Source organism: Rhinopithecus roxellana, chromosome 10 (assembly GCF_007565055.1).
Source record: "Rhinopithecus roxellana isolate Shanxi Qingling chromosome 10, ASM756505v1, whole genome shotgun sequence".
Classification (NCBI taxonomy): domain Eukaryota; kingdom Metazoa; phylum Chordata; class Mammalia; order Primates; family Cercopithecidae; genus Rhinopithecus; species Rhinopithecus roxellana.
In genome coordinates, this window is record NC_044558.1 from 95,287,875 (window position 1) to 95,551,328 (window position 263,454).

Consider the following 263,454-nt stretch of genomic DNA (forward strand, 5'->3'; position numbering starts at 1 on the left):
TTTGTGACGGAATTTTGCTCTTGTTGCCCAGGCTGGAGTGCAATCACAATCTCAGCTCCCTGCAACCTCTGCCTCCCGAGTTCAAGCGATTCTCCTACCTCAGCCTCCCAAGTAGCTGAGGCATACACCACCATGCACAGCTAACTTTTTTTTGTATTCTTAGTAGAGATGGGGTTTCACCATGTTGGTCAGGCTGGTCTTGAACTCCTGACCTCAATTGATCCACCCACCTTGGCCTCCCAAAGTGCTGGGATTACAGGCATGAGCCACCATGCCTGGCCTAGTTTTATGAGTTTTTGTTTTTTTTTTTTTTTTTTTTGAGATGGAGTCTCGCTCTGTCGCCCAAGCTGGAGTGCAGTGGCCGGATCTCAGCTCACTGCAAGCTCCGCCTCCCGGGTTCACGCCATTCTCCTGCCTCAGCCTCCCGAGTAGCTGGGACTACAGGCGCCCGCCACCTCGCCCAGCTAGTTTTTTGTACTTTTTAGTAGAGACGGGGTTTCACCGTGTTAGCCAGGATGGTCTCGATCTCCTGACCTTGTGATCCGCCCGCCTCGGCCTCCCAAAGTGCTGGGATTACAGGCTTGAGCCACCGCGCCCGGCCTAGTTTTATGAGTTTTAACAAACACATACAATCATGTTAACCACAACCACAATCAAGATGTAGAACATGCGGGCAAGGTGGCTCACGCTTATAATCCCAGCACTTTGAGAGACCAAGCTGGGAGAATTACTTGAGGCCAGGAGTTCATAGACCAGCTTGGGCCATTGGCAAGACCCCGTCTCTATGGAAGTGAAAAAATTAGCTGTTTTCCATAATGGCTGTACCATTTTATGTTCCCCAAAACAGTGCATAAGCATCCCAACTTCTCTAAATCCTTGTCAACACTTACGGTTTTCTGTTATTTTGATAGTTATCATCCTAATGGGTACAAGTCGATATTTCATGGTTTTGATTTCCCTAATGATTAGTGATGTTGTGAATCTCTTTGTGTGCTTTTTGGCCATTGGTATATCTTCTTTGCAGAAATGTCTATCAAGTCAGTGGCCCATTTTTTAATTGGGTTGTTTATTGTCATTGTTCAGTTGTAGGAGTTCCTTATATATTCTGGAAATTATCCTCTTTCCAGATAGGTGATTTACAGATATTTTCTCCTATTCCATTGAGTTGCCTTTCACTCTGTTGATTTTTGCCTTTGATGTCCACAAGTTTTTACTCTGATATAGTCCCATTTGTCTATTTTTTCTTTTGTTGTCTGTGCTTTTGGTGTCTTATCCAAGAAATCATTGCCAAATCTAATATCCTGAAGCTTTTCCCATATGTTTTCTTCTAGGAGTTTTGAGGTCTTAACATTTTGAGGTCATTAATCCATTTTGAGTTCATTTCTGTATATAGTATAAAGTAAGGATCCAGCTTCATTCTTCTGCACGTGATTTCCAGTTTTTCCAGCATCATTTGTTGAAGGGACTCTTCTCTCTCCATTGTGTTGTCTTGGCATGCTTGTTGAAACTCCTCTAGCCATATATGCAAAAATTTCTTTCAGTTCATTTTTTTTTTTATTTTTTACAATTTTTTGTAGAAATGAAGTTTCACTATGTTGCCCAGGCTGATCTCAAACTCCTGCCTCATATGATCCTCCTGCCTCAGCCTCCCAAAGTGCTGGGATTACAGGCATGAGCCACCATGCTTGACCCAGTCCATTTTGTTTTGTTTTGTTTTTTTGATATGGAGTTTCACTCTTGTTGCCCAGGCTGTAGTGCAATGGCACGATCTTGGCTCAGCACAACCCCCAGCTCCTGGATTCAAATGATTCTCCTGCCTCAGCCTCCCGAGTAGCTGGGATTATAGGTATGTGCCACTATGCCAGGCTAATTTTGTATTTTTAGTAGAGATGAGGTTTCTCCATGTTGGTCAGGCTGGTCTTGAACTCCCAACCTCAGGTGATCCACCCGCCTCGGCCTCCCAAAGTGCTGGGATTACAGCCATGAGCCACTAGGCCTGGATTACAGGCCGGACGCCCCAGTCCATTCTTTTTCTTGGTGACAAGTATTCCAAAAATGGCTCTTTTGCAATTTATCCATCCATTCATCAGTTGAAGGAATTTAGATTTTTCTAGGTTTTGGTGGTTAAAAATAAAATATATGTTTCATTTATCTTATATACATACCTACGGGTGAGATTTCTGGGCTGTATAGTCAGTATGTGTTTAAATGTATAAGAAACTGCCCAACTTTTTTCCAAAGTGACAGGCCCATTTGCTTTCCCAATAACAACGTATGAAAGTCCCAGTTTCCCATGCTCACGGGCACTTAGGATGGCCACCACTGTTTTCATTTTTGTTTTTAGTTATTCTGATAGGTGTATGGTGGTTTCTTCTTGCGGTTTCATTAACTGGCTTTTAAGAAATCCAGTCACGGCCGGGCGCGGTGGCTCACGCCTATAATCCCAGCACTTTGGAAGGCCGAGGCAGGCAGATCACGAGGCCAGGAGTTCGAGAGCAGCCTGGCCAACATAGTGAAAACCCGTCTCTACTAAAAATACAAAAAATTTAGCCAGGAATGGTGGTGGGTGCCTATAATCCCAGCTACTTGGGAGGCTGAGGCAAGGAGAATCACTTGAACCTGGGAGACGGAGGTTGCAGTGAGCTGAGATCGCACTACTGCACTCCAGCCTGGTGACAGAGTAAGACTCCGTCAAAAAAAAAAAGAAAGAAAGAAATCCATTCACCTGGTGACAGCACATCTACATTACATATTAATCTTGGGGTGCTGAAAGTATTTGTCAAATGTGAAATGAAAAAATAAACTCATTTTTCTGTATACAAGGAGCTTCAAAAAATGAAAGTGAGCTGGCTTCCTGGTCCCACTGAGCAACCCTGCTCTCTCCTCCTCCACTGCTATTTCTGTTTCTGTGTTGTAAATATGTTTTCATTCTTTCCTCGGGACCTGCAGATAGTTCCTCTTTCACTTACCTTTTACTGGCTACTGGCAGCCTGTTAGTGAATTCTTCTTCTTTTTTTTTTCTCTTGAGACAGTTTCACCCTTGTTGCCCAGCCTGGAGTGCAATGGTGTGATCTTGGCTCACTGCAACCCTGCCTCCCAGGTTCAAGTGATTCTCCTGCCTCAGCCTCCCAAGCAGCTGGGATTACAGGCACACACCACCTCCCCTGGCTAATTTTGTATTTTGTAAACCCTGAAAACAAGGTTTCACCATGTTGGTCAGGCTGGTCTCAAACTCCTGACCTCAGGTAATCCACCCACTTTGGCCTCCCAAAGTGCTGGGATTACAGGCGTGAGCCACCACGCCCAGTGTTTGTTTGTTTGTGTGTTTGTTTGTTTTCTTTTATTTATTTATTTATTTATTTGAGATGGAGTCTTGCTCTGTCACCCAGGCTGAAGTGTAGTGGCACCATCTCAGCTCACTGCTCACTGTAACCTCCACCTCCCGGGTTCAAGCAATTCTCCTGCCTCAGCCTCCCAAGTAGCTGGGATTACAGGCACATGCCACAACTCCAGATAATTTTTGTATTTTCAGTAGAGATGGGGTTTCACAATGTTGGCCAGGCTGGCCTCAAACTCCTGACCTCAAGTGATCCACCCACCTAGGCCTCCCAAAGTGCTGGGATTACAGACATGAGCCACTGTGCCTGCTCAGAAATATGTATTCTTCAAGATAAAATCCATCATACTGATGTTTCCAATTAAGACTCTGTCCCCCTCCCCCGCTACCAAAAAAAGAGAAAAACAATACCAATAACAATACTAATTCTTAATACAGAATAATGATACCAATACTACCACCCAACCACAGGATTAGTTAAAATATATTAAGAATGTTTTTAGCTGCACACTTTCTTTTTGGGACACAGTCTCACTCTGTCACCCAGGCTGGAGTGTAGTGGCGTGATCTCGGCTCACCGTGACCTCCACCTCCCGGGTTCAAGAGATTCTCCTGCCTCAGCCTCCTGAGTAGCTGGAACTGCAGACACTTGCCACCACATCCAGCTAATTTTTGTGTTTTTCATAGAGGTGGGGTTTCACCATGTTGGCCAGGCTGGTCTCAAACTCCTGACCTCAGGTGATCCGCCCACCTCAGCCTCCCAAAGTGCTGGGATTACAGGTGTGAGCCACCGTGCCCAGCCTGCACACTTTCATTTAATCCCTCGGTTTTAATGGATGTTTAAAATCCATTAAAGGAGGATGTTGCCTCGCCTCCCCAGATGGTATTTATATTCAATTAATTATTGGTTTTCGGTCCCACCTCTCAGCACAGGGGCCTTCGACCAATTCCTGAGCCTTTCTGGGGTTTATCAACTCTAACTACCTTGCTATTCGTTAGCAACTCCTGCAAGAACTAGGGTTTCTCCTCCCAGGTAAACCACCCATCTACATTCTATCTTCCAAAAAGGATTTGAGATCCCTCATGAGCAGTCTTCTCCCATTCTTTGTGGGTTTATACCTCTTTGATTCCTTTACTAGTATTTTAGGAGTGTTTCAGGAGAGAGCAGAGGTAACTGCATGGGCTCAATCTGCCGTGTTTCTATATGTTTTATGTAAACATTTTCCTATCAGGCACGGAGAGGTAATATAGTGAAATGATTAGAAGCACACATTCCATAATGGGGGAGGATAGGCCTATGTGGGGCAGGGGATATATCTCTGTACTTTCTGCTCAATTTTGCTGTGAACCTAAAACTGCTCTTAAAAATAAGGTCTAGGCCGGGCGCGGTGGCTCAAGCCTGTAATCCCAGCACTTTGGGAGGCCGAGACGGGCGGATCACGAGGTCAGGAGATCGAGACCATCCTGGCTAACACGGTGAAACCCCGTCTCTACTAAAAAAAACTACAAAAAACTAGCCGGGCGACGTGGCGGCGCCTGTAGTCCCAGCTACTCGGGAGGCTGAGACAGGAGAATGGCGTGAACCCGGGAGGTGGAGCTTGCAGTGAGCTGAGATCCGGCCACAGCACTCCAGCCTGGGTGACAGAGCGAGACTCCATCTCAACAAAAAAAAAAAAAAAAAAAAAAAAAAATAAGGTCTAGGCCAGGCGTGGTGGCTCACACCTGTAATCCTAGAACTTTGAGAGGCCAAGATGGGCGGATCAGTTGAGGTCAGTTCAAAACCAGCCTGACCAACATGGTGAAACCCCATCTCTACTAAAGATGCAAAAAAATTAACTGGGCATGGTGGCGTGCGCCTGTAATCCCAGCTACTTGGGAGGCTGAGGCAGAAGAATTGCTTGAACCTGGGAGGCGGAGGTTGCAGTGAGCCAAGATTGCGCCACTGCGCTCCAGCTTGGGCCACAAAGTGTGATTCTGTCTCAAAAAAAAAAAAAAAAAATGGTCTACTGGGCTGGGTGTAGTGGCTCACGCCTGTAATCCCAGGATTTTGGGATGCTGAGGCGAGCAGATCACTTGAGGTCAGGAGTTCCAGGCCAGCCAGGCCAACATGGTAAAACCCCGTCTCTACTGAAAAATTTTTTAAAAATACAAAAATTACTGGGGCCTGGTGGTGGGCGCCTGTAGTAACAGCTACTTGGGAGGCTGAGGCACGAGAATCCCTTGAACCTGGGAGGTGGAGGTTGCAGTGAGCTGAGATTGCCTCTGCACTCCAGCCTGGGCGACAGAGGGAGACTCTGTCGGAAGGAAGGAAGGAAGGAAGGAAGGAAGGAAGGAAGGAAGGAAGGAAGGGAGGGAGGGAGGGAGGGAGGGAGGGAGGGAGGGAGGGAGGGAGGGAAGGGAAGGGAAGGGAAGGGAGGAAGGAAAGAAAAGAGAAAACGAGCACACTTTCTGAAGCCACAGTGTTTGGGTTCAAATCCCTAGTTCTGCCACTTGCCAGCAGTATAACTTTGGGCATGGTTTCTGTGTTCAGATTCTTCATCTATAAAACAGGGAAATAGTGATACCTAGGTACCAGTTTTGTGCATACAACATGGTGTATGCAGTATGCAGCATGGCTAACTAAGCCCTCAAAAAGCTTTAAAATGCAACCTGGACAATATAGCAAAACTCTTTCTCCACAAAAAACAAAAACAAATTGGCCAGATGTGGTGCCACACACCAGTCCTAGCTACTCAGGAGGCTGAAATGGGAGGATCGCTTGAGCCCTAGAGTTGGAAGCTGCAGTGAGCTATGATTATGCTACTGCACTTCAGTCTGGGTGACACAGCAAAATCCTGTCTCTATTTGAAAGAAAATAAAAGCTGTCTGGGCTTGGTGGCTCACGCCTGTAATCCCAGCACTTTGGGAGGCCGAGGCGGGCGGATCATGAGGTCAGAAGATCGAGACCATCCTGGCTAACACAGTGAAACACTGTCTCAGTAAAAATACAATAAATTAGCTGGGCGTGGTGGTACACACATAGTCCCAGCTACTCAGGAGGCTGAGGCAGGAGAATTGCTTGAACCCGGGAGGTGGAGGTTGCCATGAGCCGAGATCACGCCACTGTGCTCCAGCCTGGGTGACAAAGCAAGACTCCGTCTTAAAAAATAAAAAATAGGCCGGGCGCGGTGGCTCAAGCCTGTAATCCCAGCACTTTGGGAGGCCGAGACGGGCGGATCACGAGGTCAGGAGATCGAGACCATCCTGGCTAACATGGTGAAACCCCGTCTCTACTAAAAATACAAAAAAAAAACTAGCCGGGCGACCTGGCGGGCGCCTGTAGTCCCAGCTACTCGGGAGGCTGAGGCAGGAGAATGGCGTGAACCCGGGAGGCGGAGCTTGCAGTGAGCTGAGATCCGGCCACTGCACTCCAGCCTGGGCGACAGAGCGAGACTCCGTCTCAAAAAAAAAAAAAATAAAATAAAATAAAATAAAATAAAATAAAATAAAAAATAAATAAATAAGCAAAAGCTTAAACATGTTATTTGAGAAAGGGTGCAGAGTGCAGGTTTCCTTAATTGGAAAAGACAAGATGATGTTGATTAATTTTCCAGAAAGCAAAAGGAGAAAATATTTATTAATCTTGCCTTGAAATCGACTGTATTGCCCTCAGGATTTAGCAATTTTGAATAATGCCATTTCACCTATTCCCTGCAGATGGCAGCCTTTGTCACCAAAACTTGGTTCCTCTCACAGGGTTGACCCTGAGCAGAGGAGAAAATGCTACTCTTTCATTGGCTCTAGTTCACTCAACAAATATTTACTGAGCACCTACTATGTGCCAGGACCCAGAAACAGCAGCGGTCAGGCAGGCACCAGCATTGCCCTCTCAGAACTTCCAACAGTTCTAGAACTTCATTCCAAGGAGCTGAGGGGCCCTCCCAAGGAAAGCTTCCATGAGAATGGGCCTTCAATTACAGAAGCCTTAACAGGAGTCAGAAACAGAATGCCTTCTCAAGCAAAAACTATGTTGCAAAGGACATTACTCGCCACCAATTGCTTTCCAGGCTTACCTGCACTTAAAAAGAGCCTTTAATAAATTCCACCCTCAGAGGAAAGAGCTGGGATATTTTATTTTATTTTATTTTATTTTATTTTATTTTATTTTATTTTATTTTATTTATTTATTTTGAGACAGAGTCTTACTCTGTTGCCCTGGCTGCAGTGCAGTGGCCCAGTATAGGCTCACTGCAACCTCTGCCTCCCAAGTTTAAATGATTCTCTTGCTTCAACCTCCCGAGTAGGTGGGATTACAGGTGTCCACCACCACGCCTGGCTAATTTTTGTATTTTTAGTAGAGACAGGGTTTTGCCATATTGGCAGGCTGGTCTCGAACTCCTGAGCTCAGGTGATCTGCCTGCCTCAACCTCCCAAGGTGCTGGGACTACAGGTGTGAGCCACCGTGCCCAGCCAAGAGTTGGAATATTTTAAATTAAATAATTCAGACTTAAAGCTGCTGGAACTTTCTTCTGAACCTTGGGAGGAATATGGCCATGTAGTATGCAGTTGCAATTTCTGCTTTGTCCTGTAAATGATTAGAAATGACCCAGTAGGCCGGGCGCGGTGGCTCATGCCTGTAATCCCAGCGCTTTGGGAGGCCAAGACGGGTGAATCACCTGAGATCAGGAGCTGGGGACCAGCCTGGCCAATATGGTGAAACCCCATTTCTACTAAAAATATAAAAATTGGGCGTGGTGGTGGGCACCTGTAATCCCAGCTACTTAGGAGGCTGAGGCAGACTTGCTTGAACTCAGGAGGTGGAGGTTACAGTGAGCCGAGATTGCGCCACTGCACTCCAGCCTGAGTGATACACGGTGGCTCACGCCTGTAATCCTAGCATTTTGGGAGGCTAAGGCAGACAGATCACGAGGTCAGGAGTTTGAGACCAACCTGGCCAACATGGTGAAACCCCATCTCTACCAAAAAAAAAAAAAAAAAAAATTAGCCGGGCGTGGTGGCACACACCTGTAATCCCAGCTACTCAGGAGGCTGAGTCAGGAGAATCACTTGAACCTCGGAGGCAGAGGTTGCAGTTAGCCAAGATCACACTGCTGCACCCCAGCCTGGACGACAGAGGGAGACTCCATCTCAAGAAAAAAAAAAGAAAGAAATGACCCACTAGCACCAGAGATAAGACCCTCTCAGGACATTACTCCTCTTCATAGAATGCTAAAGCATCTTCCTTGAAATGTAGCAAGCTGCTTTAATCAAATGACTGTAACATACATAAGGGCCTTGTATGGAAAATGTTGCAACTCAGCTGAAACTGTTTCTATCTACATAAGTGAAACCTTAGCTTCCCCTCTTTCCAACACTGACCCCATTCCTTCGGAGTCTGTGTTTCCCAGGTGATCATACTCAAGACTTGCACTTGAATAAACTCTGTACTTAATCATATTTTCTAAATCTCGTTATGCAAGTTTGACAGATACTAAAAGGCATTGTCACCAATGCAGAAAGAGGGTGGCGGGGTTATGGGGTGAGTAAACAGGAAGATTTAGAAAATACAGACCAGGGATAACAATTCAAAATGCCCCACCAATTTTTAAACGAAACATCTCCTTTTTAAGAAAAATTATCCAAATTTTGGAAATAAGACCAAGAGAGGGCAGTGTAGTTCTTTCAATGTCATCTAGGACTTTGTTTCACAAGCTCACCCACAGATTACTTAATTCTCTAGCAGGGATCAGCAAACTCTTCGTGTAAAGGTCCAGGTAGTAAATATTTTAGGCTTTGTGGGCTATTTCCTATCTGTCGACTACTCAACTCTATCGGTCATCGTGGTCCACAGTTTCTGTACAGCAAAAGCAGCCTCAGGAGCTACAGAAATAATTGCAACCTCCTGCAGAAGCTAACTGCAACCTCCACCTCCTGGGTTAAAGCAATTCTTCTGCCTCAGCCTCCCGAGTAGCTGGGACTACAGGTGTGCTCCACCAGCTAATTTTTTTTTTTTTTTTTTTTTTTTTTTTTTTTTTTTTTAGTAGAGGTGGGATTTTACCGTGTTAACTAGACTGGTCTCGAGCTCCTGACCTCAAGTGATCTGCCTGCCTCAGCCTCCCAAAATGTTGGGATTACAGGCATGAGCCACTGTTCCTGGCCTTGTCCAGTAGAGTTTTGAATTATTTCTCTCCAGTACAAAAGAGAATCCCATAGCTTATAGTTCTTACTACCCTGCAGAAGATTAACCAGTTTTGTATCTAAGTTTCCCACTTCCTCAAGCACCTACTCTCTGAAAACATTCTCTGAACCAACTTCACCATCCGACATTTTCCTCTTTGACAAGTAGAATACATTTCTGACGTGTCAATTCTATATTTGTTTGTTTTGTTTTTTGTTTTGTGTGAGATGGGGTCTCACTCTGTCACCCAGGCTGGAGTACAATGGTGCAATCTTGGCTTGCTGCAACCTCCACCTCCGGGCTCATGCCATCTGCCCACCTCAGCCTCTCAAGCAGCTGGGACTATAGGCGCACACCACCATGCCCTGCTAATTTTTGTATTTTTGGTAGAGACAGGGTTTCAACTTATTGCCCAGGCTGGTCTCGAACTCTGGGGCTCAAATCATCTGCCTGCCTCAGCCTCTCAAAGTGCTGGGATTATAGGCATGAGCCACCATGCCCAGCCCTCCATTCTATATTTGAATGAGTCATGCTTTATTTTTATTTTTATTTTTATTTTTATTTTTATTTTTATGTTTTGAGACGGAGTTTCGCTCTTGTCGCCCAGGCTGGAGTGTAATGGCGCCATCTCAGCTCACTGCAACCTCCACCTCCTGGGTTCAAGCAATTCTCGTGCTTCAGTCCCCCAAGTAGCTGGGAGTACAGGCGCATGCCACCACGCCCAGCTAATTTTTGTATTTTTAGTAGAGACAGGGTTTCACCATGTTGGCTAAGCTTGTCTCAAACTCCTGACCTTAGGTGATCTGCCCGCCTCTTTCTCCCAAAGTGCTAGGATTACAGGCGTGAGTCACTGCATCCGGCCCTCTCCCCACCTTCTTAATTTCGTTTTCTACCTCCCCATCATTCGCTACACACTTTGGCCACACAGACCCTTTTCCTACTCCTCTAACAACTCAAACTTTAAATAAAAACTTTGGCTGGGCACAGTGGCTCACGCCTGTAATCCTAGCACTTTGGGAGACCGAGGTGAGTGGATAGCCTGAGCTCAGGAGTTCCAGACCAGCCTGGGCAACATGGAGAAACCCCGTCTCTACTAAAATACAAAAAAAAAAAAAATTGGCTGGGCATAGGAGCATGCGCCTGTAGTCCCAGCTGTTTGGGAGGCTGAGGCAGGAGAATCGCTTGAACTGGGGAGGTGGAGGTTGCAGTGATCCGAGATTGTGCCACTGCACTCCAGCCTGGTGACAGAGTGAGACTCCGTCTACAAAAAAAGAAAAAAAAAAAACAAGATTTAATTGTGGTAAAATATATATAACATAAAATTTCAGAAACCATCTTTAGGTGTACAGTTCAGTGGTAATAAGTACAATTCACACTGTTGTGCAACCATCAACATAGTCCATCTCCAGAATTCTTTTTCATCTTGCCAAACTGAAACTCTGTACCCATCAAACAATAATTCCACATTCCTCCGCCCCCCAACCCCTAGCAACCACCATTCTGCTTTCTGTCTCTATGAATTTGACTACCCTAGGTATCTCCTATAAGTGGAATCATAAAGTATTTGTCTGCTTGTGACTGGCTTATTTCACTTAGCATAATGTCCTTTAAGAAGTACATCCATGTTGTAGCCTGTCTTAAAATTTAAATTTTTTTCCTTTTCTTTTTTTTTTTTTTTTTTTTTTTTTTTTTGCTCTATTGCCCTGGCTGATGAGCAGTGGCGTGATCTCAGCTCACTGCAACCTCTGCCTCCCAAGTTTAAGCAATTCTCCTGCCTCAGCCTCCCAAATAGCTGGGATTATAGGCATGTACCACCATGCCCAGTTAATTTTAGTATTTTTAGTAGAGGTGGGGTTTCACCATGTTGGCCAGGCTGGTCTTGAACTCCTGACTTCAAGTGACTCCCTCACCTCGGCCTCTCAAAGTGCTAGAATTACAGGTGTTAGCCCCTATGCCCGGCTCCCCCTTTTTTTCTCTTTTCTTTTTTAGAGACAAGGTGTCACTCTGTCACCCATTTTGGGGGGCAGTGGCACACTCATAGCTCACTGTAATCTTGAACTCCTGGACTCAAGTGATCCTCCCACCTCAGCTTCCCGAGTAGCTAAAACTATAGGTTCACACCACCATGCCAAGTTAAAAAACTTCTTCTTTTGAGAGATGGGGTCTTGCTATGTTGTCCAGGCTGGTCTCAAACTCCTAGGCTCCAATAATCCTCCTGCCTCACCCTCCCAAAGTGCTGGGATTACAAGCACGAGCAATAGCACCCAACCAGAACTTCCTTCCTTTTTAAGACTAAACAACCGGGTGCAGTGGCTCATGCCTGTAATCCCAGTACTTTGGGAGGCTGAGGCAGGCAGATCACAATGTCAAGAGATCAAGACCATCCTGGCCAACATGGTGAAACCATGTCTACTAAAAATACAAAAATTAGCTGGGTGTGTTGGTACACACCTGTAGTCCCAGCTACTCAGGAGGCTGAGGCAGGAGAATGGCATGAACCCAGGAGGCAGAGCTTGCAGTGAGCCAAGATCGCACCACTGCGCTCCAGCCTGGGTGACAGAGCGAGACCCCATCTCAAAAGAAAAAAAAAAAAAAAAACACTGTATGGATGGACCATGTTTTCCTCATCCATTCATCTGTCAAAGGACACTCAGATTTCTTCCATGCCTTGGCTATTGTGAATAATGCTGCTACAAACATGGATGAACAAATATCTGTTTGAATCCCCACGTGTGTGTGTGTGTGTGTGTGTGTGTGTGTGTGTGTGTGTGTATGAGACAATGTCGCTCTGTTGCCCAGACTGGAGTGCAATGCTGCGTCCCACCTTACTGCAATCTCTGCCTCCAAGGTTCAAGCCATCCTCCAGCCTCAGCCTCCCAAAGTGCTGGGATTACAGGCGTGTTCCACCACATCCAGCCAATTTTTGTATTTTTAGTAGAGACGGGGTTTTGCCATGGTGGCCAGGCTAGTCTCAAACTCCTGACCTCAAGTGATCTGCCCACCTTGGCCTCCCAAAGTGCTGGGATTAAAGGCATGAACCACTTTGCCCAGCCAAGTCCTCACTTTCTGTTCCTTTGGGTATATACTCAGAAGTGGAATTGCTAAATTATATGGTAATTCAATTTTTAATTTTTGAGGAGCCACCATACTCTCTTCCATAATGACTACCATTTTACATTTCCACCAACAGAGCACAAGGGTTCCAATGTTTCCACATCCTCACCAACACTTCTTATTTGCTGTTGTTTTTTTTGAGACCAAGTTTCACTCTTGTTGCCCAGGCTGGAGTGCAATGGCGCGATCTCAGCTCACCACAACCTCCACTCCCAGGTTCAAGCGATTCTCCTGCCTCAGCCTCCCGAGTAGCTGGGATTACAGGCATGTGCCACCAGGCCTGGCTAATTTTGTATTTTTAGTAGAGACGGGGTTTCTCCATGTTGGTCAGGCAACTTGAACTCCCGACCTCAGGTGATCCGCCCACCTCGGCCTGCCAAAGTGCTGGGATTATAGGCGTGAGCCCAGCCTATTTTCTGTTTTGTAATGGGTATGAGGGGGTATCTCATTGTGATTTTGATTTGCATTTTCTTTTTTTTTTTTTTTTTGTTAAGACGGAGTCTCGCTCTGTCGCCCAGGCTGGAGTGCAGTGGCCGGATCTCAGCTCACTGCAAGCTCCGCCTCCCGGGTTTACGCCATTCTCCCGCCTCAGCCTCCCAAGTAGCTGGGACTACAGGCGCCCGCCACCTCGCCCAGCTAATTTTTTTGTATTTTTAGTAGAGACGGGGTTTCACTGTGTTAGCCAGGATGGTCTCGATCTCCTGACCTCGTAATCCACCCGTCTCGGCCTCCCAAAGTGCTGGGATTACAGGCTTGAGCCACCGCGCCCGGCCTGCATTTTCTTAATGACTAGTGATGTTGATCATCTTTTCATGTGCTTATTGGCCATTTATATATCTTCCTTGAAGAAATGTCTACTTAAGTTATTTGGCTGTTTTTTTTGTTTTTTTGTTTTTTCAAACAGAGTCTCGCTCTGTCTCTCAGGCTGGAGTGCAGTGGTGCGATGTTGGCTCACTGCAACCTCCACCTCCCAGGTTCAAGCGATTCTCCTGCCTCAGCCTCCTGAGTAGCTGGGATTATAGGTGCGCGTCACCACGCCTGGCTAATTTTTGTATGTTTTTTAGTGGAAACGGGGTTTCACAGTGTTGGTCAGGCTGGTCTCAAACTCCTGACCTCGCGATCCTCCCACCTCCGCCTCCCAAAGTGCTGGGATTACAGGCCTGAGCCACCGCGCCCAGCCTTCTTGTTTTTCAGTTGGGTTTTTTGTTGTTGAGATGTAAGAGTTCCTTATATATTCTGTTTTTTTGTGGGGTTTTTTGTTTGTTTTGAGACAGAGTCTCTCACTGTCGCCCAGGCTGGGCTGGAGTGCAATGGCATGATCTCAATTCACTGCAACCTCTGCCTCCTGGGTTCAAGCAATTCTCCTGCCTAAGCCTCCCGAGTAGCTGGGATTACAGGTGCCCACCACTACACCTGGCTAATTTTTTGTATTTTTAGTAGAGATGGGGTTTCACTATGTTGGTCAGGCTGGTCTCCAGCTCCTAACCTCAGGTGATCCACCCACCTCAGCCTCCCAAAATGCTGGGATTATAGGCGTGAGCCACTGCGCCCGGCCTGTATTCTGTTTCTTTGTTTATTTGTTTGTTTTTGTTTTTGTTTTGTGGAGACAAAGTTTCCCTCTGTCTCCCAGGCTGGAATGCTGAGGCATGATCACGGCTCAGTGCAGCCTCATCCTCCCGGGCTCAAGCAATCCTTTCACCTCAGCCTCCCAAGTAGCTGGGACTACAGGTGTGTGCCACGACTTCTGGATCTTTTTTTTAATTTTTAGTAGAGATGAGGACTTGCTAAGTCACCCAGGCTAGTCTTGAACTCCTGAGCTCAAGTGATCCTCCCTGCTCAGCCTCCCAAAGTGCTACGGTTACAGGTATGAGCCATATTATATGGATATTAGTCCTTTATCAAATATACGACTTGCAAAAATTTTCCCTCATTCTGTTGGTTGCCTTTTCACTCTGTTGATTGTGTCTCATGCACAGAAGCTTTAAATTTGGATACAATCCAACTGATGTATTTCTTCTTTTGTTGCCTGTGCTTTTGGTGTCATATCCAAAAAATCATGGCCAAATCCAATGTCATGAAGCTTTCTCCCTCTGTTTTTTTTCTAAGAATTGTATAGTTTTGGCTCTGACACACAGATTTTTGATCAGTTTTGAGGAACTTTTATTACCTTTTTTTTTTTTTTTTGAAACAAGATCTCACTGTGTCACCCAGGCTGGAGCCTTGATCTCCCGGGCTCAAGTGATCCTCTCACCTCAGCCTCTCGAGTAGCTAGGACTACAGGCATGTGCCACCATGTCCGGCTAATTTTTGTATTTTAGTAGAGATGGGATTTTACCATGTTGGCCTGGCTGGTCTCAAACTCCTGGGCTCAAGCAATCCACCCACCTCAGCCTCCCAAAGTGTAGGGATTACAGGTGTGAACCACTGCACCCAGCTAAACTGTTATCTTTTAATGTGGTCAAGTTGATCTAAATTTTCCTTAACAGCTTGTACACTTTTCTATATTATTGAAGCTGCCATTTCTTATCCCAATATTCTATATTCTAAGACTTTTCAATATTTCTTGTTACTCTTGGAATTTACTCTTGTATATAATGTGAGTTTGGGATCCAATTTAACTTTTTTTTTCTTTTTTTTTGAGACGGAGTCTTGCTCTGTCACCCGGGCTGGAGTGCAGTGGCCGAATCTCAGCTCACTGCAAGCTCCGCCTCCCGGGTTTACGCCATTCTCCTGCCTCAGCCTCCCAAGTAGCTGGGACTACAGGCGCCCACCACCTCGCCCAGCTAGTTTTTTTGTATTTTTTAGTAGAGACGGGGTTTCACCATGTTAGCCAGGATGGTCTTGATCTCCTGACCTCGTGATCTGCCCGTCTCGGTCTCCCAAAGTGCTGGGATTACAGGCTTGAGCCACTGCGCCCGGCCTTTTTTTTTTTTTTTTTTTTTTTTTTTTTTTTTTTTAAGACAGAGTCTCACTTTGTTGCCCAGGCTGGAGTGCAGTGGTACGATCTTGGCTCACTGCAACCTCTGCCTCCTGGGCTTAAGCGATTCTCCTGCCTCAGCCTCCTAAGTAGCTGGGACTGCAGGCATGAGCCACCACACCAGTTAATTTTTGTATTTTTAGTAGAGATTGGATTTCGCTATGTTGATCAGGCACTAGTCTCAAACTCCTGGCCTCAAGTGTTTACCCACCTCGGCTTCCCAAAGTGCTGAGATTATAGGCATGAGCCGCCATGCCCAGCCCACAATTTAATTTTTTAGAGAGATAACCAAAGTTCTCACACCATTTAAAAAATAATTTATTTTTTGGCCAGCCACGGTGGCTCACACCTGTAATCCCAGAACTTTGGGAGGCCAAGACAGGTGGATTGCCTGAGCTCAGGATTTTGAGGTCAACCTGGGGAACACGGTGAAACTTAGTATAAAAAAAAAAAAAAGTTACCCAGGTGTGTAACATGGTGAAACCCCGTCTCTGCTAAAATACAAAAAATTAGCCAGGCGTGGTGGCAGGTGCCTGTAGTCCCAGCTACTCAGGAGTCTGAGGTAGGAGAATGGCGTGAACCCAGGATGCAGAGCTTGCAGACAGCCGAGATCGCACCACTGCACTCCAGCCTGGGTGACAGAGTGAAACTCCATCTCAAAAAAAAAAACAAAAAAAAAGTTAGCTAGGTGTGGTGGCACGCACCTATAGTTCCTGTACTCAGAAGGCTGAGGGGACAGGATCGCTTGAGCTTGGGAGGTGGAGGCTGCAGTGAGCTGAGATTGCACCACTGCACTCCAGCCTGGGTAACAGAGTAAAACAGTTTCAAAATATATGTATATTATTTTTTTCCAGTAATTTATAATATTACTGCAACTTCCTTTCAAGTTTTTGTATATTTGTGGGTGTCTTCTTCTCTTACTATCTACCTAGCGGGCCGGGTACGGTGGTTCACGCCTGTAATCCCAGCCACTTTGGGAAGCTGAAGCAGGTGGATCACCTGAGACCAGCCTGACCAACATGGAGAACCCTGTCTCTACTAAAAATCCAAAATTAGCCGGGCGTGGTGGTGCATGCCTGTAATCTCAGCTACTTGGGAGGCTGAGGCAGGAGAATCGCTTGAACCCAGGAGGTGGAAATTGAGGTGAGCCGAGATGGTGCCATTGCACTCCAGCCTGGGCAACAAGAGTGAAACTCCATCTCAAAAAAAATAAATAAATTTTATATGTATATATATATATATGTACCTAGTTAAGCCTTCAAAATTTCACCTCCCTTCCACATCTGTTTGGCTTATCTACTAAGATCACAGTTCTAGCTCTTTATAAAAGATCCCTGTAATTCCACCACTTTGGGAGACTGAGGTGGGAGGATCACTTGAACCCAGGAGTTTGAGGCTGCAGTGAGCTATGATCGTGCCACTGCAGTCCAGCCTGGGTAACAGAGCAAGATCATGTTTTAAAAAAAAAATCCCTGCCTTCCTCCAGTTTAGTCAGCAGATCTTCCTTTATGTCTTTCACTCTTCTGCTGGTTCTGTCCTGGTAGCACAACAGAAGCATATTTTATTTATTTATTTATTTATTTATTTATTTATTTATTTATTTATTTATTTATTTATTTAGAGATGGAGTCTCTCTTTGTTGCCCAGACCAGGCTGGCTCAATCTCAGCTCACTGCAACCTCCACCTCCCGGGTTCAAGGGATTCTTCTGCCTCACCCTCCCAAGTAGCTGGGATTACAGGCATGCGCCACCACCATGCCCAGCTAATGTTTGTATTTTTAGTGGAGATAGGGTTTCACCATGTTGGCCAGGCTGGTCTCAAACACCTGATCTCAGATGATCCACCCACCTTGGCCTCCCAAAGTGCTGGGATGACAGGCGTGAGCCACCGTGCCTGGCCCAGAAGCATATTTTAAAACACAACCCAGGCCAGGTGGCTCACGCCTGTCATCCCAGCACTTTGGGCAGCAGAAGCATGGTAAAACCCTGTCTCTACTAAAAATTAAAAAAGAAAAATTTTAAAAAAATTGGCTGGGTGCGGTGGCACACACCTGTAATCCCAGCTACTGGGGAGGCTAAGGCATGAGAACCACTGTTGCAGTAAGCAAGATTGCACCACTGTGCTTCAGCCTGGGTGACAGAGTGAGACTCCATCTCAAAAAAAAAATAATAATAAAATAAAAAATAAAAAAAAAAGCACAACCAGGCTGGCCACGGTGGCTCACACCTGTAATCCCAGCACTTTGGGAGGCTGAGGCGGGCAGATCACTTGAGCTCAGGAGTTCAAGACCAGCCTGGCCAACATGGTAAAACCCTGTCTCTACAAAAAATAAAAAAATAAAAAAAATCCAGGTGTTGGTGCCTCACGCCTGTAGTCCCAGCTACTCGCCAAGTTGAGGCGGGAGGATTGCTTGAACCTGGGAGGTGGAAGTTGCAGTGAGCCAAGATCGCGCCGTGCACTCCATGTGCTCCAGCCTGGGCGACAGAGTGAAACCCTGGCGCAAAACAAACAAACAAACAAAAAAACAAAACAAAACAACCCAGGTCCAGGTCCTCCTTGATTTCTCAAGCAAACCTGTTTCTCACAGACAAAAGTTTCAAGGCATAAGCCTGACTGTTTTCTTATCTTATAGGTCTTCATTCAGTTTATCTACCTCCACCTGCAAAGAAGCATATCTCCTACACAATAAGGGCCCTGTTCTTTTCATTTGTTTTCACTAATAAAATATACCCCCATTCTATGGGTAAAGCCAGAGTCTGAGCTCTCCAAATGCTAAACCGTGATCAAAGTTCATGCAATTCACAAAGCAGAGTCAACTTGCCCAGCTACGAGTGTTGCTGAAAGAGGTATTACAAGCCGGGCGCGGGGGCTCACGCCTATAATCCCAACATTTTGGGAGGCCAAGGCAGGTGGATCACCTGAGGTCGGGAGTTCAAGACCAGCCTGACCAATATGGAGAAACCCCTTCTCTACTAAAAATGCAAAATTAGCTGGGCGTGGTGGCACATGCCTATAATCCCAGCTACTAGGGAGGCTGAGGCAGGAGAATTGCTTGAACCTGGGAGGCGGAGGTTGCGGTGAGCCGAGATCGTGCCATTGCACTCCAGCCTGGGCAACAAGAGCGAAACTCCGTCTCAAAAAAAAAAAAAAAAGAAACGAAAGAGGTATTACAGAAAGCAAAAATCTACCCACCGGAGTCTACAGGTTGGTAAACTAAAGTTCTGCCCTTTTTAAGGTAAGCCTTCTCTGGGACAGAAAGACTTTTTCCACAATAATCGAATCCCTGTCTTACCTGCCTGCTGAGGTCAAGGCTTTACTCACACGAGTTAGGTCAAGGCCTGCCCCAGAAGCCCTTGTACTCAGGCTCCAGCCAGTTAAAATCCTATGAAACCACTGTAGCTGTCACAGACTGCCTGGGTCAAGAACACACTTGACCCATAATTACCTTTAAGCCTGGAGCCCTGACAACACCAGAATTTGATCTCCACAGGACTGCCTCTCAAAGTTTTCTAAAGAAAAAATGTAAATGAACATGTTGGGGTTTCATGGGGCTGATAATTAATTGCACCCTTCTTAGCCTTTCCAAATTCCAAACCTCACTGAGGAAAAGGTATATGAATCAGGAAACTAGAGCTCTAGAGTTTTTTTTCTGGATAAGGCTGATTGGAGAATGTGGCTTTAGTGGTGCTTGCAATTTCCCTCTGGATTAAACTAATTTACCCAGCCACAGGCTGGGTTACTGCAAATGTCTTCCACAGGGACAGGTTCCTCATGGTGAAGGAGGAAAACAGCAGTGTCTAAAGGTCAGGCATAGCAAAAAGAAAAAAAGAGAAAGGGACTAGGCAACAAACTCTGTATCTTCTCCCAAACCCACCATTAGGCAAATCACTCCTCATCTCATGGAGGTACCGGAGAAAGGGATGAGAAGTTTTCCTTCAGTAGCTTCTCTATTGAAAAGTGGAAGTTCCCTCTCTGCTTATATAAATAAGTGGAGGATAAGTTCCCTTCGAACAGTTGCTTTTGGTTTCGGGATTTGTTTTTGATTCAGTAACTGTAGTCATGGTACTTAGATCACATGATGTATTTGTTAGAATTCACTGCATTACAAGGCAAAATCAAAGTGGCTAAAGCAACATAGGGAACTCATTAGTTCAGACACTGATCCTCCCTCAGGCAAAGCTGGATTCAGGGTTTGATTGACATTTACCAGGCCTCTGTTTCTTACCATCTCTAGGCTCTGCTTCTCTCTGTATTGACTTCATTCTCAGGCTGGTTCTTCCCAAGTAGCAGCAAAAATGGCCACCAGGCCAGGCACGGTGGCTCACACCTGTAATCCCAGAACCTCGGGAGGCTGAGGTGGGTGGATCACTTGAGTTCAGGAGTTCAAGACCAGCCTGGCCAACATGGTAAAACCCCATCTTTACTAAAAATACAAAAATCAGCCAGGCGTGGTGGCAGCTGCCTGTAATCCCAGCTACTTGGGAGACTGAGGCAGGAGAACAGCTTGAACCCAAAAGGCAGAGGTTGCAGTGAGCCAAGATCGCACTAATGCACTCCAGCCTGGGCAACAGAGCAAGACTCCATCTCAACAATAACAACAACAACAACAAAAGAAAATTAAAAAATGGCCATCAGCAGCTCCAAGCTTGCATTCTACCAGTTTAGAAACAAACCTTGGTGATAATTTCTCCCTCCTAACACTTTCAGCAAAATCCCATAATGAAGTTTCCTTCGTCTAGCTTGGGTCATGTGCCTTCTCTCTGGACCAACCACTGCTAGCAACAGAATATAATGCTGTGATTGGCCAGACCTAGGCCACGTGTCCATCCTTGGAGCCCTGGTCCAGTTCCACATAAATTGCATGAACCTAGGGGGTGTTGGATTATTCCTCCAAGGAAAATCAAAATACAATAATCAGAGAAGCAGGAGAAAGGATTCTAGGGGGAAAAAAACATGACCATCACACATGACACAAAGCAAGATAAGTTAAATGGAAAGAACAGCCAATGGTTAGTGACTTTGAAAGGGCTTTTCAGTGAAGGCATTAAGTGTCTCAGGGACACTTCTCCAGTTCAGCCCAGCTCTGCCTAGCGAGATGAATATATTACTCAGCCCTTTCTTCAGCTTGTTGCTTGTTACATGTGATTTCCCAGGTTCTTGTATTCAATAGCATTCACGTGTTAGGTTATTTATTTAGCACCTATTATATGCCAGGCACTATTTTGGACACCATATAAAGTCTTTTTTTTTTTTTTTTTTTTTCTTTTTTAGACAAGGCCTCACTGTTGCCCAGCCTGGAGTACAGTGGTATGATCACAGCTCATGGCAACCTCCACCTCCCCTGGCTCAGGTGATTCTCCCACCTCAGTCTCTTGAGTAGGACTACAGGTGTATGCCACTACACCTGGCCAGTTTTTGGAGTTTTTCTTTGTACAGACAGGGTCTCATTATATTGTCCAGGCTGGTCTTGAACTCCTGGCTTCAAGTGATCCTCCCGTCTCGATCTCCCAAAATACTGGAATTACAGGTGTGAGCCACTGCACCTGGCCTAAAGTCATGAATAAAATAGACAAAATTTCCTGCTCTCGTGGCATTTATCATTTAGTCAGGGAGGAGACAAATATTCAACAAAATAAGTAAGCACTATGTGTTATGAAGAAAAATGCAGATGGCACTGTTGGGTGATTTAAATAGGTGATCAGGCCGGGCACGGTGGCTCACACCTGTAAAATCCAGCACTTTGGGAGGCCGAGGCAGATAGATCACGAGGTCAGGAAATCGAGACCATCCTGGCCAACATGGTGAAACCCCGTCTCTACTAAAACACACACAAAAAATTAGCTAGGCATGGTGACGCACCTTTAGTCCCGGCTACTCGGGAGGCTGAGGCAGGAGAATCACCTGAACGCGGGAAGTGGAGGTTGCAGTGAACCGAGATCGCGCCACTGCACTCCAGCCTGGCCACACAGCGAGACTCTGTCTCAGAAAAACAAAACAAACAACAACAAAAAAAGAAAACAGGTGATCAGACAAGAAGATGCAGGCCAGGTGTGTGGTGGCTCATGCCTGTAATCCCAGCACTTTGGGAGGCTGAGGTGGGCAGATCACTTGAGGCCAGGAGTTTGAGACCAGCCTGGCCAACATGATAAAACTCTGTCTCTACTAAAAATACAAAAATTAGCCAGGCGTGGTGGCGCACGCCTGTAGTCTCAGCTAGGGGGCTGAGGCAGGAGAATCACTTGAATCCGGGAGGTAGAGGTTGAAGTGAGCTGAGATCGCACTGCTGCACTCCAGCCTGGGCAACATTGTGAGACTCTGTCTCAAAAAAAAACACAAAAAACAAAAAGAGAAGAGGATGTGGATGCAGTTAAAACACATGGTACATGCTTAACCCATGGACTCCATTGTCCTTTTTCTTGTTACTATCATTACCACTATTATTATTTGGCATGTTAAAGGCATTTGGTTACCCTTTGCTGTCTCCAGCATTAAGTAGCCTCAGTTCAGCATATAAGACCCCCTGCGTCAGGTCCTAAATTATTATTTTTATTTTTTTGAGACAGTCTCACTCTGTCGCCCAGGCTGGAGTGCAGTGGTGCGAACTCAGCTCACTGCAACCTCTGCCTCCTGGGTTCAAGCGATTCTCCTGCCTCAGCCTCCCTATTAGCTGGGATTACAGGCACGGGTCACCATGCTTAGCTAATTTTTTCTGTATTTTTTAGTAGAGACAGGGTTTCACCATGTTGGCCAGGATGGTCTCGATTTCTTGACCTCGTGATCTGCGCACCTCAGCCTCCCAAAGTGCTGGGATTACAGGAATTTTTTGATTTTTTGTTAAGAAGAGGTCTCACTGTGGTGCCCAGGCTGGTCTTGAACTCCTGGACTCAAGCAATCCTCCTGCCTCGGCCTCCCAAAGTGCTGGGATTACAGGCATGAGCCACCATGCCCGACCATATTCACCCTTTTAAAGTGTACAGTTCGGCGGTTATTCATATATTTATAAACTTGTGCAACCATTGCCACTATCTAATTCCAGAATATTTTCATCACTCCAAATAGAAACCCTGTACCCATGAGCAGTCACTCCCCATTTGTCCCTCCCCCAAGTCCTTGGCAACCACTAATCTACTTCCTGTCTCTATGGTTTTGCCTATTCTGGACATTTCATATAAATGGAATCATACAATATGTGGTATTTCGTGTCTGACTTCTTAAAATACTGATTTTGTTTGTTTTGGAACTGGGGTTTCACTACGTTGTCCAGGGTGGAGTGCAGTAGCAATTCACAGGCTCCATCGTGACACTCTATAGCCTTAGCCTCCCAAGTAGCTAGGACTACAGGCACTTGCCACCTTGCCCAGCTCTTAACCTCGCCTTTAGCCCCACCTTTTTTTTTCTTTTTGAGACAGGGTCTCACTCTGTCACCCGGACTGGAGTGCAGTGGTATGATCTTGGCTCACCGCAACCTCCACCTCCCAGGCTCAAGTGATTCTCTTGCCTCAGCCTCCCGAGTAGCTGGGATTACAGGTGCACTCCACTACCGCCCAGCTAATTTTTGTATTTTTAGTAGAGATGGGGTTTCACCATGTTGGCCAGGCTGGTCTTGAACCCCAGACCTCAAGTGATCCACCCGCCTTGACCTCCCTAAGTGCTCAGATTACAGGCATGAGCCACTGCACCTGGCCCAGCCCCGCCATTTATTATTCGTCTTTCAAATCCTAAGGTTGTATTGCTCTTCTCCAATCGCATTCTGCATTCATTGCATATAGTTTTCCTCCTCTTGAGCTGGTTATGCTGCATGACAGACAGAGAGACTTGTCTGTCCATTCAGGCCTCTCACAACTGTCATGTCTTTGTGAAGTGCCCTAGGTGTTCTCTAACCCCAGAGGGTCTCATTTCCCCTTCCCAGACCCCTCCTTTATTTCAGCTTGTGGTGCTTATTATTATTTTATTTAGTTACTTTGAGCCAGAGCCTTGCTGTGTTGCCCCAGCTGGAGTGCAGTGGCGTGATCTCAGCCTATTGGAACCTCTACTTCCCAGGTTCAAGCGATTCTCCTGCCTTAGCCTCCCAACTAGCTGGGATCACAGGCGTGCACCACCATTCCCAGCTAATTTTTGTATTTTTAGTAGACCCAGGGTTTCACCATGTTGGCCAGGCTGGTCTCGAACTTTTGACCTCAAGTGATCCACCCTCCTCGGCCTCCCGAAGTGCTGGGATTACAGGCATTAACCACCACACCCAGTCTATTATTATTATTTTAATACATTTACTTAATTTTAACCTTCCTGCTGCACTGTGACTGCCACAAAATCACCATTTTTTAAAATCCTTAGCCTACAGCCTTTAGCATAATAAGTGCTCAACAAATATTTGCTCATTTGCATGGCATTGCTGTAACACAGTGGCTCCAAGTCGGGGACAATTTTGTCCCCTAGGGGACATTTGGCAATATCTGGAGACAGTTTTGGTTGTCCCGGGGGCATGGAGGTAGCATTCTTCTGGCATCTAGTGGGTAGAGGCCAGGGATGCTGCTAAGCCCCCTCCAATGCACGCATAGGACAGCCCTCAGAGCAAAGAATCATCCTGCCTAAAATGTCAATAGTGTCAAGCTTGAGAAACCTTGCCATAAGCTAATTAGTGCTCATTGTGAATACGTTAGCAAAAAGAAACCCAAAGAGGTCAATGTACTAGTCTGGCAGAAAATCTCACTAGGAAATGTCATGTCTTGTTTGTTTGTTTGTTTGTTTGAGGAGTGGAGGGTGACTTTAGTGCAAAGCTCTTTCCTAATGTCATAGAGGTGCCCTGGGAGCCCAGATGGTATTTTCACCACACTTGTTCACCTTTAAGAGTGGCAACTGACCTCTCAGGAATCCTTGAAGTGCTAGGAATGTAACTCTGTTAAGGAAGAAAACTCAGGCCTTTTTAAGTCCAGCAAAATGTCAAATGTGAATTGTGTTTCTGGGAGAGGGAAGGGGAAGGGAGGTGTTTTATACAGTACCCTCTCCTGACTTCCCCCATGGTGATGAAACTTCAGAGCTGGCTCTGGAATAAATGATTCAAGGGAACTCGAGGCCCTATCTCCTGTTCTTTTAAAACTTGCAAAGGAGTTTTTAGAGGGATTCTGTTCGCCACATGCTTCTATGGGCAACTCATTTGCAGGAAACTCACTTGCAGGAAATTCATTTGCCGGAACTCAAGGTACTGGTATCACTTAATCATGAAAACAGCGGCCCCATCGGAGCAGAAGTTACTGGCTTTAGAGTCACATCTTAGGTTGCTGCTACTCATCCCATCAAACCGGTTCTTGTGACTGACATGGAAATTAGGTAATATATGCCCTGAAAAGGAAAAGTAGGAGCAGTCTGAAGGAGTTTGATGAGGCAAGAAATAGGGTTGACATGCTATTTTAAAAAGTTTGTCCTTGGGGTAGAATTACCTGCCAGGCTGACTGGGATCTGGTAGTGGTGTGTGTACTTGAAAGAGCTACCTTTAGCACAGCTGGCAGAAATATAAATGCCAAATAGAGGATTCCGAGAGGCACTACCCCCTCTTCTGGGAACTCTCCAATTCTTGCGCCATTAAAAAAAAGCAAGGTGTGAATGCATTATTGTCATTACTATGCCATTTATCCAGTAAATGAACATTTTCTGGGTTCTGTATATTTGACAAAATGCCACTAGGTGAAGTCATTTCTTCAGTCCAATTTTGATGAAAGCCCTTAAAGACAGAAACATATAGAGAGTACTTGGCACACTGTGAACTGCAAAAGTGTTTAATGATGACAGTAATTAGGATAACAGAATAATGTGTGTTGAGTTGATAGTTGGCAGCATTTAAAATATATTAAGAAAGCATAAAAAAGGACCATTTAAAAACAAGGTGGGAATCCCCAAAGTAACAATGGTCTTGTCAAAAGTGAACTGGAAAAAGACTGCTGTTTCTGAGAAATATATGTTTCAATCAAACTAAAAATTACTCTAAATTGGATTACTTGCCCCAAAGCTCATTTTCTGTTGTTTGTGAACCCCACTCACTCAATCATTCCTGTATTCAACAAACATTACTTTCTTTTATCATTTGTGGTTCTTATTCCATTATTCCTTCTTTTTTTTTTTTCTGAGATGGGGTCTAGCTCTGTCTCCCAGACTGGAATGCAGTGGCACTATCTCAGCTCACTGCAACCTCTACCTCCCAGGTTCAAGCGATTCTCCTATCTCAGCCTCCTGAGTAGCTGGGATTACAAGCGTATGTCACCAAGCCCAGGTAATTTTTTTTTTTTGTATTTTCAGTAGAGACCACGTTGGCCAAGCTGGTGTCAAACTCCTGACCTCAAGTGATCTGCCCACCTCGGCCTTCCAGAGTGCTGGGATTACAGGTGTGAGCCACCACACCCAGCCTATTATTCCTTCTTTTATTCCACAGACATTTACACATTCTCCTACTGTGTGCTAGGCATTGCTTTAGATTCTAATAATTCAGCAGCAAATGATCCTTGTCCTTGGGAAACTTAGAATCTAGTGAAATATTCATTCATTCTTTCATTCATTCACGTATTTACTGTGTGCTTATGTCTTTTGAGGATACAGCAACAGAAAACACAGGACCCTCAGATAAACGAATTACATTCTAGAGGGTAGAAGGGAAAGCAAGGGCAAAGGTCTTGAGGCCCTGTGAGCATGGCTAGAGGCCAGTTAGCAAAAGGGACATGACACCACTTGTGTCCCCTCCCACTCTGATAGGGACACATAACATTTTCTCAATTTTTCCTAAAAGACTGTATAAAAAATCTCTTCTTTCCAAACAGTTTGCCGCCCTAAATCCTTCCAGTATATTACTTGGGGAGGTGTCACTAGATCTGTGTAACTGTTTCTCATTATGTGACTCCATTCTGGTTTCTTGCAGGTTTTTGTTTAAAGGAATGGTGGCGTTATTTATTTAAAACAGGCTTTAAAAGATACGGTTAAAACAGGGGAGAAAACCCTCACGTGGCCCACCTACAATTCCTACTAACTTAACACAGGTCCCGGGTTTGGGGAATCCTCCTAGGTCCTAAATCTTTGGCAGCCAAGTCAAAAGTGACTACGACTCCGGGACTATAATTCCCAGGAGACACTGCGTTCGCACTCTCTGCGCATGCTCAACCTTGGGGACTGCAGAAGACTGAAAGCCCGAGGGGCGGGGCTTGGGGCTGAGCGTTGAATCGGGGCGGGGCTAGGGGCAGGGCCAGGGAGGGGGCGGTGCTGCCGGCGCCGCCCGGAACACGCTAGTGGAGCGGAAGATGGCGGCGGCAGCTGCGGCTGCAGCCGGGACCTCAGTTGGGCTGAGGCGGAGAAGCCGCCGGCTCTGACCTCGCTCTGGCTCCGGTGCGCGCGGCTGAGCGTGTGCGAGGCCCCGCGCGTCGGGCAGGGGCGGCGGCGGCCACTGCGCGCCGCCCTGAGGAGCGCCCCAGCGGCGGCGCGACTGCGGCTGAGGAGAGAGCCGGCTCCGGGCCTCCGCGTCCTCCTGCTCCCCCGGCCCCCCGCCTCCTCGGGGGGGCGGCGGCGGCGATGTTCTCGGTCCTCTCGTACGGGCGCCTGGTGGCCCGCGCCGTGCTCGGCGGCCTCTCGCAAACCGACCCCAGGGCCGGCGGCGGCGGCGGCGGCGACTACGGGCTGGTGACGGCCGGCTGCGGCTTCGGCAAGGACTTCCGTAAGGGCCTCCTCAAGAAGGGCGCGTGCTACGGGGACGACGCGTGCTTCGTGGCCCGGCACCGTTCCGCGGACGTGCTGGGTGAGTTCCCGGCCCGGTTCCCTCGCCCCAGCCTCGGATCCGCCTCCCGGGGACTCCCCGCGCGGGGCTTCCCCAGTTCCTCCCGGCGGCGAAAGGAGCCAGAGCGCTCACATGGAGGGAGCGCTTACTATGCGCCAGGCGCCGTGCCAAGCGCTCCGAGGCGCGTTTTCCGCTTGAACGACCCCCATTTTAGAGAGGAGGAAACTGAGGCCCACAGCGGTCAAGTCGTGTGCTCAAGGTCACAACCCGAGAGTGTGACCGGTCTGTCAGAGTCCAGAACCACACTCTCGGTCTCACTCGGCCGTGCCAGCCCTGGGCGACCTCGTCCCCTCCCTGGGCGACACCTGCAGGCTCCTAACCTCGCTCTGGTTCCCTCTTGCGTGCCCCGGGGATCCTTGCCTCTTCGCGTGCTCCCGGCACCACAGCCCGGCCCAGGCTGTGGGATCGGGCAGTCGTGAACCCCCAGACAGCCCGGCCGTATTATTTCGCCGCCTGGATGGTGACCAAATCTTCACCCTTTTCGGACTCTGGCGGTGGGGGCTGCTGGCTTGGCGAAGAAACCCTCACAGCGTGTTCTCCCAAACTGATCTTGTCCACTTGAGGTCACTTGAGGGTTGGCAGAGTCTCCTTGATCCAAAATAGAATGGTCGAACCTACTTGTAGACTGCAGCCGGGAAAGCTTTGAGATTGGTCACAGCGTTTTCAGGCAACAGGTGCTCCCTGAGGCCTATTCCAGTTATACCTTTGAGGGGTGGGAGACTAGGGAGAGAGCTGGCAGAAAAGGCTAAATATAATTCACAAGTAGTCAGAAACTTTATCATAATGTACGCCTTAGGAGATTTTGTGTATGCTATGGGATACTGTGCCATTAAAACTCTTTGAATGAATAAAGCACTCGCTTTGAAGTTGAAGGACGTGTTGTCATTGAACTTGGGTTCAAATGTCACTTTGATTTCCCTTCCCAGGTGAGACTAAGTTTTTGGTTACTTTAAATTTCATATGCTGAGGCAGAGTTTGGCATTGGAACAAATGGTTCTGTAACTTTTTTATGACAGTAATTATTTTTTAATCTGATCTCAGAATAATTGCCTAGTATCTTTGGTTCTACCACGTGTAGTGTTTGTGAACATGGGAATGGAAAGGTTGTTCTCAGTTTAATTTATGAATGACCCCATTACCTGGGTTGAAGAAAAAGCATTTAATATTTGGGCAACGCTATTGATATTCACGTGAGAGAGAGACTTAGAAAGGTCCTGCAGCTTGCAGATTGAAATTGCACAAATCCACCCCGAAGTCAGCTGTCAGTAGCTATCTTTTCCCTGATACATTTAGAAGTGCCTCACTCAGTGAGCTTGTGACCTGTGCTGCTTTTGTTTTGTTTTGTTTTGTTTTAGACGGCAGGCCGGAGTGCAGTGATGCAATCTCGGCTCACTGCAACCTCCGCCTCCCGGGTTCAAACGATTCTCCTGCTTCAGCCTCCCGAGTAGCTGGGATTATAGGCACCCACCACCATGTCCAGCTCAGTTTTGTATTTTTAGTAGAGATGGGGTTTCACTGTGTTGGCCAGGCCGGTCTCGAACTCCTGAACTTGTGATTGGCCTTGTATTCGCCTCGGCCTCCCAAAGTGCTGTGATTACAAGTGTGAGCCCGGCCCCTGTGTTGCTTTTTAAAGTTTTGCTCATAACATGAGATAGGGGATAATGAGCCTCTAACGTTCACCTTATAAATCTGTATGCTGGGCTGGGCGTGGTGGGTCATGCCTGTAATCCCAGCACTTTGGGAGGCTGAGGTGGGTGGATCACGAGGTCAGGAGTTCAAGACCAGACAGACCAATATGGTGAAACCCTGTCTTTACTAAAAATACAAAAATTAGCCAGGTGTGGTGGTGCGCGCCTATGGTCTCAACTTCTCAGCAGGCTGGGGCGGGAGAATCACTTGAACCAGGGAGGCAGAGGTTGCAGTGAGCCAAGATTATGCCACTGCACTCCAGCCTGGGTGACAGCGAGACTCCCTCTCAAAAAAAAAAAAAAAAAAAAAATCTGTATGCGGCTTTTGTGGAAGATCTGTGACTTGATTGATGATTTGTGGAGTATTTAAATGTGTCAAATCCTATATTGAAGCTTGATTTTAAAATTTTAGAAGGCTAGGCCGGGCGTGGTGGCTCACGCCTGTAATCCCAGCACTTTGGGAGGCCCAGGTGGGCGGATCACCTGAGGTCAGGAGTTCCAGACCAGCCTGGCCAACGTGGCGAAACCCATCTCTACTAAAAATACAAAAATTAGCCAGGAGTGGTGGCACATGCCTGTAATCCCAGCTACTAGGGAGGCTGAGGCAGGAGAATTGCTTGAATTTGGGAGATGGAGGTTGTAGTGAGCCGAGATCACACCACTGCACTCCAGCCTGGGTAACAGAGCAAGACTCAGTCTCAAAAAAAAAAAAAAAATGCAGTATGATACAATAAAATTTTGGAAGGCTCCCTTCTTAATGGAGTGGGATATTTATAAGAGTTGGGGGGATTTTGGTCAAACCCATTCTAAAAAAGTATAAACATAATTTCATGCCCTAGGCATCCTGGTGGAAATCCAGCTAACTTTGATGCTCAGCTTTGCCACTTAGTAGCTATGTGATATGTGGTCTTGGGCTGAGCCTCTCTTGAGTCTCCTTTTCTTTATCTGGACTAGGGGATGAAGGGAATGGATGACCTGACCCTTAGTGACTACAGCTTCTGACCGTCATCTCATATTTTCTTTTGTTCTTTTCTTTTTTTTGGTGGTGGGGGGATGGTACGGAGTTCCGCTCTTGTTGCCCAGGCTGGAGTGCAATGGCACCATCTCAGCTCACTGCAACCTCCACCTCCTGGGTTTAAGGAATTCCCCTGCCTCAGCCACCTGAGTACCTGGGATTACAGGCGTGCGCCACCATGCACGGTTAATTTTTGTATTTTTAGTAGAAACGGGGTTTCATCTTTTTGGCCACGCTGGACTCGAACTCCTGACCTCAGATGATCCACCTGCCTTGGCCTCCCAAAGTGCTGGGATTACAGGCGTGAATCACCACGCCGGGCCCATATTTTCCTTTTGCTTTGAATAGATGGCACCCTTTGTTGTTCTGCACCTTGAATGACAGGTGTCATGGGCACCTTCGGTAGATGCCTGTTTTGTATGTAGCACTAAGCCAGTGGTTTTTAGCTTTCCTTGGTTCACAACCCCTGAGGATCTTTGTCCAAGAGATTTCTCCTCAGGACCCTGTGCACAGAGATAAAATTTTGCATAGGCTCTTAGGAACTTTGCTGACTCTGTGACTCCTCTAATACCACCTGGAGGTCCATGCATAGGAATCAGATCAAGAACCCCAGCTCTGTACCCGTCTTGAAGGGAATGCCAGTAGACACAGTCAGATAGTGGTTGCTGATGTAACCAAAGGGTGGTTGTTAGCCATGTTTGACAAAGATCAAGCGTGCACATATGCAAATGGTAGGAGATAGGGGCAGTGAAGGACAGGTTCTCCAGGACTGTCCTGTTGTGGAGGAGCTCTTCCAGAGGGCAGTCTTGGGAGCCACCTGAAATAACTTCATGAGTTGGCCTCATTTGATCCTTGGCTGTCCTGAACCAGTTCATATGATGGAGACTTCTATTTTTTTGATACTGTAAAAGGTGATGACTTTTTTTTTTTTTTTGAGACAGAGTCTTGCTCTGCTGCCCAGACTGGAGTGCAGTGGCGCGATTTTGGCTCACTGCAACCTCTGCCTCCCAGGTTCGAACGATTCTCGTTCCTCAGCCTTCCAAGTAGCTGGGACTACAGGCGTGTGCCACCACGCCTGGCTAACTGTTTGTATTTTTTTAGTAGAGATGAGGTTTTGCCACGTTGCCCAGGCTGGTGTCGAACTCCTGACCTCATGTCATTCACCTGCCCCAGCCTTCCAAAGTGCTAGGATTACAGGTGTGAGCCACGGTGTCCGGCTGAGGTGATGACTTTCAATGACTCTTTAATACTGCTGTCTACTCTAGAGTTTGGAGTTACAAACTGAATTACATTAAAAGGCTGTGTTGAGTAATAACGTTACGTTGAACTAAAGTGCTTTTTGAAACTTTTGGTTCTGTAGATAATTAATTTTCTTTGAATTGACAGCATATTTCTTTTTTTTTTTTTTTTTTTTTTTTGAGACAGAGTCTCGCTCTGTCGCCCAGGCTGGAGTGCAGTGGCACGATCTCGGCTCACTGCAAGCTCCACCTCCCGGGTTTACGCCATTCTCCTGCCTCAGCCTCCTGAGTAGCTGGGACTACAGGCGCCCACCACCTCGCCTGGCTAGTTTTTTGTATTTTTTTAGTAGAGACGGGGTTTCACCGTGTTCGCCAGGGTGGTCTCGATCTCCTGACCTCGTGATCTGCCCGTCTCGGCTTCCCAAAGTGCTGGGATTACAGGCTTGAGCCACCGGCCCGGCCCATATTTATTACTGAGTATCTGTGTAACAAATTATTTACTGTGGTTATCTAGGACTCCTTGACTGGAGTGAAAACTTTATTTCTTTTTATATAAGAAAGAGAAAGCTTTGTTTCTTTAATTTAAAATTTATCTGTCCTATTAGTCATGCAGTGACTAATAGTACTTGGTGCTTCACAACATTTTGTATAGTCCCCACTGGATTTCTTTTTGGAAGAACCAACTGTGGTGGGTGTGGTGAGACATAGGAACCACTCCTGTCATTCTCTGGAAAATTGACAAAGGTGCTTTCTCTTTACTAGGTCCAACAGGAGTAAACCAGTACGAGTGGGAGCTATGTACACTTTTCTTGTTCCTTCTTCCCTATGGCAAATTCCAAGTTCTCTTATTACTCTATATGGCATGACTTCCTAGGTGCACAAAAATGTGAGAACTGCATGGTGTAATAGCTGGGCTTCCCACAGCCTTATGCTACTTAACAATAGAATCAAAGACTGTTGAGAATTGTAACACTTAGAAACCTTGGGGTCTAGTTTTTTTCACCTCACTGATGAGAAAACAGGCCTCCAGAGAGTCAGATGACTTCCCCAAGGTTACTCTACTAGTTACGGGAACTGAGGTTGACACCTATCTCAGTCTCTTAACTGAGACTGCCTTTCCCAGCCCTCTCCCCGTTAGACTACTGGTCAGGTTTTCTTGATGATATATGTGAATTAAAAACCAGTCAGTCTCCTGATAACTTTTGTCCTTCGAATGCTTTTCCTGGGTGTGTGTATGTTTGTGTGTTTATAACTTCTTTATTCACTCTGACTCATAACTGAAGTGCAACAAAAACTCCTCTGCATGCTAAACCACAGTTTACAGAAACCACTTATTTTTAAAATGGCAGCCTGGTCTGTGCCATATAAATTTTGACCTCTGAATAGAATTGTAAAGTATTTATTATGAAACTGTGGGATGTTTATTTAAGCTTGGTTCAACTTGAAACCTAAAAATGAAGTTAAAATTTCATATCCCAGCCTTTGGATCTGATTTTGATCGTGGTCAGGATTTTGAAGTGTTTTTGTGAGTAATGTCCATCTTAAAAGTAGTTGTCTTAAGGTATAAAGATCGTGTGAACAAAATTAAGATCTAAATTCTATTTAGGAAGTGAATGGATGAGGTAGAATCTGGTGTTCTCAAACAATCATGATCATTTTAATATACTTACAGAACCACTATTCTAAAAGTGAGTTGTCCATTTAAAAAAGTAGTCACCTTGAGAGTGTGTGTGTGCCCGCTGACATCAGTCTTTCAAGAAGTCCTCGTTGGAATTTTCCTCAGCTAGATTTCAAGCCATGTCAGGACACCAGTCTCGTTATATTACCATAATTTTCTTTCTTTTCTTTTTTTTTTTAATTTTATTTTAAGTTCCAGGATACATGTGCAGGGTGTGCCATAATTTTCTCAAAGTCAGATTCTAGCTTCATCTACCTGTTGATAGCAAATATGACCTTGAGTGGATTTTTTTTTTTTTTTTTTTTTTGAGAAGGAGTCTCGCTCTGTCACCCAGGCTGGAGTGCAGTGGCCAGATCTCAGCTCACTGCAAACTCCGCCTCCCGGGTTTACGCCATTCTCCTGCCTCAGCCTCCCGAGTAGCTGGGACTACAGGCGCCCGCCACCTCGCCCAGCTAGTTTTTTGTATTTTTTTTTTTTTTTTTTTTTTTTTTTTTTTTTTTTTTTTTTTGAGACGGAGTCTTGCTCTGTCGCCCAGGCTGGAGTGCAGTGGCGCGATCTCGGCTCACTGCAAGCTCCGCCTCCGGGTTTACGCCATTCTCCTGCCTCAGCCTCCCAAGTAGCTGGGACTACAGGCGCCCGCCATCTCGCCCGGCTAGTTTTTTTGTATTTTTTTTTTTAGTAGAGACGGGGTTTCACCGTGTAGACCAGGATGGTCTCGATCTCCTGACCTCGTGATCCACCCGTCTCGGCCTCCCAAAGTGCTGGGATTACAGGCTTGAGCCACCGCGCCCGGCCGTTTTTTGTATTTTTTTAGTAGAGACGGGGTTTCACCGTGTTAGCCAGGATGGTCTCGATCTCCTGACCTCGTGATCCGCCCGCCTCGGCCTCCCAAAGTGCTGGGATTACAGGCTTGAGCCACCGCGCCCGGCCTTTTTTTTTTTTTTGAGACAGAGTCACGCTCTTGTGCCCAGGCTGGAGAGCAGTGGCGTGATTTTGGCTCACTGCAACCTCTGCGGTGCGATTTTGGCTCACTGCACCCTCCGCCTCCTGGGTTCAAACAGTTCTGCCTCAGCCTCCCAAGTAGCTGGGATTACAGGCGCCCACCATTACACCTGGCTAATTTTTGTATTTTTAGTAGAGATGGGGTTTCACCATGTTGGCCAGGCTAGTCTCCTAACCTCAGGCAATCCACCTTCCTTGGCCTCCCACAGTGCTGGGATTACAGGCGTGAGCCACACGCCCAGCCCCTTGAGTGAATTTTTAAAAACTGATATGTATAATTCACATTCCATAGCATGTATTCTTTTAAAGTGTACAGTTCAGTAGTTTTTACATTCACAGAGTTATACAGCCGCTGCCACTATCTAGTTCCAGAATGTTTTTCATAACCACCCAAGAAACCCCCTATCCATTAGCAGTCACTCCCCATCCCCCAGTCCCTGGCAACAGAAACTAGATTCTGTCTGTGGATTTGTGTTTGAGACATTTCATACAAATGGATCATGTAATATGTGGCCTTTCCCTTAGCATGTTTTCCCTTAGCATGTTTTCAGAGTTCATCCATGTTGGAGCATGTGTTAGTACTTCCTCCCTTTTTATGACTGAATAATGTTCCATTGTATGAATATACCACATTTTGTTGATCCATTCATCTGTTGATGGGGCCACTGAATTGTTTCCACTTTGGGCTGCTGTGAATAGTACTAAGCACATTTGTGTACAAGCTTTTGTATGGACATATGTTTTTAATTTGAGGGGATATATACGTAGGAGTAGAATTGCTGGGTCATATTGTAACCCTGTTTAACTTTGTGAGAAACATAGCTCTTTTTTTATGTAGTTATATAGTATTAATATACATATAATTACTTCATATAAGCGAAAATATTTTTTAAATTGCAGTAATCAAATATATAAATTCTGAGATCAGTCGGTATTTTAAATATGCCTGATTTCATAATGAGCTGTGAGCTTCCAAGAGAATTGTGGAATATTAATAAGGAAGTGTGACTGGGTTTAGTAAAAGAGCCATCTAGGACTAATGAAATAGCAGGGTTTAGGAAGCCACTGACTAGTGGCTTTCTGACTATTTTGAGTGTTCTTTCATTCTGTAATACGTAAGATTACAGGGTTGATGGATAGAGGAGGTTTGCTGTTTGCTTTTTAAACTTCTGTTCCTTGATATTTTTCTCATTTTGCTATATAGGTGTATTGCAGTTTTTATAAGGTACTTATAAGGTACCTTTATTTTTGAAGTCATTTCCTCATTTGTTATAGCTTCAGAGCTACTTTTCCTTTCTTCACAAATGTTTTGAGATTTTTCTAGCTTAGTTTAAAATTTTCCTAACTTACAGTTTATCTCTCAATTTCTTAATAATCTCTTTAAAGGATTCTGGTTGAATCCTTCTGTAGTGCAAGTAATTGAATTTTAGAAGCATAACTATTTACTTTTTATAAGTGCATTTTTAAAGGAGGTTTTAAATTGTAGCAGAAGGTAGATTACAGATGGAAGCTGTTGTGGAGGTTTCTTTTTTTTTTTTTTTGAGTTGGGGTTCCTGGATGGGAGGAGGCTGTACCCTGAACTTTAGCACTGCTTTATGAAACTGGGCAATACATAACCTGAATGGTTGCAACAGTATCCAAATGGAGTTTGTACTAGTGTGTGACACCAGAAGCACTACACCAGGTTAGAATGTGACCTACAACCATGTCCTTTGAGTAGCTCAAATGCTAAAGTTAAGTTCAAGCTAAATGTCAGATTCATTTTATGTTCCCATGCCTTCTAGAGAGAGGTCTTGCCTGGGGCTTTAGGTTCAGAAGTTTTAGGAAAATGCTTTGCAAAAGTAAGTTAGCAGTATTTTATTTCTAAAGAAATTGGACTTTTCAAACTGGAAGTTTTAGTTTATTAAAAATAATGTGAGCTTGCCTTTCAAAATTAGATGTTAACCTTTGGTCTCTTTTTAAGAAGTGATGTCCTGGATCCTAATTTTTGTTGTTAGCAATAAAATTTATGAGTCTGTCTTGTTTGGGATTTGTCATATATTTTAAAAATATGATAGGGGCTGGGTGCGGTGGGTCACGACCTATAATCCTAGAACTTTGGGAGGCCAAGGCAGATGGATCATTTGAGGTCAGAAGTTCAAGACCAGCCTGGCCAACATGGCGAAACTCTGTCTCCACTAAAAGTTAAAAAAAAATAAAAAAATAAAAAAAAACCAGCATGGTGGCATGCACCTGTAATCCCAGCTACTAGGGAGGCTGAGACATGAGAATCGCTTGAACTCTGGAAGCAGAGGTTGCAGTGAGCCGAGATCATGCCACTGCACTCCAACCTGGATGACAGAGCCAGTCTCTGTCTCAAAAATAATAATAATAATCTGATAGGGAGTTTTCTATTTCCCTGAGAACTAAAATAATTTGTTTCCTAACAGTTCACAAAATTGGATGTCATAAATCAAGACTTTTGGTAAAAGCTGACCTATTGCAGAGGGCATTAGGCTAACACATGACTTATTATTCATTTCAACTTGAATTGACAACTGGCACAGCTCTTTCAATTTAAAGTTTTTAAAGAAGAAAAGATAAGCTAAATATTTTTGAATAAAATCTCCAACAGGAAAAATCCCCAACAGGATTGGGGATTGAGGATTGGGGAATGGGGAAGGATAGAAGCTTTTCTTTAAGAAGTAAAAATGCTTCAATCTTTTTTCTTCTAAGCCAGTTGTTTGGTATCTAACACAAAACATGATTCTCCCATCCTTCTAGTGCTTTATATAGTGCCTTAGAACTTGCAAAGCATTTTTATATTTTACCTTATTTAATCTTTGTAACTACGAAGCTTCTGCTCTTATCTCCACTTAATCTGAATCTGTTTCCTCATCTATAAAATTGACACATCAAATAATGGTAGTATAGTTAGTATTATATTGGGACTTGAACCTAGGTCTCTTGCTTGCATGTCTAATGCTTAATTTTTTTTTTTTTTTTTAATTGTAGAGACAGAGTCTCTCTGTGTTGCCCAGTCTGGTCTCAAATTCCTGGGCTCCAGCGATCCTCCCACCTCAGCTTCTCAGAGTGCTGGGATTTAAGGCATGAACCACGTGCCAGCCTGTGTAGTGCCTTTATTTATTTATTCATTTAGAGACAGAGTTTTGCTCTTGTTGCCCAGGCTGGAATGCAGTGGCGCAATCTCCACCTCCCGGGTTCAAGCGATTCTCCTGCCTCAGCCTCCTGAGTAGCTGGGATTACAGGCATGTGCCACCACACCCGGCTAATTTTGCATTTTTAGTAGAGACAGGGTTTCTCTATGTTGGTCAGGCTGGTCTTGAACTCCCAATCTCAAGCAATCTGCCCGCCTTGGCCTCCCAAAGTGCTGGGATTACAGGTGTGAGCCATTGTGCCCGGCCTGTGTAGTGCTTTTTAAATAATGGCTGTTTAGTACTTATAAAAGTAACACATCTTCAGAGAAGTACCACATAAAACACCTATAACTCATAACTCAGCTATAGTAAGCTATAGTCATTGTGGTTCCCTTTAGCCTTTGTGTATATAATTGTATACATGTTATTAAATAACATAGAATACACATTGGATTAATATGCATTCTACTCTGTAAAGCTTAAAAAGTTGCAAGAGTATGCAAATGGAGTTTGTAATAGTGTATGACTCCAAAAGCATGTTGAAGTGCATGTTTCCATACTGGTAAGCATAACTGCATCATATTCTCCTGCATGTATAGCCTATCAGTTACTAAACCAGTCCTCTTATTTCTGGTTATTTAGGTTGTTTCCAATTTTCTGTTATAAACAACACTAGAATGAGTATCTCTTTACATCCGAATATTTCCTTAGGGTAAATTCGTTGAAGAGGAGTTCCTGGGTCAAAGCCTATGAGCATTTGCAAGGCCTTTGATAAAGATGACCATAGGGCCAGGCATGGTGGTTTACGTCTATAATCCCAACACTTTGGGAGGCCAAAGCACGCAGATCCCTTGAGGTCGGGATTTTGAGAGCAGCCTGGCCAACATGGTAAAAACCTGTCTCTACTCAAAATACAAAAATTAGCTGGGCGTAGTGGCAGTCGCCTGTAATCCCAACTACTCAGGAGGTTGAGGCAGGAGAATTGCTTGAACCCAGGAGGCAGAGGTTGCAGTGAGCCGAGATCACGCCACTGCGCTTCAGCCTGGGCGACAGAGTGAGACTGGTCCCAATAAATAAATAAATAAAAATAAAAAAAGATTATCATAGGTCCTCCAGAAAGGTTATATATTACTTTCCCAACTCTGTGAAATTGCTCTCATCAGCAAACTTATTGTTGATCTTGAGTCTGTCTCACTTAAGAATTTATGAATTTACTAGGTTCCTAAATAGTTGTTTTCGAGATGAGTAAGTTTATAGTTGATGAACTGTTCTAGAATGGATTGAATTGTTGGTATGAATCCTAAGGACTACAAAATGACTGCAAAAACTTTGCCAGAGACTAAGAAAGTGACTTACTATAAGGAGTGCTTTCTGCTGAAGGGCCCAGTACTATTTTTACTTGGCAAATTCCAACACATTTTTGCACTGTTCTGGTACTCATTAACGAAGTATTTTGAAAAGAAAGGGAATTTGTTTCTTTTTGGACTACTCTGTACATTGTTATCTTTGTCTTTTTTTTTTGGAGACAGAGACTCACTCTGTCACCCAGGCAGGAGTGCGGTGACGTGGTCTCAGCTCACTGCAGCCTCCGCCTCCCAGTTCAAGCAATTCTCCCGCCTCAGCCTCCCTAGTAGCTGGGACTACAGACACATGCCACCACACCCGGCTAATTTTTGTATTCTTAGTAGAGATGGGGTTTCACTATGTTGGCCAGGCTGGTCTTGAATTCCTGACCTCATGATCCGCCCGCTTTGGCCTCCCAAAGTTCTGAGATTACAGGTGTGAGGTGAGCCACTGCACCCAGCCACGTTATCTTTCAAGGATGCTGCTATCTAGCAAGTTTTTTGACTTATCAAAATTAGTCTATGCTGTCATTTGAGGTAAATGCAAAAGGTTGGCTGGGCAACAAATGAGGCAAACAAAAAGTGCTTCTGTTTTCACATCTGCTATGTTTGAATAGCAGTTTGGGGCAAGAAAATAAGATTTAAGCTATTTCCATAAGAGCTAGAAAACTGTTCATGGCCTCTAGGTTGACCACTAATTGGTGGTGGAATCATTAGTGTTTCAATGAAATGAGAAAGTCTAAATAAGGATGCCTTATGTATGCATTGTTCTTAGAAATCCATTTCTCTTGGTTTTGAGAGGCCATTTTGATCCTGTCATTTTTTTCTTATTAAAATACACAATTCACCAAACCCTCAATGATCTTTGGATAACAGGGTTAGTGTGTTTTATGGATGCCTGAAACTGTTTAGTATCAAACCCTATATAGGCTATGTTTTTTCCTCTACATACATACATACATACATACATACATAGCTGTGATAAAGTTTAATTTATAAATTAGGCACAGTTAGAGGTGAGCAGCAATAATTACTGCACAATTCTATACATGCATATTTATAGATCATTTGACTTCAGTGAAGTCAATACTAATTTATAACCATCTTGTTTGTTGTTGTTGTTGTTCCAGGATCTTGTGCTTGACCATCATCTTTTATTCTTTTATTAGAATTTCAAATTGAAAAGTGGTTGAGGTGTTTGTTAGTGGCTTAGAAAAGAAAAACTTTGCCAACATTTTAGTTAGGTGTTTAAAACTAAAGTGAAAGGACAAGGGGCAGTGTTTCCACTCTCTAAATCATTTTTGAAACTTCCCTGGAAATATACATGTGGCAGTGCAGTAAGGACAAGAGATGGTAAATTGGGAAGCCTGAAATGGAGCCTTTGTTTCAAAACTAGTTCATGCAGTAAATGTAATATTGTATGTGAAATGCAAAGTATAGCCCTATTTGTTTTGTTTTCTTTTCCTAACTGAATGAAGACAGGATAGCCCTATTTGTTAACCTTTGTTTATAAAGAGTTTCTTAAACTGGCTCTTTTTTCCTGCAGTGTGACTTAAAAGTCCCACAGTCTTGGATCCAAGAAAAGGACTCTAGAGAGACTGTGTCTTCCTGCCCCTCATTTCACAGATGAGGAAACTAAATCTTAGAGAAATGATTTGACCAGTATCTTAGGTCCAGTTAGTGGCAAAGAAAGTTGGGAGCAGTGTTATCTCCAGACTTTTCTTTAATGCTCTTTCCATCAGCTCAGTCCTCTCTTTGTCTTTTTTTATTTTTATTTTTTGAGACGGAGTCTCACTCTGTCGCCCAGGCTGGAGTACAGTGGTGTGATCTCCACTCACTGCAACCTCCACCTCCTGGGTTCAAGCAGTTCTCCTGCCTCAGCCTCCCATATAGCTGGCGCCCGCCACCATGCCTGGCTATTTTTTGTATTTTTAGTAAAGATGGGGTTTCACCATGTTGGCCAGGCTGGTCTTGATCTCCTGACCTCAAGTGATCTGTCCACCTTGGCCACCCAAAGTGCTGGGATTACAGGTGTGAGCCACCATGCCTGGCTTTTTTTGGGGGTGGGGGGAGCAGGATGGGGGGAGTACAGGGTCTTGCTGTGTTGTCCAGGCTGGAGTGCATTAGCTTTTCTCTACACAGGTGCAGTTGTAGTGCATTGCAGCCTCGACCTGAACTGAAGCCATCCTTCTGCCTCAGCCTCCCAAGTAGTTGAGACTACAGGCTTGAGCCATCTTGCCTGGCAGCCTTCTCTTTGAATGGCCTGTTAGAGGAACATCTTGTAGCGAGTTCTAACCCAGGGAATGACACCTTGTGAAACGCTAGGATCTGTTACTAGGTTCAATCCCTTTGGAGTTTTTGGCTGAAAGTTTGTATACCAGATGATTGGTGTTCTAACTTTTCATGTGTGGTCAGCTGAATTCATTGTTCATTAGTTGCTTCCTATTAGTTCCTGACAGGTGTTTTAAAGACCAATGAACAAAACAGACTTCAACCCTGATGTTTCATAGTCCTGTGGGGAAGGCAAACATGCACGGGACTGGTGTGAAAGAATACGCAGAGGGCCTGCCGCGGTGGCTCATGCCTATAATCCCAGCACTTTGGGAGGCCGAGGCGGGTGGATCACCAGGTCAGGAGATCCAGACCATCCTGGCTAACATGGTGAAACCCCGTCTCTACTAAAAATACAAAAAATTAGCCGGACGTGGTGGCAGGCGCCTGTAGTCCCAGCTACTCGGGAGGCTGAGGCAGGAGAATGGCGTGAACCCGGGAGGCAGAGCTTGCAGTGACCGAGATAGCGGCACTGCACTCCAGCCTGGGCTACAGAGCAAGACTCCCATCTCAAAAAATAAAAATAAAAAAGAATACGCATGAGGTTGTAGGGGCACAGCGTCAGGCCTTAAGAGACGGGTTTTTCAGTAAGCTGAGGCAAATAAGAAGAATGAGGATGCTCCAGATTGAGGGCTCAGCAAAGGCAAAGTAGATCCCCAAAACTGTAGCTGTTTCATGGCTGGTAGGGTTGGCATAGGGGGCAGTGTTGAGAATTGGTGTTAGAAAATAGACTGAGACTAAATTGTCATGTTAAGGAATTGGGTGGTTTCTTTTGTTTGGTTTTGTTTGTTTTTTGGGGGGTAGGTGGGGAGGAAGCTATAGAAGAGGTCTTTGCTTTTGAAGAGGCAGCACATTCAAATGGTAGAGAATTTAAAAGGTGTTCAGAATTCAAAAGAGTGCACAGTGAAGTCTCACCACCCTTGTCTCCAAGCTACAAAGTCCTCTCAAGAGGCAACCAGAGTTGTTAGTTTCTGTGTATCCTCCTAAAGAATATTTTACATATACAAGCAAATAAATATATATACATGGAAGGTATTTGACTAGAGAAGTAACATGGACATTGCGATGTTGTAAAAAAACAAATCGATACAGAGGGTGTAATGGGAGAACTGAAGGCAAAAGACCAGTTACGAAGCTACTGAAATAGTCTGAGCTAGAAAGGGCTTTACCTAGGGCAGTGAGAAGTAGTAGAGCTTCAGACTCATTGTAGACTTGGTGATAATTGGTCAGCGGATGAAAGAGAAAGAGGAGTGCAAATTGATTTAGAGGTTTTCCACTTGGAAGATGCCTTAAGGTTTCTAAGCCTAGAAGTATGGGTAAACTGGGCTGCCATTAATTAGGGTGGGAAATACAAAAAGGAAGGATCAAGTTTGGGAACACAAAATGGGATTGTTTGGTATAAGAAGCAATTTACAAGCAGAACCATCAGGCTTGTGGAATGCTTCCATCCAGCTGGACTGCTAATTCTCGTTAGAATAACCTGTGCTGAGAGGCCTAGGCCCACCCTGGCCACACCAACTCAGGGAGTAGGGCTGGGGTTCCATAGGTAATCTCAGTGTGCAGCAAGGGTGGGGAATCATTGGGCCAGGTAATAGGCCAGCCAGTGGGGATGAAACGACGGTTAGCGGTGTGAGACTCAGCCCTCTGGGGTCTCACAATATACAGAGGAAGAAGAGAGAAGGGAAAATCGCTATAAAGGCACTGGTATTATTGTAGTGACAAAGAAAATGGTTAGGCCCATGTATGTATTCCTCATAGTTTTAGGATTTCCCATGTAAAATGAGAAATCTTTGAGTTGGAATCCTGACACAGAGGAGGCGGCAGGCTCTGAATAAATATTTGCTAAATAAGGTTACTTCAGAGTCCTTCTGGGGAAAATATTCTTTTCAAAGTGCAGGTAAATCCTTTTTTGCTTGTTATTTTTGGAGACAAATATACGTTTATTTCTTAGTACTTGAAAATGTTACTGTTGAATGTTTAATGGAATATTGAATGGTGGTGGATGTGTGACTGAAAGAGCTGAATGGACTAATCTTTTATGCATTGTCTCTGAGTGGGCATTGTCTTTTGGTTGTGACCACAGACTAGTGTTTGTAGAGCTGGCAGCCTACAAACATGGGCCAAAGACTGTTTTCTGATTGCTGCAGTCTAGGCTGGTCTGTTTGCTGCTCACTGGCCTTTCTTAAAGATAGGCATAACTGTCACTTGCTGAATGTTGGCTGTGAGCGGAGCATTGGCAGGTGTTCTGAACAGGTTATCCTCGTTCCTCACACCGGCCCTGTGAAATCTAGGATACAGCTCCATTCACAGGTGAAACTACTGAAGCTCAGAGAGCTGCTCAAGGCCACGCTTAGCACATCTTGTTCTGGGGCTGGAGTTTGAACCCAGATCTGCCTCCAGAGCCTGTGTCCTTGCTCAGTATCCCACATTGCCTTTCCAGTTAGAAATTATCATTTTAGGCCGGGCGCAGTGGCTCAAACCTGTAATCCCAGCACTTTGGGAGGCCGAGGCGGGCGGATCACGAGGTCAGGAGATCGAGACTCATCCTGGCTAACCCGGTGAAACCCCGTCTCTACTAAAAAATACAAAAAACTAGCCGGGCGAGGTGGTGGGTGCCTGTAGTCCCAGCTACTCGGGAGGCTGAGGCAGGAGAATGGAGTAAACCCAGGAGGCGGAGCTTGCAGTGAGCTGAGATCCAGTCACTGCATTCCAGCCTGGGCCACAGAGCGAGACTCCATCTCAAAAAAAAAAAAAAAAAAAGAAATTATCATTTTAGACTTTCTTTTAGGGAGGTGATTTTGGCTGATGGTGAATTTTACTTAGTTATTAGCTATTACTTTTGTTTTAATTAAGGGGTTTTGCTCAACTGTTAACCATTGGTTAAAACAAAAGCTTCACAAGCCTTGTTGAGTTTGGTAGCCTCAGGCCAGCCTTTCCTGGGACCTCCTAAATGCCATAAGCTCTGTACTGCATTGTTTGCGCTGATTAATGGTGAGAGGTTCCTGGCATGAGTGTAATAGACCTGGAGGTCAAGTTTCCCTGCTCTTAGAACTCTTACCTACTATGACTTGTACTTTATTCCTGTAAGTCAGAATCCTAGGGAGTTGTTCAAAATGCCTGTCTCGTCAACCTCTCCTACAACTCATGTTTTCTTTTATCCTTCAAGGCTCATTTCAGACACTTGTTCATGAATCCTTTTGATTCCTTCAGCTACGCATAATCTGACCTTCTTTGCTTTTTTTTTTTTTTTTTTTTTGAGACGGAGTCTGGCTCTGTCGCCCAGGCTGGAGTGCAGTGGCGCGATCTCGGCTCATTGCAAGCTCCGCCTCCCAGGTTTACGCCATTCTCCTGCCTCAGCCTCCCAAGTAGCTGGGACTACAGGCGCCCGCCATCTCGCCCGGCTAATTTTTTGTATTTTTTAGTAGAGACGGGGTTTCACCGTGTTAGCCAGGATGGTCTCGATCTCCTGACCTTGTGATGCACCCGTCTCGGCCTCCCAAAGTGCTGGGATTACAGGCTTGAGCCACCGCGCCTGGCCGCTTTTGTTTTTATTGGTGCATATTTTGCTTTATTGTAGTCATATATCTTGAATCTCCCTAAACTGTCCTCCCCAGACAAAATCATCACTTGATTTTCAGTTCCCATATGCAGGAAATATTTTATTACATATAAATCCCTTTAGCTCCCTTTCACCATTTTATTACATATAAATCCCTTTAGCTCCCTTTCACCATAGTGTCTTGCATACAGTAAATATCCAATAAAATGTGTTGGATAGTTTTAATATTAAATGTAAGTATAGAATGTAGTTTTTACCTGATTTACATAAATAGTTCTTGTCATCCTTCCCATAAAACTAACATTACTCATTGCTAAAAAATTGGAAAGTATGGGCCAGGCGCGGTGGCTCATGCCTGTAATCCCAGCACTTTGAGAGGCCAAGGTGGATGGATCACGAGGTCAGGAGTTCAAGACCAGCCTGGCCAAGATGGTGAAACCCCATCTCTGCTAAAAATACAAAAAATTAGACGGGCATGGTGATGGATGCCTGTAATCCCAGCTACTCAGGAGGCTGAGGCAGGAGAATCTCCTAAACCCGGGAGGTGGAGGTTGCAGTGAGCTGAGATTGCGCCATTGCACTCCATCCTGGACGACAAAAGCGAAACTCTGTCTCAAAAAAATATATATATATATGTGTGTGTGTATGTGTGTGTGTATACAAAATTAGTGTTCAGAAGTTAAGAGACAGCTCTCCACTTGGCAGGCTATTCAAAGAATGATGTTCTCATTTAAAGGGGAAAAAAAAGTTACATTTGTGCCAGGCCGCATGTGACTATAGACCTCTCCCAGAGGGTGCCTATTTTAGTCAAGGCCAGCCCTTATTTTTATAGAGGGTGAAGAAAGCGGTGGGTAAATAGTATCTTCTTTGGGGTTAGGTCAAGGATTTATGGCTTGTCATAAATAACAGGTTGACAAGAATTCTAGATCTAATCTTGTAAATTATAAGCAGAAGGAAAATCTTCTCCCCGGCCTAAAGGGCCAGTGCAAGTAGGCACATATCAGATAGCTCACCTTTAATTGCTTGTTACTTCCTTACTTAATTTTTGAATTATTTGGTATTATGTGACATTTTCTAACACCTGAAAACAAACTGAAGCCACAGCTTTAATAGAGGCTCTTAATTCTGTAACATACGTAGTGCCCTGCCTCTGCCGTTCATAATTTACAATAAGTATGACCTCCCAGATGATTTGTTTGTTGCTTCCTCCTGTCCAGAAAGCATTGCTAACAGCATTTGGCATTTGAGGAAGATACTGTTGCAGGCCAGAAAGAAGTGAAGTGACCTTTTCAGTGACTTAACCTTCAACTCTGCAGCTTGTGGAAGGCAGGCCAGTGATTCATACCAAGTCTGTAAGTTGCACAAGTTCCCCAAGCCACAGTTGAACCGGAATAGATAATTCCACATTCAGTGTTTGATATTTATGCAGAATTATTGAAGTTAAAGGAAGAGCATTTTTACTTTTAAAAGGTTGACCTTAAGTTTCTTTGCCTTCACACAGTTGTTTCCTAATCCTCATGTCAGCGCCTTTCACTGCTTTTTAAGACAAGGCAGCTGCCCAGAATAGTCTGGAAATTATCTTCTCTAGGTAATGAAGTAGTCTAGACATAGGTGTAAGTGTATGTGGAGGCTCATTAATTTGATTAATTCTTAAGTAGTCTCATATTTACTAAGCTAGCAAGGAATAGCTAACTATTTTGTTTGGAATTCTCAAACACAAAATGAACCACTTATTCCAGCTTTGATTTTGTTATTTGAGTTTTGCCTGTAGTTTCTATTTTCACACTTTTTTTTTTTTTTGAGATGGAGTTTTGCTCTTGCTGCCTAGACTGGAGTGCAATGGCGCAATCTTGGCTTACCCCAACCTCCGCCTCCCAGGTTCAAGCGATTCTACTGCCTCAGTCTCCTGAGTACCTGGGATTACAGGCATGTACTACCATGCATGGCTAATTTTGATTTTTAGTAGAAATGGGGTTTCACCATGTTGGCCAGGCTGGTCTCGAACTCCTGACCTCAGGTTGATCCACCTGCCTCAGCCTCCCAAAGAGCTGGGATTACAGGCGTAAGCCACCTCATGCGGCCATTTTCACACATTTTATTACAGAGTTGAACCTTTCTTTCCATCCTTTGAGCTTCATTACCTTCATTTTTGAATTTACTTCTGCTTAGAGATCTTATTCTTGACATAGTCTTGATCTCTGGAGAATCAAAAGACACAGATTTCATTGTGATTAATGTGGAATGGAAACTTCTTTTTTCGTCTTTTTTTTTTTTTTTTTTTTTTTTTGAGATGTAGTCTCACTCACCCTGTCGCCCAGGCTGGAGTGCAATGGCGCAATCTGTGCTCACTGCAGTCTCTGCCTCCCGGGTCCAGGCAGTTCTGTCTCAGCCTCCCAAGTAGCTGAGACTACAGGTGCCCACTACCAAGCCCAGCTAATTTTTGTATTTTTAGTAGAGACAGGGTTTTGCCACGTTGACCGGGCTGGTCTCGAACTCCTGGCCTCTGGTGATCCACCCACCTCGACCTCCCAAAGTGCTGGGATTATAGGCATGAGCCACTGCGCCTGGCCAGAAACATCTTTCTTCTTTTGTTTTTCCTTTTCTTTTTTCTTTTTTGAGACAGAGTCTTGCTCTGTCACCCAGGCTGGAGTGCAGTGGCTCAATCACAGCTCACTGCAACCTCTGCTTCCTGAGTTCAAGTGATTCTCCTGCCTCAGTTACCCAACTAGCTGGTATTATAGGCGTGCGCCACCATGCCTGGTTCATTTTTATATTTTTAGTAGAGATGAAGTTTCACCATGTTGGCCAGGCTGGTCTCAAACTCCTGACCTCAAGTGATCTGCTCACCTCAGCCTCCCAAAGTGCTGGGATTATAGGTGTGAGCCACTGCACTGGGCCAGAAACTTCTTGCAAAGGGAGTATTTCACTTGCTTGTTAAAACAGGAAGTGCAGCATAATCTATATAATTTTACTTCCATAGAACTGAAAGGACTGTTATTAGTCAAAAAGCAAATGGCATTTTTATGTATAACTTGACAGAATATATTTGTTGAATATAGTTTTTCAGTAATCCTGCTTTTCATTCATTTTGGATTTTTTTTTTTGAGACGGAGTCTCAATCTGTTGCCCAGGCTGGAGTGTTGTGGTACGATCTCGGCTCCCTGTGCAACCTCCGCCTCCTGGGTTCAAATGATTCTCCTGCCTCAGCCTTCTGAGTAGTTGGGACTACAGGCATGTGCCACCAGGCCAGGCTAATTTTTTTCTTTTTTTCTTTTTTTTTTTTTTTAATTTTTGAGATGGAGTTTCGCTTTTGTTGCCCAAGCTGGAATGCAATGGTGCAATCTCGGCTCACTGGAACCTCTGCCTCCTGGGTTCTAGTGATTCTCCTGCCTCAGCCTCCTGAGTAGCTGGGATTACAGGCATGCGCCACCACGCCTAGCTAATTTTTGTATTTTTAGTAGAGACAGGGTTTCACTATGTTGGTCAGGCTGGTCTCGAACTCCCGACGTTAGATGATCTGCCTGCCTCAGCCTCCCAAAGTGCTGGGATTACAGGTGTGAGCCACCACACCCGGCCAATTTATTTTATTTTTAAAATAGAGACAGTGTCTCGCTCTTTCACCCAGGCTGGATTGCAGTGGCATAGTGATAGCTCACTGCAACTTCAACCTCCTGGGCTCAAGCGACTCTCCCTTTGGGATAATTATTTGCAGGTATATTTCACAGTCCTGAATCACAGGGGAGTGTTTTTTGTTTTTTGTTTTGTTGGGGGTTTTTTTGAGGTGGGTCTTGCTGTGTTACCCAGGCTCGAGTACAGTGGCACAATCACAGCTCCCAGACTCAAGTGATCCTTCTGCCCCTGTCCCCCAAGCAACTCGGACCACAGGCGTGTTGGCCACCATACCTGGCTAATTTTTTGTCTTTTTAGTAGAGACGGAGGTTTTACCATGTTGCTTAGGTTGCTCTCGAACTCCTGAGCTCAAATGATCTGCCCGCCTCAGCCTCCCACAGTGCTGGGATTACAGGCATGAGCCACTGCTTCCCGTTGGGAACGTTCTTAAGTGCCCAAATAGTTGAGGTTTAAGAAATGTTGATATAGGCTGGATGCAGTAGTTGACGCCTGTAATCCCAGCACTTTGGGAGCCCAAGGCTGTGTCTGGGGGAATCACTTGAGGTCAGGAGTTTGAGACCAGCCTGGCCAACATGGCAAACCCCATGTCCGTATACAAATACAAAAATTGGCCAAGCAAGGTGGTGGGTGCCTATAATACCAGCTACTGGGGAGGCTGAGGCAGGAGAGTCGCTTGAACCTGGGAGGCGGAGGTTGCAGTGAGCTGTGATTGCACCACTGCCCTCCAGCCTGGGCCACAGAGTGAGACTCCATCTCAAAGAAGAAAGAAAGAAAAGAAAAAGAAATGTTGATATAAATGTGATCTGTTCCATTGGATAGGAAATTGACTTTCTACTCTGATCTCATTATAGTGCTTCATGCTGTGATGTCTTTAGACAAATGAGGTTGGCTCTGAGAACACTATAGTCTTTGAAAAGTCTCAGCATCTGAAAATAAGATGGCTGTCATACTGCAATAAATACTGCTTAGCCCCCTTTCTCATTAGATGGCCCCTTACTGCAGAAAGCGTAAAAGCAGATACCCTTATTCCTCAGAGTACAGAGGGTCTCCTGATACTTCTATTATTCAATGCTTGTGATCCTGCGAGATTCTTACTCAGTTTCTCCTCTAGAGTTTCAATTCACTATCAAGTACCCATCCTAGTAGGCAGGAAATGTGTTTCACTGATGGAAAGACAATCCATGTAGAGCCCGTATGCTGCTTTGGAATGCGAGGCTTGATGTAAGATGGCTTGAGATCATGAAAGATGCAAGGAATGGCCGGGCGCGGTGGCTCAAGCCTGTAATCCCAGCACTTTGGGAGGCCGAGACAGGTGGATCACGAGGTCAGGAGATCGAGACCATCCTGGCTAACACGGTGAAACCCCGTCTCTACTAAAAATACAAAAACCAGCCGGGCGAGGTGGCGGGCGCCTGTAGTCCCAGCTACTCGGGAGGCTGAGGCAGGAGAATGGCGTAAATCCGGGAGGCGGAGCTTGCAGTGAGCTGAGATCCGGCCACGGCACTCCAGCCTGGGCGACAGAGCAAGACTCCGCCTCAAAAAAAAAAAAAAAAGAAAGAAAGATGCAAGGAATAAAGCTGTTAACTTTGGGTACTACTTAATATTTGAAATTCTGCCAGAGTGTACATTAAATACATTTGTGAACAAAATCAAATTGTTGTTCTTCATTGATGCTTATATTAAAATTGAAATTTAGCATTTATTCTCTAGGCATCACTTTCTTCTAGAAAACGTTTACTTTGTAGGTAACTGCATGTCAGTCTGAAGATGAGTGCAGTAGGAAGGGTTTAAAATAATTGCAACATCATGCTGATGGCTGATAATGGAGGACAGTGCTGGAGAGGCTCTTGCTGATTTTGACTAGTTCAGAAGTCTTTCTTACAGTGAGCCTTTTGCAATTACACAGTTAGGCGACTGTGTAATTGGGAAGATAGGATTTTTAAGATAGCTATCATTTGGTTATAACTACCTTTTTTTTTTTTTTGGAGACAGTCTCGCTCTGTCGCTCAGGCTGAAGTGCGGGTAGTATGATCGCAGTGATCACAGCTCATTGCACCATTGACCTCCTGGACTCGAGCAATCCTCCCACCCTCAGCCTCCTGTTTAGCTGGAACTAACTTCAGGTGTGTGCCACCATCCCTGGCTGATTTTTAAATGTTTTTGTAGAGACAGGTTTTGCTTTGTTGCCCAGGCTGGTCTCGAACTCCTTAGCTCAAACAATCCTCCTACCTCAGCCTCCCAATATGCTGGGATTACAGGTATGAGCTACCACTCCTGGTCATAACTACCATTTTGCATGGTTATACAATTTTGGCAAAGACAAAAACGTGTTAATTAGAAAAATGAAAATTGCTTAAAAATTTTCTTCTTGGCTGGGCTCAGTGGCCCATTCCTGTAATTCTAGCATTTTGGGAGGCCGAAGCAGGAGGATCACTTGAGCCTAGGAGTTCAAGACCACCCTGGGCAACATGGCGAGGACCCATCCCTACAAAAAATAAATAGCTGGGAATGGTGGCACATGCTTGTAGTCTCAGATATTCGGGAGGCTGAAATGGGAGAATCTCTTGAGTTCAGGAGTTCGAGGCCGCAGTGAGGTATTACTGCGCCACTGCATTCCAGTCTGGGTGACAGAGTGAGATCCCATTTCTTTTTTTTTTTTTCCTGAGGTGGCAGCTTGCTCTGTCGCCCAGGCTGGAGTACAGTGATGCAATCTTGGCCCACTGCAACCTCCACCTCCTTCAAGTGATTCTCCTGCCTCAGCATCCCAAAAAGCTGGGATTACAGGCACGCACCACCACGCCCAGCTAATTGTTGTATTTTTAGTAGAGACGGGGTTTCATCGTGTTGGACAGGCTGGTCTTGAACTCGTGACCTCAAGTGATCTGCCCACCCCCGCCTCCCAAAGTGCTGGGATTACAGGCGTGAACCACCACGCTGGGCCCGAGACCCCATTTCTTTAAAAAAAAAAAAATGTTTTTTCTTCTTATAAACACTTAATGATGGCAGACACCCAGAACTACTCTTTCTGCTCCCCTTTTTAACTCTTAACCGTAGAAAATCAGTCTGTGAGACCAGGCATGATGACTTGTGCTTGTAATCCCAGCACTTTGGGAGACTGAGGCAGGAGGATCACTTGAGCCCAGGAGTTTGAGACCAGCCTGGGCAACATAATGAGACCGCATCTCTACAAAAAAGTAAAAAAAAAAAAAAATGAGTTGTGTGTGGTGGTGCATTCCTGTAGTCATAGGTACTCTGGAGGCTGAAGTGGGAGGATCCCTTGAGCCCAGGAGTTCGAAGTTACAGTGAGCTGTGTTTGCACCACTGCACTCCAGCCTGGGTGACAGAGCAGGATGCTGTTAAAAAAAGAAAAAGGGGCTGGGCGCAGTGGCTCAAGCCTGTAATCCCAGCACTTTGGGAGGCCGAGACGGGCGCATCACAAGGTCAGGAGATCAAGACCATCCTGGCTAACCCGGTGAAACCCCATCTTTACTAAAAAATACAAAAAACTAGCTGGGCAAGGTGGCAGGCGCCTGTAGTCCCAGCTACTCGGGAGGCTGAGGCAGGAGAATGGCGTAAACCCGGGAGGCGGAGCTTGCAGTGAGCTGAGTTCCGGCCACTGCACTCCAGCCGGGGCGACAGAGCAAGACGCCGTCTCAAAAAAAAAAAAAGAAAAAGGGAAAAAAAATCAGTCTGTGGAAAACCTAATAAAATACTTTGTAGAAACATAAATACTATAACTATTTTCTAATTGCTCATTTTGCTTCATAAAACTGACATTTCCATTGAAAAGATAAAACTAGGTTGGGCACGGTGGTTCACGCCTGTAATCCCAGCACTTTGGGAGGCCGAGGTGGGCGGATCACAAGGTCAGGAGTTCGAGAACATCCTGGCCAACACGGTGAAACCCCGTCTCTACTAAAAATACAAAAAATTAGCCGAGCGTGGTGGTGTGTGCCTGTAGTCCCAGCTACTGGGGAGGCTGAGGCAGGAGAATCACTTGAACCCAGGAGGCGGAGGTTACAGTGAGCCAAGATCACACCACTGCACTCCAGCCTGGGCGACAGAGCGAGACTCCATCTGAAAAAACATAAACAAACAAAGAAACAAAAAAAGGCACTAAAGGATTTTTCTGTGTCTCTTCTCAGTCTTTTGCTCAGCTATTTCTGATATGTAACCATTATCGTAATCTAATAGTGATTTTAATTGGATTTTGGGTCAAAGGAAACATTTAAGCTAGATGTGTGCTCACGGAATGTTATTAATGGAGACATAAGATGATTACAGTGAATTAAAGGAAATAGCTTCTATATTCGGTGCAACCTCTTTATCTTGGCATTCAAGGCCTTTCTAGTTATTAATTCAGCCTACTTTTTAGTTTCACTTCTCTCTGCCTCCATAGAGATTATATCATTCTGACAAACTGGATACCCTACCTGAGCGTCTCATTCACCACTAAGGTATCAATTCTCAGATTTTCTGGCCCCAACTTGCCTTGCCAGCCGCAAACTCATAGTTCCTCACTTTATACACAACACTTCCACAAAGATGCCCTGCTGGCACTTGAAGTTCGACATACCCAAGACAGAATTAAATGTCTTTTAAAGGCATTTACACGCCCTTGCCAACTATAGAATAATCTAATCAATACTTTCTCATTCCCCAAATCCAGAAACAGTAGTTCCCCCTTATTTGAGGTTTCAGTTACCCATTGATGTGTTTTGGCATTGTCCTCACTCAGATTTCATCTTGGATTGTAGTTCCCATAATAATCCCCATAAACCCCCATGCTACTGTTGTGATAGTGAGTTCTCATAAGATCTGATGGTTTTATAAGGGGCTTTTCCCCTTTTGCTCAGCACTTCTCTCTCCTGCTGCCATGTGAAGAAGGATGTGTTTGCTTCCCCTTCTGCCATGATTGTAAGTTTCCTGAGGCCTCTCCAGCCGTGCAGAACTACGAATCAATTAAACCTCCTTCCTTTATAAATTACCTAGTCTCAGGTATTTCTTCATAGCAGCATGAGAATGAACTAATACACCCACATTACGTAACAATAATAGAGACCACATTCACACAACATTTATTATAGTATATTGTTATAATTGTTCTATTTTATTATCGTTGTTAACCTCTTTTTTTTTTTTTTTTTTTGAGACGGAGTCTCGCTCTGTCGCCTAGGGTGGAGTGCAGTGGCCGGATCTCAGCTCACTGCAAGCTCCGCCTCCTGGGTTTACACCATTCTCCTGCCTCAGCCTCCCGAGTAGCTGGGACTACAGACACCCGCCACATCGCCCGGCTAGTTTTTTGTATTTTTTAGTAGAGACGGGGTTTCACCGTGTTAGCCAGGATGGTCTCGATCTCCTGACCTCGTGATCCGCCCTTCTCGGCCTCCCAAAGTGCTGGGATTACAGGCTTGAGCCACTGCGCCCGGCCGTTAACCTCTTAACTATGCCTAATATATATATATTAAACTTGGCCAGATGCAGTGGCTCATGCCCATAATCTCAGCACTTTGAGAGGCCAAGGTGTGAGATTGCTTGAGCCCAGAAGTTTGGGCAACATAGTGAGACCTTGTTTCTACAAAACTTAAAAAAAAAAAAATGCTATATGTGTCGGGGTGTGTCTGTAATCCCAGCTACTAAGGAGGCTGACGTGGGAGGAACACTTGAGCCCAGGAGTTCAAGACTGCAGTGAGCTATGATCAGGTCACCACTCCAGCCTGGGCTAGAGTGAGACCCCATCTCTTAAAAGAAAACAAAACTATTACTAAGTCATTTTAGTTTTTCTTTTGTTGGTACTAAGTTTTTGGAATCCAGAATGTATTTTACACTTAATAGTAAGCACTTCTCAATCCAAACAAGTGACATTTTAGACTCAATAGCCACACGTGGCTAGTGGCTCCCATGTTAGACAGCACAGGTCAGTAGCATAAAGAACTTTAAGAAATCTTGAACTGGCATTCTTGATTTTCTACAACTTTCGCTGCTGCTCTGCATTTTTCAGCTTCTCCCTGCTCACCCAAGCCCCAGTGTCTAGTTGTCTGCCTTTCTTTTCTTCTTGTTATCCTTCCCTGCCACGGAAATCTGGCTGACCCCCGCCAGGGACTATCCGAATGCCACTTTCAGAGCAGGCTGGCACTGTTCTTGAGGTGCTCCATTCTCGTCGTGTCCGTAAGCACTGACCACTGGCTGTTGACCATCCCGCAGCAGCGTTTATGGGAGCCATTTGTCTGATTTCTCTGTGAAAAGTCTAACTCCCCACTAGCAGGGGAGCTTCTCAGAGACTGGCCTTCTCTCAGCCCCCTTATTTCCTAGCTCAGTGTGCACAATATGGTGGTCCACGTGTGGCCTGCATTTGCTCTTAGGGTATTCTTATTCTTATCCTTTGCTGTTTGATAGTTGTATTCCTGACATCTTTGGGATCTTAAGCAATTTCTCCTTTAACAATTAGTTTTCTTTACCTTTGAAATGTATTCTGAATGAAATTTCCCTTTATATCTGTATTAGTTCCACTGTTTAAAGTGTGTTCTTGCTCTTTGCAGTCTGAAGCTTTTGCTTATGCAATAGAGGACATTAATTTCTGTGTAGAAACAACCACCTAATATGAATAAAATTAGGTTTCATATATACATGTAGTAGGTTATTCTAGTTTTAGTCTGATTCTTATCCCAAATACAACTCTTCCCCTCATATAACTTAGTTATATATATATGTACTGTATTAAGGCTTTTTTCCCTACAGCTTTATTGAAGAGTTTATATGCTTTTTGAATTTCTGTCTCCCCTAAAGAGATTTGGTCAGTGGTGTTTTGCTCGGCATCCTTTGCCTGTGTGAAAAAGCAAACAGGTGCCCGAAAGGTTGCGCTCTATTCTGGGAGAAATCTGATTAATGTTGAAGGGCTGTGTCAGGTCAGACTCAACCTGCTGACAGATTATTTAGTGAGTGTGAGGATCGAGGATCAACTCTAAACGTTATCTTAGATTTTAATAGTTTTCTTGTGAAGGGCATTTGCAGATTAAACCAGTTTGTAGTTAAAGTTAATTGAAGTTGTACCAGAGACTAGTTAAGAAGAAATTCTTCCCTGAAGCAGGCAGTAGTTTGGAAAGAATGAATGATTCATCAGATAGTGTTGCAAGGCTTATAGTTATATTCTGTATTTTAACATAAATTGTTGTGTTTTAAATTGTGAAATCTTACTCCTAGTAAAATAAGAATTTCTCCAAAGAAGTTCCTATTTAAATGATCTTAAATTCTCTTAATATAAAAAGTTTCCCAAATCTCCTCACAACTCCTTGAAAAACAGAGTGAAATGTGCTGTTCCTTGTAAGATAGATTCCTAGTTAGCCCGGCTGCTTCTCTTTCCCTCAGCCTCACCCCTCAATCCACGTGTTCTGTTTCATGGATCCCAAATGTCTGCACACCTCTAACCACACTGCCAGCAGATTGCGAGTGGAATATGAAAGTGGACTATGAAATGGATCTCTTACTTAATCTCCTCCTTCCACTCTTGCTCTCCACACAGCAGGCAAAAGGGTCTTTTTTCTTTGTAAACTTGTTATCGTTATTATTTAAATGTTGTGTTATGGAAATTTCAAATATATATCAAAGTAGAGAAATGGGTGTACTTCTTATTCAGCTTCTATTCATGGCCAGTCTTGTTTCATCTGTGCTTCTATCACTCCTGCTTCAACCCCTTAAATATTTTGAAACCAATCCCAGACTTTTTATTACTTTAATTAGCTAGTTTGGAATTGCCCCATCGTGAAATTTGGCTTATTGGTTGGTCACATAGTTGGGGAAAGTTGCTGTCCCAATGGTGATAAACTATTTGTCGCCTTCTTTATGTCTTCCAATTCTGTTTCCTCTTACTTTTTCAGTGTGTTCCCTTTCTTTTTGATAACTACCATCCCCAGAGAAATAGTCTCACGTGTCCAATTCATGTTAAGCCCTTTTTTCAGGGATGTATATATAGGCACTCTGCTACTTTTGTACCAAATACATTCTTAAAGTTGAATGTACACATAAATGTGTATATGGGAAGGAAGTTTCATGCTCAGAAAGTTTTAAAAATTATACAATCCCTGTTTTAAAAAATCATGTGATACATGCTCATGATAAAAATAAAATTAAAACAATACAGAATAGTATGAAGTAAAAGGCAAAAATTCCCATTTTGTTCATGGATCATTTTCAGTTCCTTATTTTTTTTTTTTTTTTTGAGATGGAGTCTCGCTCTGTCGCCCGGGCGGGAGTGCAGTGGCCGGATCTCAGCTCACTGCAAGCTCTGCCTCCCGGGTTCACGCCATTCTCCTGCCTCAGCCTCCCGAGTAGCTGGGACTACAGGCGCCCGCCACTTCGCCCGGCTAGTTTTTGTATTTTTAGTAGAGACGGGGTTTCACCATGTTAGCCAGGATGGTCTCGATCTCCTGACCTTGTGATCCGCCCGTCTCGGCCTCCCAAAGTGCTGGGATTACAGGCTTGAGCCACCGCGCCCGGCCTTTCCAGTTCCTTATTTCTAAAGCAACCATTGCTAATATGTCTTATGGATCCTTCCAGAAAGACCATTTAAAGCCTTAATAATGTATATTTTTGACATTTTCTCTCAGTGTCTTTGAATTTAGTAGATAGAAATTAGTTTTAGTGTTGGAAAGAATAGCTTGGTGTTTTGCAAGAGTTTGAGTAGAAGATTGTATGATGGCTTTGATATTTTATTGACTTTCTTAAACACTAATTTCCTCTTGATAAAGGAGCTTTAATCAGACTCTGAACTCATCGGCAACTCTTTGGGCCTATGAAAAGCTCTATACTAGTACTATCCAGTAGAAATATAATATAAGCCACATATGTAATTTTAAATTTCCTAGTATTCATATTAACTAAAAATAAAAAGAGGCCAGGCATGGTGGCTTACGCCTGTAATCCCAGCACTTTGGGAGGCTGAGGCAGGAGGATCAGTTGAGCCCAGGAGTTCAGAACCAGCCTGGGCAATATAGTGAGATCCTGTCTCTGTATTGCCAGACAAACAAAAACTAGCTAGGTGTGGTGGCACGACCCTGTAGTCCTTGCTACTCAGGAGGCTGAGGTAGGAGGATCACTTAAGCCTGGTAGTTCAAGACTGCAATGAGCTGTGATCCTAACACTACACTCCAACCTGGACAACAGAGCAAGCCACTGTCTGTGAAAATAATAATAATTAATTTTTTAAAAGGTGACATTTGGCCGGATGCAGTGGCTGATGCCTGTAATCCCAGCACTTTGGGAGGCTGAGGTGGGCAGATCACTTGAAGTCAGGAGTTTGAGACCAGCCTGGCCAACATGGCAAAACCCTGTCTCTCCTACAAATAAAAGCCAGGTGTGGTGTTGAGCACCTGTAGTCCCAGCTAGGGAGGCTGAAGCAGGAGAATCACTTAAACCTGGGAGGCAGAGGTTGCCGTGAGCTGAGATCATGCCACTGTCCTTCAGCCTGGGTGACAGAGCGAGACTCTGTCTCAAAAAAAAAAAAATAGGTAAATAAAGAAAGGTGAGCTCAGTCTTGATAATGCATTCTCTTTGGTGCTTTATATCCAAAATATTCTTTCTTTTTCTGTTTCATTTTTTGAGGCCAGGTCTTGCTGGTCCACCCACGCTGGAGTGCAGTGGTGTAATCATGGCTCACTGTAGCCCCAACCATGGGGCCTCAAGCAGTCCTCCCGCCTCAGCCTCCTGAGTAGCTGGGACTACAGGTGCACACCACTATGCCCGGCTAATTTTTTTATTTTTAGTGGAGTGCAGTGGTGTAATCATGGCTCACTGTAGCCCCAACCATGGGGCCTCAAGCAGTCCTTCCACCTCAGCTTCCTGAGTAGCTGGGACTGCAGGTGCACACCACTATGCCTGGCTAATTTTTTTATTTTTAGTAGAGTCAGGGACTCACTGTGTTGTCCAAGCAGGTCTTGGGGGGCCGGGTGCGGTGGCTCATACCTGTAATTCCAGCACTTTGGGAGGCCGCAGGCAGCAGATGATGAGGTCAGGAGATGAGACCGTCCTGGTTAACACGGTGAAACCCCTTCTCTACTACAAATACAAAAAAATTAGCCAGGTGTGGTGGCATGCACCTGTAGTCCCAGCTAATCGGGAGGTTGAGGCAGGAGAATCCCTTGAACCCGGGAGGCGGAGAGGTTGCATTGAGCTGAGATCACACCACTGCACTCCAGCCTGGCGACAGAGCGACGGAATTTCACTCTTGTTGCCCAGGCTTGAATGCAATGGCGCAATCTCGGCTTATCTCAACCTCTGCTTCCCGGGTTCAAGCGATTCCCCAACCTCAGCCTCCCAAGTAGCTGGGATTACAGGTGCCTGCCACCATACGTGGCTAATTTTTTGTATTTTTAGTAAAGACGGGGTTTCACCATGTTGGTCAGGCTGATCTCGATCTCCTGACCTCAGGCAATCTACCTGCCTTGGCCTCCCAAAGAGATTATACTTTTTTTCATGTTAAGTTTTCAAAATCCACTGTGTTTTTTTTTTGTTTGTTTTTTGTTTTTTTTTTTTTTTGAGACGGAGTCTTGCTGTGTCGCCCAGGCTGGAGTGAAGTGAAGCAATCTTGGCTCACGGCAAGCTTGGCTTCCCGAGTTCACGCCATTCTCCTGCCTCAGCCTCCCGAGTAGCTGGGACTACTAGGTGCCCGCCACCACGCCCGGCTAGTTTTTCGTATTTTTAGTAGAGACAGGTTTTCACCAAGTTAGCCAGGATGGTCTCAATCTCCTGACCTCATGATTTGCCCTCCTTGGCCTCTCAAAGTGCTGGGATTACAGGTGTGAGCCACCGCGCCCAGCCCACTGTGTGTTTTATACTTAGAGGGGCACATCTCAGGTTGGGCTACCCTCATTTCAGATGCGCAGTAGCCACGTGCGGAATAGCTATTGTATTGTACAGTACCGCCCTCTACAGGGTAGAAGGAGAGGGGATGGGATATGTTCTCAATTTTGTTCTTTATTTCCCAGTGATTGACCAATGTTTGCAGCTTTTGATGTTCTTTGTGATCTCCAGCTCTGCCTCAGTTGTATCATCACTAGCATCAGCACTTTGTTTAAAAATCAGTTTTCATTCTTATAAAAGACAACAAAGTATTAATGACAAATACATCTATACACAGATGCTAATCCTGCTGAAATTGAACTCTTGGCTGGTAGGCAATGCCACCCTGTGGTAGCTCAAAAGTTTATTCATCAGTATATGAAAGGCCAAATTCTAAGTAGAGAATGTGGCTTAGGAGTGTTAGTGTAGAATACATTAAACGTGAGTGCTTTTTATAATGAACTTTGGAGTAAATATATGTAGTAGCATGTAGTGAAATTAACTGTTAGGAGAAAACAGAGGTAAGAATTCCTGGGCCGGGCGCGGTGGCTCAAGCCTGTAATCCCAGCACTTTGGGAGGCCGAGACGGGCGGATCACGAGGTCAGGAGATCGAGACCATCCTGGCTAATACGGTGAAACCCCGTCTCTACTAAAAAAAAATACAAAAAACTAGCCGGGCGCGGTGGCGGGCGCCTGTAGTCCCAGCTCCTCGGGAGGCTGAGGCAGGAGAATGGCGGGAACCCGGGAGGCGGAGCTTGCAGTGAGCTGAGATCTGGCCACTGCACTCCAGACTCCAGCCTGGGCGACAGCGCGAGACTCCGTCTCAAAAAAAAAAAAAAAAAAAAAAAAAAAAAAAAAAAAAAAAAAAAAAAAGAATTCCTGAGAAGTTGGTAAGATTGTTCTTTTAATGTAATTTTTTTTTTCTTCAGGGGTCGCAGATGGTGTAGGAGGCTGGAGAGACTATGGAGTTGATCCGTCTCAGTTCTCAGGGACTTTAATGCGGACATGCGAACGTTTAGTAAAAGAAGGACGGTTCGTACCTAGTAATCCCATTGGAATTCTCACCACAAGCTACTGTGAGTTGCTGCAAAATAAAGTACCTTTGCTCGGTAAGTGGATATCCTATGTGTTTTCCTTTAACGAAGCCCCCCAGATATTTAAAAACAAAACCAAGAAAATCACTTATTGGACCAGCTTTTTTCTGAGGCTCTTCCTACTAAGCAGAGTGTGATAGAGAAACTATAGGCTAACCGCTGGGCACAGTGGTTCACGCCTGTAATCCCAGCACTTTGGGAGGCTGAGGCGGGCAGATCACCTGAGGTCGGGAGTTCGAGACCAGCCTAACCAACATAGAGAAACCCTGTCTCTACTAAAAATACAAAAATTCGCCGGGCATGGTGGCGCATGCCTGTAATCCCAGCTACTTGGGAGGCTGAGGCAGGAGAATCACTTGAACCCGGGAGGTGGAGGTTGCAGTGAGCCGAGATGGCGCCATTGCACTCCAACCTGGACCACAAGAGCGAAACTCTGTCTCCAAAAAAAAAAAAAAAAAAAAGAGAGAGAAACTATAGGCTAACCAGAATACTTAGTACTGTTTGGAGGGAATGTGGATAGGTACAGCACTTCAGAAAACAATTTGGTGTTAAATATGAACACATAGTATGCCGCAGCAATTGCACTTCTAGGTGTTTACCCTAGACTAGAGAAACTCTTGCACAATACGTGAACCAAGAGATAGGTATGAGAATGTTCTCAAAATGTTGCCAATAATAGCAGAGAACTGGGGACAACCTAAAAGTCTGTCTGTTGTAGAAAAATACATTGTGAAAAGAAATGACTTAAAGCTGCATGCTCTACTCAGGAACATGTTGTGAAGGGAAGAGAGAACATTGCAGAATTCCACCTAACAGATTCCACATATTTCAAGTTTAGAAACATAAAAAGTTAAAACTGTATTGTTGAGGGATTCTAAAATTTGGTAAAAGAAGAAAGAAGAGCAAGAGGAAAGAAAAGAAAGGATCTGGCCGGCAAAATTCAGTTCATTACCTGTAATGAGTTCAAGTTGTGTTTGGTCACCCCACACTGCTAACAGGTGATTAGTTGGTGAAATAACTTGGCACAAATTAGATCCCCGATAATCTTGTATTAGAAAACTTAAAACCAAATATCTAGGGGTTGTTTATCTGGTATGCTAATGGAGCATCCTTTGGCCAGGCCTCTACATTTGTTTGTTAAATGATTTCCTGGGAACTTACCCAGCCTTCTAAGCAGACTCTCAGGGTATTATTACATTTCTGCTCATTGCCAGCATCTTTCTAGTTACTAGAAAGCCTCCCTCCCAGTCACCATTGACATTTAAAATCAGCCTCTGTTCGGCCGGGCGCGGTGGCTCACACCTGTAATCCCAGCACTTTGGGAGGCTGAAGTTGGCGGATCACAAGGTCAGGAGATTGAGACCATCTTGGCTAACACAGTGAAACCCTGTCTCTACTAAAAATACAAAAAATTAGCCCGTGTGGTGGCGGGCGCCTATAGTCCCAGCTACTTGAGAGGCTGAGGCGGGAGAATGGCATGAACCTGGGGGAACTTGCGGTGAGTCAAGATCGCACCACTGCACTCCAGCCTGGGCAACAAAGCAAGACTCCGTCTCAAAAAAAAAAAAAAAAAAAAAATCAGCCCCTGTTCAGTGTTAATGGAGATCACCACAGTTGTAGAATTTGCCTTCAGTTTAAAGTCCTTTGTAAGGAGTACTTTTTATCAGTCTGCTGTCTTCTGTCTTTGTGCTGTGATTAACTAACTTGTTTTTCTTCAAACTGAGGAGGAATCTTGTCTTGCAGTTGCAGTATATACTGCTTTGTCTGAATTTCCTGTTTTGGACATGCAATCTGGAGCTTGCCTAGCACAGTGAAACATTCTAGATTCTATTTCTAGCACCTCTCTGTCAACTTGCTGTGTGACTTTGGGCAACCCACTTAACCTCTGATCTCCTTGCTTCACATGTTAAATGGAGAGAGAGCCCCTAGACACAGATTCCAGGGGCCTGCCTCCTGCATGTTCTCAAGAGTGGCTCTGCTGACCCCCTGACCCCCGATCATTGACTTGAGATAACCGGTTACAAAACACATAACTATCCTGATTTTACACTTTAAAAGCTTTGGTTTTTGCTGTGCTTTTTTTCCTATTCCACTTTCCCTTTCTTTCTGTTCACCCTCATGTATCTGGGAGATATTAATAAAATATATTTAAATTTAATATTAGAGAAAATAATACTTTCTTGCATTGAATATTGTGATTACTTTTTTCTCCTAAAAGGCACATTGAAGTAGTCTTTCATCACCATGTTTGACATACCTCTTTTTCACAAAATCTACACATCTCTAGGCTGTTGGTAATGAAACTCAAGCATATTTTGACAAAGACAGGCTGCTGAGTTTTACTGAACTTCAGCTAGATATAATTGTAAATCATGACAACTTTATAAGTTAGGTAATTTTTTTTTTAATCCAGCAATTGCGAAAAAGCCTACAAAGCAATTCCAATATAAAAGGCAAGCTGGTAGCTGTAACCATTTATTTCTTTGACTTTCTAGCTGTGTTTGGGTCTAAGGGCATTACAGACTAATTGTTGACATATATGATTTCCTCAGAAACCCTTTAATGGATTGATAAGGTCCTAAGCAGCCAGCGTATCTTAAGAACGTGAGGGATTGGTCCTAATAAGGTTATCCCTTTTTCTGCCACACAAAAGGCTTAGTAGTAGTTTACAAAATAAGGGGCTGGGTGATAACAATATTTCCATTTGAGGATGAGGGACTCGCCTGGGTTCCCATCTGTACGGGTCATTTGTCTAAACATCCTACGCTGTGGTTCTCAGCACCGCTTTTCTTACTCATCTTTGCCTGCTTATTCCTCTCCAAGCACATGAGAATGATGAGCTTTTCTCCCAATATTAGGCTGCTGGGGCCTGAGCCATGTGCACACATCAGGAATTTGAGGAGGCAAAGGAGGAGGGTACACTCCAAGCCCAGATGGTTCTGTAAGGCCGGGCTTATACTCGTTGGTGCTGCTTTGGATACTGAAGCTCAGTCACTCACCAGGACTGTTTTGATTCCAACGCGGCGAGTTACTGTCACAGGGTAGCAAAGGATAGCCTGACTTCATCAGTGAGTAATAACGGGTCACATGAGTCCTTCTTGCAGCAGAATTTTCAAGGATGTGCTACTCGGGTTGTTTTTCTTTCTCAGAATATAATCCCATGAGTTTTCAGAAGATGTTTTGGGTGGTGATCTATTAATGATAAATGGTTAGAGTTGATGTGCAGTGAGTTAGGAAGGAAAGGTAATGGGCAATCCTTGTTACTGTAAGCTATGGAGCGGGTTATCTGACAGCACTACCTGTGAGTTATAGTACCCATGCTTTGCTTTTCATTGACACTTAATGGCTAGCATAGTATGAGTTTAGTACTAATGCATATACTGTAGATAACAAGGAAATGGAATTTCTGTACGTTAGCATGAGAAAGATATGTATATTTTTAAGTGTTTTTAAGTTACTTTGTTAGGACAAAATTAACAAGAATTACCCATAATCCCACTAAGAAAACTATTAACATTTGAGTGATTATGCTTTCAGATTTTTTTTCTGTGCGTATTTGTGCATAGAAGAATGGTAACTTGAATTGAGTCTACTGTGTGCTCACAACAGCCCCATGAGGTAAATACATAGGTACTTAATGTTATTCCCCTCTGCCTTTTTTTTTTTTTTTTTTTTTTTTGAGACAGGGTCTTGCACTGTTGCCCAGGCTGGAGTACAGTGGTGCAATCCCAGCTCACTGAAACCTCCGCCCCCCCGGGTTCAAACAATTCTTGTGCCTCAGCCTCCCAAGTAACTGGGATTACAGGCGTGCACCACCACGTCCAGTTGATTTTTTGTATTTTTAGTAGAGAGGGGATTTCACCTTGTTGGCCAGGCTTAGAGGCTTAGTCTCAAACTCCTGGCCTTAAATGATCCACCCGCCTCAGCCTCTCAAAGTGCTGGGATTACAGACATGAGCCACCATGCCTGTTTTGTCAGGAAGAAACAAGTCTGGAGAGAATAAGTGACTTGCCATGGTCATATAACTGGAAAATGATGACACACTGGGATTTAATACAGCTGGTTCCATGGCCCATTTGTTTTGTTTTCCTTTTAACCATCATTTAAATAATTTAGACTTTGCCTATTGCTTTTTTAAAAAAATTTACTTCTAGTAAACATTACTCTTTTTGGTGTACAGTTCTTTAAGTTTTGACATCATCTTTTGTTAAGGAAACTTTCATGAGTTTGTAATCTACTTATTTTAAAGTTACCTTTCCTTTCAAATATATTTTATATAATTTTAATGGCTATAAAATAGCTAACACTATCTGTTGTAAGGGTTTGACATGACTTAACTAATTTTAATCCTTAGAAACAATTCTGTGAGGTACTTACTGTTATCCCTGTTTTTGTGGATGAGGAAACTGGGGCACAGAGAGGTTAAATAGCTCTCTCCGTCACAGAGCTGGGAAGTGGCAGAGTTAGGATTCAGACATAGGCAGGCTGACTCCAGAGCCTGTACTCCTGAGTATTACGTGATGGTGTATCTTTGCACTGTATGGATGTACTGTAATTTATTTAACCAGTCCCTTATTTTAGATGTTTAGATTGTTTCTAGTTCTTCCTCATCTTAAGCAATGTTTTTGTACTTAAGTCTTGTTTGTCCCTCTAATTATTTTCTTAGCATAAATTCTCACAGATGGAATTGCTAGATGAAAGGAGGTACATTTTTCAGGGCTATCTTGCCCTCCAGGAAAGTTGTTTACTTTTACTTTTCACTCCCACAGAATGTTCTGTGCAGTGGGCATGTTCCCTACACTTTGCCAACACCATGCATTATCTTCTTTTGACTCGTGTTAAACTAATAGGTGAAAAGCGTTACTAGTGAGGTGGTCATTTTTTCATATATTTACAGATCATCTACATTTATTTCTTTGTGAACTGCCTATTTTTCTATGTTGCCATTTTTCTGGTGGAGGTAGGTATAGGTTTAACTGTTAGTACTTGAGAGCGGTCTCTGCTAGTTGTGCCGTTAGCGTTTCAGTCTAGGGAAGATTCTGTGGCCCGGGCACAGCTAAGCTATCTTGAGTTCTTTGCCCAGAGTCTCTGTCGAATGAACAGGTTGATTCCACAAGCTGCCTGCAGAAATTTGGTCTTGTTGCCTCATAGTGAGTGAGTCATTAGTCTCCAATAAAAGTTCTTCATGACCTCAACAGATGGAAATCTGGTTTAAAATTGTAGTTATGTGCCCTGTCTTAAATGTTGGTGAATTTTGTGGAGAAGGCTTCCTGCCAGTGACTAATAAGAAATGTCAGGAAAATGTAACATTTTCATTCTGGCATTTAAGTATTAAAACTTAATATCTCAACAACATGCTTTTGAGCATTTGGCATAGGTGATAGCACTACTGTTGAAATAGTGTGATTAAATACCAGTCATTTTTATTGCTTTCTATCACTGCAAATGGAAGAATTCAGATCATCGGTGGCCCAATTACTATTTATAATACAAATCTTTTTTCTTTCCCCACCATGTTAACCCTGATCAGGGTATTATTGACATTCATAGAGGATGTGGAGCATAACTAAGAAAGGTCCTGTTTAGGCAAAGGAGATTCAAATTATGGTGTGTTGCTCCTTGGGATTATGTGTTAATGTGTGTGCAAAGGCAGCCTAGGAAGAAAAAATAAATGGAGATGATTTTTGTTTCTAGGTAGCAGCACCGCCTGCATTGTGGTGCTGGACAGAACCAGCCACCGCTTACACACAGCAAACCTGGGCGATTCAGGCTTCCTGGTTGTCAGGGGTGGTGAAGTTGTGCACCGATCAGATGAGCAGCAGCATTACTTCAACACTCCATTCCAGCTCTCAATCGCTCCCCCTGAAGCTGAGGGAGTCGTCTTGAGTGACAGGTAATCTCCCCTCTCAGCCATTAAATGTGAGCAGGATGTGGTTCATTCATAGTCCCCTCCTGTCCCCCTTGAATGCAGTGAGGTAGGTATTTCCATGAAAAGAAGACAGAGAATGTCCTCATCAAGAGGACCTTTTAGTTTAACTTTGAAAGATACTTTGCTGGAACTAGACAATCTAGCTCAGTGGAATTCTGATAAATACCCAATAATTTGACAAGACCATGAAAATGCTATTTCAGGCTTACAGAATATCAGTTTTTCATATCAACACCACATGGTACATACAGTACCTTTATGAAATTGTGCTGGAGAAATGAGTCATTGTTCATGCATGCCATTGCTTATACAAGATTTTGCATACATTGTTGGGGAAGAGCACAAACAGACATCTGCGTTATTTATCAGAGTAACTTCCTGATTCTCTAGACCTCTTATTACATGCATCAAATAGAACTTGCAGGAAATTGAATCAAAATGGTCTTGAGTGGCTGGGCACGGTGGCTCACGCCTATAATCCCAGCGCTTTGGGAGGCTGAGGTGGGTGAATCACTTGAGGCCAGGAGTTCAACACCAGCCTGGCCAACACGGTGAAACCCCATCTCTACTAAAAATGCAAAAATTGGCTGGGCGTGGTGGCGGGCGTCTGTAGTCCCAGCTACTCGGGAGGCTGAGGCAGGAGAATCACTTGAACCCGGGAAGCAGAGGTTGCAGTGAGCCGAGATCACGCCACTACACTCTAGCCTGGGTGACAGAGCAAGACTCTGTCTCAAAAAAAACCAAAACGTTAAAGCCAGAATGGTCTTGAGGTGGGCACAGTGGTGTAGAACCATAGTCCCAGGTACTTCAGAGGCTGTGGCTGGAAAATCGATAGAGTCCAGCCTGAGCGACATAGCGACACCCTGTCTCTTAAAAAAAGTGGTCTTGGATATGTTCTTTGATAATGTTATTGAGGTATTCTCTTTTTCTTTCTCACGTCTTTTCTCAATTCACTTTTAAATTGTCAAGAGCATTCCAAGATGGTACTTTTTTCTTCCCCTCCTTCTCTGAGACAGAGTCTTGCTCTTGTTGCCCAGGCTGGAGTGCAATGGCGTGATCTCAGCTCACTGCAACCTCTGTCTCCCGGTTCAAGTGATTCTCCTGCTTCAGCCTCCCGAGTAGCTGGGATTACAGGCGCCCGCCACCACGCCCGGCTAATTTTTGTATTTTTAGTAGAGTTGGCGTTTCACCGTGTTGGCCAGGCTTGTCTGAAACTCCAGGCCTCGTGATCCACCCGCCTCGGCCTCCCAAAGTGCTGAGATTAACAGGCATGAGCCACTGTGCCCAGCCAAGACAGTGCTTTTTTGAGTTGACTTTTACAGTTTTTCTTTTCTTAGATGAGTATCCAGAGTAAGGCAAAGCCCCAGATTTCAGTGTCTTTAACAATCTTATAGCTTTATAGGACCTGGCACAAACATCACTGGCAATTCATAAATGTTGATTAATGGACAATGAGCCTTTTGTAAAAATAGAAGCATTCTAGCAAGTACTTGTCTCTGCTTAATAGCTCTTATTAAACCAGCTCTTAGGTCCAAACTAAGATAAAATGAATTATTATTGCCATCTTTTAAACTGGAATGAGCATGTTATATAATTAAATATTCAGTATTGCCCATCTAAAAAGTAACTTTAGCAGTATAAGTAACTTTTTAAAAGTCTAAATATTCTTCCAATTATGGTCACCAGCCCAAATCCGAAAGTAAAAAGTAAAAGTAGGCGGGTGACCATAATTGGAAGAATATTTGATTCTAGCCCCTTCTTAAGTTGGCTGTAATCTACATTATTGTTAGCCACACTGGAGTGGGGAGAACTCTGAACCCCAAGGCCTCCATAGAGCCCAAGCTCAGATCACAGTTTTTGGAGACTGGTGCTTTAATTTTTTCTTCATTTGATTCTTCTTGTTGGGCTGCCAGGCACCAAAGCAGCCCTGCCATATCTCACACACTGTCTGTGGGACAGACAGGTTGGGGCAGTACTCTGCCAGCGTGCCAACGAGGTGGAGGTGGCTTCCCCTGGAGCCCAGAGACAGCTCGCTAGCATGTGATTTCAGCTCATGTTTCAGTGCAGTCAAAAGTTTCCAGCAGCACAGTATGTTCAATCAAAATGGGCAAAACTGCAGCTGGCAGAACACCAAGCTCATGGGTGGGAGTGTTAGGAGAGGACGAACAGTCCAATGGGAGCAAGACTCTCACAGACAGAATAGCAAAGGACACTCCTGGGGAAAGAAAAACCTCAGCATAAAACAGAGCTTCAGTGCCAACCTGGTCATTAATCTACACTTCTACAATCGGATTAGCTTTCAAAGGCTGAGTAGATGAGAGCATCTTGCATGGTTTTCTCTTTATTCCACAGAGAGAATTGACCTGATTTCCCCCAGTTTTACAGTCTTTTTCCTTTTTTTTTTCATGCTGCGTGTATCTCCTTAGTTAATGGTCCCTCTTATCTACAGAATATTATTTTAACCTTAACTCGCAGGTTTTCCTTTAGTAGACATTTTTACAAAATGTTGATTATCTAAATGTGTAAGTGAAAGTCGGTTCCCTGCAGCAACACGTGGCAGAACTTCACATGTACCACCTTCTTCCTCAGTCAAGTGAAGATAAACCAGAAATTTTCTGAGTGCATTTAGTGTGAATCCTCATAGGCATGTGTGCTTTTGTTTGGTAGTTTTTATGCTTTCTCTTCACAAATGTTGTCACATGTTGCTTACACAAGTGTTGGGGTTTTTCTGTCAAGCTTAGGGTGTCTGGTGCCTCCCTTCCAGGTCAGTATCTGATTTGCTTTCCTGGCTCTTGTTCCTTTATTACAGGTTAAGGCAGATTATCAGATCTCACCTTTCCCTCCCCAGGGAGGCCTGGAAGGCGTGAAACTGGCCTTAAGAAGTACCCAAGAGGCCGGGCACGGTGGCTCATGCCTGTAATCCCAGCACTTTGGGAGGCCGAGGCGGGCAGATCTCAAGGTCAGGAGATCGAGACCATGGTGAAACCCCGTCTCCACTAAAAATACAAAAAAATTAGCCAGGCACAGTGGCGGGTGCCAGTAGTCCCAGCTACTCGGGAGGCCGAGGCAGGAGAATGTCGTGAACCCAGGAGGTGGAGCTTACGGTGAACTGAGATCGCGCCACTGCGCTCCAGCCTGGGCGACAGAGCAAGACTCTGTCTCAAAAAAAAAAAAAAAAAGAGGAAGTGCCCAAGAACCAGCCTCAGGAGGCCATGATCTCTGAATATAAGATCTTTTCTCCCCACCCAGGGTTTTCCCCCATTTTTATGGATGCATCTGTTTGTTTTTTTTTTTTTTTTTTTTTTTTTTAAGAGTTGTACACAAAAAAGTTTAGTGAGACATCTGCCCCTGTTTCTGTCCTCCGCCACATTCTCTCCTCAAAGGCAGCTGCTATGAGCAGTTTCTTCTTTTTTTTTTTTTTTTTTTTTTTTTTTTTTTTTTTTGAGACAGATCTCGCTCTGTTGCCCAGGCTGCTGGAGTGCAGTGGCGCAGTCTTGGCTTACTGCTACCTCTGCCTCCCTGGCTCTGGCAGTTCTCCTGCCTCAGCCTCCCGAGTAGCTAGAATTACAGGCGTGCACCACCATTATCTAAGTTTTTGTACTTTTTTAGTAGAGACGGGGTTTCACCATGTTGGCTAGGCTGGGCTTGAACTCCTGACCTCAAGTGATCTGCTCACCTTGGCCTCCCAAAGTGCTCAGATTACAGGCATGAGCCACCACCCACAGCCCACTATGAGCAGTTTCTTTGATTCTCTCTAGATTTATTCTCTGCATATAGAAGCATCCGTATCTGTGTGTCTTTCTGCCCCCTTTTTTTTATGGAAATGGTTGCACATACCGTCTGCACCTTGCTTTTTTCTTCAACAGTATACTGAAGAGTTTTTTTCCCCAATTTGGAGAGTCAAATATTTAGCTGCTTCTTTCATTTAGTTATGCAACAGATACTTCTTTTTTCTTTTTTCTTTTTTTGAGATGGAGTCTCACTTTGTCGCCCAGGCTAGAGTGCAGTGGTGCCATCTCAGCTCACTGCAACCTTCACCTCTGGGGTTGAAGCAAGCGATTCTCCTGTGTCGGCCTTCCGAGTAGCTGGGATTATAGGCACACGCCACCATGCCACCATGCTTGGCTAATGTTTATATTTTTAGCAGAGATGGGGTTTTACCATGATGGCCAGGCTGGTCTTGAACTACTGACCTCAAGTAATCTGCCTGCCTCAGCTTCCCAAAGTGCTGGGATTACAGGCGTGAGCCACCATGCCTAGTCAAGATACCAAGATATTTCTTGAAGACGTGTTACACCAGGCACACTAATAAATACCCATGTATGGTGAGCACTTTGGGACCCTGGGGAGACACAGAGTCCTTACTGTGCCAATACACTGTAGATATTTCAGGTGAATGAATTCTTTTTTTTCTTCTTCTTCTTTTTTTTGAGACGGAGTTTCGCTCTTATAGCCCTAGCTGGAGTGCAGTGGCGTGATCTAGCTCACTGCAACCTCTGCCTCCCAGGTTCAAGCGATTCTTCTGCCTCAGCCTCCCTAGTAGCTGGGATTATAGGCGCATGCCACCACGCCCGGCTAATTTTTTGTATTTTTGGTAGAAATGAGTTTTAACCAGGCTGGTCTCGAACTCCTGACCTCAGGTAATCCGGCCAAGTCTCACTCTGTCGCCAGGCTAGAAGGCAGTGGCACAATCTTGGCTCACTGCAACCTCCATCTCCCGGGTTCAAGCAATTTTCCTGCCTCAGCCTTCTGAATAGCTGGGATTACAAATGTGTGCCACCACGCCCAGCTAATTTTTAAATTTTTAGTAGAGATGGAGTTTCACCATGTTGGTCAGGCTGGTCTTGAACTCCTGGGTGATCCACCTGCGTTGGCCTCCCAAAGTGCTGGGATTACAGGCGTGAGCCACCACGCCCAGCAGTGAATGAATTCTTTTTTTTTTTTTCTTTTTTTTTTGAGACGGAGTCTCGCTCTGTCTCCCACGCTGGAGTGCAGGGACTGGATCTTGGCTCACTGCAAGCTCCACCTCCCGGGTTCACACCATTCTCCTGCCTCAGCCTCCCGAGTAGCTGGGACTACAGGCTGCGCCACCTCGCCCAGCTAGTTTTTTGTATTTTTTTAGTAGAGACGGGGTTTCACCGTGTTAGCCAGGATGGTCTCGATCTCCTGACCTCGTGATCCACCCGTCTCGGCCTCCTAAAGTGCTGGGATTACAGGCTTGAGCCACCGCGCCTGGCCTAGTGAATGAATTCTTATAGGATTGGCATGTTGTTCTCCACAGGTACTCATCATCCCACCCTCACGGCACCCCAGGAGCCAGATTCAAATATCCAAGGAAACTGATGAGTGAAATATGTGAATAAGAGAGGGTGGGCTGGGCGACTGGTGATTACAGTGGCTCATGCCTGTAATCCCAGCACTTTGGGAGGCCAGGGCAGGTGGATCACCTGAGGTCAGGAGTTCAAGACCAGCCTGGCCAACATGGCAAAAGCCTGTCGCTACTAAAAATGTAAAAAAAAAATTAGCCGGGCGTGGTGGTGCATGACTGTGGTCCTACAGGCACTATTTTACATGCCTGTAGTCCCAGCTACTCGGGAGGCTGAGACAGGAAAATCGCTTGAACCTGGAAGGCAGAGGTTGCAGTGAGCCTATATCATGCCACTGCACTCTAGCCTCCAGCCTCCACGACAGAGTGAGACTTGTCTCCAGTTGTCTCCAAAAAAAAAAAAAAAAAAAAAAAGCTGGGCACAGCGGCTCACGCCTGTAATCCCAGCACTTTGGGAGGCCGAGGCAGGCAGATCACAAGGTTAGGAGAGCAAGACCATCCTGGCAAACACGGTGAAACCCTGTCTTTACTAAAAATACAAAATTTTTAGTAAAGGGCATGGTGGCGGGCGCCTGTAGTCCCAGCTACTCGGGAGGCTGAGGCAGAATGGCGTGAACCCGGAGGGGCGGAGCTTGCAGTGAGCAGAGATCATGCCACTGCACTCCAGCCTGGGTGACAGAGACTCCATCTCAAAAAAAAGGAGAGAGAGGGAGGATGGAATTTGGCTCTAAAGTATTAGGAATAAAGACTCATTTCCACTTGGATTTTAGAGGTGTGTTAGATCTGACTCAGAAGAGAACCCTTCCTCCTTCTCAGCCACTTGTGACTAATCATCATACTTGGTTTTACTCAGGAGTTTCAGTTAAAATTTTGAAACATTTTATATTAGTTTTCAATTAACTTTTTTCAGGGTTGGGAGTTTCAGAGTGACTTTTTAAAAAAATTGATTACATTATTATAAATTAGTTTTTCTTGCAAAAGGCTTATTACATTGTAAAATAGTGCCTGTAGGACATTTTGAACTCATCTCTAAAGGGCCTTTTTAACTTTGTCCATCTCCTGTCCTTGCCACAGTCCGGATGCTGCTGATAGCACGTCTTTTGATGTCCAGTTAGGAGACATTATCCTGACGGCAACAGATGGACTCTTTGACAACATGCCTGATTATATGATCCTTCAGGAGCTAAAAAAGTTAAAGGTAATTAACTCAAAGGTTAGCTCTTGGGAACAGTGGCCCTCTCTGGACACCTGAGTTTTATGGATTCAGTTGCATTATCTCTTTGTAGTTTTGGAAAGAACTATTTTGTGAATTTCAGGAAACTAATAATAGCTCTGGTCTTTCAAATAATTAGAGCACTTGGAAAAAGAAGCTTCCTACCCAAGTTTTTCATAGGCTGGTAAAAATAGGAAAAGTCTAGATGGAGGGCATTTCTTGTTTGTATCTTTATTTGTATTTTAATGGTGTCTAATGGTGTTGGGTCCTGGTTGTCATTTTCTCCTTTTATTCTTCTAACACACCCAGCAGGTGTTGAATCAGGCAAAGACAGGAAATAGTCATGCCAGAGCCAGCCAAAGGCAGCAGGCTGCTGGAAGCCTCAATGTGACCTGAGCTGCCACCGGTAACCAAATAGTTTGAGTTTCTCCCATAGAGAGAGGAAGGAGGTGAAAACTAGGCTTTCAACTTTTTCCTGGCTTTGTGAACACACTCTGGGAAAAATTAGTCTTTTTCTCATGAGTCTTTACCTCTAACCAGTATGACTTTGGGTACATTTCTTTCTTTCTTTTTTTAATTACTTATTGAAGTTGCTGAGATCTAGGGTTTCTTAAAACTGTTTAAGCAGTATTTTCTTCACATAAAATGGGGCATCCTAAAGATCCTCTTTTATAGGGTTGCAATGAGGATTAACTACAGCCCTGTGTAGGAACTCCTTAGTGCCACGCCTTGTCTGTGGAGTGCAGTGTGAGGTGCTTCCTTGTTGCAGGCACTGTGTTCTGTGTGGTGACACAGTGGTGAGCAGAATCTACACAGTCCCTACCTGTATGGAACTTACATCCTAGTGGAGGAAAATAGATAAATACAGGGAAGTAAATCTATGATGTAATGTGGGTGCTAAATAAGAAGAAAAACAAAGCTGGATAGGGGAATAGAGAGTAGAAGGGACTGCTACTACTTTAAGATAGATTAGTCAGGGAGGGCCTTTTTGAGGAGGTGACATTGAGGCAGAGACCTGTCGTTACACTGAAACTAGAGCTGAAGTGGACCTCGTGTTCCCATCCCCGTTTTGCAGATGAGGTAGTTGAAGCAGCAAGGATAAAGTTAAGGCCCAAGATTTCACAGCTAGACAGGAATCTCCTCCTGATACAAAATTCTGAAGGTATTTTCACTAGAGCAACTGGCAGCTCTTGGAGGCAAACTGGGGTTGGCCAGGGTGTGTTCCTAAGCAGGGAAGTTTTTGAAGTATCCTTCAAAGGCTATCAGAATCTGCTTTTTCGGTTCATCCTATTTTAGCAAGAATACCTTAAGAATTTCAAATGGGAAAAATGCAAAAATGAAAATCCAAACTTTAGGGCATAAGGCCACCATAGCAAAGGACTTTGTGATTGATACCTTGTGCAGGCAGCACTGGTGTCTTGTTCATATTAGCCAGGGCATGATGTTTTAATGTCTTTTCTAACTAGAATAAAACTTAAATGATGGAAAAGGTGGTTAGATAAATGTTACTGTCTTGAGCATTATGGTAAAATAACTTCCTCATGCTTTATCTTAGAATTCAAATTATGAGAGTATACAACAGACTGCAAGAAGCATTGCTGAGCAAGCTCATGAGCTGGCCTATGACCCAAATTATATGTCACCTTTTGCACAGTTTGCATGTGACAATGGATTAAATGTGAGAGGTAAGCATTCTTTGGGAAGGGCATAGGGACTGGGGACGTGGTGTCAGTAGAGTGGAGCATTCTGGGCTCTGGGTGAGACTGTGGAGGTATCCTTTCCCAGCCCCCAAGCTGTGCACTGGTGGCTTTCAGCAAGGTCAGGAGGATGAGAGCAAGTGCATGTCGTTATGTCTTCCCCACACAGCATGCCCTTCAGAACTGAACCTCATTGGCCGCAGAGGCAGGTGGAACCTGAAGCCCTTTATTGCCGCCACCGCAATGCTTGGACCTGAGCCCAAAAGGCCTCTGAGCTCTGCCCAGAGTGCGTGGACATTCCTAACAGTTTTAACATTTTGCCTTTCACGTGTCTGACATTTCGCTTCTCCCTTCCTCTGCTTTGTGGGACTCAACAGTGTTTGCCTGCCAAATTGCCACAGCAGGGTTTGAAGAGGGAAGCAATGTGAAACTGCCCTTGACTGAAGACTTGTCCTATCTACTGCCTGATGTGTGACTTTGGGAGCAGGCCGGTGGCTCCGTCTCAGGGCTGGGACGACATGTTGGTGCTAGCATATCAGAGCTAGTAGAATTAGTCAGTTTCTTGTTGATATAATTTTATGACATGTGAAACATTTCTTAGTCCTCCAAAAAATGTTAAAATAGAAAAAAGTGCATGCCATAGCTGTTTCGCAGATTAGAATACGAGGCTATTCCTAGTTTCAAAACACTGGATATGTTTGTCTAAATTAGGATTGTGGGTATAGAAGCATGTAACTTTCTCGTCAGATTCACTGTGATTGATGTGAACAGAGGATGTGGTGGCTGTTTGAATAGAGCGCCTGTTGTAAAGGAGCAGGGAAGATTTTTTTTTTTTAAGCTTCAGTTTCATATAATTTCTTGGAGTTTTGTTTAACTGTTTTTCTTTATCAAATATTTTTTTCTTTATTCTACTAGGGTATACTGACAAACCAAAACTGCCTGGAATGCAAGCATTTGTCTCCTAGTACTTATTTAAGTACACATTTTTTATTGACTTTTCCTTTTAAAATATACTGATAGGGGGCCGGGCGCGGTGGCTCAAGCCTGTAATCCCAGCACTTTGGGAGGCTGAGATGGACGGATCACGAGGTCAGGAGATCAAGACCATCCTGGCTAATACGGTGAAACCCTGTCTCTACTTAAAAATACAAAAAACTAGCCGGGCGACGAGGCGGGCGCCTGTAGTCCCAGCTACTCGGGAGGCTGAGGCAGGAGAATGGCGTAAACCCGGGAGGCGGAGCTGGCAGTGAGCTGAGATCCGGCCACTGCACTCCAGCCTGGGCGACAGAGCGAGACTCCGCCTCAAAAAAAAAAATATATATATATATATATACTGATAGGTTCTCATTTTCATTGTAGGTGGAAAGCCAGATGACATCACCGTCCTTCTTTCAATAGTGGCTGAGTATACAGACTAGCCGAGGTGTCGAGTCCTGCCTTTCCTTTCATCATCCCAAATTTCCCCTGCCATGTGTGCTGATCCTGCTGGCAGGACCACATTTCTTTGCCACTGATCTCAATGGCCAGTGATGTAAGTCTTTTGCCTGTCTTCTTGAGACCCATTGAGATCTTTGTTGAGAACCACTACTATCATTCACTAGCTCATATCTGCCAGCAGCAATTGAAGAGATCCAAGATTTGAAGATCGGCCTTCATTTCTCGATGTTCTTTCCATGATGGGGATGGAGGTGTTCAGTGCCACCGTGGCTGTTTCTTTTCAAAAGTAGTTGAAATATTGAAAATGAGTAATGTTGGTAAAGTGAATTCAAAATCCTAGTGTGCTAAAGGGATTGTACAAGTCTAACACAAATTGTACGTAATGATACATCTAAAAACATATATTATTCATCAAAAGAAATGTTACACGTGTACTCCACAGGCATAGTCTTCGTTACGATGATTGGTGTGGCTTTATGTCTTTGTTATAAACTCCTGTTTTTCAGGGGCTTATGATTCTGCTCTAAAACATTGCTCTGGGTTATACAGTTTTGATCCCAGAAGCTTTTTTGTTACAAATCGGGAGAAAAATCATTTTAGTTCTAGGGGTGCAAATATTTCATGCTTTTAAAAAGATGCTTGTGTTCCTGTGGTTAAAGTTTTGGCAGTTTATTGATTAGTCCAAATCACAGGCTAAGGTCTGATCACCAGGAGGGGTGGGGGAGACACTTTACCAGTATTTTTTTATGGAAATATTATTCAAGATTGTAAAACCCCTCAAAGCCTAGAAATTTAATGTTATGGCTGAAATTCCTCCTAGTTGTCTGAGGATGCCCCCGAATGGGAACTCTAGGGCCCAAGGCCTGAAGGGTTGAGAACAAACAACTGTAACTTTGAATTTTGTTGGCTTTCAGTGGTCATGCTACCTACCCATACTTGTACTCTCAGACCTTTTATTAGTAGCCTTGCTTTCTATAGAGCATGCACCAAATCCAGTGAGTCCATGTGGAGAGAGCACTGTGTGCGGCGGCAGCAGCACAGACGTCCATGAGGAAAACTCCCAGTGATGATCTGACATTTACAATTACCCCACACAGAAATGTAGGGGTTTCTGAATCAAGCTTAATGTTTACAGTTTCCGAATAGCCATTTTGCAGTGTATAGTTTCCTTACAAAACTACCCCACATTCAGTTTTCCCATTATCTGCAAGCTGAAACTTATTTTTAAGGTTTGTGTACAAGTGGACTGCTGTAAAGATATATATTTTTGGGTCAGTTTTTTCCTTCATTAACTTGGTGGTAGAAAAAAATATATACTTAGAAATCCTTAAATTAAAGCCATGTTTTATATATAAGTCAGGTAACATTGGTGTATAGATGAGAATGCAATTAAACCTGATGAGAATCTACTTGAGAATATAGAAAGTCTTTCTCTAAAGGAGATACTGACTCCCTGGTTTATTGCATTAAAATTTATGTTTGAGGTTACCTCAACTTGTTTTAAAAGATTTTGTTTTGTGAATTTGTACTGTATATTTGAGTAACTGTCAAGCTTTTATTTAAAATTGTTTAACATGTACCATGTACATGTCATTACTATATTTCAATGCATCATGCTTGTAACAGGCATTTCATTTATAATAAGAATGAGTTATTCATTTGTAAGCCGTTCAGTAATTTATCTACTATTCCTAAATTGGCATAATGTTAGATAATCTATTTTGAATCACCTTTAATTACATGTCAGAATGCCTTAACTACCCTAACTTGACAAAACAGAATTCTTTGGTAGACAAGGTGGGGGCGGGGTGGGGGGTCTGGAGGGAGACTCTATTTAAGGAGAAATCATGCTATGATAAAACACAGAAGCATGAGTGGCAAGTGGCGGGGTATTTATTTTGCACAAACTATTTGCAGTCTCTGTGTATTTAAAAAGTAAAGAAAGTTGCATCCAGAAGGGTTTTGTTAGAAGGAATACATTTATATTAGGATTGACAACTTCAGCTCTTTTGTTTAGGTTTTCAATTGTTTTTGGTAAGAGGTATGTAGCCTTATGATCTGGATATATTTTGCATTCATTTTCCAACGCCTATGTTTAATTCCTGGTAAGAGCAATGCTCGTCAAGTTTCTGGTTTTTCTCTGCTCTCATTTAACCTGTCAAACACAGTATTTGTAAAGTTAGATTGGTGGTGTTATACACAACTCATTTACTCAGCTTACCTTTTTGAGAAATGATTGTTAGAAATTGACAATGTGTTTGTTCCAGTGATACTGAAAGTAGTGGGGCAAGAATTGAGTTTCACAGTGGAATTGACTTTGGATCTGGCCTGTAGATTAGTGACATAAAATATTTTCTCTATTTTCCCCTGTTCTTTTTGTGTTATGCACTTAATTTTATGACTGCCGGGGGGGTCAGTTGGAGTGCTGCTTAACAAGTATCTCTCCTACTCTCTGGTCAGAGGCTGTGTTGGACCCATAGTAGAATTTTCCAGGTCACAGACCCAAGCTTCCATGGGTTGTTACTGTGCTGTACCACTTGGTGGGTCTGATTCTGAACCTGATGTGTGTGTTAATTGTATTTTAAGCAACACACACACACACACACACACACTTGCCTCATGTAATGGACTTTTATAACAAGAGAAAAAATTTGGATTTCTAATTTACAAATGGCAAATTATCCCTCTCTGGATGCACCAAAGACCAGTAAAGTTTATAGCTTTTCCATCTATATTTATAAAGCAATACTGTATTATAAAAATCAATATTTTTATCACATGCTTGAAATTTTTATTTTGTTCTGTTTTAAAGTGTGCACTCTAAACATATCAGAACCTTATTTCTTCCTATGAACTTAAGCTGCCTGCGCACAAAAAAAAAAAATTTACCAAATGGAGATGCAATAGAGTCCATAGGCTCTGAAAACTAAAAGAAGAAATGGGAGGCAGGGGGAACAAGTTATTTGTCCTGAGTTACTGTATTTGCTTGACATGGTTGATGGGTACTAAGTCACAAAAGAATCCATTCCAGGTATGCATGTCTGGGGGTTGGGCTGTGTCTAGATTAGAAACTCGGTTTCAAGCTTTGCATGATGGGAGAGCATCCTCTCCTATCAGCTTTGTGTGTTCTGGATGGGACAGTAGCCCGGAGATGGAAACCACCTTCAGTACCACTAGCCCACCATACCAAGTAACAAGTTAGGCAGGAATCGTGGGAATTTATTGAGTCAGCTTTGAGTGTTTGGGAGAATGTAAACAAGATATTGGCTCGAACTGTAAACATTTGTACTTTGGGTAAGTTCATGGTTCCTTAGGTCACCTTTTACCAGCTGTCTTTGGTAGAAGCTACAGCATTCAGTTTCTCTGGAAACTGTATCACATTTTTGCATTTTAAAAATTTTACAGTATCAAAAACCAAAATCTGCTTATAAAACAAAACATGAAGCAGAAGAACATATTTGGATTCTATTTATTTAAAATTAAATTCTTTGCAAAATTGAACTTCTCAACTAAAATGTGTCCATGTCAAAATTGTAACTGTTAGCAGGTAGTTTGTGGCAAAGATGGCTAAATAATGAAGCAAATTAGAATCTGTGTGTATACTAATGAGCTGCTTTTTTTCTGTTGAGACTATCATTATTTGTCTTATTACCCAAGAGGCAATTACCTGAATTTGGATGTCTGAATTATAACTTATGCAGGAATAGTTCTGTAAATACATTTAAATAAACTGTAAAGATATTTAATAAACATAGTATTTATACTAATCTGTGTACTTCTTTTGGTTTGAATAGTAACTAAGTGAGACACCAGCCCTTGACACTGAGTTTGTCGGTCTCAAGTCCTCATTTCTAAGCCTCCTAGTCATTCTAGCACTGAATATATGCTACTACTTTAACTGGCTCCAGCTGGCTGCTTCACTGTATCAGGTGAGCTTCCTCAGAAATTCATCAAAATGGACTGACAACTGAATGTAAATCATAGAAGTTTTTCCCAGCTGAGGCTTTGCACCTTCCATATATAGAGGGAAGTATAGAGGGAAACTACAAAAAAAATCTGGTGTACAGTCGTGTTGTTTAACAGCAGAGATGTTCTGACAGATGCATCCTTAGCAATTTCATCATTGTGTACTGACAAGCCTAGATGATCTAGCCTACTGCACATCTGGACTATATGGATAGCCTGTTGCTCCTAGGCGACAAACCTGTATAGCATGTTACTGTACTGAATACTGTAGGCAGTTGTAACACAACAGTAAGCATTTGAATATCTAAATATAGAAATGGTTCAGCAAAACTATGGTATGAAAGACAAAAAACGGTACACCTGTATAGGGCAACTCCATTATCTTATGGGACTACCACTGTCTGTGCAGTCCATCATTGACCAAAACTTTGTTATGCAGCAGAATACTGTATTTCAACTTAGCACTTTGTATCCAAATTCTAAAATCCAAAGTGCCCAGCTAATTTTTGTATTTTTTGTAGAGATGGGATCTCACCATGTTGCCCAGGCTGGTCTTGAACTGCTGGGCTCAAGTGATCCTCCCACCTGGGCCTCCCAAAGTGCTGGGATTACAGGCATGAGCCTTGCCAGTGTTAACTATCTTTAATAGTCCAATGCTGCATCCAGGCTATTACTGATGATGATGCTTTCAACACCTAAACCCCTCTGCCTATTTCAATGAATGAAGCAGAAATGTTATCCTCGGCAGAGACCTACAGAGTTACTCTTGTGTATAAAAGCTCCCTGTGTCTAACAAATCTGCATTTGTTAGAAATATCAGAAATTCAGTGTTAATCATCAGTGTAAGCATAAGATACATAAATCTTCAGCCTACCATATGAAAGGACTTAGTTGAAATTATGTGGGCATTGCCAATTACCACAAAAAGCTTGGTTAAGGCCCATTTTCATTCACTAAGGAACATCTTGGGATGAACTTGAGTTTTTATTAGGTTATTGTGGGTAGCTATGACTCATTACTAAGCTACAAGAGCCAAATTCATTCTGGTTTCAGTTAGAACTCTATTCACAGTTCTAAAGCATGCTAATCTACTCCGCCACCTTTATGAATTTCTCACAAAGTCTAAACTACAATTGCTTGCCAGTTAACACTTCCTTAGGTTTGAAGGTTTCAGAAAGACTTAACAATAAGATGTTACAAAAGTCTCGTTTGTCAGGTTATAATTGACTGTAAACAGGTTTGGGGGAGGGAGAGGCACACATCATAAGACATTACATAACAATGTTTTGTGCCAGATTTTTTAGTCCATTTATACAGGTAAAAAGCTAACTCTTAAAGGGCCAAAGAACAGAGACATTTGTTTTCCACCTTATTCCACTCCAAACTCAGGCTGTCTTGGCAGTGGAGGATGCTGTTCTATGTCAGATAATACAGAAATATTTGGCATCACTTTCATTAAATTCTTTTCTGCATCACACTGCAAAATAAAAAATCACATCTGAAAATCAGAACAATTTGAGGTTAAGAAATAAAATTTTGTAATACGTAAAAACACTCCAAGCTGGGCGCAGTGGCTCAAGCCTGTAATCCCAAGCACTTTAGGAGGCCTAGGTGGGCAGATCACTTGAGATCAGGAGTTCAAGACCAGCCTGGCCAACACAGTGAAACCCTGTCTCTACAAAATACAAAAAATTAGCCAGCCATAGGGGCACGCACCTGCAATCCCAGCCAACACTGGAGGCTGAGGCAGGAGAATCGCTTGGACCTGGGAGGCAGACGTTGCAGTGAGCCGAGATGGCACCACTGCACTTAAGCCTGAGTGACAAAGTAAGACTCCGTCTAAAAAAACTAAGTGAAGGTGACTATATATTTTTATTCTTGATCTTTTTTCCAGGGTTTATTCTACTTAAAGTCTTAAAATATAAAAAACAATGGACAAAAAAGGCCATGGTATTACATGAGAAAACTAAAATCCAAATGTTTGTAATCAAATACAAAAGATACCTGACTACAAATCACAAAATTCCATTTCAAGCCATCTTGATGCACTCCAAATGGCTGTTGAATAAAGTTTAAATACCTTTATAAAACTAGCAAAGATGTTAAAAGCTCTAGGGTGAACATGCATTGAATTGAATAACTCTAATGGGCTTTTTTCCTTCACAGGAAACTCTTCTGCCTCCCAAGTAGCATAATGGATTTAAAGCAAGTTACATACACTTGACAAACAGCTATTTCTAGATATGGTTGTTGTACAAGATGATGTGGTTTAAAAGCCCATCCTCCATTCCAAGGAAGTTCTGGACAACCTCTTTTAGACATTAAACATGCAAACTCGTGCTTGAGGGGCAAATGAGCCAGTCACTGGGCTGTGGGCCAGCTCAGACATCATTAAGCATTAGAATATAGAGAAACTGCCATTATTCATGTCCTCTTCACTGTCACTTGCTCTTGCCAGACTGTCGAAAGGGTGGTTGAAGTGTTCTTGCTGGTCAGAAGAAACTGCTCCAAAGAACATGCAAGAAAACTGGAGGGAAAAAAGGAACTGCACTGTTGATTCCAAAGAGAAAGTTTGCTCATTAAATGCTCCAGGTGACAGTCCTCTTCAGAAATCTGACCAGTATTATATCCCTCTTTGCTGGTGATGGTTCACAGAACACCCAGAACCTTCATTTTTGGTCCAACAAGTCCTAAAACTATACCTTTCCCTGACTTCAAAGGCACACGACAATCTTCAGTTTGGGATCAATGGTCTGCTGCTGACTCCCCTCCTGAGCCATCAAAGCTTCCACCAGGACTGTGAAAGGCAGAGATCAAGGAAGCCTCCGTAGGCCACTGGATGAATTCATCCATTTTTTTCTTCCCCTCCTGCTACAGCAGAAGCCACCCTTCCAGGTTAAAGCCAGTCATTCCCTATCTCCGCATCCCAGCCCCCTCAGAATATTAGCATTTTCAAATGTTCAAATGCCTCTCATCTTTACTTTTTTATTTGTGATCAGGTCTTGCCCTATTGCCCAGGTTGCAGTGCAGCTGTGTGATCACATCTCACCACAGCCTCAAACTCCTGGGCAATCCTCCCACCTCAGCCTCAGGAGTAGCTGTAACTACAGGCATGCACCACTATGCAGTTTTGTTTTGTTTTTCCCCTCATAAAGACAGGGTCTTGCTATGTGGCCCAGGTTGGTCTCAAACTCCTGGCTTTAAGCAGTCCTCCCACCTTGGCCTCCCAAAATGCTAGAATTACAGGCATGAGCCACTGGGCCCAGTCTTCTTTAAAATACAGAAATAGCCGGGCACAGTGACTCATGCCTGTAATCCCAGCACTTTAGGAGGCTGAGGCAGGTGGATCGCCTGAGCTCGAGACCTCAGGAGTTCGAGACCAGCCTGGTCAACATAGTGAAACCCTGTCTCTACTAAAAATACAAAAAATTAGGTGGGCATGGTGGCGGGTGCCTGTAATCGCAGCTACTAGGGAGGCTAGGGCAGGAGAATCAACTTGAACCTGGGAGGCGGAGGTTGCAGTGAGCCGAGATTGAGTCACTGCCAGCCTGGGCAACAAGAGTGAAACTCTATCTCTAAATAAATAAATAAACAAACAAATAGCCTAACCTTATCCCATTTCCCCCTTCAGTTACCGCTACTTGTAGAGCTGTCGACACCCACTGTCTGCATCTTCTCATTCTCTACTCTTTAACTCTACTTTAAAAAAGCTGTTCCAGGTCAGGCACAGTAGCTCACACCTGTAATCCCAGCACTTTGGGAGGCCAAGGCGGGTGGATCACCTGAGCTCAGGAGTTCGAGACCAGCCTGGGAAACCCTGTCTACTAAAATACAAAAAAATTAGCTGGGTGGAGTGATGTATGCCTATAATCCCAGCTACTTGGGAGGCTGAGGCATAAGAATCACTTGAACCCGGGAGGTGGAGGTTGTAGTAAGCCGAGATTGCGCCCCTGCACTCCAACCTGGGCAACAGGGCAAGACTGTCTTTAAAACAAACAACAACAAAAAAACTTCTCCCTCACTGACCCCCATATCACAGAAACCCCCCTAGAATTTACCACATCCTTAAAGTCAGGACCCATTTTCAGTCCTCCCCACTTGATATTCACTCTGACACATCTTTCTCATGCTACACTCTCCTGGCTGCTCTTAGCTCAGCTGGCTTGCCCTCTTCTAAGCAGCCTCTGAACTTGGGTTTCTTAACCTCAGCGCTGTTGCCATTTGAGGCCTTATGAGTCTTTGGGGTAGAGCTCTCCTGCAGGGAGGAAGATGGTGGGCAGCACTGCGGGTCTTTACCCGCTTACATGCAAGTAGCATTCCCTTAACATATCCAAAACTGAATTCATGGTCCTACTAAGCCCTGAATCTACTTCTCCAAACCTAAGACCTCCCTGGATATCTTTTTCCTTAACCCCCATAACCAATCCATCACCAAGTCCTGCTAGTTTTGGCTCCTAAATGAACTATTTCAGCCACCTCTCTCCACTTCTCATCTAAGTAATCACTGTCTCTCAGATGCTACAATTGGGTGACTATTGCCTCACTGAAGCCCGTTTTTCATATAACACTAGCGGCTCAAGTCATCTGGTCAACATTCAGCTCTGTCAGCCCTCCCAGATAAAGCCATTCAAATATTTTAAATACCCAGGTACTTTGGCCGTTTGCACAGCTTCCAGGACTCTCCAACATGATCTGGGCTCTTACCAAGAGCTCTAGCCTCCCCTTGTGCCACCGTCTCCCTCTGGCTCTGATCTCCAACCACTCTGGCCATCCCTCAGCTCCTTCAAGTCCCCAGGCTCCTTCCCCTGCCAGGGCCTTTGCACAGGCCGCCCTCCCTGAGCTCTACCCCCACCCCCATGCCCTCATCCTTTCCAGCTCCGTTCAAACACCAGTTTCAAGGGGAAGATGTTCTGACCTGGATTAAGGCAGTACATACCATTAAGTCTTCTCCAAGCACCCTGAACTTCTCCTTTATTGAACTAAACACAGCCTTTTAAAAATTATATATTTAGTCATGTGACTGTGTTATACCTATACCCTAGTCCCAATACCTGATACCCACTCTAGTCTCTAAATAAGTTGAGGAAGCTTGTTTATTTTGTTCACTGTAGTGTCCCTAGCATGGCTGTCTAGGACACAGCTCTCAAGAAATATTTGGAGCTGCACGGTACCACAAGAGAACAAATGAATGAGCCCTGTTCTTGGGTCATCCTCACGTCTCAGAAGGTGAAGATGCCCTCTGCAAGGCTTGCCTTGCAGCTGTTGGACCTGCTCCCCAGACAGCTGTGATATTAGCTGTGGTAGGCAAGATAATGGTTCCTAAAGAGGTCCATATACTAAGCCCATGAACCTCTGAAGATGTTATGTCACACTGCAAAGAGGAATTAAGGTAGCAGTTGGAATTAAGGTTTCTAATTGCTGATGTGGAATAGCCAGGCAGGCCCAATGTAATCAATCACAGAGATCCTTAGAAATGGAAGAGGGAGACAGAAGAGTTAAGGTCAGAGTGCGGCTGTGTGGAAAAAAACAGCCATTGCTGATTTTGAAGCTGGAAAGGAACTACAAAGCAAAGAATGGAAGTGGCCTCTAGAAGCTGGAAAGGGCAAGAAAGCAGATTCTCCCCCAGAGTCTCCTGAAGGGAACACAGCTCTGATGACACGTTGATTTTAGCCCAGTGAGACCCAATTAAGACTTCCAAAGCTCAGAACTGTAAGATACTCAATTCATGTTGTTTCAAGCCACTAAATTTGTGGCAATTTGTTAGAGGGTCATTGGGAAACTAGCATACTCATCTGGCCATAATGGGAGGCATGGTTTTTCTTTTTTTTTTTTTTTTTGAGACGCAGTCTCACTCTGTCACCCAGGCTGGAGTGCAGTAGCGCGATCTCAGCTCACTGCAAGCTCCACCTCCCGGATTCATGCCATTCTCCTGCCTCAGCCTCTCGAGTAGCTGGGACTACAGGCGCCCGCCACCACACCCAGCTAATTTTTAGTATTTTTAGTAGAGATGGGGTTTCACCGTGTTAGCCAGGATGGTCTTGATCTCCTGACCTTGTGATCTGCTTGCCTTGGCCTCCCAAAGTGCTGGGATTACAGGCATGAGCCACCGTGTCCAGCCAATTGGAGGCATGGTTTCAATTGCCTCTAAAGAGTCTAGTCTTCACCAAGGTCAAGATCCTAAGGCTAGAAAAGACCTAAATATAGCACCTGTGCCTGTCCATGTACATCATCACGTGCAAATAGCTCTTGATAATGTTTGTGGTGCTGTATGAGACTCAAAAGCTGAAGTTTTCTTTAATCTTTGAGAGCTGCCCTGAATTTGCTACTGTCTTAAACACTATTTGCTACCCTCCCTTGTCCCCACCTTCAGCCTATGAGTCTCATATGGCTGGATAATGGGGCCCTTCTCCATGTCTAGTAATCTAATGGAGGAACGTTGAGAACACCCATGCAACCAGAAATTAACCTCAAATCCAATATGATTGGGTAAGAAGAGAGTTATAAAATCTTTTTTTTTTTTTTACTAATATACATATTGTCCCTATTTTGATGCCCCTGAGAGCCATGTATAACTTCTGGTTTAAACTTAATGAAAAATCCACAGGGGGTCAGGTGAGGTGGCTCATGCCTATAATCCCAGACTTTGGGACGCTAAGACAGGTGGATCACCTGAGGTCAGGAGTCCGGGACCAGCCTGGCCAACACAGTGAAACCCTGGCTCTATCAAAAAATACAAAAATTAGCTGGGCATGGCCAGGTGCGGTGGCTCATGCCTATAATCCCAGCACTTTGGGAGGCCAAAGTGGGCAGATCACTTGAGGTCAGGAGTTTGAGACCAGCCTGGGCAACACAGTAAAACCCCACCTCTACCAAAAAATACAAAAATTAGCTGGGAGTGGTGGCATATGCCTGTAATCTCAGCTACTTGGGAGGCTGATGTAGGAGAATCGCTTGAACCCAGGAGGCAGAGGTTGCAGTGAGCCAAGATCATGCCACTGCACTCCAGCCTGGGTGATAGAGTAAGATTCTGACTCAAATAGAAAAGAAAAAAAAAATCCACAGCAGAAAAAGCCACTGGTCATTGTTTAGAATATGGCGATATCTATCATAATTTAATTTTGAAAATTCTCGTTCCTAAAGTAGCACACCTCGCATATACTTCTTTTTTAAAAATAAACTGAATTAAAATTGATTTCATTTGGGAATTCTGTAATATCACCCGAGGATATCCCAAGGCAGAGCAGAAGCTGTGCCAATTCCTGGCTCTGCACTAGGAACACAGAGGTAAGATTCAGGTCTGCCCTCGGGGAGCTCCTACTCTGCCTAGTGGTGTAAGAGTACACATAAAGAATTATCGTGTGGCATAATAACGAATGAATAGGGCCAGACGCAGTGGCTCACGCCTGTAATCCCAACACGTTGGGAGGCCGAGGAGTGCGGATCACCTGAGGTAAGGAGTTCAAGAGCAGCCTGGCCAACGTGGTAAAACCCTGTCTCTACTAAAAATACAAAAATTAGCTGGGTGTGGTGGCAGGCGCCTGCAATCCCAGCTATTCGGGAGGCTGAGGCAGGAGAATTGCTTGAACCTGGGAGGCAGAGGTTGCAGTGAGCCAAGATAGCACCACTGCACTCCAGCCTGGGCGAGAGTGAAACTCCATTTCAAAAAAAATAAAAAATTTAAAAATAACGAAGGAATAGGATGAACAAAACGCTCTGACTAGAATTAGAAGGCTTCAAAAGAAGAAGTGTCATTTGAGCCAGGCCTTGAAGGGTGGATAAAAGTTTGAAAGGGCTACATCTGTGTCGTGTGGGTGAAAAATAAAATTAAAAGTTTGAAAGGTAGAGAAGAAAGAAATATGATCACCCCAGGGTGTAGGAACAACAGCAGGAGCAAAAGTAAAACACAAAAGTGTGTGCCACACCTTTCCACTAGGATCAGGAACTAAAAAAGGAGCTCCCTCATTCCACTGCTACGCAGCATTGTACTTAATGCAGCTGAAGAGATAAATTGGAGGCATTAAAGAATAAAACAATTTCTATATAAAATGATAGACAGTATGCCTAGAAAACCTGAGAGAATCAATGATTAATGGAAACAATAACATAATTCAGCAAGGTAGCAGGGTATAAAATTAACACACACAAAAATAGTCTTCGCATACATAATAGGCAGAGAAAATAATGGTAGAGAAAACTCCATGTACAACAGCAACAGAGATTATTTAGGAATAAACTTAGTAATAAATATAAAGGCCAGGCACAGTGCCTCACACTTGTAATTCCAGCAGTTTGAGAGGCCAAGGCAGGAGGATTGCCTATACCCAGGAGTTGAGTTGGAGACTAGCCTGGAAAACATGGCAAAATCCTGTCTCTGCAAAAAAAAAAAAAAAAAAAAAAAAATTAGCTGGGTGTGGTGGTGTGTGCCTGTAGTCCCAGCTCCTTGGGAAGATAAGGTGGGAGGATCACTTGAGCTTGGAAGGTGGAGGCTGCAGTGGGCTAAGATCGCACCACTGCACTCCAGCCTGGATGACAGAGCAAGACCCTGTCTCAAAAAATAAATATATAAGATAAAAAAGTAAATGTACAAAACCTATACAAAGGAAACGTTAAAACACTCCTGAAAGACAAAAGTAGACTTAAACAAATGGAAACACATTGCCTATTTCTGGAAAGAATGAAAATGTCAGTTTTCCCCAAGTTAACAAATTTAAGAAAATGTGAATCATTTTGTTTGTTTTGAGACAGAGTCTTGATCTGTCGCCTAGGCCACAGTTCAATGGCACGATCTTGGCTCACTGCAACCTCTCCCTCCGGAATTCAAGTGATTTTCCTGTCTCAGACTTCTGGGTAGCTGGGATTATAGGCACACACCACCATGCCTGGCTAATTTTTGTATTTTCAGTAGAGACAGGGTTTCACCATGTTGGCCAGGCTGGTCTCAAACTCAAGTGATCCGCCCACCTCGGCCTCCCAAAGTGCTGGGATTACAGGCGTGAGCCACAGTACCCGGCCTGAAAATTTGAATAGATTTTTTATGGAAAAGATAAGTTGATATTGAAGTTCAAATTTAAAATAAACCTAGCTGGGTGTGGTGGCTCACGCCTGTAACCCCAGAACTTTGGGAGGCCGAGGCAGGCAGATCACCTGAGGCCCGGAGTTCAAGACCAGCCTGGCCAACATGGTGAAACTGTGTCTCTACTGAAAATACAAAAATTAACTGGGTGTGGTGGCGCACACCTGTAATCCCTGCTACCCAGGAGTCTGAGGCAGGAGAATCACTTGAACCTGGGAGGCGGAGGTTACAGTGAGCCAAGATTGCACTACTGCACTCCAGCCTAGGCGACAGAGTGAGACTCTGTCTCTAAATAAACAAACAAGCAAACCTTCAAGAATAGCCAGAAGAACACTGCCACAAAGACGAACCATACCAGACACTAAAACATACTCTGAAGCCTATGTAAAGTGTGGTCCAGACACATGAAGAGACAAATGGATCAGAAGAACAGAAAATAAAGTCCACAAGTGACTCAAAACAGAAAAAGAAATTTAATATATGATAAACAGGACCTTCAAATCACTAGGGCAAAGGCAGACTTCATAATAAGCGGTTCTGGGATAGCTGGGAAGCCATTTTGAAAGAGATAGAATTAGTTCTGTATTTTATGCCATGCACAAGAAGAGAAACTCCAAATGGCTCAGGATGTAAATATGAAAAAATGAAATCCCACAAGTTCTAGAAGAAAACATGGGTAAATTCCTCTTTTAACTCCATGTAGGGAAAAGCTTGCTTTCTAATTACTGACTCAAAACTCCATTGACAATTCTTAAACAGTATAAATTGGACTACATAAAATGAAAAATTTGAAGAAAGAAAAAAATGAAAAATTTTTGCATGGCAAAAAAAACCTTAAAACACAACTGATAAAGAGGGAAAAAATAAATGCACCATTTATCACAGATACAGGACTAGTATTCCTATCTATATAAAGAATGCTTATAAAAACTCAACAGAAAAATGGGAGACATGAATAAACAATTCACAAAATTATAAAATGGTCTTTAAACACATGAAAAGATGCTCAACCTTACTCACAATTAGAGAAATGCAAATTAAAACCATACTGAGATAACCATTTCTCAACTATCAGCTTGGAAAAAAAAAAAAAATTAAAGTCGGACAGCACATGCTGCTTGCCAGGCTGTGGGGAAATGGGCACTCCACTACTGCAGGCAAGGCAAACTGGCATAACTGGAGAGGAATCTGGCAGAACCTCACAGAACTATACCTGCACTCACCTTGTGAACCAGTGGTCCCACTTTTAGGAATTTACCTTGAAAATACACTTCTGATGATATAAAAATATATGTGTAAAAAATTATTCATTGCGGCTTTGTTTGTAAATGTAAATAAAATACTGGTGAAGGAATCTAAATGCCCAGATATGGGAGAATGGTTGAATTAACTATGGTACATTCACATGTGAAACACAATGCAGCTATTAGGGGAAAAAAAGAACCCAGGATGGAGTGATTTCTAGTATACGCTCTCAAGTACAAAAAGCAAAGTGGAAAATTGAATTTATAGTGTAAAAAAAAAGAAGAAAGTGCCGGGCGCGGTGGCTCAAGCCTGTAATCCCAGCACTTTGGGAGGCTGAGACGGGCGGATCACGAGGTCAGGAGATCGAGACCATCCTGGCTAACACGGTGAAACCCCGTCTCTACTAAAAAAATACAAAAAGCCGGGCGAGGTGGCGGGCGCCTGTAGTCCCAGCTACTCGGGAGGCTGAGGCAGGAGAATGGCGTAAACCCAGGAGGCGGAGCTTGCAGTGAGCTGAGATCCGGCCACTGCACTCCAGCCTGGGCGACAGAGCAAGACTCCATCTCAAAAAAAAAAAAAAGAAGAAAGTGTATATGTATCTGCTTATTTGTGTAAAAAGACACACAGAAATGATAAATGAGAAACTAGGGCGGGTACGGTGGCTCACGCCTATAATCCTAGCTAGCACTTTGGGAGGCTGAGGCAGATGGATCACCTGAGGTCAAGAGTTCGAGACCAGCCTGGCCAAAATGATGAAACCACGTGTCTACAAAAATTAGCTGGGCGTGGTGGTGCACAATTGTAATCCTAGCTACTCGGGAGGCTGAGGCATGAGAATTGTTTGAACCTGGGAGGCAGATGTTGCAGTGAGCCCAGATCACACCACGGCACTCCAGCCTGGGCAAAACAGCAAGACTCCATCTTAAAAAAAAAAAAAAAGAAAGGAAACTAATGAGATTTATTCTCTACAAGGGGCTGTAGCACAGAGTAGAAAAGAGAGAGGAAGTAACACTGCTTTGTATAGTTCTGACTTTTAGGACCGTGTTAATGGTTCAGCACTCAAAGCAGCAAATAAACACAATCAACAAGGATTTGGGGAGAACCAAAATGGAAGACAAACAAACAAATGAAGCTAACTATATTACAAATGATTAACGTCACCATACTGAAATCTGAGTGGTGGAAGAAAAGAACTAAGCTAAGTAACTTTGAAAAACATATTTTGAATACTTTAAGACTAAAGACAAGAATGTTCACAAATACTGTACTTTTAGTTGTAGATTTTTCACAGGAGCATGAGTTAGAACTTCTGAAATTATGCATTCTGGGATTTACAGTAAGTTAATAGCTAGTGGATAAGAGATAAGTTTCTCATTGTCAAAGAGTTTCAAATAACGGGGAGAATAGCATGAACCCTATGGTGCTGGAATGGAATAGGAGGAATCAATATGAATTCATAGGTTTTAATGAATGTATATAAATAGATATAATAACAGATCAATATATGTATACATGTTAATGCATACATATAATTCCTAGCTCTGCCACCTGAGAGGGCCCAGAAGCAATGAAACCCTCATACAAAAGAGCACACTTAGCACCCAGAAACTGGTCTGTATATACCACCTCCAACAAAAGGAACTAGGGTTCCTGGGAGAAACAGCTGATTCCAGAGCTGGGGCAGGGGAAGGACGTAATACGCCAGGAATACCTGAAGGTTCCAAAGGAGTAAGGAAGTGCTCATAAATGTTGGAGACCTGTCGAAGGGACATAGGCCCAACTTGAAGAGGCTCTCAGCGGCCAAATATGGTGCACTTTGAGCAACAAAACGAGTAGATTACAACCCATAGAATAAAATGAAGGTCCAAGAGTACACAGTGATACAAATCACTGAGTAACACACAGGGGAGAAGACAAAGTTCTTTTTTTTTTTTTTTTTCTGAGACAGAGTTTCACTCTTGTTGCCCAGGCTGGAGTGCAACGGCACAATCTCGGCTCACTGCAACCTCCGCCTCCCAGGTTCAAGTGATGCTCCTGCCTCAGCCTCCCTAGTAGCTGGGATTACAGGCATGCGCCACCACGCCCAGCTAATTTTGTATTTTTAGTAGAGACGGGGCTTCTCCATGTTGGTCAGGCTGGTCTCAAATTCCTGACCTCAGGTAATCTGCCCGCCTCGGCCTCTTAAAGTGCTAGGATTATAGGCATGAGCCACCGCGCCTGGCCCACAAAGTTCTTTCTTAAAGTGGGTTTCCATCTAATAAATACACAAAAAATAGAAAAATCACCGTTTTGTAAACATCACAGTAATAACTTTCTGACAAACAAGCATCAGTAGATACTTAAAAAACAAAAAACAAAAAACAGGCCGGGTGCAGTGGCTCACACCTGTAATCCCAGCACTTTGGGAGGCCAAGGCGGGTGGATCACAAGGCCAGGAGTTGAAGACCAGCCTGGCCAAGATGGTGAAACCCCATCTCTACTAAAAACTACAAAAGTTAGCCAGGCGTGGTGGCAGGCGCCTGTAATTCCAGCTACTTGAGAGGCTGAGGCAGGAGAATCACTTGAACCCGGGTGGCAGAGGTTGCAGTGAGCCGAGATCATGCCACTGCACTCCAGCCTGGGCAACAGAGTGAGACTCGTCTCAAAAAAAAAAAAAGTATGATGAAAACCAGGATATTTACATAGTATCAAAGTATCTCTCCACAAAATACTTACTAGTTACTAACAGAAAAACAGTAACTTTATAGTAGAGAGCTGGCAGACACCAGCTTGACCATATGATAGAAATTACCACCGCCAATATGGAGAAAAAACAACCTGTTCCTCCAGATATGATGTACAAAGAGAACCCAACATTATTACTCTGTTGAATTCTTACCAAAAATACATAGTTAAAATTTAATCATGAGGAAACACAGAAAAAAACCAAGTTAGGACATTCTACTAAAATGTCAAGGTAAAGAAGGACAAAGCAGGCTGGGCGTGGTGGCTCACACCTGTAAGCCCAGCACTTTGGGAAGCCAAGGAGGGCGGATCACTTGAGGTCAGGAGTTTGAGACCAGCCTGGCCAACATGGTGAAACCCTGTCTCTACTAAAAAACTAAAAATTGGCTGGACACAGTGGCTCATGCCTGTAATCCCAGCACTTTGGGAGGTCAAGGCGGGTGGCTCACCCGAGGTCGGGAGATCAAGTTAACACGGTGAAATCCCGTCTCTACTAAAAAAATACAAAAAAAATTAGCCGGGCGTGGTGGCAGGTACCTGTATTCCCAGCTACTCAGGAGGCTGAGGCAGGAGAATTGCTTGAACCTGAGAAGTGGAGGTTGCAGTGAACCGGAGATTGCATCATTGCAATCCAGCCTGGGCGAAAGAACGAAACTCCGTCTTAAAGAAAAAAAAAAAAAAAAAAAGAAGAAGAAGAAGAAGAAAGTCTTTTTTTTTTTTTTTTTTTTTTTTTGAGACGGAGTCTCGCTCTGTCGCCCAGGCTGGAGTGCAGTGGCCGGGTCTCAGCTCACTGCAAGCTCCGCCTCCCGGGTTCACGCCATTCTCCTGCCTCAGCCTCCCGAGTAGCTGGGACTACAGGCGCCCGCCAGGTCGCCCGGCTAGTTTTTTTTTTTTTTTTTTGTATTTTTAGTAGAGACGGGGTTTCACCGTGTTAGCCAGGATGGTCTTGATCTCCTGACCTCGTGATCCGCCCGTCTCGGCCTCCCAAAGTGCTGGGATTACAGGCTTGAGCCACCGCGCCCGGCCAGGAAGAAGAAAGTCTTAAAGGCAGAGTAATAATCAAAATATTTGAACTGATTATCTCTTATTTGTATTTTCTGATTTTTGTTCAATGAAATGATCATTGTACTGTTATACCGAATATTAAATGTTGAGGCCAGGTGCAGTGACTCATGCCTGTAATCCCAGCACTCTGGGAGGCCGAGGCAGGCAGATCATTTGAGGTCAGAAGTTTGAGACCAGCCTGGCCAACCATATCCGGCTAATTTTTGTATTCTCAGTAGAGACAGAGTTTCACCATGTTGGCCAGGATGGTCTTGATCTCTTGACCTTATAATCTGCCCACCTTGGCCTCCCAAAACGCTGGGATTACAGACATGAGCCACCACGCCTGGCCAACCTAAGAGTTTTAAAAGCAAGAGAGTGATAAGTAACAACAATAATTTTTTTTTGGGGGGGGCCGGGCGCGGTGGCTCAAGCCTGTAATCCCAGCACTTTGGGAGGCCGAGGCGGGAGGATCACGAGGTCAGGAGATCGAGACCATCCTGGCTAACACAGTGAAACCCCATCTCTACTAAAAAATACAAAAAACTAGCCGGGCGTGGTGGCGGGCGCCTGTAGTCCCAGCTACTCGGGAGGCTGAGGCAGGAGAATGGCGTAAACCTGGGAGGCGGAGCTTGCAGTGAGCTGAGATCCGGCCACTGCACTCCAGCCCGGGTGATAGAGCAAGACTCCGTCTCAAAAAAACAAATAATAATAATAATAATAATAATAATGATTTTTTTTTTTTTTTTTATACAGAGTCTTGCTTTGTCGCCCAGGCTAGAGGGCAATGGCGCGATCTCGGCTCACTGCAACCTCCATCTCCCGGGTTCAAGTGATTCTCCTGCCTCAGCCTCCCAAGTAGCTGGAATTACAGGTGACCACCACCACACCCAGCTTATTTTTGTATTTTTAGTAGAGATGGGGTTTTACCATCTTGGCCAGGATGGTCTTGAACTCCTGCCCTCATGATCTGCCCGCCTCTGCCTCCCAAAGTGCTGGTATTACAGGCGTGAGACACTGTGCTCAGCCAATAACTAAATTTTATCAAGCACTGACCATGTGCCTGTTACACCTTTAGCTCAATTTTTACAATTCCATTTAGTGGGCATAATTATTATTATCCCCATTTTACTAAGGAAACAGAGGGCAAAATAAATAACTTGTCCAAGTTACAGTTAATACGTGGTAAGAGAGAGGTTTGAACCTTGGAATGTGAACTCTAGAGCCAGGGCTCTGAACCCCTGGGATTCAATATAGACCTCAGGTTTGGACAAAAATCTATGAGTACACTCTCGAAGAGAAGCAGGGTGAAGGAGAACAGAGGCACAGAGGACGGCAGGAAGCCCATGGAAGTTCAGGCAGAACATGATAAGGGTCTACATCATTTACCCATAATGTAATTTCAGCTTTGGAGGAGTTTGCCACATTAAGGCAAATAATTCCCTTTAAAAATAGAGCCTTCTTTCAAGAATTTGGTGACACAATAGGAAATTTGGAGTAAAGAGTGCTGTAATGGTGCTCATGGAGCTTAAAGTTCTAAATGTCATTTTCTCTAGCAAAGAAACTGGCAATCTTAGTGAATTTCAGGGACCTGAAGCAGCAGGAAAATGATTTCTGTTGTTGCCTGTGAAAAAGTAAGCACAATATGTGTGACTAGAAAAATACGAGGGGACGGTGCTTTTGTACAATGAGAACACAGATTTTAGTTTTCACTTTATGGCCAACTTAGTAACATACAGGAAGAGAAAATTGCCCTAAGTTTTGGGCATATAACAAGTACTCAGTAAAACACTTATGGTATCAAACTGAGTAAGTCCAGTTTACTAATCAAATTCTGCCCTAAAAGTCATATACAGCGTAATATGGTGAATTTTTTATTTTTTTAAGAGACAGGGTCTCACTCTGTTGCCAGGGCTGGAGTGCAATTGTGCAATCATAGCTCACTGAAGCCTTGAACTACTGGGCTCAAGAGATCCTCCCACTTCAGCCTCCTCAGCAGCTAGGTCTACAGCCACCACATCTGGCTACTATTTAAATTTCTGTAGAGATGGGGTCTCACTCTGTCGCTCAGGCTGTTCTTGAACTCGTGACCTCAAGAGATCTTCCCTCCTTGGCCTTCCAAAGGGCTGGGGTTACAGGCGTGAGCCACTGTACCCAGCCAAGATGGTGATGGTAACTTTCAAAAATATTATTTCTGCTTTCAAATTTCTAATTCTCACTAAGAAACTCATATTTCCAAACCAACAATAACAACAGCAAAACAAGTTTGAACAAAACATTAAACAAGTAAAATTAGGATTATCAATATTTGAGATACTTCAGTTTTTTATACATTGTTTACCTTCAGTAGATTTCGTAAGGTTTAACACTACAGCATTCTGTGAAGCTTATCATCTATCTTATAGAATAAGATGTTATTAACTGGGACTCCATTATGAAGGAATTTGTGATATTTGTTGGGATGAAATTTACATTTGTACTATTACGAATACAAGATTTACCAAACAAATTTGAAAAGTAAAATTAGAAAGAAATATTTTAGGAAACAAATTATATGACCTCAACATATTATTGTTATTCAAGATAGAATATACCATAAGCAATCATAATTTATTATTGGAAACAAGTGACCCAAATCTCTACTTAAATATGCTTTATTAGAAATTACTGACTGAACAATTTAACTATTTTCTATTGATATTCCGTATATCAGACTTTTCTCTATCAGACTTTTCTTCAGTCTATAATTCAGACTAGCTTCACTTTTCCCCTATCAAAAAATAAGAAAATAAAATTTCAGAACATGGCCGGGTGGGGATTGGGGAAGAAGACTGCAAAGGGAGACAGATGAGAATTCTTGACTGAGATGTGGTTGAATCTCAACGCTTTTATTTTACCTTTCTGAGACACAGAGACCCTGGCACTTCCTCTGTGTTGCTGACACTGTTTTCTGATACTTCACTGACATCTCCATTCACTCTTTTCATTGCAGGGCTTCCACAGTTTTCCAATGCAGAGATGTTTGTGAGAGTCTCCTTGGGATAAAGCCTTCTTGGTGCTGCTTTTCTTGAAATACATTCCAGGGCCTGGCTGGTTACATTTTTGCCAGCCTTTTTTTTAATCAGATCTGACCTGAGGTATTAATAGGCATTAAATGAATGAACTGTTTATTGTGAAATATATTTTTTATATAACTAATGGACAATGTGGGATGACAATGATACCACTGGATTAGGGAATATATTGAAATACATGGAACTAAATTGTTGCTGGTTAAAATTTATATATATGATGATTTGTAAGTTCTCTTGACAGACGAATCTTTCAGTAAAGCAACTCACTGTGCATAGAGTATCTTGTGATATGGTAACAGGAGCAAGTTAGAGGAAAAGTCAAGCAAATTACTATACATCTATTATGATAAAATTGTGTACAGTCATTGAGAATCATGTTTTTGGCCGGACACAGAGGCTCACGCCTGTAATCCCAACACTTTGGGAAGCCAAGGTGGGTGGATCATGAGGCCAAGAGTCCAAGACCAGCAGAGCCAAGATGGTGAAACCTCGTCTCTACTAAAAATGCAAAAAAATTAGCCGGGGGAGGCGGAGGTTGCAATGAGCTGAGATGGCGCCACTGCACTCCAGCCTGGGTGACAAAGTAAGACTCTGACTCAAAAAAAAAAAAAAAGAAAAAGAAAAATCATGTTTTCAAGTCATTATCAGTGATATTGAAACATATCCGCAATACCAAAACCATGTATGTTCTATGATCCTAATCTTGTTTTAAAATACAAGTATAGACTAGGGGAAGTGGCTCACTCACATCTGTAATCCTAGCACTCTGGGAGGCTGAGGCAGGCAGACTGCTTGAGCCCAGGACTTAAGAGACCAGTCTGGGCAACATGGTAAAACCCACTCTCTACAAAAAACACAAAAATTAGCTGGGTATGGTGGCAGGTGCCTGTAGTCCTGGTTACTTAGGAGGCTGAGGTGGAATGCTTGAGCCTGGGAGGTTGAGACTATGGTGAGCCATGATTATGCTACTGCACTCCAGCCTGGGTGACAGAGTGAGACCTTGTCTCAAAAAATTTTTTTAAAAATTTGAAAATACAAGTATACACAAAATTAAGTCTGAAAGAAAATGCAGTGAGCCAGAATGTTAACTGGTGAGTGGCTATCTCTGGGTGATACAATTATGAGTAAGTTTTATTTTCTTCTTTGTACTTTTCTCTATTTCCCAAATTTCCCGAAATAACTTTTACAATAAAGCATCCTTCTTCCCCCAAAAGAAATTAAGAAAGAAAAAAAAGTCAGGCGCAGTGGCTCACACCTGTAATCCCAGTGCTTTGGGAGGCTGAGGTGGGTGGATCATGAGGTCAGGAGTTCGAGACTAGCCTGATCAACATAGTGAAACCCCGTCTCTACTAAAAATACAAAAATTAGCCAGGCGTGGTAGTGCACACCTGTCATCCCAGCTACTAGGGAGGCTGAGACGGGAGAATTGCTTGAACCCAGCGGGTGGAGGTTTCAGTGAGCTGAGATTGTGCCACTACACTCCAGCCTGGGCAACAAAGTGAGACTCTGTCTCAAAAGAAAGAAAGAAAGAAAGAAAGCAATGGCTATCCCTATATCTGAGCAAAAGTTCTAGGAAGTGAATATAGACTTTCCTATGAAAACACTATGTTAGGCCGGGCGCGGTGGCTCAAGCCTGTAATCCCAGCACTTTGGGAGGCCGAGATGGGCGGATCACGAGGTCAGGAGATCGAGACCATCCTGGCTAACACAGTGAAACCCCATCTCTACTAAAAAATACAAAAAACTAGCCGGGCGAGGTGGCGGGCGCCTGTAGTCCCAGCTACACGGGAGGCGAATGGTGTAAACCCGGAAGGCAGAGCTTGCAGTGAGCTGAGATGCGGCCACCGCACTCCAGCCCGGGTGACACAGCGAGACTCCGTCTAAAAAAAAAAAAAAAAAGAAAGAAAACACTATGTTATTATTTAAAAAAAACAACTAAAGGCCCAATGTGGTGACTCACACCTGTAAACCCAGCACTTTGGGAGGCTGAAGTAGGTGGATGGCTTGAGCCCAGAAGTTTGAGACCAGCCTGGGAAACATGGTGAAACCTGTCTCTACAAAAAAAAAAAATACAAAAAATTAGCTGGGTGTGGTGGCACATGCCTATGGTCCCAGCTACTTGGGAGGCTGAGGTGGGAGGATCACTTGAGCTACAGAAACGGAGGCTGCAGTGACTCGAGTTTGCACCACAGCACTCAAACCTGGGCAATGGGAGTGAGACCTTGTCTAAAACAATAACAACAACAACAAATAAAAACCTAAAAATTGGAATTGAGTTCTGGGACACAACACAGATAAACCAGACAGTCTTGTTCAATTCTGATCAGAGGAGAAAAAGCAAATATCTGACACAAAGATTGGTGATGTTTCTATGCTACAGGTAAGCTTCACTACAGCTCTTCCGTATTCAGCCAAAATTTGTTATCTAATATTTCGCTCCTCAATTGTTTCCTGAGCGAATGCCAGTGAATTACTTCAGAATAAGATTATGACGGCTTGTCCCAATTAATAAAGAAGTTAAAACACAGTCTTACCTTTTTCGTTTCTGTGAAAGACACAGTGACTGTGGTGAAGATGCTCTACTTGGCTCATCAGCTAATGTGGCCAAAATAAAGTTAGCTTCCACTAACATATCATCAATACTTAAAGCCAGAGGTCTAAAAAAGTCAAGTCAGAGCAACAGTGATACTCATTTTCTGATGGACATTAGAAACACATTAGAAATGATACTTAATTCTGGACGAAAAAGAAACAGGGGAGGCCGAGGCCGGTGGATCACCTGAGGTCACAAGTTTGAGACCAGCCTGACCAACATGAAGAAACCCTGTCTTTACTAAAAATACAAAAAAAAAAATTAGCGGGGCATGATGACACATGCCTGTAATCCCAGCTACTCGGGAGGCTGAGGCAGGAGAATCACTTGAACCTGGAAGGCGGAGGTTGCAGTGAGCCAAGATTGTAGCATTGCACTCCAGCCTGGGCAACAAAAGCGAAACTCAGTCTCAAAAAAAAAAAAAGAAAGAAACAGTAAGGCCGGGTGCGGTGGCTCACGCCTGTAATCCCAGCACTTTGGGAGGCCGAGGCCGGTGGATCTCTTGAAGTCAGGAGTTCGAGGCCAGCCTGGTCAACATGGTGAAAGCCCGTCTCTACCAAAAATACAAAAATGAGCCAGGCATGGTGGTAGATGCCTGTAATCCCAGCTACTTGGGAGGCTGAGGCAGAAGAATTGCTTGAACCCGGGAGGTGGAGACTGCAGTGAGCCAAGATCATGCCACTGTACTCCAGCCTGGGCAACAGAGTGAAACTCTGTCTGAGTAAAGAAAAAAGAAAATTAAAAATGCCATGTTTCAGCATCTTTCAAAATTTTAGTTTGATAAGTATTAACAGTAAAGTTTAGGTATTCCTGAGGTGTTAATTAATTTCAAAGTGATCCAAAGGGTTTTGTTATTGATATGAAACAAACTCAGAAAAATTCTCAAGGACCTACTTCCCAGGAAAATCAAAATAAATGGATATAGGAGCATGTGTAGCTTCTGAAAATGTCAGTATTCCCTGAAAAAAGAAAAGCAGAAAAAACTTGAAATCCTTATTAAAAACTTACAGTGAAAATTTGAATTTTAATTTGATACAAATCTTTATTTACCTTCAATTCTTTGAAACAAAACGTTATCTCAGTGTCCATTCCAATTTGAAAGAAGTCAAACTCATCTGAGCCAACAAACATCTCACTGTACACAGCATTGCTCAAATCTGTTTAACATTATGGGAAAATAAAGAATAAAATTAGTTCCAGAGATGAATTCAGAGGAAAAAAGAAATTTTTTGGTCTCCCAAATCCCATCCCATTTCCTTCTACCCAACCTACCCTAACTCCCCAACCTGATATCTGTACGCTATTTTTAAATGTCTTTGTTCAAACAGAAATTTAATATTTTACATTTCTCTTAAACTCTCCAATGATTTAGAGTCTATAAATCCATTTCACATAAATCAAACTGTTTATGTTTAAACATCAGATTTCTTATCTAAGTTAGTTAATTTTTTTTTTTTTTTTTTTTTTTTGAGACGGAGTCTCGCTCTGTCTCCCAGGCTAGAGTGCAGTGGCCGGATCTCAGCTCACTGCAAGCTCCGCCTCCCAGGTTTACGCCATTCTCCTGCCTCAGCCTCCCGAGTAGTTAATTTTTTGTTTTCTTCTTTTTGAGACAGGGTCTTGCTGTATTGCCCAGACTGTAGGGCAGTGGCATGATCACAGCTCACTGCAGCCTTGACCTCCTGGGCTCTGGTGATCCTCTGCCTCAGCCTTCCGAATAGCTAGGACTACAGACATGTGCCACTTTAATGCACATTTTTAAATGAAAGTATGATCTTACCCTACATACCATTTTATAATCTACCCAATAATATATCCTGGCTATTTTTCCATGTCAATAAGCACATTTTTATAATTATTTGTGTTTGTGTGTCAATGTTTTGTGTTTTCCACTATAAAACTGCTTCATTAAACCTCTCTGATATATACCTTCAGAGAGAGAGGGATGTATTTATACATACACATATAACATTACTTTAATTTTATTATTATTATTATTATCATTTTTGAGATGGAGTCTCACTCTGTTGCTCAAGCTGGCGTCCAGTGGTATGATCTCGACTCACTGCAAACTCCGCCTCCCAGGTTCAAGCAATTATCCTGCCTCAGTCCCCTGAGTAACTGGGACTACAGACACACACCACCATGTCCAGCTAATTTTGTATTTTTAGTAGAGAAAGGGTTTTACCATGTTGGCCAGGCTGGACTCAAACCCCTGACCTCAGGTGATCGGCCCTCCTTGGCCTCCCAAAGTTCTGGGATTACAGGCATAAGCCACTGCGCCCAGCCCATTAATTTTTTTTGAGACAGGGTCTCACTGTGTTGCCCAGGCTGGAATACAGTGGCATGATCATAGCTCACTTGCAACCTTGAAATCTTGAGCTCAAGTGATCCTCTTGCCTCAGCTGCTGCAGCATGGACTACAGGTACATGCCACCATACCTGGCTAATTTTTTATTTTTGTAGAGATGGGATCTTGCTATGTTGCCCAGGCTGGTCTGAACTCCTGGCCTCAGGCAATCCTGCCTCAGCTTCCCAAAGCACTGGGATTACAGGAGTGAGCCATTGCACCTGGCCAATGTTACTTTTAATAGTTTCATAGTATTTAATTATCTTCACTCAATCTCCTGTTGTGAGATCTAAACTATAGAAGGAGACACACCCAACTATTAAAAGTGCTTATCTCTGTATAGCGGGATATCAGGTGACTTAAAAATTTTTTTTTTGTATTTTTAATTTTCTTCAATGAATATCAATTATTGAAGTAGTAAGAACAAAGATTGAGTGACATATATATTTATTATTATTATTATTATTTCAGACAGAGTCTTGCTCTGTCACCAGGCTGGAGTGCAGTGGTGTGATCTCAGCTCACTGCAACCTCCGCTTCCTGGGTTCAAGCGATTCTGCTGCCTCAGTATCCCAAGTAGCTGGGACTATAGGTGCACACCACCATGACCCGCTAATTTTTTGTATTTCAGTAGAGATGGGGTTTCACCATGTTGGTCAGGATGGTCTCGATCTCCTGACCTTGTGATCCACCTGCCTCAGCCTCCCAAAGTGCTGGGATTACAGGCGTGAGCCACTGCACCCGGCCAAATGATATATTTTTTAAAGAATCAAAAAATGTCTTAAATATACATTCATCTCCAACAAGAAGGCTCATGTCACTCCCAATATACTAGCATAGAAGAAGTTTAATAATAAGATTAAACAACTAGATTGCCAGTCAACTGTAACTATAACTTCATTAGAAAGCTACTCACAAGGGACAGTTTCTCCTGGTTACTAAATGGCCATTTTTATTCAGAGATGGCATGATGGTGCATAAAACAGACCCTTTCACTAGGCAATCTGTGACACCAGGCAAGCCAGTTTCTCTGTTTCAATTTTTTTTTTTTTTTTTTTTTTTGAGACAGGATCTTGCTGTGTTGCCTGGGCTGGAGTGCAGTGGCACAATCATGGCTCAAGCAATCCTTCCACCGTAGCCTACCAAGTAGCTGAGACCACAGGTGTACACCACCATTCCTGGCTATTTGTCTTATGTTTTGTAAAGATGAGGTGTCACTATGTTGCCAAGGCTGGTAAGTCCCCTCAAGTGATCAGCCTCCCAAAGTGTCCAACTGCTTTGTATGTGCTTTATATGTACTTTCAATTTCTTCATATGTAAAATGGGAATAATAGTACCTACATACATTTTAGAGTTATTATGAAGATCAAATGACTTCATAAATGTAAACTATTTAGAACAAAACCTGGCACAAACTAAACACTACAATAGTCATGTGACCCAACTTAAGCCCTGGTTCTACTGGTTTTTCACTTTAAAATAATAGTTCTTTCCTTTGTATCCTCTCCTTACTGCTGTCACCAAAAACATATTATCTAAGGTCAGAGAGTCTCAAACAGCTTGTTGTTCCAAAAGACTCTAGCAAATTTTCTTTTTTATTTTATTTGAGACAGAGTCTCTGTCGCCCAGGCAATGGAGTGCAGTGGTGCAATCTCGGCTCATTGCAACCTCCACCTCCCAGGTTCAAGCAATTCTCCCACCTCAGCCTCCTGAATAGCTGGGATTACAGGCCCGAGCCACCACGCCCAGCTAATTTTTTTATTTTTAGTAGAGATTGGTTTTCGCCATGTTGGCTAGGCTGGTCTCGAACTCCTGACCTCAGGTAATCCACCTACCTCGGCCTCCCAAAGTGCTGGGATTACAGGCGGGAGCCACAGCACCTGGCCCCATTCTCCTAATTTTAAAATGACCTGAATTTCAAAGCCAAATATTTTAATTGCTGATTGTGTTAAACTTGTTGGATCTCTTAAAACTTTTTCCAACCTTTCTACATCTTACTGCTTTTTAGACAGGAATAAAATTATGCCACTAATATTTGCAGTATGGTTAGTAATCAAGAGACAGAAAGTAATAACCCATCAAAACACCATTTCAGATACAATCCTTACCCATTGATTCCTCATTAGAACTCTTGAGGCAAAAATTCAGTGGAGTAACAGCAAGAGTAACTTCCTCTTGACTTGATGTAAAAAGAACAATGGCATCAGCAAGCAATCTATAAAATGTAAACAACAGTATTAACATTATTTGAAAAACAAACAGAAAGACATAACTTATTAACTGGGACTCAAATCTCTAATCTGGAAATAATTACTTGGCCTGGGTTTATAAAAATTTACCCAAACTCCTATCTTCTTTCTTATACATAAGCTGCTATATTTTCAGCTTATTTTAAAATTATAACTTCATTTGAAGGCCAAGAGAATAGCAAAATATATCCTTAATAAAACACATGAACGCTGCAGTACAAACAAAATTCCAGAATAAAATATCTTTAATTCTATGTTTTTGTATGCCCAGTCACTTATGCCCTAGCTCATACTGTAAAGGGAGATACTGCAAAGTGAAGCTGTTCAAAAACAACTTACGTGAATTATGCTGGAGACCTAGATGAGGGGGCAGAGGTTTCCAGGCAGCCTGCTCTCTATATTCTTTCCCTCTGTTCCTTTCCTCGACTGTTACCCACTGCTTTCAAGGTTCTCTTGACATCCCAAATGCCCTTTTATTCTGGCTCCTTTTTTCAAAACAGTTTTATTGAGATACAATTCCCATACAACTTAATTCACAATTGAAAACTGTTTGATTTGCAATTCCCTAATGACTAATGATGTTGGGCATCTTTTCAAGTGCTTGTTGCCATTTTCTTTGAAGAAATAACTATTAAAATTCTTTTTTTTTTTTTTTTTTTGAGACGGAGTCTCGCTCTGTCCACCAGGCTGGAGTGCAGTGGCGCGATCTTGGCTCACTGCAAGCTCCGCCTCCTGGGTTCAAGCCATTCTCCTGCCTCAGCCGCCTGAGTAGCTGGGACTACAGGTGCCCGCCACCGCGCCCGGCTAATCTTTTGTATTTTTAGTAGAGACGGGGTTTCACCGTGGTCTCGATCTCCTGACCTTGTGATCCGCCCGCCTCGGCCTCCCAAAGTGCTGGGATTACAGGCGTGAGCCACCGCGCCCGGCCTCTTTACTTATTTTTTATAGCTGGGTTGTCTTTTTATTATTGTATTAGAAGTTCTGCACTCCTTTTGACATTGAAGTATTATTAAGATAAAAATAAAATTCTTAGAATTTATGCAATCTTGGTGTTACTCTGATGTTAGACATTGGTTTAGCAGTGTTTCTTGATATCAAAATGTCAGGAACACCTACAAAATTCATTTGGGCACTTTTCCAGTGTTAAGCGGGGGCAGTTATAGAAGATACAAAATAATCTGATACAAAAAAATGACAACATGAAGGAAGGAAGGACCAGGTGGGGTAGCTCACACCTGTAATCCCAGTACTTTGGGAGGCTAAGGCAGGTGGATCACTTGAACTCAGAAGTTTGTCTCAATCAGCCTGAGCATCATGGTGAAACCCCGTCTCTACAAAAAATACAAAATTTAGCCGGGCATGGTGGCTCACACTTGTAGTCCCAGCTACTCGGGAAGCTGAGGCACAAGAATTGTTTAAACCCAGGAGGTGGAGGTTACAGTGAGCCAAGATCACATCACTGCACTCCAGCCTGGGTGACAGAGGGAGACTTTGTCTCAGTAATAATAATAATAATTTAAAAACAATATGGATAAAATATATGTTGGCTCACAACGTAATGTTAATGTTTAATGCTACAGCTGAACTGAAAACTGGATGCACTTTCAAATAAAAAGTTTCAATTTTCAAATTTCAAGACAAATATGCCTCACTATCTAGGGGAAAAAACTGTTAATATTTAGGGCCAAAATCATTTCACATAAAAAATGTTAAAATTTCCTCAAGTTCTGTGTTCTAAGATTCAGAAAGGAACCATATAAATGCAACTTGATACAGAAAGCCACTGATGGGGTGTTTTTAGAACTTTCTTGGGTCGCTAAATTATTATTGCTACCATTAGTTATTATCCACTATTATCTTTATCAAAGTTTCCTCTTGTCCCTGTATGGTGATTTCTCCAAGTCAAACTTTAGCTTAAAAAAAAAAATGTTCTGGCCAGGCGTGGTGGTGGGATCACGCCTGTAATCCCAGCACTTTGAGGGGCTGAGGCAGGTGGATCACGAGGTCAGGAGATCAAGACCATCCTGGCTAACATGGTGAAACCCCGTCTCTACTAAAAATACAAAAAAATTAGCTGGGCACAGTGGCGGGCGCCTGTAGTCCCAGCTACTCAGGAGGCTGAGGCAGGAGATTGGTGTGAACCTGGGAGGTAGAGCTTGCAATGAGATGAGATCACACCACTGCACTGCAGCCTGGGCGACAGAGCAAGACTCTGTATCCAAAAAAAAAAAAAAAAAAATTTTACTGACTGAAAAGCTCTAGGGCATTGATTCTTCACTCCATGATCATACTGTATTTGGGGGAAAAAAAAATGACAACAGAGAACTCATTACCTTGGTTGAATCATTAGTGTATTAGTACAAACATTCTTGTCAAAAATAACTTGCAAAGGCTGACTTTCTTGAAAACATATATTATGAGTTCTTTTAATACCTTAAAAAGAATAAAGCCACCTCTTAATAACTTTAAGTACAAAATTAACAAATTAAAGAAGTCTTTAAGTTTCACAGCCGAATTAAAGTAATAAAGTAACATCTACTATCTGGCAAGTGCATATACCTTGGAGAAGCACTATTCCTTAATTAAATGTGTTTATCGCTCCCTAGTGGACACCTAGCAATATGTCATACCTTCTGACCAATCAGGCAGGAGAGTTCCCAAATTCCTTTGAAATACAGGCAGTTTCCTCCTCCTCCTTCATTTTTTTTGTTGTTGTTAGTATATTTTTGATACACGGTATTTTAAAATATTTATGGGGTACATGTGGCCAGGCACGGTGGTTCATGCCTGTAATCCCAGCACTTTGGGAGGCCAAGGCGGGTAGATCAATTGAGGCCAGGAGTTCAAAACCAGCCTGGTCAACATGGCATAACCCTGTCTCTACTAAAAATACAAAAATCAGTCAGGCATGGTGGTGCACGCCTGCAATCCCAGCTACCTGGGAGGCTGAGGCACAAGAATCGCTTGCACCTGGGAGGCGGAGGTTGCCGTGGGGCAAGATCATGCCACTGTACACTCCAGCCTGGGTGACAGAGTGCGGCTCTGTCTCAAAAAGAAAAACAAAACAAAAATAAAGGGCCAGGCGTGGTGGCTCACGCATGTAATCCCAGCACTTTGGGAGGCTGAGGTGGGTGGATCATGAGGTCAGGAGATAGAGACCATCCTGGTCAACATGGTGAAATGCCATCTCTACTAAAATACAAAAAACTAGCCAAGCGTGGTGGCACACGCCTGTAATCCCAGCTACTCAGGAGGCTGAGGCAGGAGAATCACTTGAACCCAGGAGGCGGAGGTTGCAGTGAGCCGAGATTGCACCACTGCACTCCAGTCTGGCAACATAGCGAGACTCTGTCTCAAAATAAAAAAAAAGAAAAAAGAAAAAATGTATGGGGTACATGTGACAGATATTTGGTTACATGCATAGACTGTGTAATTATCAAGCCAGGATATTTGGGGTGTGTACCACCTCAAATATTTACCATTTCTATGTGTTAAGAACATTTTAAGTCCTCTCTTCTAGCTAGGTTGAAACACAGAGTACACTGATGCTAACTTATAGTCACCCTTCTCTGCTACCCAACATTAGAACTCAATACTTCTACCTGACTGTATGTTTGTACCCACTAACCAATCTCTCTTCATACTCGCCCACACACCATTCCCAGCCTCTGGTATCTACCATTCTACTCTCTACCTCCATGAGAACAACTTTTTTAGGGTCCACATTGTGAGAACATGCAATACTTGTCTTTCTATGCCTGGCTCATTTCACTTAACATAATGACCTCTAGTTCCATCCACGTTGCTGCAAATGGCAAGATTTCATTATTTTTGTGGCCAAATAGTATTCCACTGTGTATATATACTACATTTTCTTTATCCATTAGTCCACTAATAGACACTTAGGTTGATTCCATAGCTTTGCTATTATAAATGGTGCTGCAATAAACACAGGGATGTAGGTATTTCTTTGACATATTTATTTATTTTTCCTTTGGATACTCAGTAGTGGGATTGCTGTACTGTATGGTAGTTCTATTTTTAGTTTTTTGAGAAATCTCCAAAATACAGGTAGTTTCTTTTTTTTTTTTTTTTTTTTTTGAGACGGAGTCTCGCTCTATTGCCCAGGCTGGAGTGCAGTGGCTGGATCTCAGCTCACTGCAAGCTCTGCCTCCCGGGTTCATGCCATTCTCTTGCCTCAGCCTCCCGAGTAGCTGGGACTACAGGCGCCCGCCACCTCGCCTGGCTAGTTTTTTGTATTTTTTTCAGTAGAGACGGGGTTTCACCGTGTTAGCCAGGATGGTCTTGATCTCCTGACCTCGTGATCCGCCCGTCTCGGCCTCCGAAAGTGCTGGGATTACAGGCTTGAGACACCGCACCCGGCAGGTGGTTTCTTAAATTGTGTGTAAAATAGTGATTGCAGATCACTACAGACTACAGATAATATTTCTATTACTCTCTTTTAGTACCTTCCATCCAGGACTGGTATTTCTGAAAAGGACTTTTGACAGATTTCAACATCTGGTTTGTTAATTCTATTCTTTTTTCTTTTCCTTCCCTTCTTTTCCCTCCCTCCCTCCCTTCCTTCCTCCTTTCTCTCTTTTTTTTTTTTTTTGGCCAGGGTCTCGACTGTTGTGGTGTGATCTCAACTCAGCGCAACCTCCAACTCCCAGGCTCAAGTGATCCTCCCATCTCAGCCTCCCTAGTGGCTGGGACTACAGGCACACTCTACCACACCCAGCTAATTTTTGTATTTTTGGTAGAGACAGGGTTTCTCCATGTTGCCCAGGCTGAATTATTTTCCTTTTAAAGGAAGAGGAGAGGTAGCAATAATGAAAATGAACCTATATGCCAGGAACTGTCGCATACATATTACATACATTCTCTCTGATCCTCACAGTATCCCTATGGGGTAGCTAGGATGGCCTCACTTTCATGTCTGGGGCCTCAACCGGGACAACTGAAATGGCTAAGGCCTGTCACCTGTTCTTTCATCCTCCAAAAAGCTATTCCATGCTTGTTCTAATGCTGGTGGAAAGGTTCTTAGGGCAACAGTGGAAGCTGACAGGACTCAGCTTGGAACTCAAACATATCACTTACAGTGCATTCTACTGGTATCAAAGCAAATCTAAGGCCGGCTGAAATTCAAAACGAGGAAACATACTCCAGGTATTGAAGGGAGGGGCTGCAGATAATTTGCGACAATTTTTTTTTTTTTTTTTTTGTGATCTACCATATAAGGAACTATTTTAGGAGCTGGAACTAGCAGAGAACAAATCAGACAAAAATCTGTCTTCACAGGGCTAACATTTTACAGAGGGGAGATAGATAGCAAGAAAATAAATGACTAAAACAATAGGCAAGGCAGCAGGGCATACACTCTTAGGAGGAAACATGCCAGGGCTTCTGAATCATGGAGGACCTTATAGGCCATTCTGAGATCTTTGACTTTTACCCTGGGTAAAATGGGGAGCTACTGGAGAGTTCTGAGCACCGAACTGACATAATATGACCTATTTTAAAGGGATCGCTGTGACTGCTGTTTTGGCAAGACACAAAGCTCAAAAGATGACATATTTTACCTATTTAAAAAATATTTTCGGCCGGGCGCGGTGGCTCAAGCCTGTAATCCCAGTACTTTGGGAGGCCGAGGTGGGCAGATCACGAGGTCAGGAGATCGAGACCATCCTGGCTAACACGGTGAAACCCCGTCTCTACTAAAAAAAATACAAAAAACTAGCCGGGCGAGGTGGCAGGCACCTGTAGTCCCAGCTACTCGGAAGGCGGAGGCAGGAGAATGGCGTGAACCCAGGAGGCGGAGCTTGCAGTGAGCTGAGATCCAGCCACTGCACTCCAGCCCGGGCGACAGAGCGAGACTCCGTTTAAAAAAAAAAAAAAAAAAATATTTTCAAGTTACTTTTGGTGGACTAGGTAATAGATGCACATAGGACAAAATGCAAAAGATATAAAAGAACAGTGAAAGTGAGTCAACCTCCATCCCTGACTCCTGCCACCCCAGAACCTCCACAGAAGCAACTACTGCTACCAGTTTCTTAGGTGCTCTTTAGAAATAACCTATGCATGTATGTTTGTTTATACCTGTATAACAAATATTTGAATCAAGTGAATATTGGTATTGCTGAGGATGTACAAGCTGAGAAGTGTCTTTTCTTTGTCATCCCCAATGCTCCATTCTTGCTTCTTGCTTTCTTCCCTTTTTCTTATAAGCACACACTAGATACCCTCAACCTGTATTTTTTCACACTGTTCCTTCCTCTTAGACTGCCTTCCCAGGCTGGGCATGGTGGCTCACACCGGTAATTCCAACATTAGGAGGCTGAGGCAGGAGGACTGCCTGGCTCAGGAGTTTGAGACCAGCTTCAGAAACATAGTGAGACCTTGTATCTACTAACATTTTTTTAAAAAATTAACCAGGTGTGAAAAAAAAAATTAGCCAGGTGTGGTGGGTGCACTTGCTCACTCCTGTAATCCCAGAACTTGGGAGGCTGAGGCAAGCAGACCGCTTGAGCCCAGGAGTTCAAGACCAGCCTGGGCAACATGGTGAAACCCTGTCTCTACGAACAATATAAAAAATTAGGGCTGGGCATGGTGACTTAGGCCTGTAATTCCAGCACTTTGGAAGGCCGAGGCGGGCAGATCACGAGGTCAGGAGATCGAGACCATCCTGGCTAACACGGTGAAACCCCATCTCTACTAAAAATACAAACAAAAAATTAGCCGGGCATGGTGGCGGTCGCCTGTAGTACCAGCTACTCGGGAGGCTGAGGCAGGAGAATGGCATGAACCCAGGAGGCAGAGCTTGCAGTGAGCCCAGATGGCGCCACTGCACTCCAGCCTAGGCGACAGAGCGAGACTCCATCTCAAAAAATAAAAATAAAAATAAAAAAATTAGCCAGGCATGGTGGCACACTCTTGTGATCCCAGCTACTCAGGAGGCTGAAGTAGGAGGATCACCTGAGTCTGGGAAGTCAAGGCTGCAGTGAGCCAAGATCATGCCACTGCACTTCATCCTGCTCCATCCTGGGTGACAGAGTGAGACTTTGTTTAAAAAAAAAAAAAAAGAAAAGAAAAGAAGCCTCACCCTGGATCAAACCATGGCCATGGCTCATGCCTATAATTCCAGCACTCTGGGAGGCCAAGGCAGGAGAATTGCTTGAGCCCAGGAGTTTGAGACCAGCCTGGGCAACATGATGAGACCCTGACTCTACAAAAATTAAGAACAAAAACAAAAACAAAAAATGCCTGTGACCTAATTTTGAATTTCTTGTTTACATGAGCCAATACTTCTCTTTATTTTTTAAGCTAGTTTGAGTTGGACAGTCTGTTTTTATTTGTGTTACTTGTAACCTAAAGCATAGTATCATATAACTACCCTACAAAAACTATTAAATAATTAACCAATCACAAATACTTATTGGACATGATTCAAGCTACTTGAGAGATACTTCCAGAAACTGAATACTTGGTTGTCTAAAATCTAGTTGGAGATAAGGGAAGAGGATAATTATAGTAACAGCGGTCACTATCAAGTACTCCCCCTGGGGCAGGTACTGCGGTATGTACTTTACATATGTGATCTCACTTCATCCTCTCAATCACTCTGTAACTTGTGTTTAGGCAAGATCATCTCCACTTCACAGTAAGGAATGAAGATTCAGAGAGCTGATGCACTGTCCCAAAGCTAATAAGAAGTGGAGAAGAATTTACACCCACATCTTTGTGATGTCAAGGTTTGCTATGCTTTTAATCATGCTCTTTGAATCATTCTGCTATTAAATGAACTGAAGTTCAAAGAAGGAAAAAATAATGTTAAATTATTACTATTTTATAGGAAACAATTTAAAGACTATAAATAAATGGTGAAATAAAAATATATTATAATAAATGTAAGATTAAATTAAGAAATATGGCCAGGAGCAGTGGCTTACACCTGTAATCCCGGCACTTTGGGAGGTCGAGGTGGGTGGATCAGCTGAGGTCAGGAGTTTGAGATCAGCCTTACCAACAAGGTAAAACCTCGTCTCTGGCCGGGCGCGGTGGCTCACGCCTGTAATCCCAGCACTCTGGGAGGCCGAGACAGGCGGATCACGAGGTCAGGAGATCGAGACCATCCTGGCTAACACAGTGAAACCCTGTCTCTACTAAAAAATACAAAAAACTAGCCGGGCGTGGTGGCGGGCGCCTGTAGTACCAGCTACTTGGGAGGCTGAGGCAGGAGAATGGTGTAAACCCAGGAGGCAGAGCTTGCAGTGAGCTGAGATCCGGCCACTGCACTCCAGCCTGGGCGACAGAGCGAGACTCCGTCTCAAAAAGCAAACAAACAAACAAAAAAAACCTCGTCTCTACTAAAAATACAAAATTAGATTAGCCAGATGTGGTAGAGCATGCCTGTCATCCTAGCTACTCAGGATGCTGAGGCAGGAGAATTGCTTGAACCTGGGAGATGGAGGTTGCAGTGAGCCAAGATCTTGCCATTGCACTCTAGCCTGGGCAACAGGAGCGAAACTCCATTTCAAAATTTAAAAAATATATATATATATATCTATATATATATATACATAAAATCAAGCAGCTAGTAAATTTTAGAACAACCGTTTGAATTCATATAGATATTTGAAAAAATTAGGCTGTATGCAGGCAAACTTGTGCCACTGACAAGTCAAAAAAAGAAGTATCAATCATCTTACAATACTTCTACAGTGACAGGGAAGATAATACTTCAGGCCAGGTGCAGTGGCTCATGCCTGTAATCCCAGCACTCTGGGAGGCTGAGGCAGGCGGGCAGATCACCTGAGGCCAGGAGTTCGAGATCACCCTGGCCAACATGGTGAAACCCCGTCTCTACTAAAAATACAAAAATTAGCTGGGCATGATGGCAGGTGCCTGTAATCCCAGCTACTTGGGAGGCTGAGGCGGGAGAACTGCTTGAACCCATGAAGTGGAGGTTGCAGTGAGCTAAGGTGGCAGCACTGCACTCCAGCCTTAGCGACTGAGCAAGACCTCATCTCAAAAAAAAAAAAAAAAAAAGGATAATACTTCAAACTGCCCTACCACTTAACTACACACACTCTAAGCAATAATGTAATGAGAAGTCTTGCCATGAAATATCAATGTTCTAAACATGAAAACTATTGAGAAAAAAACACAGTATTTTAAACCACTTTTAATTATACCTACCATGTCTGTAGAAGAATTGAATAACTACTTTGCATTTGTCAGATCTGGTGAATATTTTGCACTTCTCTATATTTCTTTCAAGGGAATTCAGACATCTAAAGATGGGCAAAATTGACTGTAACAGAAATATACATATTAAGCACATACTTAACACCGTTGATTCATTTTAAAAACAAAAGTATATGCATTCATAAATGAACAGACTTGGCCAGGTGTGGTGGCTCACGCCTGTAATCCCAGCACTTTGGGAGGCCGAGGTGGGCAGATTACTTGAGGTCAGGAGTTCAAGACCAGCCTAGCCAACATGGCAAAACCCTCATCTCTATTAAAAATACAAAAATTAGCGTGGCATGGTGGCGCAAGCCTATAATCCCAGCTACTTGGGAGGCTGAGGCACGAGAATCACTTGAAACTGGGAGGAGGAGGTTGCAGCGAGCCAAGATTGCAAGACTGCACTCCAGCCTAGGTAAAAAAGTGAGACTCTGTCTCAAAAATAATAGTAATAATGAACAGATTTGTCCTGAATGCCATTTAAACTATTAAGTATAGAATACAGATTATGTCCTATATAATGAATATTTCTACAAAATAAGAGAAAATCAGGGCCACTTATATTTACCTTCATTCCTAATTTGCATTTTAAATTCAGTGTTGTGTCAAGTTCATTTTCACTCATTTTCACTAAATCTGACCATTGATAATGTTGAAAAAACACAGGAGAGAACAGGACACATCCGTATGCTGACCGAGAAGAATTCACACATCTTAGAGCAAGCTAGAAAAATAAGATAAAAACTATTTAGGAGAGGTTGGGCATGGTGGCTCCCATGAACCTGTAATCCAAGCACTTTGGGAAGCCATCACATCACAGTTAAATGTGTTCAAATAAGAACGTGGGATGTTAATTATGGACTGCCCTATACAGTCTGTATTGAATTTGCATATATATACACACATGTACACTTATATATACACAGAACATACCCTATATTATATACTTGATAGTTTAAATGGCATTCAGGACAAGTCTCTTCATTACACACCTATATATACATATATAGGTGTAACATACGTATATATATATCTACATATGTATATATAGGTGTATACATATATGTATATCTGCTATATTGAATACATATATGTGTTAAATCTAAAAGTTTGCATGTTGAAAACAAAATAGTAAATGCCTACAGGGGCCTTAACTTTCTTTTAATTTTTTTACTTTTTTTTCAAAAAAAAAAAAAAAAAATAGCCTGTTGGCCAGGCTGGAGTGCAGTGGTACCACTGCAGTTCATTGCAGCCTCCAAACACCTGGCCTCAACCAATCCTCCCTCCTCTCAGCCTCCCAAGTAGCTGGGACTACAGGTACACAACACCTCACCGGACTAATTTTTAAAACTTTTTTGTAGAGACAGGTAAGGTCTTGCTTTGTTGCTCAGGCTGGTCTCGAACTCCTGGGCTCAAGTGATCCTCCCATCTCAGCCTCCCAAAGTGCTGGAATTACATTTGTGAACTACCACACCCAGTCATGGGCCTTAACCTTAATGTGTGAAATGGCAGAAGGCAATACATAAGGGAGTTACAGCATACTGGTGGTCTCATACCTTGTCTAAGGGAGGAAACCATTATTCAGTTTCAGCCAACTACTTTCATTTGGGAATGAATGCAGTCCCAAAACTGTCAGGTCTTCTGAATTTTCATGAGAAGCAGGAAAAATTGGACTCTCATTTTTTTGGGGGGGAGGGGACACAGTCTCACTCTGTTGCCCAGGCTGGAGTGCAGTGGCACCATGTCGGTTCACTCACTGCAACCTCCATCTGCTGGGTTCAAGCAATTCTCCCACCTCAGCCTCCCGAGTATCTGGGATTACAGGTCCCCACCACCATGCCAGGCTAATTTTATATTTTTAGTAGAGACGGTGTTTCACCATGTGGGCTAGGCTAGTCTCGAACTCCTGACCTCAGGTGATCCACCCACCTCGACCTCCCAAAGTGCTGAGATTACAGGCGTGAGCCACTGCACCTGGCCTCAATTTTTACATGTTGGAAATTATTTCAAATTAAAAAAAACAAAAACAAAAACAGTACAGGCCAACAAACATTCCTGCAGACCGTAGTCTCTTGACTACCAGTTTGTGACTTCCAGTTTAAATCAATCAACCTTATCCGCATATTTTCAACTTTACTATGCTCTAAGTATATTGGGATATGTAAAATAAAGATAAACAGTTAAAGGGATAATTACAATTTCTGGATTTCCCAGTTAACATTCAATCTGGACTGGGATCTTTAAACATCTCCTCTTGCCTTAATACATGATCTATTAACTTTCTTACTTACACCTTTTTTAGATGGGTCTAGCCAGAGCTCGTCACTAATTCGTGATAGAGCTTGAACTGCTTTCCCAAATACTATGGAGAAAAAGAAAGGTGATGCTTATATTCTTTCCCTCTAACAATAAAAACAAATCACAAGACTAGTTCAGCATTCAGAGGACTGGAGAAATTCAGAAAGAGCAGTATCTTATAGACTAATGCTACATTACTTTTATACAGTATACCCTTGGCAAAATGCCAGACACATAGAAAGGGCTCAATAAATTTGTAGTATGTGAAATGATAAAACTGACCGAAATTCGTCCTTCTATATGTTTACAGTGTTACATGGAGCTACTGTGGCAAACCAATTTCCATACTAATATATTTTACAAGTTGATTTAGATAAATGTATTTGACCCCCCCCAAAAACTGTGAAAGTGCATGGAGAAGATAATCTGAAGTGGTTTTAATAGCTTGATATCAAAGTCACAACAAGTCATGAGTGAGAAATTAGGGGTATTCAACATACATCTCTGATGTTTGAAGGTAGCCAGACTTCCCCACCACAAAACACATTTAGGGCGGGAAAACACACTAGTCTGATCCCGTATGACACTGTTAATGTTTTTTTTTGTTTGTTTGAGTCAGAGTCTCACTCTGACACCCAGGCTGGAGTGCAGTGGCGCGAGTTCAACTCACGGCAGCCTCGACCTCCCAGGCTCAATCGATCCTCTCGCCTCAGCCTTCCAAGTAGCTGGGATTGCAGGAGCTACCCCCTCACCCGGCTAATTTTTGTATTTTTAGTAGAGACGGGGTTTCATCGTCTTAGCCAGGATGGTCTCGAACTCCCGACCTAAGGTGATTCACCCGCCTTGGCCTCCCAAAGTGTTGGGATTACAGGCGTGAGCCACGGTGCCCGGCCTAATTTCCATTTTGAAAGCGCCGTTTACAATACTAATAGTTCTTGTACATTCCATCTATTGCGGGGCTCTTTACATGCATTTCCATTTCATTGACTCCAAACAAACTCTGTGATGAAGGTGCTCATTACCCCCGTTTCGGTTTTAGAGACCGAGCCCCAAAGAGATTTAGTGACTTTTCCAAGGTCATACATTTTTAAAAAATGGTAGAATCTGGGGGAAAAAAAAAACACTGGTTAATGCTTTTCTCTTGGCACAAAAAATACTTTTACTGTCCAAGCATTATTTTTTTATCTCAACTCCTCCCCATGCAGCCTTCAGCTTCCCGAGTTTGTGGCCCGATGGTACAACTCCATTTCCCGGATACCAGCCATATTACATCTGCCTTTAAGTAACACGAGATGGGTCCTCATCCTCCCCTCAGAAGCTAACAGGACCTTAAGTGGGTGAGACTGTGGCCAGGGCGTGCGTCCTCAGTCCTTGCGCATAAAGGCAATGAGGAAAAATTAGACGATGGTAGGGACGACCTATTAACGTCTGCTTTTCTCTCTGCTAAATGGGAAGACAACAAAGGCCGCTCCACCTTTCACCTGACTGCCGCTCATCACGCACTTCAGCATGGCTGCCATACGCCCTAAAAAGCAGGCCCAGAAGGCGCGCCTCAGCTCGACGGCCCAGGTGCCCGGATGCTGCCCGCGCTTTTCGAAGCTTCGCGATCTTGTCTCTGCACTCTACCACCCCGCCTCCACAAGTTCCCAAACTGCTTTACAGCGGGGAAGGGCCCGTGCGGGCCTCCGTACGGCAGTTTCTGTCGCCCTCTGCGCTCATTGGTTGCGGTTAAGTAGGCGGGTCGCCGAGAAGCCTGAGGAAGAGGGCGGCGGCAGTGGTGGTGACTGAGCGGAGCCCGGTGACAGGATGGTGAGGGCTGCAGCTGTGGCGACAGAGGCCTGGCTCTCGGCTGGGGTGCTGCGTTGTTGGGAGCCGTGGGGAGTCCCAGGGGGAGGGATTGGGAAATCCCGGAGGCCTCGGCGTCAGGGCCCACGCGCTGGTCTGGGAAGGGCCCAGGAAGAGGGCTAGGGAAAGAAGGGAGCGGCCACCTCTGGGTGCGGCTGGCCTAGGTCTCGTATCCAGGCCCTAAGGGGCCAGAGGCCATCCAAGGGGTAAAAAGGCCCATCTAAGCTGCCCGACCTGTCACGAGACCCGCACTCCCGAGCCAGGGAAGGCCTTTCGTTCTATACCTCGAGTGTTCCGGGGATAGGGACAAGGTCCTCCTCTGTTTCCAGACGTTTCCTATTCCTTTCCCGCAAAAAGCACCTCCCGCTGGTTGGGGTGTAGCGGTGGAAGCTGGCGTCTCGGATGCAGAACGGGAAGTAGCGAGCAGCATTTCGTACCCGTTTAAGTTTCCCATCTAGGGAAAGGGAATAAACGACCCTCTTCGCCCCGGAAATAACATCCAGCTACCATTGAAATGAACAGGTGTGCGCTCAGAGGGCGGGATTTGGTGCTTGCAATTGCTGGAACTACTTCTTTCCACGGGTTGCTACGCTCCTTTAGGGTAGGATTCCTTAATGATGTGTGAACTCCTTGAAATTGTTAGGAAATTTTTATGAATATACACATTTTTCTGGGGAGAATGCCGGTGTTGGAGACTTGCCTAGTCTCCAGCCACCTTCAAGCAATCACCCCTTCACCCCCAGTAGGTTGGTGCCCCTCAGACCTTCCTACATAAAAATTGGGGGCCTCTGCTAGAGAGGGCTCATAGCTGTAATCGTATTTTCCTTCTTTCTTTTTGAGATGGAGTCTCGCTCTGTCGCCCAGGCTGGAGTGCAGTGCCGCGATCTCGGCTCACTGCAACCTCTGCCGCCCAGGTTAAAGCCTCAGCTCCTGCCTCAGTCTCCCGAGTAGCTGAGATTACGGCCCCCCACCACGCCCGGCTAAATTTTTGTATTTTTAGTAGAGATGGGGTTTCACCATGTTGGTCAGGCTGGTCTCTAACTCCCGACCTCAGGTGATCCGCCCTCCTCAGCCTCCCAAAGTGCTGAGTTACAGGCGTGAGCCACCGCGCCCGGCCTGTAATCATATTTTCAAAGGTGCCTTTGACTCTTAAAAAGTCAGTTGTTTAAAATGGAGCTGTGATTATCTTCATATTTATGTTGATGGAGGTTGGCTGTAAAGGGACGTCTACCTCTGATAGACATTTATTGCATTTTTATTTTTACAAGGAAACCAAAGAAACCATGCATTTTTAAGATTATTACTATTGCATGACAAACAGCCTTTTCAAGAGGGGACTTACAGACGTGGCAGCCAAAGATTTATGGTGCATGCGTCTTTAAAATCTTTAATCTCGCTTTTAATTTTTGCTTCTAAATAGACTTCAATTTAAAGTAATCCAGTTTACAGTAATTTCGAGACACCTATCCATGGGAGAAGACATAATTACTTGCCATGGTTTCAAAATATTAATGTTTCTTAAGTTGTTTGAAAGGTGAACCCTCTTATTTAGGGTAGTTGTACTGGAACATCATTTTTCGTATGAAATAGAACCGGGAAAAATTTAGCATTAGCCAGTTCTTTAATGATTAAAAGCATTTTATTTGGCAAAGGATGCAGACGTTCAACACTCAGTACAGTGTCCAGAGTCTGTGGGCAGCAAATTCAGGTGTGGGAAAGGTCCAGTTTTACCTGGATGAATATGTTTGTTTTTATTATTTTGTCTTCACCTTTAGTTGATTTGTTCATCACTTGATAATGTATTCATGATGCTGTGTTGCATCAGCTACAAAAGATCACCTAGCTGCAGCATAATTTTCCAGCTACTAGAATTTTGAATGTAAGATAATTAAAATCCGTATACTTGAACAATTAGACCCTAAGAATCCAGAAAATGTTAGCCTTTAAGCTATTACTGATGATACATTTTCCACAATGTCTTGTAGAAATCTAAATTCATTATTTTATAAAACCTTATAAAAATCTAAACAGAATGGAAAACAGAGATGGAAGTCAATGTACAGAACAAGATTAAGAAAAATAGAAGAAATTGACAAGACAAATTTATTAAAAAGTGTGTGTGGCATGTTCAAAAATAAAGCAAACGTTTCTTTTGGTATTGTTTTGAGCACAGCTGATTTTTAACATTTTCTTTCATAACACTCAGAAATCATTAACAATTGTTTGCTCATTTGGTATGGGTTTTTTGTTCTCCTTTTTTTGATTTCTTTTTGTTGCTTTCTTTTAACATTGGTCATGTTTCACCCTTTTTTTTTTTTCATCCCCCCTGTCTGCAATCAACTTCTTCATTCCACTAAGGCTGGGCACAGAGTAAGTTTCTTCACTTAGCTCCTACTAACCATGGTGGTTGGGTGGCTGTTTACTGACTGGATTTCTCACCCTTTTAAGGTCTGTTGAAAGGAAGTAACCGAATTCCCATGCTTTTATTGGGTTGGTTATAAGACTGCCATTTCCAGGATCTTTTGCTTTCTTAAAGGACTCTCTATGTCTATCCCGATTTGTCAACGTGTGGAATTTGGGCAGGAACATGTTTCAAAGTATGACATGTGTTATTTAACACTATTTCCCCGCAACTTTGTCATCAGCAGGAAACCAGAGGATTCTGTCCTAGAAAGGATCTCTACTAATTTGAAATCATTGTGTGGTCATTCATACAGTTACATCTTTAGACTGCTAATAGTCTTGAGTCTTGGGGATAATCCACAGTACTTTATAGAATTAGGTCATCAATCATTATAAAGTACCATGTCTTACTAATGTTCTTTCTGGTACATTCAGATTAAACAGCTCATTCATTATTAGTACCAAACATTTCAGCCTGTTGTAGACATATACCCTTTTATGAGTTTGGGGTTGTTGTGGTTCTTCTTCTTCTTCTTTTAAATATAGAAATCTATTATTTTTACCTTTTTCTCAAAGCGAGATTCCCATACTAACTATGTACTTCAGTCCATATCAGAAGGAATCCCCCTCTAAAATGACGATTGTTCTATATCTACTTGTATATTGCTTATCAGTGAGGGTGGAAACTTCATAGTGGTTTTTAGTTTTACAGATGTTTTGTCTACTGAGATCTGCATTGAAATAATTAATATAGGTCATAGAACAAATACCTGCTGAAACTAGTCTTTATAAAGAAGAATCTTATTTAACAATTTAAAGTGTGCTAATTTCATAACCTTGTGTTACTTTGAGATTACAAACTATGTGTTGATAACTCTGTGTCCTGATAACAATTCCTTTTCTTTGCAAAATTTTAATTTTTGTTGCAAGATGAATCGAGCTTCTTTTGGTAATCATTTTAATTTCACACATTTTGGGTTTTTTAAATTAATTTTCATTTACAAAGTCTGCAGTGGCAAAACTGTTTTATCCTATTAGCTATTTAATGTTTTCTTAATATTAAAGAATACTCATGCCTTTAAAAGCAGTTAAAGGGTATGTACATTTATGCATGGAATATCTGTAAAGGAAAACATTTTGTATAGAATGAAGGTGCTTATACTGATCATCGTGAAGAAATTGATTCTGTTGGGCCAGGTGCAATGGCTCACGCCTATAATCCTAGCACTTTGGGAGGCTAGGGCGGGTGGATCACCTGAGGTCAGGTGGTGAAACCCTGTCTCTACTAAAAATACAAAAATTAGCTGGGCGTGGTGGCGAGTGCTTGTAATCCTAGCTACACAGGAGGCTGAAGCAGGAGAATTGCGTGAACCCCGGAGGCAGAGTGGCAGTGAGCTGAGATTGCACCATTGCACTCTAGCCTGGGCGACAAGAGCAAAATTCCGTCTAAAAAAAAAAAAACAGAAATTGATTCTGTTGTCCTTTGGAGGACAGATACTATTTTTTTGTTTGTATGTTTGTTTTGAGACAGAGTCTGACGCTGTTGCCCAGGCTGGAGTGCCAGTGGCACCGTCTCAGCTCACTGCAACCTCCGCCTTCTGAGTTCAACCATTTCTTCTGCCTCAACCTCCCAATTAGCTGGGATTACAGGTGCCTGCCACCACGCCTGGCTAACTTTTGTATTTTTCTTTTTAGTAAAGACAGGGTTTTACCATGTTGGCCAGACTGGTCTCGACCTCCTGACCTCAAGTATTCTGCCCGCCTTGGCCTCCCAAAGTGCTGGGATTACAGGCGTAAGCCACCGCACTCAGCCAGACAGATACTATTTTTAAATGATCTTTCTAACAGTATTCTGTTAAATGACTAAATTAATGTTTCTGAAATCTTGAAATTTTTAAATTAAAATTTTACAGGATTGGGGTTTATATTCTTGTATATTTAAAAGCAAAATTTCCTTTTGTCATCTGTGTTGCAGCTCTAAACCACTTTATGCTAAATTTATCACTTGTTTAGCTGATCTCTTTTTTGTTTTAATGCTCTAATATACATGAAGGATTGTGAAAAAAAGTTTTTTTTTTTTACGTTGGGGAACTATACCGAGGGTATATGAGCAATTTAATCCAGACCATAAAAGTATGACTTCTAATAAGGAAAGTGAAGATATCAAAGATTATAATTCAGAAGCACACATTTACTCAGTGAAACTGAAACATAGGCTGTTTGTGTATCTCTGTAACGTGTACCTAATAGTTTGAAGTAACAAAAATGCCAAATTTTGGCTACTATGCTTGCAAATAGTTGTCAGTCTAGTACAGATAAATTACAGAATTTTTCTCTATTAACAATTTCTTTTAATGTTTCTGGGATTAATATATCATTTCATGTTACAACTGCAGAAATATGAATTACCTTATCAGTCTTTAAAAATGCCAAATTCTGTAGGGCCCAGTAGTGTACTTTACATTTTGTAATTTTTAAAATTCAGTGTATTTATAGGTCTCTAAATGAATCACTTTAGAATGCTTGATTTCACTCTTGGTAAATAGAATGATTACCTGTATTTTATATACACAACTGTTTACAACCAAAATAAGATTGATTTAGAACAAAGTACATTACCATAAGTATGTCTGTTTAAATTGTCATGATACAATCAATGATGAAACCTATCCCAAAGCTGATGACCTGAAGAAAAATACCTATAGATTCAGCTTCTGATATTAAATAAATAGTCATGATAGGAACTCTATGAATAATTTCTGGGATTCGGGATCTCTTAGAGACTTAAAAAGGGTCTTACAGGAGGAGACTATTTTGTTTTGACGTTATGTTTAACATTACGCTTTATCTCCCCTTGACACTTTAAAGTTGGTGTTGGTATTAGGAGATCTGCACATCCCACACCGGTGCAACAGTTTGCCAGCTAAATTCAAAAAACTCCTGGTGCCAGGAAAAATTCAGCACATTCTCTGCACAGGAAACCTTTGCACCAAAGAGAGTTATGACTATCTCAAGACTCTGGCTGGTGATGTTCATATTGTGAGAGGAGACTTCGATGAGGTGATGTATTTCCCTTTCCCTTCTAAAATATCTCCCTTTCTTGATTCTTACTTACATGAGCTTTATCTTTAGACCAGGGTTTCTCAACTGGTAAGGTCTTTTTTTTTTTTTTTTTCCTTTTTCTTTTCCAAATGTAAAATTACTATACATATACATCATGCCCCTCCCTGTTTGAAATCACTGATTTAGATCACCTAGTAAACATTACTTATTCTAACTAACTAGATACTGAATAACAGTGGCTTTGTAACTGTTTTTTGCTGTCATTTAGTTTATAAAGTTTTTTTTGTTTTTGTTTTTTTTGAGATGGAGTCTTACTCTGTCGCCCAGGCTCGAATGCAGTGGCATGATCTTGGCTCACTGCAACCTCTGCCTCTCAGGTTCAAGCGATTCTCCTGCCTAACCTCCCAAGTAGCTGAGACTACAGGCGCACACCACCACACCCAGCTATTTTTTTCTTATTTTTAGTAGAGACGGGGTTTTGCCGTGTTGGCAAGGCTGGTCTCGAACTTGTGACCTCAGGTGATCCTCCCGCCTCAGCCTCCCAAAGTGCTGGGATTACAGGTGTGAGCCACCACACTCGGCCAAGTTTATAAAGTTTTTCTTATGAACTTTTCACTGCCACTACCTCTACTAACTTTATTCCAAGCCACTGTATCATTTTCTTGTATTCCAACTTCCTGATTCTACTCTTGCTCCTTCTCCAACGAGTTTATTCTCCAACTAGCAACCAGCTTGATCCTTTTTAAGTGAAGTAAGATCACATTACTTCTCTGCTAGCAACCCTCCTGTGGCTTCCTTTCTCAAAGGTTGACTTTATAGGGCATGAGGGAGTTTTGAAGGAGTGATAGAGCTGCTCTGTATCTTTAGTGTAGCAGGGCTTACACAGCCATGTGCATTTGTCAAAACCCATCATTACACATGGAAAAGTAAGATTTTACTTTGTGTGAATTATGCCTCAATAAACTTGACTTTAAAGAAAAAAAGTAAGGAGTTCTGGGCCGGGTACGGTGGCTCACGCCTGTAATCCCAACACTTTGGGAGGCCTAGGTGGGCGAATCATGAGGTCAGGAGATCAAGACCATCCTGGCTAACACGGTGAAACCCTGTCTCTACTAAAAATCCAAAAAAAAGTTAGCCAGGCATGGTGGCGGACGCCACAGTCCCAGCTACTCGGGAGGCTGAGGCAGAAGAATGGTGTGAACCCGGGAGGCGGAGCTTGCAGTGAGCTGAGATGGCACCACTGCACTCCAGCCTGGGCGACAGAGCAAGACTCCATCTCAAAAAAAAGTGTGTGTGTGTATATATATATATATATATATACACACACACACACACACACACACACACACACATTGTATTTCTGGGAATATACGCTTTTCATAAATTAATGTTGGTTTGTGTTATTTAATGGGGTTCTTTAAACCAAACTGAAGGGCGTAGTGTCTTTTTATTGTGTTTTAAAAAGAGTTTGGATAAACTAAAGGTGGCATGGAGGTGAAAAATGGGGAGATGAAAGGACAAACAACCTCTCTGTGCCTGTTTCATCATCCATAAACTGGGGATCATAATATAACCTAGGATCGCTTGTATTAAGCTGATATTTGTAAAACTTCTACAGTAGTGCCTGGCTCATACTAAGTACTATATAAGTGTTAACTCTCATTATTTTAAGCCATCTATGAAAGTATTAAGGCTATATTAAGCCATAATTTGAACATACCCTAACTTACATGCCTTATGTAAAGGAAAATCACAAGTTTGGGGTGAATAATTATTTACAGCATGCACAAAAGAACCCATATTCTATAGGAATAAACACAAAGGGATTGCATGATAAATTCCAGTTTATATTGAGTAAGTTATATTTTAAATATAGTTGCAGCCTTAGAAACTGAGAAGAAACAAAATATTTATAAATGTGGGCCAGGCACAGTGGCTCAAGCCTGTAATTCTAGCGCTTTGGGAAGCCAAGGCAGGTGGATCACTTGAGGTTAAGAGTTTGAAACCAGCCTAGCCAACATGGTGAGACTCTGTCTCTACTAAAAATACAAAAAGATTGGGCGGGCATGGTGGCGAGTGCCTGTAATCCCAGCCACTTGAGAGGCGGAGGCAGGAGAATTGCTTGAACCTGGTAGGCGGAGGTTACCTAGTGAGCTGAGAGGGTACCACTGCACTCCAGCCTGGGCAACATAGCAAGACTCCGTCTCAAAACAAAAAAATGTATAAATGTGTGTGTTGTCGGGTACTACATCAAAACATCCACATGAGATTGAATATTTAAGCAAACTGATTTTTTTTAAACATCAGTATCTCTAAAATACGTATTTTCTTATGTCTCTTTCTTATATTAGAATCTGAATTATCCAGAACAGAAAGTTGTGACTGTTGGACAGTTCAAAATTGGTCTGATCCATGGACATCAAGTTATTCCATGGGGAGATATGGCCAGCTTAGCCCTGTTGCAGAGGCAGTTTGATGTGGACATTCTTATCTCGGGACACACACACAAATTTGAAGCATTTGAGCATGAAAATAAATTCTACATTAATCCAGGTTCTGCCACTGGGGCATATAATGCCTTGGAAACGTGAGTAGTACAGAATTTGGGGACTTTAGTAGAATAATTGCATGTGTGACATTTCATAAAAGAAATGTGGCTGGGCACAGTGGCTTATGCCTATAATACCAGCACTTTGGGAGGCCAGGCCGGGTTGCTTGAGCCCAGGAATTTGAGACCCTGTCTCTACAAAAAAAATTTAAAAATTAGCTGGGTGTGGTGGTGCATGCCTGTGATCCCACCTACACAGGAGGCTGAGATGAGATGATCCCTTGAGCCCAGGAGGTTGAGACTGCAGTGAGCCACGTTTAAGGCTCTGTACTCCAGCCAGGGTGACAGAACGAGACTCATACATACATACATACATACATACATACATACATAAAAATGTGCCCCAACCTCTTTTTTTTTTTTTTTTGAGACACAGTCTTGCTCTGTCACCTAGGCTGGAGTGTAGTGGTACAATCTTGGCTCACTGCAACCTCTGTCTCCCAGGTGCAAGTGATTCTCGTGCCTCAGTCTCCCAAGTAGCCAGGATTATAGGTACCCACAACCATGCCTAGCTAATTCTTGTATTTTTAGTAGAGACGGGGTTTTACCATGTTAGCCAGGCTGATCTCGAACTCCTGACCTCAGGTGATCCGCCCACCTCAGCCTCCCAGTGTGCTGGGGTTACAGACGTGAGCCACCGTGCCCGGCCACATGTGACCATTTAAATAAATCTAGCCATTTTGGCAATCTTTTGGTAACTGTTCATGTGACATGTAACAGATTTCTCTTTGAATCCAAATAGTCATCTTAAATTGAAATTTATAGTGCTGCTGCTTTGTGCTACAAAACACTGACATTATTTATTTTTTCTTCTAGAAACATTATTCCATCATTTGTGTTGATGGATATCCAGGCTTCCACAGTGGTCACCTATGTGTATCAGCTAATTGGAGATGATGTGAAAGTAGAACGAATTGAATACAAAAAATCTTAAAGCCAGGCCTGTCTTGATGATTTTTTTTTTCATTGTCCTGTTGAAATCAAGTAATTAAACATTTAAGAGCCACAAAATTGTATCACTTTTATAATATTTTGCAGTAAAATATAATACCATCTTCTCTGTTAATACATAATTGCTGTAAGCTTCCTGTAAACTATAAGAATATATTTAGTTTATAGTATATGAATTCTATGAAAAAATGTCCACAACACAGTAATTGGTCACTTGTTAAGAAAAATTTATCCTTGTAAATATCTTCAAAGTTGGTATTTGGAACTTTATTCCAAAAGTAGTGCATGTGGAGAAAGAATTTAGACTATCTTGTATACATTTTTCTCTTCTCTAGTAATAAACAATTACCTTTCATTTATACTTTCTTGATAACCTGTATTTAATTTTAAAAAACATAAAAATGAGGAACCAAGTGAAACTACGCATATAAATATTAAAGTGAAGTGGACGAGATGACCTTTCAGAGCTCTTCTCTTATATTGTGTCATAATGTTGGACTCAGATTTTATTTGCTAAATAATATACCATATTGACATTAAATTAACAGTGATTCTTCAAACTGTTGCTATTTCCACTTTTCAAAGTTTAATAAAAGTTTTAAAAATACAAGTTTAGGGGCCGGGCACAGTGGCTCACACCCTAATCCCAGCACTTTGGGAGGCTGAGGCAGGTGGATCACCTGAGGTCAGGAGCTCGAGAGCAGCCTGGCCAACATGGTGAAATCCTGTCTATACTAAAAATACCAGAATTAGCCAGGGATGGTGGTACATGCCTGTAATCCCAGCTACTCGGGAGGCTGAGGCAGTAGAATCACTTGAATCCTGGAGGTGGAGGTTGCAGTGAGCCAAGATCACACCATTGCACTCCAGCCTGATCAACAACAGCGTAACTCCGTCTCAAAAAAAAAAAAAAAAATACAAGTTTAGCAAGGAAGCACACTAGAGTAATATATAATGTAAAGAATCCTCTTGTTAGTGTAACTACTCCCAACTTAATCTAGTCTGAGTCCAAGTTATTTATGTGGCAATTTCATAAGATAGGGAAAATGTGTATTTACATTTTAAAGTTGTATTCAAATAGCAAATACTTATTGAGCACCTACTTTGCAAGTCAGAGCATTATCTCTGTCAAATGCTATTCTGTATCTGGATAGTTCAGAGCTTTCCTTAGCCCAATCAAGAAAATACTGGTAGGATATTATTATTATTATTTTTTTTTTTGAGACGGAGTCTCGCTCTATTGCCAGGCTGGAGTGCAGTGGTGTGATCTCAGTTCACTGCAACCTCCGCCTCTGGGTTCAAGCAATTCTAATTCTCCTGCCTCAACCTCCCAAGTAGCTGGGACTATAGACACGCACCACCATGCCCAGCTAATTTTTGTATTTTCAGTAGAGACGGAGTTTCACCACGTTGGCCAGACTGGTCTCGAACTCCTGACCTCATGATCCACCCGCCTCGGCCTCCCAGAGTGCTGGGATTACAGGCTTGAGCCACCGCGCCTGGCCCTTGTAGGATATTCTAATATTGCTGTTTTAGGACTTACTGTGAGCAGAGAAAGAAATATGATGCATTTGTCAGATTTAAAGAAAAGTAATTCAATATTGAATGCAAGAAAAATTTTAATTGTATCTAGCTAGAAGTACAAGTATATGTTACATGTAAATTTTCTTACATAAATATCATTGGTACATGGAACAACATCAGACCAATTACATTGTTTTAAGTTTCTGAACAAACCAAAATTACTTAATGATTTAATGAATAACAATACTATCCTAAACATACAGGACACAACTCACAACCCCTTACCCTCACCTTTGGTACGAATTCAATACACGAGATAAGACTGTCAAGTTAACATCAGATGTTCTCCCTGTTCTTCAATTGACATTGATTGCATAAACTTATTTAGTAAATCTTCTTCCTTTTTTTCTTCACTCATGTATGATTCAGAATCATTTGAAGAAACTGAAGGAAAAATAAGAATCTACAATTGTCTGTTTTGGAAATAAAGCTCTACAACTTTCAAAATGACCTGGCTTATTAATAAGCCTGTAGTAAAGACAAATTGACTGAAATTTTCAAGGCTTTTAGTCACCTCACCCTTCCCCCAAGTTTCTTACTCTTTAAGATGCACGGTACTGTATTCTAACCAAGTTGCTGTAGAGCAAATTCTCTTGTTACTAAGTCCTATATTACCATTGATTTTCAAAATCTTTTGGTTGGAGGAAATTAAAGTGGTCGGTTACATCTTCAGAATCTCCGCATTTTCCTTTAGTTCCTTTTCATCTCTTCCACTGGGGACCACAGGGATTTTCCCCCTACAGTTTCCACTAACTGTTCCTTTTGGAACCTGCCCTTTCCCTCATTTCTTGGATAGGCATGGTACGATATTTACAGCAGAGCTGGCTAACACTGTCATACAGTGATGGGATATCAATTCAGAAGGCCTAACTTCCCTACTTCTGTTTTATTGTTTTTTGGTTTTTTTTTTTTTTGGAGACCGGAGTGCAGTGGCGCAATCTCAGCTCACTGTAAGCTCCGCCTCCTGGGTTCACGCCATTCTCCTGCCTCAGCCTCCCGAGTAGCTGGGATTACAGGCATGTGCCACCACGCCCAGCTAATTTTGTGTTTTTAGTAGAGATGGGGTTTCTCCATGTTGGTCAGGTTGGTCTTGAACTCCTGACCTCAGGTGATCTGCCAGCCTTGGACTCCCAAAGTGCTGAGATTACAGGCGTGAGCCACTGTGCCTGGCCAACTTCCCTACTTCTTACCCACCTCCCTACTTCACTATGCTGATAACTAGGAAACTACTTAACATGATTTAACATTATCAGTTCTCAGGAACACTTCTGATCATTCAGTCTGTCTTCCCTTTTTCATTTTGCAGTATTTTGTTCTTGTGGTAGAAGGATCTTTTATGCTGATCCTTCCAAAGTCTGGATTTGAGTTGCAGCTGTAAAATTTTGATAATATCACCTGCTTGGCTTGCTGCCACTGTTTTGTTGAATATCAAACAAAATGGTATACAGAAGTCCCTTCTTATCCACAGTTTTGCTTTCCAAGGTACAGTATAAGATATTTTGAGAGAGACCACATTCACATAACTTTTATTACAGTATATTGTTATAAAATTGTTCTATTTATTGTTTATGTGCCTAATTTATAAATTAAAACTTTATCATAGATATGTATTTATAGGAAATAACAAAGTTTATATAGGGTTCAGTAGTATCCAAGATTTTAGCCATCCACTGAGGGTCTTGGAACATATTCCCCAAGGATAAGAAGGGCCTACTATAAGAGATATAGCCCTTTGTAAACTAACAGATGCTATACAAAATATGCTGTTCATCAAAAAATAGCACTAACTCATAAAAGAAGTGCTATTGCTTGAGAAAGTCATGTGTGTGGTTCTGGGTTGACATTGTAAATATCTTTAGCATTAGAAATACCTTGAATCTTACTCCTTTGAACAGTATGTTCTTTCTTTCTTTTTTTTTTTTGAGATGGTGTCTCACTGTGTCACCAAGGCTGGACTGCAATGGCACCATCTCGGCTCACTCCCACCTCCGCCTCCCAGGTTCAAGCGATTCTCCTGCCTCAGTCTCCTGAGTAGCTGGGATTACAGGCGCCTGCCATCACGTCCAGCTAAGTTTTGTATTTTTAGTAGAGATGGGCGTTTCGCCAGGCCAGGCAGGTCTCAAACTCCTAACCTCAGGTGATCTGCCTGCCTCGGCCTCCCAAAGTGCTGGGATTACAGGCGTGAGCCATGGCGCCCAGCCCAGTATGTTCTTTTAATTGCAAGCGTAAACTATATTTTATGTTTGGTTTTTTATTTGTGACAATAAAAGTAAATCATTTTCTAAATTTGTTAATATCTTCATAATAGAAATGAAATTGTATTTGGTATAGTATTTTTAAGCATACGATCTTAAAAAATGCATATTGTTAAATTTCCACATTTACCTGTTTGCATGAACAGTTTCCTTGGTCTTCTAAAAATCTTCAGTGACTTACATCTTGTTTTAGATGCATATCCAGTTTTTATCCTATAAGAAAGGGAAGTATCTTAGTTGAAGCCAGCAAAGTGAACAGCTGCCTAGGGCATGTGGAAGACCACACAAATTCATTTTATTAACTGCCAACATCACCAAAAAGACCCTTTCAGCACCCAAATTATCCTGTAATTTCTTAACCTTGACATGTAAAGCTGCTGCAGTGCAATTTCAATACTCATGCTTCTTAATCTTGTTTCTCTCCCTGTTATACAGTATTCCCCTGTGCAAAACCAACCATATGCTTCTCCTTTTAAAAGTATTTGCATTATTTTGAGGTTGAGTGGGAATCACATTGAAAAGGGCATTCATCCATAACTCTATCTGATGAAGAAATTTTTATAATTCCACAAAATATATTCTAAAAGAAGTGGCATATTCTTATCAGTGCAGTAAAGGAAAAGTATGAAAATCTCTCTCGGCTGGGCATGGTGGCTCACACCTGTAATCCCATCACTTTGGGAGGCCGAAGCGGGCAGATCATCTGAGGTTGGGGGTTCAAGACCAGCCTGACCAACATGGAGAAACCCCGTCTCTACTAAAAATACAAAATTAGCTGGGCATGGTGGCGCATACCTGTAGTCCCAGCTACTCAGGAAGGCTGAGGCAGGAGAATCACTTGAACCTGGGAAGTGGAGGTTGCAGTGAGCCGAGACCGCACCACTGCACTCTAGCCTGGGCAACAAGAGCGAAACTCAGTCTCAAAAAAAAAAAAAAAAGAAAGTATCTCTCTCTGCTTTTTAAAAGTCCAGCCTACTCTGAATTTAGCAAAGTGAACATATTAGGGAACACAAGCATTAATATCACTTAGCTACCGTTCAAGAGATGGGGAAGGCTAGGCACAGTAGCTCACACCTATAATCCCAGTGCTTTGGGAGGCAGAGGTGAGAGTAGCCTGGCCAACATACTGAGATGCTTTCTCAGCAAAAATTTTTTTAAAATTAGCAGGGCATGGTGGTTTGTGCCTTTCGCCTTAGCTACTTGGGAGTCTGCGGCAGGAGCATTGCTTGAGCCTAGGAGTTTGAGGATACAGTAAACTATATCACACCACTACACTCCAGCCTGGGTGAGAGAACAAGACCCTGTCTCAGAAAAAAAAAAAAATTAAACTGAGATGCATTTCCCCCATTTTACACACTAAGAAACAGACCCTTCTTTGTTTCTCACTGGCCGCCAAAGGGAATGCTGTATGAGCATTTCAGGTGCAGATGCAGCTGCAATATCAGAAGGCCCGGAGTCCTCTCTCTCCAGTTGGTGTCGCCATGTAGTGCAAGGGTAATGCTGTTTCTGTGAGTAACGAGAGCTGAGGCGGCTTCTGTGATGAGTGAGGACACCTGTGATACAAATCGCCTCTGTTAAAAGACCCTCTCACTAATTGTAAAAACTACTGAAAAGCCAACTGGAGGTGCACCTGCCTGACTTTTGTGAGCCGTGCTGAAGTACGTGCATGTACTGCCTCTTCATTAACATCTTCAGATAGTTCGCGTTATAGATTTTAGCAATGCTGCACAGGTAACGCTTCTGGCCTGTGGTGAGGTCTGGATGCTAAAAGACAGAATAAGAGGATTTATAGTCTGCATTGTAGAAGAGAAGTTGGCAATATTCCTTATCTGAAGAGATGAATGTTCAAGAGAGTTGTGCCAACCGCATTTTACTTAAGCAAATTCAACTACGTTAACGTGACAAAAGAGAAACAAATGGCCATTTAAACAGTGCAAGTGGCTCTGCTTGCCATTCCACTCAGGTGATTCAGATGCCCTCTGAAGTCTGAGAAGCCATTGCTCTAGATGAACAAGGAAGGAATGAATCTGCTGTTCTGTCGAGTGTTACTTGCTGTGCGCCTCTGTGTGGGCATCTTGCCTTCTCAAAATGATTTTTGAGGTATAACATGGTACCTAAAAGCAACCCAATTACTCTACTTAGTCTCTACTAAGAAACATTTTTTCCAACACCACAAGAATAACTGTGTTGGACATTCTGAGGGATAGCATGTTGGTCTCTAATTTTTGTTAGGCAGGAATCTAGACCCAACATGGCGGCATTACCCGGCATAGCAGGCCTTTTGTTAAAGACTCCCTTCACCCTTGTACACACCCGCAGATTTATATGTGTCAGAGTTCTGGCTGGGCAACCACACTCCCCCATGACCTGCAGCTCCCCTGCATTCCACAAGTTCCTAAATAGCAGTTTTGGTTGACAGTTTCCAAAGACCCCTTCCTCATGACCCTTACTCAACTCCTGCCCTAGTAGTTTCAAGACACCCCAGGCCCTGTTTGCACAACCAGCCTCCCTACCTCTCGGGCTATAAAAAGCCCCTACCCTCCTTCCTCAGCGCGACTTCCTTGGCCCATGCCTTTGTACCAAGGAACCTCACCCGCAAGCCCTAATAAAGGCTATTCTCAATGCCATTTGCCTTGTGTCTTTGTTCCCAGTTCGGCTCCAGCCTCAGTTTACCTTTACATTTGGCGCCGAAACCTGGGAGAGATCTTGTCCTTCCTAGGACTGGTGGGCACAGTGAGTCTTATCCCATGGCCCGACTCAGGATCTTTAAGGCCTACATCAAGGTTGTAAGCAGCATCGTCAACCTGGCCTTTGACATCAGACAACAGGAGGAGGCCATCTCAGCTCTAGCCCAGGCAGCAAGCCCCAGGACAGCAGCAACCCTTTTTCCTGGCTAACCTTAGTCAGAGAAGGGGCTCAAGTGGTACACATGGCCAAGGTACACAACATCTCTCGTTGTTTCTTGTGTGCAGCCTTGAATAAGCCCCCACTGGTTGTGGTACCCTTACCCAGCCCTTTTAACTCCTCTAACCTAACCCCCTCCTTTCCCCTTCCCGGCCGAACACTACATCAATGAGTCAGGACTAGTAGAAACCAATCTCCTCACTCTAGAAAAGATTCGGGAAAGACTCCACCAGAAAAACCTCGGATCAAGGCCCTCACTTAGGTGGTGGCAGTCGTCTGTGGCCGGTTAAGTCCTACTCTTTCTAAGCCCCTTACTAATCATTGGCTTCTTGCTACTCATAGCTCCCTGTGTCCTCTGCTTCATCCAGGACTGCATGAAAGAAGTCTCCCAGGTCACTTTCAGTCAGATGCTGCTCCACCCCTATACCCGAGTTCTGACCTCCAAAAAACCCCACGACGACCCATACCAGCAGGAAGCAGCCAGATGAACACGTCGCCCCATTTTCTTCTTAGAAAGAGGTCAGAATGTTAGGCAGGAATCTAGACCCAACATGTCGGCGTTACCCGGTGTAGCAGGCCTTTTGTTAAAGACTCCCTTCACCCTTGTACACACTCGCAGACTTACATGCATCAGAGTTCTGGCTGGGCAACCACACTCCCCCATGACCTGCAGCTCACCTGCATTCCACAAGTTCGTAAACAGCAGTTATGGTTGACAGTTTCCAAAGACCTCTTCCTCATGACCCTTACTCAACTCCTGCCCTAGTAGTTTCAAGACCCCCAGGCCCTGTTTGCACAACCAGCCTCCCTACCTCTCGGGCTATAAAAAGCCCCTACTCTCCTCCCTCAGCGCGACTTCCTTGGCCCACACCTTTGGACCGAGGAACCTCACCCACAAGCCCTAATAAAGGCTATTCTCACTGCCATTTGCCTTGTGTCTTCGTTCCCAGCTCGGCTCCAGCCTCAGTTTACCTTTACAATTTTGACTTGAGATTTTCACTGTACTTGCTGATTTTAGAAGTTAATGCTCAGGCCGGGCGCGGTGGCTCAAGCCTGTAATCCCAGCACTTTGGGAGGCCGAGACGGGCGGATCACGAGGTCAGGAGTTCGAGACCATCCTGGCTAACACGGTGAAACCCTGTCTCTACTAAAAAATACAAAAAAAGCTAGCCGGGCGAGGTGGCTGGCGCCTGTAGTCCCAGCTACTCGGGAGGCTGAGGCAGGAGAATGGCGTAAACCCGGGAGGCGGAGCTTGCCGTGAGCTGAGATCCGGCCACTGCACTCCAGCCTGGGCGACAGAGCGAGACTCCGTCTCAAAAAAAAAAAAAAAAAAAAAAAAAAAAAGAAGTTAATGCTCACTTAAGATATAAGATTCCATGGCCGGGCGCGGTGGTTCACGCCTGTAATCCCAGCACTTTGGAAGGCCGAGGCGGGTGGATCACGAGGTCAGGAGATCGAGACCATTCTAGCTAACACGGTGAAACCCTGTCTCTACTAAAAATACAAAAAATTAGCTGGGCGTGGTGGTGGGTGCCTGTAGTCCCAGCTACTCAGGAGGCTGAGGTGGGAGAATGGCGTGAACCAGGCAGGCGGAGCTTGCAGTGAGCCGAGATCGCGCCACTGCACTCCAGTCTGGGAGACACGGCGAGACTCCGTCTCAAAAAAAAAAAAAAAAAAATGTAAGACTCTACTATATATATATATATACACATACACACACACACACACACACAAGATTTACTTTACTGAATATGTGGTAAGTTCAAAGAAAAATCAAAATGTTAGAAAAATTTACCCTAATTCACATTGCTCTAGAGATATTTTCAGTAGTTACAATCATTAATGGGATACAGGTAACCATTGTAAAATCCTTATTGCCATTTTCTTTTATTTATTTTTCTTTTTTTTTAAACCCTACTAGTTAATTACTGCCATTTTCTTTACCTGCTTTCTTCTTAATTTTGTAGTCCTTGAGTAAAATCTGTGTGAAGTTGGGTTTCTGTTTCTAGGATGGAACTTTTCTTGAGCATCTCCGTGGTTGGGGCATTAAGCTTCCCCTCAGTAAAGATACATTAGATATGAAGTATCATAAAAACCCTAAAAGAACTCTTATGATAAAGAATGTATAATCCTTACATTCATTCATGAGTTTACCCAATGATATTTATTGACTCCTAGACAATTATACTGCATATGCCTTGTCATCTGCAGTACTTCACCCTCCAAGCAGCTCATCTTCAGTAAAAAGTTCGGCTCTGAATACAAAGAGCATTGGTATTTAAATATGTCCCTGTTAGCATACCTTGAAAAAGGACGCATCCATCATTGATTTAGGGAGGTGGACTGTTTGATTTTGGGGAGTTTTCCATAACTCTTGCAGCTTAGCTGTGTGTGAGTTCACTTTGTATCCATCTTTGATTCTATCTGTAGGCAAAGACATCGTGAATTTCAGAGGCAAAGATCAGTTCAACAAACTGAATTATTAAGATCTAGATATTGACATGTGTCAGTGATTATCCTGGAGTAGTATTGAATATTTTAACTCAGACTTAAATTTGAAGAGACTGTATGATATGACATTTGGTTTTACAGCACACAAACAACATCAAAGATACTCGTAAATATTTTATATATAATACATTATTTTGAACTCAGCTGAGATACAAAGTGTTGACAGTAAATTTATCATGTCAGAAACATACTAAAGAGAAAATATACGGCCGGGCACAGTGGCTCAAGCCTGTAATCCCAGCACTTTGGGAGGCCGAGGCGGGTGGATCACGAGGTCAGGAGATCGAGACCCTCCTGGCTAACACGGTGAAACCCCGTCTCTACTAAAAATACAAAAAAACTAGCTGGGCGCGGTGGCGGGCGCCTGTAGTCCCAGCTACTCGGAGGCTGAGGCGGGAGAATGGCGGAAACCCGGGAGGCGGAGCTTGCAGTGAGCCGAGATCGCGCCACTGCACTCCAGCCTGGGCGACACAGCGAGACTCCGTCTCCAAAAAAAAAAAAAAAGAGAGAGAAAATATACATGCAGGATTTGTGCTTTAACAATTTACAGTAATTATTATTTAACTTTAGTGTATAGTTTTTTTGCTTTTTTGAGACAGTCTCACTCTGTCCCCCAGGCTGGAGTGCAGTAGCAGGATCTCGGCTCACTGCAAGTTCCGCCTCCCGGGTTCACACCATTTTTCTGCCTCAGCCTCCCTAGTAGCTGGGACTACAGGCACCTGCCAGCATGCCTGGCTAATTTTTTGTATTTTTAGTAGAGACAGGGTTTTACCATGTCAACCAGGATGGTCTCGATCTCCTGACCTCATGATCCTCCTGCCTCGGCCTCCCAAAGTGCTGGGATTACAGGCGTGAGCCACCGCGCCTGGCCTAACTTTATATAGTTTTTAAAATCTTTTTTTTTTTTTTTTTTTTTGAGACGGAGTCTTGCTCTGTCACCCAGGCTGGAGTGCAGTGGCCGGATCTCAGCTCACTGCAAGCTCCGCCTCCCGGGTTCACGCTATTCTCCTGCCTCAGCCTCCGGAGTAGCTGGGACTACAGGCACCTGCCACCTCGCCCGGCTAGTTTTTTTGTATTTTTTAGTAGAGACGGGGTTTCACCATGTTAGCCAGGATGGTCTCGATCTCCTGACCTCGTGATCCGCCCGTCTCGGCCTCCCAAAGTGCTGGGATTACAGGCTTCAGCCACCGTGCCCGGCCAGTTTTTAAAATCTTTTTTTAAGAGATGGGATCTTGCTCTGACGCCCAGGCTGGAGTGCAGTGGCATAATCATAGCTCACTGCAGCCTCAAACTCCTGGGCTCAAGTGATTCTCCCACCTCTGCCTCCCAAGTAGCTGACATTATAGGTGTGAGCCACTGCACCTGGCCTTAAAATTCTATTCTGTATTAGACTAGAGTAACACAAATGTTATCCCTTTGGAGATGTAGTATTAACATGAAAGACTGCAGAAATTAATCAAAATTTATTTTTACATAGTTTCAGTTATTTCATTTTTTATTGTTGATTTTTGTTTGTTTGTTAGTTTGTTTTTGAGCCAGGGTCTCACTCTATTGCCCAGGCTCGAGTGCTGGCACGATCTCAGCTTACTGCAACCTCTACCTCCCAGGTTCAAGTGATTCTCCTGCCTCAGTCCCCCAAGTAGCTGGGATTACAAGGATGCACCACCAGCTAATTTTTGTATTTTTAGTAGAGACAGGGTTTTACCACGATGGCTAGGCTGGTCTCAAACTCCTGACCTCAGGTGATCCACCTACCTTGGCCTCCCGTAAGTGCTGGGATTACAGGCATGAGCCACCATGCCCCGCCTATTTCATTGTTTTATAACAGTTGTGGACAGCATAAAAGAATAAGCTTTTAGTAAAAAATAAAAGCTGAAACATATTCCCAGAAGAATGGGAACTGGTTTTCAGTTTCAGACATACGGAGACTAGTAATTTAGAGTATAAGCTCCATTAGCAGTTTGGGGAAAAACAGTATCTGACAATTAAATCATGAAATGCCTTTTTTTTTTTGAGACGGAGTCTCGCTGTGTCACCCAGGCTGGAGTGCAGTGGCCGGATCTCAGCTCACTGCAAGCTCTGCCTCCCGGGTTTATGCCATTCTCCTGCCTCAGCCTCCCGAGTAGCTGGGACTACAGGCACCCGCCACCTCGCCCGGCTAGTTTTTTGTATTTGTTTTAGTAGAGACGGGGTTTCACCGTGTTAGCCAGGATGGTCTCGATCTCCTGACCTCGTGATCCGCCCGCCTCGGCCTCCCAAAGTGCTGGGATTACAGGCTTGAGACACCGCGCCCGGCCTCATTTGCATTTTCTTGAGTTTGATATAAATAGGAATACACAGTATTCATTTTTTGTCTGGTTTCTTTCACTCAATGATTTTGAGATCCACTCATGTCACATGTAACAAATAGTTCATTTATTTTTATCATTGGGTTATCTTTTTTTTTTTTTTTTTTTTTTTTTTTTTTTTTTTTTTTTTTTTTTTTTTTTTTTTTTTGAGAAGGAGTCTCACTCTGTCACCCAGGCTGGAGTGCAGTGGCCAGATCTCAGCTCACTGCAAACTCCGCCTCCCGGGTTTACGCCATTCTCCTGCCTCAGCCTCCGCAGTAGCTGGGACTACAGGCGCCCGCCACCTCGCCCGGCTAGTTTTTTGTATTTTTTTAGTAGAGACGGGGTTTCACCGTGTTAGCCAGGATGGTCTCGATCTCCTGACCTCGTGATCCGCCCGCCTCGGCCTCCCAAAGTGCTGGGATTACAGGCTTGAGCCACCGCGCCCGGCCTCTTTTTTTTTTTTTTTTTGAGACGGAGTCTCACTCTGTTGCCCAGGCTGGGGAGTGCAGTGGCACCATCTCAGCTCACTGCAAGCTCCGCCTCCCGGGTTTATGCCATTCTCCTGCCTCAGCCTCCCGAATAGCTGGGACTACAGGCGCCTGCCACCACACCTGGCTAACTTTTTATGTAGGGAGGGGTTTCACCATGTTAGCCAGGATAGTCTCGATCTCCTGAGCTTGTGATCCACCCGCCTCAGCCTCCCAAAGTGTTGGGATTACAGGCATAAGCCACTGCGCTCGGCCCATTGGGTTATCTTCTATTGTATATATGTTTACACTGTTACTTGATTATGTACCTGTTGATAGACATTTGGGTGGTTTCCACTTTTTGTTTATTACAAATAAAACTGGAAAGACACATTTTAAGTTAAAAGTCTGTGGCCGGGTGTGGTGGCCCATGCCTGTAATCCCAGCACTTTGGGAGGCTGAGGCAGGCAGATCACCTGAGGTAAGGAGTTCAAGACCAGCCTGGCCAACATGGCGAAACCCTGTCTCTACTAAAAAATATATAAAAATTAGCCAGGCGTGGCAGTGTACACCTGTAGTCCCAGCTACTCAGGAGGCTGAGGCAGGAGAATCACTTGAACCCAGGAAGTGGAGGTTGCAGTGAGCCGAGATCGCACTACTGCACTCCAGCCTGGGCGACAGAGCGAGACTCTGTCTCAAAAAAAAAAAAAAAAAAGTTTGTAGTTAGTAAATTGAATTCAATAAGCACATTGTTGTTTCAATATTATTAATAACAGGCTATTTCAGTTTTGTATTAAACTTTAAATTTAGTTATTCAAGATTTTGGCAAATTGGATACTGCAGGTAAGAGTTATATTTGCATACTGAAGGACTAACTAGTTGACCAAGAAATAGAAAATAATTTGGGCCGGGCGCGGTGGCTCAAGCCTGTAATCCCAGCACTTTGGGAGGCCGAGACGGGCGGATCACGAGGTCAGGAGATCGAGACCATCCTGGCTAACACGGTGAAACCCCGTCTCTACTAAAAAAAAAAAATACGAAAAACTAGCCGGGCGAGGTGGCGGGCGCCTATAGTCCCAGCTACTCGGGAGGCTGAGACAGGAGAATGGCGTGAACCCGAAAGGCGGAGCTTGCAGTGAGCTGTGATCCGGCCACTGCACTCCAGTTTGGGCGACAGAGCGAGACTCTGTCTCAAAAAATAAATAAATAAATAAATAAATAAATAAATAAATAAATAGGCTGGGCATGGTGGCTCACGCCTGTAACCCCAGCAGTTTGGGAGGCTGAGGCAGGCAGATCACCTGAGGTTGGGAGTCGAGACCAGCCTGGGCAACATGGTGAAACCTGTCTCTACTAAAAGAAAAAAAACACACACACAAAATACTTAGCCCGGCATGGTGTCACACCCCTGTAATCCCAGCTACTTGGGAGGCTGAGGCAGAAGAATCACTTGAACCCAGGAGGCGGAGGTTGCAGTGAGCTGAGTCACTGCAACTGCATTCCAGCCTGGGTGACAGAGTTGAGACTCTGACTTGAAAAAGAAAGAAAGGCCGGGCGCGGTGGCTCAAGCCTGTAATCCCAGCACTTTGGGAGGCCGAGACGGGCGGATCACAAGGTCAGGAGATCGAGACCATCCTGGCTAACCCGGTGAAACCCCGTCTCTACTAAAAAAATATAAAAAACTAGCCGGGCGAGGTGGCGGGCGCTTGTAGTCCCAGCTACTCGGGAGGCTGAGGCAGGAGAATGGCATAAACCCGGGAGGCGGAGCTTGCAGTGAGCTGAGATCCGGCCACTGCACTCCAGCCTGGGCGACAGAGCGAGACTCCGTCTCAAAAATAATAATAACAATAATATCGAGTCACTGCCAGTAGTTGGCTATAGTGTTTATTTTAAATATGAATCCTTAAGTTCAGCTATAGAGAGAGACAATCAAGCACTTGCTGAATACTGGCCCTCTTCCCCTCCAATTATAAACAGCAATACACATTCTTCACTGCAGATTAGTGAAGTAAACTAAGTGTATAAAAAGAAAATAAAAACCTTTAATCCCACAATCTAGTAGTAATTTTTTTTAATTAATTAATTTTTTTTTTGAGGTAGAGTTTCACTCTTGTTACCCAGGCTGGAGTGCAATGGTGTGATCTCGGCTCACCACAACCTCTGCCTCCCATGTTCAATCAATTCTCCTGCCTCAGCCTACTGAGTAGCTGGGATTATAGGGATGAGCCACCATGCCTGACTAATCTTTTTGTATTTCAGTAGAGACGGGGTTTCTCTATGTTGGTCAGGCTGGTCTTGAACTTCTGACCTCAGGTGATGTGCCCGCCTCAGCCTCCCAAAGTGCTGGGATTACAGGCTTGAGCCACCGCGCCCGGCCACATCTTTTTGTATTTCAGTAGAGACGGGGTTTCTCTATGTTGGTCAGGCTGGTCTTGAACTTCTGACCTCAGGTGATGTGCCCGCCTCAGCCTCCCAAAGTGCTGGGATTACAGGCATGAGCCATCGTGCCCGGCTTTTTTTTTTCTTTTTTTTTTGAGACGGAGTCTCGCTCTGTCTCCCAGGCTCACGTGCACTGGCGTGATCTCAGCTCACTGCAACCTCCGTCTCCTGAGTTCAAGTGATTTTCCTGCCTCAGCCTTCCGAGTAGCTGGGACTATGGACGTGCACCACCACACCTGGCTAATTTTTTTGTATATTTAGTAGAGACGCGGTTTCACCATGTTGGTCAGGCTGGTCTCAAACTCCTGACCTCAGGTGATCCACCTACCTCGGCCTCCCAAAGTGCTGGGATTACAGGTGTGAGCCACCGTGCCCGGCCTAGTAGTAATTATTTTAAAACACTTTGATATATTGCCTTTCACAGTTTTTACTAGGCATATATTTGTTTAGAAATTTTTCTTTTATATAACTGAGTCAATCTAATATACTGATAATTGTTAATATTTCTTCTTTTATTTCCCTCCACATCTGGAATATATTATTAATAATTATTTTGTGTTTCTTTTTTACATTTAACTATAATTCAGTAAGAATTTTGGTGAGGAATCTAATGAACCCAGACTGCAACATATTTTTTAAATGACCATATTATTTATTTATATATGTATATATATACACATATATGTCTATTTTTTTCCTAGGTAACTGTAGTGAATATATATTTACCAAGGAAAAGCAAAGTGAACCCAGGTTTATATCACTAAATTTAAATGAAACATTTAAAACCTATCATAACTACTATAATTAAAATATATGCATACACACACACTCCTAAAGTCAGTTAATGCCAGCTCCTCTCCCAGGGGAAAAAAAGCAATTAGTGAGAGACCTTTGGGGTCTTGTCTTACTTACTCTCTTAACTCCAGCAGAGAAGAGGTGAGTACTTTGAAATCTCTATCCTTTATTTCAAGTGAGAGGAAAACATCAGCACTGAGAAATATTTTATATTCTTTGAAGCTATTCAATTTAGAATTTTTTTCTTCTATCCATGTATAAACCCCAGGCTGTGCTCTGTGCTTTTCAACCAACATCAGTTATAAATACAGTTCTTTTAGGATTCACTGCTAATTTTAAAAATGCTTGATGTAAAATATATTGTACCAACAGACAAGAAAAAACCTTCCTAACTGCTCTTTGAAATCTTAAGGACTAAGTTCATCAGGGATGCTAATACGATCTATTTTTAACTCCGTTGTGGGCTGGGTGCGGTGGCTCATGCCTGTAATCCCAGCACTTTGGGAGGCAGAGGCAGTTGGATCACTTGAGGTCAGGAGTTTGAGACCAGCGTGCCCAACATGGTGAAACCCTGTCTCTACTAAAAATACAAAAATTAGCCAGGTGTGGTGGCACACACCTGTAGTCTCAGCCACTCAGGAGGCTGAGGCAGGAGAATCACTTGAACGCAGGAGGCAGAGGTTGCAGTGAGCCCAGATCGTGCCACTGAACTGCAGCCTGGGCAACAGAGTGAGACTCCGTCTCAAAAAAAGAAAAGAAAAAAGAAAAAACTTCTATTATGTAAGTAGTTACAGACAAATAGGCTTCTCAGAACCATGTTACTTATAAGTATTATCTGCTTTATATGCACTACTCACCAGAACCTTTAGAATTCTGGTAACAAGAGTGTCCAGCTGATCTGTTGAAAAAAAAAGCACATAAATAATATGTAATATTACAATGTTATAAGCACTGAACAACATATTTCAATTTTATTTATTTATTTTTTTTTTGAGACAGGGTCTCACTTTGTCGCCCAGGTTGGAGTGCAGTGGTATTATCTCGGGTCATTGGAACCTCTGCCTCCCAGTCTCAAGTGATTCTCCCATCTCAGCCTCCCAGGTAGCTGGGACCAGTGCTGCTATGCCCAGCTAATTTTTGTATTTTTAGTAGAGACAGTTTCACCATATTGGCCAGGCTGGTCTCAAACTCCCGACCTCAGATGATCTGCCTGCCTCAGCCTCCCAAAGTGGTGGATTAAAGGCATGAGCCACTGCACCCAACCAACATATTTCAAATTTTAAAAAAGGACAGTGTTGCATATTATTTTTACTTTTCATGTTTCTGTCAGAAATGTCTTGCAAATTTTTTTCTACAATTCTGGTTAAATCCTAATGGCTCCAAGATTTTTTTCTCTCCTTTTTTAGAGATGGGTTCGCCCTCCTTCACCCAGGCTAGAGTGCAGTGCCGGGATCATAACTCACCGCAGCCTCAAAATCCTGGGTTCAAACAATCCTCAGCCTCTCAAGTGGCCACGACCACAGGCATGTGCCACAACGCCTGGCTAATTTTTGTACAGATATGAGCCACCACACCCGTCCCGGGTCTTAATTTTATAGCTTCCTAATCTCATTCCTACAGTGAGCTCAATAAAGTAGTTGGGGCTCCTGGGCTATCCATGTTATTATCTTGCTGTCTCTATTTTTAATGAAGTGATTTGGATATTGAAAAAACTGTTCTCTTTTTTTTTTTTTTTCTTTTGTGAGGTGCAGTCTTGCTCTGTCGCCCAGGCTGGAGTGCAATGGCATGATTTCGGCTCACTGCAACCTCTGCCTTCCAGGTCCAAGCAATTCTCCCACCTCAGCCTCCCAGAAGCTGGAATTACAGGTGCCCGCCACCACGCCCGGCTAATTTTTGCATTTTTAGTAGAGACAAGTTTTCGTCATGTTGGCCAGGCTGGTCTCAAACTCCTGACCTCAAGTGATCCACCACCTCAGCCTCCAAAGTGCTGGGATTACAGGCGTGAGCCACCATGCCATGCCGAAAGACTGTTCTTTGAATAGTGATTAAGGTGTGCTAGAACTGGTAAGCTGGTCTGTAATGTTTCTAATTCCGTACAAATTCTTTTTTCTTTTCTAAACTTAAAACAACCTTCCTTCCCTCATCCTGCAATTTATTCAGTGACCAAGAGTTCATGGGGCAGGCGCCAAGTTTATAAAGTTTTTGTTATGAACTTTTCACCGCCATTACCTCTGCTATTTTAGTCCAAGCCACCATATCATTTTCTTGTATTCCAACTTCCTAATTCTACCCTTGCTCCCTCCAGTTTATTCTCCAACTAGCAACCAGCACGATCCTTTTTAAGTGAAGTAAGATCACATCACTTCTCTGCTGGCAACTCTCCTGTGACTTCCTTTCTCAAAGGTTGACTTTATAGGGCATAAGGAAGTTTTGAAGGAGTGATAGAGCTGCTCTGTATCTTCAGTGTGGCAGGGCTTACACAGCCATGTGCATTTGTCAAAACTCATCATATTATACATGAAAAAGTAAGACTTTATTTACTTTGTGTAAATCATGTCTCAATAAACTTGACTTTAAAGAAAAAAAAGGCCGGGTGCAGTGGCTCAAGCCTGTAATCCCAGCACTTTGGGAGGCCGAGACGGGGGGATCACGAGGTCAGGAGATTGAGACCATCCTGGATAACACGGTGAAGCCCCGTCTCTACTAAAAATACAAAAAATTAGCTGGGCGTGGTGGCACGCGCCTGTAATACCAGCTAATTGGGAGGCTGAGGGAGGAGAATGGCGTGAACCCAGGAGGCAGAGCTTGCAGTGAGCCAAGATCGCGCCACTGCCCTCCAGCCTGGGCGACAGAGCGAGACTCCGTCTCAAAAACAAAAAAGGATGGCCATGGGTGCAACAGGGGCCCTGACTGTGGGTTGTACTGAACGGCAAACATATTGCAGTTCTTGCTTTTAGGAAATAAAGGAGGGAGAAGAAGAGGAGGTAGAGTCTCCAGCAGTGACTTCAACAGCTCATTGTCTTCACTATCCAGGAAATAGGTGTAAAAACCTGCTCAAAACGAAATAGATTTGTGAAAAAAGGAACTTCAGTGTGTGAAGAAAAATGTCAAGATCAGGGCACCTCGGATATTCAGTCATTGGTCTCACTGGCGATTAGAAACCCTCGTTTGAGGTCGGGCGCAATGGTTCACCCTGTAATCCCAGCACTTTGGGAGGCCGAGACGGGCAGCTCACTTGAGGTCAGAGGTTCGGCACAAGCCTGGCCAACATGGTGAAACCGCGTCTCTACTAAAAATACAAAAATTAGCCGGGAGTGGTGGCAGGCGCCTGTAATCCCAGCTACTGGGGAGGCTGAGGTAGGAGAATCACTTGAACCTCGGAGGCTGAGGTTGCAATGAGCCGAGATCGCACCACTGCACTCCAGCCTGGACAACAGAGCGAGACTCTGTCTCACACTCAAAAAAAAAAAAGAAAAGAAAAAAAGAAAACAAAAAGAAAGAAATCCCCGTTTGACAGGAAGGTGGCTCATGTCACAAGAGGGAAGGAACTAGTTTATGGGCCTCGACGCCCCCAGCTGAATTGGGGAACATCTTCCTCCTCTGTTCCCGCCGCCTCGCCTTTCGGTGGACACACCGTCCTGTGCCAGACAGCAAATGTCCCAGTAGGGCTCGCAGCGCCCCCTCGGGGCAGAGAGATGCACGCGGGCGACTGTCGCAGTCACCTCGTGGCCACTGCACCAAACGCTCCTCCGAGGCTTCCCTCAGAGGCCCTCCCTCAACCGCGAGGCAGTCCACCCCTCTTCCCTCCCGTCCACAACACAACTGTTCCCCGCCTCTCACTTGAGGGTACCGGAGCCAGCCCGAGACGCGCGGCCGGCCGCAGCCCTCCTCCCGGGGCTCACAACCCGGGGGCCCCACGCTGCCACCCCTTACCCCGGGGCCCCCAACCTCACCCGCCGCCGCCACCCTCGGTCCCGGCCACTGCGGGCGGCTCTGCAGAAGAGCTACGCTCCGTCCAGTCGGACCCAGGACCCTGGCCCGGCATCTCCCCGGCGCCGAGACCGCGAGCCGTGTGCGGGAGCAGCTGTCCCAGCGTCCCTCCCCCGACAGCACGCGTGCGTCAGGCGGCTGGTATTCCGGAGAGGCGGCTCCGATGCCGGCTTCTCGCCCCTCCGAAGCCGTTCGGACACTGCCCGAAGAGCTTCGGAAGAGCGGGGCGGGCAGATCTGTGACCCCGGAGTTACGGTGGGGGAGGGGCAGGAGCGCTGCGGTAGCTGAGCGTTTGCACGTTTGCACCTCTGTGGAAGCAGTGCGTCACAGGAGGGAAATATACATGCTCCCCAAAACAAGAGGTGCTTTCCACTTCAGTATTCCAGATCCTCAGCACATTTGCAAATCGCGAGGGTCACCATACAGGTCAAAAGTCTGCACGCAAACCACGGACCGAAGCACGCGGCTCAAGGATGCGGAGCTTTAGCTGTTATCCGTTATTACCCAGGTATCCAAGCTTAGCCTGCATCCCAACGGCCGATTGCCAACAACTACTTCTGCGCACGCGCATATCATCTCCTTCACCCCTCCTCTTTTGTCACAGGATGCGTTTCTCACCGGATTTGGCCCGCGGGCTGTCCCGTAGTAGGAGGTGTGGTAGAAATGGAGACGTAGAAAGAATGTGGATTGCGATTGGTTCGCACTTCACTTTCCCGGAACTCAGTGGGCGTCGCGCGAAGGCTGAGGGAGTGTGGCGGGCGGCTCCGGGAGCCAACATGCCTCGATATGCGCAGCTCGTCATGGGCCCCGCGGGCAGCGGGAAGGTGAGGATCTGAGGGGACAAGGAGAGAAAAGTAGGGGTTCATGGGAGGCGGGAGGTTGGGTCCTGAGGGAGCGAGCCGGCGGGTATGTGTATTGGGAACCCTGAGACCCACGCAACTCATTTATGCTGTCTGGCTTCACGTCTTTTGTTGTTGTTTTGAAAGGGAAATAATGGTAGTTGTTAATATTTATTGGATACTTAAGCCCCAGGCAGTAGATTAAACGCCTTGCTGATTTCTGCAACAACCCTGTGAGAGAGGTCTCATTCTCATTTTACAGACAACGAGACACAGAAAGGTTAAGTTCTTTGCCCAGCAAAAAAATTTAAATCCAGTTTTGTCTGAACTCCAGAATCCGGCCCTGTCTCGCTCCCAGGAGGGTAAAGTGGGATCTCGTTAATTACTGTTTCTCAGAACTTGGAACATGGACTTTTGATATTTAAGGTGCTTTTAGGTGGTACATGGACCCAACATTAAGGAGCATCAGATCATGTATTGAGGAAATTGTTGCCTTTTCATTTCTCTTTCAGTTCTTCACATTTAGGAGAAATTGTGCTCGGTGCTAGTGTGTATCTTCAGCACTTATTTAATCCTCAGGTCTTTTCAGAGAGCGGTTCTTAGTCTCAGAGCTTTTAATAGGCACCTGTATTTAGCTAAAATTAAGAACATTTAAAAGTTTTATATAATTTTATGTCTAACTTCACGTTATGTCAAATATAACTAGTTTTCAGTTTACAGTAGGGATAAAACTTTTTCTTGTAAACAAATATTAAGGGAATGTTAGGAACATTCAAGTACAGTGGGAATGGTAAAGATATGGATCAAATAACAGATGTGTGGGGAACATAGCCAGGCGTGGTGGGTCACGTCTGTAATCCTATCACTTTGGGAGGTAGAGGTGGACGGATCGCCTGAGCCAGGAGTTTGGGACCAGCCTGGGCAACACGGGGAAACTCTTGTCTTTACAAAAAAATGCAAAAATTAGCCAGACCTGTAGTCCCAGCTTCTTGGGAGGCTGAAGTGGGAAGATTACCTAAACCCAGGAGGTTGAGGCTGTGGTGAGTGGTGATCGTGCCACTGCACTCCAGCCTGGGTGACAGAGGTACTGTCGCAAAAAAAAAAAACAAAAAACAAAAAACTGGGAAACACTAGAGTCTGTGGAGGTGTTGTGTGGCCTCAGTTTTTAACAAACACATTGTTCTAAGCTGTTGAGTTATTCTGAGTAAAAAACGTGTACGTGTAACTAAGATACGTATGACCTTTAACTTACCCAGAGTCTGTAGTCTTTTGGGGAAGACAAATAGATGACCTGTCAATTAAGATACAATGTGATGTGGCCAGGTGTGGTGGCTTAAGCCTGTAATCCTCGCACTTTGGGAGGCTGAGGCCAGCAGATCACTTGAGCCCAGGAGTTCAAGGTCAGCCTGGGCAACATGATGAAGCCCTGTCTCTACCAAAAATACAAAAATTAGCTGGGCGTGGTGGCCAGAGCCTGTAGTCCCACCTACTCGTGGGGCTAAGGCTGGAGAATCGCTTGAGCCTGGGTCAGAGCAGCAGTGAGCTATATGATGGTGCCACTGCACTCCAGCCTGGGTGACAGAGTGAGACCCTTTGTCCAAAAAAAAAAAAAGATAGACAACAGTATGTGTAAAGGCACTGAGAGGACAGCAAGATAGTCTTTTTCTATAGTCTATTTTAATTTTTGGACTGATTGTGTTAAACAAGTATCTTTATAAGCTTTTGATGCCTACTATCAGAAACATTCGTTGAGTATGTTCTTTCTCCCAAGCATGTTTTGGGCCCTGGAGGTTGTGTGGGGAAAAAAACACGCACACACAAAATCCCTGCCCTGTGGAGCTTATCTTTAAACATAATAAGTCAATTAGAAATAATTATCAAGTATTTATTATGTAGTAGATATTGTGCTAGTCCCTGTGCTTGGGAAACTGAATGACACATCTCTGCCTTTAAACAGAGGATGTCACAGACAAGTAGCCTAGTTTTTTTTTTTTTTTTTTTTTTTTTTTTTGAGCCAGGAGTCTTGTTCTGTCATCCAGGCTGGAGTGCAGTGGTGTGATCTCAGTTCACTGCGACCTCCGCATCCTGGGTTCAAGCGATTCTCCTGCCTCAGCCTCCCGAGGATCTGAGATTACGGGTATATGCCACCACGCCCGGCTGATTTTTGTATTTTTAGTAGAGGCAGGGTTTCACCATATTGGCCAGGCTGGTCTCGAACTCCTGACTTCAGGTGATCCGCCTACCTCGGCCTCCCAAAGTACTGGGATTACAGGTGTAAACCACTGCACCCAGCCCCAGATTTTAGCATAGTATGGTAACAACTACATAAGGGATAAAGAATTATCTAAACCAAACGTTACAAACTGATAGCCACCTCCAAACTATTTATTGACCTTGGCGTTCCTTCATCTTGGAATGCTCTTCCCCTTAGTATGGCAAGCTCATTTTCATATATTCAGATATCCCCTACTCAGAGACATCATCCCTGACCATCCTACCTAAAGCTTTGTTTGGATTGTACAAGTCCTGGTAGAGACACTGTGTTAGGTGTTACACTATGTAACCAGAAATCTTCCCTTTAAATACCACTTGTCACATGTTAGAGCAGTAAGGAGCCTTAGTGATTACGGAGGACATCCCAGTTAGAGACAAGAAAGTTGAGGGGCAGAGTGGAGAAGTAAATTCCCCAGAGTTACCCATGAGTCTAAGTCAGGTTTGAATCTGCAGCCCAGTCAGATATCTTTTTCCCTTGTTTTCAGTCAGCCCCTTGGTTGCTGAAGGCATAGTTGTGACCTTAGTGGGTAGTATTCCAGAGTATGGAAAGTAGCACTACACTACCTGTTGCTTTAACCTCTCATGCCTTGTGACATTACAGAGCACCTACTGTGCCACCATGGTCCAGCACTGTGAAGCCCTCAACCGGTCTGTCCAAGTTATAAACCTGGATCCAGCAGCAGAACACTTCAACTACTCCGTGATGGCTGGTAAGTCCTGAGCAGAGGCTTCCCCCACCTTCAGGAACAGTAAGGGCTGGGGAGGCAGTGAGTACTAGCTGCTTAGCACAGAAGCTGAAAAATTACTTATTATAGTCTGGATCCCTGGTTTTGTGATAAATAGCATGAGCTTGTCATTTGGTCACATCTGTTCATGGTGATATGTGTGACAGTATCCTTTCTTGGTCTTTGATGTAAGATTTAAACATAAATGGGGCCAGGTGCAGTGGCTCATGCCTGTAATCCCAGCACTTTGGGAGGCTGATGCGGGCAGATCATGAGGTCAGGAGTTCGAGACCAGCATGGTGAAACCCTGTCTCTACTAAAAACACAAAAAAATTAGCTGGGCGTGGTGGCGCGTGCCTGTAATCCCAGCTACTCAGGAGAATCACCTGAACCCAGGAGACGGAGGTTGCGGTGAGCCGAGATTGCGCCACTGCACTCCAGCCTGGGCAACAGAGCAAGATTCCATCTCAAAAAAAAAGTAAATGAACACTTCCCTCAGCACCCTTTCATCCTGTCCCTTTTGTCCTTAGTCCTGCTGTAGTAAATCATGTGGTATATTACTGATCACTATAAGTCAAGAGCCTGGGTTTGTTTTTTTAAATTCTTGTAATTTGTTCTTTCAAGTGTCTGTTGGTCACCTGTTATATGCCAGACACCAGAGTTATGGCAGAGAATAATATAGACATTATCCCTGCCATCACCAACCTTTAGGAAATAGGCAATAAACAAAATGATAAACATGTTACAGAATGTGATGACTGCAGACAGGCTTATGAGAAGTACTCATTGGGAGTTGTTTTAGCTAGGATTGTTAGGGAGGATGGTGATTGAGGAGGGGATCTTTGAGCCTAGACCTGAAGGATGGTAATATGCTCCTCAGGCTGAGGAAAAGCCTTCCAAAATGAGGGAACATTTAGATCATTAAGTATGCCAAGCTGGGTGCAGGGACATATGCCTGTAGTCCCAGCTACTTGGGAGACTGACGTGGGAGGATCACTTGAGCCCAGGAGTTCAAGTCCAGCCTGGGCAACATTGCAAGATCCATCTATGAAAAATAAAATAAATAAATAAATAAATAGCCTAGAGGTGAGAAAGGATTTGGTGTTCTCCAGGAAAGCCAAGATGTCAGTGAGCTGAAGCGTAATAACTGAAAGAAAGAAGTAGGTAGAGGCTAACAGGACATGAGAAGATGAGATTTTATCCTGTTGTCAGTGGGATGCCACTAGAGGGTTTTAAGAAGAGGAAAGGATTGACATTTGATATATGTTTTGGGGGTGTTTTGGTTTTTTTGAGACAGAGTCCAGCTCTGTCGCACAGCTGGAGTGCAGTTTCGCAACCTTTGCCTCCTGAGCTGAAGCCATCCTCCCACCTTAGCCTCCCAAGTAGCTGGGACTATAGGTGCGTGCCACCATGCCTGGCTAATTTTTATAATTTTTTTTGTAGAGACAGGGTTTCACCATGCTGCCCAGACTAGTCTCAAACTCCTGAGCTCAAGCAGTCTGCCGGCCTCAGTCTCCCAAAGTGCTGGGATTAGAGGTGTGAGCCACTGTATCCGGCCTTTTTTGTTGTTGTTGTTGTTTGTTTTTGAGACAAGGTCTCACTCTGTCACCCAGGCTGTAATACAGTAGCCTGATCACAGCTTATTGTAGTGTCAACCTTCTAGACTCAAGCAATCCTCCTACCTCAGTCTCCCAAGTAGCTGGGACTACAGGCACACACTATCATGCCTGGGTAATTTTTTATTTTTTGTAGAGGCGGGGTTTCACCATGTGGCCCAGGCTGGTCTCATTGCCCAGGCTGGTCTCGAACTCCTGGGCTAAAGCGACCCACCAGTTTGACTTCTGAAAGTGCTGGAATAGTAGGCATGAGCCGCCGCACTTGGCCTGATTTATGTTTTAAAAAATAACTCAGGTGCTTAGATGAAAAATGGACTCTAGTGGGTTGACAGTAGAAGTACAACCTGCATGGCTAGGCACAGTGGCTCATGCCTGTAATCCCAGCATTTTGGGAGGCCGAGGTGGGTGGTCACCTGAGGTCGGGAGTTCGAGACCAGCCTGACCAACATGGAGAAACCCCGTCTCTACCAAAAATACAAAATTAGCTGGGCATGGTGGCACATGCCTGTAATCCCAGCTACTTGGGAGGCTGAGGCAAGAGAATCGCTTGAACCCGGGAGGCAGAGGTTCTGGTGAGCCAAGATCGCACCATTGCACTCCAGCCTGGGCAACAAGAGCGAAACTGTCTCAAAATTAAAAAAAGAAGTACAACCTGCACTGCGGCTGTTGTAGTTAGCCAGGTGTACGCCAGTACTAGGGTGGTCATGGTGGAGATATAAGGAAGCAGACAGATTCAGTATATTTTGCAAGTTGAATTAACAGCATTTTGTGGGAGATTGAACCAAGAAGGCATAGGAAAGTAAGGAATCAAGGGTGACTCTTGCAGCTTTGTTGAGTGTATGATAATCATTTCCTGTGGAGGGAGACAGGTCGTTTTAGGTTTGGGGACGTTCTCTTTGCACTCACTAAGTGCAAAGAGAAACTTTTAATTGTAATTTCTGTTAATGAGTGAGCAGGTTGCGGGGAGGCAGATTGAAGGGAGAGGGAGAGATGTGAAATGCTTATCTTTAAGAAAAAAAGCGTTATATTACTTTGGAACCATTTGGTTGCAGCAAACAGAAACCACTCTAAGCTAGCTTAGTTAAAAAGAGGACTTAGGATGGGCACTGTGACTCATGCCTGTAATCCCAGCACTTTGGGAGGCCAAGGCAGATGGATGGCTTGAGCCCAGGAGTTCAAGACCAGCCTGGGCAGCATGGTGAAACCCCATCTCTACAAGAAATACAGAAATTAGCCTGGCATGCTGGCAGGCGCCTGTATTCCCAGCACTCAGGAGGCTGAGGTGGCGGGATCACTTGAGCCTACGAGATCAAGGTTGCAGTGAGCCATGATTATGCCACTGCGCTCCAGCCTGGGCAGCAGAGTGAGACCCTGTCTAAAAAGAAGGAAAGCCAGATTTATTGTCCCAATTTGGATCAGTTATGTTATTTATCGCTGGGGGAGGGGTAGGAAGTTGTTGTCAGTATAAATGTGTCTGTGAATGAAGCTCAATCCTTTGTGAATGGAGAGTGTAGGTTTGAGCACAAAAATACGTAAAAACCTAAGGTAGAAAATTCTATATACTGATTCCTAAAAATTAGTAAGATAACCATACGAGAATTTTTTAAGCCTCTCCTGTTGGTGATTTTTTTTTTTTTTTTTCACTGAGGCAGAGTCTGTCTCTGCTGCCCAGGCTGGAGTGCAGTGGCACCATGTCATCTCACTGCAACCTCTGCCTCCTGGGTTCAGATGATTCTCCTGCCTCAGCCTCCCGAGCAGCTGGGATTACAGACACGTGCCAGCACACCTGACTAATTTTTCTATTTTTGTTTGTTTTTGTTTTTGTTTGAGATGGAGTCTTGCTCTGTCGCCTGGGCTTGAGTGCAATGGCATGATCTTGGCTTACTGCAACCTCCGCCTCCTGGGTTCAAGTAATTCTCCTGCCTCAGCCTCCGGAGTAGCTAGAACTACAGGCGTGCGCCACCACGCCTGGCTAATAGAGATGGGGCTTCACCATATTGGCCAGGTGGTCTCGAACTCCTGATCTCATGATCCCCTCACCTTGGCCTCCCAAAGTGCTAGAATTACATGCGTGAGCCACCACACCCAGCCTAGTTTGTATATTTTTAGTAGAGACAGGTTTCAGCATGTTGGCCAGGCTGGTCTTGAACTCCTGACCTCAAGTGATCCACCTGCCTTACCCTCCGAAAGTGCTGGGATTACAGGCATGAGTCACTGCGCTGAGCCCCGTTAGTGATTTTGATACATTATCTCATAGTTCTCATCCTTCTACCCCAGGATAAAGAAAGTGAGGCTCAGGGAGGTGAAATAGTTACCTTAGTGTTACTGTGTTAAGAAATGGTAATCAGTTTTCTTTTTTTCGTTTTGTACTTTTTTGGAATAGGTAATACATATTCACATGGTTCATAACGTAAAAGTACTAAAGACTAAGTATACAGGAAAACATCTTCCTCTCAGCTCTTCGTCCCAGCAATCAGCTCCCCTTCCTGGGAGCAGCCAGTGTTACCAGTTTCTGGTGTGTTCTTTCATAGACTGTGCACATAAAATTCAAGATGTATATGTATTATGTCTATGTAGTGAATTTTGTATTTTATTTACACCAATGATAGCATTCTTACACAGTTCTATACCTTGCATTTTTCACTGAACAGTATGTCTAAGAGGTTGTATTATTGTTAATACTTAAAGAGATTTTCCCCATTTATGACTGTGTAGTATTCCATTGTCTGGCTGAACAATAATTTATTTGCTCAGTTCTCTATTGATGGACACTGCTACAGTGAAAAGCCATGTACATAAATAATTTCCTGCATATGAGTTTTTTATGTAATTATTAACTTTTATGTTCTATTTCTAGTAAGGATAACAATTTTTGAAGGGACACATGTATTCTGGGCCCTATTTGTCATTTTCAGACATCCGGGAACTGATCGAGGTGGATGATGTAATGGAGGATGATTCTCTGCGATTTGGTCCCAATGGAGGATTGGTATTTTGCATGGAGTACTTTGCCAATAACTTTGACTGGCTGGAGAACTGTCTTGGCCATGTAGAGGACGACTATATACTTTTTGATTGTCCAGGTGAATCAACAATTTGAATGCTTTCCTTAAAGTCTTGATAGTTCCATCCTTAATAGGAGAAGGGAGAGTGAGCATTTGTAGCTCTAAACTATACTGCAGTAAAGTACCAAGCTATTCTTATTCAATGGCTGTGACTTATTAAGTCTGTCTATTGAGGCCGGGTGCAGTGGCTCATGCTTGTAATCCCAGCACTTTGGGAGGCCGAGGTGGGTGGATCACGAAGTCAAGAGATTGAGACCATCCTGGCTAACATGGTGAAACCTATCTCTACTAAAAATACAAAAAATTAGCTGGGCGTGGTGGCGGGCGCCTGTAGTCCCAGCTACTCGGGAGGCTGAGGCAGGAGAATGGCGTGAACCCAGGAGGCAGAGCTTGCAGTGAGCCAAAATCGCGTCACTACACTCCAGCCTGGGCAACAGAGTGAGACTCTGACTCAAAAACAAACAAAAAAAGTATATCTATTGAGTGCTTGATTTGTACACTGGGAATACCATAGAGCACAGATAGCCATGGTCTCTGGCCTCATGGAGCTCACAGTTTGGCAGAACTCAAGACAGTACAAAGAAAAAGCATCCAAATGATTATTTAATATTCAGTTGTCATTGAGTATTCCACGGGAATAGCACAGATCATCACACAGATAATGCCGGTTAGAGAGGCATCTGAGGCGGCCTTTCAGCTGGGCTGGAGGCTGAGGAAGGCAGAGGGCACAGCCTGCTGAACACCTCCCAGGGGGAAGGAACAACGCTGTTTTAAGGCACTGAAAAGGCCGGTGTGGCTGGAGCATAATAAAGAGGCAATTGTCATGAGGTGTGACTGGTAGGAGACAGATAATAGCACATGGCTTCTGAAGCCAAATTGTGAATTTTCTTTTTTTTTTCTTTTTTTTTTTGAGACAGTTTCACTCCTGTCACTCAGGCTGGAGTATGATGGCGCCATCTCGGCTCATTCCAGTCTCCACTTCCTGGGTTCAGGTGATTCTCCTGTCTCAGCTTCCCAAGTAGCTGGAATTACAGGTGCCCACCACCACACTCAGCTAATTTTTGTATTTTTAGTAGAGACAGGGTTTCACTATGTTGGCCAGGCTGGTCTCAAACTCCGGACCTTAGGGGATTCACCTGCCTCGGCCTCCCAAATGCTGGGATTACTTGTGTGAGCCATCACGCCCAGCCCAAATTGTGAATTTTCAACTTGAGCCTGACCTGGCTTTGACCATTTATGTCCCTCACTTGTTTCCCCTTGCTTTTAATTGACCATACATATACCCACAGAAAAGTATATATGTCATAAGTATACAGCTTGATGAATATTCCCAAACTATAGATATCTTTGTAGCACTTACTTATTTATTTTTGTAGAGATAGGGTCTCACTGTATTGCTCAGGCAGGTCTCAAAGTCCTGGGCTCAAGCTGTCCTCCCACTTTAGCCTCCCAAAATGCTGGGATTACAGGTGTGTGAGCCATGGTATCTGGTCAGTAGCACTCACATTGATTGGCAGAAAACTAAAGTGTGAAGAACCTCATGTTCTTTCTTTTTTCTTTTCTTTTTTTTTTTTTAAAAAGACGGAGTCTTACTCTGTCACCCAGGCTGGAGTGCAGTGGCGTGATCTTGGCTCACTGCAGCCTCCTCCTCCCGGGTTTAAGCGATTCTTGTGCCTCAGCATCCCAAGGAATAGCTGGGACCACAGGCATGCACCACCACGCCTGGCTAATTTTTTTGTATTTTTAGTAGAGACGGAGTTTCACTATGTTGGCCAGGCTGGTTTTGAACTCCTGGCCCCAAGTGATCCACTCGCCACAGCCTCCCAAAGTGCTGGGATTACAGGCATGAGCCACCCTGCCCAACCAGAGAACCTCATTTTCTACATAAAACTTAATAGGGAGTCCTATGGTGGCAGTACCTTAGGTTTTATGATTACTTTGAGAGGCTGTGGGCCCCTTAAAAATGTGTTGGCTTTTATTTTTATCCATCTTATGGGGAAAATTTGTTTCCTCTAACTTGATGATTTAACATATTTGCTGTTTCTAAAATTCTTGCAATACTCTTCATGTAGGTCAGATTGAGTTGTACACTCACCTGCCTGTGATGAAACAACTGGTCCAGCAGCTCGAGCAGTGGGAGTTCCGAGTCTGTGGAGTTTTTCTTGTTGATTCTCAGTTCATGGTGGAGTCATTCAAGGTCTGAAGCTAAATCTCTTAACAGATTTTTTTTTTTTTTTTTTTGAGACAGAGTCTTACTCTGTTGCCCAGGCTGGAGCACAGTGGCGTAATCTCAACTCACTGCAACCTCCGCCTCCCGGTTCAAGTGATTCTTGTGCCTCAGCCTCCTGAGTAGCTGGAATTACAGGTGCGTGCCACCATGCCTGGCTAATTTTTGTATTTTTAGTAGAGACAGGGTTTTACCATGTTGGCCAGGCTGGTCTCAAACTCCTGACCTCAAACATCAAGTGATCCACCTGCCTTGGCCTCCCAAAGTCTCTTATAGATTTTTAAACTATGAGTACAAGCAGATGACAGTTCCCTTTAATTATTTTGTGATTCTGAACATTTCACAAATGATTCCAGAGTTACTTAGTATTCCTTTTGTTATTAAATTATTATAATATGTTGTAAATCAAAAATAGTAAATTATTATATCATAGAGATTTAGGAGGAACTGCTTACCAAGAAAAAACTGAGGTTGTTGGGCAAAGTGGCTCACACCTATAATCTCAGCACTTTGGGAGGCCAAGGCGGGAGGATTGCTTGAGCCCAGGAGTTCCAGACCTGCTTGGGCAACAGAGTGAGACCCTGTCTCCACAACAAATACAAAAATTAGCTAGGCGTTGTGGCACGTGCCTGTAGTTCCAGCTACTTGGGAAGCTGAAGTGGGAGGATTGCTTGAGTACAGGAAGCAGAGGTTGCAGTGAGTTGAGATCGCCAAGATTGCACCGTTGCACACCAGCCTGAGTGACAGAGGGAGACTCTGTCTCAAAAAAAAAGGGGGGGTAGTGGGAGGGAAAAAACTGAAGCAGATGGCTATTTTATAAGAGTCTATTTTTAATTTTCTGAGGACTTTTTGTCCAGTTTATGAACTACCTAGATCAAATTTTTTTTATTAATAGCTCTTAAGGAATATTAGATGGGAAAGGAAATTAAAATGCTATCTAAATTGAGATTTGTGATCACTGTATGTTATCTATATCTTCCCTCACCTTTGGGAACCAAGGATCAAGCATCTGATTAGGGAACTTTTTTTTTCTATATGGCTAGCATTTCTTTTAATAAAATAATAATTTTGCCTTTTCCACATGTTCTGAACTAGCATTTCTTTTTTTTTTTTTGAGACCGAGTTTCGCTCTTGTTGCCCAGGCTGGAGTGTGGTGGTGCGATCTTGGCTCACTGGAACCTCCACCTCCTGGGTTCAAGTGATTCTCCTGCCTCAGACTCCCGAGTAGCTGGGATTACAGGCATACATCACTACACGCCCAGCTAATTGTGTATTGTTAGTAGAGACAAGGTTTCACCATGTTGGCCAGGTGGGTCTCAAACTCCTGGACTCAAGTGATCCGCCTGCCTCAGCCTCCTCAAGTGTTGGGATTACAGGCATGAGCCACTATGCCCAGCCTGCATTTCTTTTATTTAGGCCAGTTCTATTCCAGTGAGGAATAGAAGACTCTTTATGCAAAGGCCAGATAACTTTGTTGGCAACAGTCAGTTCATCTTCCCTTTTCTGTTTCCTCCTTCAGTTTATTTCTGGCATCTTGGCAGCCCTAAGTGCCATGATCTCTCTAGAAATCCCACAAGTCAACATCATGACAAAAATGGATCTGCTGAGTAAAAAAGCGAAAAAGGAAATTGAGAAGTGAGTTCACTCTTCTTCCATTATTATCAGATCTCAATTGCAGAGATGAACCTTCTGTTTTATTTAGATGGGAAGTTTGGTTGGTTTATAAACCTAGTCTCCTGAATTCATCAGTCTTTCTCTCTTAAAGGTTTTTAGATCCAGACATGTATTCTTTATTAGAAGATTCTACAAGTGACTTAAGAAGCAAAAAATTCAAGAAACTGACTAAAGCTATATGTGGACTGGTAAGCTTTTAAAGTTTGGATTTTTTGGCCAGGTGCAGTGACTCATGCCTGTAATCCTAGCACTTTGGCAGACCAAGGCGGGAAGATTGAGTCCAAGAGTTCAGGACCAGCCTGGGCAACAACTCTATCACTAAAAAAAAATTTTAAATTAGGCGAGGCGCAGTGGCTGACACCCATAATCCTAGCAATTTGGGAGGACAGGGCAGGCTGATGATTTGAGGTTAGGAGTGCGAGACCAAGCCTGGCCAACATGGTGAAACCCTGTCTCTACTAAAAATACAAAAAAAAAATTAGCTGGACATGGTGGTGTGCCTTTGTAATCCCAGTACTCGGGAGCCTGAGGCAGAAGAATCAGTTGAACCTGGGTGGTGGAGGTTGCAATGAGTGGAGATCACGCTACTGCAATCCAGCCTGGGCAACAGAGTAAGACTTTGTTTCCAAAAAAAAAAAAAAAAATTAGGCCAGGTGCAGTGATTTATGCCTGTAATCCCAGTTCTTTGGGAGGCCGAAGTGGGTGGATCACCTGAGGTCAGGAGTTCGAGACCAGCCTGGCCAACATGGTGAAACCCCGTCTCTACTAAAAAATTCAAAAAGTAGCCAGGCATGGTGGTGCATGCCTGTAATCCTAGCTATTTGGGAGGCTGAGGCAGGAGAGTTGCTGGAACCCAGGAGGTGGAGGTTGCAGTGAGCCGAGATAGTGCCATTGCACTCCAGCCCAGTCCAACAACAGCAAGACTTCATCTCAAAAAAAAGCCAAGCGTGGTGCTGCACGCCTGTAGTTCCACTCTGGAGGCTGAGGTGGGAGGATCCCTTGAGCCTGGGAGGTCAAGGCTGTAGTGAGCCATGATCATGCCACTATGTTCCAGCCTGGGTGGCAGAGAGACCCCATCTCAAAAAAACAAAAAGGAGGCGTGCAGTAGCTCATGCCTATAATCCCAACGCTTTGGGAGCCAACGTGGGTGGATCACTTGAGATCAGGAGTTCAAGACCAGGCTGACCAACATGGTGAAACACCATCTCTACTAAAAATACAAAATTAGCCAGGCATGGTGGCACACGCCTGTAATCCCAGCTACTTGGGAGGCTAAGGCAGTAGAATTGCTTGAACCTGGGAGGTGGAGGTTGAGCAACAAGAAAAAAACTCTTGTCTCCAAAAAAAAAAAAAGAGAGACTAAAAAAAGAAAAGTTGAAGTTTTTTGGGTTTTTTCCTAAACACCTGGTCAAATGTTTGCCTGTGTCCAGTCATTTGCCGCCTTTATGAAAAGCACAGTTCATCCCTATTTTCTGCCAAGTGGAGGAAGGAAAAGGGCTGTGGGCTGGTGTGTCAGCAGTTTAATTTAGAAGTAGTTATTGGTAGTGGCCAATAAATTAACTAACATCTCATTATTTCTAGCCATTTGGAGAGTTCAGGACTGTTTGTGCTCCTGTGAAATTTCCAGTGGTTGTTGAATTCAGATAAATACCCGTGAAACAGTGTCTAGTTAAATTAATAAGCTAACCAAGTGTTCTAGCCAATCAGAAGTCAGAAAAATCAATGATTTACTCTCTGTGTCTAGCTATCCCTCCTCCTCCTCTTCCCCTAAACACATCAGTGTTTTTATTCAGAAGTATAAATGGTTATAAAACTCAAATATAAGTTGAAAATTATGTATTTTGCACAACTTCAGAATGAACTTTTCTTGAAATCTGCAACTTGTAGATTGATGACTACAGCATGGTTCGATTTTTGCCTTACGATCAGTCAGATGAAGAAAGCATGAACATTGTATTGCAGCATATTGATTTTGCCATTCAATATGGAGAAGACCTAGAATTTAAAGAACCGAAGGTAATTTCTGATTTGGGGTGTTTGTTAGCTTTTGATAAAAATATTTGCCAGCGCTCACTGGACTCTTGCATAATCCAGGAGACTCCTTAAATTAGTTTTTTGTCTTACTGATGGCAGTTAACTGGGCTTTTCTGGGTGATCTCTGAAATTAACACTGTGCTCCACAAGCTGTATCACTTTTACTCTATTTTTGTTGAGGCAGTATGATGAAGCTTCTGTGTATTCAGGGCTTGGGTGTATGTGCAAAGAGGAGGCGAAATTGGGCTGCCCTCACATATGTCATTGAGAAGACTAATGATAGTGTCAGCAAAGCATTTTTTTTTTTTTTTTTTTTTTTTTGAGACGGAGTCTCGCTCTGTGGCCCAGGCTGGAGTGCAGTGGCGCGATCTCCACTGACTGCAAGCTCCGCCTCCTGGGTTCACGCCATTCTCCTGCCTCAGCCTCCCGAGTAGCTGGGACTACAGGCGCCCGCCACCTCGCCCGGCCAGTTTTTTGTATTTTTTAGTAGAGACGGGGTTTCACCGTGTTAGCCAGGATGGTCTCGATCTCCTGACCTCGTGATCCGCCTGCCTCGGCCTCCCAAAGTGCTGGGATAGCAAAGCATTTTTAAACTTTTTTTTTATTTTTTATTTTCCTGACCACTAGACTACCAGGGAAGTAAAGCACTATCACAGGAAATTAGCCAAGGATCGTCATGAATGTAAATTCAAATGAGAAATGCTTCTGAGATAGAAGCACATTAATTTATCTGGGAAAAAAAATCTGTCAATCATGCCTTTTCTTACTATTAACAGTTACCTGTAAGCAACACCTGAAGCTGGTGCTGGGTAATTAGTTCCACATAGGGTATTACCTGAAAAATATTTAAACACATAACTAGTTTTGACTGAGGGGAAATAAATATATTTTCTATTTTGTGTTTCCATTGTGTCAGGAACGTGAAGATGAGTCTTCCTCTATGTTTGACGAATATTTCCAAGAATGCCAGGATGAATGAAGAGTTTACTAAAAAGTAACCATCTATACATGAAGAGCTTGTGGCCAAACCAGTAGAACATTCTTCTCTTCAAAGGATGCAATAGTAGAAAGCTACTTATTTTAATGAAAAAAGTAATACCTCATTCTTTATCAGCCACATGCCTGAATCAAGTTTTTAATTATTCTGAAACTGCTGCTGTTTAAAGTGGAATCTTTTAGTGTTATAACAGCATCACTTTAGATTTTATAAGTCAAAATTGAAATGAATGCACATAGATTTGTATATAATATAAATTAGCACCTGAGCTAAGGTTAAGGCTAAACTTATTTTCACTTTTTGTATTATTTTTGAGATGCAGGAATTACTGTAACAAAATATGTGTGTCCGAAGGGAAAAAGCTACAAGTATATACATAAGACCATTGCTTATCTGTATCTTCCCATTTTCCTATATTGAAAATGTATATTATTTATATAACTTAAAAAGTAAAAATATGTTTTGAGATATATATGTTTATATATAAAAGAAACAGAAAGGTTTTTAATGATTCTTGGGCCTAGATAACAAGTACAGTGCAGTGTCTAATTTGATTCATTTTAATTAAAGAAGCAAAATGTGGCCCAGCATGGTGGCTCACACCTATAATGCCAGCACTTTGGGAGGCCGAGGCAGGCGGATCACCTGAGGTCAGGAGTTCAAGACCAGCATGGTGAAAGCCCGTCTCTACTAAAAATACAAAAAAAAATAGCTGGGCATGGTGGCTCGTGCCTGTAATTCCAGCTATTTGAGAGGCTGAAGTGGGAGAATCCTTTGAATCCAGAAGGTGGAGCTTGCAGTGAGCCAGGATCACACCATTGCACTCCAGCCTGGGCAACAGTGAGACACCATCTCAAAAAAAAAAAAAAAAAAAAAAAATGTGAGGACCTGTAGGTATCAGTGGTAGCTTAGGCCTGGAGGGCCAGGCTAGAGGGAAGGGTCGGGTGTCTACACCGTGGTCCAGTCAGGGAGGAGCGTGATGAGTGGACAACATGGGGATGTGCTGGGCTTCCTGGGGACTTTCCTGTGGCTCTTAGAGGATAGAGTGTGGAAACAGCCTGATCTCCCAGGGTTGCTAATTCTTAGAAACTTTATTGTCACATGGGAGGGGAAGAAAGAAGAGGCAGCTTTTCAGTTGCCCTCTTGGTCCTCCCTGGTTTAACTTCTAGAGAGTATGGTATGTGCCTGTGGAGAAAAAGTGAAGAACCCGATTCCAGTGCCTTCCCCACTGGACACTAGGGTTTCAGAGATGAATCTGACAATTACAGTCCTCGAGGATTTCACTGTCTCATAGGCAGGGCTGACATGATGCTTTACACAAATTTACTGAAGTTCTATGGATGCCAGGTACTGGGGATAGAACAGGGACTCACAGTGCAGGCAGGGCCTTGCTCACATGGGGCTGCCATGCTGGGCTGTGAGACTGACCATGAGGAAGGAAACCTGGGAGAGAGGATGGAAAGAAAAGAAAGCAGAAAAGAAATGGAGAATGACTATGGGGCTACTTTGGGCTCTTTGTCAAAAAAGACCTTGCCTAAAAGGTGGTATTTGCCCAGTCACCTGAATGCGAAATCAGATGTGGGAACATGGGGCCCTATTCCAGGCTGGGAACTGGCAGAAGAAATGGCTCTCAGGCAGCAATGAACTTGACTTTTAACCTAAGTTTTCTAGTAATAAATAGGTTAAAAACTCCTGGGCTTTCGGTATGCTCCAAGCATGTAATTTCTAAGCATTTTACATGTAATTCATTTCATCCTCACAAATTTATGAGGTAAATACTGTTACTGCCATTTTCAGGTGAGGAACTGAAGTACAGAGGCAAGTTAACTTGCTCAAAATTATAAAGCTAGTATGTATTGGAGCTGCGATTCAGATTCCAGTGCCCTTCAGTTTCTCCATTTTTAGATGCAGTGCATTGGGTTCATTCCTTCACTCAAATATTGATGTTTCCTACATACCATCACTGTTACAGGCGCCAGGAGACAAAACGGGCGAAGTGCTGTCTTTGGCATTTACGAGGATAGGGAGACAAGCACTAACAGTAAACTAAATAAAAGAATCATAAGAACTAAGGGAAAAAGCCGGAGAGAAGGATAAGGCATGGGGCTGGAGTCGGGTGAATTGAAAACAATGACCGGAGGCGGCTTCACAGGAAAGGTGTTTGTTTGTTTGTTTGTTTGTTTAAGATAGAGTCACACTCTCACTCAGGCTGGAGTGCAGCGGCACGATCTTGGCTCACCGCAACCTCCGCCTCCCGGGTTCAAGCGATTCTTCTGCCTCAGCTTCCCGAGTAGCTGGGATGCTACCACGCCCAGCTAATTTTTGTATTTTTAGTAGAGACGAGGTTTCACCATCCAGGCTGGTCTCGGACTCCTGACTTCAGGTAATCCACCCGCCTCGGCCTCCCAAAGTGCTGGGATTACAGGCGTGAGCCACTATGCCCGGCCCTGAAAAGGTGAAATTTGAAAAAAACACAAAAGAGGTGATTGATCTCAGATTCTGGAACCGCAAGACCCATCTCCATTCTGCGCGCGCCTCAAGCTGCGCCACTCTCAGGGCCCCTGCCTAGTGCTCTGGCGCCCCCTTTCAGATCCGCGCGGCCGCTGCAACCAGAGGCGGAACTACAAGGCCGGAAGCACGTCATCGCCCCGCCCCTTCCGTTTCGCTTCCGCCTACCCCGCCCCGGCTGCCAGACCGGAAGCGCTCCGCTCTACCTGTATTCTGTTCCTCTGGGTTGGAACCCGGGCGCTGCCAAGATGCCGGTGAGGGTTCGATCCATGGTGTGGGGAGACAGCGGGGATTTTGAAAAGCGGGGAGAAACCTTGTGTGTGCCGAGAGAAGCGGGCGGCGGAAGGCAGAGAGGAAGCGGGGGCCCGAGAAGGAGGGAGGCTAGGGGAGGGGACCGGTCGCTGAAGAATTGGGACGGCCCGGGGGTGCCAGTCGTGGGAGGCGGGGGCGCGGCAGGAGGGGGCCAGGGGTCCAGGGGTAGGGTGTGTGAGGAGGCCCTTTTCTCTCTCTCCGTCTACTTCTTCCGACTCCGGCAGGGTTCCCAAAGCCTCACTACAGCGCGAAGCCAAGGGTTGCGCTTTTTATTTTTCATATTTCAAGTCTAGGGTCTAGCTTCTCCTTTTTCTGTCAGGCCCACTTCCTCCTCCGCCCTGGGGGGCAGGCTCCCTCTGCTGTTTGTCATTTGTCAGAACCCACTTCCCGGCAGCGGCGGTCACCCCGGAGCCACCTGGGTATAGGGCCGTCACAGACTCGGTCGGCGCCAAAGATTTCCTTTTTCGTGTGTATCAGAGTGGGAGTAAAAATCTATGACGGTCTGATTTTACTTAATTTCTGACAGGCAGTCTGTGGGCTAGATTTATCACCATCATGGTCTCCATTTTGCAGATTCGGGAAAAGGTGGTTCAGTTATTGTGTGATTGTTCACACTTTTTTTGTTTGTTTTTTGAGAGAGTCTCGTTGTATCGCCCAGGCTGGAGTGCAGTGAGGCGATCTCGGTTCACTACAACCTCCGCCACCCTGGTTCAAGCAATTCTCGTGCCTCAGCCTCCTGGGTAGCTGGGATTACAGGCACGCGCCACCACGCCCAGCTAATTTTTTGCATTTTAGTAGGGACGGGGTTTCACCATGTTGGCTGAGCTGGGCTGGAACTCCAGACCTCAGGTGATCCGCCCCCTCGGCCTCCCAAAGTGCTGGGATTATAGGCATGAGCCACCGCGCCCAGCCTGCTCACACGTTATTTTTAACAAACGTTACCGAGCACCTACTGCCTGCCAGGCTCTATTTACAGCAGCAAATAAGTTCAACAAATCCCTCATCTTAAAGAGTGTACGTTCAAATCGGGAGACGAGACAATAAAAGTGTAAACATAAAGGAGATACATACAGTAGTGTCAGGTAGTGACAAATGCTATAAAGAAGCTAGATGGATGGCCAGGCGCGGTGGCTCACGCCTGTAATCCTAGCACTTTGGGAGGCCAAGGCGGATGGATCACGAGGTCAGGAGTTCAAGGCCAGCCTGGCCAACATGGTGAAACCCCATCTCTACTAAAAATAAAAAAATTAACTCGGCGTGGTGGCGCGTGCCTGTAATCCCAGCTACTTGGGAGGGTGAGGCAGGAGAATCGCTTGAACCCAGGAGGTGGAGGTTGCAGTGAGCCGAGACTGCGCCACTGCACTCCAGCCTGGCCACAGAGTGAGACTCCGTTCCCCACCACTCCATAAAAAAAAAACTAGATGGGTAACAAGACAGTTTGGTGAGAGGGAAGGCAGAGGGTGCTTTAGATAAAGTATACCTGTGATGAAAAGGAGCAAGCCATAGTTGCAAATACACACACACACACACATATATATATATATATATATATATATATATTTTTTTTTTTTTTTTTTTTTTTTTTTTTTGAGACAGGGTTGCACCCTGTCTCTGAGACTGCAGTGCAGTGACACAAACTTGGCTCAGGTGATCCTCCCACCTCAGCCTCCTGAGCAGCTGGGACTACAGGTGTACGCCACTACACCCAGCTAAGTTTTTGTATTTTCAGTAGAGACAGGGTCTCACCATGTTGCCCAGGCTGGTCTCAAACTTCTGGGCTCAAGCAGTCCTCCTGCCTCAACCTCCCTAAGTTACAGGCGTGAGCCACCTTATTCAGCCTCACAAATACATATTTTATGAGTACCGTAATTACCATTTGACTCCTGAGCTCTGGGGTACACACTTTATAAATTATCCCATCTAATCCTCATAATGACCCTGTGAAGTAGGTACCATGATTCCTGTTTTACAAAAGAGGAAACGGAACCTCAGAGAAGGTAATTTGGACAAAGTTGCCTACTAATGGTAAAACCAGATTTTAAGCCAGGACTCTAGGCTGGGTACAGTGGCTTATGCCTATAATCCCAATACTTTAGGAGGCCAAGATGGGAGGATCGCTTGAGCCCAGGAGTTTGAGACCAACCTGGGCAACATAATGAGACCCTGCCTCTACAAAAATAAGAATAAATTAGCTGAATGTGGTAGTGCATCTCCTCCCAGCCTCTCAAGAGGCTGAGGTGGGAGGATCACCTGGAGCCAGGAGTTTGAGGCTACAGTGAACTGTGATCATGCCACTGTACTCCAGCCTGGGTGAGAGGAGACTCTGTCTCCAAAAAAAAAAGGACTCTAAAGCCCTGTACTGGCTCCAGTTGCATATAGAGCACCCTGGATTCACCCTGGGTTGGTTGGTTGGTTGGTTTGAGATGGAGTCTCACTCTGTTACCAGGCTGGAGTGCAGTGGCGCCATCTCGGCTCACTGCAACCTCTGCCTCCTGTGTTCAGGTAATTCTCGTGCCTCAGCCTCCCAAGTAGCTGGGAATACAGGCATGTGCTACCACACCCAGCTAATTTTTGTATTTTTAGTAGAGACGAGGTTTCACCATGTTGGTCAGGATGGTCTCTCTCTTTTGGCCTTGTGATCTGTCAGCCTCCGCCTCCCAAAGTGTTTGGATTACAGGCATGAGCCACCATGCCCGTCCCATCCTGTGATTATTTTTTGTCTGCCTTCTCTACTCTTCAAGGACCGGGACTGTACTACTTTGTATATTACTATATCACAGTGTCTTGCACATAGAAGGTGCTTAGCAATCATTTGATGAATGAATGAATATATGAATGGGACCCATGTTGTCTTATAAAAAGCCAGGCATCTTGTAAAAGGCAGAACTAAGAATCAGCATACAGAATGCTCTCATAAATGTGATTTTTTTCTCCCTTCCTTTAACTCACACCTACCCACTGAAGGGAATATATATCTTCTCATGTTACAGATTTGGAAACAAGCTAAGAGAAGAAGAATGATGCCTTGGTCAAAAGCGTAATGCCAGGAAGTGGCAGAGCTGAAAAGATAGTGCTTGGGTCTTGGTTTAGCTGGGGGCTGGGTACCCTGATTTGTATGATGTTTGCCTTTCTGTGGTGGAAATACTTTGACCAGATACCAATGTGATGTCACCAAACATAGAATTGGAAGAGATGCACAGCAGCACCCCATTATTTAGTATTTCGTAATTATAACTTTAAGAACATGACAATAGGAAAATGTAATTTTTAAAAATTAGGTTATTGCCGGGCGCGGTGGCTCACGCCTGTAATCTCAGCACTTTGGGAGGCCGAGGTGGGCGGATCATGGGGTCAGGGGTTTGAGACCAGCCTGACCAACATGGTGAAACCCTGTCTCTACTAAAAATACAAAAATTAGCTGGGCATGGTGGCTCACACCTCTAATCCCAGCTACTCAAGAGGCTGGGGCGGGAGAATCGCTTGAACCCAGGAGGCGGAGGTTTCAGTGAACAGATATCGTGCCACTGCACTCCAGCCTGGGTGACAGGGCGAGACTCCATCTCGGGGAAAAAAAAAAAAAAAAAAAAAAAAAAATTTAGGAAGTAGGCCAAGTGCAGTGCAGTGGCTCACGCCTATAATCCCAACACTTTGGGAGGCCGAGGCGGGCGGATCACCTGAGGCCGGGAGTTCGACACCAGCCTGGCCAAAATGGAGAAACCCCGTCTCTACCAAAACTACAAAATTAGCTGGGCGTGGTGGCACATCCCTGTAATCACAGCTACTCAGGAGGCTGAGGCAGGAGAATCGCTTGAATCCAGGAGGCGGAGGTTGCAGTGGGCCAAGGTCACGTCATTGCATTCCAACCTGGGCAACAAGAGCGATACTCCGTCTCAAAAAAAAAAATGTAGGAAGTAGCCGGGTGAGGTGGCTCACGCCTGTAGTCCCAGCCCTTTGGGAGGCCAAGGCAGGCGTATCACTTGAGCTTAGGAGTTCGAGACCATCTTAGGCAACATGGTGAGACTCCTTCTCAAAAAAAAAAAAAAAAAAAAAAAAGAAGTGATGAATATTTAAGCATCATTGGTTTTAACATCATTTACTTTTTTTTTTTTTTGAGACAGAGTCTCACTCTGTTGCCCAGGCTGGAGTGCAGTGGGATGATCTTGGTTCACTGCAACCTTCGCCTTCTGGGTTCAAGTGATTCTCTAGCTTAGCCTCCCAAGTAACTGGGACTACAGGCGCACACTGCCACGCCCGGCTAATTTTTTGTATTTTAGTAGAGATGGGGTTTCACTGTGTTGCCCAGGCTGGTCGCGAACTCCTGACCTCAGGCAATCCGCCTGCCTCAGCCTCCCAAAGTGCTGGGATTACAGGCATGAGCCACTGCACCGGCCAACATCATTTACTTAATTGTAAGTTTATATAATTTGATTTTTGAGAACTGCTGTGTTTAACAACCAGCTTGAAAAATGCCTCATAATTTAACAATTGGTTTTCTTGAGTCAGAAAGAACCAGCTCTAGCACCTCAATGCTGCTATCCCTTCTCCCTACCCTGATTAATCTTAGGTGGGTTACTCTCTTTTTCCTTTAAGGAAAGGTTGTTTGCCACAGTGACATTTGCTCTCTTTCTGCTTCTGTGTTCTTCCTGGGCTTGCCATTACAGGCTTACCACTCTTCTCTCATGGATCCTGACACCAAACTCATCGGAAACATGGCACTCTTACCTATCAGAAGTCAATTCAAAGGACCTGCACCCAGAGAGAGTAAGTCTAAACCCATTATTTTCAAATTTTGGTATGAAATGCCTAATAGTCTTTAAAATGATCAAATCAAGGAAATTCTTAGCTCAGTCTTCTCTCTCAAATTGCCCTTGTACTTTGGTAGATATTGTGGTCTAGACCTTTCAAGATAGTGGTTATATGTTGCATTTAATAGGAAATTATATTATTTCTTCTGACTTCTCCAGGAAATTCTTTTAAGAAAATGGAGGAAATGTGCTTAATTCTGGACACTGTTTATCAGTTCTTTCAAACAAATCTAATGCTGTTACATCTAGAATGCCACATGCCCATCCTTTCTGTTATCAACCTGGAAGAAAACAACAAATATTTTGACCTCTTCCCCGTCTAAATCTACTTCCTTTATTCATTCTTCAAGATCTTCATTTTTAGCAATACCTCAATCTTAAATCTGAAGTATACTATGTAACATTACTTATGTCTATTCCTACTTTTCTGAGTTTTATTTCAGAAAGCCACAATATTTTTCAGACACTGTCTGAGACTCTTCTGATGCTTTCTGAGATGTTCTCCCAACAGTATTATTTGTATTATATTAGACACGGTTTCCCTGTAACCTGCAAGGGTCTGAACTGAATTCCATTCATGGTTTCCAAGACCATTATTATAATTACCAATTTGGTACTGATCCAATTCCCATATCTCTGCCAGACTGTTTTACTTGACCTTTTTTTTAACCTAATTTTGTTTTCAACACCATTTGAAAACTCAGTAAACTTTATACATATGGTGAGTCACCACAGTCTCTACTTGATTCTGAGGAAAAGGAACAAGGAAGAAGACAGCCTGAGAAAGAAGAAAAATAACATAAAAGAAAATCACAGGGCTGGGCGCGGTGGCTCACACTTGTAATCCCAGAACTTTGGGAGGCCAGGGCAAGTGGATCACTTAAGGTCAGGAGTTCAAGACCAGCCTGGCAAACATGGCAAAACCCCATCTCTACTAAAAATACAAAAATTAGCTAGGCATGGTAGTGGGCACCTGTGATCCCAGCTACTCAGGAGGCTGAGACAGGAGAATTGCTTGAACATAGTGGGTGGAGGTTGCAGTGAACCAAGATTGCACCACTGCACTCCAGCCTGGGCGACAGAGTGAGACTCCATCTCAAAAAAAAACAAAAATTACACTGCAAAGGCCAGGTGTGGTGGCTCACACCTCTAATCCCAGCACTTTGAGAGGTCGAAGTGGGTGGATCACCTGAGTTCAGGAGTTTGAGACCAGCCTGAACAACATGGAGAAACTCTGTCTCTACTAAAAATACAAAAATTAGCTGACTGTGGTGGCAGGTCCCAGCTACACGGGAGGCTGAGGCAGGAGAATCGCTTGAACTCAGGAGGCGGAGGTTGCAGTGGGCCTAGATCGTGCCATGGCACTCCAGCCTGGGCAACAAAGTGAGACTCTATCTCAAAAAAAACAGGGCCGGGTGCAGTGGCTCACGCCTGTAATCCCAGCACTTTGGGAGGCCAAGACAGGTGGATCATGAGGTCAGGAGATCGAGACCATCCTGGCTAACACAGTGAAACCCCGTCTCTACTAAAAATACAAAAAATTAGGCAGGCATAGTGGCGGGTGCCTGTAGTCCCAGCTACTCAGGAGGCTGAGGCAGGAGAATGGCGTGAACCCGGGAGGTGGAGCTTGCAGTGAGCCGAGATTGCATCACTGCACTCCAGCCTGGGTAACAGAGCGAGACTCCATCTCAAAAAAAAAAAAAAAAATAGGTTGCTGGGAACACAAGTCTAGAGTTAGAATTCTGTTGAAATTCTTCCACAGGGCAGTGAGCTGGGATGAAGACAACTTAATTGCAGAGTATGAAAGCTTCAGGATTACTTTGCATTTCTGCTGTGTGAGAATGTTAACAGTCATAGACGAGAAGTATAAATAACTGTCTCAGCACTGCTGAAACCAGCTGCCAGATATCAAGACCCAAGGATTTTGACCTTTTTAAAATAAAAAGAAGGAAAACAAAAAATTGCCAAAGAAATTGTGTCATGAGATATTTTTTTGTCAAGACAGTATTTCTGGTTTTTGTCCATCTAGAGCTACCTACAACAGCTTGTACAAGTATATTTTAAGTCATAGTTTTCATAAAAAGAAAGATGTGTATCTGAACCCCAACATGTTCTAAATAATTGAGTTTTTTTCCTGAAACTATAATGTGTAAATTCAAATAAAATTATATTGAATACTTTTTATTTTTTTTTATTTATGTATTTTTTATTTTTATTTTTTTGAGATAGAGTCTCGCTCTGTCACCCAGGCTTGATTGAGTTCAGTGGCATGATCTTGGCTCACTGCAGCCTCTGCCTCCTGGGTTCAAGCAGTTCTCCTGCCTTAGCCCCCGAGTAGTTGGGATTACAGGCACGTACCACCATGCCTGGCTAGTTTTTGTATTTTTAGTAGAGACAGGGTTTCTCCATGTTGGCCAGGCTGGTCTCAAACTCCTGACCTCAGGAAATCCATCCGTCTCGGCCTCCCAAAGTGCTGGGACTACAGGCGTGAGCCACTGCGCCCGGCTGAATACTTTTTATTTTTAGGAAACAGTTAAAGTTAGTCTGTGTCTCAGTGTTTTTTTATAAATGCATTTAGAGACGTCATGAATAATGTTCACCAAATGCTAATGGTAGTTATTTTGGGGGACGTGGGAATTAAGGTGACAATTTAAAAAAAATTTTTTTGGCCTGGTGCTGTGGCTTATGCCTATAATCTTAGCTACTCAGGAGGCAGGAGGATCACTTGAGGCCAGGAGTTTGAGACCAGCCTAGGCAATATAGTGAGACTGCATCTCTTAAAAAAAATTTTTTTTTTTTTTTTTTTTTGAGACGGAGTTTCAATCTTGTCTCCCAGGCTCTGGAGTGCAATGCTGCAATCTTGGCTCACTGCAACCTCCACCCGCAGGTTCAAGCAATTCTCCTGCCTCAGCCTCCCAAGTAGCTGGGATTACAGGTGGCCGCCACCACGCTCCGCTAAATTTTTGTATTTTTAGTAGAGGCAGGGTTTCACCATGTTGGCCAGGCTGCTGACCTCAGGTGATCCACCCGCGTCGGCCTCCCAAAGTGTTGGGATTACAGGCGTGAGCCACCATGCCCAGCCATCTCTAAAAAACTTTAAAGAAAAAAATTGGCCAGTCCTCATGGTACATGCCTATAGTCCCAGCTACCTGGGAAGCTGAAATGGGAGGATCGCTTGAGCTCAGGCGTTCAAGTCTGTGGTGAGCTATAATTGTATCACTGCACTCCAGCCTGGGTAACAGAGCAAGACCTCTCTCTGAAAAAGAAAACTGTATTGATTGAATTTCATTTTCTAATGAGCATGTGTAACTTTTACAAAAACAATAAAGCTGTAAAAATAAACCGTGTACTACTTTTCTATAAATATTTTCTAAAAACCCGGGCGTGGTGGCTCATGCCTGTAATCCCAGCATTTTGGGAGGCCGAGGTGAGCAGATCACGAGGTCAGGAGATCAAGACCATCCTGGCTAACACGGTGAAACGCCATCTCTACTAAAAATACAAAAAATTAGCCGGGCGTGGTGGCTCAAGCCTGTAATCCCAGCACTTTGGGAGGCCGAGACGGGCGGATCACGAGGTCAGGAGATCGAGACCATCCTGGCTAATACGGTGAAACCCTGTCTCTACTAAAAAATACAAAAAACTAGCCGGGCGACGAGGCGGGCGCCTGTAGTCCCAGCTACTCGGGAGGCTGAGACAGGAGAATGGCGTGAACCCGGGAGGCGGAGCTTGCAGTGAGCTGAGATCCGGCCACTGCACTCCAGCCTGGGCGGCAGAGCAAGACTCCGTCTCAAAAAAAACAAAAAACAAAAACAAAAAATTAGCCAGGCGTGGTGGCAGACGCCTGTAGTCCCAGCTACTCGGGAGACTGAGGCAGGAGAATGGTGTGAACCTGGGAGGCAGAGCTTGCAGTGAGGCGAGATTGCGCCACTGCACTCCAGCCTGGGTGACAGAGCAAGACTCTGTATCAAAAAATAAATAAATAAGAAAATAAATATTTTCTAAAAACTTTATATTCCAATAGGATCATTTTATTTTATTCAACTCCGCAACTGTTGACAGTTGTATGTGTTTTCCCTTTATGGCTTTGATAGGTGTTATGTTTTGTATTTGGCTAATGTTCTCTGTGCTCCTTCCCTTGTGTCCTGCTTAGCAAAAGATACAGATATTGTGGATGAAGCCATCTATTACTTCAAGGCCAATGTCTTCTTCAAAAACTATGAAATTAAGGTAAATTACAGAGCTTTTAATATTTAACTTAGTTTTCTCATAGGGATAATACCAATCTTGCTATCCAAGGTTGCTATCCAAGTATCTCATAAGGATAATACCAACCTTGCTGTGAGGAGAAAATAAAATGAAATCAGCATGTAATTTTTGAAATTGAGAATAGTGCTTAATGTTAGCTTTTGTATAAATATTAGTTTCTTTTTTTTCCTTCAAATTCTATATTGGGGTTGGCAAACTCTAACCTGAGGGCCACATTTGGCCCACTGCCCCTTTTTGTAAATAAATCTTTATTGGTACACAGCCACAACCATTTGTTTCTATATTATCTGTAGTTACTTTCACACCAAAACAGCAGAATTGAGTAGTTGTGACAAAGACTGTATGGCCCACAAAGCCTAAAAATACTGCCTGCCTTTTACAGAGAAAGTTTGCCAACCCTTTGCTAGAAATACCTTTATTTATTCAACATTAGTTAAGCAGCACCTACTATGTGTTTTGTTTTGTTTTGAGACAGGGTCTTGCTCTTGTCGCCCAGGCTAGAGTGCAGTGGCACAATCACAGTTCACTATACCCTCAACCTCCTGGGCTCAGGCAGTCCTTCTGCCTCAGTCTCCCAGGTAGCTGGAACTACAGGCACGTGCCACCATGCCTGGCTAATTTTTTGTAGAGACACGGTTTCACCATGTTGCCCAGGCTTACCTTGAACTCCTCAGCTCAAGCAGTCTGCCCATCTCGCCCTCCCAAATTGCTGGGATTACAGGCATGGGCCACCACAACTAGCTAAACCCTGTGTTTTTGTTTAGGAATAAATCCACAACCAAGAAGTCCTATGTGCTGTGTTATTTTTTATGTACTTCTGTGTCCTGGACCTGAGATAGAGAAATGAAGACACTTGAATGACCTTAAATCTTCCTTGAACCACTCTCTCCCCTTCTGTTCTTAGTTCCTGTGAGGAGGATGGTCAGGGGAAGGTAGAAGCAGGAGACCAAAAAGGAGATGGGAAAATGAAAACCAGAAATGTTCTCTGCAAACCTGCTGTGAGAAAGTGACAAGGAATATCAGCAAATTTCCTTGATGGTATTCTAAAATATGGAATTTCTTTTTTTTTTTGAGACTGAGTCTTGCTGTCGCCCAGGCTGGAGTGCAGTGCCATGATCTCGGCTCACTGAAACCTCCGCCTCCCAGGTTCAAGCGATTCTCCTGCCTCAACCTCCCAGAGTAGCTGGAACTACAGGCACGTGGCACCACACCCGGCTAATTTTTTGTATTTTTAGTAGAGATGGGGTTTCACCGTGTTAGGCAGAATGGTCTCGATATCCTGACCTCATGATCCGCCCACCTCAGCCTCCCAGCGTGCTGGGATTACAGGCATTGAGCCACCACTACCGGCCCTAAAATACGGAATTTCAACCCCTCCTTGCCAAACTCTGAACTTCTGGAATCAAATAGGGTGTGAATTATTTAATTGTAGACTCTTGGTGTACAAATTGTAGTCTAAACATTCTGTGATGGTAACAGAATGTTTTCTATATCTAATGTGTGGGTTGTTTGTAATAGTTATGAATGTTATAATTCTCTGGGCATATCACTTGAGTCCAGGAGTTCGAGACCGGCCTGGGCAACATGGCAAACTCCCATCTCTACAAAAAATACAAAAATTAGTGCATGGTGGCTCACGCCTGTAATCCCAACACTTGGGAGGCTGAGGCGGGTGGATCACATGATGCCAGGAGTTTGAGACCAGCCCAGCAAACAAGGTGAAACCCCATCTCTACCAAAAATACAAAAATTAGCCAGGTGTAGTAGTGCATGCCTGTAATCCCAGCTACTCAGGAGGCTGAAGCACAAGAATTGCTTGAACCCAGGAGGTGATGGTTGCAGTGAGCCGAGATCACACTGCACTCAGCCTGGGCGACAGAGCAAGACTGTCTCAAAACAATAATAATAATAATAATTCAGCTACATTTCATTCATTCCCAGATACTATATTGTTTTAAAAATAGGAAAATGTGGCTGGGCACAGTGCCTCTGCCTGTAATTTGGGAGGCAGAGGCGGGTGGATCACCTGAGGTCGGGAGCTGAAGACCAGCCGGACCAACATGGAGAAACCCCGTCTCTACTGAAAATACAAAATTAGCCGGCCATGGTGGCACGTGCCTGTAATCCCAGCTACTCGGGAGGCTGAGGTAGGAGAAGCGTTTGAACCCAGGAGGCAGAGGTTGTGATGAGCCGATATCGCGCCATTGCACTCCAGACTGGGCAGTAAGAGCAAAACTCTGTCTCAAAAAAAAAAATAGGGAAATGATGTGGTTTGGGGGTAATTTTTTTGTTTGTTTTTTTTTTTGTTTTGAGACAGAGTCTCACTCTGTCACCAGGCTGGAGTGCAATGGCCCGATCTTGGCTCACTGCAACCCTCGACTCCCGGGTTCAAGTGATTCTCGTGCCTCAGCCTCCCGAGTAGCTGGGATTACAGGCACACACCACCACGCCAAATACAAAATTTTTGTATTTTTTTAGTAGAGATAGCGTCTCACCATGTTGGTCAGGATGGTCTCGATCTCCTGAGCTCATGATCCACCCGCCTTGGCCTTACAAAGTGCTAGGATTACAGGCGTGGGCCACCACACCCAGCCTTTTTTTTTTTTAATTTGAGACAGAGTCTTGCTCTGTTGCCCAGGCTAGAGTGCAGTGGTACAGTCTTGACTCATTGCAACCTCTGCCTCCTGGGTTCAAGCGATTCTCTGGCCTCAGCCTCCCTAGCAGCTGGAATTACAGGCGCATGCCACCATGCCTGGCTAATTTTTGTAGTTTTAGTAGAGACGGGGTTTCACCATGTTGGCCAGGCTGGTATCGAACTCCTGACCTCAAGTGACCTGCCCGCCTTGGCCTCCCAAAGTGCTGGGATTACAGGTGTGAGCCACTGCCCTTGGACTGGGGCCAGTTTTTTGACTATAAATCGTTTTTTTTTTTTTTTTTTTTTTATTGTTTTTGAGACAGGTTCTCACTCTGTCACCCAGGCTGGAGTGCAGTGGCACCATCACAGCTCACTGCAACTTTGACCTCTCGGGTTTAGGTGATCCCCTCACCTCAGCCTCTGAGTAGCTGAGACCACAGGTGTGTGCCATCATGCCCAGCTACTTTTTGTATTTTTTGTAGAGATGGTGTTTGCCCAGGCTGGTCTCAAATTCCTGGGCTCAAGCAATCCACCCACCTCAGCCTCCCAAAGTGCTGGGATTACAGGTGTAAGTCACTGCACTTGGCCTAAATTTGTGTAAAATTTGACCCAAAGTCCATGCCACATTTGATCAACTTTCATTTGTCTTCTCCACATTTTCTTTTTGGTTAAGTCAAGACATTGACATTATGGAGTTCTTTGGGAGCAAGTCAAATGTGAAATAGTTGCTTCCTCTTTTAGAGTAATAAATATTTCTGTTCTCAGCAGAGACCCTGAAGTGAAAGGGTTTTTAAAAATTAGCCAACCATATGGAGCAGCTCAGGCTTTCCAGGCAGCCTTGTTACTTCTCCTTCCTACACAGTGAAGGGCTGTTGACACAGATCCTTGGGAACCCTGGGGCAAGGGGAGCCAAGAAAAACGAGAGAGCAGCCACTCAGCCAAGCGTAGTGGCTCATGCCTGTAATCCCAACACTTTGGGAGGCTGAGGTGGGCAGATCACTTGAGGTCAGGAGTTTGAGACCAACCTGGCCAACATGATGAAACCCCGTCTCTCCTAAAACTAGAAAAATTAGCCAGGCATGGTGGCGGGCACCTGTAATCCCAGCTGCTTAGGAGGCTGAGGCAGGAAAATTGCTTGAACCTGGGAGGTGGAGGTTGCAGTGAGCCGAGATTGTGCCACTGCACTCCAGCCTAGGCAATAGAGCAAGACTCCGTCTCAAAAAAAAAAAACAAAAAAACAAAAAAGAGCAGCCGCACAGCTCAGAGTGGGGCCTGTGCCTTCCTCCCAGGGACAAATGGAAAAGGAGACTGAGGAGACTGCATTTGGAGAATGGGAGTTTTGATGTGATAGTGGCTGTCCTACCACTGCATCCAGTAGATAATCAGAAGACAAAGATGGAATTCATTCATTGCATATCATTGTTATGTTTTGATAACTGTTTTTAAGTCTTCTTTTTCTCCCTGTAGAATGAAGCTGATAGGACCTTAATATATATTACTCTCTACATTTCTGAATGTCTGAAGAAACTCCAAAAGGTAATTAAACTTGGATGATTTTATATCAGGAAAACAAATTGCTGAGAGGCATTTACCCTCCCAGTCATCTGGGATTTGTTGAGACTTTAAAGACAAGTAGAAAATATTTCCTCTGACTTACAGCATGGACTTAAGAGAAAAATTTGAATTTAGTTCTCTGAACTTGTATAATTGACTGACACAAAGATAAAAGTAGTGGTGTTTTAAGCCTTTACATATATTTTCTCAAGACAGAAATCTTGACAGAGAAATTCCTTTTAATCCCTTGGCTCAAGGGTTCTTAACCTGGGGTCCAAGGATGGAATTCTTTTCCCTGTAAAATATATGTGTGTGTGTGTGTGTGTGTGTGTGTGTGTGTGTGTGTGTGTGTGTGTATATATATATATATATTTTTTTTTTTTCAGTGCAATTCCAAAAGCCAAGGTGAGAAAGAAATGTATACATTGGGAATCACTAATTTTCCCATTCCTGGAGAGCCTGGTTTTCCACTTAATGCAATTTATGCCAAACCTGCGAACAAACAGGAAGATGGTAAGAACAGGTCTCTATCCTCTCTCTATGGCACAAGATTTTCTCCATTTGACTTCCTACCACCCCTCCTTTTCTTGCCTTGATTCATATACAGATTGAGAGTGAAATCATAGGAAGTACATTATCTTATTAGTCACTCTCACAAACAATTCTTGGCAACAAGGATGACATGCAGAAAATCTTTTGAACAAAAACAAATGTAGTTATAAAACTATTTGGACTGTCATTTCTATTTCATATCCTGTTTGAATGTATAAAAATGTATTACCACAGTGAGCATCCAAACCTGCAACCAGTACATTTGGGATGTATTTGCAAATACAGTTTTTTAAAATTGTTCTGTTTTAGAAGTGATGAGAGCCTATTTACAACAGCTAAGGCAAGAGACTGGACTGAGACTTTGTGAGAAAGTTTTCGACCCTCAGAATGATAAACCTAGCAAGGTAAGACCCTCTTCTTGCCTGCTTAATTGGTAAATCACCTTTTATCCAATAGCCACCATTGAACACACTAAGGTCTTCCATTGCAAGAATATTTTTAATTTCTGCATTGCAGTGTTGCTTAACTTCCGGTATGTGTCTAGTATGTAATATGAGTTCACTGAATCACACTAAATAATGAATTGCAGGCCAGGCGCAGTGGCTCACGCCTGTAATCCCAACACTTTGGGAGGACGAGGCAGTGGATCACTTGAGGTCAGGAGTTCGAGACTAACCTGGCGAACATGGTGAAACCCCATCTCTACTAAAAATACAAAAAATTAGCCAGGCATGATGGTGCATGCCTGTCATCCCAGCTACTCAGGAGGCTGAGACAAGAGAGTCGCTTGAACCCAGGAAGTGGAGGTTGCAGTGAGCCAAGATCATGCCATTGCACTCCAGCCTGAATGACAGAGTGAGACTTTGTCTAAAAAGAGTTTATGGCCAGGCGCGGTGGCTCACGCCTGTAATCCCAGCACTTTGGAAGGCCGAGGCAGGCGGATCACGAGGTCAGGAGATCAAGACCATCCTGGCTAACACAGTGAAACCCCGTCTCTACTAAAAAATACAAAAAATTAGCCAGGCATGGTGGCGGGCACCTGTAGTCCCAGCTACTGGGGAGGCTGAGGCAGGATAATGACATGAACCCAGGAGACAGAGCTTGCAGTGAGCCAAGATCGCACCACTGCCCTCCAGCCTGGGCAACAGAGCGAGACTCCATCTCAAAAAAAAAAAAGTTTATAAGAGATTTCAGACTGATGTGAAATTTTATTATTAAATAAATGTGAATTCTATTGTAATTTGACCCCCACTATTCACTCTGTGTTGTCCCCTCTTGTTAGTGGTGGACTTGCTTTGTGAAGAGACAGTTCATGAACAAGAGTCTTTCAGGACCTGGACAGTGAAGGGAACCCGGGCAGCCACCGTCTCCAGAGCCCTGGGCAGCATTTTCCAGCGAGATGTACACAATCTTTTGCCTTTACTTCGTAAAGTTTTATACAGAAGAGAGAAGAGCATGTCTTTACTTGAAAAACTCTTGATCAGTAATTTGGGTGGGATACAAGAAAGTGGGTTATCAAGGGTGATTTGAAGTTTTCTGCAGCATTAAGCTGGCGCTTAATAAGTCATAATAAATAAATTTCTAACATTCCATGTAAGAAAAACTTTATTGCCTGTCTTTGACATTCACTTACAGTTTGTTTTAAGATAAAATTCACATTCCATAGTAGCCTTTTAAAGTGTACAATTCACTTTTTTTAGTATACACATGAAGTTTTGCAGCCATCACCACTAAATCCAGAGCATTTTCATCACCCCAGTGTAATGAACCTGCACACTTTAGCAGCCACCCCACCCCACATTCCTCCCCAAGCCCCTGTCCTTCCCACTCTCCTCCCAGTATTAATCTACTTTCTGTCTCTATGAATTTGCTTATTCTGGATAATTCATGTATATTGAATTTTTAATACAACATGTGACCTTTTATGTCCAGCTTCTTTGACTTAATGTTTTCAAATTCACCCATGTTAGAGCATATACATCAGTGCTTTCTTTTTTCTTTTTCTTTTTTTTTCTTTCTGTGTATGTGTACGCAATAAAATATACTAATATGGCTGGGCGCAGTGGATCACGCCTGTAATCCCAGCACTTTGGGAGGCCCAGGTGGGCAAATCACCTGAGGTCAGGAGTTCAAGACTAGCCTGACCAACACGGAGAAACGCGGTCTCAACTAAAAACACAAAAATCAGCCGGGCCGGGCGCTGTGGCTCACGCCAGTAATCCCAGCACTTTGCAAGGCTCAGGTGGGCGGCTTACCCGAGGTCAGGAGTTCAAGACCAGCCTAACCAATATGATGAGACCCCGTCTGTACTAAAACTACAAAAATTAGCCGGGCATGGTGGCATGCGCCTGTAATCTCAGCTACTCAGGAGGCTGATACAGGAGAATCGCTTGAACCCAGGAGGCAGAGGTTGCAGTGAGCCGAGATCACACCATTGCACTCCAGCTTGGGCAACAAAAGCAAAACTCCGTCTCAAAAAATAAATAAATAAATAGCCAGCCGTGGTGGCACATGCCTGTAATCCCAGCTACTCAGGAGGCTGAGGCAGGAGAATTGCTTAAACCCAGGAGGCAGACGTTACGGTGAGCCAAAGGTTGCAGTGAGCTGAGATCGTGCCATTGCACTCCAGCCTGGGCAACAAGAGCAAAACTTTGTCTCAAAAAAATAAAACAAAAAAAAACCCTAAAATGTATGGTGGTACTTGAATGACTAAAGTATTTGCATTTTGGCCGGGCGCGGTGGCTCAAGCCTGTAATCCCAGCACTTTGGGAGGCCGAGACGGGTGGATCACGAGGTCAGGAGATCGAGACCATCCTGGCTAACACCGTGAAACCCCGTCTCTACTAAAAAATACAAAACAAAACTAGCCGGGCGAGGTGGCGGGCGCCTATAGTCCCAGCTACTCGGGAGGCTGAGGCAGGAGAATGGCGTAAACCCGGGAGGCAGAGCTTGCAGTGAGCTGAGATCCGGCCACTGCACTCCAGCCTGGGCGATAGAGCGAGATTCCGTCTCAAAAACAAAACAAAAAAAAAAGTATTTGCATTTTGGTTTTACGAGTGAATATATAGTTTTAATATATGAGTTAAATGCTCTTGAGCATCTGTTTAAAGACTTGAATTACAGGCTAGCTAAATACCACAGTTCACATAGCCAAAGGTACGGATATATGAAAACCTACTTCATAGATAAACAGAAGGACAGTCCTGAAACCAAAAGAGTGGTGGTAGTGTGTTGTGAGGGTTTTTTTTGTTTGTTTGTTTAATTAAAATTTGTTTATTTGTTTTTGAAACAGGGTATCACTGTTGCCCAGGCTGGAGTGCAATGGCCCACTGCAGACTTGACCTCTTGGGCTCAAACAATCTTCTCACCTCAGCCTCCCCAGTAGCTGGGACTACAGGCACACATCACCAGGCCTAGCTTATTTTGTATTTTTTGTAGAGACGGGGTATCTTGTTTTTTTGTTTTGAGACAGAGTCTCTCTGTGTCCCAGGCTGGAGTGCAGTGGTACAATCTTGGCTCACTGGAACCTCCGCCTTTCAGGTTCAAGCTATTCTCCTGCCTCAGCCTCCTGAGTAACTGGGATTACAGGCTTGTGCCACCACACCTGGCTAATTTTGTTCTTTTAGTAGAGATGAGGCTTCACCATATTGGCCAGGCTGGTCTCAAACTCCTGACCTCAAGTGATCCACCCACCTCAGCCTCCCAAAGTACTGGGATTACAGGTGTGAGTCACAGCGCCCAGCGAGACAAGGTTTTGCCATGTTATCCAGGCTGGTCTCAAACTCCTGGACTCAAGTGATCCACCCACCTCAGCTTCCCAAACACTGGGATTACAGGCATGAGCCACTGCACCTCTCCTAAATTAAAATTCTTAACCCAGAATCAGAGTTTTGGTGTTTGGGTTGGAACTTCTGCCACAGGGGTTACAGACATGTCAGAAAGGAGAGAAAGCCACCCTGATTCATTTCAAGATTACAGGTTTGGGGCTAGGCCTGGTGGCGAGAGGTCTAGGCTGCAGTGAGCCATGATCACACCACTGCACTCCAGACTGGGCGACAGAGTTAAGACCCTGTCTCAAAAAAGAAAAAAAAAATTACTTTAAACTTATCACCACATTGGCCAGGCTGGTCTTGAACTTCTGACCTTAAGTGATCCGCCTGCCTTGGCCTCCCAAAGTGTTGGCATAAGCGTGAGCCACCCACCCGGCCAAATATATGTGTGTGTGTGTGTGTGTATATATATATATATATATATATATACATACATATATTTTATTTGTTTTTGAGACAGAGTCTCACTCTGTCTCCCAGGCTAGAGTGCAGTGGCGCGATTTCGGCTCACTGCAAGCTTCGGCTCACTGCAAGCTCTGCCTCCCGGGTTCACGCCATTCTCCTGGCTCAGCCTCCTGAGTAGCTGGGACTACAGGCGCCCGCCACCGCACCCGGCTAATTTTTTTGTATTTTTAGTAGAGACTGGGTTTCACCGTGTTAGCCAGGATGGTCTCCATCTCCTGACCTCGTGATCTGCCCGCCTCGGCCTCCCAAAGTGCTGGGATTACAGGCGTGAGCCACCGCGCCTGGCCCATTTTTCTTTTTTTAAATTGTGGAACCATCATCATAGAAAACGAGCTTACTTTGGGCCCTGTTTCCAGTTCCATTACTGCCAGCAGGGGGCGCACAGGCCACAGGCGCCGGAAATAGCTTCTGGACCATTTCCCTTTGGGACTTTATCGTGGCAGGTGTTTTCTTTTGTTATATTTTGTTTTTTAATATATGCAAGAGGACAATTTCCAAAGGATTTATTATAAATTATACATGAATATAGTCTGAATTTTTTTTTTTTTTTAAATAGAGGCTTGCTCTGTCACCCAGGCTGGAGTGCAGTGGCGCAATCTCAGCTCATTGCCACCTACGCCTCCTAGGTTCAAGCGATTCTCCTGCCTCCGCCTCCCAGGGAGCTGGAATTACAGGCGTGCGTGTTAGCCAGGATGGTTTCGATCTCCTGACCTTGTGATCCGCCCGCCTCGGCCTCCTGAAATGCTGGGATTACAGGCGTGAACCACCGTGCCTGGCCTTTTTTTTTTTTTTAATAAAGATGGGGTCTCACCATGTCACCATGTTGCCCATACTGATCTCGAACTCCTGGGCTCAAGTGATCCTCCTGTCTCAGCCTCCCAAAGTGCTAGAACTACAGGCGTGAGCCACTGTTCCCAGCTTCCAGATTTTATTATTTTTGATCAAGCAACTCAACTTCATATTGTTGAATGCTGGCAAAACACACACACACACACACACACACACACACACACACACAGAGAGAAAATAGTTCAGCCATCTCTCAATAGGGAATTGGATAACTAAATTATGGTCCATCCATAAAATTAAATATGGTGCAGTCATTAATAATAGGTTCTATCTATCCTGTCATGGTAAGATATCTTAGGACACATTATTGAGTTTTAAAGTTGAAGACGACCAGGCGAAGGTGGCTCACACCTGTAATCCCAGCACTTTGGTGAAGCCAAGCCTCACGAGGTCAGGAGTTCGAGACCAGTCTGGCCAACATAGTGAAACCCCATCTCTACTAAAAATACAAAAAATTAGCTGGACGTGGTGGCGGACACCTGTAATCCCAGCTATTTGGGAGACTGAGGCAGGAGAAACTCTTGGACCTAGGAGGCGGAGGTTGCAGTGAGCTGAGATCAAGCCACTGCACTCCAGCCTGGATGACAGAGACAGACTGTGTCTCAAAAAAAAGTTGAAGACAATATTACAGTATGATCCCATACAATGTTTATTTCACTGTATGTACTCCTGGGAAAAGTAGGAGCATGTACAGCTAACTTTAAAATGAATATCTTGGGGCAGGAGAAAGTACAAGACTTGTGCATTCAGAGTAGTATATATCTGTAATTCAGTAAGATATGTGTTCTCTTAATAACCAGGAGGAAAAAACTACTTAAAAAAAAAAAAAGACTGGCCGGACGCGGTGCCTCATGCCTGTAATCCCAACACCTTGGGAGGCTGAGGTGGGTGGATCACGAGTTCAGGAGATCGAGACCATCCTGGTCAACATGGTGAAACCCTGTCTCTAATAAAAATTCAAAAATTAGCTGTGTGTGGTGGCACATGCCTGTAATCCCAGCTACTCGGGAGGCTGAGGCACGGGAATCACTTCAACCCAGGAGGTGGAGGTTGCAGTGAGCTGAAATCAAGCCACTGCACTCCAGCCTGGGTGACAGAGACTCTGTCTCAAAAAAAAAAAAAAATGTTGAAGACAGTATTTTAGTATGATCCCAATACAATGTTTGTTTCATTGTATGTACTCCTGGAAAAACTAGGAGCATGTACAGCAAACTTAACAATGAATATCTTGGGGCAGGAGAGAGTACAAGACTTGTGCATTCAGAGTAGAATATATCTATAATTCAGTAAGATGTGTTCTCTTAATAACCAGGAGGAAAAAAACTACTTATAAAAAAAAGATTGGCCGGACGTGGTGGCTCATGCCTGTAATCCCAACACCTTGGGAGGCTGAGGCGGGTGGATCACAAGGTCAGGAGATCAAGACCATCCTGGCCAACATCGTGAAACCCCGTCTCTAATAAAAATACAAAAATTAGCTGGGTGTGGTGGCGCATGCCTGTAATCCCAGCTATTCAGGGGGCTGAGTCACAAGAATTGCTTGAACCCAGGAGGCGGAGGTTGCAGTGAGCCAAGATCGCACCGCTGCACTACAACCTGGCGACAGAGCAAGACTCTGTCACTAAAAAAAAGAAAAAAGACTGATAGAAAATCAAATCTTGACGACGAAACGCAGTAATCCCAGCACTTTGGGAGGCTGAGGCAGGTGGATCACTTGAGGTCAGGAATTCGAAACCAGCCTGGCCAACATAGTGAAACCCCATCTCTACTAAAAATAGAAAAATTAGCCAGGCATGGTGGTGCACACCTATAATCCCAGCTACTCGGGAGGCTGAGACAGAAGAATCACTTGAACCCAGAAGGCAGAGGTTACAATGAGCCAAGATTGCCCCACTGCACTCCAGCCTAGGCAACAGAGGGAGACTCCATCTCAAAAAAAAAAAAGAAAAGAAAAGAAAATCAAATATTTTATAAAATAACGTTAGCCCAAAACAGTGTGAGGATGATGGTCATCTTGTTCTTCCTTAAGCACCCTGTTTACATTCATCATTGCCATGTGCCACTAATTACTGTCATATGTGTAGAAAGATTACAGTACATGGAAATACATGAACAAGATCTGTGTGATTTGTTTGATTTGACATTTTTCTTTTTCTCAAAAGTATTAGTACTGAAGACCTTCATAAAAAGTTTGGCGCTACGTCCAGAAAGGGACATAATACTAATCCACCAAAAGCCATTTGGTTTGTTTCCTCCTTCATTTTTGTTTATAGATGTTTGGAAGACCATGCCATTAGGAGAGTGTAATTTTAGGGCCACATCTGCTCTGTGTTGATGTTGAGATAAATCATCCATCATGATTTTCCACTTCGCTTCAACTCTGCAGCTCCAGTTTACAGGTGATCTGGCAGTGTGCTAAGCACTTTACAGTTTTAAATCCTATTTAACCTTTACAAAAAAACTTTTTGTGGGCCAGGTGCTCTGGCTCACACCTGTAATCCTAGCACTTTGGGAAGCTGACGTGGGTGGATCACTTGAGGTCAGGATTTTGAGACCAGTCTGGCCAATATCGTGAAACCCTGTCTCTACTAAAAATACAAAAATTAGAGCTTGGCCAGGCGCGGTGGCTCAAGCCTGTAATCCCAGCACTTTGGGAGGCCGAGGCGGGCGGATCACGAGGTCAGGAGATCGAGACCATCCTGGCTAACACTGTGAAACCCCGTCTCTACTAAAAAATACAAAAAACTAGCCGGGCGAGGTGGCGGGCGCCTGTAGTCCCAGCTACTGGGAGGCTGAGGCAGGAGAATGGCGGTAACCCCGGGAGGCGGAGCTTGCAGTGAGCTGAGATCCGGCCACTGCACTCCAGCCCGGGCGACAGAGCGAGACTCCGTCTCAAAAAAAAAAAAAAAAAAAAAAAAAAAAAAAAAAAAAAAAAAAAAAATTAGAGCTCGGCACTGTGGCTCACACCTGTAATCCAGCACTTTGGGAGGCCAAGGTGGGCAGATCACCTGAGGTCAGGAGTTCAAGACCAGCCTAGCCAACATGGTGAAACCATGTCTCTACTAAAAATAGAAAAATTAGCTGGGCGTTGTGGCAGGTGCCTGTAATCCCAGCTACTCGGGAGGCTGAGGCAGGAGAATCACTTGAACCCGGGAGGTGGAGTTTGCAGTGAGCCGAGATTGCGCCACTGCACTCCAGCCTGGGTGACAGCGAGACTCTATTTCAAAAAATAAAAATAAAAGGCCGGGAGCAGTGGCTCACACCTGTAATCCCAGCACTTTGGGAGGCCGAGGCAGTCGGATCACGAGGTCAGGAGTTAGAGATCAGCCTGGCCAACATGGTGAAACCTCGCCTCCACTAAAAATACGAAAACCAGCTGGGTGTGGTGGCGGGCTTCTGTAATCCCAGCTACTCAGGAGGCTGAGGCAGGAGAATTGCTTGAACGCAGGAGGTGGAGGTTGCAGTGAGCTGAGATCATGCCATTGCGTTCCAGCCTGGGTGACAAGAGCAAGACTCCGTCTCAAAAAAAAATAAATAAAAGGCCGGGCGCGGTGGCTCAAGCCTGTAATCCCAGCACTTTGGGAGGCCGAGATGGGCGGATCACAAGGTCAGGAGATCGAGACCATCCTGGCTAACCCGGTGAAACCCCGTCTCTACTAAAAAATACAAAAAACTAGCCGGGCGAGGTGGCGGGCGCTTGTAGTCCCAGCTACTCGGGAGGCCGAGGCAGGAGAATGGCGTGAACCCGGGAGGCGGAGCTAGCAGTGAGCTGAGATCCGGCCACTGCACTCCAGCCTGGGCGATAGAGCCAGACTCCGTCTCAAAAAATAAATAAATAAATAAATAAATAAATATTTTAAAATTATAAAATTAAATACAATTAAAAATTAGCTGGGTGTGATGGCATACACCTGTAATCCCAGCTACTCGGGAAGCTGAGACAGGAGAATCGTTTGAACCTGGGGGGCGGAGGTTGCAGTGAGCTGAGATCTCGCCACTACACTCCAGCCTGGGTGACAGAGGAAGTCTCCATCTCAAACAAACAAACAAAATAACACCTTTGTGGCAGATGCAAGTTTATCCCCTTTTCCAGATGAAGAAGGCGAGGCTACAGAAATTAACTTTTTGAAACTCACCCACCTGGAAGTTGGCTAAGTTAAACCTAAATCTGTCAGAATCCAGAGCTGGCCCATACAGCCAAAAGGTACTCACTTTGAAACAGTGTAATTTTCAGTAACCCATTCATGCAACAGTATCAGTAGATTGCTCTGTTGGGTGCACTATGCAGTTATTGAAAGGATGCACAAGAGATGTCAGTGTGGTCTCTGCTCCCTAGGACCATAATGGTCTGATGGGAAATGTGTGTAACAAGATATATGTGAAGAAATACTGCAAGGTTCACATGACGCCCAGTTCGGTAGAAGCCCAGAGAAAAAGAGGCTTTGTTGAAGTTCAGTTGGAGAAGATTTAGCAAAGGTGGCTCTCAAACCAACTGAGCTCTGAAGTGAGCCAAACTGGGCAGACTAGATCCAAAAATGGTATACTGGGCCCGGGTAAATGATGTGGTCAAGCCTGGCATGAAGGCAGCCTTAGGGTGTAGAACATGATGGGGAGGATGCTGCCCCATCAGGAGGGAATGCCTCACATTTTTGAGAGCCAGGGTCAGACTAGGACTTAAAACTTTATCCTGTCAACAGGGCAAAGGACATAACAGATTCTCCATGTTGGCACTTTTCTGTTTTTCCCACCATTCTGAGAACCATTAGCCTGAGCAATTGTCACTTTTTTTCTTTCCAAGCTATTCCACAGTTTCTGCACTCAACTCTCGTCAGCTTTTAAAAAACAGCCTTGTTGGCCAGGCGCGGTGGCTCAAGCCTGTAATCCCAGCACTTTGGGAGGCGGAGGCGGGTGGATCACCTGAGGTCGGGAGTTCGAGACCAGCCTGACCAACATGGAGAAACCCTGTCTCTACTAAAAATACAAAATTAGCCGGGCATGGTGGCACATACCTGTAATTCCAGCTATTCAGGAGGCTGAGGCAGGAGAATCACTTGAACCCGGGAGGTGGAGGTTGCAGTGAGCCGAGATTGCACTCCAGCCTGGGCAACAAGAGCAAAACTCTGTCTCAAAATAAAAAATAAAAATAAATAAATAAAATAAAAACATCCTTGTTGAAAAATAATTCACATACAATTCACCCATATAAAATGTTCAATGGTGTTTAGCATTTTACACTATTTTCATGTGTAACATAAACTTTGCCATTTTAACTGTTTTAAGTGTACAATTCAGTAGCATTAATTCCATTCAAAATATTGTACAACCATCACCACTACCTATTTTGAAAACTTTATCACCCCAGTAGAAATTCTGTCCCCATTAAACCACTCCCCTGCTTCCATTCAGCCCCTGTAAACTCTAATTTACTTTCTGTCTGTATGCATTCACCTATCCTGGACATTTCATGTAAATGGAATCATATGAGCCAGGCACAGTGGCTCACACCTATAATCCCAGCACTTTGGGAAGCCAAGGCAGGCAGATCACTTGAGGTCAGGAGTTTGAGACCAGCCTGGCCAACATGGCGAAGCCCCATCTCTACCAAAAATACAAAAATTAGCTGGGCATGGTGGTAGGCAGCTGTAATCCCAGCTTCTCAGGAGGCTGAGGCAGGAGAATCACTTGAACCCAGGAGGCGGAGGTTGCAGTGAGTGAGCTGAGATTGTGCCACTGCACTCCAGCCTGGGTGACACAGAGACCTCTGTCTCAAAAAAAAAAAAAAAAGGGAATCTTATGATATTTGTCCTTTTTGTGTTTGACTTCTTTCACTTGATGTAATGTTTTTGAGATTCAGTCATATTCATCCATGTTGTAGCATGTATCAGAACTCAGAACTTCTTTTTTTTTTTTTAAAGACAGTCTCACACTGTCACTCAGGCTGGAGTGCAGTGGTGCGATCTCGGCTCACTGCAACCTCGGCCTCTTGGGTTCAAGCGATTCTCGTGCCTCAGCCACCTAAGTAGTTGGGATTACAGGCACACCACACCTGGCTAATTTTTGTATTTTTAGTAGAGATGGAGTTTCACCATGTTGGCCAGGCTGGTCTCAAACTCCTGACCTCAGGTGACCTGCCTGCCTTGGCCTTCCAAAGTGCTGGGATTACAGGTGTGAGCCACCATGTCCAGCCCTTCATTCTATTTTACAGCTGAATAATGTTTCCTTGTAGGGAAAGACCACATTTTGCTTATCCATCTGTTCATGGTCACTTGGATTGTTTCCACCTTCTGTGAAGAATGCTGCAATGAACATGGTTATACAAGCTGAGTTCCTGCTTTCAGAGTGCTTTTAAAAAGTCACTCATTTGCTATTTTATCACAAATCCCCTTGAGATTTATCCCTAAACCATTATTTAAGTCTTTTTACTTCTCTGACTATCTCATAAATAAAAATGCCCATCTAGACATCTTAGAACCCTCTTTACTGAAAAGAGGGAAAATCGGTTGGGATGCTGGTAACATTTATTCCCTCCAGTTGTTCAGGCGAATTCTTTGTCATGAAGTTATTTTTCCACTGAAAGGAAACCTATCACTGCCAGGAGACACTTAAGGGATGTTAAGTAATGTTTCCCTTAGAGCAATTTATAAGTGTTAGGCTTTTCCCCTTGTACAAAATACAGAGCTAAGAAAAATATCTAATGCAGCTGGGAAAGATTTTCATTCTTAGGAGGCTGCTGGACATTTAGAGATGAACTTAAGTGGAGCAGAACATTTATATTTATAAATTGTTCCTCCAATGTATTTGACCCAACACTCCATGGTATCCACGTCATTCTGCATCTGTTATACAGCTGACCTAACGATTCACAGCCAATTACCATCCCAGGACTTCCGTTTCCTCACATAAAATGAAGATAACCTCTAACATGCCTCCAGCTCCAAAATTATCCTTTCTGAACATGATTCTATGAGGAAGAGGAGGCCTAGTCCCCTTGGATATATCTCCTGTGTGTCCCAAGTTGGTTTAACACCATACATGCCCTTTGAATATTATTGAAATCAGTATGATCTGGCCGAGCATGGTGGGTCATGCGTGTAATCCCAGCACTATGGGAGGCCAAAGTGGGTGGATCACTTTGCTGCAGGATAGTTAAGGAATTAGAGAGACTGAGGGGTTAAGGAGGAATTATTTAATTACTTAGGTGCACCAACCCACTCGGATTAACATCCAAAGAACTGGGCCCTGAACAATAATCAAGCTACCTTTTAAGCATTTTCTGGGGTGTGGGGAGATCTGTGCCAGGGGAAGCATATTACAGAAGCGAGAAACAAAGACAGTCATTTAATTGAGACATGCATTACATTATTTCGTACTTTTTAAGGAACAACATGTTTTACAACTTGAGTTTATCTGTCTAGTGATCTTGCAGCTGCACAGCTAGAGAAACAGAGTCTTTACAATGCCAGGGAAAGGGAGAGAGAAGGCTCACTAGCCACAGAAATACAGGCAGTTAATTTTAAAGGACTACAGCTCTTTCTCGTCCTCAGGCGGAACTGGGTTTTCTTATATATAACTGAGTTTTTGTTTAAACCTTTTTTTAATGTTTTTAAATTCCTGTTTCAGCTTGAGCTCAGTTCAAGACCAGCCTGGCAACATGGCAAAACCCCATCTCTACCAAAAAAAATTAGCCGGGCGTGGTGGCAGGTACCTGTATTCCCAGCTTCTTGGAAGGCTGAGGTGGGATTATCTCTTGAGCCCAGAAAGTAGAGGTTGCAGTGAGCTGTGATTGCACCACTGTACTCCAGCCTGGGTGATAGAGCCAGACCTTGTCTCAAAACAAAACAAAACAAAATCAGTATGATCTGAATTACGTCATATTAATGGGATCTAACCGTAGAAGCTACCCTCTCTTTGATAAGTTGATTTTCAAGATGAATATTTTGAAACTTCCAGATTAGCTGGGCATGGTACTGCACACCTGTAGTCCCAAGTACTCAGGAGGCAGAGATGGAAGGATCGCCTGAGCCCAGGAGGTCAAGGCTGCAGTGAGCTATGATTTCGCCACTGCACTCCAGCCTGGGTGACAGAGACCCATCTCTAAATAAATAAAAATTGGGCACAGTGGCTCATACCTGTAATCCAGTACTTTGTGAGGCCAAGGTAGGAGAATAGCTTGAGCCCAGGAGTTTAAGACCAGCCTGGGCAACATAGCAAGACCCCATCTCTACACACACACTCAATTTTTTAAATTAGCTTGGTGTGGTGCATGCCTATAGTCCCAGCTACTTGGGAGGCTGAGGTGGAGGGATCACAAGCCTGGGAAGTTGAGGCTACAGTGAGGTATGATTGTGCCACTGCCCTCCAGCCTGGGCAACAGAGGGAGACCCTGTCTCAAAAACTACATAAATAAATAAATAAAAACAAAAAATTTCCAGAGGAGATAGGTCCTCCTATGCCTCTAATATTTTCCTCTATAAATATTTTTGCTTCATACCTTCTTTGTGTGAGTTTATCAGCTTCACAGGTGTGTTTTAGCTCTATTTCTTTATAGGAATTATCAATTCTTTTTTTTTTTTTTGAGACGGAGTCTCACTCTGCCACCTAAGTTGGAGTGCAGTGGTGTGATCTCAGCTCATTGCAACCTCTGCCTCCCGGGTTCAAGCAATTCTTCTGCCTCATCCTCCCAAGTAGCTGGGATTATAGGCACGTGCCACCATGCCTGACTAATTTTTGTAATTTTAGTAGAGATGGAGTTTCACCATATTGGCCAGGCTGCTCTTGAACTCCTGACCTAGTGATCTGCCCACCTTGGCCTCCCAAAGTGCTGGGATTACAGACCTGAGCCACTGCGCCGAGTCTCAACTTTTCTTCTACCAGTTAGCCAGTGATACATTCTCCTTCATTCCCGTCAGTATATAAAAATTATATTTCTCCCATCAGAACACAAAAATCCTCTCTTTCACCCACCTGCTGCCAACTATGTCCTCCTTCGTGACACTTTGACATCTTGGACTGGCTACTTAAATATATGAATTTAAAATTTTTTTTTTACTTTTTGACAAATCTCCCTCTGACACCCAGGCTGGAGTGCCATGACATAATCTCAGCTCACCGAAACCTCCACCTCTGGGTTCAAGTGATTCTCCTGCCTCAGCTTCCCAAGTAGCTGGAATTACAGGTGTCAGCCACTATGCCTGGCATGAATATAAATTTCTCCTCCACTTTGCTGTGGGGGGCTGTCCTATACATAAAAGAATGTTTAGCAGCATCCTTAGTATCTATCTACCCGATGCCAGAAGCAACATCCACCCCACCTCAGATGTCTCCAGACATTGCCAAATGTCCCTTAGGAATACAGTCACCACTCTGCCTCCACCCCAGTTGAGAACCACTTCTCTGCAGCAAAACTCCTCAAAAGAATTGGCCAGGCACAGTGGCTCAAGCCTATAATCCCAGCACTTTGGGAAGCCGAGGCAGGTGGATCACCAGATCAAGAGTTCGAGACTAGTCTGGCCAGCATGGTGAAACCCCGTCTCTACTAAAAATACAAAAAGCAGCCAGCCGGGCGTGGTGGCGCATGCCTGTAATTCCAGCTACTTGGGAGGCTGAGGCAGGAGAATCACTTGAATTTGGGAGGCAGAGGTTGCAGTGAGCCAAGATGATGCCATTGAACTCCAGCCTGGGCGACAGAGCAAGACTGCATTTCAAAAAAAAAAAAGAATTATCTATCTGCACTGTCTCACATTTGTCTCCTTCTCTTTACCAAAGTGCCACTGAAAATGTTCTTGTTGAGATCATCAATGACTTTCATGTTGCTAAATGCTATGGTTATTTCTCTATAAGATGCAAAAAATTAGCAGGGTGTGGTGGCAGGTGCCTGTAGTCCCAGCTACTCAGGAGGCTGAGGCAGGAGAATGGTGTGAACCAGGGAGGCAGAGCTTGCAGTGAGCCGAGATCACGCCACTGCACTCCAGTCTGGGCAACAGAGCAAGACTCTGTCTCAAAAAAAAAAAAAAAAGAAAGAAAAAGAAAAAAGTATAATAGCAAACACTTATATAGTGCTTCTGGAACAGGAATTAAAAGAAATTAAAGAATGTGTAAGCAAAAACTCAGTTGTATATAAAAAATCGCAATTCCCCCTGAGGAAGAGAAAGAGCTGGAGTCCTTTAAAAATTAACTGCCTGTTTTTCTGTCTGTGGCTAGTGTGCCTTATCTCTCCCTTTCCCAGGCATTGTAAAGACTCTTTCTCTAGCTGTGTGGCTGCAAGGTCACTAGACAGATAAACTCAAGTCGTAAAACATGTTTTTCCTTGAAAAGTAAGAAATGATGTAATGCATGTCTCAACTGAATAACTGTCTTTGTTTCTCACTTTCGTAATATGCTTCCCCCTGCACAGATCTCCCCCCGTCCCACAAAATGCTTAAAAGGTAACTTGACTCTTTGTTAGGGGCTCAGTCCTTTGAATGTAAATCCACTTGGATAAATGCACCAAAATAATAAATAATAAGTATCCTCCTCAACCCCTCGGCCTCTTTGATTCCTAAATTATCCTGCTACACTGCAAGGGACCCAGAGATCTCCTCCAGCCACTCTTTTAACTCTTAGCGGGTTTTTGAGCTGGATCTAGAAAATGAACTGACACCAGGCAGATTAACAAGAGAAAAGTGTACAAATTTTGTTTCACATGTACGGGGGAGTCTACACAAAAGAGTGAAGTCTGAAGAAGTGGTCAAATAAGATGCTTTTTATGTTTTAGACAAAGAGCAATACATTTGAGAAGAAATGACAGGACAAAGAAAATCTGGCTGGGGCAGTAAATTTTTCAGGGGAGTCACTAGGAGATAAACGGTGGAGAGTGCCAAACTGGTGGAAGTAAGGGTAACTTTGTGAAGTATGTTTACAGAGGTCCATTGTAGCCTTTAGTTTTAAGTCTCTGGAGATAAAGGCTATTTTCTTGCTCTTATATGGAGAGGGTACCTTTTCCAGATAAATCCTCATCACTTGTTACATGCAGGAAAACAGTGGTCAGCTCATTGTTTCTGAAACTTTACTTTCTCTCTCTCTCTATTTTTTTTTTTTGTGATGGGGTCTCATTCTGTCACCCAAACTGGAGTGCAGTGACACAATCTAGGCTCACATCAACCTCCGCCTTCCAGGTTCAAGTGATTCCCATGCCCCGTCTCCTGAGTAGCATGCACCACCACATCCAGCTAATTTTTGTATTTTTAGTAGAGAGGGTTTCACCATGTTGGCCAGGATGGTCTTGAACTCCTGGGCTCAAGTGATCAGCCTGCCTCAGCTTCCCAAAGTGCTTGAATTACAGGCATGAGCCACCGTGCCCAGCCTCTCTAGTGCTTTTTTGTTTTTTTGAGACGGAGTCTTGCTCTGTCGCCCAGACTGGAGTGCAGTGGCGCCATCTCAGCTCACTGCAATCTCCGCCTCCTGGGTTCACGCCATTCTCCTCCCTCAGCCTCCGAGTAGCTGGGACTACATGCCCACACAACCACGCCCAGCTATTTTTTTTGTATTTTTAATAGAGACAGGGTTTCACCGTGTTAGCCAGAACGGTCTAGATCTCCTGACCTCGTGATCCGCCCACCTCGGCCTCCCAAAGTGCTGGGATTACAGGCGTGAGCCACCGCGCCCGGCCTCTCTAATGCTTTTTAACTCAATAATTGATATATCGATTTGGCATATTTGGAGTTTTGGGATTTTTGTTTTTGTTTTTGTTTTTGGTTTTGTTTTGTTTTTGAGACAGGGTCTCTCTTTGTCACCCAGGCTAGAGTGCAGTGGTGGGATCATAGCTCACTGCAGCCTCCACTTCCTGGGCTCAAGTGATTCCCCTGCCTCAGCCTCCCTGGTAGCTGGGACTATAGAGGAGCACCACAGTGTCTGGCTAATTTTTGTGTTTTTTTTGTACAGACATGGTCTTGCCATATTGCCTAGGCAGGTCTTGAACTTCTGAGCTCAAGTGATCTGCCTGCCTCGGCCTCCCAAAGTACTGGGATTACAACCAACACGTCCAGTCCAATTTGGCATATTTTAGGATGGCACGTCCTTCACTCCTTTAGTGCTCACAGTGTGCCAGGTGTTGTTCTAAGTGTCTTAGATATGGTGGAACACCTTGCTGGTTCAACCACCAGAGCAGCTCATTTTTAAAATATTTTCTGTCTTTCATAACGAAATTATGGTCAGCAATAATTCTGAAATGAAGTGACTAATAATCATGGCCAGAAAAGAAACAGTGAAAGTTTTACTTTATTGAATTTCATGACCGGGCATGGTGGCTCACACCTGTAATCCCAGCACTTTGGGAGGCCGAAGCAGGTGGATCACCTGAGGTCTAGAGTTCAATACCAGCCTGGCCAACATGGTGAAACCCTGTCTCTACTAAAAATATAAAAATTAGTCTGTAATACCAGCACTTTGGGAGGTCGAGGCAGGCAGATCACTTGAGCTCAGGAGTTCAAGACCTGCCTAGGCAATATGGCAAGACCATGTCTGTACAAAAAAACACAAAAATTAGCCAGACACGGTGGTGCTCGTCTATAGTCCCAGCTACCAGGGAGGCTGAGGCAGGGGAATCACTTGAGCCCAGGAAGTAGAAGTAGAGGCTGCAGTGAGCTATGATCCCACCACTGCACTCCAGCCTCCCAAGTAGCTGGGATTTATTATATATTATATAATATATATTATTTATTATATAATATTATAATTTTTTATTTTATTTTATTTTATTTTGAGACAGAGTCTTGTTCTGTTGCCCAGGCTGGAGTGCAGTGGCACAATCTTGGCTGACTGCAACTTCCATCTCCTGGGTTTGGGCAATTCTCCTGCCTCAGCCTCCCAAGTAGCTGGGATTAACAGGCGTCTGCCACCACAGCCAGCTAATTTTTGTATTTTTAGTCGAGACAGGGTTTCCACCATGTTGGCCAGGCTCGTCTTGAACTCCCGACGTCAGGTGATCCACCTGTCTCAGCTTCCCAAAGTGCTGGCCTGGCCTGTTTTTGTTTTTGTTTTTGTTTTGTTGTTGTTGTTGTTGTTTTTGAGATGGAGTCTTCCTCTGTTGCCTAGGCTGGAGTGCAGTGGTGCAAACCTACACCTCTGTTGCCCAGGCTGGAGTGCAGTGGTGCAAACCTACACCTCTCTAACCTATGCCCTGGGGTGGATCACTTCTACCATGCTGCCCTTAATAAGCTTCCCACCATGAATTAATTTAATCTTTGTAACAATCCCATTAAATAGGTGCTGTTATATCTCCCCCATTTCACAGAAGGGGTGACCAAGGTTCCGGAAAATTAAGTGAGTTTTTTTTTTTTTTTTTTGTATTTTTAGTAGAGGCGGGGTTTCACACCTTGTTAGCCAGGATGGTCTCAATCTCCTAACCTCGTGATCCGCCCATCTCGGCCTCCCAAAGTGCTGGGATTACAGGCTTGAGCCACCGCACCCGGCCGTGAGTTTTAAATTAAGATAATAAATGGCAAAAATGAGATTTAAACCCAGGCAGTCTAGTGCCTATTTCTATGCTTTCAATGGCTCCCCGCTACCATTTATGAAGGACAATGTAAAGAATACCTGTATCGGCCGGGTGCGGTGGCTTACGCCTGTAATCCCAGGCGTACAGATCTGAGTGCTGAGGCGGACAGAACACGAGATCAGATCGAGACCGTCCTGGCTAACATGGTGAAACCCCATACTAAAAATACAAAAAATCACCTGGGCGTGGTGGCCCTCACCTGTAGTGTCAGCTACTTGGAAGGCTGAGGCAGGAGAATCATTTGAACCTGGGAGGCGGAGGTTGCAGTGAGCCAAGATGGCACCGCTGCACTCCAGCCTGGGTGACAGAGTGAGACTCCATCTCCAAACACACACAAAAAAAGAATACCTGTGTCTTTACCATTTAACTTTTTTAGCTGTTACATTTTGCCACAGTTGAAGCTCCCGTAGATCCCTTTCCCATCTCATTCCCTACTCTCCTTTCCTAGATGTAACCTTCAATTTGATTTTGGTGGGCATCTTCTCTGTGAACTTTTAGATACTTTTCCTAAATATGTATGTATCCAAAAACAATGTATAATATCCTGTAGTTTTCCAACTTTATTTAAATGATATCATAGACTGATGCAATTCTACAACTTACTTTAGTCATTCAATATACTTTTTACATTTATCCATGTTAACATTAATACATGTGTTAGAGTTCATTTATGTTTTAAATGCTGCATAGCATTTCCTTGCATAAATGTAGCAAACTGTATCCATTCTTCTGTTAATGTATAAACAATATCTTTCAAGGCTTTGCTCTTCTATACATAGAGAGTTCTCCTTATTTTCATTATAGCCAACCTTTAAAAATTGGAACACTTGGCCAGGCACAGTGGCTCATGCCTGTAATCCCAGCACTTTAGGAGGTGGAGGCAGGTGGATCACCTGAGGTCAGGAGTTTGAGACCAGCCTGGCCAACATGGTGAAACCCCATCTCTACCAAAAATACAAAAATTAGCCTGATGTGGTGGCGCATGCCTGTAGTACCAGCCACTCAGGAGGCTGAGGCAGGAGAATCGTTTGAACTCGGGAGGCAGAGGCTGCAATGAGCCAAGATCGTGCCACTGCACTCCAGCCTGGGTGACAGAGTGAAACTGTTTCGGAAAAAAAAACTGGATTACTTCAAATTTTAAAATCCAGATTTATGACTATGAATTCTTTTAAAAAGTCAAATGATACAGAAAATTCCCAGCTGCCTGGGACTAATATGTTGAAATTAAGTTGCAGCTGCCCCTGTAGATAGGGCACATTCCAGTTGGTTACAACTTCCCTCTCCTCCCAATGTGCTGAGTGGTGATGTCAATTGCCATTTGTCAAGATGACAATGTTATATATTGGTTTTGGATACATACATATTTAGAAAAAGTATTTAAGGCTGGGCACGGTGGCTGTAATCCCAGCACTTTGGGAGGCTGAGGTGGGTGGATCTCCTGATGTCGGGAGTTCAAGACCAGCCTGGCCAACAGGGCAAAACCTCATCTCTACTAAAAATACAAAAATTAGCTGGGCATGGTGGCACCTTCCTGTTATCCCAGCTACTTGGGAGGCTGAGGCAGGAGAATTGCTTGAACCCGGGAGGCAGCATTTGCAGTGAGCCAAGATCACGCCATTGCATTCCAGCCTAGGCAAGAAGAGTGAAACTCCATCTCAGAAAAAAAAAAAAGAAAGAAAAAAGTATTTAAAAGTTCACAGAAGGCCAGGCATGGTGGCTCATGCCTGTAATCCCAGCACTTTGGAAGGCCGAGGCTGGAGGATCACCTGAGGTCAGGAGTTCAAGACCAGAGTAGCAAACATACTGAAATCTCGTCTCTACTAAAAATACAAAAATGAGCCAGGCATGGTGGTACATGCCTTTATTTATTTATTTATTTATTTTTTTTATTTTTTATTTTTTTTTTGAGGCGGAGTCTCGCTCTGTCGCCCGGACTGGAGTGCAGTGGCCAGATCTCAGCTCACTGCAAGCTCCGCCTCCCGGGTTTATGTCATTCTCCTGCCTCAGCCTCCCGAGTAGCTGGGACTACAGGCGCCCGCCACTTCGCCTGGCTAGTTTTTGTATTTTTAGTAGAGACGGGGTTTCACCGTGTTAGCCAGAATGGTCTCGATCTCCTGACCTCATGATCCGCCCGTCTCGGCCTCCCAAAGTGCTGGGATTACAGGCTTGAGCCACCGCGCCCGGCCGGTACATGCCTTTAATCCCAGCTACTTAGGGAGGCTGAGGCAGGAGAATCGCTTGAACCCGGTAGGCGGAGGTTGTGGTGAGCAGAGATCCCACCACTGTACTCCAACCTGGGTGACAGTGAGATTCCGTCTCAAAAAAAAAAAAAAAAAAAAAAAAAATTTTGGCTGGTTGTGGTGACTCAAGCCTGTAATCCCAGCACTTTCAGAGGCTGAGGTGGGCGGATCACCTGAGGTCAGGAGTTGGAGACCAGCGTGACCAACATGGAGAAACCCTGTCTCTACTAAAAATACAAAATTAGGCCGGGTGCGGTGGCTCATGCTTGTAATCCCAGCACTTTGGGAGGCCGAGGCGGGTGGATCATGAGGTCAGGAGATCAAGACCATCCTGGCTAACACAGTGAAACCCCATCTCTACTAAAAATACAAAAAATTAGCCGGGCGTGGTGGTGGGCGCCTGTAGTCCCAGCTACTTGGGAGGCTGAGGCAGGAGAATGGTGTGAACCCGGGAGGCGGAGCTTGCAGTGAGCCGAGATCATGCCACTGCACTCCAGTCTGGGCAACACAGCGAGACTCTGTCTCAAAAAATAAATAAATAAAATAAATAAAAATACAAAGTTAGTTGGGTGTGGTTATCAGGCCTCTTAGTCCAAGCCTGCAGGTATACATCCAGATGGCCTGAAGTAACTTAAGAATCACAAAAGAAGCGAAAATGGCCAGTTCCTGCTTTAACTGATGACATGACCTTGTGAAATTCCTTCTCCTGGCTCAGAAGCTCCCCCACTGGGCACCTTGTGAGCCATGCCCCTGCCTGCCAGAGAACAACCCCCTTTGATTGTACTTTTCTACTACCTACCCAAATCTTATAAAACAGCTCCACCCCTATCTCCCTTCGCTGACTCTCTTTTCAGACTCAACCCACCTGCACTCAGGTGAAATAAACAACCTTGTTGCTCACACAAAGACTGTTTGGTGGTCTCTTCACATGGACACACGTGACATTTGGTGCCAAAACCTGGGACAGGAGGACTCCTTCGGGAGACCGGTCTCCTGTCGTCACCCTCACTCCGTGAGCAGATCCACCTATGACCTCGGGTCCTCAGACCAACCAGCCCAAAGAACATCTCATGAATTTCAAATTGGGTAAGCAGTCTTTTCACTCTCTTCTCCAGCCTCTCTTGCTACCCTTCAATCTCCCTGTCCTTCCAATTCCAGTTCTTCTTCCTCTCTAGTAGAGACAAAGGAGACACATTTTATCCATGGACCCAAAACTCCAGTGCCGGTCACAGACTTGGGAAGGCAGCCTTCCCTTGCTGTTTAATCATTGCAGGAACGCCTGCCTGATTATTCACCCACACTCCATTGGTGTCTGATCACTGCAGGGACACCTGTCTTGGTCATTCACCCACATTCCCTTGGTGGCAAGTCAATTGTGGAGACACCTGCTTTGGCTGCTCACCCACATTGCAGCCCAGGGCTGCTCACCATCCCCTTCTCCATGTCTCTACTTTTCTCTTTAAATTTACCTCCTTCACTATGGGCAACCTTCTGCCCTCCATTCCCCCATCTTCTCCCTTTGAGAGGCTGAGGTGGGCGGATCACCTGAGGTCAGGAGTTGGAGACCAGCCTGACCAACAGTGAGAAACCCTGTCTCTACTAAAAATACAAAATTAGTTGGGCGTGGTTGTCAGGCCTCTGAGCCCAAGCCTGCAGGTATACATCCAGATGGCCTGAAGTAACTGAATAACAAAAGAAGTGAAAATGGCAGGTTCCTGCCTTAACTGATGACATTACCTTGTGAAATTCCTTCTCCTGTCTCAGAAGCCTTAGAGCCTGTGCTCTTAAAAACTTAAAACCTCTTTAACTCTCACCTGACCTAAATATGTAAGCATCTTACTTTCTTCTGCAACACTGCTTGGCCCCAATACAAACTACAATGGTTCGAAATAGGCAGAAAATGGCACTTTTGATTCTCCATTTTACAAGACCTGGATGATTTTTGTCAAAAAATGGACAAACGGTCTGAGGTGGCTGATGTCCAGGCATTCTTTTACATATCGGTCCCTCCCTAGTCTCTGCTCCCAATGTGACTCATCACAAATCCTCCTTCTTTCCCTCCTGCCTGTCCCTTCAGTCCCAACCCCAAGCATCGCTGAGTCTTTTGAATCTTCCTTTTCTACAGACCCATCTGACCTCTCCTCCCCAGGTTGCTCCTTACCAGGCCGAGCCAGGTCCCAGTTCTTCCTCAGCGTCCGCTCCCCCACCCTGTAATCCTTTTATCACCTCCCCTCCTCACACCCGGTCTGGCTTACAGTTTTGTTCCACCACTAGCCCTCCCCCACCTGCCCAGCAATTTCCTCTTAAAAAGGTGGCTGGAGCTAAAGGCATAGTCAAGGTTAATGCTTCTTTTTCTTTATCCGACCTCTCCCAAATCAGTTAGCGTTTAGGCTCTTTTTTGACAAATATAAAAACCCAGCCCAGTCTATGGCCTGTTTGGCAACAACCCTTAGACACTTACCGTCCTAGACCCAGAAGGGCCAGAAGGCTGTCTTATTCTCAATATACATTTTATTACCCAACCCACTCCCGACCTTAAAAAAAAACCTCCAGAAATTAGATTCTGGCCCTCAAACCCCACAACAGGACTTAATTAACCTCACCTTCATGATGTACAATAATAGAGTAGAGGCAGCCACGTAGCAACTTATTTCTAAGTTGCAATTCCTTGCCTCCACTGTGAGACAAACCCCAGCCACATCTCCAGCACACGAGAACTTCCAAACACCTGAACCGCAGCAGCTAGGCATTCCTCCAGGACCACCTGTCATACACGTCCATGTGAAGAGACTATCAAACAGGCTTTGTGTGAGCAACAAGGCTGTTTATTTCACCTGGATGCAGGCAGGCTGAGTCCGAAAAGAGAGTCAGCAAAGGGTGGTGGGATTATCATTAGTTGTTATAGGTTTGGGATAGGCATACAAAGTACATTCTTTTTTTTTTTTTTTTTTTGAGACGGAGTCTCGCTCTGCCCCCAGACTGGAGTGCAGTGGCCGGATCTCAGCTCACTGCAAGCTCTGCCTCCCGGGTTTATGCCATTCTCCTGCCTCAGCCTCCTGAGTAGCTGGGACTACAGGCGACCGCCACGGCGCCCAGCTAGTTTTTTGTATTTTTTAGTAGAGATGGGGTTTCACCATGTTAGCCAGGATGATCTCGATCTCCCGACCTCGTGATCCGCCTGTCTCAGCCTCCCAAAGTGCCAGGATTACAGGCTTGAGCCACCGCGCCCAGCCACAAAGTACATTCTTAAGGGCAGGGGAGAATATTACAAAGTACCTTCTTAAGGGCAGAGTAGACTATATCGTATCAGTTAGGGTGGGGCAGGAACAAATCACAATGGTGGATTGTCATCAGTTAAGGTTATTTTCACTTCTTTGTGGATCTTCAGTTGCTTCAGGGCATCTGGATGTAAAAATGCAGGTCACAGGGGATATGATGGTTTAGCTTGGGCTCAGAGACCTGACACTGCCTACCCCAGGATCTTGCTTCAAGTGCTAGAAATCTGGCCACTGGGCCAAGGATTGCCGGCAGCTTTGGATTCCTCCTAAGCCATGTCCCATCTATGCGAGACCCCACTGGAAATTGGACTGTCCAACCCGGCAGCCATTCCCAGAGCCCCTGGAACTCTGGCCTAAGACTCTCTGACTGATTCCTTCCCAGATCTCTGCTTAGCGGCTGAAGACTGATAACTGCTCAATCAGCTCAGAAGCCTACAGGACCATCACAGATGCTTTGGGTCTTACAGTAGAGGATAAGTCCATCCCCTTCTTAATCAATACGGAGGCTACCCACTCCACATTACCTTCTTTTCAAGGGCGTGTTTTCCTTGCCTCCATAACTGTTGTGGGTATTGATGGCCAGGCTTCTAAACTTCTTCTTTTTTTTTTTTTTTTTTTTTGAGGCAGAGTCTCGCTCTGTCGCCCAGGCTGGAGTGCAGTGGCCGGATCTCAGCTCACTGCAAGCTCCACCTCCCGGGTTCCCGCTATTCTCCTGCCTCAGCCTCCTGAGTAGCTGGGACTACAGGCGCCCATCACCACGCCCGGCTAGCTTTTTTGTATTTTTTTTTAGTAGAGATGGGGTTTCACCGTGTTAGCCAGGATGGTCTCGATCTCCTGACCTCGTGATCCGCCCGTCTCGGCCTCCCAAAGTGCTGGGATTACAGGCTTGAGCCACCGCGCCCGGCCTAAACTTCTTAAAATTCCCCAACTTTGTTGCCAACTTGGACAACATTCTTTTATGCACTCCTTTTTACTTATCCCCACCTGCCCAGCTCCCTTATTAGGTTGAGACATTTTAACTAAATTACCTGCTTCCCTGACTATTCCTAGGCTACAGCCACACCTCATTACTGCCCTTTCCCCAGTTCAAAACCTCCTTCGCATCCTCCCCTTGTATCTCCTCACCTTAATCCATAAGTATACGACACCTCTACTCCCTCCTTGGAGACTGATCATGCACCCCTTACCTTCCCCTTAAAACCTAATCATCCTTAGCTGCTATGCTTTAAAAGGATAAAAGCCTGTTATCACTTACCTGTTACAGCATGGCCTTTTAAAGCCTGTAAACTCTCCTTACAATTCCCCCATTTAAACTGTCCAAAAGCCAGACAAGCCTTACAAGTTAGTTCAGGATCTGTGGCTTATCAACCAAATTGTCTTGCCTATCCAACCCATGATACCAAAGCCATAGACTTTCCTATCCTCAATACCTCCCTCCACAACCCCTCCATAACCCATTATTCTGTTCTGGATCTCAAACATGCTTTCTTTACTATTCCTTTGTAGCCTTCATCACAGCCTCTCTTTGATTTCACTTGGACTGATCCTGACACCCATTAGGCTCAGCAAATTACCTGGGCTATACTGCCACAAGGCTTCACAGACAGCTCCCATTACTTCAGTCAAGCCCAAATTTCTTCCTCATCCATAACCTATCTTGGCATAATTCTTTGTGAAAACACATGTGCTCTCCCTGCTGACTGTGTCCGGCTAATCTCCCAAACCCCAACCCCTTCTACAAAACAACTCCTTTCCTTCCTATGCATGGTTAGGTACTTCACCTTTGGATACCTAGTATTACCATCCTGACTAAACCATTATATAAACTCACAAAAGCAAACCTAGCTGACCCCATAGATCCTAAATCCTTTCACCACTCCTCTTTCCTTTCCTTAAAAACAGCCCTAGAAGCTGCTCCCACACTAGCTCTCCCTAACTCATTCCAACCCTTTTCATTACACATAGCCAAAGTACAGGGCTGTGTGGTCAAAATTCTTTCACAAGAGCTGGGACTTTGCCCTGTAGCCTTTCTGTCCCAACAACTTGACCTTATTGTTTTAGGCTAGCCCCCACATTATTCCAGATACCACACCTGATCCCCATGACGGTATCTCTCTGATCCACCAGACATTCACTCCATTTCCCCATATTTCCTTCTTTCCTGTTCCTCACCCTGATCACACTTGGTTTATCGATGGCAGTTTCATCAGGCCTAATCGCCACTCACCAGCAAAGGCAGGCTATGCTATAGTATCTTCCACATCTATCATTGAGGCTACTGCTCTGTCCCACTGCACTACCGCCCAACAAGCCGAACTCATTGCCTTAACTCAGGCCCTCACTCTTGCAAAGGGACTATGCGTCAATATTTATACTGACTCTAAATATGCCTTCCATATCCTGCACCACCATGCTGTTATTTGGGCTGAAAGAGGTTTCCTCACTACTTGAGGGTCCTCTATCATTAATGCCTCTTTAATAAAAACTCTTCTCAAGGCTGCTTTACTTCCAAAGGAAGCTAGAGTCATTCACTGCAAGGGCCATCAAAAGGCATCAGATCCCATTGCTCAGGGCAACACTTATGCTGATAAGGTAGCTAAAGACGCAGCTTAGCCGGTCGCGGTGGCTCAAGCCTGCAATCCCAGCACTTTGGGAGGCCGAGACGGGCGGATCACGAGGTCAGGAGATCGAGACCATCCTGGCTAACACCGTGAAACCCCGTCTCTACTAAAAAATACAAAAAACTAGCCAGGCGAGGTGGCGGGCGCCTGTAGTCCCAGCTACTCGGGAGGCTGAGGCAGGAGAATGGCGTAAACTCGGGAGGCGGAGCTTGCAGTGAGCTGAGATCCCGCCACTGCACTCCAGCCTGGGCGACAGAGCGAGACTCCGTCTCAAAAAAAAAAAAAAAAAAAAAAAAAGACGCAGCTTAGCATTCCAACTTCTGTCCCTCTCAGCCAGTTTTTCCCCTTTTCATCTGGTCACTCCCACCTACTCCCCCACCAAAACTTCCACTTACCAATCTCTTCCCACACAAGGCAAATGGTTCTTGGACCAAGGAAAATATCTCCTTCCAGCCTCACAGGCCCATTCTATTCTGTCATCATTTCATAACCTCTTCCATGTAGGTTACAAGCTTTAGTCCACCTCTTAGAACCTCTCATTTCCTTTCCATCATGGAAATCTATCCTCAAGGAAATAACTTCTCAGTGTTCCATCTGCTATTCTAGCACTCCTCAGGGATTGTTCAGGACCCCTCCTTTCCCTACACATCAAGCTCAGGGATTTGCCCCTGCCCAGGACTGGCAAATTGACTTTACTCACATGTCCCAAGTCAGGAAACTAAAATACCTTTTGGTCTGGGTAGACACTTTCACTGGATGGGTAGAGGCCTTTCCCACAGGGTCTGAGAAGGCCACCACGGTCATTTCTTCCCTTTTGTCAGATATAATTCTTTGGTTTGGCCTTCCCACCTCTATACAGTCTGATAACGGACGGGTCTTTACTAGTCAAATCACCCAAGCAGTTTCTCAGGCTCTTTGTATTCAGTGAAAACTTCATACGCCTTACTGTCCTCAATCTTCAGGAAAGGTAGAATGGACTCATGGTCTTTTAAAAGCACACCTCACCAAACTCAGCTTCCAACTTAAAAAGGAGGATTCTGTCAAGGATAGAGCCCAAAAACTCACCAACCAAGCAAGTAATTATGCTGAACCCCCTTGGGCACTCTCTAATTGGATGTCCCGGGTCCTCCCAATTCTTAGTCATTTAATGCCTGTTTTTCTCCTTCTCTTAATTCAGACCTTGTGTCTTCCATTTAGTTTCTCAATTCATACAAAACTGCATCCAGGCCATCACCAATCATTCTATATGACAAATCCTCCTTTTAAGAACCCCACACTATCACCCCTTACCACAAAATCTTCTTTCAGCTTAATCTCTCCAACTCTAGGTTCCCACACCACCCCTAATCCTGCTTGAAGCAGCCCTGAGAAAAATCACCCATCATCTCTCCATACCATCCCCAAAAATTTTCGCTGCCCCAATACTTTATGACTATTCCATTTTATTTTTCTTATTAACATAAGAAGACAGGAATGTCAGGCCTCTGAGCCCAAGCCTGCAGGTATACATCCAGATGGCCTGAAGTAACTGAAGAAACACAAAAGAAGTGAAAATGGCCATTCCTTCCTCAACTGATGACATGACCTTGTGAGATTCCTTCTGCTGGCTCAGAAGCTCCCCCACTGAGCACCTTGTGACCCCCTCTCCTGCCCGCCAGGGAACAACCTCCTTTAACTGTAATTTTTCACTACCTACCCAAGTCTTATAAAACGGCCCCACCCCTATCTCCCTTTGCTGACTCTGTTTTTGGACTCACCCTGAGAGAAGACAGACAGACCTTCTCATATGGGTTTTTTTTTTTTTTTGAGATGGAGTTTCACTCTTGTTGCCCAGGCTGGAGTGCAATGGCACAATCTCGGCTCACCGCAACCTCCACCTCCCAGGTTCAAGCAATTCTCCTGCCTCAGCCTCTCTAGTAGCTGGGATTATAGGCATGTGCCACCACGCCCAGCTAATTTTGTATTTTTTAGTAGAGAAATGGTTTCTCCATGTTGGTCAGGCTGGTCTTGAACTCCCGACCTCAGGTGATCCACCCGCCTTGGCATCCCAAAGTGCTGGGATTACAGGCATGAGCCACCGCGCCAGGCCTCTGATATGGTTTTATGTTGTTTTATACTCAGAAAAGGAAAGAAAAGCGAAACAAAAAGCCCATAACCCAGCACCTAGGAACCAGACCCAAAACCAAGGAACCAGACCCGAAACCAGGCCTAGGCCTGCCTGACCTAAGCCTGGTAGTTAAAATTCGACCCTGACCTAGCAACTAATGTTATCTATAGATTATAGAAAGGCATTGTGAAACTTCCCGGTCTGTTCTGTTTCACTCTGACCACCAGTGCATGCAGCCCCTGTCACGTACCCCCTGCTTGCTCAATTGATCATGAGCCTCTCACGTGGACCCCCTTAGAATTGTGAGTCCTTAAAAGGGACAGGAATTGCTCACTTAGGGAGCTCAGCTCTTGACATAGGAGCCCTGCCAATGCTCCCGGCCGAATAAATTCCTTCCTTCTTTAATTTGGTGTCTGAGGAGTTTTGTCTGCAGCTCATCCTCCTACATGCCCACCTGTACCCAGGTGAAATAAACAGGCTTGTTGCTCACACAAAGCCTGTTTGGTGGTCTCTTCACACGGATGTGCGTGACAGTGGTGGCAGTTGCCTGTAATCCCAGCTTCTCGGGAAGCTGAGGCAGGGAGAATCACTTGAACCCGGGAGGCGGAGGTTGCAGTGAGCTGAGATTTTGAACTCCAACCTGGGCGACAAGAGCAAAACTCCGTCTCAAAAAAAAAAAAAAAAAAAAGAAAAGTTCACAGTGATCATGCCCACCAAAATCAAATCAAAGGTCTCATACATCCAGGAAACTAGAGTAGGTGATGAGATGGGAAAAGGATCACAGGAGCTTCAACTGTGACAAAATGTAAGAGCTGAAAAAGTTGACTGGTGAAGATATACTGTGATTTTTTCAGAGCATTTTTTTTGCATCTGTTACTCTAAAAATCAAATGAAAACAAAATATAGACCAAAACGACTGTCTCCTTCAAGAAAGGAGCGAAAGGCTATATCTGAGAGGGTGATTGTGGAGGATATTCGGATTCTGATTTAAATACCTAAACTGCCTCATTGGCTCAGTTACCTCCCTGGTCTCTGTATACGTTCGAGTTTGCGATCCATCATATTTAACCACTGACGATCTGATTCCAAGTCAACTATTTAACAACCTGAGCACAACATTTAAGCAGACAGTTTCTTCCCTTGTGAGAAGGAAAAGACAACTTCAACTCTATGGATTGTTGTGAATGTCCAATAACTTGTGTAAAACTTTTGTAAAACGTTAACTGTGCCAGACACATGCTGGTTTATATGGGTATCAGCTAATTCCTGGATCCAGTCTTTATTTCCACGGATTTAGGGAATCATTTTACTTGGTAAAATACGCCCCTCGAACCAAGAAATTCATCCAGGGCCAAAGCCTGACTTTAGCAGGAATACACAACACCTGAGCGGGGGGGGGGGCCGGCGGCCCCTGCCTGGTGCGCATGCGCGACTGTAAAAGCCGTTAGGTGTGTCCCTGGCGCCCGATTAGAATATTTAATTCCAGTTGGAGCGCTTTTCCTCACCTTACTATATTTTATTTCTCGTAAATGCCCACACATTTTAATTTCTGAGAGGCACAAATTCCTCTCCGACTCATTCAAATTGACCGAGTAGTCTAAGGTGACTTTTGTCTCATTGTAAATCCTCAGTAAATTTTGCAGTTTAGGATGATGACGTAATTTTTGCGTAAAAGTAACAACTCGTTTCACCGGAAAGGGACCACGACAGGAGCAGGGACTCGAGTTTCTTTTTATTCGGGCACTTCAGTAGTTACCTCTTGCTTGGGGGCGGTGCCGCGTGTGGACCCGATGGACCCCGGCGACGCGGCCATTTTGGAGTCTTCCCTAAGGATCTCTTACCGGCTTTTCGAGACAGTGCTGCTGCCGCTGCTGGTGGCCTTGCAGGGCAGGATGAATGTGATAGACCACGTGCGGGACATGGCGGCCGCGGGGCTGCACTCCAACGTGCGGCTCCTCAGCAGCTTGTTACTTACAATGAGTAATAACAACCCGTGAGTTGAGGCGGGGAGCTGCCTGGGGCTGAGGAGAAAGCGGCAGTGGTCTGGGGGCGGGGGCTCAGGGCACGCGGGAACAGGCGGGAAGGAGCGGCCTCCCGCGCCAGCGGAGGCTCCGGGGTCTGCGAGGGCGTAGTGGAGCGGAGCAGACTTCAGAGCGCAAGTTGGGTTCACTGAGTGCCGGCGTCAAGTCCCCGCGGGGATGTGGCGAGCGGCGGCTTGGAGAAATGGAGGGCAGAGGCTCTGAGGACGACCCAGGCGAGGGTTTTCTGAGGCACCTGTCGCGGGGTAGCGCGACTGTCACATTGCTGGGCCGAATCCTCCCCTCTCGGCTCCTTCCAGAGAACGTTTTTTTCTCTCGCTGCAGCTCAGGGACCCAGCCTCCTGGTTTTTATGCTCTAGCCCCGCATCTGAGATTGGTCACCCTATTAAGTGTATCAGGAGGGTCCACTTTCTCGCCTTGGGAAACCCATGAAAACGGGGCCGGGCGCGATGGCTCACGCCTCTAATACCAGCACTTTGGGAGGCCGAGGCGGGAGGATCGCTTAAGCCCAGGAGTTAAGACTAACCTGGGCAACATAGGGAGACCCTGTCTCTATGAAAAATAAAAATTAAACAATTGGCCGGGCGTGATTGTGCGTGCCTAGGTCCCAGCTACTCGGGAGGCTGAGGCAGGAGGATTGCTTGAGCCCAGGAGGTCGAGGCTGCAGTGAGCCGTGATCGCATCACTGTCCTTTACCGTGTGCGACACAACGACAGCCTGTCTTAAAAAAAGGAAACGGGAGATTCCATTAATGGATGGGCGTGGCGCCTTTGTTTCATTGAAGCACTGGGCTGATTCCATTCTTGAGTGCATGTCCCTCTCCTGCTTAAAATCCTTCATTGGCCGGTTGCAGTGGCTCACGTCTGTAACCCCAGCACTTTGGGAGGCCGAGGCAGGCGAATCACGAGGTCAGGAAATCGAGATCATCCTGGCTAACACAATGAAACCCCGTCTCTACTAAAAAAATACAAAAAAATTAGCCGGGCGTGATGGCGGGTGTAGTCCCAGCTACTGGGGAGGCAGAGGCAGAAGAATGGCGTGAACCCGGGAGGCAGAGCTTGCAGTGAGCCGAGATCGCGCCGCTGCACTCCAGTCTGGGCGACAGAGCGCGACTCCGTCTTAAAAAAAAAAAGTCCTTTATTGCACTCATGAAAATTATTTCCCATGGCCTCCGAAGGGAAATATCTGCCCTCCACTCTCTGCTACTTCATCTCATTACTGTGTTCACTGCTCTCCAGCCTCTCTGGCTATTCTTTCTGTTATTTGTTTTTTTTTATTTTTTTTTATTTTTTTGAGACAGAGCCTTGCTCTGTCGCCCAGGCTGGAGTTTAGTGGCGCGATCTCGGCTTACTGCAGCTTCCGCCTCCTGGATTCAAGCGATTCTCCTGCCTCAGCCTCCCAAGTAGCTGGGATTACAGGCGAGCGCCACACGCCCAGGTAATTTCTGTAATTTTAGTAGAAACGGAGTTTCACTATATTGACCAGTCTGGTCTTGAACTCCTGACCTCAGGTGATCCCACCACCTCGGCCTCCCAAAATTTTGGGATTACAGGCGTGAGCCACTGCGCTTTGCCTCTTTGTGTTATTTGAATGCACCAAGCGTGTTCTCTGCTCTGGGCCCTTGTACTTGCTGTTCCTGCTGCAACGGTCCTCATCTCAGCGCTGCCTCCTCCTTCAGGTTTTAGCCTGAACATCTCTCCTAGAGAACCTTCTCTGACTCCCAGGACTCTCAGGTACTCCCACTTTTCTACCCTTCGCATCACCCACCAATTGAAAGCACAGTGGCTGTGCGCAGTAAGCACTCACATGCTTATTGACTGTGTTGAGGAAGTGAGTACAACCTCAGGGAGGTGAAATACCCTTGTCTGCGTTCACACATCTAATAAATGGAGGAGTATGATGTCTGGACCTGGTCTTCTCTGACTGGAGAGTCTCCATTCTGAGCCACCAGTTTGCTACCTCCAAATGGCATTATCATGGAAACTTCTACTCTGTAGATGTATTAGTGTTTGGCCTGCTATAGAAGCTGATCTAGGTCAGAAGGGAAAGGTCCTTTAAGTGCTTACAATGCAGCTGCTGCTGCCCATTGGATTTTCATTAGTGTGCTTTGGTGTTTTGTTTTGTTTTGCTTTTCAGACAGAGTCTTGCTCTGTTGCCCAGGCTGGAGTGCAGTGGTGCGATCTTGGCTCACTACAGCCTCCACCTCCCAGGCTCAAGCGATCCTCCTACCTCAGTCTCCTGAGTAACAGGGAATACAGATTCGCACCACCACGCCTGGCTAATTTTTTTTTTTTTAAATAGAGATGGAGTTTTATCATGTTGACCAGGCTTGTCTCGAACTCCTGACCTCAAGTGATCCCCATGACTTAGGCCTCCCAAAGTGCTTGAATTACAGGCACGAGCCACCGAGCCCGGCCTCATTAGTGTGCTTTGGACCTTACTAGTGAGACCCATCATTTTGCCATCATCCACTTCATGTTGGCAGGAGCCCTGGTCTCTGTCAGCCTTCTGTGTTTATTCTGGAACCTTTCACTTGGTTTCCACGTTTGGAGATTTGGGCCCTACTTGCTCTTAGTTCTCAAAGATGTTACAGGAGAGTTTGAAACAGTTTTATTCTCTGGCTAGACTAAGTTTAGCCCATGCTTTTTCATATTAGGTTAGATTGGCAGTTTCCTAGCTTCAGGACATGGTCAGGTTCTGCCCTTCATGATTTATACTTTAAAATTTCTTGTGGAATAGGCAGTAGACACTGTTAAATTCAAACAGTGGAGCCTTAAGGGGCATGCAGATCAGTATCTTTCCCTGAGTCTTGAACCTCACTCCACCATTTCCTTTCTCCAGAGGCAATAACTATTTTTTCCTGTGTCATTACAGAGGTAACTTATGCATGTGTAAGTAGACATGTATGTTATATGAATATCTGAATGCTTTCTGTGGGTGTAATAATACTTTTGTATCCAAGCATCAGATGGTTCTCACTACATACATAGAATCACAGAGTTTGAAGAGGACTTAAGTCATCTAGACTATACTTGTTGTTGTTGTTTTTTGTTTTTTTTCAGGGGGCAGACTGAGTCTCGCTGTGTCACCAGGGCTGGAGTGCGGTGGCGTGATCTCGGCTCACTGCAGCTTCCGCCTCCTGGGTTCAAGCAGTTTTCCCTCAGCCTTCCAAGTAGCTGGGTTTACAGGTGCCCACCACCATGCCTGGCTGATTTTCGTATTTTTAGTAGAGACGGGGTTTCAACATGTTGGCCAGGCTGGTCGAACTCCTGACCTCAGGTGATCCTCCCACCTTAGCCTCCCAAAGTGCTGGGATTACAGGCATGAGCCACCGCTCCTGGCCGTTTTTTGTTTGTTTGTTTGTTTGTTTATGAGACAGAGCCTCTCTCTGTCACCCAGGCTGGAGTGCAGTGGCGGGATCTTGGCTCACTGCAACCTCTGCCTCCCGGGTTCAAGTGATTCTCCTGCCTCAGCCTCTAAGTAGCTAGGATTATAGGCGTAAGCCACCGTGCGTGGCCACAGTAATGCAATTCTATGGGTTTTAGAGTATTTACAAAATTGTATGATCATCACCATGATCTAATTCCAGAAAGTTTTCATTACCTCAACGAAAAGAAACCCTGTGTCTATTAGCAGTCACTCTCCAATTGTCCCTTCCTCCTGCAAACACTAATGTATGATACCTGTTTTGTTTTTTTTTAAGAGACAAGATCTCACTATGTTGATCAGACTCTAGGCTCAAGCAGTCTTACCACCTCAACCTCCCAAAGTGTTGGGATTACAGGTGTGAGCCACTGTGCCTAGCTTGTTGAGAAATTATCTACAGAATTATTCGACTCGGCCAGGTGTGGTGGCTCACGCCTGTAATCCCAGCACTTTGGGAGGCCTGAGGCGGGTGGATCACGAGGTCGGGAGTTTGAGACCAGCCACGGACAACGTGGCGTAACCTCGTCTCTACTAAAAATATAAAAATTAGCTGGATGAGGTGTCAGGCGCCTGTAATCCCAGCTACTCAGGAGGCTGAGGCAGGAAAATTGCTTGAACCCGGGAGGCGGAGGTTGTAGTGAGCAGAGATCGTGCCACTGCACTCCAGCCTGGGCGACAGAGTAGGACTCCTTCTCAAAAAAAAAAAAAAAAGTAGAATTATTCGACTCTTTCTGTTCTTTCATTATAAGCAACTACAGCTTTGGTTTTTTTTTTTCTTTTGTTTTTGGAGACGGAGTTTCGCTCTTGTTGCCCAGGCTGGAGTGCAGTGGCGCTCTATCTTGGCTCACCGCAACCTCTGCCTCCCAGATTCAAGCGATTTTCCTGCCTCAGCCTCCAAAGTAGCTGAGATTACAGGCGTGTGCCACCACGCCCGGCTAATTTTGGATTTTTAGTAGATAATGGGGTTTCTCCATGTTGGTCAGGTCCTGAACTTAGGTGATCCACCTGCCTTGGCCTCACAAAGTGCTGAGATTACAACAGGAGTGAGCCACCATGCCCGGCCTGCTATAGCTTTTACTTGTCAAAGAAAAACACTAAACTTCCTCTTATTTGGGAAGGAGTGGAATTGGAGGTTGAAAATATGAGCTCCTCATTAGGAATGGTGATCAACTTCTAGGCAGTTGTAATTCTTGACTGTAATACTCAAGGTTAAATAAACAGTTTTAAAACATTGATTCCTTTAGACTGTCCTGAAATCCCTGAGACTCAAGGAGGTAAGAATTCTAGTGTTGGTGAAGCTAGTGACGTTTACTTTTTTTTTTTTTTTGAGACAGGGTTTCACTCCTCATTGCCCAGGCTGGTGTACAATGGCATGATCTGGGTCCACTGCAACTTCTGGCTCCTGGGCTCAAGCCATTGTCCTGCCTTAGCCTCCTAAGTAGCTGGGCACCACCATGCCTGGCTCATTTTTGTATTTTCTTTTTTTTTTTTTTTGAGACAGAGTTTCACTTGTCACCCAGGCTGGAGTGCAGTGGCACGATCTTGGCTCACCGCAACCTCTGCCTCCCGGGTTCAAGTCATTCTCCTGCCTCAGCCTCCCAGGTAGCTGGGATTACAGGCACTCGCCCCCACACCTAGCTAATTTTTGTATTTTTACTAGAAACGGGGTTTCACTGTTTTGGCCAGGCTAGTCTCAAACTCCCAGCCTGCCTCGGCCTCCCAAAGTGCTGGGATTACAGGCTTGAGCCAGTACGCCCAGCCCCCTATTCTCCTTTTATAGTGGCATTTTCTTTAATTTTTTTGTTTTTGTTTTGTTTTGTTTTGAGATGGGGTCTCACTCGGTCACCAGGCTGGAGTGCAAGTGCAATGGTGCAATCTCGGCTCACTATAACTTCCGCCTCCTGGGTTCAAGCAATTCTCCTGCCTCAGCTTCCCGAGTAGCTGGGACTACAGGCGCCTGCCACCACTCCCAGCTAATTTTTGTATTTTTAGTAGAGCTGGGGTTTCACCATTATGGCCAGGATAATCTTGATCTCGTGACCTCGTGATCTGCCCATCTGGGCCTCCCAAAGTGGTAAGGTTACAGGCGTGAGCCACCGCGCCCGGCCTTTCTTCAGTATTTGAAGAGCTTTCAGGTTTTTTCTTTTTTTTTTTTTTTTTTTTTTTTTTTTTTTTTTTTTTTTTTTTTGAGGCGGAGTCTAGCTCTGTGGCCCGGACTGGAGTGCAGTGGCCAGATCTCAGCTCACTGCAAGCTCCGCCTCCCGGGTTTACGCCATTCTCCTGTCTCAGCCTCCGGAGTAGCTGGGACTACAGGCGCCCGCCACCTCGCCCGGCTAGTTTTTTTGTATTTTTAGTAGAGACGGGGTTTCACCGTGTTAGCCAGGATGGTCTCGATCTCCTGACCTCGTGATCCGCCCGTCTCGGCCTCCCAAAGTGCTGGGATTACAGGCTTGAGCCACCGCGCCCGGCCTGCTTTCAGGTTTTTTCAAATTTCTTTTTGTGCAGCATTTTGTTGTTGTTGTTGTTGTTGTTGAGATGGAGTCTGGCTCTGTTGCCCAGGCCCAGGCTGGAGTGCAATGGCATGATCTTGGCTCACTACAAGCTCTGCCTCCTGGGTTCATGCCATTCTCCTGCCTCAGCCTCCCGAATGGTTGGGATTACAGGCGCCCGCCACTACCCCCGGCTAATTTTTTGTATTTTTAAGTAGAGATGGGGTTTCACCGTGTCAGCCAGGATGGTCTTGATCTCCTGACCTCGATATCCGCCCCCCTCGGCCTTCCAAAGTGCTGGGATTACAGGCGTGAGCCGGTGCACCCAGCCTGTGCAGCCTCTTTTTAAAAAGGATTGAAAGTGGTGAGGTTTCTCTATACTTGGTCTTAATATGAGAGTGTGGATAGATATATATCAAACTGTTGAAAGGGCCTGGTGGCCAGGCATGGTGGCTCACGCCTGTAATCCCAGCACTTTGGGAGACCGACGCAGGTAGATTGCTTGAGGTCAGGAGTTTGAGACCAGCCTGGCCAACATAGCAAAACCCCGTGTCTACTAAAAAAAAACAAAAATTAGCTGGGCGTGGTGGCACGTGCCTGTAATCTCAGCTACTCTGGAGGCTGAGGAAGGAGAATCGCTTGAACCTGGGAGGTGGAGGTTGCAGTGAGCTGAGATCGCACCACTGCACTCCAGCCTGGGTGATAGAGTGAGAATCCATTTAAAAGAAAAAAAAAAAGTTGGGGGAGCTTGGATTGAAAGGGAGGAAAAGATGTATTACATTTTCTCTATCTCCTACTGGATTTGATTCATAGGTATCATTGCTTTAATGTTAAATAAAGATTATATTGAACAATAGATGTATTTATCATATTAGCATAGAGTTCAGCTTTCAACTTTCATGTTTCTTACTTTAGGGACGAGCACTCAGGGTACATTGACTCTTTTGTAAGCTGTCATTATACAAGGCTTTGCGCTAGGCTTATGTAGACACAACAGTAATTCCTTCTAAAATTTCAAAATAACCTATGTAGGGGATATACTTTCTTTGTTTTCTAGTGAGTTATTCTCCCCATCTCAGAAGTACCAGCTTTTGGTGTATCATGCAGATTCTCTCTTTCATGATAAAGAATATCGGAATGCTGTGAGTAAGTATACCATGGCTTTACAGCAGAAGAAAGCGCTAAGTAAAACTTCAAAAGTGAGACCTTCAACTGGGAATTCTGCATCTACTCCACAAAGTCAGGTAATCGAAGATAGAATTGTGATTTTTTTTTTTTTTTTTTTTGAGAAAGACTCCAAAAGTTTAGAACAGGGGTCCCCAGGCCCCAGTGCCTGGTCTGTTAGGAACCAGGCTGCACAGCAGGAGGTGGGTGGAGGGTTAGTGAATATTACTGCCTGAGCTCCGCCTCCTGTCAGATCAGCTGTAGCATTAGATTCTCACAGGAACACGTGAGAGAACTATTGTGAGCTACACGTGCTAGGATCTAGGTTGTGTGTTCCTTATCATAATCTGACTAATGCCTGATGATCTGAAGTGGAACAGTTTCATCCTGAAACCACCCCCTCACTCCCCATCTGTGGAAAAATTGTCTTTCATGAAACTGGTCCCTGGTGTCAAAAAGGTTGGGGACCGCTGATTTAGATGATAGCTGATTAGATGTAAAAGATGAGGCCAGGCACAGTGACTCACACCTGTAATCCAAGCACTTCGAGAGGCTAAGGTGGGAGGACTTGAGGTCAGGAGTTTGAGACTAGCCTCAGCAACATAGTGAGACCCCTGTCTTTACACAACTGGGCATGGTGGCACACACCTGTAGTCCTAGGTACTGAGGAGGCCAAGGTGGGAGGATCGCTTGAGATTAGGAGTTCAAGACTGCAGTAAATTATGTTGGCACCACTGCATTGCAGGACTCCAGCCTGGCAACTGGGCTTTGCAGCCTGGGCAACAGAGCGAGACCCTGTCTCAAAAAAAGAAAAAAAAAGAATTACTGGGTCGTATGATAACTCTGTGTTTAACGTTTTGAGGTACTTTCATATTGTTGGAATAATGTTTCAAAGAGATATTTTCATTGTCTTTTAGTGTCTTCCATCTGAAATTGAAGTGAAATACAAAATGGCTGAATGTTACACAATGCTAAAACAAGATAAAGATGCCATTGCTATACTTGATGGGATCCCTTCAAGACAAAGAACTCCCAAAGTAAGTTGAATGTTTGTGTGTTTTTCTCCTCAGCCCTCCTAACCTTGCTCCCTCCCTCCATGTTTTCTCATGCATTAAGGAGTCCATCTGAACATTTTACTCATGATTCTAATTCTCATTTTCTTCCTCTTCATGGAGTGGGGGACCCTGAAAATTCAGCTGATGAAAATGATAACTGGAGAATACTACACATGCTTATTCTTTGGTTTTTTCTTTCTTTTTTTTTTTTTTAATGTTTAACTTAGTATTTTTTGAGACTGAGTCTCACTGTCACCCAAGCTAAAGTGCAGTGGTGTGATTCTGGCTCACTGCAGCTTCAACCTCCCGGGCTTAAGCAATCCTCCCACCTCAGCCTCCCAAATAGCTGGGATTACAGTTGCAAGCTGCCACACCCAGCTAATTTTTTTTTTTTTTTTTTTTTTTTTTTTTTTGAGATGGAGTTTTGCTCTTGTTGCCCAGGCTGGAGTGCAATAGCATGGGGGCTCACTGCAACCTCCGTCTCCTACGTACAAACGATTCTCATGCCTCAGCCTCCCGAGTAGCTGGGATTACAGGCACCTGCCACCATACCAGTCTAATTTTTTTGTATTTTTAGTACAGATGGGGTTTTGCCATGTTGGCCAGGCTGGTCTTGAACTGACCTCAGGTGATCCGCCTACCTCGGCCTCCCAAAGTGTTGGGATTATAGGCGGGAGCCACTGCACCCAGCCAATTTTTTTTATTTTTGGTAGAGACAAGGTTCCACTGTGTTGCCCAGGCTGGTCTCAAACGCCTGGGCTCAAGCTATCCTCCCACTTTGGCCTCCCAAAATGCTGGGATTATAGGCGTGAGACACCACTCCATGCCTATTTTTTATTTTTGTTTTGTTTTTTTGTTTTGAGACAGAGTCTTGCTCTGTCTCCCAGGCTGGAGTGCAGTGGTGCAATCTCGGCTCACTGCAGCCACCACCTCCCAGGTTCAAGTGATTCTCCTGCCTCAGCCTCCCGAGTAGCTGGGACTACAGGCACCCACCACCACCACCACCACTCCTGGCTAATTTTTGTATTTTTGGTAGAGATGGTGTTTCACCATATTGGCCAGGCTGGTCTTGAACTCCTGACTTTGTGATTTGCCTGCTGCGGCCTCCTAAAGTGCTGGGATTACAGGCGTGGGCCACCGTGCCTGACTTTTTTTTTTTTTTTTTTTAGAGGGAGGTTCGCTCTTGTTGCCCAGGCTGGAGTGAAATGGCGCAATCTCAGCTCGCTGCAACCTCTGCCTCCTGGGTTCAAGCGATTCTCCTGCCTCAATCTCCCGAGTAGCTGGGATTACAGACATGCGCCACCATGCCTGACTAATTTTGTATTTTTAGTAGAGATGGGGTTTCTCCATGTTGGTCAGGCTGGTCTCGAACTCCTGACCTCAGGTGATCTACCCACCTCGGCCTCCCAGAGTGCTGGGATTACAGGCATGAGCCACCGCGCCTGGCAATATATATATATATATATAATTTTTTTTTTTATTTTTTTATTTTTTTTTTTGAGGCGGAGTCTCGCTCTGTGGCCCGGACTGGAGTGCAGTGGCCAGATCTCAGCTCACTGCAAGCTCCGCCTCCTGGGTTTACGCCATTCTCCTGCCTCAGCCTCCCGAGTAGCTGGGACTACAGGCGCCCACCACCTCGCCCGGCTAGTTTTTGTATTTTTAGTAGAGACGGGGTTTCACCGTGTTAGCCAGGATGGTCTCGATCTCCTGACCTCGTGATCCGCCCGTCTCGGCCTCCCAAAGTGCTGGGATTACAGGCTTGAGCCACCGCGCCCGGCCAATTTTTTTTTTTTTTAGAGATAGTCTCCACTGTGTTGCCCAGGTTGGTCTCAAACTTCTGGGCTCAAATTTTCCTCCCACCTTAGCCTCCCAAATTACAGGTACGAGCCACTGCACCTGGCCTCTTCGTGTTTGTTTTTGTTTTTAAGTGAAAGTGAGTTTATTAATAAAATAAAGGAATAAAGAATGGCTACTTCATAGGCAGAGAAGCCTTTGATGTTTCTTATTATAGGAAATAATGATTTATTTGCAAAACACTTCCAGGTGGCAAACATACTTTTTTAGAACTTCATTTTTTGCCTTCCATAGGTGTACCCATTTGGTAATGGGGGTGGTTTTATTCCTTTGTTTTCAGACTTAATACTGTAAGATTCTTTTATCCTTATTTATGTGTAGAATATGTCTTTGTGTTTGATTTGGCAGCATATTACAGTGAAGAAAACACCTTTAATTAAAATCAAAGTATCTGGTGTCTGGTTTGAGTTTAGGGCATACAAGCTGTGTGCAGTGCGAACTTGGGCATGTTACCAATTTGTGAGCTTTACTACTTTTTTATTTATAAAATGAGAAGAATAGTATTTTTTCTGTTAGTTTTATAAATGCTAAATAAGTTCATGAATGTGAGACTGTATCAGTATTTAATATTCTAAGAATACTATCATGTCTCCTGCCTTGCTCACTTTGTTGAAAAACTGTTTTGTGCAACTTGTGCTTAACAATAAGGAATTTTATAGGTAAAACGATGTGTGTATCCTCCTGCCTTTAAAAGATACGAAATCGGCTGGGCGCGGTGGCTCAAGCCTGTAATCCCAGCACTTTGGGAGGCCGAGACGGGCGGATCACGAGGTCAGGAGATCGAGACCATCCTGGCTAACACGGTGAAACCCCATCTCTACTAAAAACTACAAAAAAACAAACTAGCCGGGCGAGGTGGCGGGCGCCTGTAGTCCCAGCCTGCCTCCTCCTGAGGCAGGAGAATGGCGTAAACCCGGGAGGCGGAGCTTGCAGTGAGCTGAGATCTGGCCACTGCACTCCAGCCTGGGCGACAGAGCGAGACTCTGCCTCAAAAAAAAAAAAAAAGATACGAAATCTAAGCAGTAGGGGCCTGGTGTATTTTTAGTTAGTGCTGCTTCATCCAAGTCTTGCTGAACTTTAACCAAACTTGATGAGAACATGTTTAAGCACCTCCTCATATTAAGGTATTATTTACTGTTTTCTGAGTTTTTGAAGCTATTTCTTCAGCATGATTTTGGCTGCTATTAAAAACACTTGAAAGTTTATTGTGAATTAACCTCTCTCATAATAAGCTTGGATGCTGTATACTAAATCCTGTTCTGGTAACCTATGAAAGTCTTCTCTTACTCCAAGAATAATCTTTTTGCACAGATGAAGAATGCCTGCTGCAATACTCAAGGTATCTTCCTTTTGTAAGAAGCCTTTTTTTTTTTTTTTGAGACGGAGTCTTGCTGTGTCGCCAGGCTGGAGTGCAGTGGCACGATCTCGGCTCACTGCAACCTCCACCTCCCTACCTCAGCCTTTCGAGTAGCTAGGACTACAGGCGCACGCCCCCATGCCTGGCTACTTTTTTGCATTTTAGTAGAGACAGGGTTTTACCATGTTGGCCAGGATGATCTCAATCTCCTGACCTCAGGTGATCCGCCCACCTCGGCCTCACAAAGTGCTGGGATTATAGGTGTGAGCCACCATGCCCGGCCAAGAAGCCATTTTAATTATAAACTTTGAAGGATACTATTCCTTACCTTATTAGAAATATGCCATAATCTCCTTCGAAATGACTTGTGGATATTTGTAGGACTTTTTTTTGGAAAATAGTAATGGCAAAGCATCTCAGCTTTATAGCATCCACTGCTTGATTTTCATTGCCATCATTCTTAGAGCAACTGTATAAGTCTGCATTTGTCAGTAGTATATATCCTTCATTCTGTAGTGCTCTTATATAGGTGTGCCTCAAACATAAACCTATAATATTTACAGTTTTTCTTTCTTGTCCGTTAGGGAGTTAACTGGCTTCTCAGTCTGTGTAAAGGACAAGGAAGTGAGTCAAAATATGTCTAAATGAGTGTCTGTTAATGTAAACATCGCCACACATTCCCTCACATTTTAAAGGAAAATTTCAGTGTTAGATTATTAAATCTTGGTAAATGTTCACATTTTAAGAGTAAACAGGCCGGGCGCGGTGGCTCAAGCCTGTAATCCCAGCACTTTGGGAGGCCGAGACGGACGGATCACGAGGTCAGGAGATCGAGACCATCCTGGCTAACACGGTGAAACCCCGTCTCTACTAAAAAATACAAAAAACTAGCCGGGCGAGGTGGCGGGCGCCTGTAGTCTCAGCTACTCGGGAGGCTGAGGCAGGAGAATGGCGTAAACCCGGGAGGCGGAGCTTGCAGTGAGCTGAGATCCGGCCACTGCACTCCAGCCTGGGCGACAGAGCGAGACTCCGTCTCAAAAAAAAAAAAAAAAAAAAAGAGTAAACATACCAACATAGAATTTCTTACTCAGTTTTTAGAAAATGATGACTGCTTGTTTTTATAACTGGTGGAATGTGGCTTTATGATGTTCTTACGTGAGGATCTATTTTTAAAATAGTTGACTGTTTTTTTTTTTTTTTTTTTTTTTGAGATGGAGTCTCGCTCTGTTGCCCAGGCTGGAGTACAATGGCATGATCTCAGCTCACTGCAACCTCTGCCTCCTGGGTTCAAGCGATTCTCCTGTCTCAGCCTCCTGAGTAGCTGGGACTACAGGCACATGCTGCTGCACCTGGCTAATTTTTTGTATTTTAATAGAGACAGGGTTTCACCACATTGGCCGGGCTGGTCTCGAACTCCTGACCTTGTGATGCACCCGCCTCGGACTCCCAAAGTGGTAGGATTAGAGGCGTGAGCCACCACGCCCGGCCAATAACTGACTTTTTCATTAGGTATTACTCAAAACTCATTCTTTTAAAGTGACAGTCAAGTAGCTTAAAGGAAATTTTGATATTTGTTGAGACATAGTATATCAGTCATAGTTTGTTAATATAACCAGCAGTCAAGAAAGGATCTTAAATTTAACTTTTTATTCTTTACAAGTATTGACATCAATCCTGGAGTTTTCCTTTAAGTATTTTTCTTTGCATTTTCAAAATAATAGCCTAATAAGGAAAATCTGAGGCCAAGTAAAAAATAGTTTTATTTTTAGTGTTTCATTATTCCATTGTTTGAATTAGTGTGAATTAATGCTATATTAGATTGTTTTATGTAATGTAGGTCTATAATTGCAACAGATGTTCTTTATCTTCAGAGCCACTCTTTCTAGTAAATATCTGGCATACTAAGCCACAGATAATCGAAGAGATTGGGGGTTGACCTTTTTTCTTTTGTGCCCTCACATTGACTGCTTCCTTAGGTTAATGATCTAGCAAATACTGTTATGTTTAAAATCTACTAATTTTGCCAGACACGGTGACTGACACCTGTAATCCCAGCACTTTGGAGACCGAGGTGGGCGGATCACATGAGGTCAGGAGTTCGAGACCAGCCTGGCCAACATGGTGAAACCCCATGTCTGCTGGGCGTGGTGGTGGGTGGCTGTAATCCCAGCTACTCAGGAGGCTGACGCGGGAGAATCATGTGAACCCAGGAGGCAGAGGTGCAGTGAGCCGAGATGGCGCCATCACACTCTAGCCTAGGTGACAAGCGTGAAACTCCGTCTCGAAAGAAAAAGAGAAAAATCTAATTTTAAATTGGAATATTGTGTTTATCTGTGTACTGTTAGGAAGGTCTTTTATCACTTGCCTATAACTTCTACATTCTTTGGAACTTACAGATTTTCTTTTTTTTTTTTTGAGATGGAGTCTCGCTCTGTCTCCCAGTCTGGAGTGCAATGGCACGATCTCGGCTCACTGCAAGCTCTGCTTCCTGGGTTCACATCATTCTCCTGCCTCAGCCTCCCAAATAGCTGCGACTACAGGCGCCCGCCACCACGCCCAGCTAATTTTTTGTGTTTTTTAGTAGAGACGGGATTTCACCATGTTAACCAGGATGATCTCGATCTCCTGACCTTGTGATCCACCCACCTCGGCCTTCCAACGTGCTGGGATTACAGGCATGACCCACCACGTCTGGCCAGAACTTTTAGATTTTCTTGAGTTTTCCCAGTTCCATGTTAGGTAGGATTATTTTAATTTAGCTTTATGAAGTTACATATTTAAATTATGCTAAAATGCAGCTGTCTGCACTCAGTGGATTTAAATAGTGTAGCTGATTTTTGTAGCATTACTTTAATGAGTTAGACAGTACCTACGGGCCAAAGCCTTAAGTGTTAGGCTAGAGTCTAGCCACAAGTCGAATTGTCAGAGAAAAGCCAAGTATTACACTTCTTTATCTGTCTTTCTATATCATTTCCTTTTTAGGAAAAACTGATCTGATCCTTCTTAACTAGCTATGTCAGGAGTTTCTCACTTTCTTACGTGAGATAGTTCATCTTCTGTTTTAAGATCAAGAAAGAATCAAGTTAACTAGCATTCTCTACCATTTCTTAAATGAATGTTCCAGTTTCCAAAGGGCAGCGTCTTTTGTTCAGATATTACTGGGCCTTGTGAGAAGGTAATGTGACTTTCCTCTTAGGGATGGGAGGAGCTAGGGAAAGGAAAGATAGTAATTTCTTCTTTGTTTTGAAGAATGGGGTCAGTCTCCCTTTATTTGCACAGGGTTGTGGGTAGATTTTCCAGTAAAAAGTAAATAACTGGTCATGAAAATTAGGACTTCTTCATGGTGAGAGATTTTCTTTGCAGTATACACTTATTTTACTATCTGTTGTTTGTGTTTATACAGATAAACATGATGCTGGCAAACCTGTACAAGAAGGCTGGTCAGGAGCGCCCTTCAGTCACCAGCTATAAGGAGGTGCTGAGGCAGTGCCCATTAGCCCTTGATGCCATTCTAGGTAGAGATATTTTCTGCCTGTTTTCATGGCATGTTTACTGTCAAAGATAGTAGTTCTCAATCTTGGCTGTACATTAGAATAACTTTATTTTTTAAAAGTTCCCCTCCAGAGAGTGATTTAATAGGATTCCTGTTGTCACATATTCAGTCAAGAAATACTTAATCATGGTTTTTGGCCGGGCACAGTGGCTCACACCTGTAATCCTAGCAGTTTGGGAGGCTGAGGTGGGTGGATTGCCTGAGCTCAGGAGTTCGAGACCAGCTTGGGCAACATGGCACAACCCCGTCTCTACTAAAAATACAAAAATTAGCCAGGCATGGTGGCACATGCCTGTAGTCCCAGCTTCTCGGGAGGCTGGGGCATGAGTATCACTTGAACCCAGGAAGTGGAGGTTGCAGTGAGCTGAGATCGTGCCACTGCATTCCATCCCAGGGGGACAGAGCAAGACTCTGTCTCAAAAAGAAAAGAAATACTAAAATATGTTTTTTCTGTCATGCATTGTTCAGAATAGGGAAGCAGTTGCCTTTTAGCCGAGGAAATACATAGCTCGTTGTTCCTTGCATGTGGAAGAGAGATATCGTGCCTTACTTTCTTTCTTCTGCTTTTTGTTGGTTTAGGCTTGCTGTCCCTTTCTGTAAAAGGGGCAGAGGTGGCGTCCATGACAATGAATGTGATCCAAACCGTGCCTAACTTGGACTGGCTATCTGTGTGGATCAAAGCATATGCCTTTGTGCACACCGGTGACAACTCAAGAGCAATCAATACCATCTGGTGAGAGCCACAAAGTTAATTCAGTGTTTTTGAGGCCTTTGCTTGTCTGGAATTCTGGTGTATCTGAAGTAGCAAAAAGAAAAATGAGATGCTTCTCTCTTGGTGCTGCAGCCAGTCTTTGGGATGTATTAGTCTTTTATACTGAATGGTCCCAAATATAATCATGTAATCATCTCTGTTGGGGACCTGTAAAAATATAAATCTGACTGAGTTTAGCTCTGCGCCTGCATAGGGTTAGCCTTGCGAAGCAAAGCCGGCTACCTTGGTGTGTCTTTTTTTTTTTTTTTTTTTTTTTGAGACAAGGTTTCTCTCTCTCTCACCTAGGCTGGAGTGCAGTGGCATAGTCACAGCTCAGTGTAGCCTTTTTTTTTTTTTTTTTTTTTTTTGAGGCGGAGTCTCGCTCTGTCACCCGGACTGGAGTGCAGTGGCCGGATCTCAGTTCACTGCAAGCTCCGCCTCCCAGGTTTACGCCATTCTCCTGCCTCAGTCTCCCGAGTAGCTGGGACTATAGGCGTTCGCCACCTCGCCCGGCTAGTTTTTTTGTATTTTTAGTAGAGACGGGGTTTCACCGTGTTAGCCAGGATGGTCTCGATCTCCTGACCTCGTGATCCGCCCGTCTCGGCCTCCCAAAGTGCTGGGATTACAGGCTTGAGCCACTGTGCCCGGCCTCAGTGTAGCCTTGACCTGTCAATCTCCTGGGCTCAAACCATCCTCCTGCTCAACCTCCTGAGTATCTGGGACTACAGATGCACGCTACCACACCCAGCTAATTTTCGTATTTTTTTTGTAGAGATGGGATTTCACCATGTTGCCCAAGCTGGTCTTGAATTCCTGGGCTCAAGTGATTCTCCTACCTGGGCTTCCTAAGTACTGGGATTATAGACATGAGCCACTATGTCTGACCTTGGTGTATCATTCTTCAACCTGGAAGAAAATCATTTTGCACTCACCAGAAGCTTAGTTTATTGCAACATCTAACCTGGCTTGCCTTCTTGGGACTAGGGATTTTCTTTATATTCAGATAAAGTTCAAGGACAAGAAGAGGCTTGGGCTTGTGATATGCAAAGTCGTTTACTTGAGTAATAAATAGGTGTCACTTGTGAATGACATTACTTTTAACACCATGTAGCATATGTTGTGTTCTGAAGAACTGCCACCACAGTTATTTGTTTGTACTGAGAGATTTCTGCTTTATTCTGTGTTTTTGCTATCCTGTCCTATATAACTTTTTTTTTTTTTTTTTTTTTGAGACGGAGTCTCGCTCTGTCGCCCAAGCTGGAGTGCAGTGGCCGGATCTCAGCTCACTGCAAGCTCCGCCTCCCGGGTTCACGCCATTCTCCTGCCTCAGCCTCCCGAGTAGCTGGGACTACAGGCACCCGCCACCACGCCCGGCTAGTTTTTTGTACTTTTTAGTAGAGACGGGGTTTCACCGTGTTAGCCAGGATGGTCTCGATCTCCTGACCTTGTGATCCGCCCGCCTCGGCCTCCCAAAGTGCTGGGATTACAGGCTTGAGCCACCGCGCCCGGCCCTATATAACTTTTTTTAAAGTCATAAGCTTAAAGTTTTTTATTATGAAGACTTTTATATTTATGCAAAAGAAAATAGTATTTGTATGACCAATCATCCAGATTCAACAACTAAGAGGATTTATAATAGATTTAAAGGTTCAGTGTTTAATAAATATCTTCAAGTTCACTAGAGAAAAAATCCTTATTACGAGATAACGTGGACCTACTGGGAAGCTTAGCAGATCTGTACTTCAGAGCCGGAGACAATAAAAACTCTGTCCTCAAGTTTGAACAGGCACAGATGTTGGATCCTTATCTGATAAAAGGTAAGTAATTCTTGGGGCAGGAAGACAGTGGCTGTTGTGGGGGGGGATCAGAGATAATAGGGAGAATATGCAACATGAATGCTCGATACCAAGTTTCATAGAAATAGCGTATAAAACTTATAATAGTCTTTTAGTTTTTTTAGGTCATGACACATGTTTCTAACGCTTAGGTAATTCCATTTAAGCAGTTGTTTTTGCTTGAATTCAAGTGTCTTCTCCCCATAGATCATTATTTGGCTTTTTTTCTTTTGAGGGGGTCATAGCTCCTCCTTATGACTTACAAATTTATGATGTGCCTGACTGAGAATTTGGATGGCATCCCTAAATCCATAATACCCTTTTAGGGAATTTTGTTTTACCGTATCCTTAGTATAATTAAAAAGGAATAAGAAAGGGATAAGGTGATTAAAGACAGTAATTAGGCGTGAACAACAGAAAAATCACTGATCTTAAAAAAGATTGCAGGTGACAGGTAATCTTCACAGGGACCTCCAAGAGATGGCAGTTGGAACACTGGCAGTGAGTACTCAGGAATAGTGGGAAATAAGGTCAGATAAATATGCTATTTGTAAAGGCCCAAAAAAGGCCATCAGAAAAACAGGGCCTTGTGACAATAAACAGTCTTGTGAGCTCTTAACCCAGGGGAATGGCGGAGCTGGGAAGGGGCCATCCCAAGCATTTAGATGAGGAAACAGATCTAGAAAGATGGATTTGTTTGCACAAGATCTCCCTCTTGCCTGCAGTGCTTATTCCTCTTCTGCAAGCTGCCTGCACCCATGATGAAAATGGTGTTTTAGAAATACTAGTCTAGCCGGGCGCGGTGGCTCAAGCCTGTAATCCCAGCACTTTGGGAGGCCGAGACGGGTGGATCGCGAGGTCAGGAGATCGAGACCAACCTAGCTAACACGGCGAAACCCCGTCTCTACTAAAAAATACAAAAAACTAGCCGGGTGAGTTGGCGGGCGCCTGTAGTCCCAGCTACTTGGGAGGCTGAGGCAGGAGAATGGCGTGAACCCGGGAGGCGGAGCGTGCAGTGAGCTGAGATCTGGCCACTGCACTCCAGCCTGGGCGACACAGCGAGACTCCGTCTCAAAAAAAAAAAAAAAAAAAAAAAAAAAAAAAAAAAAAAAAAAAAAAAAAAAAAAAAGAAATACTAGTCTGGCAGCAGCTGGCAGCTTGGAATGGCAGTGGCAGCTTGGAATCTCAGACCCAGGCGCAGGAGCATTGCAGTAATCTTGGCTTGAGAGGAATTTTCATGGGAATCTGAAGGGGGATAACAAGGGATGGAAGAGAATGGTGGCAAGAGATAGGTAACAGTGAGCATAGATCCCTTTTTATAGAATGTGGGTGAGAATAAACGGGGGCTGGGGAGAGGCAGTGATTTTTTGTTTGCTTGTTTGTTTGAGACGGAGTTTCACTCTTGTCGCCCAGGCAGGAGTGCAGTGGCACAATCTCGGCTTACTGCAACCTCCGCCTCCTGGTTAAAGTGACTCTCCCACCTCAGCCTCCCGGGTAGCTGGGATTATAGGTGCCCGCCACCACACCCAACTAATTTTTGTATTTTTTTAGAGGAGACAGGGGTTTCACCATGTTAGCCAGGATGGTCTGCAGCTCCTGACCTTAGATAATCCACCCGCCTCAGTCTCCCTAAGTGTTGGGATTACAGGCCTGAGCCACTGTGCCCAGCCTGAGGCGGTGATCTTTTTTTTTTTTTTTTTTTTTTTTTTTTTTGAGACGGAGTCTCGCTCTGCCGCCCAGGCTGGAGTGCAGTGGCCGGATCTCAGCTCACTGCAAGCTCCGCCTCCCGGGTTTATGCCATTCTCCTGCCTCGGCCTCCGGAGTAGCTGGGACTACAGGCGCCCGCCACCTCGCCCGGCTAGTTTTTTTTGTATTTTTTAGTAGAGACGGGGTTTCACCGTGTTAGCCAGGATGGTCTCGATCTCCTGACCTCGTGATCCGCCCGTCTCGGCCTCCCAAAGTGCTGGGATTACAGGCTTGAGCCACCGTGCCTGGCCGAGGTGGTGATCTTTAATGAACTACATTCTGGATAGAACTACGAGTTTTTTTGGAATAGGCCAACTTTTTCTAAGACTGACTGGCTTTTCAGCAGCATGTTTCTGATGGTCTAGAACTCTTGAAAGAGAGACGTTACTTGATGCCTTTTTTTGGGCCTTTTCTGATTGGGTTGGGTTAGGGTAGCTGTATATCACGCCACAGGATAGAGGGACAAACACTTCCTGAAAATTGCAGGGTTTCAATTTGTGAGGTAGGTTGTTCTGCTCCTTTGGGTTTTTTGTTTGTTTGTTTGTTTTTGTCTTTTTTTTTTTTGCGAGACGGAGTCCCACTCTATCGCCCAGTCTGGAGTGCAGTGACGCGATCTCGGCTCACTGCAACCTCTACCTCCCGGGTTTAAGCAGTTCTCTGCCTCAGCCTCTTGAGTAGCTGGGATTACAGGTGTGTGCCACCATGCCCAGCAAGTTTTTGTATTTTTAGTAGAGACGGGGTTTCACCACCTTGGCCAGGCTTGTCTTGAACTCCTGCCTCCCAAAGTGCTGGGATTATAGGCGTGAATGACCGTGCCCGGCCTCCTTTGGTTTTTGGTTTTGTTTTTGTTGTTAGAGACAGGGTCTCACTCTGTCACTCAGGCTGGAGTGGCTCAAACATAGCTCACTGCAGCCTTGACCTCCTGGGCACAAGCAGTCCTCCTGCCTTAGCCTCCTGAGTAGCTGGGACCAAAGGCATGTGTCACTGTGCTTGGCTAATGTTTTTTTCTTTTTCTTTTATTTATTTATTTTTTTAGGCATAGTCTTACTCTGCCGCCCAGGCTGGAGTACAGTGGTGCAATCTCGGCTCACTGCAGCCTCCGCCCTCTGAATTCAAGCAGTTCTCCTGCCTCAGTCTCTCGAGTAGCTGGGATTACAGGCGCCTGCCACTGTGCCCAACTAATTTTTTGTAGTTTTAGTAGAGACGGGGTTTCACCATCTTGGCCAGGCTGGTCTTGAACTCCTGATCTCGTGATCCACCCGCCTTGGCCTCCCAAAATGCTGGAATTTCAGGCATGAGCCACCACGCCTGGCCCTTCTTTTTTTTTGAGATAGAGTCTCGCTATGTAGCCAAGGCTGGAGTGCAATGGTGTGATTCGGCTCGCTGCAACCTCCGCCTCTCTGGTTCAAGCGATTCTCCTGCCTCAGCCTCCTGAGTAGCTGGGATTACAGGCACACGCCACCATGCCCAGCTAATTTTTGTATTTTTAGTAGAGATGGGGTTTCACCTGTTAGCCTGTTCTTGAACTCCTGACCTCATGATCTGCCTGCCTCGGCCTCCCAAAGTGCTGGGTTTACAGGCATGAGCCACCACACCCAACCACTTGGCTAATATTTTAAAATTTCTGTAGAGACAGGGTCTTACTGTATTGCCCAGGCTGGTCTTGAACTTCTGGGCCCAGGTGATACTCCTGCCTCCGCCACCCAGAGTGCCAGGATTACAGGTGTGAGTCACCATGCCCAGCTGGAGTTTGCATTTTCTTTTTTTTCTTTTTCTTTTTTTTTTTTTTTTTTTTTTTTTTTTTTTTTTTTGAGACGGAGTCTCAGTCTGTCGCCCAGACAGTGCAGTGGCGTGATCTCGGCTCACTGCAACCTACGCCTTCCTGGTTCAAGTGATCCTCCTGCCTCAGCCTCCCAAGTAGCTGGGATTACAGGCACGTGCCACTATGCCTGGCTAATTTTTTGTATTTTTAGTAGAGACAGGGTTTCACTGTGTTAGCCAGGATGGTCTTGATCTCCTGACCTCATGATCCACCTGCCTTGACCTCCTAAAGTGCTGGGATTACAGGTGTGAGCCACTGCACCTGGCCTGGGTTTTGCATTTTAATAGTCACTTTGTAGGAAACTGGAAATAGTAGTGGGAGGAGCCTGTGATGGTGGAAAGGGCTTAGCCCCTGCAGGAACTGGGGCCTCAGCATGGGGTCTGATGTTGGGTGCTACTCCTGTATGTGGGACCCCTGCTTCTCTGCTTAAAACACCTCTTCTGTGTCCTTTTCTAGGAATGGATGTATATGGCTACCTATTGGCACGAGAAGGGCGGCTGGAGGATGTTGAGAACCTTGGATGCCGCCTTTTCAATATCTCTGATCAGCATGCAGAACCGTGGGTGGTTTCTGGGTATGATTATGCCTTCTTTCTCCCCAGTTGTCAGTAGATTAAGAGATTGTGGTTGCTCCTGAAGAGAATATAAATTGAAAGCTCAGGTTTAAGAGGTAATCGCCTGGCTAGGCATGATGGCTCATGCCTGTAATCTCAACACTTTGGGAGACTGAGACAGGTGGATTGCTTGAGGCCAGGAGTTCGAGACCAGCCTGGCCATCATGGCAAAACCCCTGTCTCTACTAAAAATACAAAAGTTGTGTGCGGTGGCTCACGCCTGTAATCCCAGCATTTTGGGAGTCCAACGTGGGTGGATCACTTGAGGTCAGGAATTTGAAACTAGCCTGACCAACATGATGAAACCCCATCTCTACTAAAAATACAAAAATTAGCCAGGCACGGTGGTAGGCATCTGTAATCCCAGCTACTTGGGAGGCTGAGGCAGGAGAATTGCTTGAATCTGGGAGGTTGAGGTTGCAGTGAGCCAGGATCACACCATTTCACTCCAGCCTAAGTGACAGAGCGAGACTCCATCTAAAAAAAAAAAAAAAATTAGTCGGGCATGGTGGCGCACACCTGTAATCCCACCTACTTGAGAGGCTGAGACAGGAGAATCACTTGAACCCAGGGGGCAGAGGTTGCAGTGAACCAAGATCATGCCACTGTATTCCAGATGGGTGGCAGAGTGAGTTTTTGTCTCAAAAATAAAAAAAATAAAAAAAAAAATGAAAAGAGGTAATTACTTGAGGCCAGGAGTTTGAGACCAGCCTGGGCAGTGTAGCAAGACACTCTCTCTCCCCCCGCCCCATACACACACACACACACATGTATATGTATATATTTTTAAAAGGATAATCAGTCCTGGATTCAAATCATGGTTTATGACTCGGGATGCATTATTTACCTATCTAGGTCTGTATTCTCATTTGGAAAATGGGCTAATAACCTCTCCTTCTAGGGTTAAGCATTAACTGAGTTGGTGAATGCGTTGTGCTTAGTACTGATTCATCAGTGATGGGGCCAGAAGATGCTCCTTTGTTATTAACCTGGCTTTATAAATTCTCCTAATGCCTCTCTGCTAATAACTAATATCTAGATCATAGGTTCTTTTTCATAATTTGTCCCTTCCGTATCAAGATTTCCCCTTAAAAATAAATATTTAGTGGATTTTTTTGTTTGTTTTGCTTTTCTACTAATATTATAGGTTAAAACTGTAAGTGTGGTTTGGAATAAAGATTATGTTCAGGGCCTTCAATATGATTTTTGGATGAAGTTTCTTTGTAGTCTTCTCTTAAATAACTTCTGGGGTTTTTTTGTTGTTTTTTTGTTGTCTCCAGCTGTCACAGCTTCTATAGCAAACGCTACTCACGGGCCCTCTATTTAGGAGCCAAGGCCATTCAGCTGAACAGTAATAGTGTTCAAGCTTTGCTACTTAAGGGAGCAGCACTTAGGAACATGGGCAGAGTCCAAGAAGCAATAATCCACTTTCGGGAGGCCATACGGCTCGCACCTTGTCGCTTAGATTGTTATGAAGGTAAGATAGAAAACATAGGTGAATGGTGTGAATCTGTGGGTATGGCAACAGTCCTCAGATGGAAGGTTTCATTAGGCCAGCACTTCCCAAACTCTGTTAGAATAAATCTGGGGAAGCTGGCCGGATGTGATGGTTCATGCCTGTAATCTCAGCACTTTGGGAGGCTGAGACGGGCAGATCACGAGGTCAAGAGATTGAGACCATCCTGGCCAACGTGTTGAAACCCCGTATCTACTAAAAATACAAAAATTAGCTAGGCATGGTGGCACACGCCTGTAGTCCCAGCTACTTGGGAGGCTGAGGCACGAGAATTGCTTGAACCTGGGAGGCAGAGGTTGCAGTGAACTGAGATCACACCACTGCACTGCAGCCTGGCAACAGAGTGAGACCCCCTCCCAGAAAAAAAAAAAAAATCATCTGGGGAAGCTTTTCAAATCCTGATGTTGCGTCTCTCCAGTGTAGATGGAAATATATGGAGTTGGGGATAGACATTGACATATCTGGAGGTCCCCAGGTATTATCAATGTGCAGACAAGTTTGGGAACCAATGCACTAGGCGTTTTACATTTATTTAGGGCTTTCACTGGATTTGTCACCCTGTACTTTCAGAATCCATTTTTTCTGATTCTTTTTTTTCTGGTTTTTGGTGAGGGGAGAGTTGGGATGGGGTTTTTTTTTTTTTTTTTGTCCTCCCACCCCTCGCCCCCATCCAATGTGGCATACTCATTAATATGAATCTCTCTGTGTCAGGCACCATGCGAGATCACTTAGTTTGCCTTTTTTTTTTTTTTTTTTATTCCTTTTTTTTTTTTTTTTTTTTCCAAGACAGAGTCTCACTTTGTTGCCTAGGCTGGAGTGCAGTGGCACAATCTCGGCTCACTGCAAGCTCCACCTCCCGGGTTAATGCCATTCTCCTGCCTCAGCCTCCTGAGCATGTGGGACCACAGACGCCCAGCCACCACACCTGGCTAATTTTTTGTAGTTTTGGTAGAGACAGGGTTTCACTGTGGTAGCCAGGCTGGTCTCAATCTCCTGACCTCGTGATCCGCCTGCCTCGGCCTCCCAAAGTGCTGGGATTACAGGCGTGAGCCACTGTGCCCAGGCCCTGTTTTTTTTTTGAGACAGAGTCTCACCTTGTCGCCCAGGCTGGAGTGCAATGGCATGATCTTGGCTCACTGCAGCCTCCACCTTCCAGGTTCAAACGATTCTCCTGCCTCAGCCTCTCAAGTAGCTGGGATTACAGGCGCCCACCACCACACCCAGCTAATTTTTGTGTTTTTTAGTGAGATGGGGTTTCACCATGTTGGCCAGGCTGGTCTCGAACTCCTGACCTCGTGATCTCCCTGCCTCGGCCTCCCAAAGTGCTGGAATTACAGGCATGAGCCACCACAACTGGCCTATTTCTTTTTATTTTTATTTGAGATAGAATCTCACTTTGTCGCCCAGGCTGGAGTGCAGCCGTGCAATCTCAGCTCACTGCAACGTCTGCTTCCTGGGTTTAAGTGATTCTCCTGCCTCAGCCTCCTGAGTAGCTGGGATTACAGGCGTGCACCACCACACCCAGCTAATTTTTGTGTTTTTAGTAGAGACGGGGTTGTGCCATGTTAGCCAGGCTGGTCCCAGACTCCTGGGCTCAAGTGATCTGCCCACCTTGGCCTCCTAAGGTGCTGGGATTACAGGCGTGAGCCACTGTACATGGCCTGTTAGGCCTGTTCTTTTTCGTGGCCATCTTACCTTGGGCCAGAGTTAGTATTCATGGGATAACTCCACATCCATATGATAGTGTTGGCTGTGGGAATGGGTCTGTTCATTGTGACCTCCAGAGTGGGCACAATCGGGGTCCAACTTTGTTTTGTTATGTAATATTTTAAGTTCATGTGAACTGACCCTAGGAGTTCAAAGGACCTGTGCCAGCTTCAGCAATGTTTGGTGACTCAGTCACAGACATTAAAATAGATCTTTCAAGATGCAGTTCCTCCAAAACATATTTTTATAAGCACTTAAAAATATACCCAGGAGTCTAGGAGTGATTTGCTCTTAACAGGAAGATGAGTTCAAATTTGAGAAATAAAATTTGGATGTTGGGAAAGAGAACAGATCTGCTTATATAGCCAGAGAGCTGTGCCTCTGGATTTGTTGGGGCGAAAGAGGATTGTCTTTGTTCTTAAAGAAGCTCCAGCAAACTAGCCATTGATTTCAGATTAACTTCTTGATCCTGAAACTGTAACTTCCCTATCTTCCCAGCTGCTGTTATCATGTTAATTCCATTATACTGCATGCTTATTTCACCAGAGATCAGGGATGCAGTTGAATAGCCTGTCCTATAATGTTTGGACAGCAGATGTTTCCCAGTTGGCCAGTGAGGCTTCTTAAGCTGCCATTTGGAGATTTGGGTCAGGGCAACTCTGACTACACCCTTTGAGGTTTCTCACAGTTTCCAGTTGGAGCTTTCTTCTTTTGCTGGTAGAGGTTTAGGTTAGGCAAGTGCCTTCTGTTTTCTTCTTAAGTTCCAGTAGGGCTTTAGCAGGGAATTAAAACTATTCAGTAAGTAATTGCAAAAACTGTATGTGGAATCCAGCATGGATTAAGAGTTAGGTAATTGGCCAGGTGTGGTGGCTCACGCCTGTAATCCCAGCACTTTGGGAGGCCGAGGCCAGTGGATCAGCTGAGGTCAGGGGTTCAAGACCAGCCTGGCCAACATGGTAAAATACCATCTCTACTAAAAATAGAAGAAAATTTAGCTATGCATGGTGGCGCACACCTGTAGTCCCAGCTACTTGGGAGGCTGAGGCAGGAGAATCGCTTGAACCCAGGAGACATGGGTTGCAGTGAGCTGAGATGTCACCACTGCACTCCAGCCTGGATGACAGAGCAAGACTCTGTTTCTAAAAAAAAAAGAAAAAAAAAAGAGTTAGATAATTTCTGGTTAAGTAACCATAGTGTGTGGAAGGGTGTGCATGAATGTTATAAATGCTGCTAGGGTGGAGGAGTATGCAGAGAAAATCTGCCAAGGATTGTGTGGGTTTGGGGTTTAAGCTGTTTTTTTGTTTTGATGAGCGCTTTGTGCCAAGAAGTTATTCCTCTGTTCTCCTCAACTTCTTGGCATGAAGAGTTGAGCGTTGACCAACTCTGTCCTATGAGGAGGAAGGTGGCCTCCTCATAGGACATCTCGCTGTGGGTGTGGAAAGAGGCAAGGGCTGCCAGTTCCAGTCTGTTTGGTGCACCTGATAAAGTATTCTTCATCTAGTTAGGGAAGCCCTCAGCAAGTGCCTTTTGAGACAGCTGTTATGATTCAAATAAAAGAGTCTTTCTCCCTAGGTTGCTTGACAATAAGTCCTTTATTTGTCAAACTGGAAATTCACTTAAAGACTCTAGGAGCCAGGCCAGGCACGGTGGCTCACACCTGTAATCCCAGCACTTTGGGAGGCCAAGCTAGGCGGATCACCTGAGGTCAGGAGTTCGAGACCAGCCTGACCAACATGGAGAAACCCCGTCTCTACTAAAAATACAAAACTAGCCGGGCGTGGTGGCGCATGCCTGTAATCCCAGCTACTCAGGAGGCTGAGGGAGGAGAATCACTTGAACCCGGGAGGCGGAGGTTGCAGTGAGTGGAGATGATGCCATTGCACTCCAGCCTGGGCAACAAGAGTGAAACTCCGTCTCAAAAAAAGAAAAGACCCTAGGAGCCTTCCATCTTAAACCTAGCCCTACAGGTGACTGAATGCAGCTGGAGAATAACAGCTTGTTAAGAGGCAGCAAAACCTTGGGTTTTCTTGGGAACATCATCTCTCACTACTTTGATCTCTTGGCCATATGACAGACTAATCATTAGTGTTGCATTTATTCTTCCAGCGGTCAGATGGGGTGCTCACATGCTGTGAGTTCCTTACATGTGCTGTTTCCTTCCCTAAACTGAAGGTGCCTTTGAAGGCAGTCTTTTTCCACATCCATCAAGTGCTCTGGGGAAGAGCACTTCTTAGCTATTCCATCAACACACTTGCCTGTCTAATCTCACCATCAGTTTCCCCCGGCCTGCCCTTCGTCTGAAACTTTGAAGGTTAGCAATTTGGATAGCTGTCAGAGTGGAAGCATGGGTTGGAGTGGTAATGGCATTGAATGTCTTCATGTGTTTTACTTTTTTCAGGTCTTATCGAGTGTTACTTAGCCTCCAACAGTATTCGAGAAGCAATGGTAATGGCTAACAACGTTTACAAAACTCTGGGAGCAAATGCACAGACCCTTACCCTTTTAGCCACCGTTTGTCTTGAAGACCCAGTGACACAGGAGAAAGCCAAAACGTTATTAGATAAAGCCCTGACCCAAAGGCCAGATTACATTAAGGCTGTGGTGAAAAAAGCAGAACTGCTTAGTAAGTGTGTCTTATTTTCTGCCCTATTCATCATTGATTTTTATAAAACCTGACCTCGGCCGGGCGCGGTGGCTCAAGCCTGTAATCCCAGCACTTTGGGAGGCCGAGACGGGCGGATCACGAGGTCAGGAGATCGAGACCATCCTGGCTAACACGGTGAAACCCCGTCTCTACTAAAAATACAAAAACTAGCCGGGCGAGGTGGCGGGCGCCTGTAGTCCCAGCTACTCGGGAGGCTGAGGCAGGAGAATGGCGTAAACCCGGGAGGCGGAGCTTGCAGTGAGCTGAGATCTGGCCACTGCACTCTAGTCTGGGCGACAGAGCGAGACTCCGCCTCAAAAAAAAAAAAAAAAAAAAAAAACCTGACCTCATTGGACACCGTTGTCCCAGCTAGTTACAGATGACCAGACAGGTGTGTGTCTTTTGCAGCAGGTCTGAGCCTGCTTGGATTGGTTTATATTTAGTCCAACCAAATGTAGCTGGCTTAGACCTGCTTGGCTTGGCTCCAACCACCTATAATTGGTTGGAATCTGTTTGGCTCACTTTTTTTTTTTTTTTTTTTTTTTTTGAGAAGGAGTCTCGCTCTGTCACCCAGGCTGGAGTGCAGTGGCCAGATCTCAGCTCACTGCAAGCTCCGCCTCCCGAGTTTAGGCCATTCTCCTGCCTCAGCCTCCGGAGTAGCTGGGACTACAGGCGCCCGCCACCTCGCCCGGCTAGTTTTTTGTATTTTTTTAGTAGAGACGGGGTTTCACCGTGTTAGCCAGGATGGTCTCGATCTCCTGACCTCGTGATCCGCCCGCCTCGGCCTCCCAAAGTGCTGGGATTACAGGCTTGAGCCACCGCGCCTGGCCAAACTGCAGATTTCTTAACTGAATAGGACATCAGGTGTGCTTGCCCTCGCTTTGTGTTGCACCAGTGTTATCTTGAGGATGTCTGCAAAGAGATTGTCAGAATGGTAGTTGTGTGTTTTTTTTTTTTTTTTTTTTTTTGAGACGGAGTCTCGCTCTGTCACCCAGGCTGGAGTGCTGTGGCCGGATCTCAGCTCACTGCAAGCTCCGCCTTCCGGGTTCACGCCATTCTCCTGTCTCAGCCTCCCGGGTAGCTGGGACTACAGGCGCCGCCACGTCGCCCGGCTAGTGTTTTGTAGTTTTTAGTAGAGACGGGGTTTCACCGTGTTAGCCAGGATGGTCTCGATCTCCTGACCTCGTGATCTGCCCGTCTCGGCCTCCCAAAGTGCTGGGATTACAGGCTTGAGCCACCGCGCCCGGCCTAGTTGTGGTTTTTTTGTATGTGACTTAGATGGGAATATATTTTCAAAATGTTCAAGTAGGACAGTGAGGGTCTTTTTTATTCCACCAGGCAGAGAACAGAAATATGAAGATGGAATTGCTTTGCTGAGGAACGCACTGGCTAATCAGAGTGACTGTGTCCTGCATCGGATCCTAGGAGATTTCCTTGTAGCTGTCAATGAGTATCAGGAGGCAATGGACCAGTATAGTATAGCACTAAGGTAGGCACTAGCCTCCCTTGGGGGAAGGCCACTGAGGAGGGTAGAGGAGGCAGTGAGCTGGGTCACAGGAGTTAGGGAGTTATGGAAACACACACGCACACTTTGTGTCCATGGTTGAAAGCAAAATAATAATAGTAATGGTAGAGAAGTTATTTGTGGATTCATGACTTCTAAAAATTTTTTCTTAAAATATATTAACAACATTAGAGAACTGTTTCACTCATAACCATCCCACACCACTATAACATCTGTGTTCATTTGTATAGCTCATCTTCTGTCCTTGCCCACACATATTTTTATAGGGTTGTACCTAGTATATATTTTATATTCTTTTTCAAATCAAAGTATTGTAAGTACTTTCCCATGTTTCTATCTACTGTAGTCATTAAAAACTTGAGATCTGAAGTTTTGAATACTACCTTCACCACCTGTGATCTTGGGCAAGTTACTAACACATTTCCTTGTCTATATCTAGCTACCTTATTAGATATTAAATGATCAAATGAGGGTTAAATGATTATTTCATGTAAAGCTCTTAGCCCTGTGCCTGGTACATAGTAAATACTAAATAAATAGTGGTATTCTTACTGTTTAATACAGAAGTGGTTTCTTTGAGGGTTGTCTGTGTGTCTGTAAGGTTATGGTGAAGGGCTGTCTTTAATATAGAGTCTGATCACATTCAGTTGTTCAGCACACAGTTGAGCACCACTTGTGTGCCTAGCATCTCAGCGACGACTGGAGATGCTATGTTTCGGGAGCTGTCAGTCTCAGACATGCAGACTGACCATACCACGTGCTAAGGGCTTTCATAGCAGTCTGTAGAAGGGAAGGTGGGAGTCCAGAGGGCAAGACCCCTGGGTTTGGGTGAGAGCTTCAGAGTACAGGATGTGGAAGGCTTCAACCAGGAGATGAGGAGATGTTACAGATCGGTCCGCATTTGTATCGGTAGAAACAGGGTGCCAACGTGGGTTTTAGTTGCTTTTTAGAATCCCAGAAGCAAGTGAGAAAATAAAATACCAGACTTCCATTAGAGGTGGAGTTTGCTAGGGGTGGGACACGTGCTGGCTTGGGTGATGGTCACCAAGGCAAGAGGAAAGATTGCTTAGGAGGCAAATAAATGAATGTTCTAGAGGCTCTGAACTTTGGGGTGGGGGTAGCATATGTACTGACACTCAGCTGCTAAATGCAAATGCTTGGGTAGAGGTAGCCTTGGGTCCTGGGGTCTAACCTAGGTGTTTACAAGTCTGTTCCATGGTACAGCGTGATGTTTTTGGTTGGCTCTTGAAATGCTGATATGTTTAATTACATCATAAGAACATGGGACACCTATACTCAGAGAAATTCCTATTTTTTGTAACCCTGTAGCTTAAAAACCCAACTTTCTGGGAATTACATTTGAATTTGCCTGTTAATGTTTGTTTGCCACTTTTTCATTTGTGTTATCTGGTAGCCACCTCTAGCAGCATGCTAGGGGTAATAGGTATGAAAAAATTTAAGAAATTTGTGGAGAAAAACTCAAATTGAAAATTCTAAAAATTAGGAAAAGACTCCTTTTTACACTTCTGGTGGTGGACTCCCTCAGCCCAGCCTTGGAAGCCTGAGTTGCGAGCCGAGGCTTTAGCACATTCTCTGGGACTGTGTGGTCATTTCACTGCCGGGCCAGGGAGATGACGAATCAGCCAGCAAGAGCAAGGCAGAGATTCAGGCGTCTCCTTTGTTTTGTTGTCCCCTAGTTTGGACCCCAATGACCAGAAGTCTCTAGAGGGGATGCAGAAGATGGAGAAGGAGGAGAGTCCCACGGATGCCACTCAGGAGGAGGATGTGGACGACATGGAAGGGAGTGGGGAAGAAGGGGACCTGGAGGGCAGCGACAGTGAGGCGGCCCAGTGGGCTGACCAGGAGCAGTGGTTCGGCATGCAATGAGGGGGCGGCAGCTCCATGGCCGCACTGGCCTGCCCTGCTCTGAGCACTTCCGTGGACTGAAGGAACCGTAGGAGCCTGCTCTCAGGAGGACAATGATTCAGCATGTGATTGCAGCAGGGGTCTCTGCCCCCTCGCTCCCGATTCCTAGTCTTGACTTCATTTCTAAAACAGAGCCTGACCAACCTTCCATGTATCTCCATCCTCTCCTGCTCCAGCCAGGGAGGATTGAGGGAGTGCCCCAAGACCCACACACATTTTGGGGTTTCTGGGCCAAGAGTACTTTTTATATAACTAATTTCTAAATCCAAAAGCTCAAGGAATAGACAGTGTTCTGTGACATGGATGGGTTTGAAAGAGTTACCCACCATCCCAGCACGATAGTGTCATCTCCCAAGTTGGATGGCAGTACGATCTGGCCCTAGGGAGCTTCCTGTTCCCAGAAGTCACTGTCCTGGGCTATCCAGACGTCCCTAGTAATCTTGCTTCCTTCTGCAATGTTAGTAATGCCTTAAGCTGACAGTTGCTATTTTGCAGAACAGTTTTCCTCTTTGCTTAGCTGGTAACTTCTCTCCGAGCCTGGGCTGATTTGAGAAACAGGTGTGATGAGAGCATGAACAGAGATGCACCTGGGGCAGTTCCCTAATAAAACTGGTTTGTACAGTCATGGTGTTGGGGTGATCAGAATGGAAGCCCTTTTTAAAATAGACTCTTAGTATTTTTGTCTTATTCAGAATGCATTGATTCAGCCCCAGAAGTATTTGCCAAAAATAGACTTTCTTCCCCTAGTGTTGGGAGCCAGGAGGGTTGGAAAGCTCAGGAACCCTGAGCTGGTTCATCTGTTTGCATATTGGATAGGTAAATTTCCCTGGAGCCTGAGAGTCTTTGACCAGATTTCAGCTGAGTCTGCCTGGCTCTTTCACTGCCCAGCAGTCTGTCACTGGTCAGCTTGAGTGTCATACCCTGAGGTCTGGGACTGGGAGTTTCTTCCCACACCCTCTCCCTTGTGTCTTAAGTTGCGATGGCTCTGAGTATACACTTAATCGGAGGTGGGGGGTGGGTGTCACAGCTAATCCCAAATTCAAAAATTAGTCCAAGGTGCTGCAAAATACAAATTAGATGTCAATAGAAAGTCGTATCCTAAAATGTAAACTGTAAGTGTACAGTAGTTAATGAGCTCAGAACATCTGGTAACTGCAATTTAAAATGGGCAAAAAGTTTCTGTGAGTCGGTCTAAAATCCAAAGCCTGCACAACATCACTTGATCTGAGCCACCTCTAAAGAGACATATAAGGTGGGGTGTGCTTACCTGTAATCCCATCACTTTGGGAGGCTGAGGCAGGTGGATCACTTGAGGCCAGGAGTTTGAGACCAGCCTGGCCAACATGGTGAAACCCCCTCTCTATTAAAAATACAAAAATTAGCTGGCCGTGGTGGTACACACCTATGATCCGAGCTACTCAATACTCGGGAGACCGAGGCAGGAGAATCACTTAAACCCAGGAGGTGGAGATTCCAGTGAGCCAGGATCTACACTGCACTCCAACCCGGGCGACAGAGACAGTGTTTAAAAAAAATAAAGCCCCACAGATAGTGGGGTCACACCAGGTGAGTGTGCGGCCAGGAGAAGAAGCTGCCTGCCCCTTGGCCTAGACATGCTCTCCTGGATGCAGCCTCACCTCATGGGCTTCCTCAGCTCCAGGACCTGTCATTACTGTGATGAGAGAGAAGAGGTGAAGCCTCTTTGCCTTTCCCCTGACTCTAGGAGGAAGCCCAGCCCCACTGCGCAGTCTCATCTCTGCATGGCAGGCTCGCCACCGCACTCACATCCACTGGATCAGGGTCCCAGAGCCCAGGCCCCATGCATCGCCCTCAGCTGGCACCCTCCCACCGTCCCCTTCCTTGACATGCCCCTCAGCTCTGCTGAGAGCCCCTGTGCTCTCTTGGCTCCTCGGGCCCAGCACCTCCCAGGATGGATCCTCTCCCTGCAGCTCCAGCCCCAAGGTGAGAGCCAGGTTGGAAGAGGCGGCTGAAGTTGTGAAACCACCTCACACGGGATTGAGAAAACACTCGGTCTGCATCAAAGAGTGGTGCTCAGAGGGGGCCGAAGCTGTCTCTTGGCACTGCTGCCGTCACTCTCACCCAAAACCTCAAGGGCAGGGAACTCCAGGAGGCAGGGACAGAACCAGGCTGCTCAACCCTGTGGCTCACCTGCCAGGAGACCAGGCCCCTGACCAAGGACAGCCCCCAAATTCCCATTCACCACAAGTTCTTTCTGGGTTCTGGAGTCCCACATGCCAGTATGGGGGTGTTTTAACTGAGTCATTTCTCCACCTTCCAGATTGTTTAGAGACCACCTGGGTCTGAAAAGCCCCGCCTCCCCCTCAGAACCCATGGGCTGCTGGGGCAGTTAGCTATGCAGTCCCTGCTGCCTCCTAGGGTGAGGACTAAATGAGCCCGTGTGGCGCTCAGCGTGTCACCCTTTGCGACATCCTCACGGGGGAATGCCAGCTGGCCAGGCCTCCCTGGGGAGCTGGGGGTGGTTCTGTCCTTCTGGAGCCCTCTGCTCCCTGAAGGACCCTCAGCCAAGCAGGGAGGCAGGCTCTGGAGTCGGGCTGAGCCTTGCCCTTCAGTGGGACCTTTCATTTTTCACTTTTCAACCCCTGCTGGGCTCCAGGAACCTGGTAGGTGTGTACCCTACTCATGGCTGATGGCAGGAGCTCTCCCTGCAGCCACAGCTTGGGGGCCACACTCCTGCCTCTGAATTCCTCTAAATGAGGCCAGCTTTTGCCCAAATCTGCAGTCCGCAAACTACAGCATGCATCTCTGATGCAGGTTCCCAGGCCCAGCACCAAACTTTTATTGGAATCCAGAGGCCTGGCCCAGGCCCAGCGGTCTGTAGCTTTCACTTCCCACCCTGACTTCCTATTCTATGCAGGTGTTCCCTGAACAAGTATTGAGAAACCTGGGAGAGGGGAGCTCGAAGTTCCCAGCAGCTGCAGGCCTGACACCAGAGGGCCCTTAGGAGATACACTCTGCAGCTGTCCGTGGGTGGGAAGAACCGGCCTCCGAAGGCCTCACCTGTGGCTTCCTGCGTTCCCAGTCCTACACTGGCTTACCTGTGGCAGGCCAGGGCCTGTGTGGAGCTGCTTCCCAGAGCTCAGGTGAGCTGGCCCTCTGAGCAGCTCTCTGGGGTTGTGCTCAGGCCTGCATTCCCTGCTGACGACAGGCAGTGAGTCCAGACTCTACATGCACCTCACCTCGTCCTCCAGGCACGGCTGTGGCCAGGTCACCAGGAAGCCCTGCGCTGGGAGGGGCCATTGAGGTAAGTGCCTTACTAAGGTTTTCCACTTTCTGCAGGAGCCTCTCTGCCCCAGGGCAGCAGGAGGGGCCTCAGTTGTCACCTCCCCTCTTGGGGTACGGTGCAGGTCTGCTGTCTAGATGCCTCCAGGCCTGGGCAACCTCAGCACCCCTGCCCCTGCCGCACCTGGGCCACCACCAGCCTGTTCTAGGGTGTGGGGTTTTCCCAGATTGCTGTGGAAGGTCATTGGCAGCACAGCACTCAGCACCAGCAAGGTCAGGAACAAACCAAGAAGCTCACAGTGCAGCCTCCACAGCAGCCATGAAAAGAAAACATGAATTTTAAAATAACAGTGCCACCATGCACTGCTGGTGGGAATGTAAGGTGGCGCAACCGCTGTGGGGAACAGTCTGGCGATTCAGAAATTCAAGCAGTACTACCTTAGGATCCAGCGTTCCACCTCCGGGTGTATACCCGAAGAAGTGAGAGCCGGAACACCAAAAGATTGCACATCCCTGTCCACGCAGCACTGTCCACAGTAGCAAAAGGTGGAAACAACCCATGTGTCCTTAGATGAGTGGATAAACAAACCAAGGTGCGTCTTTCGGTACAATGGAATATTACTCAGCCTTGTAAAGGCAAGTGACGTGCTACAACATGGAGGAACTTTGAGAACGCTATTCTAAGTGGTAGAAGCCAATCACAAAAGGACAAATGCTGTATGACTCCATGAATCTGAGGTATGCCTGGCACAGTCAGATTCATAAAGACAGAAAGTAGATTAGAGGCTGCCAGGAGCTGAGGGGAAGGAATGACTTAGTTTCTAATAGGGACAGAGTTTCTGCTTAGAATGTTTAACAAGTTCTGGATATGGTGCAGATGGTCGCACATTTTATGTTATATATGTTTTATGACAATTTAAAAAAAATGGCCTGTAAGCCTGCCATCTGGATAACCCCAGTGAACACATCTTAATTTATGTGAAATATGGTGTGTATTTGTAATATATATGTGTTACATAAAATTACACACGGTTTTAAAAAATTCAGGCCAGGTGCAGTGGCTCACATCTGTAATCCCAGCACTTTGGGAGGCCGAGATGGGCAGATCACTTGAGCTCAGGAGGTCAGGGCCACCCTGGGCAACATAGTGAGACCCCATGTCTACAAAAAAATTTTTAAATTAGCTGGGCATGGTGGTGCATCCCTATGGTCCCAGCTTCAATGCACACGGGAGCTACTCAGGAGGCTGAGGTGGGAGGATCGCTTGAGCCCAGAAGGTGGAGGTTGCAATGAGCTGTGTTTGCACCACTGTACTCCAGCCTGGGTAACAGTGACACCCTCCAAAAAAAAAAAAAAAAAAATTTAAACCATGAAAGGCATAAAATTAGAGATACATGTACTTTCCAATCCACTGAATTTATTGTCTCTCCCCAAAATAAGTTTCTGGTTCTACTTTTGTAAAAATAGTTTTGTGCTTTTTCTTAACTATATATATTATAAAAAATACTCTGCCAGGCACAGTGGCTCATGCCTGTAATCTCAGCACTTTGGGTGGCCAAGGCAGGTGGGTCACCTGAGGTCAGGAGATCGAGACCATCCTGGCTAACACGGTGAAACCCCGTCTCAGCCGGGCGCGGTGGCTCAAGCCTGTAATCCCAGCACTTTGGGAGGCTGAGACGGGCGGATCATGAGGTCAGGAGATCGAGACCATCCTGGCTAACACGGTGAAACCCCGTCTCCACTAAAAAAATACAAAAAACTAGCCGGGCGAGGTGGCGGGCGCCTGTAGTCCCAGCTACTCCGGAGGCTGAGGCAGGAGAATGGCGTAAACCTGGGAGGCGGAGCTTGCAGTGAGCTGAGATCCGGCCACTGCACTCCAGCCCAGGCGACAGAGCAAGACTCCGTCTCAACAAAAAAAAAAATAAAAAAAAAGAAACCCGTCTCTACTAAAAATACAAAAATTAGCCGGGCGTGGTGGTGGGCGCCTGTATCTTCAGCTACTTGGGAGGGTGGGGCAGGAGAATTGTTTGAACCCAGGAGGTGGAGGTTGCAGTGAACCGAAATTGTGCCACTTCACAGCTGGGGCAACAGAGTGAGACTCCGTATGAAAAAAAAAAAAAAAAATCAGAGGCCGTGCTGTGCATAGGGACATTCTGTGCAGTGTCAGTGCACCCCTTAATCATCAGTACTGCAGAATCCATTCTGCAGAAGGAACAATTTCTGCAACCCTTCTGCTACTGGTGGACACTTGTTTTCCAGTCTTGTACATAATTATTTCAGTCTGTGCTGTCATGAACATATTTTGCCATAATATTCCAAGGATATGCAGAAGTCAAGTTCCTTGCAGTGAAATTCCTGGGTCTCAGAGTGTGTGCATTGACATGTCTCATGGGTGCTGTTGGGTTACCCTCCAACAAATAACAGGTGTGAGTGTGTGTCCCTCATCAGCACCACTGTCATTAAGTGCTTTCGTTTGGTTTTTTTTTTTTTTTTTGAGACGGAGTCTTGCTCTGTCGCCCAGGCTGGAGTGCGGTGGCCGGATCTCAGCTCACTGCAAGCTCTGCCTCCTGGGTTTACGCCATTCTCCTGCCTCAGCCTCCGGAGTAGCTGGGACTACAGGCGCCCACCACCTCACCCGGCTAGTTTTTTGTATTTTTTAGTGGAGACGGGGTTTCACCGTGTTAGCCAGGATGGTCTTGATCTCCTGACCTCGTGATCCTCCCGTCTCGGCCTCCCAAAGTGCTGAGATTACAGGCTTGAGCCACCGCGCCCGGCCTCGTTTCGTTTTTAATGTTTTTCCAACCTCAGATTTGATCAGTACTCCCTTGCTTTTATTTGCTTTAGCTACTATACTTCTTTTTTTTTGAGACAGAGTTTCACTCTCTGTCTGGCACATGATTACAGGCATGTGCCACCACGCCTGGCTGATTTTGTATTTTTAGTTGAGATTAGGTTTCTCCATGTTGGTCAGGCTGGTCTCGAACTCCTGACCTCAGGTGTTCCGCCTGCCTTGGCCTCCCAAAGTGCTGGGATTACAGGCGTGAGTCACTGCACCTGGCCTTTTTTTTTTTTTTTTTTTTCCCCTAAGACAGTCTCGCTCTGTCGCCCTGGCCGGAGTGCAGTGGCACAATCTTGGCTCACTGCAGCCTCTGCCTCCCGGATTCAAGTGATTCTTCTGCCTCAGCCTCCTGAGTAGCTGAGATTACAGGAATGTGCCACCATACCCATCTAATTTTTGTATTTTTAGCAGAGATGAGGTTTTGTCATGTTGGCCAGGCTGGTCTCAAAACTCTTGACCTCAAGTGATCCATCTGCCTCGGCCTCCCAAAGTGCTGGGATTACAGGTGTCAGCCACCACACCCTGGCTAGCTGCTGTTTTTTTGTGTGTATGACAAGAGTCTTGCTTTGTCACCCAGGCTGGAGTGCAGAGGTGTGATCTTGGGTCACTGCAACCTCTACCTCCCGGGTTCAAGCGATTCTCCAGCGTCAGCCCCTTGAGTAGCTGGACTACAGGCTTGCACCACCATGCCTGGCTAATTTTTGTATTTTTACTAGAGACGGGGTTTTACCATGTTGGCCGGGCTGGTCTCCAACTCCTGACCTCAGGTGATCCACCTGCCTTGGCCTCCCAAAGTACTGGGATTAGAGGTGTGAGCTGCTGCACCTGGCCCCTAGCTGCTATTTCTTTCTTTCTTTTTTTGAGACGGAGTCTCACTCTGTCACCCAGGCTGGAGTGCAGTAGTGCTATCTCGGCTCACTGCAACCTCCACCTCCTGGGTTCAAGCAGTTCTTCTGCCTCAGCCTCCCGAGTAGCTGGGATTACAGGCATGTGCCACACACCTGGCTAATTTTTGTATTTTTAGTAGAGATGATGTTTCACCATGTTGGTCAGGATGGTCTCGAACTCCTGACCTTGTGATGATCTGCCTGCCTTGGCCTCCCAAAGTGCTAGGATTACAGGTGTGAGCCATGGCGCCCAGCCCCTAGCTGCTATTTCGTGAGTGCTCCTCTGAGCAAGCCCACGAGACATGGCCTTTGCCTACATTACCACATCTCAGCCTCACAGCCTGGAGAGGTAGAATTGGCCCCTTTCACAGATGAGCACACTGAGTCTCAGATGGACACATCAGCTGTTTTCATCTGTCCAGAGCCTCCTGCCCTGGAGCTTTAGTATGGTCTTAATGGATCTCTCCACAATTGTGTAATACATTCTGTTCCAGAGAAAACAGCCGCACTAAGCCCGCCTCACCGTCTGTTGCTGCAGGCCTCAGCCTTGCTGTGTCCAAAGGCTGCAGACAGTCTGGCAAGGACAGCGTGTCACGACACAGCTCTCACTGGCCCCTTAAATCTTCCAGTGTCTCTCTCTTTGTAAACAACCCTCTGGTGACCTCCTTTGTGCTATTTTTTCTCCTTCTTTGGGTAAATTCTCAGCAGGGGGATTTTGGAGTGACAGTATAATCTTCTTTGGAACTTTCAAGGGGCCTGACTGGCTTGTCCTCTCTGTGTGGCAAACCCGTATGCCCAGGTTGGCCCGGCAGCCTCCCTGTCTACCCAGGGAGCCCCTCCTTGGGCTTCAGGTTAGGGGCAAACCAGGAGCTCTGCAGTCTCTGAGCATCTACCACGCTTCCTTTTGCTGGAGCTGGGAGCTTGTGTGCTCTGTGGTCCTCCCAGGCCTCCCCCTTAGGTTTCTCCAGGCTGTGGGATTTGGGGTCCCTCCCCCTTGCCTGGCTCTGCAGTTGGGGTGTTTCCTGGACTGAGGTCAGTTCCTCCCGTTGAGGGCTGAGGGAGACTGCGCTTGATGAGGTTTTGTGGGGGGGCAGGCGCTGGCTGCTTGTATCATCCCTGAGTCCCCCTCCTTCTTTCAGTGCCACCTCATAGGTACCTACCCTCCCCACCAGGAGGGCTGAGGCCTGGGGGAGGGCCTCTCTCCACCCTCAGGGGAAGCCTCCACCTCATGGCCTGTCACTGGCTGTGTGGCCGTGGGCAGCTCCCCTAGGTTCTCTGTGCCTCCGCATTCCTTTGGTACAGGACTCAGAGAGCTGGGTCCCCCACCCTGTTGTCAGGTGGGGGCATAACATGGAAGGGGACTTGTAGCAGGGGTGGCAGCACTTGGAGCCCTGGGTGGGGAGCAGCCTCTGAGGGCTAAACCTTCATCCTTGTCAGAACAGCGTCCCTGAAGATGGTGACCTTGCCTTCTGCCCTGTGGGCTAGGACCCCTTTGGCACTAGATCAGTGGATTTGACCTGAACCCCTAAGTGCTGGGCCTGGTCTTGCATAAGCAAGAGGCCCAGGGAAGTTATTTTTTTCATTTTTGGGTCATCCTCTACCCATGACCTAGTCAGCTGGCCCCTCGGCTCCCGGGCCCATCTTCCCTGTCCATCTCCACGGGGCAACAAGAGGTTTGGTCTAGAAATTGAGTAGGAACCACAGCCAGCAGGGGTCTGTCCTTCAGAAAAGGTGGCTCCCAGACTGAAGCCCTAGCCTTGCGGGGCCCAAACGAGCTGACCCCAGGACCCCTGCAGGCCCAGGCCACTCCCAAATCTGTGCTGCTGCTGTTTGGTGAAGCCTACTAGTGTGACAGGAAGGGACAGAGGTGACCCCGTGTACATCCCCCTACTGGAACTTGTTCCAGAATGTTGGGCATATACACATGCCACACAGTGACCTGGGGGCAGCTTCTGTCCTCCTAGGGGAGGCCAGGGAGGGGGCCTCTCTGAGTCAAGGCTGTGTGGAGACCCCTGGGCAGATCTGGGAGAGTGGTCCCCATGCATAACGAACCTCCAGTGAGCCCAGGCCATGAGCCTCCCTGGGGCCTGGCAGGGATTTCTTGATTATTTTAGTAAAAATGGGACATTGGTGAAATACAGCATACATACAGAAGCATGTGAAAGCATAGTAAAAGTGTTTACAAAACCACAGGAAAAATGTACACCACCACTCAGGTAACAAAACAGAACATTTCCAGGACCCCCACATGCCTGTGCACCAGGCTGATCCCAGCTGGCCCTACCCCTCTAGCCCCACCCCTGCCAGAAGTACCCATGAGTCTGAATTTTGTTTTATTACTTCCTTTATTTTGTGACCCTGAAAGTGTTTTGAAGCTTGGGTAAATAACAACCTCATTTTTCTTGTCTGTAAAATAATACCATTATTCCCTTGTTTCATTTTTATTTTTACCACATTTTTATCCTAAACGCTTTTTTTTTTTTTCTTTTGTGGCAGAGTCTTGCTGTGTCACCCAGGTTGGAGTACAGTGGTGTGATCTTGGCTCACTGCAACCTCTGCCTCCCAGATTCAAGCAATTCTCCTGTCTCAGCCTCCCAAGTAGCTGGGATTACAGGTGCCCACCCCACCATGCCCAGCTAATTTTTTTTTTTTTTTTTTTTTTTTTTAGGCAGAGTCTCAGTCTCTCCCCCAGGTTGGAGTGTTCAGTGGCACGATCTCGGCTCACTGCAACCTCTGCCTCCTGGGTTCAATCCTCCCACCTAAGCCTCCCAAGTAGCTGGGATTACAGGTGTGCACCACTATGCCCGGCTAATATATATTTTTTTTTTTTTGTATTTTTAGTAGAGACAGGGTTCTACAGTGTTGGCCAGGCTGGTCTCAAACTCCTGACCTCGTGATCCACCCACCTCGGCTTCCCAAAGTGCTGAGATTACAGGCATGAGCCACAGTGCCCGGCAATTATTTGCTTGTTTTGAACTTTGTTGTGTATTGTTCCATGGTATCTTTTCTGTATGTATGTATGTATGTATGTATGTATGAGATGGAGTCTAGCTTTGTCACCCAGGCTGGAGTGCAGTAGGGCGATCTTGGCTTACTGCAAACGCCACCTCCTGGGTTCAAGTGATTCTCCTGCCTCAACCCCCCAAGTAGCTGGGATTACAGGCATACGCCACCACACCAGGCTAATTTTTATATTGTTAGCAGAGATGGGGTTTCACCATGCTGGCCAGGCTGGTCTCGAACTCCTGGCCTTAAGTGATCTGCCCACCTCAACCTCTCAAAGTGCTGGGATTGCAGGTGTGAGCCACCGCTCCCGGCCCCTAATTTTTTTTTCTTTTTATTCAGAAAAAAAAAAAAAAAAAAATCTAACAGAGTTGGGGTCTCACTATGTTGAGCCAGGCTGGTCTCAAACTCCTGGCCTCAAGCAGTCCTGCATCTTAGCCTCCCAAAGTACTAGCATTACAGGCATGAGCCACCACACCTGGACTAATGTTTTGTAGAAATGGGCTTTCACCATGTTGGTCAGGCTAGTCTCAAACTTGTGAGCTCAACTAATCTGCTTGCCTTGGCCTCCCAAAGTGATGGGATTATAGGTGTGAGTCACTGTACCCGGCCTAGACTATTTTTAATAGATTATTGTTAGAACAGTTTTAGATTTGCAGAAAAATTGAGCAGATAGCACAGAAAGTAACCACATGTCCCCTCCACACAGTTTCCCCTATTGTTAATATCTTACAGTACCATGGAACATTTATCACAATTAATGAACCAACATTGATACTTCTTTTTTTTTTTGAGATGGAGTCTCGCCCCATTGCCCAGACTGGAGTGCAATGGTGCAATCTCAGCTCACTGCAAGTTTCACCTCCTGGGTTCAAACAGTTCTTCTGCCTCAGCCTCCCAAGTAGCTGGGATTATAAGCACGCACCACCACGCTCAGCTAATTTTTGGTATTTTTAGTAGGGACGGGGTTTCACCCTGTTGGCCAGGTTGGTCTCGAACTCCTCACCTTGTGATCCGCCCACCTCTGCCTCCCAAAGTGTTGGGATTACAGGCGTGAGCCACCATACCTGGCTGATACATTATTATTAACTGAAGCCCATGGTTTATTTAGATTTGCTTTTTTTTTTTTTTTTTTTGAGATGGAGTCTCGCTCTGTTACTAAGGCTGGAGTGCAGTGGTGCCATCTCGGCTCACTGCAACCTCTACCTCCTGGGTTCAAGCGATTCTTCTGCCTCAGACTCCCACCACCACGCCCAACTAATGTTTTGTGTTTATAGTAGAGTCAGGGTTTTGCCATGTTGGCCAGGCTGGTCTCGAACTCCTGACCTCAGGTGATCCACCTGCCTCAGCCTCCCAAAGTGTTGGGATTACAGGCATGAGCCACCGCACCCAGCCCAGATTTACTCAGTTTTTTCCTAATGTCCTTTTTCTGTTCCAGAATCTCATCTAAGACTCCACATTAGTCATCATGTCTCCTTAGGCTCCTCATGGCTATCAGTTTCTCACACTTGTTTTTTACTAACTTTGTCAGTTTTGAGGAGTACTGGTCAAGGGTTTTGTAGGGTGCCTTATTCATTTTTCATTATGATACAAGAATCTGCATGGATATAAGGTATCCATTTTATTCCGTTGATGGACTTTTTTTTCCTAACTTTTTGTTTAAAACTGCTTCTGCTATGTATTTTATTTTTACAGAAATATATAATGTACAAATCAGCATGCTCACCTGGAGCTCTTGGTTCCGTTTCCTCACTAGCTTTGGGTCTTACCAAGATTTAATTTTCTCCAACACACTGCGTGTGAGATGACATAGTTACTGTAATTTAGATTTTCCTGTTCTGTAATGATATTTAACAATATTTTATATATTTAATAATGATTTTGCAGAGGAATGATTTCCTCTTCTCTGAAATTCCTGTTGTTTTGCCTACCTTTCTATTGGATTATCTTGTTCTTATTCACAGTCATTCTTTGTATATTCTAGATACAGTTTAGAACATGAGTTGGCAATATCTTCTTCCAGTTTATGGCTTGTCTCTTTATAGTATCTTTTGGTTAACAGAGGGTTTTAATTTTAATATAGTTGAATCTTTCTTTGTGGTTGTGCTTTACAATTATTTTTTTCTTTTTTTTTTGGGAGGGGGGATGGAGTCTTGCTCTGTCACCCAGGCTGGAATGCAGTGGCACCATCTCGGCTCACTGCAAGCTCCACCTCCTGGGTTCACGCCATTCTCCTGCCTCAGCCTCCCAAGTAGCTGGGACTACAGGGGCCTGCCACCACGCCCGGCTGATTTTTTGTATTTTTAGTAGAGACGGGGTTTCACCGTGTTAGCCAGGATGGTCTCGATCTCCTGACCTTGTGATCCGCCCGTCTCGGCCTCTCAAAGTGCTGGAATTACAGGCGTGAGCCACCGCACCCAGCCACAATTCTTTTTTTTTTTTTTTTTTTGAGATGGAGTCTCTGTCCCCCAGCCTGGAATGCAGTGGTGTGATCTCTGCCCACTGCAACCTCCACCTCCTGGGTTCAAGTGATTCTCCTGCCTCAGCCTCCTGAGTAGCTGGGACTACAGGCGCGTGCCACCACGCCTGGCTGTTTTTTGTTTGTTTGTTTGTTTGTTTGTTTGTTTTGGTAGAGATGGGTTTTCACCGTGTTAGCCAGGATGGTCTTGATCTCCTGACCTCGTGATCTGCCTACCTCAGCCTCCCAAAGTGCTGGGATTACAGGCGTGAGCCACCGTGCCCAGCCCATGTTTTACAATTCTTAAGAAATCCTTACTCAAGGTCAAAATGTGCTCTCTATGGTGTGATGTAGGAATTCAATTTCATTGGTTTTTATTATTATTTTTTGAGACAGAGTATTGCTATGTCACCCAGGCTGGAGTGTAGTGGCGTGATCTCAGCTCACTGCAATCTCCTCCTCTCAGGTTCAAATGTTTCTCCTGCCTCAGCCTCCCGAGTAGCTGGGATTACAGGCATGCTCCACCACACCCAGCTCATTTTTTTGTATTTTTAGTAGAGATGGGGATTTCGCTATGTTGGCCAGGCTGGTCTCAAGCTCCTGCCCTCAAGTGTTCTGCCCACCTCAGCCTCCCAAAGTGCTGGGATTACAGGCATGAGCCATTACTCGTGGCCTATATATATTCTTTTAAGATTCACACATAATAAGTCAGAACAGTTTTCTTTTTTTCTTTCTTTTTTTTTTTTTTTTTTTTTTTTTTTTTTTTTTTTTTTTGAGACGGAGTCCCTCTGTGTCGCCCAGGCTGGATTGCAGTGGTGCGATCTCGGCTCACTGCAAGCTCCTCCTCCCGAGTTTAGGCCATTCTCCTGCCTCAGCCTCCGGAGTAGCTGGGACTACAGGCGCCCGCCACCTCGCCCGGCTAGTTTTTTGTATTTTTAGTAGAGACGGGGTTTCACCGTGTTAGCCAGGAGGGTCTCGATCTCCTGACCTCGTGATCCACCCGCCTCGGCCTCCCAAAGTGCTGGGATTACAGGCTTGAGCCACCGCGCCCGGCCCTTTTTTTCTTTCTAAATAGACTAGACAGCACTTTTCAAAAAGGGAAATTATGAAATTTCCCCACCCTGCCTACCTTCTAGTTGCCTCTCTAGAAGCAACCATAGTTACTAGTTTCTCATGTATTTTTCCAGAAATAATTTGAAATCACACAAGTGGATATGCATATGTCACCCCCCTTTTATATTTGCACAGTTTATCAGCAGAGTTTACAAAAAGTAAAGTCTTTTTCTTTTTTTTTTTTTTTTTTGAGACGGAGTCTGGCTCTGTTGCTTAGGCTGGAATGCAGTGGTGCACTCTTGGCTCACTGCAACCTCTGCCTCCTGGGTTCCAGTGATTCTCCTGCCTCAGCCTCCCAAGTAGCTGAGATGACAGGCGCCTGTCATCACGCCGGACTAATTTTTGTAGTTTCAGTAGAGATGGGGGTTTCACCATGCTAGCCTTGCTGATCTTGAACTCCTGACCTCAGATAATCCACCCACCTCAGCCTCCCAAAGTGCTGGGATTACAGGCTTGAGCCACTACGCCCAGCCAAAACTCTCATGTTGTTTTTCTTTTTTTGTTTTTGAGACAGTGTCTTACTCTGTCACCCAGGTTGGAGTACAGTGGCGTGATCACAGCTCACTGCAGCCTCAACCTGCTGGGCTCAAACCATCCTGCCACCTCAGTCTCCCACTTAGCTGGGACCACAGGCACGTGCCTGCACATCTGGCTAATTAAAAGAATTTTTTTTGCCAGGCACAGTGGCATGTGCCTGTAGTCCCAGCTACTTGGGAGGCTGATGTGCGAGGATCGCTTGAGCCCCCGAGTTCTGGGCTGCAGTATGCTATGCCAGTCAGGTGTTCGTGCTAAGTTTGGCATCAATATGGTGACTTCTGGGGAGTAGGGAGCCACCAGGTTGTCTAAGGAGGGGTGAACTGGCCCAGGTCAGAAACTGAGCAGGTCAGAACTCCTGTGCTGATCAGTGGTGGGATCATGCCTGTGAATAACCACTGCACTACAGCCTGGGCAACATAGCGAGACCTTGTAATTAAAAAAAAAATCGTGGCTGGCCATGGTGGCTTATGCCTGTAATCCCAGCACTTTGGGAGGCTGAGGCAGGCAGATCACGAGGTCAGGAGTTCAAGACCAGCCTGATCAACATGGTGAAACCCCTTCTCTACTAAAAGTACAAAATTCAGCTGGGTGTGGTAGCACGCGCCTGTAATCCCAGCTACTCAGGAGGCTGAGGCAGGAGAATTGCTTGAACCCAGAAGGCGGAGGTTGCAGTGAGCTGAGATTGCGCCACTGCACTCCAGCCTGGGCGACAGAGCGAGATTGTCTCAAAAAAAAAAAAAAAAAAAAAAAAGGCTGAGGTGGGTGGATCACCTGAGGTCAGGAGTTTGATACCAGCCTGGCCAACATAGTGAAGCCCTGTCTCTACTGAAAATACAAAAAATTAGCTGGATCTGGTGATATGAACCTGTAATCCCAGCTACTTGGGAGCCTGAAGCAGGAGAATTGCATGAACCTGGGAGATGGAGGTTGCAGTGAACCAAGATTGTGCCATGAGACACAATCCTGGTTAAGTCTCAGTTTTTAATGGAATCTGTTTCTTAATAGATTATGATTGATAAATATCAAAAAATATAAATGTTAAAGTTTGTACATTCTTAGTCACAAATCAAGGCATTTTGAGTAATTTCCAAACTTTACAAAATACATTTTTATGATTTCTACTTATTTATTTTCTTGAGACAAGGTCTCACTCTTGTGCAAGCTGGAGTGCAGTGGCATGATCGTGACTCACTTCAGCATCAACCTCTCGGGCTCAAGTGATCCTCCTGCCTCAGCCTCCCTAATAGCTGCGACTACAGGCACATGCCACCACACTCGGCTAATTTTTTTTTTTTTTAAGACGGAGTCTTGCTCTGTCACCCAGTAATTTCCAAACTTACAAATTTTTTTTATGATTTCTATTTATGCACCACCATGCCTGGCTAACTTTTGTATTTTTAGTAGAGACGGGGTTTCACCATGTTGATCAGGCTTGTCTTGAACTCCTGACCTCATGATCTGCCCACCTCAGCCTCCCAAAGTACTGGGATTATAGGCATGAGCTACTGCCTCCGGCCTTGGCTAATTTTTTGTGGCGACAAGGTTCTCACTATGTTGCTCAGGCTGGTCTCAAACTCCTGGGCTCAAGTGATCCTCCTGCCTCGGTCTCCCAAATTACCGGGATTACAGGTGTTAGCTACTGCGCCCAGCCTCTACTTATTTTGATGGAAAAACATCCAATTTAAACTTTATCAACACTCACTGGCTCACTACTGGACGTGTTTTTCTCTCCTCCCCCTGCAAGGAGCTCTGTTAGAAGTACAGATTACGGCCGGGCGCGGTGGCTCAAGCCTGTAATCCCAGCACTTTGGGAGGCCGAGACGGGCGGATCACGAGGTCAGGAGATCGAGACCATCCTGGCTAACACGGTGAAACCCCGTCTCTACTAAAAATACAAAAACTAGCCGGGCGAAGTGGCGGGCGCCTGTAGTCCCAGCTACTCGGGAGGCTGAGGCAGGAGAATGGCGTAAACTCGGGAGGCGGAGCTTGCAGTGAGCTGAGATCTGGCCACTGCACTCCAGTCCGGGCGACAGAGCGAGACTCCGCCTCAAAAAAAAAAAAAAAAAAAAAAAAAAGAAGTACAGATTACTAGGCTGGGCGTGGTGGCTCACACCTGTGATCCCAGCACTTCGGGAGGCTGAGGCGGGCGGATCACAAGGTCAGGAGATCGAGACCATCCTGGCTGACACAGTGAAACCCCGTCTCTACTAAAAATACAAAAAAAAAAAAAAAAAAGCCAGGCGTGGTGGTGGGTGCCTGTAGTCCCAAGTACTTGGGAGGCTGAGACAGGAGAATAGCGTGAACCGGGGAGGCGGAGCTTGCAGTGAGCCGAGATCACGCCACTGCTCTCCAGCCTGGGCAACAGTGCGAGACTCTGTCTCAAAAAAAAAAAAAGAAGTACAGATTGCTTTCCAAAATTGGAACGTCTCAGGCATGCTAAAATCATTCTCTTGGAATAGAGGAACAGGAATAACATATTTAGTATATTCTTAAAATGTTGTTATTGATTATATTTGGGGTTGGAATCTATCATCTTATCCTTTCTATTCTGTAATTTTACGTTCCTTTTTTCCTTCAGCCAACTTGCTAGTCTTGCCTGTGTTTCTATTCCTTTAGTGGTTATCCTAGGAATTGCAATGTACTTATTTAACGTATCCACACCTAAAGTTAACTGATGTCTTTACTGTCTATCCTCTTGGATGACAAAAGCTCTCAGATCATTTAGACTCTGTTTACCTCCATCCCCATCTGGAGTTTCCCTTAGTGTGGGTCTGGCAATGAAGAATTGTTTGTTCCTTTCCTTTCCCCTTTCCTTTTTCCTTTCCTTTCCTTTCCTTTCTTGACAGGGTCTCACTGTGTTGCTCAGGCTGGAGTGGTGTGATCTCGGCTCACCATAACCTCCATCTCCCAGGCTCAAGTGATTCTCCTGCCTCAGGCTCCTGAGTAGCTGGGATTACAGATGTGCATAACTACCGCCCAGCTAGTTTTTATATTTTTAGTAGAGATGGAATTTCACCATGTTGAGCCAGGCTGGTCTCAAACTCTTGACCTCAAATGATCCTCCCACAGCCTCCGAAAGTGCTGGGATTACAGGCATGAGCCACTGCGCCCGGCCTGAAGAACTCTGTTTTTGTCTGAAAATATCTTTATTTCACCCTGAATACTATATGCTTAAATACTACATACTCTCTCCAGGTTGCCATTAATCACCTTCAGCACATGAAGCTGCCATCCCGTTGGTTTCTGGCTTTCATTGTTACTGCTCTAACGTCAGTCTCCTTTGAAGATGATGTTTACCCCTGCCCCATCCCCCACTGCTCTTAAGATTTTCCTTGGTTTTCTGCAGTTTATTATACTATGTCTAGAGCTGGAATGATTGACTTCTCTCTCTCTCCTTTTTTTTTTTTTTTTGAGATAGGATCTGGCTCTGTCACTCAGGCTGGAAGTGCAGTGGTGCAATCTCAGCTCACTGCAACCTCCGCCTTCCAGACTCAAGCCATCTTCCCACCTCAGCCTCCAAAGTAGCTGGGAATATGGAATACAGGAATGTACTACCATGACCACCTAATTTTTTTTTTTTTTTTGGTAGAGATGGGATTTTGCTTTGTTTCCCAGATTGGTTTCGAAGTACTAGGCTCAAGCAGTCCTCCCACCTTGGCCTCCCAAAGTGCTGAGATTATATGTGAACCACTGTACCCAGCCTGGATTTCTTTTTATTTATCCTGTATCCTGGACTGAAGCGATCCTCCCACCTCAGCCTACTGAGTAGCTGCACAGGCATGCGCCACCACACCCAGTGAAAAAAATGTTTTTTAATTAGCCAGATGTGACGGCATGTGCCTGTGGTCCAGGCTGGAGTGCAGTGATATGCTCATGGCCATTGCATCTTCCACCTCCTGGCCTCAAGCGATCTTCCTGCCTCAGCTTCCCAAGTAGCCAGGACTGTTCTCATACTCCTGGGCTCAAGTGATCCTCCAACTTCAGCCTCACAAAGTGCTGAGATTACAGGCATGAGCCTCTGTACCTGGCCCTCTTTTGAAGGTACAATGAAATGTATATTTGACTTTGTCATTTTTCTCAGTCTGTCTTCTAGATATCTTACCTTTCTTGCATCTTGCATGTTTTCTTGCCTTTTTCCCCATCCTCACCTTCTGCTGCATTCTAGTTAATTTATTCTCATCGACCGTTTCATTATTATTATTATTATTTTTATTTTTTTGAGACAGAGTTTCGCTACTGTTGCCCAGGCTGGAGTGCAATGGCACGATCTCGGCTCACTACAACCTCTGCCTCCCAGGTTCAAGTGATTCTCCTGCCTCAGCCTCCCAAGTAGCTGGAATTAACAGGCTCCTGCCATGATGCCGGGCAAATTTTGTATTTTTAGTAAAGACAGGGTTTCTCCATTTGGTCAGGCTGGTCTCAAACACCCCACCTCAGGTGATCCGCCTGCCTTGGCCTCCCAAAGTGCTGGGATTACAGGCGTGAGCCACCGCACTCAGCCTCATTCATTATTTTGCTGTGTCAATTCTGTTGCCACATACAACCATGAAGTTGTTTTTTGTTTTGTTTTGTTTTGTTTTTTGAGACAGGCAGGGTCTTGCTCTATTCAGGCTTGAGTCCAGTGGTCCAATCAGCTTACTGTAATCTCAAATTTCTGTGCTCACATGATCCTCCCGCCTCAGGCCCCTCAGTAGCTGGGACTACAGGCATGTGCTACTATGCCAGAATAATTTTTAATTTTTTTTTTTTTTTTGAGATGGAGTCTCAATCGCCCAGCCAGGCTGGAGTGCCGTGGCATGATCTTGGCTCACTGCAACCTCCGCCCCCTGGGTTCAAACGATTCTCCTGCCTCAGCCTCCCAAGTAGCTGGGATAACATGTGCCTGCCACTTCACTCGACTATTATTATTATTATTATTATTTTTGGTATTTTTAGTAAACACAGGGTTTCCCCATCTTGGCCAGGCTGGTCTTGAACTGCTGACCTTGTGATCCACCCTCCTCAGCTTCCCAAAGTGCTAGGATTACAGTCGTGAGCCACTGTGCCTGGCCAATTTTTAAATTTTTTGCAGATTCGAGGTCTCACTATATTGGGCTGGCCAACATTTTTTTTTGGTGAGACGGAGTCTCCCTCTGTTGCCCAGGCTGGGATGCAGTGGTGCAGTCTCGGCTCACTGCAAGCTCCACCTCCCGGGTTCATGCCATTCTCCTGCCTCAGCCTCCCAAGTAGCTGGGACTACAGGTGCCCACCACCACGCCCAGCTAATTTTTTTTTTTTTTTTGTATTTTTAGTAGAAATGGGGTTTCACCATGTTAGCCAGGATGATCTCAATATCCTGACCTCGTGATCCGCCCACCTCGGCCTCCCTGTGCTGGGATTACAGGCATGAGCCACCATGCTCAGCCTTTTTTTTTTTGTTTTTTTTTTTTTTGAGACAGAGTCTCTCTCTGTCATCCAGCCCAGAATGCAGTGGCTTGATCTCGGCTCACTGCAACCTCCACCTCCTGGGTTCAAGCGACTCTCCTGCCTCAGCCTTCCAAGTAGCTGGGATTACAGGCATGTGCCATCATGCCCAGCTAATTTTTTTGTATTTTTAGTAGAGATGGGGTTTCACCATGTTGATCAGGCTGGTCTTGAACTCCTGACCTCAAGTGATCCAACTACCTTGGCCTCCCAAAGTGTTGTGATTACAGGCGTGAGCCATTGCACCCGGCCCCATTCATTTTTACATTCTGATGATTATGCTTTTCTCACTTTCCTGGTTTAATGTCCTCAACAATTTTGAGGAGTACCAGTCAGGGATTTTTCGTTCAGGGATTGGTCAGGTGTTTTCTCGATGATTAGACTGAGGTTGTGTATTTTGGGAGGAAGACTACAGAGGTAAACTGCCGTTTTCATCATTTGAGATCAAGGGCCCATGCTTTCAAGATGACACCTCCTGGCTGAGGTAGTATGTGAGGTCTCCACAGTGACGGGCACTTTCCCGTCCCCACTGTATGTGCTGTTTGGGACATTGCACAGCCCACAGAGCCTCCGCCTCCTGAGGCAGTGTCCATGTAAATTACTTAGAATTCTGCATGGAAGATTTGTAGTCACCCCCATTTATTTATTTGTTTATGTCAGCGTGGACTCGTGGATATTTATACTTCGGATTCTAGTCCAATACTACTTTATTTTGTTGTTCACATTCTTCAGCTTTGGCTGTTGTGGCTTTTTCAGTTGGCTCCTGTGTCCCTTTCACATAACCATATGTTTGATTGCTGTTTTTGAGCCCTTCATTTTATGGCGCTCTGGTATTCTCCAGGCATGTGCTGTATGTTTTCTGTCCCATCTCTAGAATCAGCCATTTCTCCAAGGAGCCGTTTTTTATTGGAGAATGGCATTAGAAACCTAACACTGGCCGGGCGCGGTGGCTCAAGCCTGTAATCCCAGCACTTTGGGAGGCCGAGGCGGGCGGATCACGAGGTCAGGAGATCGAGACTATCCTGGCTAACACGGTGAAACCCCGTCTCTACTAAAAAAATACAAAAAAAAAACTAGCCGGGCGAGGTGGCGGGCGCCTGTAGTCCCAGCTACTCGGGAGGCTGAGGCAGGAGAATGGCGTAAACCCGGGAGGCGGAGTTTGCAGTGAGCTGAGATCTGGCCACTGCACTCCAGCCTGGGTGACAGAGTGAGACTCCTTCTCAAAAAAAAAAAAAAAAAAAAAAAAAAAAAAAAAAAAAAAAAGAAACCTAACACTGGGGCCAGACGCGGTGGCTCAAGCCTGTAATCCCAGCACTTTGGGAGGCTGAGACGGGCGGATCACGAGGTCAGGAGATCGAGACCATTTTGGCTAACATGGTGAAAACCCGTCTCTACTAAAAAATACAAAAAACTAGCCGGGCAAGGTGGCGGGCGCCTGTAGTCCCAGCTACTTGGGAGGCTGAGGCAGGAGAATGGCGTAAACCCGGGAGGCGGAGCTTGCAGTGAGCTGAGATCCGGTCACTGCATTCCAGCCTGGGCGACAGAGCGAGACTCCGTCTCAGAAAAAAAAAAGAAACCTAACACTGGGAGCCCAGTGTGTTCATTGCCTTCTGAGCTGACAGTACAAGGAAATGCATGTGTGCAGTGACCTGTGTGTATACACATCAGTCAGCAGTTTTTCTTTTTTCCTTTTCTTGAAACAGGCTCTCACTGCATCAGGCTGGAGTGCAGTGGTGTGATCTTGGCTTCACTACAGCCTTGTTCTCCTGGGTTCAGGTGATCCTCCTGCCTCAGCCTCCAGAGTAGCTGGGACCACAGGCATGCACCACCATGCCTGCCTAATTTTTAAAATTTTTCGTAGATATGGGGTCTCACTGTGTTGCCCAGGCTGGTCTCAACTGCTGGGCTTCTTATCCTCCTGCCTCAGCCTCCTAATGTACTGAGATTATAGGCATGAGTCACTTACTGTGCCTCACCACTATCAGTATTTCTATATGAAAACATCCATACATATGAAGCTAAACATGACTTCATCCTGTATCTCCAGCTCTAATTCATTACCACATGGATTATTCTAGCCTCCTCCCCTTGCTTATCTTAGCTTCTCCCCTTGCTTCCTGTTTCCTCCCACTCCAACAGAGAGAAACCTGGCTTCCACCATCTGCCATCTACATGCAGCATTTTGTTATTCTCAGCAACTGTCATTACTAGAAACTGTTAACTTCCGTTTTTTTAAAATGGTAGATTATAATACAAACTACTCTGTAATTGAATATTTCCCTGGGCAGACAACGTATATCAGACATCCATTCCTTGCTTGTACACACGTGTACCTTGTCTTTTTCAAAGGCTGCATGGTATTCCATGGTTTGAATGCTCTCTAGCTTATTCAATTCTTGCCTCTTGATGAACATCAGCTTATTTCCAATCTTCTGCTACAAGAGTACAGTAGGGATTATACTTTTTGAACATAAGGGAGGATTTCAGGAAAGTGAAATGCTTGATCAAAGGATACAGATGTTTAAAAATCTGAAAGCTGTGTGTGGTAGCTTATGCTTGTAATCCCAGAAACTAGGGGAGCTGACATGGGAGGGTCACTAGAGGCCAGGAGTTCAAGACCAGCCTGGGCAAGTAGCAAGATCCCATTTCTAGCAAAAATTATAAAATTTGCCAGGTGTAGTAGTACGCACTTAGCAACTCAAGAGGCTGAGGCAGGAGAATCACTTGAGCCCAGGAGGTTGAGGCTGCAGCGAGCCATGATGGCACCATTGCACCCCAGCCTGGGAGAGAGACTCTGTCACCTCCCACCCTCCCCAAAAATGAAAATCTGACACACAAACAGGCATTAATGAACACGTCCATCTACACCTTCCTGATAGGTAAAGCTCTACCTGCCTTTCCTCGTCTCAGCCCCTCTCCCTCGCTGAATTAACCACTGTCGACTCGGGCTTTCACAGCCTCTGGCTGATGTCCACAAACTCCTTACCAATCTGTTTGGTATCAGTCCACGTTGACGTACGCTCTGGTGTACACTCTCCTTAGCTAGCTTGGCCTGTGGGCCACGTTTAGAGAATATGAGGCAGTATTATTGTGCATGTTGATATTTTGCTGCACTTGGCTTCACTGTTGAGGATTTATTTAAGTTGATACTGTAGTTCTAGCTTATTTCATAGCCGAGTATCATATGCCTGAATGTACTCACCCATTTTCCTGCTGGTTTCATTTTTCTCCAAAAACTCTGCGGTGGCTCTTCCCCATGTGTGATTCTCTAGGCGTATCTAGGAGTGGACATGCTTGGGGTGGGGGTGGGGGTGGGGGTGGGGGTGAGGGTGTTGAGAGCACCTCTAGGCTGAGTGATTTTGGTCATTCCTTAGAATGCATGCTCGCTAGCTGCTCCATCCTTAGCGTCAGAAGACCCACTTCTCGAGATGTTACCTCGTGATTTTAATTTGCCAGTGGAGTTGAGCATCTTTTCACATGAGCTATTCATTTTCTCATTTATACCATTTAACCATGTTTCTTTTGGGGGTGTAGTTGCATTTTCCAAATATTTTGATCCATTTGCAATTTATTGGGTATAAGGGATACAGCTTTATTTTTCTCAAGATGACCACCCACATAATAATCCAACTTTTACCTACTAAACTGAAACACCACCCTTCTCAAGTGATGCATTGAATTACTATAGCTTTAAGAGTTTGGTGTGCTTCCTTGGTTTTTGTCTGCCTGATGTTTGTTAGTATCGGCCTGTCTTAAGGCCACCACTGGTATTCTCATATATCAGTATAAATTATGTGTCACTCCCATTCAGCTGTCAATTTTCCCTGAATCATTAAACATTTCTATATAGGAACAACATAGTTCCTATCTAGGAACATTGACCCAGTATGACCCCTGGTAGCTTTTTGTTCATTCCAAGGCATTTTTTCCTTCTCATGCCCGATTGTACTGACTAGCACCTCTAGAACAGTGTTTGGTAGTGGGCAACAGTGGACTTGGAATGCAACTCTAAAGCGTTAACACTTTTGGTTTCTCGTTATAATAAATGGTACATAGGGATAATTTTTAGAAGATGGATGTTAAATTTTATCAAAATTTTTCTTCTCCATCAGCAGAACTGATCAGTAGAGTCTAGCTGTGTCACCCAGGCTGGAGTGCAGTGGCACGATCTCAGCTCTCTGCAAGCTCCACCTCTCAGGTTCATGCCATTCATTCTCCTGCCTCAGCCTCCTGAGTAGCTGGGAGTACAGGTGCCCGCCACCATGCCCAGCTAATTTTTTGTTTTTAGTAGAGATGGGGTTTCACCGT

The 263,454-nt window shown here is 44.8% G+C and overlaps 7 protein-coding genes and 1 non-coding gene across 25 annotated transcripts; 6 read left to right on the forward strand and 2 right to left on the reverse strand.

The window, feature by feature from the left end:
• The first annotated feature begins 25,896 nt into the window (after nucleotides 1-25,896).
• Nucleotides 25,897-79,313, forward strand: PPTC7 (PTC7 protein phosphatase homolog). Its single transcript, XM_010379087.2, has 6 exons — nucleotides 25,897-27,356; nucleotides 59,780-59,959; nucleotides 65,639-65,837; nucleotides 72,274-72,397; nucleotides 73,968-74,097; nucleotides 75,469-79,313. Exons 1-6 carry the CDS (start codon nucleotides 27,134-27,136, stop codon nucleotides 75,525-75,527), a joined length of 915 nt encoding a protein of 304 aa, XP_010377389.1. The 5' UTR covers nucleotides 25,897-27,133; the 3' UTR covers nucleotides 75,528-79,313.
• On the reverse strand, nucleotides 79,002-117,066 carry RAD9B (RAD9 checkpoint clamp component B). 12 transcript variants are annotated; one of them, XM_010379174.2, is made up of 12 exons: nucleotides 116,827-117,017; nucleotides 115,402-115,472; nucleotides 113,679-113,834; nucleotides 113,060-113,174; nucleotides 107,510-107,666; nucleotides 106,195-106,294; nucleotides 103,721-103,827; nucleotides 100,316-100,422; nucleotides 100,160-100,224; nucleotides 99,207-99,329; nucleotides 96,496-96,730; nucleotides 79,002-82,039 (listed from the first exon to the last, which is right to left on the reverse strand). In XM_010379174.2, exons 5-12 carry the CDS (start codon nucleotides 107,559-107,561, stop codon nucleotides 81,911-81,913), a joined length of 918 nt encoding a protein of 305 aa, XP_010377476.1. In that variant the 5' UTR covers nucleotides 107,562-107,666; nucleotides 113,060-113,174; nucleotides 113,679-113,834; nucleotides 115,402-115,472; nucleotides 116,827-117,017; the 3' UTR covers nucleotides 79,002-81,910. The 12 variants fall into 12 exon arrangements, with proteins under 12 accessions (XP_010377476.1, XP_010377485.1, XP_010377458.1 ...); XM_010379183.2 differs by having other exon boundaries at nucleotides 116,890-116,935; XM_010379145.1 differs by lacking the exon at nucleotides 107,510-107,666 and having other exon boundaries at nucleotides 80,985-80,989; nucleotides 81,931-82,039; nucleotides 116,883-116,928.
• Nucleotides 117,062-126,742, forward strand: VPS29 (VPS29 retromer complex component). Of its 6 annotated transcripts, XM_010379095.2 has the most exons (6): nucleotides 117,153-117,217; nucleotides 117,611-117,854; nucleotides 119,612-119,623; nucleotides 122,525-122,716; nucleotides 125,071-125,306; nucleotides 126,144-126,665. In XM_010379095.2, the coding sequence occupies exons 2-6, from the start codon at nucleotides 117,768-117,770 to the stop codon at nucleotides 126,259-126,261; spliced, it is 645 nt and encodes a 214-aa protein (XP_010377397.1). In that variant the 5' UTR covers nucleotides 117,153-117,217; nucleotides 117,611-117,767; the 3' UTR covers nucleotides 126,262-126,665. The 6 variants fall into 6 exon arrangements, with proteins under 6 accessions (XP_010377412.1, XP_010377405.1, XP_010377436.1 ...); XM_010379110.2 differs by lacking the exon at nucleotides 117,611-117,854 and having other exon boundaries at nucleotides 117,062-117,217; XM_010379103.2 differs by lacking the exon at nucleotides 117,611-117,854 and having other exon boundaries at nucleotides 117,126-117,217; nucleotides 119,612-119,701.
• LOC115900185 lies at nucleotides 122,308-122,377 on the forward strand. The gene has a single exon (XR_004059855.1). It is a non-coding gene; the product is annotated as a small nucleolar RNA SNORD50 (small nucleolar RNA).
• Nucleotides 126,743-127,879: 1,137 nt separating the features above from the next.
• On the reverse strand, nucleotides 127,880-146,118 carry FAM216A (family with sequence similarity 216 member A). The gene is made up of 7 exons (XM_010379194.1): nucleotides 145,517-146,118; nucleotides 142,421-142,461; nucleotides 135,324-135,445; nucleotides 131,752-131,881; nucleotides 131,487-131,670; nucleotides 130,248-130,330; nucleotides 127,880-128,246 (listed from the first exon to the last, which is right to left on the reverse strand). Exons 1-7 carry the CDS (start codon nucleotides 145,606-145,608, stop codon nucleotides 128,128-128,130), a joined length of 771 nt encoding a protein of 256 aa, XP_010377496.1. The 5' UTR covers nucleotides 145,609-146,118; the 3' UTR covers nucleotides 127,880-128,127.
• Nucleotides 146,119-146,254: 136 nt separating this feature from the next.
• GPN3 (GPN-loop GTPase 3) lies at nucleotides 146,255-161,474 on the forward strand. Its single transcript, XM_010379205.2, has 8 exons — nucleotides 146,255-146,377; nucleotides 149,268-149,376; nucleotides 153,923-154,090; nucleotides 156,145-156,269; nucleotides 157,819-157,934; nucleotides 158,065-158,161; nucleotides 159,861-159,989; nucleotides 160,924-161,474. Exons 1-8 carry the CDS (start codon nucleotides 146,330-146,332, stop codon nucleotides 160,984-160,986), a joined length of 855 nt encoding a protein of 284 aa, XP_010377507.1. The 5' UTR covers nucleotides 146,255-146,329; the 3' UTR covers nucleotides 160,987-161,474.
• A 2,131-nt stretch (nucleotides 161,475-163,605) lies between these two features.
• ARPC3 (actin related protein 2/3 complex subunit 3) lies at nucleotides 163,606-179,242 on the forward strand. The gene is made up of 7 exons (XM_010379224.2): nucleotides 163,606-163,766; nucleotides 168,486-168,585; nucleotides 172,783-172,859; nucleotides 177,001-177,069; nucleotides 177,474-177,600; nucleotides 177,949-178,043; nucleotides 178,922-179,242. The coding sequence occupies exons 1-7, from the start codon at nucleotides 163,761-163,763 to the stop codon at nucleotides 178,982-178,984; spliced, it is 537 nt and encodes a 178-aa protein (XP_010377526.1). The 5' UTR covers nucleotides 163,606-163,760; the 3' UTR covers nucleotides 178,985-179,242.
• A 29,110-nt stretch (nucleotides 179,243-208,352) lies between these two features.
• ANAPC7 (anaphase promoting complex subunit 7) lies at nucleotides 208,353-240,763 on the forward strand. Of its 2 annotated transcripts, none has more exons than XM_030939412.1 (11): nucleotides 208,353-208,556; nucleotides 215,575-215,761; nucleotides 216,599-216,718; nucleotides 223,351-223,462; nucleotides 224,080-224,233; nucleotides 225,926-226,068; nucleotides 230,111-230,228; nucleotides 231,548-231,744; nucleotides 235,889-236,113; nucleotides 237,473-237,623; nucleotides 239,357-240,763. In XM_030939412.1, the coding sequence occupies exons 1-11, from the start codon at nucleotides 208,354-208,356 to the stop codon at nucleotides 239,544-239,546; spliced, it is 1,800 nt and encodes a 599-aa protein (XP_030795272.1). In that variant the 5' UTR covers nucleotide 208,353; the 3' UTR covers nucleotides 239,547-240,763. The 2 variants fall into 2 exon arrangements, with proteins under 2 accessions (XP_030795272.1, XP_030795273.1); XM_030939413.1 differs by lacking the exon at nucleotides 235,889-236,113 and adding an exon at nucleotides 210,113-210,335 and having other exon boundaries at nucleotides 208,461-208,556.
• Nucleotides 240,764-263,454: the final 22,691 nt, after the last annotated feature.

Bases quoted from the DNA above. Each gene is read 5' to 3' on its own strand.
- ARPC3 (XM_010379224.2), top strand. The intron at 168,586-172,782 runs GTAAGTCTAAAC...TGTCCTGCTTAG, and splicing joins AGGACCTGCACCCAGAGAGA to CAAAAGATACAGATATTGTG. The intron at 177,070-177,473 runs GTAATTAAACTT...TTTTTTTTTCAG, and splicing joins GTCTGAAGAAACTCCAAAAG to TGCAATTCCAAAAGCCAAGG.
- RAD9B (XM_010379139.2), bottom strand. From the start codon at position 116,928: ATGGCAGCCATGCTGAAGTGCGTGATGAGCGGCAGTCAGGTGAAAG. The intron at 115,473-116,882 runs GTGGAGCGGCCT...TTTTCTCCATAG, and splicing joins GAGCGGCAGTCAGGTGAAAG to TATTTGGGAAAGCAGTTCAA. The intron at 100,225-100,315 runs GTAAATAAAGAT...TTCTTTTTTCAG, and splicing joins TTTGTTTCAAAGAATTGAAG to GGAATACTGACATTTTCAGA.
- PPTC7 (XM_010379087.2), top strand. From the start codon at position 27,134: ATGTTCTCGGTCCTCTCGTACGGGCGCCTGGTGGCCCGCGCCGTGCTC. The intron at 72,398-73,967 runs GTAATTAACTCA...GCTTTATCTTAG, and splicing joins AGGAGCTAAAAAAGTTAAAG to AATTCAAATTATGAGAGTAT. The intron at 74,098-75,468 runs GTAAGCATTCTT...TTTTCATTGTAG, and splicing joins CAATGGATTAAATGTGAGAG to GTGGAAAGCCAGATGACATC.
- VPS29 (XM_010379095.2), top strand. From the start codon at position 117,768: ATGAACAGGTGTGCGCTCAGAGGGCGGGATTTGGTGCTTGCAATTGCT. The intron at 122,717-125,070 runs GTGATGTATTTC...TTCTTATATTAG, and splicing joins TGAGAGGAGACTTCGATGAG to AATCTGAATTATCCAGAACA. The intron at 125,307-126,143 runs GTGAGTAGTACA...TTTTTCTTCTAG, and splicing joins GCATATAATGCCTTGGAAAC to AAACATTATTCCATCATTTG.
- ANAPC7 (XM_030939412.1), top strand. From the start codon at position 208,354: ATGGACCCCGGCGACGCGGCCATTTTGGAGTCTTCCCTAAGGATCTCT. The intron at 208,557-215,574 runs GTGAGTTGAGGC...TTTGTTTTCTAG, and splicing joins ACAATGAGTAATAACAACCC to TGAGTTATTCTCCCCATCTC. The intron at 224,234-225,925 runs GTGAGAGCCACA...AATATCTTCAAG, and splicing joins AGAGCAATCAATACCATCTG to TTCACTAGAGAAAAAATCCT.
- GPN3 (XM_010379205.2), top strand. From the start codon at position 146,330: ATGCCTCGATATGCGCAGCTCGTCATGGGCCCCGCGGGCAGCGGGAAG. The intron at 146,378-149,267 runs GTGAGGATCTGA...GTGACATTACAG, and splicing joins GCCCCGCGGGCAGCGGGAAG to AGCACCTACTGTGCCACCAT. The intron at 149,377-153,922 runs GTAAGTCCTGAG...TGTCATTTTCAG, and splicing joins CAACTACTCCGTGATGGCTG to ACATCCGGGAACTGATCGAG.
- FAM216A (XM_010379194.1), bottom strand. From the start codon at position 145,608: ATGCCGGGCCAGGGTCCTGGGTCCGACTGGACGGAGCGTAGCTCTTCT. The intron at 135,446-142,420 runs GTGAGTAGTGCA...CTTTGCCTACAG, and splicing joins CCAGAATTCTAAAGGTTCTG to ATAGAATCAAAGATGGATAC. The intron at 130,331-131,486 runs GTCTGTTTCTTA...CCTTTCTTATAG, and splicing joins CCAGTGAGAAACAAAGAAGG to GATAAAAACTGGATATGCAT.